This window comes from Phyllostomus discolor, chromosome 2 (genome assembly GCF_004126475.2).
Source record: "Phyllostomus discolor isolate MPI-MPIP mPhyDis1 chromosome 2, mPhyDis1.pri.v3, whole genome shotgun sequence".
Taxonomy (NCBI): Eukaryota; Metazoa; Chordata; class Mammalia; order Chiroptera; family Phyllostomidae; genus Phyllostomus; species Phyllostomus discolor.
This window is the reverse complement of record NC_040904.2, coordinates 101997562-102201179: the sequence shown is the minus strand read 5'-3', so window position 1 is coordinate 102201179 and position 203618 is coordinate 101997562. Positions and strand designations below refer to the sequence as shown.

Genomic DNA, 203618 nt, shown 5'->3' with positions numbered 1-203618 from the left:
ATAATGGATATTTTTCAGCCATGCTACGTTGGATAAATACCGAAAATATTATGCTAGGAAAGAAGCCAGACATAAGATCACATATACTATGATTACTTTCTTTTTAGATTCTATTTACTTATTTTTAGAGAGGGGGAGAGAGAAAGAGAGGGAGAGAAACATCAGTGTGTGGTTGCTTCTGGCATGCCCCCCACTGGGGACCCGGCCTGCAACCCAGGCCTGTGCCCTGACTGGGAATCAAACCAGCGAACCTTTGGTTGGCAGGCCAGCATTCAGTCCACTGAGCCACACCAGCCAGGGCTACAGTTTTATAAAATATCTAGAAATAGGTAAATCCATATGGCAGAAAGCAGATTAGTGGTTTCCTGGGGCTGGGAGGAGGAGGGAATGGGAACTGACTGCTCAATGGGTACAAGATCTCCTTTGGGGGTGATGAAAATATTTCGGAACTAGACAGAGGTAATCATTGCACAACACTGTGAATGTACTAAATGCCACTGAATTATACATTTTAAAATGGTTAATTCTATGTTATATGAATTTTACTTCAATTTAAACATTTTTTTAAAAACTTGTATTGAACTGATTCCATATGCTAAAACAATCATGCACACAATCAGTTACTCATTCAAGAATGTTTATTGAACCCTACCACATCCTGAGTCACAAGATGCACAGTAAGAAGATGTATATGTGTTTGTTCATGTCAGTTGGATCTTGATTATCCCTCTCTTAAAATCCTACCATGACTTCCCATTGCTCTCTGCAACTGCTCCCCATGACCTGTCAGCCCAGCACGCTGTGGGCCTTGCCCTCTAGACTTCATCTCCGGCCTTTCCTCTGCCCTTGTCCGCGCAGATCCAGTCACACAGACTATTATTTCCTGTTCCCCACCCCCTAGAGTTGCTTGCACTTTAGGGCTAGAATTCTTCCTATTCTTCCTGCCTCAACACTTTTCTCGGTTCTTTATCTTACTGGCACTTTCTAATCCTTCAGGACTCTCCTATATGTTCCCCCTCAGAGAGGCCCTTCAAAGCAACTCATCAAAAGGAATTTTACCCTTCCCATGCCCATACCCCTTATTCTATTGCCTGGGTTCTGTTCATTCCTTACCCAGCACTTAATGACAATCTGTACTTACTTAGTTGTATGGTTCATTGCCTGTTGCTACACCTGGAATTTAAGCTTTACATCTTTCTCGGTTTCCACCTAACTTCAGAGCCTAGCACCTGACCTGAGCTTCATGTGGTTCCCAATGTTCTTTTTGGTGCATGATTGAAAGATGAGGTGAGGTGTTGGGGAGTTGCAGAAATTCCTGAAGTTGGTTGGGGACAGTTCTGCATGCTCTGCTCTGCACCCTCAAGCTCAAGATCTCCATGTGGGAAAATGGGCCTTTCAGCTCTTCTCTGTCATTCTCTGTCTCTGTTTCTCAGCTGTCAAATGAAGTAGCTGGTGAGAATGTATAGCAACTGTACTCTCCTACATTGTTAGTGGGAGTGTATATTGGTTCAACCACTTTGGACAAGGGTACATGTGCAAAATATATACAAAAATTTTTAAAGAAATTATTGTTGTTCAAGTTACAGTTGTCTTCATTTCCCTCCACCATTTCCCTTACCCTATGCGTGCCCACCTCCCACCCTCAATTCTACCCCTCTTTGGCCTTATCTATGTGTCTTTTATACATGTTTCTTGACGATCCTTCCCCTTTCCCCCTCCCCATTACCCCCTTCCTTCCCCTCTGGTTACTGTCAGTTTGTTCTTTATTTCAATGCCTCTGGTTATATTTTGCTTGTATGTTTGTTGTTGACTAGGTTCCACTTACAGGTGAGATCATACGGTATTTGTCTTTTACTGCCTGGCTAATTTCACATAGCATAGTGCTCCCCAGATTCATCCATGCTGCTGCAAAAGATAAGAGCTGCTACTTTCTTTCTGCTGCATAGTATTCCACTGTACAAATGTACCACAGTTTTTTGATCCACTCATTTGATCCACTGATGGGCACTTAGGTTGCTTCCAACACTTGGCTATTGTAAATTGTGCTGCTATGAACATTGGAGTGCATAGGTTCTTTTGAATTGGTGTTTTATACAAAAAATTTATAGAAGCTTTATTCATAGTAGCTATTAAAGGCTGAATTGAGTCCCCTCCAAGGCTTATATGTTGAATCCCTAACCCCCAGTACCTCAAAATGTGGCTATATTTGAAGATGAGGCTTTTAAAGAAGTAATTAGGGTTAAATGTGGTTGTTGGAGTGAACCTTAATCCAATATGACTGGTGTCCTTTTTAAAAGGGGACATTAGGACACACACACACCTTGTGAAGACACAGAGAGAAGACAGCCATCTACAAGCCAAGGAGAAAGGCCCTCAGAAGAAACCATCTCTGCTGACACCTTGATCTTGGACTTTTGCCTTCCAGAATTATTAGCAACTAAATTTCTGTCATTTAAGCCACCCCATCTGCAGTACTTTCTTATGGCAGCCTTAACAAATTAAATCAGTAGCCAAAACCAGAAACAATCCAAATGTCCATAAAAAGAAAGATAAAACCCTGGCTGGTGTGACTCAATGGAATGAGCACTGGCCTGTGGACCAAAAAGGTCCCTGGTTCAATTCCCTGTCAGGGCACATCCCTGGGTTTTGGTTCAGGTCCCCAATTGGGGCCATACGAGAGGCTGATCCATTTACCATTTACCTCTTGTACACCCATGTTTCTGTCCATCTCACCTCCATTTCTTCCTGTGTCTCTAAAAATAAGTAAATAAAATATTTTTAAAAAGATAGATAGATTGAGCGCGGACTGCGAACCAAAGTGTCGCAGGTTCGATTCCCAGTCAGGGTACATGCCTGGGTTGCAGGCCATGACCCCCAGCAACTGCACATTGATGTTTCTCTCTCTCTTTCTCCCTCCCTTCCCTCTCTAAAAGTAAATAAATAAAATCTTTAAAAAAGATAGATAGATAGATAGATAGATAGATAGATAGATAAGTAGCCTGGCCAGTGTGACTCAGTTGATTGGAGTGTAGTCCCATAAACTGAAGACTTGAGGGTTCAATTCCTAGTCACAGCACATGTGTGGGTTTCAAGTTTGGTCTCATTTGGAGCATGTACAGGAGGCAGCCCCTCTAAAATAAAAAAAGCATGTCCTTGGGTGAAGATTTAAAAGAAGACAGATAAATAAATAACATTCTGTGATAAAAAACTACAGATACATGCAACAACATGGATGAATCTCAAAAACCATGATGTTGAGCCAAAGTAGCCAAACACAAAAAAGTACATATGTATTATTCCATTTACCTGAAGTTCAAGAAGAGACAAGCATGATCTATAGTGATAGAAGAAAGATAAAGATTATCACGGTGGCAGGGGGTGGGGGAGGAAGAGAGATCAATAAGGAAAAAGTATGAACAAACCTTCTGGGTGCTCAGTACAAAAATACTCTATATCTTGATTAAATGATGGTGACGTGTAAAAATTATGATGATAAAATTATAGCGATGGTGATAATCTACATATGTAGAAATTAACTTAATAATTGAGCTGAATTATTTGAGCTATATGCTAAGATTTGTGCACTGTACTGTATGTACACCATATCTCAATGTTTTAAAAGTCCAAAAACTGAAGGGTAGGGTGAATCAAATTATCTACAGGATCCTTTATAACTCTTGTATCTCCTCAGTCCAACAATAGCTAAAAGCTCCTGGGCCTGGAGGAGGGCTGAACTCTGCAGAAATATAACAACCTAAGAGGGAAAGCATCCAGGAGCGGAAGGAAGGAAGGAAGGAAGGAAGCCATGAGCCTGTGAGCCAGAGAACCAGAGGACAAGGGACTGAGAGGAAAAAATAAAAATTGCCAGGAAAACAGGCCATTTCATTCTGCAATTGAAAGTAGCTAAAATGAGATTTATGGCCCTCCTGGGAATGTTTAACAATTCTAAGCGTCACTCTCCTTGAAATATTAGGGGAATAGCACAGGGCAAGTGCTGTCCCTCCACCATTACAGCCCTCAGCGGGCACCATCCATTTCCCAGCAGCGTTCACAGGGCCAGGACAAGAAACTTCTTGTCCTGCTGTTTACTGTGAATTGCGATGCCACCTAATGTTTGTGTAGCTTGTTCTCCATCATCTCCACTGGTGTGGGGACTAGCATGATGACTGCTTTATGACATCCAAACATGGATGAGAATTGGCCAAAGAAGCCAGACACACAAAAAATGTATTCTGTATGATGCCAAGGTATAAAAATGGCAAAAGTTATCTATTTTGTTAGTTGTCAGGGTAGTGCGTACCTCTTGAGAGAAGAGTGTGCATAGTCACTGCAAGGGCTCTCTGGAGGTGCCAGGGTTCTGTTACTCCATCTGAGTGCAGGGCACCTGGGTATGTTCACTTGTGAAAATTCATCACACACATTCACGGATTTTGCTGTACATATGCTATATTTCAATAAGAAGTTTAAACTTAAAAATAAGAGGAGGAGCCCTGACCGGTGTGGCTCAGCTGGTTGGGCTTCAGCTCATGAAGACAAGGGTCACTGGTTCAATTCCTGGTCTGGGCATAAGCCTGGGTTGCAGGCCCAGTGCCTGGTTGGGCCTATGCAAGAGGCAACCAATCAATGTTTCTCTTCCTCTCTTTCCCCCTCCCTTCCCTTCTCTCTAAAAATAAATAAAGCTTCTAAAAATCTTCTTAAAAAGAGGAGGAATGAGATGGAAAGAAAGAAAAGTCAGCTCTGAACAAGGAAGCTGAAAGGAGAAGTGAATTCCTAAGAAGAGACAGCTAAATCATTCGGTGATCCCTGCAGCTGGGTGAACACAGGGCCCGCAAGAGAGGGACTGAGCATGACCACTCACAGTTCCCAGGACCCTGCGTGCCGCTCACAAGCTTTTGCCTCTGCTCATCATGTCTGCTGGCCTGCAGCTCCACCTGCTCCACCCACACTCCCCTGCTAGGTGGATACCTACCCAGCTGGGCAAACCTCCAAAAGCCTCTGCTGACACTCATCACTTTCCCACCAAACACCCCACCAGTCTGGGCCTACATGTCCTTCTTCTGTGCTCCCACAATTTCCTGGGTGGAATGGGGTTCTTAAGAGCATAATTGTGACAAACTCATAGACATAGAAAGTAGAACAATGGTTTCCAGGAGCTGGGGGAAAGGAGAGTGAGACGTTATTGTTTAATGGGTACAGAATTTCAGTAGGATGATGAAAAATGGTAAAGATGGTAAATTTCTATGTTGTATATATTTTACCACAACTTTTTAAAAATTTATACTATAAAAAAGGAATTGTGAAAATTTCAAAATAAATAAATAAAAGACCAAGGCTCTTCAGGTGAAAAAAAAGATGGTTAAATGGTAATTTTTATGTTATACAGGGTCCAGCAAAAGTAACACCTGCTTGAGTGTGGTTGGTAGAGTAATAATGTGGCTGTACTAATTTGTAGTTTTAATTTGAACATTCCACTTAAAATGTCATATGGTGTGCTTGAACACGATATAGTTATGTTACAGAATTACATGCTTATGATTTTGTAATAAAAGGTTTTGTAATAAAACAGGGGTGTTCTTTATGCTGGACTCTGTATATATTTTACCACAATAAAAAAATATCAACATGAACTGTGACCTTAGAAAGCATGAGTTTGAATCCTGTCCCTGCCACTTATCATCTGTGTGACTTTAGAGAAGTCACATGACTTTAGATCCCCATTCTGTAAAAGAAGGACAATAATAGTACTTTCTTTGCAAGGTTATACTGAGGATGAAATGAGATTATATATGCAAAATATCCAGCTAACATTTGTACTGGATGAATATTTTTGTCTTCTTTGATAGCCCTGTTCACAGTACAGGGTATGGCAAAAGTAGGTTTACAATTATTCAGATGGAAAATAATACAGTAATTAAAAAATAATGATACAAGAATAAACTCTGTGTTTCACATATTCAAACTGTGGATCTATTTTTCCCCATACTGTTTATTATAATTTTCTATAGTGTCCAGTTTTTATAAGATTTTATTTTATTTATTTATTTATTTTTATTTTTTAGAGAGGGGAAGAGAGAAAGAGAGGGAGAGAAACATCAATGTGTGGTTGCCTCTTGTGCATCCCCTCCTGGGGACCTAGACTGCAACCCAGGCATGTGTCCTGATTGGGAATCGAACTGGTGACCCTTTGGTTCACAGGCTGGCACTCAATCCACTGAGCCACAACAGCCAGGGTTATAGTGTCCAGGTTCTTAACTGCCTTAACCCCCATACCTCAACACCCCTCACCTCTACACACACAGTAGATGTGAACTCTTGAAGACAAAGACTACACCTGGTTTTCTTTGCTTATCTTTGCACACTCCAGTGATCAGGCCAGTGCCTGGCACATAGTAGGAGCTTATTAAATGTAACTTTCTCATCATTAATATGGACAAACAGCAGAATATGCTGCTCAAGTAATTTTAAGACCGAAAAAGAATCCTGACAGACCTGGGCTGGAGTATGTTTTCCCAAAAACAGGTATAGGAAAGAGAGCTTCAGGGTGTTTCTGCCAGCGCCTGTTTCTATGGTAGACCTGGGAGGAGTGTAGTTGCTTATTGAATAATAATTAGCTACCCATTATGGGACATTGATTGAACTTCATCATAGACTCATTTGCAGGGGTTCCCTCTGACATTTCATTAAGAAAACATCACGTTAAAAAGCCCAGTTCTCAAGTTAATAAGAGCACTTTCAGCTTGTCCCCTCTGGTATTGATCCTTATCTTTTCTGATTGCCTCACCTTCCTTTCCACCTGTCTGTCCTGGCTCCAGCTAGCAGGCTGCTTAAACCTGCTAAGCCAACCCCTTAATCTTCAGTTAGAACAAATCATCCTCCCCATGTGATTCCTTCTCTCCCTCCAACCCTACCCAGCCATCCCAGCCATCCCAGCCATCCCACCCAGGCCCCTCTGGCCTGTGCTTTTAGGCCCCTATAGAAAGCCTGGCCCCTGAGTGAGACGATAGTGTCCTGAAGGTGTACATTCTGACTTCTCTGTCCTGGTCAGAGGATCTTCTAGAGTGAGAGTGTTCCACCCATGGCCTGCAGGCCCCACGTGGCCCAGGATAGCTATGAATGCAGCCCAGCACAAAAGCATAAATTTACTTAAAACTTATGAGATTTTTTGGTTTTCATTACTGCTTGAGTATTTAATGTGTGACCCAAGACACCTCTTCTTTTTGCAGTGTGGCCCAGAGACACCAAAAGGCTGGACACCTCTCTTCTACAGAATTATACCCCTGACATCCTAAATGGTTTCTTCACCTTCTCTTTTTTTCTCAGAATTTAGCTCTCTAAATTAGCTTCACCTACAAGCCCCCAGGCTTTAGCTCATTAAGAAAGAAAGAAAGAAAGAAAGAAAGAAAGAAAGAAAGAAAGAAAGAAAGAAAGAAAGAAAGAAAGAAAGAAAGAAAGAGAGAGAGAGAGAGAGAGGAAGGAAGGAAGGGAGGGAGGAAGGAAAGGAAGGAAGGAAGAAGGAGGAAGAGAAGGAAGGAAGGAAGGAGGAAGGACTGAAGGAAGGAAAGAAGAAAGAAAGAAAGAACATCCCAAGATCAATGATCCGAGAGAGAAGAGAGAAAGAAAAAAACTTTGGCACGCTAAAACTAAATCCCAGAGTTGCTCTTAGATGATGCAATTTGCTTCCTTAACAATGACATTCATATAACTAAAGACTTCAAGTTTATATTTAAAGCCAAGTGTCAAAATCCTGGATGTCTTTATATCTCCAACCTGCAGGATTGTCCTTCTGTTAATATTACATATAAATGATTCAAACAGACTACGGTGTGGTGATAGCCACAGGAAGAGGGGTGTGGGGGTAGGTGGAGGTGGGCAAAGTGGGGATCAATGGGGATGGAAAGAGGATTTTTTCCTTTGATTCTCTTTTTTTCCTCACTTTTTAAAATTGTCATTCAAGTACAATTGTCTCCATTCCCCCCCCCCCAAAAATCCCTCCACCCCACCCATCTCTACCTCCCACCCTCAATCCTACCCGCTTTGGCTTTGTCCATGTGTCCTTTACACATGGTCCTTGATGGCCCTTCCCCTTTCCCCCCATTATCCCTCCCCTCCCCTCTGGTTACCATCAATTTGTTTTTTATTTCAGTGTCCCTAGTTATATTTTTCTTGCTTGTCTGTTTTGTTGATTAGGTTCCACTTATAGGTTAGATCATATGGCATTTGTCTTTACCACCTGGCTTATTTCACTTAGTATAGCGCTCTCCAGATCCATCCAAGCTGTTGCAAAGGGTAGGCTCTCCTCTCTTTCTGCTGTATAGAATTCCATTGTGTAAATGTGCCATAGTTTTTTGATCCATTCATTTATTGATGGGTACTTAGGTTGCTCCAGCACTTGGCTATTGTAATTTGTGCTGCTGTGAACATTGGGGTGCATAGGTTCTTTTGGATTGGTATTTCAGGATTCGTAGGGTGTATTCCTAGCAGTGGAATTACTGGTAAAAAGTCAGTTCCATTTTAAGTTTTCTGAGGAAATTCCATACTGTTTTCCACAGTCACTGCACCAGTCTGCATTCCCACCAACAGTGCACTAGGGTTCCATTTTCTCCACAACCTTGCCAGCACTTGTTTGTTGATTTGTTTATGATGGCCTCTCTGACTGGTGTGAGGTGGTAAACTCATTGGGGTTTTAATTGGCATGTCTCTGATGGCTAGTGATACTGAGCATCCTTTCATATGTCTCTGGGCCTTCCGTTTGTCCTCCTTGAAGAAGTGTCTGTTCAGATCCTTTGCCCATTTTTTAATCGGGTTGCTCATTTTCCTGGAGTGGAGTCATGTAAGTTCTTTATATATTTTGGAGATCAAATACTTGTCTAAGATATCATTGGCAAATATATTTTCCCATATGGTTCATTCACTTTTCATTCTGCTGATGTTTTCTTTAGCTATGCAGAAGCTTTTTATTTCAATGAAGTCCCATTTGTTTATTCTTCCTGTTATGCCCCTTGCTCTAGGGGACATATCAGTGAAAATATTGCGGCGTAGAATATCTAAAATTTTCCTGCCTATGTTCTCCTCTAAAACTTTTATGGTGTCATGACTTATATCTAAGTCTTTTATCCATCTTGAGTTTATTTTTGTGTATGGTATAAGTTGGTGGCTGAGTTTCATTTTTTTGCACATAGGTGTCCAGACCTCCCAACACCGTTTGTTGAAGAGGCTATTTTTACTCCATTTTATGCTCCTGCCCACTTTGTCAAATATTAATTGACCATAGAGACATAGGTTTATTTTTGGGCTCTCTATTCTGTTCCATTGGTCTATGTGTCTGTTCTTATGCCAGTGCCAGACCGTTTTGATTACAGTGGATTTGTAATGTAGTTTGATGTCAGGTATTGTGATCCCTCCTACTTTGTTCTTCTTTCTCAAAATAGCTGTCACTATTCAGGGTTGTTTATGGCACCATATACATTTTTGGAATGCTTATTCTATATCTGTGAAATATATCATTGGTATTTTAATGGGGATTGCATTGAATCTACATATTGCTTTGGGGTAGTATGGACATTGTAATGACATTAATTCTTCCAATCCATGAACATGGTACATGCTTCCATTTGTTTGTGTCTTCCTTAATTTCTTTCTTCATCGTTGTGTAGTTTTCTCAGTACAGCTCTTTTACCTGGGATGGAAAGAGAATTTGCTTTGGGTGATAGGTGCACAATGCAGTGTGCAGATGATGTTTTGTCAAGTTATGCACTTGAAACCAGTATGGTGTCATGAGTCAATATCACCCCAATAAATTTTATTTTTTTTTGAGTTGAAAGAATTTTATTTTATTTCAATCATTAAATTTTATTAAAAAAACAATAATCTAAGAAAATTTCCCAGAACAAAAAAATAAAATTAGAAATAAATAAATAAATGAATGAGTCAAAACTTCATCACCAACACCATCCCCCACCAAATACCTCTGGAGAGTGTTGGGGACAACCAGGGATGGGCTTCCAGGAAGTCTCAGGATGGAGCTTCAATATCTGGTCTCCACAGAGTACATCTCATTAGTACTTTGGTTTCTCTCCTCCTTGTGTTGCCATAAATAGGATAGAGCCCCCTGTTCCTCTGATTCCCCAAGGCAAGCAGAAACACAAGAACACAGTGGAGTTTTATTGAAGGGTTAACTGACTACATTACCACACAACTACCAAACAACACCACAAATGGCAAATGACTGATATGGAATAAATAATAAAAGCTGTGGCATTTCCTCTTAAGGACCTCCTCTCTGGCTATAGCTTCTCCTCAGAGCCCCTGCCTCCGCCCCCATCACCATGCTGCTGCATGGCCTCTCTCTGAAGCTGTGGTATAATAAAAATATATTTGGTTTCTACCTCTGGTTCCAAGCCTAGAGCTCCCAAACCTCTTGAAATTTCTTGAGTGGTGACAGAGGAGTGTCTTTGTTATTCATAAAGAGCCTCTTTTGACTACACCTGAGTTTATACTAATGAGAGACTCAGGGTGGGGTCCCTAGATAGCTCCTGGATGGGACCTATCACCAGAAAGACCAAATACCTGATTAGAGGTGGAACCTACACCCCCTCCACCTCTGGGGAGGGGTAGAGAGCTGGAGATTAAGATGTAAAAATTCTTGAACAATATGATTTGGGGAGCTTCCAGGTTGATGAACACATTTATGTTTGGGGACGATGGTGTACCTGGAGAAGATATGGAATCTCTGTGTGCCCTCACCCCCAGCTCATTTAGCTGTTTCTGTGTGGTATCCTTCATAAAACAGTAAGCATAATAAAGTGTTTTCTTGTATCCTGTGAGTCACTCCAGTGAATCATCAAATCTGCAGAGGATTGTGGGAACTCCTAAACTTATAGTCAGCTGGACAGATGTGTGAGTGGACGGGGGGCTCCACTGGTAGCTGGTATCTGAAGTGGGGGCAGTCTTATGGGACTTAGCCCTTAACTTCTGGGGTCTATGCTAACTCCAGGAGTTAGTGGTACAACAGAATTATCAGATTCCCGTCAGAGAATCAGACAGAAATCCTTCTGCAATGGGTATTTCTCTTGTGGTGTGTGTGTGAGTTTGGGGGATCTACATCTATGCAGGTCTTGATGGGAATCCAGACCCTGTTTCATGTTCTAGAAGCCCCAAAGGCCTTATTACAAGCAAGGTGTAGGGACCATGCTCCAAGTCAGCCAATCAGCTACTTAGGCCAGTGAGTTTTGTCTTTGGAACAAGCATTACAAAAAAAAGTAGGGGATGTTAACAAGAGGAGCACCCATGCCTAGGCTGCAAGGTCTGCGGTGTCCACTCCTAACTAGCAGTTCCTTGGTGTGATTTTGTCTAGGATACTGGATATCCAGCATCCAGCCTGGCTTTCAAGTCTAGTTTTCCAACTTTCCTGCAATGGTTTTCACTTAAAAACATATCCACTAATTCTTTGACATTCCTTTCTTCAAGAGCTGGGACTGCCCTGGCTGGTGTGGCTGAGTGGATTGAGCATTGGCAAACTAAAAGGTCACTGCTTAGATTCCCAGTTGGGGCACATGCCTGGGTTATGGGCAGGCTCCATGCTGGAGGCAGCCAGTAGATGTTTCTCCTACACACATCAATGTTTCTCTCTCTTCCTCCCTCCCTCCCCTCTCTCTAAAAATAAATAAATAAAATCTTTTTTTTTTAAAGAGCTGGGGCTTAACGCCCCTCCCCATGAGGATGGGCTAAAGTTAGTGACTCACTTCTCATGAACAGACTATGGCAGAGTGACAATGTGTGACTTGCAAGACTAGGTCATAAAAGGCACTGAAGCTTCCTCCTTACTCTCTCTTAGATCACTTACTCTGGGGGAAGCCAGCTACCATGTCATAAAGACACTCACATAGCCTTATGGAGAGACCCATATGTGAGGAAGCCTTCTGCCAATAGCCAATGTAGTTCAGGGGTTTCCTGCCAACATCTTAGTAAGTGAGCCATCTTGGAATCAGCTCCTCCATTCCCAGACTTCTTTGAAACCCCACCTATCATCTAGGCTACAACCTAATGAGAGACTCCAAACCAGAACCTGCTGGCGAAACTGCTCCCAAATGCCTGACCCATAGAAATCCTAAGATAATAAATGTTTGTTGTTTTTCTAACTTTGGGGATAATTTGTTATGTGGCATAAATAGCTAATACACTTCTGGATTCTGTGAGCCATCAAAAAGTCTCCAGTAAATACTTTCTCTGCTTAAGTTAAGCAGGATCAGTTTATGTTGTTTGCAACCAAGAACCCTGGCTGGTACCACTTCTTCACATCTTCTCCCTCTACCACCAATTCACAGCTCCACCCTCTTACCTTCTGCTCCTTTATCAGGCAGGACAGTTCAGGTTCAGGTTTCTTACATCTCCCAAACACATCCAGGTTATGCCCTGAAGTCTTCATGTTTCACATTCAAACAGGCTGTCCAGGTATTTTTCTGGTGGTAAAATCATCCTCACTATTCCCTGGCAAGGAAAAAGCAGCTGCAGACTGCTGTGGCATTAAATTATTACAGCACACCTCTCCCCAAAAGCTTTGACATCAGCCCTGGCTGGTGTAGCTCAATGGATTGAGCGTGGGCTGGGAACCAAAGTGTCCCAGGTTCGAGTCCCAGCCAGGGTACATTCCTGGGTTGCAGGCCAGAACCCCCAGCAACCGCACAGTGATGTTTCTCTCCCTCTCTCTCTCTCTCTCTCTCTCCCTCCCTCCCTTCCCTCTCTAAAAAATAAATAAATAAAATCTTAAAAAAAAAAAAGCTTTGACATCTGTTTTCTACCTTTGTCACCCACTCATTGGTCCCCTGGGGGCTTCCCATGATCTCTTCCTCTGTGAGTTAAATCGCCTTGTCTCACACCTCTGAGAAGTGCCCACTTGTGCCCTATCTGCTGTTTGGAAACCATTTACCTCAATCCCCTTCAGGAAACTGTCTCCTTCCTCGATTTCTTCAACACTGCACATGCTGGTTCTGCCTTCCTCTCAACTACTCTTTTGCTCTTTTTCATTCCTTCACTTCCTGCCTTTTCTCCCTGCATGCTGTCTTTAAACTGCCTTGGCCTCTCTGCCGGCTCCAGCTCCCAGCTGAGGGTGACCCCCATCTCTGCTTCCACAGCTGACTCCTCTCCTGAATGCCAGTACACACTCCTTTCTGCTCAGTCACTCTAAATAGCTCTGTCACTGGTACCTTAGCTTGATATTGATACGTGAGAGCCTGCTCATCTTCTCTCCTGCCTTCCTCCTATTAATTGTTTCATGCTTCCTTCTGGAAACCAGGCTCAAATTTCCAATTCTCTTTGACATCCTCTTCTCCTTCACTCCCATATTGCCTCAGTTTCTCAGTCCCACCAAGTCCTTTCTTTCAATATCCTCCATGTCTCTCCAGTCACTCAGTCCCGGCTCACCTCTTGTACTGGCCTCTGAGGTTACCTCTCTATTATTAGCCATGCTCCCTCAACTAATCTCCCCTACATACAAGCTCCAGAGCAATATGTCTAAGGAATAGTCTCCATCTTGTTTACTGCTTTGGTTAAAAACCTTCAATTATATTCAACAGCATTGAGTTCCTACTGAGTGTGTATTATTTGTGATTCTTTGCACAAAATCTACTAAAACCAACATGTGCCACTTTAAATTGAAAATGGGAGTTGATTCCAGGAATACATGGAGATGTCACAGAACCCAAGGGCAGGAATGCAGCCAAGCCTCAGAACTAGAGAACCCTCCAGACTCCATGGTCTTCCCTCTCCATCCTGTCTCTGTCAGCATCTGATTCTCCATCTCCCCTGTAGATGCCAACTCTCTCTGTACTCTGACCCTTGCAGAAGAGTACAAGGGTCAGAGTACAGAGGCATTGCTGCCTCCCAGGATCCAAGGCTTATTTTCATTCCTACCTCTCAAGAGACCACTCACAATGGGAATGAAGTCTTTCAGTCCCAGCTTCCAGTTTGGAGGTGTGCTAGTCAGAAATCTGCTTGTAAATGATGGACAGCCAACATAACTAGCTTGGACAAAAGCACGATTTATGGCTCTGATAAACAAGCTTCGGGAAGAGCCAGGCTGGGGCTAGGCCTCCTGCACAGACAGTAACGAGAACTGGATGCCATTAATCTCTCCACTTCTCATTTTTGCCCGCGAGTGTCCTTTCCTTAATGTGGGCCTGCTCCTGCCACACGTTAAAGGACACTGATGACACCTGATTAATCTTGCCCCTAGAGAGGGTTGGCTCTATTCCACAAAATCCAATTTAAGAAAAATCTTTAGAGTGGACTCTAATTGACCCAGTTTTGGGCATGTCTGTATCCCTGGGTTACGTGGGAGGGGAACTTGACAAGGGTAGAGGGTAGGACAGACTTTGGAGTCAGACTTCCTGTGTTTAAATTCTGGCTCTGTTACTTATCAGCTGTGTGACACTTGGCACTTAACCTTCCTGTGCCTCAGTTTCCTTGTCTGTGAAATAGGGATAACAATAAGACCCATCTCACAGGCTACTGTTAAGATTAAATTCAGAGTGCTTAGGATCGTGCCTACCACAAAGTAAGGTTGTAAGTTTTAGCAATGATGGTGGTGGTGGTGGTGGTGGTAGTGGTGGTGGTAAGACTGGTGACAGCCATGACAAGGAAGGAGGAAAGGAGAGGATTATACTCTTTGTGAACCTTCTGCTTGAGAGGGGAGGAGAAGTTCAGCAAAAACAGTATGCATTAGTTTTCTCAGGCTGCTGTAACAAAGTACCACAAACTGGGCAGCTTAGAATAGAAATTCATGGTCTCAGTCAAAATAAGGGCAAGGTGGTTCCTTTGAGGGCTATGAGGGTGAATCTGTTCCAGGCCTCCCTCCTAGTTCTGGTAGCCTGACACATTACTTGGCTTATAGATGTAGATTGTCCCTGTGACTTCACATTAACTTTCTTTTGAACATGTTTGCTCCTGATGTTCTCTTTCTACAAGGATACCAGCTGTATTGGATTAAGGCCCACCCTAATGACCTCATCTTAACTTGGTCATTTGCACAAACTTTATTTCCAGGTAAGGTCACATTATTTGGTCGGGCAGGAGGACACAATTTAACTCATAACAGAGGGGATAGGGCAGAGCTGGCCAGACTGATAGCGAATGTCTCCTCCCATTCCAATTCACAGGACTGAGTATTCTGCTCAGCCCAGCTTGGGTCAATTGCTCATCCTCAGTCCCATCAACAGTGGCCAAAGTGGGCAGCAAGGTCAGGGAGTCACCCTGCATCAAATAATTGCTGGGGACAGTGGGCTGTGTAAGAGAAAGGACTGGAATGTAGCTCCCCTGCTGGACAAACATCTCAGGCATTGTCCACTCCCATGTGCAGGATGCCAGTCACTCACTGCTAGGCTTCTGGAGATGAACAAGAAGATGTTCATGCTACAGCAAGGGAGAACGTCCCCTGCAAAAGCACTAACAGCACAGCAGGTGCCACAGAATAAGGGCTCTAATGGAAGTACAGACAATGCACTAAGAGAGTGCTAGAGAGGATTGAGGAGTTCCACGTTGGGAGTAGGGGGTAGAAGAGCCAGCCAGTAAGAGCCTCTCTGGAGGAGTGACATTTGAGTTACTTGTAGAGAGAAGAAAAGAATTTGGATAAGTAAAGATGTAGGGATGAGATGGGGAAAAAGGGTCAGGGAATGAGGAGGAAATAAGCTCTTGTGTCCAGGTAGTCAAGTGAAAAATGAGAAGTGATAGCAGATATTCACTGAGTGCTAACTGCGTGCCTAAAGCTGTTTTATGTCTTCCATGTGCATCATCTCTACTGTCTTCACTGCATTCTCGGAACATCCCAGTCACACCTATTTTACAGAGGAGGTTCATTGACTTGACCAAGGTCACATAACCAAAAGATGGTAGAACCCAGGATCTTATGCTACCTCTTCTAAGAAAAACTAAATTGGAAAGTTGGTTAGGCATGGAATGTGGCCAGATTTGCCAAGGAATCTGGAGTTTATTCTGGAGGTAACAAGAAGCCAGTGAGGAAGTATAGGCAGAGGAAGACCTAATTGGGCCTTTATTCCAGGATGACAGCTCAGTGGCAGTGTGGAGGAGGCTGTGGAGCAGGGAGAGACTCTAGAGGAGCCAGCACCTGCCATCTCCCGCTCCATGGGGGAAAAAAAGAAATAACCAGTCATCTTGCTATATAAGAGCACCAGGAGCCCTGGAGACTGTTTGCTAGCTCATTTGTTTTAATTTAATTTTTATTGAAGCATAACCCACATACAAGACAGTACACAAATCATAAGTATAGCTTGATAGATTTTTCCATCAGATGACTACATGTCACAGATTCATTCTTCACATAATGACCCTAAATCCTCCCCTATCAAACCCACCTCTGAAACCACCACTCTTAGCTACCTTGCCCTTCTGTGGAAAATCCCCTGATTAACTATGATCTGACACTTTATCTCAGATAAATGTACTATCTTTGGAGAGTGGTCTGGGCAGTGGCAGAGTCAGGGGACCCAGAGTCACCATGCCTGGCTCCCCCTTACACTCAGTGTGGCCTAAGGCAAGTTAAGTTCCCTTACCTACTGTAGGGCTCAGGTCTCCATCTGTAAAATGAAGTCAGTAAAGCTTAGCTTCTTTTCCACAAGTTTAATAATAAATTAATTATAAATAAATTGATAATGTATAGAAATTTATAAAATGGATACAATAGTGTATTATTATATATTTATATCATATAGTATATCATTTATAAAGTGTATAAAATTAATAATAAATTAGCAGATTGGAATAGATATTTGCCATCACTGTCTTTAACTGTGTTTGCACCATTTACTTTGGTATATTTATGGAGGAGTTTTATACCACCAGCAGGCAAGGTGCTGTAGAGGACACAGAAGTAAAGAAGATGCATCTCTCCCCATGTCCCCAAGCACTCCAGATTTAGTGGGGGTGAGGTGAAGAGGGTGCATCGTGGAAACCAGGTACACAAATGACCTTTAAAAGATCCTCTGTGCAGGTGTGGTGTTTTATGGGGCTCTGGTGGAATTCAAGCTATTTTTTGTCTCTTTTTCTTGCTCTGAAGGTCTCTGCCCCAGGCCTCAGGGAATTTGGGCCCAGACTCAGGCACTGATTGGTGGTTAACCCTTTATGACTAGGATTTGATGGGGTTAGGCTACCTAAAGTGCTACTGTTAAGTTTCACGCTATATACATAGCATCTTCAGTTACCAATTATTGTATTTCCTCCTCTCTTAACACACACTTCCATCCAGTTCACCTTTTCTCTTCTGTTCAACCCACACCCTGGGAGGCAGAGGAGCCATAACCATAGAACTTCCAGGGGAGGACCCTGCTTGCCCCTTAGGCCTCATCTCTGATCCCTGGGAGGTGAGCTACCCAGTTCTTCACCTCTGTCACCTCTGGGAGCTAGGTCCTAGACACCCTTCCTTGCCTACTCGGGGCTCCAGTGTGTGTGTGGCAGGGAGGTGGTGCAAAGAGGGCAGGAAAAGCCACGACAAATGGAGTTCAGTGTTTTCTGGGACATCAGAATCCTGCTCCATTGGGATTTGTTCTGAAGTATGGAATTATAAAAGGATGCTGAGGTCAGAAGCTGGAAGTCAGAGCCTTGGACTCCAGTCTACTTCTTACTAGTCCTGATGATGCCCTTGCTGTTTCTTTGCTTTTTTGAGATTCAGTTTCTTTGTCTATAAAAAGGAAAAATACTGACCCAACTCATCTCAAAACTGATAGTGGTAGTGCTTTTAGAAATTGCAATGTTCTATGAGGAATATAGAAGATTATTATTCTTACTATTCTTATCTCTTTTCCTTGCTCCTCTGCTTTTGGCAGACTTTATAATATTCTTTTAAAAAAAATGGACAATAATGCATGCTCGAGACACACAATACAAGCAGTACAGAAGGGCCTGAGGCAAACAGTTCAACTTCCCTTCATTCTCCCCACTCCTAGGTCCCCAATCCAATCCTCCTAAGGCCACCACCCCTACTCATTTCTAATGTATCTTTTCAGACACCTTTGGGGCACAAGGAAGTGGATACAATGGGTTGTTTTACCTCCAAATTCTGTACATCTTTTCTGCACTGGGCTTTCTCCATTCAGTGCTTGAAGAGCTTTCTACTTTTTTTGTTATTTTTAAGTATATGTTATTGATTATGTTATTACAGTTGTCCCATTTTTTTCTTCCCTTTATTCCCCTCTGCCATGCACCCCCCTCCCATCAGCATTCCTCCACCCCGCCTTAGTTCATGTCCATGGGTCGTACATATGAGTTCTTTGGCTTCTCCATTTCCTATACTATTCTTAACTTCCCCTTGTCTATTTTCTACCTACCATCTATGCTACTTATTCCCTATACTTTCCCCCCATTTTTCCCATTCTCCCCCTCCCTACTGCCCCACTGATAACCCTCCATGTGATCTCCATTTCTGTGATTCTGTTCCTGTTCTAGTTGTTCACTTAGTTTGTTTGTTTGTGGGGTTTTTTTGGTTCAGTTGTTGATAATTGTGAGTTTGTTGTCATTTTATTGTTTATGGTTTTGACCTCCTTTTTCTTAGATAAGTCCCTTTAATATTTCACATAATAATGGCTCAGTGATGATGAACTCCTTCAGCTTGACCTTATCTGGAAAGCACTTTATTTGCCCTTCCATTCTAAATGATAGTTTTGCTGGATAGAGTAATCTTGGATGTAGGTCCTTGCCTTTCATGACTTTGAACATTTCTTTCCAGCCCCTTCTTGTCTGCAAGGTTTCGTTTGAGAAATCAGGTGATAGTCTTATGGAAAGTCCTTGGTAGGTAAATGTCCTCTTCTCTTGCTACTTTTAAGATTCTCCCCTTTTCTTTAATCTTGGGTAATTTAATTATGATGTGTCTTGGTCCCTCCTTGGGTCCAAATTATTGGGACTCTCTGAGCGTCCTGGACTTGCTTGTCTATTTCCTTTGCCAGATTGGGGAAGTTTTTCTTCATTATGTTTTCAAATAACTTTTCAATTTCTTGCTCTTGTTCTTCTCTTTCCGGCACCCCTATGATTTGGATGTTGGAACATTTAAGGTTGCCCCACAGGTTCCTAAGCCTCTCCTCATTCTTTTGGATTCTTGTTTCTTCATTCTGTTCTGGTTGGATGTTTATTTCTTCTTTCTGATCCAAATTATTGATTTGAGTCCTGTTTTCCTTCCCTTCACTGTTAGTTACCTGTATAATTTTCTTTATTTTACTTTGCAGAGCCTGCACTTCTTCCTCTATTTTGCAACCATACTCAACCATTTCCATGAACATCCTGATCACCAGTGTTTTGAACTCTGCATCTAATAGTTTGTCTGTCTCCTCTTTGCTTAGTTCTTTTTCTGGATTTTTGATCTGTTCTTTCATTTGTGCCATATTTCGTTGCTTTGGCGCACCTGTTACGTGTTGTAAGGGGTGGAGCCTTAGGTGTTCACCAGGGTGGGGCAACCCGCTTTGCTTTGTTGTGGCACTATATGTGGGGGAGGGCTCAGAGAGGGAACAATGCCCCTTGCTCCTCTATCACCCTTCTTTGAAGAGACTGGCAGTTTCTCCTGCCACCTCAACTCCCACAGGTTTTCACACTCAGAGGTTCTGAGGTTTTATTCCTCTCCCCCGACCTGCTGGAACCCTGGGTTGCACAGTCTGGCTCCCCTGTTGTTCCTCCAGGTGTATCCAGCCAGCACCTTGCTGTGTGCCTTCTCTGCCCCTCCTACCAGTCTCAAATATTCCTTCTTTAACTTCTTGGTTGTTGGACTTCCACACAGTTCAATTTCCTGGCAGTTCTGGTTGTTTCTTATTTTTAAATTGGTTGTTTCCTTCTTTTGGTTGTGTGAGGAGGCGAAGTGTAACTACCTATGCCTCCATCTTGGCTGGAACTCTGAGGCTTTTATTTTAACACAATTTCTTTCATAGCTGCATGATGCTATGAGCATACTATAACATCTCCCCAAGTTGGACATTTGGGATTCCCATCCCTTTCAGGCCTCCCCCAACCCCAGGCTGACAGTTTGGAGGCTCCACAATTGTCTCTGGCATTGTGCACCTTGGCATTTCCTCCTCACAGGAAATCCTGAGCCTCCAGAGTCAGGACTTGTAGGAGCTAGATGCAGCCAGTCACATCCGGCCTCAAGATGGGAGGAGCAGCAGGAGACATGTCGGCACCCATGGGTTGAGGGCTCTCTGCAGCACAGGAAGCAGAGAAGGAAGTATGTCTGGGGAGATCACTTAGGGGCTTTGCCTCTGTTGACCTCCTCAGCTTCCCTACCTGCCCCTGGGTCCATCCAAGTGAACTTCCTGGCCCATTATAACCACCCAGGGAACTTCTGCAGCCACACCCCAGACCAATTAAACCAGATTCTTTGGGACCAGCCCAGGGTATCAGCAATTGGCTAAGTATTTCAGGTGATTCTGTTGTGCAGCCTCAAGAACTATAGCCAAGATGCCTGAAGGTTATAATGGCATGACAAGCTTGAGGGCCTTTACTTTATTCCTCTCATTTCAACCCTATGAGAGATATAGAATTATCCAGCAGCATACAACCCAGAATGCAATTACCCAGCATGCATAAATGATGTATACAGAAAGTGGTTCTTTTTTAATTCCTTGCTAAATTTTTATTTGGTCACCTTTTGGATTCTTATTCAAAATTGTTTATGTAAATTTGTAAGAAGCTTTTAGCAGGCAATTTGGCAATGCTTAACAAGAGCCATAAAACTGTTCAGAATCATTGGCCTAGTTATTCCACTGTTGGAAGCTGTCCCAGAGAAATAACATAAATATGGGGGGAAGCTATATGCATAAGATGTTCATTGCAGCATTATTTATATTAATGGAAAACTACAGAGATTTAAATGTCCAATGCTACAGGAATGGGTAAGCAAACTGTGATACATCTATTTGGTATAAAATTAAGTAATCATTAAAGTTATGGCTATGAAGACAATGCAATAACATGGAAAATGCTTGTGCCATTAAATTAAATGAAAATATACAATAAGAGATTATGTGAATACACTATAGTCACAACTGTATGCTGAGGAAACTAAATGAAAGGGAAAAAATAGAAAGGAAACAAACAAAATGCTAACATAGATTATATTGGGATTATGGAGCTAATTTTTTCTTTTCTCTACTTCTACATTTTTGTAATATGGTTACATTACTACTAAGATGGAAACAGGTAATAAGAAAATTCTGCCTTGTGTATTTTCTCACATCTGTCTGAGACTGGGGGTACCCTAATGTTAAGGCGGCTGCATACCATCTTGAGGCCATTGGACAACATCTGATGCTTCAGGTTTTGTCCAACACTTCACCCAGCACAAAAGATCCGATAATAATGAATCCAAGGTCAGAGGATCAGATTTTTAGCCTCTTCTCCAATTCTGCAGTATGACCTGGAGCAAATCATTCCTCCTTTCTGAACTTCAATTTCCTCATCTGTGAAACAATTAGTTCAACTAAGAAGATGCTCAAGAATCTTTAGGTTCTGGGGACTTCCAGTCAAGATGAAGGCATAAGTGGATGCACTGTGCCTCCTCACACAACCAAGATAGGGACAACAACAATTTAGAAACAGAATAACAACCAGAACTGACAGAAAACTGATCTGAATGGAAATCAGACAACCAAGAAGTTGAAATAGACCTGTTCATCCAGACTGGTAGGAGAGGCAGAGTCAGGCAGCCAGGCACGGGTCACGGCTCAGAGAGCACAGAGTGTTGGGACTGGGTGCGCAAGGCATCCAGGGGCACGTAAGGCATCCGGGGTGTGCAAGACCGAAGCGGGTGGACCCTGAGTGTGCAAACAGCAGCTGGCAGACCCCAGCTGAGGGGTGGCAACCGGCAGACCCGGTGAGGCAGCAATTGTGAAGCAAGGCACTGCGTGCAACCCAGGATCCCAGCGCTGGGAAACAGAGCCTCAGGACACTGATTGAAAACACCTGTGGGAGTTGAGGTGCATGGAGAGACACCCAGCCTCATAGGAGAGGTCCTTGGAAAATCCCATGGTGTGCACAAGCCCACCCACACAGGAATTGGCACCAGAGGGGCCCAGTTTGCTCGGGGGAAGCAGCAGAAGGGAGTGAGGTCCCATGGAGAATGGAGCAAGTGCCATTGTTCCCTCTGGACCCTGCCCCCACATACAACGTCACAACCCAGCGACTGGGGTGCCCAGCCCTGGTGAACACCTAAGGCTCTGCCCCTCATACAGAACAGGCGCAACCAGACCAAACAAAGAAAAGAGATGGCTCAAACAGAAGACCAAATGAAAGCCCCAGAACCCATCCTTTTAAGCAACCAAGAGATAGCCAACCTATCAGATGTACAGTTCAAAACACTGGTAATCAGGAAGCTTACAGAATTGGTTGATTTTGATCACAAATTACATGAAAAAATGAAGGCTACAATAAGTGAAATGAATAAAAATACACAGGGAACCAATAGTGATGGAAAGAAAGCTGGGTCTCACATCAATGGAATAAACCAGAAGGAAGAAAGAAACAATCACACAGAAAAGAATGAACAAATAAGAATTCAAAAAAATGAGGAGAAGCTTAGGAACCTCCGGGACATCTTTAAACGTTCCAACATTCGAATTATAGGGGTACAAGAAGGAGAAGAGGAAGAGCAACAAGTGGAAAAGTTATTCGAACAAATAATAAAGGAAAACTTCCCCATTCTGGCAAAGGAAATGGACTTCCAGGAAGTCCAAGAAGCCCAGAGAGCCCCAAAGAAGTTGGACCCAAGAAGGAACACACCAAGGCACATCATAATTACATTAGCCAAGGTAAAAATGAAGGAGAGAATCCTAGAAGCAGCAAGAGATAAGGAGCCAGTAACCTACAAAGGAGTTCCCATCAGACTGTCAGCTGATTTCTCAAAAGAGACCTTACAAGCAAGAAAGAACTGGAAAGAAGTATTCCAAGTCATGAAAGGCAAGGGCCTATATCCAAGATTGCTCTATCCAGCAAAGCTCTCATTTAGAATGGAAGGGCAGATAAAGTGCTTCTCAGATAAGGTCAAGTTAAAGGGGTTCATCATCACCAAGCCCTTATTTTATGAAATGTTAAAGGGACTTATCTAAGAAAAAGATGATAAAAAAACATGTATAGTAAAATGACAGCAAACTCACAATTATTAACAACCACACCTAAAACAAAACCAAAAGAAACTAAGCAAACAACTAGAACAGGAACAGAACCACAGAAATGGAGATCACATGGAGGGTTAGCAACAGGGAAGTGCGAGGAGGAGAGAGGGGGAAAGGTATGGAGTATAAGTAGCATAGATGGTAGATAGAAAATGGACAGGGGGAGGGCAAGAATAGTATGGGAAGTGTAGAAGCTAAAGAACTTATGACCCATGGACATGAACTAAAGGGGGGGAATGTGGGTGGGAGAGGGTGTGCAGGGTGGAGGGGAGAGAAGGGAGGAAATGGGACAACTGTAATAGCATAATCAATAGAATATATTTAAAAATAAAAAAAAAGAATTTTTAGGTTCTGAAATGTGATGACCATGATATTGATGACAATGAAGATGGTACTAGTGAACCCCAAGTGCATTCACATTCATTAAGTGGGAAGCTAAGAGGCAGCAAGGTATCGCCCCTAAAATGTTTGCAGGCAGACTGCCTCTGCTCCTTATGTCTACATTTAGAATAGCTCACACTCCCCACTCTGCATTTAAATCCTGAAAAGCATAACTGAATAAATGTAAGGCAAATCACACACTTCTGTTCAATATTTGGTCATTTCTCTCTAAATCACTCACAGGCAGTCCTGATGATTTGTAAATATAACAGCCTTTGGAATATGCAGCAGAGTGATTGGAGCCAAACAGGAAACCCTGCTCCACCCCCATCCCTGACTTCTCATCTTGATAAAGTGATTTTCCTCAAAAGGCAGAGGACAGGGAGTCATAAATCAGTGACAACACAGCTCGTTGGGGTGTGTGCAGCCTTCCACTTGGGAGAGATGGCTCTTACTTGATGTGGATGCACCAGCCTGGGGCTATAGGGAGCAAGGTCTGTGGGTGTTATGAGCAGAATCATTCTGATGGGAAAAGAAATTGAAACCCCAGGATTTAAAGAGAGCAATAAAGGTGATGATGGGAAACGTAAGACCCAGGGATGCACAGCTCTGCCTCACTCATCTGGCAGGAGGGAATAGGCTGTTGAGACTAGTACATTTTCTACATGACTAAAGTTTAACTGTTGAAGTGCCAGGACTTGGGCTTTAACCCCATTAAGATGCTTCTCTATCTTTCTGAGTGTCTAAAAATGATATAACGTAGCCTTTTTCTAATGACACATGGAAAAAGAACCAAAAGTTATATCATGTGTTTATTTGGGTGGTTACTTTGAAATGCCTGTATTCCTCACTGGACTGTAAATTCCATGAGGATGGAGATGGTGTGTCCCAGCCCCTAGGACAGGCTTGGCACAGGGGAGGCACTCAAAGACATACTTGTTGAATGAGTAGGGATAATACTCTGTATTATGAAGGACTCCATTGATTGTAAGTATCAGAAAAGGATTCTTGCTAGCTAGGCAAAAATGGCGATGTGTCAGAGGGATTTATTGGGCCCCTGACCGAGTCCAGACTGGGACCTGTCTGGAGCCTTGGGATTGGGGGTACCCTGGGAAAGTTCCATCTTCTCTCTGCTGATCTTTGGACTCCCCCTTCCTTATCCTCTCTCATTGCTGACCATCATTTCCTGTTCTGCAGACAGAGAAATCTTCAAATCTTCAATTTAATAGTCCTCAGTTACAATATGGGAGTATTTCTCCCTTCTAGGTTGTTTCAGCTCTTAAACTTCCCTGGATAGGACTCGGTTTGCTGTATGTCTCAAACCAATCTGCTGCGGCCAAGAGGTGGTGGTGATGGTAGGAATGGATGACTGCCCTGGAAACCTTAGAGGTGGAGTGAGGGGTGGCCACCAGATAAAGGGATGTGGATCTCCAAAACAATAAGCATCCACTACATTCACATTATCTCTAATTTTTACAATAATCCTCTAAGGCAGATAGACCTATTATTTGATTTTTACAAGTAGAAAATCTAAGGTTGAAAAAGAATAAGGACTTTTCCCAAGCTCAAACAACTAGGAATAGGTAGAAACAGGGGGCAGGAGTGGTAGGGTATAGTTGGCATCAAAGCTTAGGGTGTCCCCTCATGCCATGCACTCCTTGGTCCGCCTCCCGCACACCAGCTATCACTTTGCGCTGCAGTGATTGTGGCAGACACGATGGCCCATAGGGCTGAGTGATCACTGACCCCAGGAAATGCTCTCCAAATTGCTCTTTTGGAAAAGTCCCAAAGCTTGCTTTTTCGTTATTTCCTTCTTTCTCATAAAGTGATGTGAAGTTTCTATCCTGTCTGTTCTTGGGGGCAATGTACTGCAAGTTACCTTTCTAAAAAATTAATTAGTGAATTAAAGGTCAGAGCTACCTTCTCTCCAGTGGTTGCTGGGTCTTCCAGAGCAGCTTTGTCTTCTTCACTGTGGCCTTCCTTATCTTATAACCCTTCGGCAGCTATAGAAACCATATCAGGTATTTCTGCATCTCTACCACCATGGCCTAGACTGGGACCCGCTGTGCCTTCATGTGTAGGAGGTTGGGGTCTAGATGTGAAGGAACGTTATCTTTTGCCCTTGCCAAGAAGCCCTGCAGGAGTGTTTTGACACTAATTTATTCAAAACATCATTGATATTATCATTCTCCTCCTCAGCAGGTGACGCTTTTCTCCAAATATGCCACTGGTTGTGATTTCCTCAAGTTCTTTTTAATGTTTGACTTCTGACAGACTCTCAGGCCTAAGCAATATAAAAGCTGTATCTTTAATATTGTCAGGAGGCTGAAGAAATCCTCTATAGTACCTACATGATAGAGCAGCTTGTTCATGACATTTGTTTTGTAATAATACTTGATATTCAGACTATCCCCCTGGTCCATAGGTCAGATCAAGGAAGTACCATGGAGTGGGGAGGGTGACAGGGGAGGGCAGGAAGCCGGTAAAAATATTATCAGACCATAACCTCAGGGAGCATCTTATAATTATCCAGCAATAGGATAGCTTTGCTTACCTATGGAGTTCTGTGGTCTCAAGTAATCTTTCATATAGGGTTCAAAAGGATGTTAGTACTGGTTAGGAAAAATATCTTTGTCTAAAAGCAAATGGTGCCATATATTTGAAAGATTCATTCCATGAAATTTATAAAAAGAGATTGCAAACTTCTCTAGGGAAAAGGCTTTCAGATATCATAAAATGACTTAAAATTACTGAAATTCTAAAGAAATTTACCATTAATTCAAATAACAAGAAGGCTAGAGTAGAGGTAAGATTGTTTTAGGGTTGTTCAGTGGATTGACTTGACCCTATTAACCATCCAAGTTCTCTCTTCTCTCTCTGCCATCCCAAGTACACTAGCCAACTTTCTTCACTGTCACCGAGAGGGCCACACGGTCTCCAGGCATTACACCTGCATACACCACCCTCCAGAGGCCGAAAGGGGCAGTCTCTTTCTTGTGCTTCTGTTCAGGGCTAAGAAACTTCCCTTGGAAAATTCTGCCCAGCAAATGGGTACTATTATCCCACTGGACAGAATTCAGTGACAAGTCCTTTACAAAGCCAATCCCTAGCAAAATAAATAGAATTATTTTGAATGACTAAGACTGTGTTGGAATGGGGCCAAGGTGACCGACCCCTGAAATACGACTGCCTGGTATCTGAAGAGCACACATATTCCGTTAGCAACAATGTGGCTCTAGGGAGGGGGATGGCCATTGCTCAGGGCTCCAACCATGTCTGCTCTAGGGCTCGGTACACATTTCTGGGTTTTAATCTGTTTTGTTCTGCTTAAACCCCAGGACATTTGATTCACCTACTGAGATAGAAGTCATTACACCTCACATAATAACAAACAGGTTTCGGAAACACTGAAAAACTGCTCAAGAGAGACCGTAATTGGAAGAGTTCCTTAAAAAAGCCACAAAATTGGTCTGCCAATTCATGACAAAGTGATTACTTTTCACTAACTTGGTATAACTTTCTAATTCTGTAGCTCATTATGAAATACCAAAACAGCCCTTCAGAAAATGCGTGAAGGGCCCTGGGTCCCTGGCTCTGGCCCTGGCTGGTGAGACTCAGTTGGTTGGGCTCCCAATTCTGGTCCCCAGTCAGGACACCTGCAAGAGGCACAATCGATATTTATCTCTCTTTCTTTCTCCCTCCCTTTCCCTGTCTCTAAATAAATAAAATCTTTTTTTAAAGAAAATCAAGAAAGAAAATAATATGACTCTCTGCCCACACTTGCTCGTTCAAATCTGTCTGCCAATTCAATTGACACAAGGCCAGAGAGAGGATGACCACACAACAGGAGAAATAAAAATTGTATCCGTACCTACCCAGATAGCTGGCTATCCCTCCACCTGCCCACCTGCCGCCTTTCATAACTGTCCACATTCAACAAAAGCTGAGACGTGCCCTGGGACATTTTCATTAGTGGAACTTGGTCATCCCCCTGATAGGATGACACTGGTCACATCGCCACCTCTGTTGGGGCACATATAACTTCCCTTCAGTTTGACACTTTAGGATCTCCCCATTGCAAGCAGCAGAAGCTGGTAATGGCTACTACATGGAAAAGAAATTTATCTGAAGGATGTGGGAGAGCCCACAGAATCAAGGTAAGTTCCAGAGATCTGGTGGAAGAACTAACTAATCACGGCTGCTGGAGCATGCTGGTCCTGCCCTCTAGGTCCAACAATCTGGAGAGAAAGTCCAATTGGCTTAGCTTGGGTACACGCCCTTCCCTTAGGGTGCCTTGGTAAGCAGACCCCCCAAACTGCGGCAGTGGGGATGAGTCATTCCCTACAGAGAAATCAGGGTGCTGCTGCCAGAGGGGACTGGATGCTGGGGAGGCAAATACAGCTACCCACAGCAACAGCTGAGCACTGGCTGAAACAATACCCAACTAGTAAACAGTACTTAGAGAAGAGAATGGGGGAAAAAAGTTTTTTTCTGCTTCTCATGTCTCTTTAAACCTGCTTAGTGGAGGAAATCTATTCTCTCTTCTTGAATGTATAACTTCTACTCACTTTTAAATAAAAAAACAGTCTATGATCCCTTTAGGATGCAGTCTTAAATTCAGTAATAGAATGTTAATGTTAGAAAGTTAGCGCTTTTATTCTTATCTTTCATTCAAGCTAAGACTTCTCCCTCACTCTCCCGACTGGGATCAGTTGCAGGCAAGCTGTCTGTCTTCGGCAATGAGAGTGGTCAGCCTGTTCTCCCTTCTTCTCATTCACCGCCTGCTGCTTCTCATCCCTCTGTGGTCACAGCAGGGGAGGGAGTGGTATGGAGGAAGAGAAAGTTTTATTTAAGTGATACTGCAAAAAAATGCCCTTGTGCTGTCATAGCACAGCCGAATATTTAAAGCTTACTCTTTCCTCCTGTGGGCACTTTCATGTATTTTTTTGAGACTTGCCTGCTGCTGTGTCTCTTTCAAGGCCACTCTCTTGCTCTCTGCCTCCCCAGCAACCCTGAGTGGTCCCGTGAATCCCTCTGCACCGGGCCTGAGTTGAGGACAGTCGCTGGCATCTCACCCTGATGTTCTGGGGTGGGGGTTGCTGCCAGCACAACTCTCTCCAAAGGAATCTTCTTAAAAGAATCCTCTCCTCCCCATCACCATGCCCTCCATCTCACTTATATCTTTGTAGAATGTGAAGGGCCAAAAATTATAAATAAATAATTGTTTAAAATATCTCTGCCATCAGGTAACAATGGTATTTTGTTTTCACATATATTTCTTTCATTAATGAATGCACCCATTTTTCACATGTCCTGTGGATAGATCTAATAATAGAAATAACTACCACTGAGCTCTTACTGTGTGCCAGCTGTTTCATTTATGCTAGCTCATTGAATCCTGGCATGGACCTGAGAAAGGAGGCATTGTTATTATTCTTCCCATTTGGCAGACGAGGTCCAGAACGATGGATTAACTTGCCCAAGGCCACACAGCTAGTGGGTCTGGTTCTGCAGTGCTCCTGCCCGACTTTCCCCCCTTTCCTGTTATGTTCATTCTGCCCTGCTTCCTACCCTGTTTCCTACCCTGTTTCTTCTCCGTATCTCTTTCCTTGTAGCTTTCACTTTCCTAGGGAGCATTTTGACTTTACTAGCTGTCTCAATCTGTTCGGTTCAGTTCAACACACATAAGGAACATTTAGCACATGCCAAACACTTTATTAGGGACTGAGGGACAAATACAACCAGTGTGACTTGAAGTCACCATCTGACAGGGGAATTATGCGTGGCACATGTGCAGCCCATCATGGTTTCCCAAGTGCATTCACAGTTCTTCTGCAACGGGTCTTGGTCTCAGAGAAGTGAGGTGACTTGTCCAAGGTCACACAGTTAAGAACTGGTAGGAGAGAGAAAGGAATCTGAGGGCATCTGGCATACGAATCCATCAGTCTTAGCGTGAGCTCTTCGGTCTTTTTCTCCTTTCACTGTTTTCATTGTCACTCCGAGTCTGGGGACTATTTGCCATTAGAAATAGTTTTTAATGTCCATTTTGGGGCTATTCCTGAAACTTAAAGCTCTAATTAATTGAGGCATTACTATGGCAACAAGGACAGTAAAAATCAGAATAGCAGGTACAAATTTCATACCCACAGATTATGATGTGCAAACATGTAACTTCATTTTCTTACAACTCAAGTTAATTTCTGACCTTGAGCCCCTATTCTGCTTGATGAAAGAAATACATTCTAGTCACTTTCAAATAAAGTCAGTAAAATTCAGTACTTCTTAGCCATTGTTTAAACTTAGTCAATCCAAGATGATTTTCCCTTTCCCTTTGGGAATGGTGCTGAGGTCCCAGAGGCGGATGGGGTTCTGCAAACGCCCCCCCAGCAGGGCTGTAGGGGGAGGTGGTGTCTGTCTGCACCTTTTATGGGCCTCGTAGTAGACCCTGGCCCAGAAAATGCTAAGTCCTCCTTTGAATGGAAACTGCGCTGGTGAGGGGGACCCCTGAGGTGTGGTCACAACCCCATCAGGTTCGCTGGGGAGACAGTCCAGACCACAGCCCCCAATGCATGCCCCTCATTCTCAATGAGACACTCCCTCTAGCCCTCTCTTGCCTTCACCTCCCTGCTCAAAGGAACTAGATGTACCCTCTGTGTCACTTCCAAGGTCTAGAAAAATCAAGGGGGCTTTCTTTTCTCTTGCCTCCAGGCCAGAATGAAATGGAGAAAGGAAAAGAGAAGAAAAAAAACCACAAGTTGTTAATGTCTCAAATATCATTCTGCCGCATCAGTACAAATTACCTCCTTCAAAGCAGTGCTATTTTTTCAAATCTACCGAGTTCAAATCTACCAACATATCTCTTTTGTTGCCTTTTAACCAGCTTTGTACTTTCTCACAGATTGATCAAAGAAACACCAACCACTTCTGTCCCAGGAACTGCTGTGGATGGGCCTCTTCTGCCCCCATCCCAAACACACAACCTGTGCGGTGGCCATCCACGGATGACCACCCCTGCCCGCCTGCTGCGGCGCCCTGCCCCGCCCCCTCCTTGGGACTGCCGCTCCGTTCCCACCTAGGCTTTTCACTCTCTCCATTCCTGAATCATGTGAACCCAACCCAACGCTGATATGTTTATTCTTCTTTCCCTTCTTTTCTCATTCGTGACTGTTTATTTTCCAACTTTTTTTACTTGCCTTCAGTCCTCTTTGGAAATAGATAAGGTCGACTGTACAACTGTAATAAATAAAAGCCTTGTAGCACTTTTAAGGTTTAGTGAGTAGAACTACCCACATTATGCCAGATGTGGATGCACCATAATTTTCCTGACTTTAAATTGCTTTCATTTTGAATCAATTTCTTTGTGTGAAGCCTCTGATGTTTTCCCCCCTTCTGAGTATGTGATCCTAGTCTGCAAAAGAAAGAAAAGGAATTACAGTGTTGAGTTATCTCTGATATCCCAGGCTCTATGCTGAACACGTTTACCTACATTATCTCATTGCACGCACCCTAGATTTATAGGGCCCTAGCTGGAACCTAAGCCATGTTTACTAGAAGGTTCCGACAAGCCCATCTATCTGGAAGCTTCAGAGAGAATGAGGTGGACAAGGATGCAGGGAGTGGTTTGGGCCTCCTGGAAAAAAAATGAATTGTCTACATTGGAACAGAGAAGCCACTGGAAGAGAGAAATTTGTGCACTGATTCATTCAATAAACATTTTTTGAGCACCTGCACTGTGCTAGGCACCGGGGGTACAGTTGTGAGAAATTCAAGGGCCACGAACCAGTTTTGGAGGAGGGTGTATCTGGAGCGTCGCAGGGAGTGTGCCATTCAGACTGCCCTGTAACCCAGGCCCCCGTCCTAAGGCGTGGCAGCTACAGAACAGAACAAACACATACCAAATGTTACATTGATTCCATTTTCTAGAAACAGTAAAAAAGCACAGTGAAGCCCTGGCCAGGTAGCTTAGTTGGTTGGAGCATTATTTTGATACACCAAGGTTGCATGTTCAGTCCCTAGTCAGAGCACATATAAGAATCAACCAATGAATGCATAAATAAGTGGAACAACAAGTCAATCTCTCTCTCTCCTCCCTGCCCACCCCTCCCTTCCTTTCTTTAAAATCAATAAATTAAAATTTAAGGATAGTGAGAGAAAATCAAGGCCAGTGGTTTCTGCACCCTGAGAGATAATGCCCTCTGCACAAACATTAAGATACCAGGAGGCACTCAAATGGAACATCAGTAGAGGCTGGGCATATTACCCCAAACAACCAGAGCTAGGAGGAGGGATCAAACAAGTGCAGCTGGCAGGGTTGGGCCCAGGGCTTGGCTGAGGTGTATGCTGGGGCTTGCAAGGACTAATGCGGAAGAATGTGGGGAAATCATACAATTCCCACGGAGCTGAAAGGGGTGGAGCTTCATGACTTCTGCCAAGTCTGTACTTTTCCCCTCAAACTAATGTGGCTTGGGGAGGGTTATGTTACTTCATAGAGGCTCAGAGGAGCTAAGACACTTGCTCAAGGTTATTGATTTAGTAATGGTCTTTCTCCAAAGTCCTTCCCAGACCCAGTCCATCATCAGGTGTAGTGGAAGACCCTCAGGATTCTCATCTCTGCTCTTCTGTTAACATATAAGACCTCAGGCAAGTAAACTCATCTCCTTGAGCTTTGTTTTCTTTTTTTGACCCTTAAAGGTAAAGGTTGAGCTAGACGAGCTGTAACATTTTGTGATTCAACTAATTTTAGCCCCTTGGCACAGGTTCTGGGTATGCTTGATAATCCAACCAGTCTTTCATACCCAGATAACCACCCCCTTATTTCCTAACACGGCCCCTCTACTCCAGCCGAATCAGTTTTCTCACTGTCCCTGAATATGGCTCATTCATATTCATTCCTGACCCTTTTCCTAATCTCTCCATAGGGACACTAAGAAAATTGGAATGCGCACCCTGGTCAGACCACCGTCTCTTGGGCCCATTGGGTCTCTTCAGCCCATTGTTAGAAAGGATGTGGCCACTGCCTGCCCTGATCCCAGCCTTCAGTCGGACATATGTCAGCTCCCCTGGGGATCCATTTGCATCCCTGACAGGAACCTGTCCAGCCCCTCGGGAATTCGTTTATATTTCTCTCATGTACTACACTGTGCAGTAATGTGTTTCCTGAGTTTATTACCCATTTCTTTTATTTGTTCTAAGTGTTCCTCGCTCATCTTCCCCTCCAGCAAGTGTTTGGGTTAAATAAGTCCTTGTTCACCTTCTGCTGGTTATTGATGAGTTTACCACGTCCCTTTCCAGTCTGGAGAATCCTAACCTTGACGGCCTGGCTCCCTTCAGCAGCCCGTAAGTGTTCTGTGTTCGTTCCTTCTCCAGTGCCAGGGCGCCCCTTTTGAGGCTCAGCGACTAGAACTCACCACAAGTCAATGAGGGGAGGGTGTGTCTCGTTTTGGAGAAATGCAAAGACATGGGCTCTGTTATTCTCAGTCTCCCCCACCCCTGGCTGATGCCTGCTGTGTTTCTTTGGCCTGTGCAGCAAAAGAGTACTTCAAACTTATGACCTGGAAGCAAAAATGCTTCCAAAGACATGGACCCTTTCCCATTTTTTTTTGTTTTTAACCTTTTCACCCAAAGATATATTCATTGATTTTAGAGAGAGAGGAAGGGACGAGAATCAAACCACAACCCAGGTATGTGCCCTGACTGGGGATCAAGCCCACAACCTGTTGGTGCACAGGATGACCTTCCAACCAGCTGCCCTGCCTGGCCAGAGCCCTCACCTGCCTTTTGACAGAGACGTTAGTCACAATATTTGGGTTTGTCTCTTTTTAAACATATTTGTACATGCCATGTTAAATTCATCTGTCCTTCTTCTGCCAACTGATACAAACTTGGCTAATAATAAAAATAATTAACATTTAGTGAGCTCTTAAAATGCCTTAGGCACTGTGCGAAGTGTGCAGTATTTTTCTTAATCCTGTCTGTAACCCTCTGAGGTAGGGACTATGATGACCCAGTTTTGAAGACAAGAATATTAGGAAACAGAAAGATCAATAACCCGATCATCACACAGCTGGCAAGTGGCAGAGCCCAGCGTCCAACCCAGGGAGGCTGAGACTTTCAGCCTTGATGCTCCACGCAGTTACCTTTGGCTGTAGATTAGAATCATCTGGGAGCTTTGGCAAAACGACAGTTCCCCAGGCCCCACCCCAAGGCAGCTAAACCAGACTCTCTGGGCGCTGGGGTCCAGTCACAGGCATCTTTAAAAGCCCCCCCCAGCAATACTACTGTCCCTCAAGGATTGAGGACCCCTGCTCTGGTGCCTCCTGCTTTCAAAGCCTGTCGGTTTATTTCTGTTGCAACCAGAAGAATGTGTTTAGTCTCTGTAATATGGAGGTTTGTCACATGACATTCCGCTCCAGAACATTTATAAAGATGTTAAATCTGATCAGTCTGGGCATAGATTCTTCTGTTGTAGTGGTGGTGATGGTGGTGGTAATGTATATGTAATACAATATTTAGCATGTTAACTATTTTTTTAATATTTACCTTTAAATATATTGATTGGATCACTGGTTTTCTTTTTCAATTGTGGCAAAATACACATAACATAAAATGTATCGTATTCATGATTGTTAAGTATGCAGTTCAGTGGCATTAAGTACATTCCCGTTGTGCAGCCATCACTGCCATCCATCTCCACGATTTTACTCCATCCTGAAGTGAAACTCTATACTCATTATATGCTAACTCCCCATTTTCCCATCACCTCAGTCCCTGACAACCACCTTTCTACTTGATTTCCATATAAATTTGACTATTCTAGGTGGCTCATATAAGTGGAATCATACAGTATCTACCTTTTTGTGTCTGGCTTACTTTTCTTAGCATAGTGTCTTCAAGCTTCATCCCACGTTATAACGTGTGCCAGAATTTCCTTCCTTTCTAAAGCTGGGTGATATCCCACTGCATGTCTACACTACATTTTGTTTGTCCATTCATTACATAGTTCCTTGAGGAAGGGGTTTTAAAAGTGTACCATCTAGAGAAGCCAAAATTTGTTCCTACTTTTCTTTTTCTTCTTTTTTTGTTTTCTTCTTTTGTTTTTATTTTTTCTTTTCTTTTCTTTTCTTTGCTCCTACCTTTTGTTTTCTGTATCTAAGCCATTTGCTAATTTTTATTTTTATTTTTTTTTTAGAGAAAAGGGAAGGGAGGGAGAGAAATATTGATGTGAGAGAGAAACATCAATCTGTTGCACAACCTCCTACCTGGAAGAACCTGCAGCCCAGACCTGTGCCCTGACTGCGAGTCAGGTTGGTGACCTTCTGCTTTGCATTTGGTGGAGGATGCCCAGCCCACTGGCTCGCACAGGTCAGGGCATATTTGCTGATCTTGGTAAGAGACATCATTCACTCCCTTAGCCCTGCAGTGACTTGCCTTTTTAAAACAGCCTTTTTTAGACAGCTTTGTCAAACCTTTTTAAAAGTCTAAGTAGAACCCTGGCTGACGCAGCTCAGTGGATCAAGTGCCTCTCAACCGAAAGACAGCCAGTCAGATTAGGGACATGGCACACACCTGGGTTGGAGGCCAGGTACCCAGCTGGGGGCCTGTGACAGGCAACCAACGGCTGTATCGTTTGACATCCTTTCGCACATCCTTTTGCAAATCAATATTCCTCTCCCTCTCTTTCTCCTTCTCCTGTCTAAAAATAAATAAATAAAATATTTAAAAGTCCCAGTATATCATAGTTTTTTCTCCCTTTGACAAAAGAGGTCTTTGTCAAAGACCCCTACCAAGTGTGTCTCTTCCCTTTTCTGTGCCTGCCCACTCTTACATTTTCTGTATGGTCCAGGGCAATGTCCACCTCCTTCAAGAAGCCTTCCTGAACACAGCTCCATGAGCTCCCTCTCTCTTGAACTTGTCTGGTGCTTATTGCCTGGAGCAGCCAACCTGGCATTTACCTGCTATTTACCTCTTGCATGCACCTCACATTCCCAATGAGGTGACTGGCCCTTAAGCATTGCTCATCTTCTGTGTTCTCTCTAGCCTCAGTGCAGAACTGTGCAAATAACAAAGGTGAAATTTTTTTTTATTTAATTGAAATGAAGGAGCCTGCTGCCTCTCCCTGAGAAACAGCACTTCTCAGCTAACGCCTGAGATCCAAGCTGCCTGCAGCATTACCAGGATGTGTTAAGGGCAGATCCCATTCCCCTCCATTTCTCAGTCTTGGGGCAGAGCCAGTGCTAAGCCATAGTGACAGGGGTCAAAATTCTCTTCATCAAGCCTTCTCTTATTATTCATTTGACTCACACCCCAACTCTTTTGGACACCCATATTCCTGCTCTTATGATGTTTATTCCTCCCACCTCAGTTCCCTATTCTGCACCCCAATCTCTTAGATTCCTACCTCATGTAGCAAAGGTGGATAAGGGTTTACATTATTTTTGTTATCGCTGCCCTCATCAAGGTCTCAGCGAGTTGCAGGGGCTGTTGTAACAGTCTCCTAACTGGCCTTCCTCGTTGAAGTCTGCCCACAGCCACCCATCTCATTGAGTCTGGCTCTGGCTCCAAACCTCAATGACTATCCTTGCCTGGACTATAGGATTAAATTCAACCCCCTTCCATAGCATTCAAGGCCTCTCTAATCTGGCCTGTTCTCAGACTAGCATCATTCACCCTCTATTGTATCCTTCCATGTGTTCATGTGTTCAGTGGATAATAATGTGTTGAATGGTTCCTCTCCATGGGCTAGGGATGTGGGTGTGCTGTATGGTGCTGGTACAGTAATGTGCCCACAAGACAATTTGAAGGGAATTGCTGTTTTCCCCCTATTCCTGCCTGCTAAGGTGCTATTAATGTTTAGATTGCTCTGTCTAAATAAGGCATTATGCCTACCTATTGTTTCCCCATTGTGAGGATTTCAGGGACCATGGAACCCCAGAGAAGCAAGATATCATCTAGGGCAAAAGAATCTTTCTGGACCTCTCAACTATGTTCATGACTTTCCAACCTCACTCAGGCAGCAGGCTGTCCTTCAGAGTCCTTCTCATCTCCTGTCCCGAGGTCTGGCCCTGCTCTAACCCCCTAAGTTCCAGGCCTGGGCCTCTTCTTGGTAACAGCCTGGAACGGGATCCTGGGGACGCTGCCTTAGGATTCCTTGGCCAACACTCATCCTGTCTGAATCCAGCCAGGACCTCCGTGGCTTCACACTGGTCCTGGGAGAGAAAACATATCCCTTGTTTTCAAATGTCTTCAAGACGGGTGACCACACCTTGTGTTCTTCCTTGGGTCCGAATGTCCTGAGAGTGACCCCTCTCCCCTAGTGTAGAATTGAGCACTTGACTTAGCCCTTTATCTAACTCATCTACTGCCAGGAAGCCTGGTGTCATCTGCTAGACCAACTTTGCTTCCTTCTGGTCTTCATACCCCTCCCAGACCTCATTTCCTCCTGACTCATCCTCACCCCAAATCTGACAGTGTTTGCCAGAACAACAGGAAAGGAGAAGGTGGAGAGGCACTGAATGAATGGGGAGAGATATGTGATTACTCCTAGGTGTCAACTCAAGGGCAAGCTGCAAAGTCAACCTTCCTTCTCTCTCATCACATGCCTGATTTAGGAGATGTAAAAATGATGTGTGTGTGTGTATGCACACTTATTTACACATGTTGCCAAAGATAACATGTGACAGTGAATATGTGAAGGCCTAGAAGAGGATTTATTTTTTCAGGAATTTAGGGGAAAAAAACCCTAGAACTGTAACACAAAAAACAAAAATGATACCAAGGTGAATATGCACCTGTGGTGACCACTTTGTTTCTGTAAAAATTTTTAAAAGATTTTATTTATTTTTAGAGAGAGGGGAAGGGAAGGAAAAAGACAGGGGGAGAGATATCAATGTGTGGTTGCCTCTCACACACTTCCCACTGGGGATCTGGCCTGCAACCCAGGCATGTGCACTGATTAGGAATTGAACCAGCCAGGGCTCATTTTGTTTTTTTTTCTAAAGGTTTTATTTATTCAGCTCTGGCTACTATGGCTCAGTGGATTGAATGCCGGCCTGTGAACCAAAGGGTCATCGGTTCAATTCCCAGTCAGGGTACATGCCTGGGTTGCAGGCCAGGTCCCAGTAGGGGGCGCACGAGAGGCACTGATATTTCCTCTTTCTCCCTTCCCCTCTATCTAAAAATAAGTATTTTTTAATTAAGATTTTATTTATTCATTTGTAGTTAGATTGGCAGGGGAGGGAGGGGGAAAGAGAGGGAGAGAAACATCAATCTGTTGCCTCTAGCAAACTCCCCAGGGACTGAACTCGAAACCCAGGCATGTGCCCTGACTGGGAATTAAACCACATGGACCTTTGGTTTTACAGGACAATGCCCAACCAACTGAGCATACTGGCCAGGGCCATGGAGACCACTTTAAAGGTTTAGATTTTCAGAGATAATTCTTCACTCTGTTGTGACCTGGAGAACTGCTGTGTGGGTCAGGGACCCATGTGTTTAATTAGGTGGAAAACAATTAGTATGTGTTTTAGTCTAACATGCATTTTAACATTATATTTTATTGATTATGCTGTTACAGTTTTCCCAATGTTTTTCTCCCTTTTATCCTCCCTCTGCCTGGCACTGTCCCCAACACCGTTCAGCATTTTTCCCCCGCTTAGTTCATGTCTATGGGTTGTACATATAAGTTCTTTGGCTTCTCTGTTTTCTACACTTACCTCTCCCTATTTTATGCCTACTAATTATGCTTCTTATTCCCTGTTACTTTTACCCCCATTCTTCCCCTGCCCCTCCCCAGTGATAACTCTCCCTGTGATCTCCATTTCTCTTGTTCTGTTCCTGTTCTAGTTATTTGCTTAGTTTTTGTTTGTTTGTTTTTTTTAGGTTCAGTTGTTGATAGTTACGAGTTTGTTGTCATTTTACTGTTCATAGTTTTTTATCTTTTTCTATTTCTTAGATAAGTCTCTTTAACATTTCATAAAATAAGGGCTTGGTGATGATGAACTCCTTTCACTTGACCTTATCTGAGAAGCACTTTATCTGCCCTTTCATTCTAAATGATAGCTTTGCTGGATAGAGCAATCTTGGATGTAGGTTCTTATCTTTCATGACTTGGAATACTTCTTTCCAGCCCCTTCTTGCCTGTAAGGTCTCTTTGGAGAAATCAGCTGACAGCCTGATGGGAACTCCTTTGTAGGTTACTGGCTCCTTATCTCTTGCTGCTTCTAGGATTCTCTCCTTCATTTTTATCTTGGCTAATGTAATTATGATGTGCCTTGGTGTGTTCCTTCTTGGGTCCAACTTCTTTGGGGCTCTCTGAGTTTCTTGGACTTCCTAGAAGCCTATTTCCTTTGCCAGATTGGGGAAGCTTTCCTTCATTATTTGTTTAAGTAAGTTTTCAATTTCTTGCTCTCGCTCTTCTCCTTCTGACACCCCTATGATTCTGATGTTGGAGAGCTTAAAGTTGTCCCAGAGGTCCCTTAGCCTCTTTTCATTTTTTTGGATTCTTGTTTCTTCATTCTGTTCTGGTTGGATGTGTATTTCTTTCTTTTGTTCCAAATTGTTTATTTGAGTCCAAGTTTCCTTCCTTTCACTGTTGGTTCCTGTATATTTTGCTTTATTTCACTTTGGGTAGCCTTCATTTCTTCCTTCATTTTGGGACTGATCTCAATCAATTCTGTAAGACCCTGATTACCAGTGTTTTGAACTCTGCCACCGATAGGTTGTCTATCTCCTTGTCTATTAGTTCTTTTTCTGGAGTTTTGATCTGTTCTTGCATTAGGGCCATATTTGTTTGTCTCAGTGCACCTGTTATGTTATAAGGGGGTGGAGCCTTGGGAATTTGCCAGGGTAGGGCAACCCTCTTTGCTGTGTTGTGGTGCTGTCTGTGGGGGAGGGGTCATAGAGGGAACAATGCCCTCTACTCTAGTACCACTTTCCAACAAACTCTCGTGTGGGACCGGGAGATTCTTCTGCCCATAACCCCCACAGTGTTTTATAGCAAGAGGTTTTGAGTCTTTAGTTTCCTGGTCAGCCAATCTCACCTCGCCCACTCAGACCACCACCTTTCTGGGTATCCTCTCTGCTCTGCCACCCATCTCCTGTCTCCGCCCCTCCTATCAGTCTGGATGGATATTTCTTTAACTCCTTGGTTGTCGGAGTTCCGTGCAGTTTGATTTTCTAGTACTTCTGGTTGTTTATTGTTTTTAAATTAGTTGTTATCCCTCTTTTGGTTGAGCAAGGAAGTGAAGCATTTCTACCTATGCCTCCATCTTGGCTGAAACCTCCTAATATGCATTTTCTATTAAAAAAGTTTTTTTTAAGTGCAAGTATAGGTGCCAATGAATAATTAACTAGAGCAAGTAATTTGATATGGAAAAATCTAAGTTCAAATCTCAGCTCTGAAAATGACCAATTGTGTCAGTATGCCTCAGCTTCCCTATCTGTGAAATGGGGATAATAATAATTCACTCATTAAATCTTTCTGTGCACTTCTTTTTACCAGGCAGTATTCTGTGAGCTGGGGTTATAGTAAAGAACAAAGCAGAAAGCAACTCCACCTTCATGGAGAGTGACAAGGGTTTGTCATTTTTTAAAGGATTGTGATGCTTCTCTAATGAACTGACATGTGAGGAGAGATGAAGGAAGTGTGGGAATGTCCTATGTGGACATCTGAACAAAACGTTTTCTAGGCCGAGAAAAACATCAAGTACAGAGACCCTGAGGCAGCCTCAGGTGTCCAAGAAACAGTGGAGTCTGGCCAGGCTGAAGAGAGGTGAAGGAGGGGAGAGTGGTGCAGGGATGTAAGAAAGGGTCAGGTAGGCTTGGTGAGGATGTGGCTTTTCCTCTACCGAGCTGGAGAGACATAGAAAGCTTTTGAATACAGGAGTGACAGGTTCTGACTTAGGATGGCTTCTGTGTAGAGAACAGACTATATGTACAGAGGTGGAAGCAGGCAGAGCAGACACCCAGGCGAGAGAACAGAGAGGTTTGAATTGGGGTGCTGGTGGAGGAGCTGGTGAGAAGTAGTCAGATTCGGAAAACATTCACAGGTAGTGACAGTGGGATTTATTGATAGTTTGTACGTGGAGTATGGGGTGACTTCAAGATTTTGGCCTGGAGGAATGTGAAGAATGGAATTTTTATTTACTAGAATGGAGAAGTCAGAAGGAAAAGTTGGCTTGGGGAAAGAATCAAAAGTCAGGTGTCAGACATACTAAGTTTGTAAGTTTGTATTAGATGTTCATGCAGAGGAGAGCAGCAGGCAGTTGGTTCTCTGCGTCTGGGTTTCAGGAGAAAGGTCAGAGCTGCAGACACAAACTTGGACGCCATCAGCATAGAGATGATGTTTATAGCCACAGGCTGGACAAGAGCATCTAGAGCAGCAGTGTAGCGATCTCCTTCACGGGGGTGTGAAGGTCAAAAGATATTGCATGGGAAGTACTTCTGTAAACTGTAAAATGTATACACATGGAAAGAACCAAGTGCATAAATATGGTGAAGAACATAATTTAAAGATGGAGAAAGAGTTAGAATGATAGAATGTGCATACAAGGAGGACCTCAGATCAAGCTCTCTCATACAAGAGGAACTGAGGTCAGAGAGGTTAAGAGGCTTGTTCAAAGACACCCAGCTGATGAGTGCGTGGCCAAGCAGGTCCCAGAACTGAGAAGTCCTAATTGCTGGTGCGGTGCTCTTTCCACCACATGACACACCTGCTCACATTCACCGGCTCAGCTCTCTCTGAATATGTTAACCAGGGCCAAGTAATTCTTCCAAAACAGAAATCTAATTATATCACTTGGTGCTTTCATACATGCTATTTCCTCTGCCTCCTCCCGCTTCTCTGTCTGGCAAATGCCTGCCCCGTCTCCATTCCCAGCTAGAAGGGTCCTCTGCTGAGAAGAAGTCCTTGCCCTGCTGGGTGGAGACAGCCATCAGTCCTCCACTTTGCTGGGGTTATGTCTGCCTCTCCCGCCTGCCTGTGAGATTCTGGCTTTCTCCCCCTATGACCTCTCCACCTCATACAGTGAGTGACACTTAAATGTTCAGGGAGGAAGGAAGGAAGGAAAGTCTCTTCTCTCACATTAGCTCAGGACAATGGCAAAGCTGCCATTTAGTGACACTTCAGTTCCTCTGACCTAAGTGTGCTTTTGGTTCACAGACTGATGAAGACTCTGGAGTGGGAAGTTACGTTTCTCTTTCCCATCCCCAGGTACAATGAGCAGTTAGTTCTAGAACAAGAATGGACATTGTATAAGTGGATGGTGTTTGTGTGTCTCTTGCTGCATGGCCAGACTTGTTTGCACCTGGGCTCTGCACAATCACATGTGTGCACACACACAGTCCTGGGGGAGGCTGCATTCTTGTTTGTCAGAAGGAGCTAGATTTCTTAGAAAATGCCCTGTGGTGGGAGGCAAGAGATGGTCAGTTTTGTCACCCTTGAACCTGAGAGTTTGTACTTACTTCTTAACCTCTTGGCACCTTAGTTGAAAATAAGTTTGGAATGTCAAGGTCAAGAGTGCATTCTAATAACTCCTTCCCATCCCCTGTGTTCCCTGCTCTATAGCATATTTGTTTTGGAAACTCTGTATCAATGACTATATTTACATTCTGCTTAATTAACACTATTCTAGTAGGTCAGGGGTGTCAAACTCATTTTCACCGGAGGTTGGGGGGGGGCAGGCATCAGCCTTATGGTTGTCTTCAAAGGGCCGAATGTAATTTTAGGACTGTATAAATGTAACTATTCCTTAACAGTTAAGCAAGAGCTGGGTGCTGCCACCAGCTAGAAACCAGGTGCCAGGCTGGATAAAACAAGGTGGAGGGCTGGATTCGGCCCATGGGCCTTGTGTTTGCCACCTGTGCGGTAGGTGGAAAATTGCTCCTAATAGAAATAATTATCATTCAGGTTAGTGCAACGGTTCAAAGAAAGTGACAGAAGGTGATGGTGACACTGTGATGATGGAATAATGCTTCAAGTTTTGTTCCAAAAATGATTCAGAGATTCTGATGAAGTTGGGTTGCCCAATTCTGGGGATACCTGAAGTAAGTGGTAAGCCAGGCAAGTAAAGCAACTGTCCCTTCCTGAGGTTTGGACTTCTGAAGCTCTCTTGCATTGAGAGCTCTTGAGTAATCACTGTTTTTTTTATAACATTTTTTAAAATTTTAATTGTTGTTCAAGTACAGTTTTCTGTCTTGAGTAATCACTGTTAATCAATAAAATACTGTAGGGTACAATTAGGATTAATAAGCCCAGCCTCCCAAGCAGCTCTCCTCCTCTGTGTCTCCTCGGGTGTTTTCCCTCCTTGGCACCTGCTTCCCCTAAAAGGAAGGATTCCTGGCCTGTGTCCCCAGACTGGGCTCTTCTCTTTTCCTACACCAAGGCCCCTCCCAAAGTCATTCATAATGTGGAGAGGGAGAGCCAGGAAGGGGCAGGAAATGGTGGTGGGAAGAGAAGAAAGATAGAACCATCAAAACATGATGGAAAAGAGAGGGAGGGTGAGAGATTATGGTGAAGGATAAAGAAGAGTTATTGTCTTTCAAGAGAGAGCTGCTGCTGATACAACCACTCAGAAGGTGTTTTGTCTATGCTTCCATCCAGACAAATGGGAAACTTTCCTTTCATGTTTTCATATTAAGAGGTGTCTATACACTGCACAAATTTATTTTTTTGCAGTAGCAAACACAGTCCTCATGGCTCTGTAGGGTGTGGAAATGAGCAGTGGAAGGGTCCCCATTGGGGTGGGGGCGGGGGCAGGGCACAGGAGACCTGCCCCCAGCCCTGCCTGGGAGAATTGCTTCCCCTGTCTAGCTCTTACTGTCCTTGTCTGTACAGTGAGAGGTTTGGACTCAATGCCCTGCAGCACCTCTTCCAACTTGATTTCTACTCCTAATTAAATGTTTGGGCTGCCAGGCTAGTATGCCCCACAAGCTCATTTCCTTCTGTTTTCCCTCTTCTCTACACTTCTCTCCTGTGGTCCAGCGTGTGTCTTATCTTTGCAAGTTCCTTTCCATTTTGTACATTATGAGTTTCAGCATTTCTGTTGCCCTAGAAAATGTTTGTGTCTGAGATCGTGCACTGTTTCCCTTTTTAGAGCATCTCATAAACTCTCTTCTTGGATCTGTTCTTTCTTCCCCATCATCCTGGCCAAACTGCTTTTCACAGGAGTGTGTGTATTGGGGGCAGTTGCTTCTCTGGGGCTCTTACTGTCTCTCTTCCTCCGATTTACCTGACATTTCCATTACCTAGAATTTTATGTAAAATGTTTCACTCTAATTTTTCAATTTCTGGGATAGTCTAGAAAGGCTTTTAATGTTTTCCTTCTTCCAACTTACGTATTTTTTATTTCACATTTCTCTTTGGTTATCTCTTAAAATCACACTTCTAGGGGCTTGATTTTTCTGGTTCTTTGTTTTTCTCCTTTCTGTCGCTTTGTTTTTTTATGCCCCTCCCAGCCTCCCTTAGTTCACCTTTTTAGTTTTAAATACCTTTTTTTCTTCAGCAGAGGGCTCCCTTCCCATCCCTCTCGCACCCCTGGCACACAGGGTTTGAAGCGCGCCCCCTCCGCTTTCTTGCCACCAGAAACACCGGACAATAAATTTGTCAACAGTGCAGCCTTGCTCGAAGTGGTCGCGCGAAGCCTTCCTCCTCAGCTCACAGAGCTTAGCGCCTCCCGGGATCACTAGTCTCTTGGATGTTCTCGCAGCGTTCCTGGTGTTGTTTTACCCACTGCAGCCCCTAGCTGGCCTCCAAATCATTCTGTAGGGCAGGTATTACCAATCCTGGTTTAGAGTTGAGGAAAGTGAGACTTGAAGAGGGTTCACTCAAGGTCGTACAGTTTGTCAACCTTAATCCAGCCAGCTCTGGGTTACCAGTCCAGCCCAGCAGCCTCGCCCCCCTCTCTGCTACTGCAGTTTCTGTACCAGATTTCCTCTGTGCTGTACGCGGTTCTTTCCCCCCTTCAAATCCACAGGCAGGAAGACTGTCCCTAGCTAACTGTGCTGGGGAATTTGGAAGGGGAGAGAGAGGGCTTTCCTCAGGCCTCAAGGCTTGGATGGGCAGGGGTTGTGTGGAATGAGGCCCCGGGAGGAAGTCAGGCTCGAGGCGGGGTTCCGGAGGACTGTAAGGTAGAATGTGGCAAAAGGTAGCCAAGTGCTTGGCAAGTGCTCAGGGACCTCGGTCTCACGGCTCAAATGCCGAGTCTGAACGGGACTTCCACACCCCCTGCCTCACACCCCCACGGCAGCTCACACCTGGCAGACCGGGGGCGGGAGACGCGCCGAGCCCGGGACTGGGTGATGCAGCGCGCCCCCTCGCGCTGTAGCGCGCGCCTCGGGACTGGCGACTGAAGAGCCCGCCGCGGCAGGTCCTCTCCAACCCCTCCTCCTTTGCGTTCCCGCTCCCCTCCTTTCTCCCCTCGCTCCCAACTCCTCCCCCACTGCCTCTCTCTCCCTCCTCCTCCCCTTCCCTCCCTCTCTCCAGCTCCATCGGTCTCCTGCTCCCCTCTCTCACCCGCGCGCCGGGTCGGAGCTAGTTGGAGTGCAGAGACTGCTGCCGGAACCCAGCTCCGCGGAGCCGGGCGGGTCGGCGGTGCGTCCAGCGGCTGCTCGAGGAGTCCGACCGCAGCGGGCGCAGGCCCGGGTCGGGACTGCACCGAAGCGCCGAGCCCAGAGCCGGGGGCCCTTCAGGAGCCGCCGCCCGGTTCCCAGACCCGCCGCCAGCCTTCCTGGCTCGCCTCCGCCGCCCCGGGAGCCGGGAGCCACCGGGAACCGGGCACCTGCGCCCGCAGCCCGGAGGTGAGTCCAGGGAGCCTCGGGCGCTTCCCCCGCGCAGGCTGGGGCTGCAAGTTGCAAACTTCAGCAACTCGGTGGGGAGAGGGTTGAGAAATGGGTAGGAACCCGGGGACATTGGCAAGTTGGAACCAGGTGGCTGAGGCTGCGGGCGGGAGGAGAGGGGGTCCTTCGACTCTCGAGCCGCCTGCTGAAACCTGGGCTTGGACGCCCTCCGCCCTAACCCCTTTCCCTCTGCCCGCTCGCTCTGGGGTCGGCTGTTCTGGGCCCTCGACCCGCCGCGGTCAGCGCGCCTGGGCTGCAGCCGCGACGGGGACCAGGGGCCTGGGCCTGGAGGAGGGGACAGTGGAATGAATGGCTGTGAGACAGCGGGGCGGAGGCTCTGACACGGGCGCGGAGATGGAGGCTCCGAGAGGGCGGGCGAGTAAATCGGCGTTGGGAGAGCGCGGGCGGGCGAGGCGCGTGGGAACGCGTGGCCCGCGCGGAGTGTGAAATCTCGCTGGGAGACGCCCACTGCCCCCGGCAGAGCCCCCACCCTGATTCTTCCCGACCCCTGCCCTAGCAGGGCCCCGCGGAGATCGAGCCGCCCAGAGGCAGCGGCCCCGGTGGCCCGGCGTTCCCGCCTCGCCCAGCGGAGAGGAGTGCGGCGGCGGGAACCCGGACACGAACGGCGATTGTCCGATTTATTTTTCTCATGGTAATTTGTCTTTGTGGTTGGAGCTACCCATTCACTTTCCGCTCACGTCGTGCGGGACATCCAGCGCGGAGGGAGGCAGCGGGGGGCGCGCGGGCACGGGGAGGGATGGAGACCGGAGAGGGGATCCGCGACCAGAGCGGGCGGATGCCCAGAAGGAAGTGGGCGCTGCACCCGCCGAGGCTGAGGCGACCGGGCCGAGTGGGACATCGGGCCGGCGGCAGAGGGAGGACGGAGTCGGTTTCTTCGCCTGCCGCAAACTTTAAACTGCGAGGAGGAGCCACCTGAAGCGCCTCCCCAACCCCCGCCGCCGCCCGGTCCTCGGGTCGTACCGCCGGCCTCGCCACGCCGGGCTGCAGTGGGCCCCGAGTGCGCAGAGGTAACCGCCTCACGCCGCGGTCCTCTCCAGGATTTCCACGGTGGCCCCGAGAGCGGCGGGAGCAGGGAGCGGCTGCCCGGCCTCCGGACGCGCTCTTTCCCGGCCGGGTGGCACAGCTGACGCAACTGGGACACCGGCGGGAAGCTTGCGGGTGTGTAGACCCCGGCGCGGTCCGGCCTCTCCTAGCCCCGCCCACCACAGCTGCCCTTCGGCCCCCAGAAAACACAGTCTCGTTCCACATTTCTCAGCCCCCCAACGCCAGCGCTCTCCCGACGTGGGCCTCACTCTGCTCCCCCGGCAGAGGCTCCTCTTCCCAGCGCCCTCCAGGCCCTCCTCCCAGTTCCCCTCACCCCCACTTTCCTTCCTCTTTCCTGCTATTCTCTTACATTCCTTCTCCTCACTTACCTCCACCCCCACCCCCACCCCCACCACACACACACCTTTTCTTCTTGACATTCAAAAGTGGACTCTCGCTTTCTCTGAGCCGGGGTTGGTGACCTTGAGGAAGGGGCACAGGGGGTCCGTGAGCTTGAGAACTGGACCTCACTAGGAAAAGGGGGCCAGATTAAGAAGCAACTTTGGAAAAGCCGGCAGTACCCTGCCCCAAATCTAGATTCCCAACCAAGAAGAAAGGGAGAAGGAAGGCAGATAAAATATCAAAGAGAGAGGAGTTGGCCGCTCCGTCACGTTGGGCAGAAGAACCTGCAGGAAGAACCGATCTGGGAGCCGGCTCAGGAAGAAGGGCTGCCTCTGGTTGTGCCAGGCTGGGGAAAAGGTGTGTGTTGGGGTGGGGGAAGGGGGTGGGCAATTCCTTTCTGTGAACCAACAGCTACTACCACCAGTTTGGGAGGGGACGGCAGATCTTCCATCCCTGCTCTCTGCCCAGGGAGTCCTGCCGGAGGCTTCCTCCTTCAGAACTGGAAACAGCTATGGTCACCATCGCCACGGACATTCTTAAGCTCCTAGTGTGTGCAGTGTACCAGTCTAGCTGCTGGCAGATGCGGCGCTGAGCCCGTGCCCTGAGTGGCTGCTAACTTCACCAGATTGTGGGGGCAGGGGAGCGAGAACGTGAACAGGAAAATGCGCAGGCAGTCCAAGGCAGCAAGGGCTGGGTGCCAAACAGCGACCCAGGGCTGAGGAGGGGACCAGAAAGCCTGCTGATGACTCAGGTTGGACTGAGAGCTGGGCTTTTTGACTCCGACCCCTTCCCCACCCCCAGTTGTGTGAGTAGGGTGGGCGGGGCAGGACCAGGGATGGACAGGAGGGGCTCCCTTTCCACTTCTCTTAGAGCGGGACCGAAGGGCAGGGAAGCCGAGAGGTCCAGCCTGGCTCGGTGGATTGCCTTTCCCAGTTGGGATTGGAGAGATCACAAAAGCCTTTTTGTGTCGGGTGCCTTTCCTGGCTTGCTTGAAAGTTCCTTTCTTTCTTTACTTCTTGTTGAGGTTTAAAGCTGTAGGAGGGCTTGGAGATCGTCATGTCAGGGGAGCCACAAACTCAAATGCCTACAGAGGGCAGACAGGTAACAATGTACTGATCAAGCAGTCAGAGTAGCTGGGCTTGGGAACAGCTGGGTGTTCAAAGTCAAACTGGCAAAATAACAATGGTCCAGACAAAACCCATGTGCAGCCCTTCAGCAGGCTGACCCCCCATATCTACAGATTAAGCAATTACGGTTCTAAGAAGTGATCTCACCTCTTTGTGTGCACATGTTACCACATTTCCCTGTACTCTGGGGATGGATTGGAACACCCCACAGCCTGGTCCTCCCTCTGATCCACTAGGATTCTTCTGTGAGATGATGAGTTCCGTGAGGACAAAGGACAGCGAGCCATCTCGTCTTCTACAAATCTAGCACTTCATATCCACTGATGGGAGAGTTCAGGCGCAGAGTCAGGACTGGAACTGAGGCCTCTTGCCCCTCCCCTCCCACTTCCACCCTGGAACCCTTGGGTACAAATCAATTTTTTCTTTTAGGAGAAAGAAAAAACCAAATCCAACCATGACTTTTTGCTTCTCCTAATTGAGTAAAGCTCCACACAGGGGTTGGAAGAGAAAAGATTGGGAGCTCGTGTAGGAGGTTTGGGGATCCCAAGGAATATCCAGAAAGCCCTGAATCCCAAGTTTGGGTCTAAAAAAGGGAAAGAGGAGCCCCAGCAAAGGGGCAGAGGGATGGCAGACATTTACGGGGGAGCAGCCCGACAAGGCTGAAGATTGGTGGATGGGGTGTGTGCACTCGGGAAGAAGATGCTGTCGGGTCAAGTTCTTTTGAACTTTGATCAGATCACTCCTGTCTGTAGTCTTGGTGACCCTCCTACATGCCACAGGGAAAGTCAATGAGATAGCAACTCAGATCACAGTAATCAACCAGTTCACTGCTTTTGTGGAGGACTGAGGTAGTAGAATGGGCACAGAGGGCAAAGGACTAGATCCCTGATTAGAAGTGCTTGTTATCTTGTCATATTGACTTCAAGGACCTAAGGCTGAGCTCTGCTATCCTAGTTGTCAGATGTTCCCCGTGGTCCTCAAATGTTGGCTTTTCTGTTGCCTGGGCACAAGGTAAATGAGATCAACAGTGGCAATAAACTCAGGCATTTGTCATTTGCTGAGCACCCACTATGTGCCAGGCACTGTGCTGGAAACTATGGATACAACAGTAGATGAGTTTTATCTCTGATATCCCTGAATGGAGGTGGATCAGCATGCTAAGAGAACACAATTACTAGAGTTGCCTCGACTTCTATGATGGCGTTTACTCTGGGGTTTTTCCCCTGTGGGTTTGTCGGGGTGATCTGACAGCTAACGTGGAGTTGTCCAAAGGACCTGCGGGCAGGGCTGAGGGGGCTAGTTGTTCCCCTAATTCTAGGTCCCCTCTTCATGCTGCAGGTTCCTCGCTCATCAAGTGGGGTTGAACACCTGTGTTGTACCTGTGGCGCAGACAGAGGCAAAGCCAGGTATCTGGCACCCCGGGGTGAGCACCATTAGGAGGGAGTATTGGTTACTCAGAGTTCAGGGTCTGAACCCTAGTGTATCCTGGGACCACCCTTTGCCTCGTTTTGTCACCTTGGTTACTAGCCTGTCTTCATCAACTGATGACTTTGTGTGTGTATGTGTGTGTCTTGGAAATAGTTACCTCTAATGAATGATTTTTCTTCACATTTAGATCTTTGCACTTGAGTTTAGCCATCACTAAGTTGGCCTTACATTTATGAAAAAGCTTAATGGGCATGGTCTGAAATGTGTGACAGGAGGCCAAAGCAAGTGTCTGGACGAGTGGAGCGTCGTCGAATTGACCGAATGGAGCCTTTCTTTCCCAGCGTGTGTGGGCAGCCCCTCGCCTGCACTGGCACAACGCTGTGCTTTGGGAAACTCCCTCTCTCTGACTTTTGGGGGATCCCTGTCTATGTCATCCTCTGTCTCCAGTGGAGGAATCTTCTCAAAGACTTTCTTTCTGAGGAAATCCCTCTTAAAACTGGCTTGGGCACTAGGAAGTGGTGGGGAGAAGTTCCAGCTGGGAGCGGTTTGGAACGGGGAAGGGTGCTGAATGTTACGTGGCTCTGCCCCGTCAGTTGCCCTCCTTCCTGCTTTAGTGGGCATGAGAGATAAAAAACCAAACCTTGTGGAATGTACTCTTTTATTCTGACACTACTCAGGCCTCACCAATGAGAAATTATTGTTCTTGGTAGCTTCAGAGTAGGGGAAAAAAGGTGATTTCATATTCAATTTGCTGCTGAGCCCATTGGGGAAAGCCAGACGAGGGACCCCTGGACTGGAGTCTGGGCTTGGGAGAATTTGACCTTGAGCACATTTCCCGACAGCTGGGCTGCTCCTGCTCCTCCTCTCTCTGACTTGCAATAGGAGGCCAAGGATGTCTTCGGGGTTTTCCCTGAGCCAGTGAAAGCTTGAAAGGCAATCTGTGTGCAGAGTCACTCCATAACACTTGCCCTCATTGATCTGCGTTTATGAAGGATGACTTCATCAGATTTGCACCTGGAACTTGTTTGAATTTGAAGCCTTGTCAGTATTATTATCAGGATATCTTTGCATTTGAACCAAGAATATCTCTGTGGCCTCTTCTGTGATAGCAAGGGTTGGTACCGGCGGATGGCTGGTGGCCATCTGTTCTGCCAGTCCCCTGAGGATCAAATTAGAGGAGGCAGGTTTAAGCTCCCAAAGGAAGAGGCTGGACTGGAAGCAAGGGAGGCTCCCCTGCTGGAGTGCTTCTGCTAAACCCGGCTGCCCTGTCTGTAAAAATAAGGTGTCAGGTGAACCAACCCAAAGGCTGGCCATCGAGGTCAGAAAAACCTCGAATGGCGATTACAGTCCCTTCTTGATTTTCCAGGAGTGGTTCATTCCCCTTTTTGTGGATTATTTATGGGGGATGTTCAGCCTGAAGCCAGTTTCTGGTTGCCATTGTTAACCCACCTGATTGCCTGTCACAGCGTCTTCAGGGAGTGCATTCTCCGTTTAGCTGAACATCGTCTGGAAGGTAAACCTGCTGTGTGTGTGTGTGTGTGTGTGTGTGTGTGTAAATATTCTCATATATATCCTTGTAGAAGCATAGATGTGTTATGGTTTGATCACCCGGCATTTTGGGTTATCTGCAGCTCTGTTCTTTTGCCAGGGTTGATGTGAGGCTGCCCCTAGGGAGGCAACTTCAGGGAAATGGCTGGTGGGGGAGCAATTTAGATCCATCCCTACTTCTACCCCCTCTAGTCTGCCTGAGCCAAAACTCCCTCCATACCGCCCTGGTCATTGTTCCGAAGCCCCCCTGGGAACCCCACTTTAAGGAGTACAGAAGAGCTGCAGCTGGCTCTTAATTATTCAGGGATATACGGGTCTCATGTGTAAACCACCCCACCCAGGCCTCTTCTTTCCCTTCTTTTCGTGCCTTGAGTAACTCTATACCTGCAACGAGAGGCTGGGGAAGATCTTATCATTTAATACAAACTTTTGTTTCCAGCAACCTGTTCCCTCTGCTCCTCTTCCATCAAGGCACCTGGGAGAAACCAGAAGGCTTCCCAGAGGCCTCATCCACCCAGAGCAGATTACCTTTAAGGTCCACCTATGGCTCTGTTGGCCGGAGTGTGTTTCTGCCCAAAATTAGAAGAGTAATATACCACTCGCTCCAGCTCTGCAGAGTCAGGTCCCTGTAGATTCCCCAGGAACCCGGTTTCCTTGCCTTTTCCCTTTGGTAGACTGACTGTACTTGCAGTTTATGGAGTCAGCTGACACCTGGTTCCCACCAGGAGTCTAAGTGGAGAGCAGTGTCCTCGTGACCAAAGCTCCCAAACAGGTCAGTTCGTAAGGAACACTTCTGTGAATGTCCCCCAAAGCTAAGAGTCATTTTTCTGCATCGACCAAGTGTCTTGGGGCCACCTGCTCCCTTTCAGCTTCTTGCTAGCTCCCGGGGCGAGTCTCTCTTCACGTGCTGGGCTCCGTCTAGAGAGCAAGGCTCAAGTGTCCTCTCTACGCAGGTACCAGTAGCGTGGTCCAGTGCAGCACTAGTTCACTGGTCCCGATCAGAATCACCTGAGGAGCTTTGACAAAATATAGATGACCAGCCTCATCCCACACTTCATGAAGCCAGAATCCCTGAGGGCAGACCTGGGCAGTGGTATTTTCAGCTTCTAATAGGCAGCCATGGTTGAGAGCCACTGACCTATCTCCTTTCCTGGGCTCTGTCTGGCCTCACATGGATGGCATGCGGAATCTCTGCACCCTCAGCCCCTGCACACGGCCAGGTCCTTTCTAGTAGGTGTCAGTGACAGCCCCTGGCATTCTGATCACAGCTGTTGTGTGTGCTCCCATGTTCTGAACCTAGTCACTCTCAATTATAAGCTGATCATGGGAGCTGCTTTCTAGTGTAACTTCTTTTTGGTCATTTTGTCTTAAAAAGCATTTATTAAAATGATGCACATTCATTCAACATTTACAAATTGTGATTGTGCAGTCTGTGCTTTTTTGTAACCAGCCTTTTTCATCTAATAACATATTGTGATGATTTCTCCATGTCTTAAGTATTCTTCTAGAATGGGCTTTTTCAAAAGGTCTCCAGTTCGATTCCTGGTCAGGGCACATGCCGTGATTGTGGGCCTGATTCCTCCTTGAGGCTCATGTGAGAGGCAACCGATAGATGTTTCTCTCACACATCACTGTTTCTCTTCCTCTTTTTCTCCCTCCCTTCCCCTCTTTCTAAAGATAAATAAATAAAGTCTTTTTAAGAAATAGATTAAGATGGGTTTCTAATGACTGCTTGGTTTTCCATCCTATGGATGTGCCGTAATTTATTTAACAAATCCCCTGGAGGTTGGACATGTAGGTTGTAAATCAGTTTTTGCTATTATAAATAATGCTGCAGTGAACATCCTTGTATATAAATCTTTGTGGCTATTGATGATTGTTTCCTCAGAACAGATTTCTAGAAGTGGAGTATTTGTGCTTCTTTTTAAAAGACCATTTAGACAATTTTCCACTGACTTCTTATAGCAATACACTTTTTTAAAATTTAGAGCTGAAAAAACAAACTTTTGCCTAAGCGCCTCTGAGGCTTCAGACTGGCCACTGTGCCCCGCCTGGCCCGAAGGTCGGAATCCTTGGCTAGCCTTGCGTCTAGGCTCCAGGTTTGGGTCAGTTCCGCAGATTGCTGCCTCGCCCCTCAGGTGAGTGCCACACCTCTGCTGCCCCTAGCCCCCAGACTTAAGTTTCTTCTTTTAGCTTCTTAGTCTTTTTTCTTCACACCTGCAACACAGAACTGGCAGGACACAGTACCCTCACACTATTACTCCATGTAACAGCTATTAGTTTTTGAGCTGCTACTATGCACCAGATGATCTGCCAAACCTAGTACACACATTTTCTCTTTCAGTCCTCAAGTGCCGTACATGCACGTATTATTTTTGATTCCACTTTCCACATGAGGCAACTGAAACCTTGAGAGAGAAAAACAATTCACACAAGGTCACACAGCTACTAAGTAGTAGAACTGGAATGTAAATCCAGACTGTCTGGCTTCAGAGCCTACACACTTCAATGCTGCACACACCTTTCTGCATCCTTGGCTCATGGCTCAACAAGTTGTTCGCAAATGCTCCATTAGCACCTCCTGGACCTATCCCCTGCCTTTCCCCAGCAGAAGAAGGGCCGCTCTCACGTATGAGTGGTGGCAGAGCGGGGGATGTTATTCATCAAAGCACCCTTTTCCTTTTCACTTCCTTGAATCTGTCCTCACCCCTTTCTCCAGGGATCCCATGCCAGAAAACATTTCTTGCCTCCTGACTGACCAGCTGCCAAGATCCCAGCATGCCTTGCAGCTGAGCAGGTCCAAGTTATGACAGATCCCTATGACAGCTTCCCCACCCAGTTGGAAGAATTTGGATGCTACTTTCCCAGTCTGGATCATAAAGCTGTCAGGGAGGCGTGCTATAGTAACAATTGGGTGGTGGGTAGGCTGCCTGAGTTTTGTTGAATGTCAAATATTGTTTAAATTGGAGGATTGGATACATTTTTGCATTCTTGCCTCTGTAACATTGTCATTGCCCAGAAGGTAGAGAAATAGCAACCGACAGTCCTTCTGATTTGAGTCTGACCATGACCAAGAACTAGATGACGGTGTGACAGTACTCCGATGAGAGACACCATGCCAGCTTGGCATTAATAACAGCCAAGGAAAGAAGTGACATGCCCAGAGACCTTCCCTAGACTGTAGAAAGCCTGACTTGGGGATGTATGATCATATGATTAGGGATTCCTAAGGGGAAGATGGTTTGTGGCAGGTGAGATTCTGAATAACGAAGCTTCACATTTTTATGCATGACTTGGATGAAAATGGAGTAAGTGAGCTTACCAAATTTGTTGATGACAAGGCTGTGATGGGCAGTTCCTATAAAAGCTAGAATAAATACTCAAAATGATCTCAGCAGACTGGAATTCTGGGTTTAAACCAAGAAGATGAAATTTAACAGGGGCAGATGGAAAGTCACATTTAGAGTGCAGAAATTAATTACTCAAGTTCATGAGGGGGTTGGAGGTGGGGCAGGCTTGATTTGGCTGCTGGTCCTGAGAAAAAGGTCTCAGGTTTAACTGTGTACAGGCTTCGTAGGAGCTGACAGGGCAATGGGGCTGCTCACAGCACCGTCTTCCACGGCACTAAGAGAAGTGCAGGCTCCAGACTGGGTTCTCTCTGGTCAGTATGTTCTCGTCTCTGTGCATGGATTTTAGAGGGGCCAACTCATGTGTGTTCAGTGGTGGGCACCCAGCATCAGGAAGGTGCTGGGGAACCCCACTGCAAAAGGTCTGCTGAAGGCAGCCTGTCTGTTTAGAGAGAGAGAGAAAACCCTGGAGGCCATGGTGGCTGACTGCAGAAGAAACAGGACTTCCTGCAGAAGAGAACACAGCTCATCGGTCTGGGAGAACCAGGGGGCTCCAGAGTGGAAAGTACAAGAAGAAGCTGGACTTGTTAGCATGAGCACCTTCCCCACCAGATGGGTTTTAGTGAAGCCGCTCGGGCGGGCCGTCCTGCTGCCTGAGAGGCTGCTGGGGCCCTCCTTCCCCGAGACACATGGTCCCACTCACAGCACACTTCCGTCTCTGTGCAGCCCTGAGTCTGGGGACACTGCTTTCTTCCTGATGGCACTAGAGCAGTGGTTCTCTAAGTGAGTTCCCTGACCAGTAGCATCAGCATTGCCAGAACCTGTTAGTTGTGTTGTCAGGCTGAACCCCAGACCCCCAGACTCAGCCACTCCCGGGGTGCGGCCTGGGATCTGTGCTGTCACCGTCCCCCAGGCCATTTTGACGCACGCTGAAGTCCGGCACTCTGCTTCACACTGCTCCTGGCTGTTCTTTCCGTGGCTGGAGGCTTGTGGCCCTTCTGCGACCTGCAGTCCTTTGCTGGGGAAGCTGTGTGGGGCCTTGGAAAGAGCATGGACTTGGGGATGAGACAGACTTGGGTTCAGCTTGACTGGTTTTGGGTTGTGGGTTTTGTGGAAGTTCCTTTCCCTCTCTGAGCATCCTTTTTGCACTGTAAGGTGAGGGAGGCCTCGTTTAAGGGAGGATTACACGAAGTAGCAGAGCTCATGTGGATGCCCCATCTAGTATCAGGTCATCTTGGGCAGGGTCATCTCTTAGCCTCAGAGTTTCCTCTCCTGCAGAATCCTCCCATTCCAAACCCCTTGGAGAGGGGCCTGGGTATAGGCCCCTTCGTATACCCTCATGGCACGCACCAGCCTGAGGGACTGCAGGTTGCAGAAGTGCCACAGGCATCTAGCAACGGAAACAAGGGGTTGGTTACCTCTTGGGCTGCCAGTTCCCTCCATCCCTGGACAGTGGAGAGCCAGGGCCACTTTCCTTCCACCCCTCGTCCTCCTGGGACCCCTGTCCTTGTGAGCGTGAGCATGATCATCCCTCCAGGGCACCTTGGTCTCGCCAAACTGTGACGCTAGACTCATTGCTCTCCACATGCAGTTCTACCTGCCGAAGCCCAGCTGTGGAAGGTCTGGGGCCAGACCATCTCACCACAGCCTCTAACCTTAAACGGGTAAAAAGCCCATGTTGCTGATGCCAAGCCAGGTGGGGAATGTGAGTGGGCCTTCTTGGTGCCGTAAGACATGGGACTCATCTGTACAAAGCCCTACTGAGTGGCTAGCTGGCGGAGTCCTGAGCTCCTCAGAGATGGAAGACTCATCTCCCCGCGGGGCGGCCCATTCGATTTCTGGTTAACACGTCTAATGGAAAATTCTTCTGTTTCTCTGAAGTCTGTGTCTCCCGCTATGGGCTCCATCTCCTCCCCCACGCGGCTGTCCAGGCATATCCAGTCACTGCATGCCACAGCTTTGCAAACACTGGAGACTTAGTGTCTCCCACCTCTTCACGTCTGTTAGTCCTCCTCCGACTTTCTTCCCCGCTCTGGGCACGGAGCTCTGAACATCTGAACAGGGCACGGTTCCTTCTGAAGACTAGGAGGGAGAATCTGTTCCGTGCCTCTCCCCTAACTCCTGGTGGTTTTCCGGCAGTCTTTGGCATTCCTTGGTTTATAGAGGCATCACCTAATCTCTATCTCCATGTTCACCCGGCATTCTCCTGGTGCGCCTGCGTCCATGTCGCCCCTTTTATAACAACAGCAGGCATGTTGGATTAGGGGCACACCCCAGTCCTCACTTCATCACCTTATTTTAACTAATTGCATCTGCGATGACCCTGTTTCCAAGGAAGGTCACATTCTGTAGTACTGGAGGTTAAAAGTTGAACATAGGAATTTTGGTTGGGGGGGTGGACATGGTTGAATCCATAAGAGTGCTGTCGATTTTTTGGTCTTATGTCTGGGGACTCCACATCTTCTGCTAATACACTTTAGCTTGCCTAAGTTCACTCCACCTCTCTAGCCGATTAAGGTATTTTGGATCTTGTCTCTGACATCCAATATATCTGCTGCTGCTCCCGGCTTCAAATGCTTCCCGTATATTAATCTAAGGGTTTGATAAGATTTTGCACCTGGTGGGCCTTCCAGCACATGCATATTTCCCACCAAGGGGCCTCGATCCCCTGGTAAGTGATCTTGGGAACAGTTAGGTGACCAGCTCCTTTACCCATTAATTCTACCATGTCCTAGCTCCCTTTTTCTAGCTTGTACACAACAGTTTCAGGAAGAGCTTGTCAGATGTTTTCGAGATCAGTTCCACGGGTGAAGCCCATTTCCCTCGTCAGCCGGCCTGGTGACCCTGTCAAGGGAGACGAGTTTTGCCTGACAGGACTTGATTACTGAACACACGCTGTCTGCCCGTGATCTCAGCTGCCTTTCCTGGGTGCCCACCCCTCTTCATGCAGAGTCTCTTCAGGAATTTTTCTCGGCTTCCCTCTCTGTGGTTTGCAGAAACCGCCTCCAACCCCTTTCTGGATGAGAGGGGGGTGTGGCCTGCCTGAGGCCTCCCAGCCCCGCCAGTGCTTGCCAGGATCCCGTTAGGATTCCTAAGATCCCCGCAGCTGCAGCTGTTCTCAGCCTCATTTGCATGCTCCCAGTCCCTGGGATGTGCACGGGGCCAAGTGGCTTGAACTCATTCATGGCAGCTGGAGCTTTTGCCGTCCTTTCACCAGCTCTGCCTCAGGCCTCCCCTCACTCTTTCCTTTCCGTGGAATCCACGCCTGATGGAGGAGGCAGAACCCAAGCTGGAGGCAGAGCGGCAGGGCCCGCCAGAGAAGTCCCCAGAGAAGTCCCCCGAATCTGCGGACACCATGCTAGTTACCTCTCAGCATTCTTTCCCCTTCCAGCTCCTCTCTTTCCAAATTCCTCTCATTCCTAAAATCTCTTCTTTCCTCTCTCTTCTTGCTCTCTGACTTAGTGAGGACCAGTGCCCATATGAAGGCGAGGCGTGTGCGTTGGGGGCTGGACTGGCCTTGGCAGGGGCATGGATTGTGCCAGATCAGGAGCAGGGAGGGATGCGAGGTGCTGAGGGTCTCAGGTGCTTTGCTGAGAAGTCTGGCTTGAAAGGCAGCCTGGAGCTACACAGACCTGGGTTTGAATTCTGGCTCCACCATTTACCTGTAGGGTCACTTTGGGCAAATTATTTCTCCTTTCTGTGGCTCTGTTTCCTCATCTGTAAAGTAGGCAGAGTACCTTCAGAGAGCAGCTGTGGGGATTGAAATAAATGAGTTCTTTTTAGTAAATCGGGTTGCCTGGAAAAGTATCTGGGGTCTTAGGGTACCAAACAAACTGGTCTGCAGAGCTGCAAGCTGGAGACTGACGTGGTGGACTGACCTGGTGGTGGAGAGGGTGGCCCATGGGAAAGGCAGGCGGTGAGGCCACACGTGGGCCCAGCACGTGAGCATGAGGCCCAGGGCTACAACGAGGCCTTTGGAGAGGAGAAGAGGGAGTGAGTCTGAGAGAAATGGGGAAGGAAGAAGCTCAGGACTCTGAGCAATTTGAAGAATGGGATGGAGTCCTATAGGGCTTTTCAAAAGTTTACTGAGAATTTATGCTATGCCAGGCCATTTAAAAATGCTGTCTGTATTTTAGCCCATGAAAGCCCAAGAGCAGCTATGACTTTTTACCCTCATTTTACAGATGAGCTGACTGAGACACAGAGATACTGGGTAGCTAGTAAGCCAGTCCCAGGTTTCCAATCCAGGTGGGCCAGTGGCCCCCCAGCTCTCTCCTCCTCTGACTGATGTGCTTTTCTGTTCCCCCTCCCCTTCCCCCATCGCATCACCTCCAGCCCTGATCCTCACACCATCTTCTCCTCATGACTGGTGGCTCTGCCTTTCCAAAGCCAGTTCTCTCCCCTCCCTCCATCCATCTGTAGAGGGAAGAATTTAAGTTCAACTACAAGAAAAGCTTCCTGAGTATGAGCTGCAAGAGCAATTAAAACATCTGATTGAAGGAGACTCTGACATGGCTTAGCTGGAGATGGATGGGGTGGAGGGGAGGAGGGCCAGGACTTGGGACAGGTGCAGTGGCTCCTGCCTCTGGGACCTCTGGGACCGATGCTCTGGGCTCAGGATGTGCAGTGGTGACATGCTTCTCTTGGCAAGAGGGCTGCCACTCCTGATTAACCCGTTCCTTTAATTACACTTCACAGCCTGGTCCTGCTGGAGGGAGGATTGCTCTGAGATCAGCACACCACGCTAAATGTCTGGAGCAGTTTCCACTTCAGAAACTCCTCTCCTTGAGGGCCAGGATGAGGGAGCAGGGCTCCACACAGGCCTGGGGCCCAGGTGACACAGGGAGAGGGGTGGGAAGGGACACAGGGGAGAGGCGCAGGTACCCCTAGGGGTGGATGAATGCCCCATCCCCAGAGATTAACTCTGGTGGAATTGGCTTCATACTCTCAATAACAACTGCCATGTGTGAGGACCTACTGTGCACCTGTCTCTCATTTTAGTTCTCATGGACGCTAGTAGGGAGAGATTATCCACCAATTTGCACATGAGGAAGGAACTTCAGAGAGGTAAAGAAACTTTCCTAACATTGCAAAACTATATAGAGCTAGAGGTGGAGGCAGGATTTGAACCCAGGGCACAGTACACCCAAAGCAAGTGCTCTATCTCCCTGACACTGGGCCTCTGCCAGTAGCCGTCTGGCTGCCTGCAGTCTCCTGTAGATCAGGAGTGTCAGATAGAACCAGGAAATGAATTTGATGGTGGAGGGGAGGTTGGGGCTCGAGCATTGGGTGTGTAGTGTTCTTCTGACAGAATGTCGTTCAGAAACGCTGTCACTGCTGGGAGGCCCAGGGCCCTGGGTTTCTCTGGGTCATTCTGGGTCCTGAGGAGGTGGTGGGGAGGCTTTTATGGGAAGCCATCCTACCTTTCCATGACACAGCCTTGGTCTCCCCACCCCACCGCTGCACCCAGCCCTGTACTGGTTCCCAGACTGTCCCTCCGCGGTGACCTCCCTGGGGCAGCACCTTCCATGCCATCCTAAGACCTCTAGTGACCACTCCCAGGCCTGCACCTCTGTCAGGAGCCTGTGTCCTGGCCACTTTCTGAGCCTCCAGGAGGAAAGTTAGCCTTGAATCACAGGCTGTGTGTGCATGTGTATGTCATGTGTGTGTTGAGGGGGGTGGTCATTTCATGGAGGCCTGAGGCAAGAGTCTGCTGCCCTGTGAAGGCCTCACCTCTCATCCCAGTCTGAATTCAGATTCCCCATTCTCGAGCAAAACTCCAGATTCCATCTCCTGTTCCCTTATATGCACAGGGTGTCTGGGTAAATCAATGTCCAGGTTGAGCCCCAATGTCCCGCAGTCCCTGTGCTGGACCCACACAGCCCTGAGCTTGCTCGTGTGTGACGACGAGGCTGGACTGGTGCGGCCACGTCTTGGACACTCCATGAACCTGACATTCTGCTCTCTAAACGTACGCTCCCTGTCATCAGAGAGATGCAAATTAGAACCTCAGTGAGGTGTCACTTCTACCTGTCAGAGTGGCCACCATCAGAATGTCAACACGTGCAGGAGGTGAGGGTGTGGAGAAGAGGGAATCCATGTGGAGTCTTCGTGGGACTGCGAACTGGGGCAGCCACTGTGGAAAACAGTGTGGAGGTTCCTCGATAGATTTAAAATGGAACTGCCTTATGGCCCAGCAATTCCAATTCTGGGTATCTATCCAGAGAAACTCAAAACGCCAGTTCAGAAAAATATACGCACCCCTAGGTTCATTGCAGCATTATTTACATCACCAAGATTTGGAAGCAGCCCAAGTGTCCATCGGTAGATGAGTGGGTAAAACAGCAATGGTCCATTCACACAATAAAATATTACTTGTCTGTAAAAAAGATGAAAAGTTTACCCTTTGTGATGGTGCGGATGGACCTGGGAACATTATGCTAAGTAAACTAAGGCAGTCAGAGAGAGATAAGTACCATATGATCTCACTCATATGTGGAACCTAATAAACAAACTGAACTAACAAGCAAAATAGATATGGACTCATGGATGGAGAGCAGACTGACAGCTTGGGGTGGGGGGTTGGGGTGGAGGGACTGAGCAAAAAAGAAAAAGAGAAAGAACTCACAGACACGGACATCAGTGTAGCGATTGTGGGGGGTAGGGGTGGGTGGAAGAGAATATACGGGGAACAACTGGTAATGGATTAAAAAAACCTAAAAAAACCCATGCTTTCTCATCCCTTGGAGACCATCCCAAGGGTCATTCCCTTATCTTATGAATGGGGAAACTGAAGCTCTGGTTGTCAGTAACTGGCCCCAGGTTGTATTCTCTCTTACTGGCTCTCTCTGTCCCCTTGCAGGGACTTGCAGGGGAAGGGGCACTGCAGTTCCAGGAGAGGAGCTTACACCCAGCCCCTCCTGTGCATTCACCAATGGCCTTGGGCCTGCCCACCTGAGGGTAGGCTCCCCAGACAGGCTGTCCATGTGTCTGGCATTCCTGTGCCTATCTTTGAGGAAACCCCCTGGCAGCACAGCTCAGGTGTTCAGCTGGATTCATACCCTGTATTTGTCTTAGAGGTTTGGGGTGATGAGGCTGACGAAGGGATTTGGAGAGGCTCACGTCTCAAAACACTGATGGAAATCAAACCCTGCTCACTGCAGGTCTCAGATGGTTTTATCTGCTGGAAGGACCCATTTCATGGGTCTGACACAATCTAGTTCCCTTCACGAGACTGTGAAGGCCAGTGGGTGGGATGCTGGGCTTTGGGCTGTTGGGTGGCCTGTGCTAGAATGATCCATCCTTTGAGGCATCAAATAAACCAGTCTCTCCTGTTTGGGCCAACTCTGATGGGACTGTGCCAAGATTCTGTCTGGGTCTCAGTTAAAACCTTGCAAAGTATTTACACTGTGGTTAAAAATGTTTGCAGTGGACTGGAGAACCATGTCAGCGTCTCTGCGTTGGGACCCCTGCAGCCTTAACACCCACGTGTAGGTCCACATTCAGCAGGAAAGCCGGAGGATGGCATGGGTGCCCAGGATCGGGCAGCCGGGGGTGCTGTCTGCTCGGTCCTCTGGGCTGGAACAGCTCTCATCTAAGTGTGGCAGGTGGACCTTCATCGAGTTCACAGACTTGACCCCTTGGCCTGCCCCACCAGCCTCTCCAGTTCCACCTCGAATCGACTGAGTGTCCAGTAATGACAAAATTGATTTGAAATTTCACCATGTGCCAGAATTGTGCTGGGTGCTGGAGAGATAGGGGTAAATAATGCCATTCCTTCCAGGAGCTAACAGTTACGGGGTGAGGCAGGGTGAGCCAGCTAGCCCTACTGCAGTGCTGAGCTCTGGGCCACCCCCTGCCTGCCTTGTCTGTGGGCTCAATCCCCATGAACAGTCTGGGCTGCTTACCCGCTCTCTGTAGATAATGCACCTTCACCTGCTCCGGGCTAAATGGCGACGCCGATATTGACAAAACGCCTTTAATGGAGTACTTTACTGTTGTCAAGAACATTCACACCTTTATTTTCTTCTCCCAAAGGCCACAACTTTGCTTTACTGAGTCCCATGCCAGACACTGTTCTAATGGCTTTTTGTACATTATCTTATTTAATTCTTTTAAAAATATATATTTTATTGATTATGCTATTACAGTTGTCCCATTTTCCCCCTTCACTCCCCTCCACCCTGCACACCCCCTCCCACTCACATTCCCTTGCTTTAGTTCATGTCCATGTGTCATACATATAAGTTCTTTGGCTTCTATATTTTCTATACTATTCCTACCCTCCCCCTGTCTATTTTCTACCTACCATCTATGCTACTTATTCTCTGTACCTTTTCCCCCTCTTTCCTCCTCCCACTCCCCTGTTGATAACCCTCCATGGGATCTCCATTTCTGTGGTTCTGTTCCTATTCTAGTTGTTTGCTTAGTTTGCTTTTGTTTTAGATGTGGTTGTTAATAAAGGTGAGTTTGTTGTCATTTTACTGTTCATTTTTTATCTTCTTTTTCTTAGATAAGTCCCTTTAACATTTCATATAATAAGGGCTTGGTGATGGCTCCTTTAAGGACTCCTTTAACTTGACCTTGTCTGACAAGCATTTTATCTGCCCTTCCAATCTAAGTGATAGCTTTGCTGGATAGAGTAATTTTGGATGTAGGTCCTTGACTTTCATGATTTGGAATACTTCTTTCCAGCCCCTTCTTGCCTGTAAGGTCTCTTTTGAGAAATCAGCTGACAGTCTGATGGGAACTCCTTTGTAGGTAACTGTCTTCTTTTCTCTTGCTGCTTCTAAGATTGTCTCCTTATTTTTAATCTTGGGTAATGTAATGATGATGTGCCTTGGTGTGTTCCTCTTTGGTTCCAACTTCTTTGGGACTCTCTGAGCTTCCTGGACTTCCTGGAAGTCTATTTCCTTTGCCAGATTGGGGAAGTTCTCTTTCATTATTTGTTCAAATAAGTTTTCAATTTGTTGCTATTCGTCTTCTCCTTCTGGTATCCCTATGATTCGGATGTTGGAATGTATAAATTTGTCCTGGAGGTTCCTAAGCCTCTGCTCATTTTTTTGAATTTTTGTTTCTTCATTCTGTTCTGGTTGAATGTTTCTTTCTTCCTTCTGGTCCACACCTTTGATTAGAGTCCCAGTTTCCTTCTCATCACTATTGGTTCCCTGTACATTTTTCTTTATTTCTCTTAGCATAGCCTTCATTTTTTCATCTGATTTGCCACCAAATTCAACCAATTCTATGAGCATCCTGATCACCAATGTTTTCTGTGCATCTGATAGGTTGGTTATCTCTTTATCACTTAGTTGCATTTTTTCTGGGGCTTTGATCTGTTCTTTCATTTGGACCTTTTTTTTTTTGTCTCAGAGTACCTGCTACATATAAGGGGCGGAGCCTTAGGTGTTCACCCGGGTGGGGCAACCCACATCACTGTGTTGTGATACTGTACATGGGGAAGGGGCTGAGAAGGAATAATGGTGCTTGCTCCACTCTCTGCTGGATTCCAGTCACTTCCCCCACTATCCACAAGCAAAGTGGGCCCTTCTGGTGCTGATTCCCGGGTGGGTTAGCTTGTGTACATTCTAGGACCCTGTGGGCATTTCCAACAAACTCTCCTGTGAGACTGGGAGTTTCTCCCACTGCGGCTTCAAATTCCCACAGGTGTTTTCAATCAGTGGTTTGAGGCTTTATTTCCTTGTGCTGAAGCCCTGGGTTGTGCAGTCTTTTCACTCCCCAGTTATTCCTCTTGGTTTATCTGCACTCAAATGTGGGACTGACCGCTCCACAGTCCACTGCTTTGCTGGGTCCACCAGCTGCCACCTTGCCCACCTCAGTCCTACACCGCTGCTTTGCCACAAGTCCTCTCCGCCCGGCTGCCCATCTCTGCCCCTCCTACCAGTCTGGATGGATGTTTCTTCTTTAACTCCTTGGTTGTTGGACTTCCATACAGTTCGATTTTCTGTCAGTTCTGGTTGTTTTTTGTTTTCAAATTGTTGTTGTCCTTCTTTTGGTTGTGCGAGGAGGCACAGTGTGTCTACCTATGCCTCCATCTTTGCCCCATTATCTCATTTAATTCTTTCAGCAATAACAAGCAGTTCTGAGTCTGGTACTCTTGTACCATTTTGGAGATGAAGAAATTCTCCAGAATAAGTGGGTCCGAGGCTGCACATATACTAAGAGGCAGTTTCAAAGCCTTGTTTCCATTTGCAAAGTTCATGCTCTCTGTCCCATCTTAGCATGAAGCCTCTGCTGTCAGTGTGAGGGTGCTGGTGGACTCCGGGGTGCCAGGCCCTTGCCCTGAGCCCTGTAGTTCCAGATTTGCCGAGGGCTCCCTGCCGCACACGCAGCGGAGTTAGTCAGTGTGGGTACTCCCCCATTCCTCAGGGTAAGCCCTGCCCTGCAGGGCGAGGACGAAGCACAGGTCGTCCTCTGCAGACCTGTGTGGGGTTGGCCTTGAAGCCCCCCACCCAGAGGTCCAGCAGCAGCAGCAGCAGTGTCTCTGTCCTTTGGGTGTGTAGGGCACTCCATTGCTCATCCCTCCAGCACACCGGAGTATTTTTTTTAAAGGCAAAAACAGAACTCAGAAGGAGTTTTAGAAAGAGAGGGACAGGTGTTTCTGGACTCAAGGTCAGCAAAACCTCTTGGTCTTCCCCAGGCTGGAGGTCAAAGTTATATGGACCCAACGTACTCCCTTCTGATTCTGGGCTGTGCTGGCATTGGGCGGGGTGGCCCCTGGGAGGATGTTCCTGTCTGCAAAGCTCCTGTGCCATGCCCTGGTGGGGAGGCACAAATTCAAGCAGTAGTGCATCCCTGGGGCCCTTTCTTTTGTCGGACCCATTTTGAAAGGGGATGTATGATTCAACAGTTCTCCCAGGCAGGATGTTAGAATCACCTGAGGGCTTTGAAAACCACTGAAGCCCAGGCCTCGCCCTCAGAGAGGGACTCCATATGTCCCAGTGGAGCCTGGGCATCTGCATAGTTTTAGGGCTCCCACTGAATCTCAGGGACAGCCTGGCACCTCATTCTGCCTTTGCCCTCAGCACCTGGTGCCTTCTCTATGGCCGTCTGCTGCGGTCTGCCTGCTTGAGCTCCCTCTCCCAGAGCAGGGACAGAGCCACATGTATCATTGTGTCTCTTTGCCCAGCCTCATGCCTGGCACCAAGGCCTCAGCAAATGTGTGTTGAGTTGTTAGAGAGCTAATGTCAGAAGACATCCTGGTTTCCCCTTCCAGTTCCCTCTCTCAAAGCATGGGCGGAACCTGTTCTCAAAAAAGGAATCCTAGATTCTCTATGTCCAGGGTGGGGTGAGGAGTAAGGTCCTGAACCCCTGCAGGACTTCAGGGTCTCTGGTGAGTCTCAGGGTCCTTTGTGGGGCAGCCGTGGAGCTGCATTCTCTTCGGGTTCTGTCTCTCCGTCTCTCGCACACACAGGGATATAAATGTGAATGGAGGCAGGAAATCTGTAAATACAGGGGGAAGGTGGGCCATGATGTGCTGGGGTGAGGGAACACATTTTGTGCTCTCTGTGTTTCCACCTGATAACGTTCACAGGCCCCTCCCTTGTGCTGTCTCACAGGGGAGCCTTGGGTCATTGAAACCTGCAGAGATAACACAGACCCTTCCCTTAGCTCAGAGTCCCTCCCCTTTCAGATACCCGCACTGTGTGTTTTTCCCCTGAAAGAAGCTAGAAAAGAAAATGGCACCCTCTGAGCCCCAGTCCCCCCCCCCCCCCACAGAGTGGAGATGAAGTGTGGGGGCCTTGAGAGGAGTCTGGGTAAAAACTCCCTTTCATCTCTGGCTGAAATGCTGTGCCTTGATTTCATGCCAGCCTCTCTGTCTATAGAGCAGGGGCCCCGCCATGGGCCCACAGGCCGGCACATCTTCTGCGGCTGCACTGAAAACTGGGTGGCATTGATGCAGTGGGCAGCGCTGGGAAGCTTGGGTTTCCTCTGCCCAGCAGCCCAGCGACACATCAAAGGTGCACCTGCAGTGGGGGCAGGGCCTGCCCCAAGGCTGGCCAGAGACACTCAGCCCTGGGCCACAGCAGGCCATCCCCCACTCCAGCTAGAGGCTCAGCTCCCTCTGCGGCTCCAGAACCCAGGGCCCAGGGGGGCCCCTGCCCCGCTGGTCTGTGTCCCACCTGCTGCTTGCCTGGTTGTGCCTCTCTCCAGACAGGCCCGACTTGGCCCTTCTCCAAGAACCTGCATCCAGCTTGGCTGCTCCTGTGGTTGTCTCTGCTTTTTCTCTGGGCTGTTTTCAAATGTGTGGTTTCTACCTGTGACATCTGTCAGCCCCTTCTCCTATTCTGCCTTCGTGGAGTGTCTTCAAATAATTCTTAAACAAATACCCACTGCGTGCCTACAGGTGCTGGATGCTCTTCTGGTGCTTGGGAGGAAAAGAACCAGCGGCAGGGGAGGCAGAAACAGTGAGCACAGCAAATCCTACAGTGTGTGAGAGGGTGACGAGCACGTGGTACAAGGTGTCTTGTTTTAGCCATCAGCGTAGAAACAATCTGAATACACCCGAAGTAGAGAGAACCTTACCTGAATGCCCGTGTACCCTCGGGGGCTTCAGCAGTTACCAATGTTGTGCCCGTCTTGTTTCTGAGAGGTTTTCTTACGCTCCGCCGAGGAATAAGTGCTAATTAGCCACAAAATTAGACAGTATAGAGCTTTATTGGGGTTTGCACGCCCAGGTGAGGTTTCTCAGTCCCAATGGTGGGGCGGAGAAAGCCGAGCCCGAGCAGGGAATGTGGCGGGGTTTTATCTTGGTTGGCTCTCTTCTGGGAGCTGGGGATTGGTCCCCTTTCAACAGAGTGGCAACATATCCTTGGTGGTTCTCCTCGCACCCTGGTCACCCGTCTTTTCGGGGTTGCAGTTCAGCCACCATTTTTCTGACAGTTTCGCCTGTTCTCCCCTCAGCTCTAGCTTACCCTGGAGTGTTTGTAAGCGAATCCGAGACGTCATGCAATTTTATCTGTGGACACTTCATTGTGCGCGTGGACGGATAAGGATTTATTCCTATTGTACATGAACACCGTGCCATTGTCGTGAACAATAACAGAATGAACAATAATTCTCCTGGGACTGTTTAACCTCACCATGTGCAACAGCCTTGCCCCACTAGGTACCGCTTGGGGGCAACGCCGGTGGTGTTAAGAAAAAGTGCCCCAAACTCAGGAACCGGGCAGGGATGGTCGCACGCCCTGGCCACCTCACGCTGTCACCTAACCGGTTCACCCAAGGTTATTTCCTTCTCCAGGGGAAGGCACTTTTGCTCGACTTTCAAGTTATTATTGATTAGGGGTGGATTTTATGAAGTTAGATGTTAACATGTAATTGGTAACAGAGCTCTTCACCTAGTGGAGACGCAAGTGACTTCCATCCAGTAGAAGAGAAAACTCCACCAGCTGTGGGTTCATCGCCCTGTAGGACATTAACCAGTTTTGTCCCTACTTTGCGAACCTATTTCTGCATGCCCTTCCTGACTGATTGTATAAACCCCTGCTCTTCAAATTACCCTTTGAGTTACCTTTACCATCCCTCATGAATGAGAAAAATTATTATATGAGGGCATTTTGAAAATTACACCTTGACAGCGGCCTGTGGATTTCCTTATCTTTTCTTTGATTAGTCCACTGCCTGGCACCGACTAGATGGTTGTGGAATCGGATTCCTGCTTGACTTGGGATCTCTAAGGGAAGGATCAAGATGTCAGGTTGAGAAGTGCTTAGCAGATGCTACGAACTCTGGAAAGAGGGTGGAGGTGGACAAAGCAGGTCCCCCTGGTTCTGGCCTCCTGTGTTCTAGTCCGAGAGTGAGGGCAGGGGCAGGGGCTTCAAGTGTGGGGCTATTGAGAGAGCTGTTGGCCGCCCCAGCTCCTGGGGACACGTCCTCTGGGTGCATGTGTCCAAGAGGGTATGCTGGCTTGCGTAAGGGCAAGGGTAACATTGTGGGAGGGTTCTTTTATATCTAAGAATTACCACCCTCCTGTTCCTCATGTTTTTCTGGGTGAGGAGTTCTCTTTTATATCTTACCTCAATTACTGCATTACAGTTTAGGGCCAGGGATGCAAAGGGTGCGGGTGAGACTATCTGAAAGTGCCGTGTGCAGGGACAAGCAACTGCCCTTTGCAATCCTAAGAGGCTGCGTTTCTGTTATGGGGCCTCGGCCATGGTGGTGGTGGAGGTAGGGCATTTCCTGTGCAGAGCTGATAAGGGGGGTCAGGGTGTCCTCTGGGTTCCCAGGACCAGAGCAGTTGGAGAAACAAGTTCACCCTTCAAATATACCCGATTGCCATCCTGGCCCGCTCAGCCTGCTGAGTGCCTGTTGCTCCAGGAAACCAGAGCATGAGGAGTCAGGGGAAGGCTTTACCCTCCAAGGCCGCACCCAAGTGTCCAAACCTCCCAACAATCTCAGTGTTCATTGCAGCACCAGCCAGGGCAAGCAAGCATCATAGAGGTTTGTCAGCTAGAAGGATTTTCCGTTCAATTTAAACAGTGGATATGCTCAATATTTTATTTAAATTGGCATGGAAAAGCTTTAATAATATCCTTTTCGATTTGGAGCTAAGGCAACTTCGAAGAGATATCTGTCTAATCAATGGGGAGCATCGTTAGTCCCTGCAGACTGGAGGGTGGTAGGAGAGGGGAGGCATTTCTTCTGCCCCTGACTCTTCGTTTTCACCATCCCAACTTGTCAGGAGCTCCTGTCCTCCTCTGATGCCCTCTCCGCATTCCGTTCCTGAACCATCCCCAGCCATTCCTTGGGAGACACTTGCCAGACCCTGGAGACGCAAGATGAATGAGACACTTTTCTCAGCTGGAGAGGCTCTGCACCCAATGGACAGTGAGCCCCCGAGTGAGCAGTGCTGTCTGGGCGATGAAGCACACTCACGTTTGCTGTGGGTTTTAAGCCTCATGAGGACGAGGGAGACAAATCAAGACTATCCTTATCCACCCCAGAAAAGGAGGCTGAGGCTCAGAGAGGTCATGGGGCATCTCCAAGGACACACAGGTGGTGCTCAGTGGAGCCAGGACGGGAAGAGCCTTTTTAGTAATGGTCAAGCCTGCAGTCTCTGGCCACACAGAGACTGGTAATGGAAGGTCACAGGGACTAGGGGGGAGGTGGAGTGTCAGAGAGGGTTGACGTGCTGACCTCTGCAGGGCAGGGCAGTCTCCTGAGACCCAGGTCTCCCAGGCTGGAGTGTTTCAGGGGTTGGGACATTGATCTCTCCCTTGACTGGAAAAAGGTGAAAAGTATATATCATCCCCTTAGGCCAGGCACCTGTTGGTCCCTCATAGTCGCATGCCAGTGACCAAGGAGTCCTGAATCCCTCCCTCAGCCAGTTGCCGTGAGAGGGACTTGGGCTAGACATAACATGAAGAATGTCTTTGGAGAGGGAGACAGGATGGGTGGCAAGTCAGTTACATAATGGAACTTGTGAAGTAGAAACCGGCAGTGGTGTCATTTAATAGGTAATAAAGAATGCCCTTCCTGGCTGGGGAGGGACCACGCTGTCTAGCTGATACCGCCCCCACCATCGCCAGACCTTGATGCTGCTGGGGTGGGGCCTGCAGTGGGGGAAGGCTTTGGGCAGGAAGAGTGAGCAGGGGAGCAGTTGGAGCTGAGAGGCGGCCGGGCTGTGGTTCTTCAGCAAGAGCGTCACTTGGTGGGTGGTGTGTGTCAGGAGCGGCTGGGGCCGGTTGCTGGGGTGGCTGCTGGGGTGGCAGTTGCTGGGCTGGTGGATTTGTGCTTGTCCCCAGAGGGGTGAATGCCCAGAGCTCACGTTTCCTGTCGGTCTTTCTGAAGGCAAGAAAAGAGTACAAAGGAGATGACCTTGTGAAGCTCCAGGAGGCCCTGGCTCTTATTCAGAGGGCTTTTCCTACAGAGCATTCTGGACTCTTAGAGAGATGGTGTGAGGTTTGACCTGACTGGTCGGCAGATTTACTAGGGGAACTTTAAGGGAAGACAGAGTATGATCCACACCTGTGAGATTCTGATTTGACTGGTCTAGGGAGGACTGGGAGTCTGAATATTCATTCTAAAGAGCAACACTTTAATGCAAATTCCTACTATGTGCTTGGCATTGCCAATCAGCCACCCAGTCGGGGAGATGAGGAGCAGTCACTTCCCAGCAGCTGAGGAGCCTGGGGGAAACCAGCAGTGACGTTCCACGGCACGCGGTCCTCCGTGCTTACAGTCTGCACGTGAAAACCCAGCCCTCTAGAGAAGCTGGGTGGGTCATTCCAATTTCAAAGTTTTTTTTTCACTAACATAAGATTTGTCCCTTTAGGCAACAACACTTAAAAATTGTCAGCCACTGTGTTTGTGATTTTCTACGAAATGTGTTACATGGGTCCCTGCCTTTTTAAACAGAGTCGCACAAGCATAAATGTAACCTTTTCTTGATGTCCCAAGGGTATGTTCGGGACCTTAATTAATGTACTGAGCTATAATTCAGCAGGGCTTATGGGACAGTTTGTTTACACCAAATCGCCCCCCTGAGGTTTGGAGTTGTTGTGCCTGAGTTTTAGTTTTTCCAGCTGTGCTTCTTGCTGACTGATGTCCCTTCTTGCTAGACACAGAGTACCTGCCTAAAGCAAATGTCTCTTCACTTTTAACTTCCATTTATTATGTGGGCTTGGAAAGTGGATAGCTTAAGCTCTTATAACTGTGGAGGGCATCTCGTGATTAACTTCCCATCATTCATTTCACGCCCCCTGAGTAGCGGCAATGAAGTTTGTGATTGACCTAAGGAAGTAGGCCTGATTGGTTTAAGGGGACCCTCTTTTCCTTTGTCAGTGGTTGGGTTACGGATGAACATGTGACAGTCTTGACTAATGGGATTCGAAGAGAGGTTCTCAGCTGATTTCTGGGAAGTTCCTCCTCATTAGCAGTAGAGAGCCACAGGAAATTATTCTCCAAGTAAATGGAAATGAGGAGACAGGCAGCCCTGATTGCTCTTGGCAACCGAATCATAACTTCCAGAACATTCTTCGGGAAAAAGCCTACTGGGGATGGCAGAGTGGGGTGTGGAATTGCAGAGGCTGGCATGGTGGAGAGATGGAAAGAAGTGTGAACTGGATTTTTTTTAATTTTGTTAACCTCTAAACTCCTTTCATATGAATAATACTAATTGTATATACTAATATTAATAGTAATTATTATGAAAAAACCCAATATGTATTTTTTGTCTAAGCCACTATGAATTGAGTTGGGCTTGGGTTACTTGTAACTAAAAGGGTGCCAGAGGATAAATATGGGACACATGCGATGACAGTGAGCGGGCTCTGGGTGAAGCCTGAAGGTTTTAGTACGTGGACTTTGTTGCTCCGTTTTTGTTTCTCAGGAATTTGGTTTTGATTTTGATGTGGGGGCTTATTTCTTCCTGAGATTTTCTAGGTGGGTGGTGACTGCTTCTCAGTCACTTTGGTGTCCCCAGTACTTTTCACTGCAGGCAGTTATAACTGCTCATTGCACTTTCCCACCAGGTGTATTAGGAGGTCAAAGACATTCCATGAACTGGACGCCAGTCATTGTTTTGTTGTCCTGCTTTCCAGCTCACCGAGCGCCAGCTCGTCCTTATCTCAGCAAGAGGTAGTGCCGAATCCTCGACATTCTACAGATAAGAAAACCAGCGGTCAGTGGATTTACACAAAGCTTAATTTTATAACTAGTTCTTAACCAATTCAATTTTGAAATGGCACCCAAAGCACTTTCTTTTGGAATAAAAAACTCTGTGCTCAAAGTGCTGAAAAAAAGAACCTCTCTTATAAGATGTCTCCGAAACAGGTGTGGCAGTGGTCTCTAAGAGACATAAATAACGCAAATGATCAGGCCCCGCAGGTCAGGCCTCCCGGGGTGGGACTGCCTCACCCTCCCACCACCAAGAAGAACTGCAATTTGCCATTAGCTTAAAGCTCTTCAGGATTGCAGCTTGAGCTTCTCATGTGGTTAATTGGTGCTTATTCTGCAAATTGGGTTGCTTTCTCCAATGGAAGAAAAACAGGAGTTTGCCTCTGTTTGCTCTTATAAACTATGCAGCTAAAAATGAGCTGTGAAAGTTGGGTGTTTCTTGCTTTAGACATATCTGATGATGGTTATCCACACAAAGGCGTTTGCAGGCTTCACAGTAGGTCTGCTTCAGAGGGAATGCTTTTCCCAAGTAGCAAAGAGATGTAGTAATTCCCCAATCCCTGCTCACAAGAACTGAGGAGGATTGTACTGTAAATTGAAGGGAATTTTGTGCTAACTCATGGATTGTTCAAGAATGAACTTGCTGTTGGGTCTGACTGTAGATGGGTTGTAGTACGGTGTACTGAAAGCTATTGAATGCAACTTACAATGTTTAGTAAAAAAATCTTTATTCTTTTAGTATAAAAAGTGTGAAGCATTCCTGCCATATACAATGCACTGAGTTCACTGAATAGTTAAAAGTTAGCTCTACCGCATCCCACATCCATGATGCCTGTCTGCCTAGACCCAACGCAGAGCCCCAAGAATGGTGCTCTGAAGTCGCCTCCTCCCTTCTCCCTCCCCAGTGCTCCGTGGACCTAACCCGTTTTCATTTTCTTGCACTTGGATTTCTCCCCCCAGGACCTCTCTAATGAGATGCTTGACATGCTGGGATGCACAGCCCTTTGAATTGACCTCTCCACTTCAAACACAAATAGAAATTATCGTGTAGGACACATATTCTGACATCGTTGTGAAAAAGACACTGTGTGTCCCGTTGCCTGGAGGGCAAGGTTTGTGTTTCACATCGCTCTCGCATGATGTGCAGCGGCTAGCATTCACCTGGTAGAGTGGGATTTGGGTTTTCAGAGGAATGTGTTCACAGAAAGTACCCAAGGAATGGCATCACCTCTTAGTAATCTGCTTTATGGATTATCTGTGCTCAGTCTTTCTACTCTAAGCACCTTGTCTGGCCACTCACAGTGAAGTTGAATGGGAAGTCGTCTGGCCTGGGCTTTCAGGCAGATGAGTGGGTGGAATTTAGCCCTTATTGTCCGAATGCATTCTTCAGTTCGTTGCAGATACATTCTGGGGTTTTGGACCCTGGAAATTTTAAAGGGGAGAGAGGTGGAAAAGAAGGTTTGGCTGCAGTGGAGTTGGTATATTGAATACTACAGGAGAAAGTCTGAAGGTTTCTCACCCTGCCCCGATGCCACATCTGGTGAGGAGATGCAGGGGGTCCCTACAAAAGGCACAGCCCGTGGAGGGCTGCTGCGGCTCTTTGTGAATTTTCTGCTGCCACCAGCCAAGGTTAAAAAAGTGGTGGGGTGAGGGAGTAGTTTCCAGTCTGTAGCTTGGGTTCTCAGACTTGTTTCCTTTTCTCCTCAGTCTCAGTCTCACTTTTGGTCCTTTTCAAACCATGGGTGTCTGAGTTTATGGCTTCCTCTCTTTCCTTTCCTTTTAGCTCCAGCATCACCCTTCCTTAGCCCTCCTGCAGCACTCCAGCACTCTGAGCTTGGAGGGACCCTGGGAGGACCCAGGTTCCTGCGTTCGGCCAGCTCCCTTTCCTGCACGGTCTCTTGCAGAGAGAGGCCAAGCCTGTGGCATACAGTGCGACTCGCCCTTGATCCCCATCTCCAGTGGTGTTCCCGGGTTGACCCACCACCGTGCACACGTGTATGGAAGTATGGGGCTGGTTTTGGTTGTCAAGGTGACTTGGGGACCCCATTATCATTTGGTGGCAGAGGCCAGGGACACAAAATCCTTGCAATGCACAAGGAAGGTGCAGCCCTCAAAATACGCTACAGCTCCCCCAACAAGAGATACTGTGCACCCCAGGCCGAATGACCAGCTTCTGATCTTCACTGGCTGGAGACTGGAGGCAGCGTGGAATCAGAGAAGGCCTCGGTCCCTGCTCTGCTACTTCCTGGCCTGTGGCTGGTTTCCTAGCCTGTTTCCCCCTCGTGGCATGGGGTGATAACAGTGCCCCACTTCACAGGGTTTAAGTGGGATCAGATGTGTTAGTATACATAAAGATTTGGGACAGAGCCCAGTGTGTATTGAGTGCTGTAGACATTCGCTATTCCCTCCTGGGCCTCCAGGGCCACCCCCTTGGCCTCAGGTTGAACTGTTGTCCTGGCAGACACTTGCCTCATAAACTGGGCCCATGGCCACGGTGACTGAGAACCTTGGCTCCAGGTATGGGCACCTACCCAGGGTCCTGGAGCTGAGTGACTCCTGCATCCTGTGCTTCCTCGATGCTGCTCTCAGTCCAGCTCTTCCGTCCAAGCCCGCCCTGGCCCCGTTAGATCATTCTGGAGGGCTGCCCCTCTGTTCCTTCTATTAGTTGTCTACCTCTGCTACACTTTCTCTTTTCCTCTCTGTCTCCATAGTTGTTGCATGTTTGCTGTTTTTTTTTAGAAGGTATTTTAGCTTGTGGTACCCAAAATGCAGATTCTTGGGCTCTACTCCAGAGATTCTGAGGCAGAATGTCAGGCTGGGGCCAAGAATCTGGATTTCACCTGAGCGGAGTGGTCTCCACAGCATCAGCCTCTAGCTCCATCAGTCCAGTGTGTCTGTCTGTCCCCTCAGGAGGTGGGGGGGATTATCACCCTTCCCTCCAGGAGGCATGAGGCCCATTTGCATGTTACAGCTGGTCATCAACTGGCTCAGGTTCTTAGATCCTCATTTTTAGTGTTTTTTTTTTGGTGGGTTTTTTTTTTTCAAGTTCTACATGTATGTATTTTTTCAGCTGGGGTCATACCTCAACATGGAATGGCTCCTTTGGAAAAAGGGATAGAAGACAGAAGGTGAGCAGTGACATTTAGGAAAGTGGGGGGAGGAGGGGAAGGGGAGGGACTCCACGGGGCGGGCTTTTAGCTCCGACTTCATCCCTGGCCTGCTGTGTGACCTTGGTTGAGTTACTTCATCTCTCTGGGCTTCACTCTTCTCATTTCTAAAATGAGGGGGTTGAACAGGTTGGACATGCAGAAGGTCTCTTCCAACTCTAAAATTCTGTAAGTCTGTGAGTCTATTTAAATGTGCTGACAGCTTTAGAATGGCTAATTAATGAGTTTTTAGTGGGAACACAATTAGGTGATAATGAAGGCCTCAGAAGTAAATCTCTCCAGTTGTAATGAGTTGAGCAGATGAGACTCAGAGTGTATTTTCCCCAAATGGAGCCCCCGGGACGAGGCAGCACAGGGCCACTGCCTCCCCGCTGGGGGCTGGAGGAGTCCAGGAGTCGGGAGGAGTCGGGAACTGAGCCACACGGACAGGAGTGAGGCAGCACCGTCCTGAAAGCTCGGCAGACCTGGAGGGTGAAGCACCCCTGCCTTACAGCAGTTTGCAGAATGTGGTCACCTGCTGTCCTTTTAATCCTCTTACACTTGGGGAAATAGATAAGTCTGGAGCTATTATTTTCCCCATTTAATGGATGAGACATGGAGGCTTAGAGGAGTGACTCACTCAAAGTCAGGGGGCTCATGAGTGTTAGTTCAGGATCCAGCCCACGCTTCTTGGTCCCAAAGCCCATGTGTCCTTTCCACCTTCCCAGCCAGCTCCTCCTGCCTGGCAGGCCACCTCTGCTGGCTGCTCTGAGCAGCTGCCCCTATGGGGTGAAGCAGGTCCCCCTGCTTATTCAGAGCACCCCACCCTGGGACACTGATTGTGGGACTGATCCTGGGAATGGGAAAGATCGGGCTGGGCTTGGGGGTGGGGGTGCCCAGTCTGTGGTAAGAGGGCCCCCAGGGAGGCTCCCATGAGGAGTCTTCTTGCCAGCCGGGGCCAGCATGGCATGCTCTGGTAGTTTGCTGACCGCATCTAAGGGGGTCATTCACTAACTGGGGGTATAAGGACAAGAAAGGGTGATCCAGAGAGGTGGGGGAAATCTCTGTCCCAGGGAGGCCCAGTAAGGAGAGAAACCCACTGTGTGGTATGGGGAAGCAGCAGGGGCTCCTGTCCTGGGGGTAGAGGCAGGGAGCTGATGAACTTCTTAAAGACTCCTCCTGACGATGACTTTGCCTGCAGAAACACAACCTTGACCTTTCCCTAATAAGTACAATAGGGCAGAGATGCAGCATCTTTGCTGCAGAAGGAGGGACGGAACACACCAGTGAGCATTTGTCTGGGTGCTGCCCTAGAAATGCTCCAAGGAATAGCATCAGCATGACTTAAGAAATCTATCATCCCTTCTGGTGTCCCACAGCCACCCACATGCCCTGGGGGAGACAGGGCAGGGGCCTGGGGACCCAGCCAAGTAATGTGGCCCCAGTCTCCTCACCTGTACACCAGGGGAGGGGGCACGATGGTCCTGAGGTCCCATCTGCTCCGACCTCAGGGGCATCTGCAGGGGATCTTTTGGGGGTGGCAGCACAGAGGAACGATTAAGAAAACATACTAAAAAGGAAGGGGAGGAGAGGAGAGAAAATCGAGGGAAGCTGAAGAGAGGTGAGGAGAAGAAAGCTACATGAGAAGCTAAAGTGAGAAGCAGAGGCTGGGGTCTGGTCTCCGCCCTGCCCTCAGCAAGCCAGACCCTCTGAGCTCCGCCTCCACACCTGAAACATGGAGCTGGGGTGCCCGCCCCACTGCTGTGCAGGGTCAACAAGCAGGTTACAAACCATAAAGTGCCACACAGAGTAATGTGCTGAATTCCCAAGGAAATCACTGAGAAGAGAGGCAGAGAAGCAGGGTGGGTGGGGGAGCCAGAGGAGATCATTTTCCGAACCTTCCCTTTCCTGGGCAGGTGATTGGAGAAGAGGAAGTGGGAGTGGGAAAGAAGTAACCAAAGATGGACTAGGAAGTAAAATCCTGCTTTGGTGAGGCTGTTTGGCTCTCTCAGGGAGACAGTCTGGGGCGGGGGCTGTCTGTGGCCTGCTGTGTCTGCACCTCTAGCTGACTCCTCAGCCTGGGCTGACTTTGCCTGGGTGAGAACGATCTAGCGGGGCTGGGGCGCTGCAATGCTCCTCCCGCTTCCTTCCCAGAGGCCCAGGGCGGGGAGCAGGCAGTCTCGGGCTTCCAGGTGTCATGGAAGTCGTCAATCTGTCAGACTTATGACTCTGGTGTGTCGGGGGCATGGTAAAGGCTCGTGGTAGAACCCTGGAGAGGGAGGGGAAAGGATCCAAAAGTCAAAAACCAAAAACCCAGATGAAGAACATTCTGAAAAGCCAAACCAAGACAGGACCCTGAGTCCACATGGGCCTGGCACCACCCACAGTCCCTCCTTCTGCTGCTCGTGCCTGGATCTCCATCTTGGCATGAGGCGAGGCCAGGAGTGGCGAAGTACAGGCCCGGGGTCAGGGCAGCCGGCTCCCCTGGCAGGCAGGATTTATCATTTGGCCGAGTTGTTGAGAGAGGGAGCCTGCAACGATCCAGGGTATGAAAAGCAGCCCAGTGTTTCTTGAGGAGCCATGGTGCCAACGGCAGGGGCATCCATCTGGCCTCTCTGTGTAGCACATTTGTCACCCTGGAGCCTGGGACCAGGCTGGCCTCCCTTCTGCCATCTGTAGCCATAGCCACTACCTTCAGCAGCCTCCGCGCCAGGGCCTGCAGCCCCGGCAGGCGCCATGAGTTGCGGGGAGGGCAGTCTGTTCCCTCTCCTGGGACCCTCTCATGCTTGGCCCTCCGGCTGGTGCCCATCCAAGCTGGTGTCTACTTACTTTTCCCTGAGGATAAAAAGCTGTGGCATCCGACAGGTAGAAAGTTCTTAGACACAGCTAATATTGTAGTTTCGAGCTATATTCTGGAGCACCCTGGGGTTCCTCTGGCTGTCTTGAGAGTTGCTGAGAGGCTGAATATCCAAGGGCCCAGCCCCCGTACCCATCAGTGTAACTCTGCTTCCTTCTGATCTAGATATAGATGTTCTAGAAAAGATTTCATTTGAAGAACGGGTTCTGCTGCTGGAAAAAAACGTTGGAAGACAACAAATCTGGTCTCATTTCAAAGAGATACAGGAGGTCAGAGAAGACCAGTTGGCAGAATGAGGATTAGAACCCAAACCTCATTTCTGCATGGTATTGGGCTGCCTCTTTTGAGGTGCCAACCTGAGCATCGAGAGCCAACAACTCTTCTCTGCCCAGTGGAGCTTCCCTTCCCCTCACTACCCAAAAGAGCAAGGCCTCCCTCACAGGCTTGGGTGCCAGGCTCTCTAGGCTCTTCCTCTGCCAGAGGGGGCTTCAGGAGGTAAACCACATGCAGCCCAGGCAAGCTCATTTTAAGTATGAAGCAAGATACCCCCACCCCCAGCAACCCATGATCACAGCTTCTTTTGCCCAGGGCTGTCTCCAGGCCCAGATCCTTGAGTTGTGGCTCTCCTGTCCCCCCTGTAGACATTGGTGTAGAGAGGGTTTTCTGTAGAGCATGGGCCATTTCCTTTACGTCCCTCTCGGTTTCTGGAGAAACTTGACTCTGTTCTATTTAGGCCTCAGGTTATCCATTTTGGCTACTGATTGTAGGCGCTGATCTAGCCACTCTCTGTCTTAGTCCCTAGATTCCATTCCAGAAAATCCCAGACTGACAGTTCTGGGTGAGGGGCTCTTCCCACCCCCAACACTGGGCCCTGTTCTCTCCTGTGGTCCCTCCAGGCCTTGCAGGGGCCCCATTCCCCAGCGTGGCCTGCTCTGTTTTATGTTCTGCCTCCTCCACTGGACTTGCTTTTCCGACACGGTGCCCCTCAGCCTCTCCCATCTCTCTGATTTACACCCTGGCTCTGCTCCTAAATGCCTCTCTGAGCTTCTCAGAGCTGGGCCCTTCCCCTCCTTTAAGCAGCCCACCCGGAGGCTGTTTCCCAGAATGGCCGGAGCCACCACATTCGTCTTGGGATTCCGTGGAAGAAGAAAACCAGGTCTAGTGTCCCTGAGCCCTCAGATAAGCCGGGTACATGAGTAGCACCTTACATATTTTATCTCATTTGATCCTCATGACAATCCTAGAAAGCAGATATGAACATTCCCAATTTTCGCATAGGGACGCTGAAGATCACACAGTTAATAAGTTAAGTCCTGGCTATGCCCAACCCCTGAGCCTAGGCAGTTACCCACAATACCCAGCCATTTAGGTGGTCACCATGCACAGTCAAGCTAATGAGGTTCCTGCAAGGCCTGGTGGTGACTTTGCTGCACTGATCCCTATACCAGATCCTTCACCCTGGTTACTATACTCCTTGCTTCTAAGAATCAATCAGCACGAACTAAGCATAGCAGGGAAATGCAGGAAAGAGACCAAAGCCCCCAGTAGTTTCAAAGGTCAAGAAAGGCTAAGGTTGTGAGCAAGCCAGTCATCTCCAAAGAAGATGGTAAAGCCACAGACGGAGGCCGGGCCTGCTCTGTGGTGGCCAGGATGTGAAACAAAGGGAAGACCAGCCCCCCTTGGTGACCCCTCTCACAGACAGGGGAGACAAGAGGCTATGGAGTATCTCTGACCCTTCACCATCACTCTCCCCAGTCCTGATTTCTGTCCGGACGGACTGTGCAGACAACTGGAAGTTACGCTCACCCTTGTTGCTGTGGCACATCTTGGTGCGGGGCTGCGGTACAGGAAGCTGAAAGAAGTCTGCGGCTCCCTGGGGTCCTACTGACGGGCAGCCCCATGGTGGCCAGCTTCTCCTCCCCCCAGCCCAGGACCCCAGGAATGGGGCGAAGACGGACATGGCTCTGAGCCGGGAGCAGGTGGGGGAGACTTCTGAGCTCTCCATCTCCAGGAGAATGGGCATTGGGATGGGGGACAGGGAGGGCAGCGACCACAGTGGGGACTAGGAAGGACCTGGGCTGGAGAAAAGAGGGACTGTGCTGCAGCCACTTTTGTGAAATGCTGCTTCTTCCAAAGTTGCTACCCAAGAGTGTTCGGCGGAGGAAGCCGACTGCTGACGGCAGCAGCTGTGGAGGCGGCAGGAGGAGAGGGGTGGCACTGCCACCCTCCAGGCAGGGAGGAAAGGATGGTGTCTCCTGCGGGTTCTGGAATCTGCCAGTCTCTCACCACCCATCCCCCCAGCACACAGGAGGAGGGGGGGGGGATGAAATTCAAGAGGAACTGACACCTCAGCAAGATGCACACGACCTGCCTCACGTTCCTCTCCTGGGCACACGTGTGTGTGCGCACACACACACACACACACACTCTGGGAGGTCTCTCTCTCCGTCTCCCCAGTCCAGGGCATTACACCACTGCTGTCTGGTCCAGCCAGAGCTGGAGTTACTTCTGGGAGGAGCAATCCACTCCTTGAGGATAAATCATCCTCAGCCATTGTCAGGCGCCTTTGAGGAAACTCAGGAGAGGAAGCCAGCCTTGGACTGGCGGCTGGGGCTTGGCCCAAGGGACAGCCTGGGCACTGGTGATTGGCGTGTCGCTGGGGCTGTGAGCAGTTTCCAGCGCTTTTGTCTGGTGCTGGGAGCAGGCCCCGCAGTGTGAGAGACAATTGTAGTTCGTCTAGGCGGGCTGCTGTGTGTGTCCTGCTTTCCCTGAAGCTGAACCCTGCCACCTGGAGCCACCAGGCAGGACAGAGGCGTTTTCTTGCTAACCCGAGCACAGCAGCCTGGGCTGATCTTACAGAGAAGTGTTTTCTCTCTGAAAGCAGTAGCGGCAGTCCTGGTCCCCTGGACTAAGAAACACTAATAGGGACTCAGGTCCTCATCAGCCCAAGGAAGCCCCAGCCTGGCCCTGGGTCTGCTCCCAGGTCGGGGCTGGGGTCCCGAGTGCTGACAGCGGGGGTGAGGAGTGGGAGAGCCCGGCTGCTGTCCTGGCTCTGACAGGCTGCCTGTGCCAGCTTCGCCTGGATTGCATGTCCTGCCATCTGATTTCCCCACCCTGAGGCAGAGCTCCTGGTGGTGGCTCCTGGTTGGCCCGGACCGACATCCCTTTCCAGGTTCGCTGTTCGTGCCCGCATGAGTCACAGCAGAGTACTTCTGCAGCTTGATTTTCAGAGACGAGCCCTGGAAGGAGAAGCTTCTCTCACTGCTTTCCTGCCCTGGCCGAGTAGACATGCCTGAGAGTGTGTGGAGGGATGGCAGCCAAGACGCCCGCCACTCACAGGTGTTTCAGGGTTTGGAGCCAGCTTGCACTCCTGCTGCTGAAACCCTGCCGGCTAGAGGGCTGGGTACACAGTGAGGTGGCCCCTTTCTTTCCCTTCTGTGCTACTATTGCCTCCTCCCACCCTGACACCACCCTCTGGGGCTACTGACAAGGCCCCTTTCGTTCTTCTACTTGCTCACTCGGACAGGGGGCTGCTGGACTCCCGAGGGCTGGGTGGCTGCTGGCACTGCCAGGATAGGGCATGGGAACCATGGCAGGTCCCCACCTGGAGTGTGCAAAATGAGACACAATAAGGATGGAGAGATGCAGCCCTTGGGACCAAGGGGCCCTCCGTGACAGCCCTGTCCTTGCCTACCCATCTAAACTGTCATCCTCGGTTATGTTTTCAGCCGGGGCTGCCTCTGGGGATAGGAGGCCACTACCTGCCGAGTGAAGTCATGCTTCCTGTGTTCCTGCAGGGGCCCTCCACTCTCCTTCACCACCACGGGAGTGCCCATCGTTCCAGCATTCCAAACGTGTCTGTGACCCTGTTTTCTGCTCTCTTGTAATTGTCGTCTTTGCTTGTGGCTTCATAAGTTTCATATAGAGAGTATGTTTGTGTGTGATGCCTTCTGACATCCCTTTGGGGAATATCTCAACTTTCCCGAGGTTCCTGTGGGGGATGACTCTGCACCCCGTGTTTCCAATATATCCTGTCTGAAGTCCAAGGCAGGGATGGAGGACCAGGATTCTGAGTTGTTCAAGAATTCTGGGCTACGGTTTCCAAATCATGGTGGGGGTGGGGAGCAGCAGTGTTTAGGGAGGGGCTTTTCAACAGCCGCACCATTGACATTTGGGGCTGGATAATTAATGCGTGGGGGGAGGCATGCTGTCCTGCGCTTTGTAGATGTTTAGCAGCATCCCTGGCCTCTGCTCACCCGTAGCACCCACATCTGTGACAATCAAAGCTGTCTCCGAGCACATGACTGTCTGACCGCTGCGTTGCACACCTGAAACCAATAGAAAATACAATTGAGAGTACACCGTAATTGAAAAATAAAAATGAAAAAATGTCTCCAGACTTTACCAAATGTCCTCCCAAGGGCAAAATTGCCCCAGGAGAGAATGCTGGCTCCTGACGACACTGCCGCTGTCGCCGTCACATCCCTCCTTCGGCCCTCGGTGGCCGTGGGCCTCCCGGAACCTGGCCTCAGCACGGCCGAGGGAGCGTAGCCATCGGGTGCAGACACCCTGGGCTCGTGTGACTCACCCAAGTTTCTCCCTGATTCCTGCTGGGAATCACTGCTGGTCCTCCCAGCCCCCACGGACCCCCACCCCAGGTCTTTCTCGTGGAACCATGGTGGTGAGGCCTGGGCACCCGGGTTCGGACTCCATCTGCAGGGGATGAGGTCTGGGAAGGAAAATCCCCTGCAGGGTATCACCATTCCCTCCTGACATTTGCCCAAAAGTCAAAAGTAGAGAAGGGGAGAGAAATCTCATTATACGGGCAGCTTTGGGACAGTAAGCAGCTCTGTGATTTGCTGCTTTTGAACTCACAGGATTGTGGTAACGCTCTGAGGTGTGCAGTGTCGTGGGCCCAGGATGGAGCAGGGTCCTGGGTCGATTCTGTCCTGGGCTGGCTGGTCACACAGGAGCACAGGGCCCGTGGGCAGGGCCGGGCCTGGGTGTTCCGAACTTTCAGGGCTGATGCAAGACTCACCCAGCATGAAACAGGAATAGACAGGTGGGCCTGTTCAAGGTCCGATTACAGAGTGAAGCCACAGTGCAACTTCCCATGAAAGACCTGTCTCACCGCCATCTGAGCCTGAGCAGCATAAGGCAGTGACCGAAACTCACAGTGCTCTCTGGCCCACTGGGCCTCTGTGAGGCTGCAGGGAAGCTGGGGGAGCCTGGGAATGGGTGGGTGGGTGGGCATGTAAAACTTCTAATACAGGGGCGTCACACTCATTTTCACCGGGGGCCACATCAGCCTCAAGGTTGCCTTCAAAGGGCTGAATGTAATTTTAGGGCTGTATAAATGTAACTACTCCTTAACTAGGGGCAAGGACCTTGGCGCTGCCACCAGGTAGAAACAAGGTGCCGAGCGGGATAAAACAAGGTGGAGGGCTGGATTCAGCCCGAGGGCCTTGTGTTTGCCACCTGTGTTCGTATACGTTCAGGGATGCTCAGCCCACTCGCCACATAGGAGTGTTGACTCTGTCAGACCATATGCTGGTCAGAAAAGACTTTTCCCTCGAGTGGAGCAAGGAGAAAGGTGTGGAGAGAGCATCTTGGAGAAGGAGACTCCTGCCCATACGTTACCTGCAACTTCGTAGCAGGAGCCCCCGCCCCCCAGCCCGTCCCCAGACGGGAGATCCACACTGAAAGCTGGAGCAGAGGTGGTTCCTCTTGAGGGGTTGTACTAAAGGCAGAGCCCACCTCTCCCGGAGCAGGAGGGCCGCGTTTGTCCCTGCATTTATTTCTTTATGCAGCTTTTGTGGAGTTCACACCAGCCCTATGACAGATGCCGCTGTCTCTGGCTTCGAGGACCTCCGTCGGGGTGAGACAGGGGCTGACCGAGACGTGGCGGCCCTCGTGCAGCTCTGGGAGCCCAGCTGAGGTCCAGACTGATTGGCTTTCTGGCTGTCCTCCCAGCAGAGCTTTTTGGGCCCCACCTTAAGGCTTTCAGGAGAAAGCTGAGATCAGGGGTCCAGTCACAGCTGGGAGCAGCAGGGCTGCTCCTGAACTGCCAAGTCCTAGAGGACCTTGTTAATCTCTGTCCCCCAGGGCTGCGGGAGGCTCCCAGTGTCCCCGATTCTCCAGCCTGGGTTAATTGTTTTCCACAGTCTGTCCCTCCCCTCTTCCTGAGGCTGTCTGCCGGCCCAACTTTGGGACTGATCGCTTCCCCCCACTTGCCCAATTGGACCCTCCAGCGGGGTCCAGGTGGCTGGTGTTTCTGTAGACCCTGCTTGAACACACAGAGGACGAAGAGAGCATGTGTTTGATTTTAACTGTGCCTGGTGTTTTTCTTCTCCTTTCGGACCCTCCTTCACATTCTCCTGCTCCCGTGGAGAAGGGGCTCAGGGAAAGGGGCTGTGCCTACCGACTCTGCGGCTGAAGTCCCATGCCTGCTCCTCAGATGCAAAAGGGGGAGGGTGCTCTGGAACAGGGCTCCTTACAGCGTGGTCCTTGGGTCGGCAGCTTCAACACCCCTGAAAACTTGTTAGAAATGCAGGTTCTGAGGACTCCGGAGACCGCAGTATCAGGAACTCCGGGATTGCAGCCCAGCGACGCGGGTCGGCGCGTCTTCTGGTGATGCTGAGGACCGTGGCCCCAGAGCACCATGGGGCCGCCTTCCCACAGCAGCTCTATGGCCGGTGGCATAATTTCCCACCTCTCAATAACTAGTCACTTGCAAAAAAACCCAGTAGCCCAGTAACCCACATTCTGGAGCATGGCCTGTTGTCTTGAGGGCATAGTTAAACTCTCAAAATTACAACAAAACAAAACAAACAAAACTCCCTATTTGCACCCTGGCATTTCCCAGTAAGGACTTCAGGTGGTTTCCCGTTTGCTCCCTTTAGGGAGGGGCCTGCAGAGGTGGGCGGCGAGCTCATGAACACGGGGCACCGTGCTGCACACCACGGACCTGAGAAGCAGGCTCACCTCTGAGATGCCCAGCCCCATCCATGCCCCGCCCTCCCCACGTGTCGCCTTAGCAGCGGAGGTAGCAGCGGAGGCAGCAGCATCCGCAGGCCTGTGCTTTCAGAGCCTCTGGCGGGAGCCCTGCCCCGTGACTTTCAGGCCGCCTCTCTCCCAGAGCAGCAGAATGCCCTAACATCTCTCTCCCGCTGCTGGCATTTAGCCCATCGCTGAGCAAATTCAAGCAATGCTAATAACCGGCTGGCCCAGGAGAAGACCTCTTGCAGACCCCTAAACCCTTCTCACTGGGGTGCTGAAAACAGGCTAAGAATCCCGTCTGGCCGCCTGCAGTCATTCACAAAACGGAACGTGAAAGGCTCAGCGCGGGATGGGGTTCTGTGATGACTCCAACAGAAAAAGCGCTTATGGGGGGAACCTGCCATTTACGAGGGGACAGGCCATGGTCCTCAGTGTTTAAGGGGGCCTCCTCCCTCCTGCTATTTCTCCCCTCCTGGCCCTTCCCCTCGCCCAAACCCTCCCTCCTTCCTTAGTGCAGAGGGCTGGCATACGTTTCCTGGAGGTCCTCAAACCCCCGGCAGGGTCAGGCTCAGCATGCAGCTTTCCACTGCTTCAGTGAGCCACCCAGCCTCAGCTGAGACCTGCCCGGCCTTTCTCTGGTCTCCAAGGAGCTTGCAAGAAATGCAGCCAGAGAAAACAGCCGCCCTTCCCTTCCCCCACTGCTCTGCTCTCCTCCCCTCCACCCTCAACCCCCCCAGGCTTCCCCAAGCCTGCAGCTCCTGCCCCATCCTGCCTGCTGCCTGCACTCTCAAACTCATGTTTTATGCAGGAACATCCCTATTCTCATGGAAAGTGCAGCAAAGTTTGGGAAAGAATTTCAAATCTCTTTTGAAGAGGGGTGCAGTGAATGCAAGGTTATAGGAATAACCTCAGCTGAGAGTTTTTTTCCTGACTGAGGGAAAGCCCCTTTGTGTGTGTGTGTGTGTGTGTGTGTGTGTGTGCGCACGCGCACGCGTGTGTTGTCCCTGTCTCCTTTCTACCCTTCTGCCCACCGTCTGCACTGTAGGGGAGGGGCCAGCACGCACAAAGGGACCCGCACATACACACCTGTGTCCGGGGCCTGCCTGCCCTCCCAGTGCGCATCCTGCCTCTCCTTCTGCCTTTCCGGGAGCACCGGGAGCCTCTCGTCTTGGGTTTAAATATTCTCAGAAATTTGGGAAGCACAGGGAAGGAGAATGATTTTTATAAATATTAGAAAGAAATGAGCACTTACAAAAAATTTTTTGGTGATTTGTACAAGATCTGAAGTCACTTTGTTTTGGAACCTCAGAATGGTGGTATATAATCGCTTTTTTAAAAATCACATTAGCTTGTTGGGTATATCAAATTGTATGTTACAGTTTATTCTGCTAAGAATTCCAAGTTTCCTGTTACAGAAGGGCCTGCCCTTTCAAAAATCTAGCATCTCTTCTCTCCTGACAGTTGTTAAGAAGTAGACAAAGCCTGGAACAGCAGAGTCCATCTCCAATATAATTAGAGTAAGACAAAGGACAGTGTTCTGTGTTCTGCACTTGGTGCTGGTGAGAAACAGAAAAACACTTATTTGCAGAAAAGGAATTGTGGAAAGAAAGAAGGGAGAAACCTGTAAATCTCATTGAACACAATTTTCTCCATAGAACTTTATCTAATCAGCCTCATTCTCTGAGCCATCTTTGAGTCATTTTTGATTCTTCTAACACTTTATTTTTATCATCTTCCCAGAGTCCTGAAAACTGAAGGTTTGCCTAGATTGAGAAGGAGCTTCTCTCTCTCTTCACATGTTAATTTATCTCTTGATTTACACCGTGTTTTTCTAAACGCCCGTTCAATGTCTTTCACTTGCAGTCGGAGACTCAGGGACAGATTGGAGCCGTACAATAGTGCGGCCACCGTGTTGAGGGGATTTGCTTTCTTTGGACACAACTCCCACAGATGCCCCCTGCCTGCAGCGTGGAGCAGCTGGGGCGCATTCTCTGTTTGTTTTAGTGGCTCCATTAAACAGGGCCGCCATCCTCCTCTCACCTCTCTGCTGCGGATCTGCCTCCGAATCCTCGATCTGGCGCTTCCGCAGCAACGTGCGTGGCCGAGGACACAATTTCCCGTGTTGATATTAAAGTACTCTATTTTACTTTCCTCCGTACTTACAAGTGGAAATGTACTTGGATTCCCAGGAACAATTGATTTTTCTGTAGGTCGTTTAGAAAGGAATGTCAAACAAGGTGCATCATTACATGCAAACGAAAAGATTGATGCGGCTTGTTTAACATAAAATCCTATTGCATAATTTTTAGAAACAGTTTGGGGACGTAAAAACACTCCATTCTAAATACTTTGTTCATTCTAAAACGCTTCCGAATACAGAAATATAGTAGAAATAATTTATTTCAAGGAAGTCCTTGGGACCAAACAGAAGGGGAAATGGTTATTTTCCCTAGTGTGCTTTTTTATTGGGCCTTCACATTTTGAGTCTTGTCCCTGGGGAATCTGCTGTGCTGAATAAATTTAGAATTAAAATCTACCTTCCTCTTTCTTCCTCTGTAGCTTCCTTTGCCATTATTCTTAAAGAAAAACATTTATGACGTGCCCAGATTCCAGCATGGGTTTTGATTGGAGCAGGAGAGCCGAAGAGCGTCAGAGAGGGAAGGAGCAAAGAGATCAAGACATGGGCCCAAACCAGAGACCACAGATGGACATAAAGAGACATGGCCAGATTGGCAGCCCCCAGCTGACGAGGGACAAAGAGAAAGGACTTTCGAGGCAGGCCCAGACACATTTCTGGCAATGAGTCCATCCCCCGTCCCTCATGAGAGTTGTTAGGGCATCTGCGTTAGCTGTGGGGATCAGAGGTTGGGCAGGTAGGCCTGAGGGAAGGGCCCGCTCGGGCCCTTGGAGCCACATGTGCTGCTCCCACTCCAGGGGATGGCCTTTTGTGAGGGAGCCTGTGGGTGGGCGTGAGAGGGGCTCCCAGATCCAGTTCCAGCGTGTGAGCAGAGGCTCTCCTCATACCAGCAGGCAGTCCTCAGAGGCCAGCAGGGTGTCCAAGAATTGGACTCAATCCTGGCATATTAAATTCCAAAAGTTAAAGGCTCAGTTTTACAAGACTACCCCCACCTCAGATGCCACTTCAGATGCCAGTTGCAAGCCCAAGTTGTTACCTGTGCTTCTGACCAGTTAGCTACAGCTTACAGGAGGTTCCAGCCACCCCTCCAACTCAGAACACCAATCTCAAGTCCAGGCTGCTAGCTGTGCTTCTGACTGACTGGCTATAAACCAAAGGCTCCCTCCACCTCTTCCTTGGGTTAGATTAATGTGCTAGAGTGGCTCACAGAACTCAGAGAAACAAATTTTTACTTACTAGGTCACCACTTTGTTATAAAAGACTGTAACTCAGGAATGGCCGATGGAAGAGATGCGTGGAGCTCCCATGCCTCCTCAGGCACAACGCTCCCCAATCTCCCCGTGTTCACCAGCCCGGAAGCTCCTTGAACCCCCTCCTTTTGGGGTTTTGTGGAGGTTTCATTATATAGGCACGACTGATCAAATCATTGGCCATTGGTCCCTCTCCCCACCCTAGAAGTCAGAAGGTGGTGGGCAAGGTGGGGAGTGGGACTGAAAGTTCCAGCCCTCAGATCATAAGGTTGATTCCCCTGGCAACCAGCTCCCAGCTTTCCAAAAGTCACCTCACTTAGTAACCAAAGACATCCATATGCTCTCACCACTGAGGAAATTCCAAAGGTTTTGAGCCATGAATTGTAGATGAAGACCAATTTTAGATGAGAAATATATATTGTGGTCACCAGGATGACCGCAATATATATTTCTTATAAATCACAAGATCTAAGGAGGCCATTTGGGGGAGGCAGCCAATAGGAAGACAAAGGGGGAAGGTTAGCTGGAGAATTTGTGGTCACACCCTCTGTAGGGAAGATGAAGGTGGCCTCGATCAGCCTTGCTAGCTGTTTATTTTCCTCTCTTCATAGCAGGACCAATTATGAGGCTGATGAATTAATGTTTTACTAAAGGCGAAACCCTGAGGGTGACCTGCCCTTGCTTCTCTCCTCCTTCCTCTATTCCCTTCCACAGTGTTCCCTGCCACCCTGCTCCCTCCCCTCCACAGCAGCAGGTAACGGAGAGAATCACAATAGCTAACATTTATTGAGTGGTTACTAGGTACCAAGCTGAGATGCACTGACCCTAGCCAATCAGGTCCTGCCTGATCCTTACGTTCTTTTTGGTAAATATCAATAGCCTTTAGGGGTAGGTAAGGGCTATGGGTCTCCTCCCCACCCCACTACTGGGTTACAATGAAAGGCAGTCTCGGGCCAATTCTATCTTCAGTCATTTATTAGTTAGCCAGCACAAAACAGTCATACAACCTGTTTTGGAAGCTTGGGGAAGTCTCAGCTCTCTGTCCTTTTCAGCGGTCCAGCAGCACCTGGCCTGAAATGTTCCCGTGACACATGTCATGGCGTTTGGCTAGTCCTCTGGTGCAGGAGTCCTGAACCCTGGAGGAGATGCCAGCGGGGCTGAGACTGTTCACCCCAAAGGGGAACTGAAGGCCAGGAGGCCTCGAGGACGACCCAGCTGACGGGCGCTGACAGAGTCAGTGCCGACTTTTCCCATTTAACTTTTTCCTTTTAATTTTAAATCGATATTTAAAACAAATATATGAAAAAGATAGTATAAAACAAATATAGTAAATCACAAAATAGATGTTTTAGTAACAGCTTATGTTAAGGTTATCGCCTCACATCACCGCCCAGGTGGAGAAGGAGAACTCGGGCAGCCACTGCATGCTCATCTCAATCTCCCCTGCACGGTAGCTTGAGTTGTTGTCTGTCATTAGTGTTCGTTTCCGGTTTTTTGATGGCTTATTATACAAAGGAGGTAGGATTTCAGCTTCCTGAAACCAGAACAATGCATAATTCATTGAACCTGCAGCAGAAAAGATTTCAGTTAGACTGCAAAAAGAATTCCTCAGATTTTAGAATACTAGAAATCAGTGACATGGACAAAAAAATCCTTGTCATGACTTTGATGTGGTTTTGGTTCTGGTTCTGGTTCGGGGCAGGAAGGTAAAGGCGATCGCCCCAGTCCTGGGGCTGCCCTCCAAGCTTCAGACTGGCTGGAAACCCCTTGCCTTTCTGACCAGCAGGAGACTGAGGAGCCTCTGTCATTGGGGGGTTAGGGGGATGGGGACGGCTCACCCCACAGCACCCTCCCTGGCATCCGCTAAGATCTGCCTGGTGTCAGCAATCCCCCTTCTGTGGTCCGAGGTAAGCCTTAATCCTGCCTCAGCCCGTCCGAGAGTGACTCTCGAAAGACAGAATGACCAGCTGGGGGTCAGTCCTGGGATCTGAGCCCACTCCATTCCCAGGTGACCAGGGCAGCCGAACAAACACACTCTGGCCCCAGACCCAAGGGACACCAGGCCAGGTGCCTGCAGGAAGTGGGGCGGTGCAATAAGAGGAAAGTGAATGGTCTCCTGCTTTTCCTCCACTCAGTGTGTGGTTTCCATGGGGCCCCAAGTATGTTTATAGGCAGCAGACTTGGGGGGGGCACTGGGGGGCTTGGGCAGCAAAGCTACAGGGACAAGAAAGGGGAGGCTGGGGTGGGGGGATGGGAGGCAGGGAGGGCTGAGACACTTGAAAAACCAAGTACAAAGTTGGCTGTTGAATGCCTTTGCCAACCATAGTCAATTCTTAATTATCCCCGTAATGGGAGGGAGCAGTGGCAGGAATGATTCAAAGCAGCAAATAATCCCAAACCGTTTAAGCTACATGATTTTTAAAAGAGAGGAAAGGAGATTTCCCTGCCTAATGATGTCTGGCTCAGGCTGATGTTAAATGAGGGAAGTATTAACTGCGAGCTCCCCAGGGATCAAGGCTAGAACCAGTCTTATTTAACGTGTTTATAAATTATTTAGCGTTCACATTTCCTGATTCTGTAAGCAGGTGCGGGAGGGGCTATAAGTCCTCCCGGGAGCCAGAGGAAACTCTCCTCCAGGAATTATACTCACAGGAGAGGATCCCTGAAGTGGGAAATGAAGAAGTTGGAGGGTCAGGCTAACCAGGCCAACCTCACAGGAGGGGCACAGGTCAAGAGAGCCCCCTCCCCTCCAAGCCTGTGGCTAAAAGAAGAGTATGAGTCTCTAAAACACTGAATGGCTCCCAGCTTCCTCCTGAATGAACTGCATTCAAGGCCCTCCACAGCATGATCCCAGCCTCCGCTCCCGTCACTCCAGCCCTGCTCCTGACATGAGGAACAACAGCCTGCGGGGCCTGGGGACTCGCCACAGTCACACGGCTAAATGCAAAGCGCTTGGAATTGTCCCCAGAATTCTGACTCAGATTGTCTCCTTCCCTCCATGTCACACTGGATCCTGGCTGACTCCCAGAGCCACACCTCGCTTTCCCGCCTCTTCTGTATCCACTGCCAGGATTCTGTCCATCTCAAGCGCCACCTCCTCCGAGGAGCCATCCCTGCTCTGAAAGTGCTCTCTCTATTCTCAGAAAACCAGCGGCCCTTGTGCCGCTCGTGGCTCAGGTCAGGCTCTGCCTGTGTGACAACAGCCCTGGTGTTCTTGTCTCATTCTACCCAGACACCCCAGGACCCTCGCTTTGTCTCTTCTCCTTGCAGAGCCCAGCACACTGCCTTGACTTTAGTGCACAGTCCAGGGTTAGTCGAGTAGAGAAGAATGGGATCCTCCTCGGGAAAGGGTGTAAGAAATTAGAGCTGACTCTCGTAGGCCAGGCATGCCTTGGAGATGTGATGATGCGATTTCTTGCCAGATCCCTTGCCTTTTGGTTTTTCCAGAGAGGCCATGTAATGCTTCTCTGGCTGCACGTGAGCCAGACTGGGGTAACATCCTATCCTTGTCGCACATGGAGTAGCCCCATGACCACATGCCTCCGGAGTGTGGTGCCCAGTCCCTTTCATCAGCATCGCCTGCTGTGCCCTGCCCAGAAGGAACCTCCTCGAGGCCTGGGGCCTGCATTGTGACCAGCTCTGTGGGCTCCGGGAGGCGTGAGAACTGCTCCTACAGTGTGGGAGAGCTGCCCTGTGGCACGTGTGCAGGTCATGTGGAGGAGAGTGTGCACGCACATGTGCATTTACGTGCATGGAGCAAGTGTGTGTACATGTCCACACTATGGGTAACACTCCTGTCACTGCTTTTACTTTTTTATTGGTTTTTAGAGAGAGAGAGAAATATCGATTTGCTGTTCCACTTGTTTATGCACCCACTGGTGGCTTCTTGTATGTGCCCTGACTAGGCATCAAACCCACAAACAACCTTGATGTATCGGGGGTGATGCTCTGACCAGCTGAGCTACCTGACCAGGCCCATCTGTTCTTCACCACACTCCCAAAGTGCCGCCTGGTACCGTGCCTTAAAACTATTGTAATTTGGTGACCTATGCTACAGTATCGATGAACCTGGAGGACATTATACTGAGTAAAATCAGCCAGTCACCAAAGGCTGAATACCGTGTAATCCACTTATATAAATAGTCAGGTTCATAGAGACAGGGAGTAGAAGGTGGGTTACCAGGGCCTGCGGGTAGGAAAGGAGGCGTTAGTGTTTAACAGGTGTGGAGTTTCAGTTTGGGAAGATGCAGAAAGTCTCTGGAGGTGGATGGCGGTCATGGTATCAGTGTGAATGTACTCAATGCCACTGTGTACTTAGAAAGAGTTAGAATGGTAAGTTCATGTATATTTTGACACAATAAAAATATTATAATAATGTAGGCCATTGCCCGTCTCCAGGAAAAGCCCTGCTAACTGGAGTAATCGGCCTGGCCCTGAAGCTCTTGCCCTTAACATTTTCCAGGAAAGATGGGATGGCATTCCCCTGCCCTGCCCAGCGCACCACACCCCCGGAGACAGGCGGCTTGTCCTCGGGTCCCTTAGAGTGACACCACATTAAGCCATCCTGGGACAGGAGGGGTTTGTATTACGAGTCAGACGGGAAGTGATGCTTTTTTGCATGGGGGAAGCCAACAGCAGAGTCCAAAAGAAAATGTGATGACATCAAAAGCTTTAGCCCATTGCCACACATTCAGGGAAAAATAAGCAAAGCCATGTCCGCCGTTGGGAGTTGCCAATGGTCTCACACAGTCCAGCAAACCCAAGGAACCGTGGGAAATGTTCCCCTGAAGGCTTTGGCCTGGTGTGCTGGTTTGGCCAAAAAGGCCCGACGTTGCAGTGAGGGGGTTGGAAACAGCGTGGCATTGAGTTCTGACCACAGCCAAACCGACACGCGGCCTGTTTCTGTTAGTTAAGGAATTGTCTTGCTGACGTGAGACTAAAAATCTATCGAGACTCCAGCAAGAGCAGGAAAAAGTGAGGTGGGCCCATCCTAACTGTGAATCCCCTTTCCCTACCATGGCTGCGGTGGAGGTGACAAAGGAACCTGATCTCCAAGACCCTGACATCAGAACAAGGTGGCTGGCGGTGCCTGGCGGTGCGGGGCAGGGTAAGGTGGGGGGGGGATGGGGGGAAGCCCTTGCTGCTGGTAAAAGGCAGCATTAGCACAAACGAAAGTAAGTGCTCTTTACACAGCAGGTAGTAAACTTGCATGGAACTTGTAACCCCCAGGGTGGCATGAGCTAAATATAGGAATAGATGCAGGGGGAGTGTGGAAATGCTCTGGATGACAGCCATGAGGGGTGGGCAGGGGATGCCGGCTGCGCCCGCTCTGCGGTCCGGCCATCAGGTGGAGCTGCGTCTCCTCCTGCACTGGGGCCAGCTCTGCCCCACAGCTTCAGTTCTTCTGCTCTCTCTCTCTGCCTTGTTTCGTTCCCACAGCAACGGGCATCGCCGGTCAGCCCCTCTAGGTAAAGCCCTTCAGGGAGTGGTTGATTTTGATTTGATTTGATTTTTTTAAAGATTTTATTTATTTATTTTTAGAGAGGGAAGGGAGGAAGAAAGAGAGAGAGAGAAACATCAATGTGCGGTTGCTGGGGGCCATGGCCTGCAACTCAGGCATGTGCCCTGACTGGGAATCGAACCTGTGGTGCTTTGGTTTGTAGCCCATGCTCAATCCACTGAGCTACGCCAGCCAGGGCTGATATGATTTTTTAAAAGACTTTGTGTTTATTTATTTTTAGAGAGAAGGGAAAGGAGGGAGAAGGAGAGGGAAAGAAACATCAATATGTGGTTGCCTCTCATGTGCCTTCTACTGGGGACCTGGCCTGCAACCCAGGCATATGCCCTGACTGGGAATCGAACTGGCAACCCTTCGGTTCACAGGCCAGCACTCAATCCACTGAGCCACACCGCCAGGGCTGAATGATTTTGATTTCCCCCCCTACCTTTCAGCCATCAATAGTCATGTTTTTTCCCCAGGCTATAGCATCCCAGTCTTTTTTTCCTTTAAGGTGTTCTTTGCACCCCACATCTCCTTCTCTGAACCCCCTTCCCAGCTGCCATGGAATCACAGGACTGGATGGAGAAGGTCACCAGAAGCTGGGCAGGATGACTAGGGTGAAGTGAGCCCAGTGGCTTTAAGACCAAAAGGGGTTAGGAACAGAGCACCCCAGAGCAACAGGGCCCATTGCCGGTGCCCAAGGGGCCTAGAAGGAAGAGCAGCCCTCCGTGTCCTCTCTTGCCCTGGGCTTTTCCTTGCCCTTTGTCCAGGTGAGCTGAGCAGGCATTATGGAGCGCCTAGGCACTCTGCATGAGGCAGGGCAGGATGCTGAGGATGAATGAGCCTTCCAGCATTAAGCCTCTTTCCTTCTCTGCCCCTCAGAGCTTCCCTCTGGACCGCATAGCTGGAGGTGAGCTCGAGTACAATGTGTTTGAATCATCCCGAAACCATCCCGTCACCCCAGTCCCTGGTGCCAAAGAGTTGGGGACCGCTGCTCTGGGCCACCTGGCTTAGGATGCCAGTACTGGGAGACAGGCCTAACCAACCATTCTCAAGCTGTTACCTATTTAGCTAGTAGGTTTTCAAGGACATGACTTTGACCCACGGTCTGTGGGAGTCCATTAAAAAACAAGCTGTGTCATAATGGGCTTCTACTGTCCCAGATTGATTTTCCTCCTTTCTGCAGGAACGGAAGAATGCTGGCAGGCTGGTGACCGGGATGCTGCAGGTCCCCCCGCAGCCCGTGTCCTGCCCTCCCGCTGGCCTCTGAACACTCAGCTGCTCTGCCTACTTCCCCAGCTGAGTGAGTGGTTCTTTTCAGGGGCAACCGACTGCACACAGATTCCTGAGCCATGATCTCATCGGACTCTCGTGAGCCCAAGCACGTCCACAGACTCACACGGAAGATTGAGGGGCACCCTGGGGTTCAAATGGGGTCAGGGGAGGTTCAGGGGTTTGCCATTTGGGTCAGTGCCAGGGCTGGTTGTAGGCGCATGTCTTGCCCCCGTCTCCTTTGTCTGTCTGCAAATGCAGCTGTAGGTCCTCACCAGGGTGGGACTAGCTAGCAGGCTCCCCATCTGCCATTGCTGCACCCGCCCATGAGCCCCCAAGACAAGGGCTTGCAGGGGTGGCATGGCCCTGGCCCGGGTACCTTCCTGCCCACACTGTTGCCTTCAGCGTTCCTGTACTAGGCAAATATTTACTGAGCTCCAACTGCAGTGCTTCCCAAAGTGGGCCCACGGAGGTTTCGGATTGGAACCATCTGGAACACTGCTTAAAATGCCAGCTCCTGGGCACTACGCCAGACCTAATGTGTCAGAGCCTCTGGGTGGGACCTGGGGAATCTGCATTTCGATCGGTCCCTCCCAGAGATATTTTTGTGCCCTTGTGATTGAGACTAGCTGGCTGGGATGGTTAATTTTGTGTCAATTTGGCTGAATCACAGAGGCCAGGTATTTGGTCAAATCTTCTTCTGGATGTTTCTGGGAGGATGTTTTTGGATGAGATTAACATTTAAATCGATGAACTTTGAATGAAGCAGATTACCCTCTATAATATGGGTGGGCCTCATCCAATCAGTTGAGTGGAGCAAAGACTGGCCTCCCTTTGAGCCAGAGGGAGCTCTGCTGCGGACATCCCTCGGACTCCAACTGCAGTGTCTGCTGTCCTGTGGGCCTGCAGCTTGCCAGCCTACCCTGCAGATTTTGGACTTCCCAGTACCTGTAATTTATCACACGAGCCAATTCCTTAAAATAAGTGTCTGTCTACGTATGTACACATGCACACACACACACACACACACACACACACACACCCATTGGTTCCTACCTGTCTAGTAAATGCACTGGCATGCTGCCTGCAAGGCCCTGGCCATCAGTCACACTCAGGCAGATGCCAGCCCAGTGGATCGCTGCCTGGCCCTGCCACCAACCGAGACCCTGCAGGCACAGGCTCCAAGATTCCAGACTTAGCAAATAGAAACACGAGATGCCCAGTGAAATGTGAAATTTGAATTTCAGATAAGCTATGAAACATACTGTAGTATAAGAATGCCTCATGCAATATTTTGGACAAGTATGTATTACAAAATTATTTGTCGTTTATCTGCAATTCTTAAATTTCACTGAGCACCTTGTCTTTTGCTGGCAGCTCTTTGACAGCTCTGGACTCGTCTTTCCAGCCTTCAGTCAGTGATGTTTCCTATTAACCGCAAAGCACTTCACAAAGGGCTTTCTCAGGTGTGATTTCATTCCTTCCTTGTGACAATGGGGATGCAGAGCAAGCATCATCGTCATCATCATCGTCATCATCATCATCATCGTCGTCCTCACCGTCACCAACACCATCCTGCTTTCACAGCAGGAGCTGAGGCTCGCAGGCTGTCAGAAGCTCCGGGCTGAGATCAGAGCAGCCTGGTCGCACAGTGGAGCCACCTGGAGGGTTTTTTAGTCACTCACATGTGTTTGGATGGTGTGTTTGATGCCTGCAACTTACTTTGAAATGCATCAAAAAATAAAATGGATGAACGCATGGGTAGAGGGATTATGGATAGATATGCACTAAAGCAAACAGCAAAATGTTGATGATAGTATGTATCTAGGTGGCGGGTATAAGGTTGTCACTGTATAGTCTTTTAAGAGCTTTGTATGTTTGAAAATATTCATAAAAGGTTGAGAGGAAAAAAAGGTAGATGCATAGGTCCCCCCCCCCAGACCAAGGAAATCAGAACCTCTGCAAGTGAGGCTCAGGCAGTGGTGTCTTTTTAGCACTTTTTTAGGACAGGGGCATCTACATCAGTGGTTCCCCACCCAGAGCATCCAAGTCCAGAGGGCGGGTTCAAACAGATTACTGGGCCCCAAGCCCAGACTTTCTCATCCAGTGGGTCAAAGGTGAGACCTGATAATTTGCATTTCTGACAAGGTTCCAGGAGGTGTAGATGCTGCCGGCTGGGGCCCATACTTTGAGAAGCACTGTTCTCACACACACAGCCAAGCACAGGTTGGTGCCAGGAGCAGAAGAACCACATGCTGCCTCTGTCAGCAGAGGAAGCCATGAGCCATGCAAGGGTCAGAACAGGCTTCACAGGAGAGTGGGCGTTTGTGTGAGCCTGGGAGGCTGGGAAGCTTTCCTTGGACCGGAGCACGTTCTAGAGGTGGAGGGAACAGCAGTGGCAGAGGCACAGAGGTGGGCAACAGCATGACTTGGATGAGCCGAGGAGGTGGAGATGGCGAGGGGATGGCTGGAGAGGAGGCAGGAGGGTGGTTTGTGCCAGATGGCGAGAGCACGTGGATTTGATCGTGTTGGCAGCGGGGAGCTGGTGGAGGTTTATTAGCAGCGGAATGTTGTGACCAAATCTTCGCCATTGCTGTTGACCATTGTTCCGGCAGCTCAGTGAGGACGGGTTGGAGAGGAGAGAAGGCCGGGAGGAAGACTAACTACCTCGGGGGCCACTGTGAGTGTCAGGAGTGAGTGATGTGGTGGGTTCACATAATCACAACACTATTAATGAAGGTAAAATAATGGTGACATTTATCCAGCACTTTCTAGATGCCAGCCAGTGCTGCTATGAACATGATCTTTTTTTATCTTCACAACCGCCCTGCGTGATCTTACAGATGAGGAACCCAACTCACAGAGGTTAAGGGATGCTGGGGCTGAGATTTGAACCCGGGGCCATGGCATTTGTGTGAGCGCTCACTTGGACAGGGAGGGTGGTGGGGAGGAAGAGGGAGTGGGCAGGTCCCTGCTTTGTGCTCACCTCCGCAGGCAAGCAGTCAGTCGTCTGTGTTCTCTGCCCCAGGGTCTCGTTGTCCCTCCCCTGCCGAGGCTCAGGCCGGAGGAGCCGGGAGAAGTGCAGCTGGACAGGGGAGCACCCATCACTTTCCTTCCCTGCCAGGTGGCGGTGGCTGCTTTCCCCAGCAGTTGGGGCTCAGCTGTGCCTCCCTCCACCCCACCCTCGGGTCCAGGGCCCACTCCTTACCCCTCCTCACCCAGTGCCCCCACAGCTGCCTGCAGACCTTAACTGAAGCTTCTGGGAGAAAAATGGCACTGCTTCCCACCCCCTTCTATGTCTCTGCTGCCCTTGACACTGCCAGGCACCTCCCCAGAATTTTTGCACTTCAGATGCTCCTTCAACAGGCCCCTCTGTACCCAGGCCACTCCCTACGGGAAGGGAGATGGACCTGTGTGGTGAGTAACAGATAGAGTCCTTATAGAAAAATGCCTGCAAATAGTAAGCCTCTTAGCTGTTACTCTTATTATAACTGGGCTCCATGAATGCAGAGCTTAAGGGGTTTTGGCACCAATGACCAGGTTTAAACAGAGACATTCATAAAGCACTGGAAGGGCTTTGTCAGGTCTTGACCATCTCTCTGTCTCTAAGAAGGGCTGCTTTTATACCGGGTCAGAAAGAGCTCACTGTACTTCATTTAAAGACCCCCTCCTCTCGTCCCATCCCCCGGCCCAGGGCTGAAGCTCTCTGTTCTGCACCCCCCTCACCACCAAGCCCCAAGGCCTACTCACTCCTAGACACTGACCCCCTGAGAGGTTCTCCAGAACGTGCCCTGCCCTACACCCCACCCCCAAAGGAGAAGGACCTGTCACCTGCCTTACAGTTCCCAGCAGCTGGGAGAGCAGTGCGGCTGCATTATTGCACCTGCAGGAGAAACCTTGTAAGAACAGTCTGAATCTGGGGCATCTTAGCATGTGTGCATGTGCAAAGGTGAGTGAGTGTGCAGTCGTATGCACACTTGCAGGTTGCAGTGGTGGTGGTGTGGTCCCAGGGCTGGCCTTCATTCAGACTCTCTTGTTCCCGTCTGTGCAGGAGAGATGGGGCTCACCTGGCAAGAAAGGGAGATGGAGCAGTTCCCTGGAAAGGCTTCCTGCTGGAGCTGGGCAGGCGGGCTGTGCGTGTCCTGCTCCCTCTCCCAGCCTCCCCTCCCTATCAGCCAGCCACCTGTGGGGCTTCTCCCTCCCTGCACTGCAGCGGTGGCACGTGTGGGGAGCAGATGGGGGTGGGGTGTCTGGGCTGCTTCTTCCGGCTTCCCTCAGCCAACCACTTGCTGCCAGATGGGTCTGAGTGCTGAGTGGCATGCTTGTGGAATGGCAGCTGGCTCGCAGCCGAGCCATGATAGCCTTGCCCCGATGAGCAGGGACAAAATTATGTTGTGGAAGTTCGGGAATCCGCGCTGGCAGGGCCTAGATCACCAGGAACTGAGCCCAAGGCAGGAAACTCTTAGCCCTCCAGGAGGAACCCCTGAAGGATGTGAGGGACCCCAGAATCTCTCCTCACCTTCCTCTTCCCCTACCCTGGGCTCCACGCGGTCTGCCCTCCCCGGGGATCTGCGGCATCACAGCTCCAGCACAGACTCCAGCATCCCACCCTTTCACTGTGTTATTTATCACACAAGTACCATCCTAACAGCAATAACATAAACCAAAAGAAAAAAAACCTCTTTATTTCATGACCTTAACAGATGAACTGTTCTATTTTCTTTGTTCCCTTCTAGTCCTGGTCCATAATACACCCCTCCCTCCTTCCTCCTCCACCTCTCCCAGGCCTTTTATTATCTTTCACTGCAGGAGGAAAGGGGGCAGACTCCAGCACCTTCCACAGCCTGCCGGGCTCTGCCCCACTCACCTTGGGGGCAGGGAGGAGACTCACCAGCTGTGCACAGGCTTGATGCGCTGTCTGTCCTCTGTCGGCTGCCTCTCCCTGGGCTCGGATGCTCACCAGCCGGCTTCCCTCAGACCCACCTGGCAACCCTCACTGGAAAGCCAGGGTGGGAAGGGAGAGAAGGACAGAAACTGAACGTGAACACGAGCTGGGGTCAGGGGCACCGGGGACCCAGACTGGGAGGGGTGGCCATCGCTGTTTCTCTCCAGACACAGTCTTAATGCTGCTCACTTCCCTAAGAGGGGATTAAGAGTGATTTTTCTGGGGATCCCGGGATTCATTCATTTCTAGCGCTCAGATTTCCAAAACGAGGCATGTGGATACTCTGGGTGACTGCCCTGTCATCTATCAGTAGGGTGCCCTGGGCTCTGGCTCCCAGCACCCCCGTGAGGGAGAGCCATAGCCTTGGGAGCCATCAGACGTGATGTGGGGAGAACGGGGCTGCCAGGGGCTGCAGCCGGCCAGGGCGGGGCCGAGTTAGCCTCCCTCTCTGAGCGGGTCTGCAGCTGCTCTCAGGGCCTCTGACTTCTGCTCCGTTAAGTGGAAGGGATGGCGACCTGCCTGCAGACCTCACAGGGGATCTGACTAGGCCCTGGTTGTGAGGAGCAGCAGAGACCCCTCAAAGGGAAGGTGATATGCTGGATCCCCAACACTAAGCTTTCTGCTGAGTCGTTTCAACTGCACCTGACCCCACATTCTCATCACTGTCACCCACTCATGGGGGCCTCTCTCCCCGGCACAGAGCTTTGCTATTTGCCCTAGAGCATCAGTGGGATCAGCTGGAGCTAGTGGGTCAAACAAAAAGCCGAATCCAGTCAAACCATAGCACAGGTAATGCAAACCAATGTGTAACCCAAGAACGACTGTTCTTTGACTCAAGGATGAAGGGAGAGATCCAGAGGGTGCTAGATGGCAGGAGGAAGGCTTGGCATGCTTCCCCAGGGCAGCAGAACCCTACGTGTTACCACGGGGTTTGGAGCTGTGTTGACGGGGCACGTCCTACAGTAAGTCAGTGCACGCTCTTCACAACATCAGTGGGCGTCTCCTGAGAGTCAGTATTGTGGAAAGGTCCTACCATCCGCCATGCTGTTCCCTGTCACCATGAATGGAAGAGTAAGGCTTTAGACTGCAGTAGGAGGAAGGCAAATCAGACGATGGAAGAATTTTCTGCCTGGAGAGCTGAGGGACCCTCCTCACACCTGTCCAGACCGGAGCAGGGGCCGGGCCGCGGTAGGTGTCTCAGTGCCCTCACTTGGCCAGCGGGCATTTGTGGACTGCTTGTTCTACTCACAGTGTCACTGCTTTCACAGCGTGGCATCTTCGTGACAAATCTCCGCAGTGGTCGTTGTTACTGCTGTCGTCGTCGTCATTATTCCTCTTCCGGAGAGAAGGAAGGCAGCAGGGTCCGGCGACTGTGAGCACAGTGCCTGGCGCTGCTCCCGCTGGGCTTGTGTCTACGGACTCTTTCAGGGAGAGAGCCGGGCCTTTCTGTTCAAAGGGCACATTCTTCCCGCAGACCCTGGGGAGGGCTCCCCCGGCAGAGGCCGCTGCCACCCACGCAGCAGTGTGTGGGCGCCTTCCCCGTGGGGCGGCCAGGATGGCAGCTCACGTGCCCCACTCAGCAGACGCCGTGGCTGGGGATTCAGGGGTGAATACATTTTTGTCAGCGCTCAGCAGACCTGTTAATAATCTCAGCCCACGCTAGATTCAGAAAACGTTCCTGATCAATTACATTGAGCAGAATTATCACCTGCCATATCTTCCTTCTCCAGTCTGGCGGCTCTACCAGTGTCTAAGCTTTCAACCATGAGTAAGCACATTAGCCAGAGTCCAAATTTTATCTACCCTTTGTTCCACCATTCAATCATGCTCATTCAACAAATAATTCTGTGCTACTGTAAATGTCAGGTGTTGTGTTAGGAGCTAGGGATACAGTCTGAGCAAAACGGACGTGGCTCTTGTCCTTAGGAGTTTACACACACTAACCAGACCTCCCGGCCTCTTGCTCTGGCGTATTCCCAAGGACTAAGGTGCCTCGTTCAGGAATGGCTTCCTCAGGCACAGCAGTCCTAGGGCCCTGTGCTGCCCCAGAGCAGTTGGCCCATCCTACTTTCTGGGAAGCAGAGGCCACTGGGAGGAGCCCAAGACAGATCCTAGTTGACATTCCCTTTGGAAGAAGACAAAATGCATGTAGCTGTCCAGGCCTCCTGGCTCTTGATCCAGCCGGTCCCGTGAGAGTTGCCCAGATGGACGGACTCAGAGGGCCCGTAAAGAGGAGGCCATTCTGCTCAACCCCAGAAAGTGGGAAGATTTTTAAAGAGGGACCTGGTTTCTCTGTGGAGTTTGATGGCTTGGGAAGAGGGGCACTGGAGTTAGGCTGCTGGCATGGGTTCCGGTCCCAGAACTGTCACTTCCCAGCTGTGTGACTTAAACAAATCAGGAACATCTTCGTGCCTCAGATGCCCCGCAGTAAAGTGGGGGACAATGACCTGACTAGCAGGGGTGCAGTGATGATTAACTGAGACACTGTTTATGGAAGTGGTGCATAGGCGACACCCTTCCTACAGTGTCGTGCTGGCTTTCCACCACTTAAGGGCATGATTACCTCTTGAGCTGACGCCTCCTGGAAAAAGACTGGCAAACATGAGAAGGTGAGGCAGTAGCAGGTGCCCCAGCTGTGTAGCCACTGGGCTAGAATGGTGGTTCCCGAAATGTGGTCCTGGACTCAGCATCTCCCAGGAACTTGTTAGAAATGCAAATTCTTGGGCTCCAGTTCCAGAAGAACTGAATCTGGAACACCAGGGATGGGACCCAGCCATCTATTTTAACATGCCCTCCAGGCAACTCTGAGACATGCTAACATGGGCTAGACTAGAGATGGCAAACCAGTTGTCAGCGGGCCAAATTCTTGCACAGATGTGTTTTGTGTGGCTTCTGTCACCATGTGGAGCTGAGTTACACCTGCCTCTGAGGAGTGGGTGTGCCCTTCTGAAGGGTGACGGTCTGCACTTTGCCACTCCCTCTGCGGTACACCAGCTGCCCTCGCTTGGCTGCCTGGCCCCTGCCAGCGTCTGAGTCTGCAGCCAGGGCTCTAGGTCAGGCAACTGTATGGAACTGATTTCTGCAGAGGCACAGCTCAGCCAGTGTGAGACTCTGAGCTCCCCAGCCCAGCAGGAAAGAGGAACAGGGCAGGTGGTTTTCTAAGTCTTAACACCAGCAGTCAGGCCCTGCTGGTTTCTCTTCAGGGTTTGGTTTGAAGTGTTGTGAATTCCCAGCACATCACACACACCCACATTCAACTGCAGGTCCAAAAATACCTTCTGCAGCCAAATAGAGATGATTTTTTCATTTCCACTACCTTGGATTATCTGCCTCGTTGCTCTCTGCCACCCCCGCCGTTGGCCCAGCTGACGAGCAGTGACAGGAAAGGGGTGGCTAACGTGGGGGGACAGAAGGGTCCAGTGGCTCCAGCTCCCGCAGCAGCGAGCAGCTCAGTGGAGCACGGAGGACTCCCCCAGCCCAGAAATATAAATACAGGCAGGCTCCTGGAAGGCTGGAAGGCAGAGGGAGGACGGCTGGGGAGAGGGGGGCTGTGGAGCAGGGTGGGGGTGGAGCTGAGAGTTTTCCTTGAAGAGCCTGATCTGAGGCCTTGATGGCCGCAGCACTCCCAGCCAGGAGAGATAAAGAAAATGGATCTAGAACTTGGCTCAGAACTGAGGTAGGAAGAAAGCGCTGAGAGGAGGGAGCGGAACTGAGCTGGACTCAGCCTTGGGGACCGGGTGAAGAGGAGACCTGGGAAGCTCCCCTGCTATGCACCCCACACACCCCGCAGCTGGGTGCCCCGCCCCCGCCTTCCCTCCTGGGAGAACTGGGCTCTGCAGCAGCCCTGTGTGGAGGTGGGAGCAGGATGGCCCAGGGCCTGGGCTTTGGCACTGAACAGACCCGAGGTTCAACCCTGGCTGGGCTGCTTCCTGTGTGGCTCTGGGCAAGCAACCCAACCTCTCAGTGTTCTCACCTGTCCACAGGCAATGAAACCCGTGTTATGGGCATTTGGTGAGGATAAAATGAATCAACATTTGTGAAACAATTAACACACTGTTTGTTATACAATTAACAACACAGTAAAGCTTAGATGTAATTATTCCAGAGCAGAAGCCATGTATTTTCACTGGAAGACCTGGTATTGGGATTCAGTGAGTTGGGGGTCATTGGTGAGGAAAATGGGATCAGATGTGAGTATTAATATATGAGCAGAAGACCATGGAATTCTCAAAAGGGGGGCTCCTCAAAGTGGTACAGCATCCTGTGCAGTACTTGGGACCCGTGGCATTTATTAGGGCCATTGATAATGTTGCTTCATGGAGCAGAAACAATGCAAGAATGTCCTCACTGTGTTGGGCACCAGATGCTGATGAGGTCACTAAGCGGTGCGGACAAGAAGTGACCTCCCCCCCTCCCTAAACCTAGCTGCCCTACACTGGGGAAGGGCTGTTTTGCCTGGATCTTGGGGGAATGGACTGGATGACCTCAGATATCTAACCACAGGAAGTTCCAAATGTACCTGTTTTCTCCATTTTTTTCTCACAAAGAAATATTTCCAATTGTGTTGGTATGAGGGGTGGGGTGGGGCACACGATGTGCAAAGAGCTTCCTTCCCCTGCCAGTCTAGGACACAGTACCTGGGGCTGGGCCTCTCGGGCCCTTTCAGCTTCCACCCACCCTGCTGCTCCGTCGCCCCCAAGACCACGCTCCTTCTGACTCAAATTCATTGCTTCTAGGGAAGCTAATCCTGAAAACGGGCCTGGGGTGGGGGATTAGCATCCATGCATTTCCAACTCTGTCCAGCTGTCTTAACGATTTAGAGGGGGATAAAGCAGACCATAATTATGACAATTACCATGAGCAGGGAGGGCGTGGATGCAGAAGTAGAATCCAAATTAAACTGTGAAGGGGACTTACACTACCTCCTAAGGCCCTTTCCGTACTAACACTGAGTTTCTGCACTGAAGCATTCTGGGAACCCATCCTAATAATCTTGTGACAAGGAGACCGATTGATTTTTGGGTTTCCAGCTTCCCAGGGAAATGTCATGAGGCCTTGGAGAGAGGGCACACATTTCCATGGAGAGAGGGCAGGGTGTTGAGGAGATCCGGACAGCACGAGGAGAGAGGTGCAGGCAGGTCTGGTCAAGGCTCGGTCCCAGGAGGGATGGAGGGCTGGGCCTGCCCCGCCTCCTCACACTTTGCACCAGGGTGAGGGGCAGAGCTCCGGGCTAACTGAGAGGTGTGCACCCCAATTCTGACCCCAGCTTCATGTCAGCTGTCCTCTGCAAAGGCCTCCGCAGGGCATGTCTTAGATTCCCTAGAAGCAGAGCCCCAGCTGAGGTTGCTGTGTGAGTGGCTGACCCGACCGGGAGTGCCCATGTGAGACACCTGAGAGGGTAAGAGTGGGGCGTGAAGTACACCCCTGCCTCAGTCAGCGCCTGCCCGTGGGCCCAGGTGAGGGTCAGGAGGCTGCCCGAGGCCCAGGGCCAGTCTCTGCAGACAGTCGCTGTGGGAGGAGAGGTGGGGGCTCCTCCCAGGCGTGAGGATCTGGGCAGGACACCGGGACACCTGCTGCAGCTGTGCCTCCCGCACGTGGTCCTCTCTTTCTCGAGAACAGCTTGCCACGTTAATTCAGCTGAGGAAGCTCCTCACACACTTCTGAAGATGGTGTAGAGGTCCTTTGTGAAGTGGTGGAGAAGGGTAGGTCTAAGGTTCTTCTCCATCCTAAGCTGCCAGGTCACATTCAAAAGTGAGTAATTGATGGGATAATTCTTCCAACACTAATTTAAAGACCTGTTTTAATAAACATTCTTACAATGTACTTTCATGCTGATTTGATTCTCACAAGGGCACAATGAAAGGGGTTTTATTATTATTATTCCTGTTGTACAAACTGTTGCTCAAAGTGGTTAAGTGTATTCCTTAAGGTGCCTGTCTTGTCAAAATGGTCCAGGTCTAATGGTAAAATTTCAGGCAGATGTCTGGGGACTCTTCTTTTTGAGGTGTCTCTTTTCTGAGCTACACTGTATTTCATCAACTTCTCAGCACCCTCCAAAGCATCAACCTCAAATGAAAGCATTTATCAACTACCTTCAGGGCTCGAGACACTGGTGGCTTCCGGGGGATTAAAAAGGACTGTGGCATCTGCTTAAGGGGCTTTCAGTCTAAACAGGGAGGCAGATGTGTAGCAAACAGGGAGGTTTGATCCAATTCTAGATAAGAGGGCAGGTGGGAGTCATAGGACCTGGGGTGGGGTGCTTTTGGGAGGCAGAGGGGTCACAGACTGCCCTTTGCACCAGCATGGGTCTTGAATCAGCTCGATTCAAGCTAGCTGCTAGGAGTCCCTTCCTGCCAGCTGGTTGTCACTGGGACACCTGTGCCAAGCAGTAGCTCATCCACCCATTCATGTATTCATTCACACACCATGTGTCAGCTGAGTTCCCGCTACTTGGCAAGCTCTGTGCTTGTCGCTGGGGAGGCAGTGAGGAGAGGGCTCACCATTTAATGCAGCCAAGCCCGCGCTGCGGTCTGCTTTCCAGTCCCCAGTTCCAGGCCCTGGGCAGTCCGGGCTGGGAAGTGCTCTGAGCAGCAGTGTCTGCTCTCGACTCCACTGGACACTAATTAAACGAGTGGGCAGCTTACCCCCCTGGAGGGAAGAAGGTTTAGAGGAGTGTATCACTAAGGGTGCAGGTAACAGAAAACACCACCTGCAAGAACTAAACATAGGGATTTCTTTAATCACTTAACAAGAGTCTGAAGGTGGCCGCGGCTGCTGAGATCTTTGCACACTGGCTCAACAGCGGCAGGATAGTCTGCTATCCTCTCGGCTGCACGCACATGCCTCTTGTCTCACAGTGTCAGAATGGCTGCTGTCATTCCAGACATCACATTCCTCTGGGAGGCAGGGAGGAGAAAGGGAGGAAGGGGTGCCAGCAGAGTCTGTTCTCTTAAAAGGAAAGCAGCACCGTCCTAGGGTCTGCGGCAGGCTTCTGTTCACTCCTCATTGGCCAGAACGACGCACATGAGCATCCCTAACTGCCTGAGAGGTCGGGAAAGCATGTCACCTGGGCCACTCTGTGCAGCCGGGCGGGTGTCGTCGAGTCCGATGGGAGAATGAATTCCAAGGAGGCAGTCAACAGTGTTGCCACGAGGAGAGCTGTGGACTTACATGTTCAATCCTAGGCACAAGCTCCTGCCCCAGCTCCTGCCCAAGGAACTTCTGGACAAGTCATGGTCTTTCTTCCCGAACCATGAACCTGCTTCCTCCTAACCTGTTCTCCTCCTTTTGGCACATGAGGACCTCACTGCCCCTCTCCTCCTCCTCCCTGCCTCCAGCCAGGAACCCCAGTCCCATTTCGGCTCCTGCTTTACCCACCAAGGAGCCCTGCTGGGAAAGGGAAACAGGACAGAGGAAGAGAGATTAGGGAGGGTGTTAATTAGACACCAGATGTTTAACTCTGTTAATTAATAGCTTTGTCACCCTGAGTGGCATCAGCCATCTCTTCTGTCTCCTTCACCCTCACCGTTCTCTCCCCCGCTGGAGGACCGGGATCTGAAGCTGAAGAGTCCGGTGCTGGTTCAGTGGGGACTGAGACCAGCAGGGGAAGACGGGGAGGCGGCCCTGAGCAGCAGAGGGTTTCTCGTCCAGGAGGGAGCATGGCTGTGCTGACACACTGGCATTGGGAACAGGAGAGGGAGGGAGGCTGAGCTCTGAGGTCACAAACAGACATGTTTCGTTTGGCATAAGTAGGGATTTCAAAAAATGCAAGTCATTGCCAGCGTTTAAAAATAAGGGAATGTCACATAAATCAGATATATACACTTTCTTTAAAAATGGACAGGTCTGGGCCCACATCCAGAGGAGTTGAAGAGGAGAGCTGAGTCACAGCTCTCAAGTCCAAATGCGTACACGTCCTCCCACCCTCCCGCCCCTCCCTGCACACTAGCTCCTGTGTCACCGCAGCCCTGAGGACCTCTGGGTTGGGATCCACGGTGGCGGTATAAGCGCCAGGACTCAACAGTGGTTGGAGATGAGGCAGAGGGCAGTCTGCGAATGCTGCCATGTGAACCAGGGTGCCAGGGATCGCAGTCTTGCCGATGGAAACGGGGACGCGGGAGGAGCAGGTTAAGGGAGAAGGAGGACACATGTGTTCCGGGCAGCTTGTGGAGGACAGGTCTGGGTGACAGTGACAGTGAGGTGGAGATGGCCATGCAGTCTGGAGTCCAGAGGGGCCTGGGGAGCTGGGGAGCTGGGGTGGAGATGGAAACCCTTGTGGGCGCTGAGACCACCCCAGGAGCAGTCAGAGGGAGAGAAGAGGGAATTTCAAATTGATCCTTGGAGAACCACGTATTTGGGAGAAGGAACCAAACATGAAAATCAGGGCGAACTGAGAGGTTAGGACAAAACCTTGCAGCGTAATGGCAGAGAAAGATGCATCGTGTCCAAAATTGTTATGGCACCTTCCTTTATATTATCTGTTTTGAGTGCCAGGGAGGATTTCCAGCAGGCCCTGTAGCTGAGAGAAGGAGGGAAATGAGGCCAAAACCCTGATTCCTCCTGGAGCCCTGTGCTCCCTGGCTCCCAAAAGAGACATGAAATCAATTATTTATACCATGGCAATTTTACCTGTTTTGGGTCATTTGGATTCTTTTTTTTTTTTTTCTGATAACGACAGAATGACAGGCTTTGTCCTTAATTGAAAGTTTCGGTATCATTCCAGAAATGACCCCTAGGTAAGCCCTGAGTGCTGCCTGCACGTCGGAGGGGCACAGCTTCTGGGACCCACACAGGCTCGCAGTCCCCACCACCCCGAAAAATCTCTCCTCTCTAAGGAAAGGCAGAAGGAACGGAGCCCTGGGGAGAGAGGGCCCTGGGGCCAGCCGCCACCCGGTGTTTCCTTTCCCTCACCTCTTCAGCCTCGGCGGGTGCCCGGTGCCCGTGTGAATGAGGGTTGTCAGGAGCACCGAACGGGTAGCTTCCCCGGGGCCCAGGCTCCAGGCTGAGCCGTCATCCCCACCAGGGCCTCCTTCTCGCTCCCGCTGGCACCACCAGCACAGAAGGCGGCAGATGTTGCTGGTCGCACTTCGTTTCAATAGATTTACAAGCCTGCTTTTACGTGTTGCTGAGAAATTGGGTGTAAATCCTATTTTAAGAACACAGTGAAACTCATTACTTGAACAACACTTAGGGAAGTCCTTTTGGGAAGTGAATAATAAGAGCCCTTTGGTAAAACTTTTGTGCCAATGCTCATGAATTTCTTTGTTTGAGTGCGCCTCACCTGTGAGGTCTTCCCCACCCTCTGCCCCCGGGTCGTGAGCGCCCTCTTTTCCGTGGGACGCGTTGCTCCCTTCCTTCCCTGTGCGTGTGGTCTCCCCATCTCCGGTCCTCTCTCCCCACCACCACCAGCTCACACGTCATGCTCCCTGCCCGTCATCTCAGCTATAGCTTCCTTTTTCCTCCCCGAGATGGTGCGGTCCTGACCTACTGGCTACTGCGCTTCCTTCTTCCAAAACTCAGGCTAACATTAGTCTTGATGCCAGAAACATTCCCACGTGAGAACGTGGGTGGGAGTGTGGAGCGTGGGTGCGGTAGGCGGAAGATGGCTCACGAAAGACGTCCACATCCTCGTCCCTGGAACTTGCGAATATGTTCCCTTACGTGGCAGAAGGGATGTTGCCCGTGTGATTCAGTTAAGAGCCTTGGCAGTCATGATCCTGGGTTATTTGGGTGGGTCCGGTGTAATCACACGGGTGCCTAAAAGCAGAGAACCTATTTCGGCTGAGATAGAGGGGGATGTGACTGTGCGAGAACGGTTAGAGAGAGGCAGTGTTGCCGGCCCTGGGGGTGGAAGGTGCGCGGCCTCTACGAGCTGGAAAGGCAAGGAAATAAATCCTCCCCCAGAACCTCCCATCCTGCCGACACTTTGATTTTAGCCCACTGAGGCCCGTGTTGTCTCTCCAGCCTGTGGAACTGTAAGAGAATAAACGTGCTGTTCGAAGGCCCTCGGCGTGCGGAGATTGTTTTAGCACCAGCAGGGCATGAATACGGTGGCAGGCTCAGTTCGCTCCCTGGTCGGGGTAAGTGTGCCCTGGGGGACGGGTGGGTCAGGCAGGGGGTGCCACTCTGCAGAAAGAGTGGGAAAGGCCCCCTCACCACGGGCGTCAGCCACACAACTTCTGGTCCTGCACAGCCCAGTGGATTTTAGGAGCTCTTTTAAAAAACTTAATAGCATACACAGTACATAAAATTTCCATCGTAACCATCTTTAAGTGTGAGACTCAGTAGTGTTGAGCACACTCACATGGCTGTGCAGCCGGCACCATCACCCGTCTCCAGAGCTCTGTGCATCTTCTCAGGCGGAAACTCCGTCCACGTTAAATAACGACTCTCCGTGCTCCCTGCCCAGCCTAGGGCAGCCACCATTCCACTTTCTGTCTCTACGAGTCTGGCTGTTTTAAGTCCCTCCGGTGAGTGGGATCATGCAATACTTGTCCTTTTGTGTCTAGCTTTATTTACTCAGCATAATGTTTTCAAGGCTCATCCCTATTGTAGCACAAGTCAGACTTTCCTTCATTGTTAAGGTCGAGTAATATTCCGCTGCATGGATAGGCTACAGTTTGCGCACCCATTCTTCCGTGGGCGGACACTTGGGCTGCTTCCCTCTTTGGACTGTCGTGAGTCAAGGTGCTGTGAGCACAGAGGTGCACATTTCCTTTAAAGTCCCTGTTTTGGATTCTTTTGGGTCTATACCTAGAGGTAATTGCTGAGTCATACAGTAATTTTATTTCTTTAATTTTTATTTATTGATTTTAGAGACAGTGGAAGGGGGAGGAAGGGATGGAAGGAGGGAGGGGGAGAGAGAGAGAGAGAAGGAGAGAGAGAGAATGAGGAAGGAGGGAGGTTGATTTGTTGTCCCACTTATTCATGCATTCATTGGTTGATTCTTGTACGTGACCTGAGTGGGGATTGAACCAGAACCTTGGCACATCGGGGATGACACTGTAACCAACTGAACTACTCGGCCAAGGTGGCATATTTAAAAACTTTTTAGGAACCACCATAGTGCTTCACATAGTGGCTGTACCATGTCACGTTCCCACCGACCCATTCTAACCCTTTTTTTTTTTTTAAAGATTTTATTTATTTATTTTTAGAGAGGAAAGGGAGGGAGATAGAGAGAAACATCAATGTGCGGTTGCTGGCGGTCATGGCCTGCAACCCAGGCATGTACCCTGACTGGGAATCGAACCTGCAACACTTTGGTTTGCAGCCCGTGCTCAATCCACTGAGCTACGCCAGCCAGGGCTCCATTCTAACCCTTTTTAAGTGTACAGGTCCGTGGCATCAAGGACATCCACCCTGCCCTGCAGCCAACAGCACCTTCCTTCCCTTAGAAGCCCTTTGACCAACAGCAGAACTAGCTCTCCAGTGTTGAGGAGCCACGTTCAGGAGACTGAGGGGAAACAGGCCCTCACACAAAGGTTTATGCTGAGTAAGTGAGCCTGTCACTGAAACCCCAAGAAAGCCCGGGCCTCAGCTGGGTTTGCCGTCTGTTTTGGAGCTGTAGGGGTGTTTTCAAATGCAGTTCCATTTTACATAGCAACTGAGGATCTGATAGCAGACTGTTCCCACAGAGAGAGCTTGCCCGTGGGGAGGAGCAAAAGGAGGCTGTTCTAATGACTAGATAAGCTTGATTTATGTTTGGCAACATCCTTAGCAGTAATTCCAGCAATTAAAGTAGGCGAGTCTCCTTTGTTTTCTTTTTCATTGTAAAATAATCAAATATCATAGGATGTTTGGAAGACAGAAAAAAATTCCTACTCTTCATCATACCACCACCATTCGAAATACTTATCTGTGCCAGCCACATCCAAACGTGCAGTCTGCTTACTTCACCACCGCTGCTCTACCCCTGTGGGGCAGCGAGCAACCTGGCACCAACCCATGGCTTCTCCCTCTAAGGTTCTCTGCCTCATGCATTTGGTCATCTCCGTCCACGTGCGTGTCGTCTCCTGCAAAGTTACCCTCGTGAGGTTTCCACTTGCTCATTTTCCCAAGTGATGTGAACATTCCCTTTCTATTGTTCTTTTCAGTTCTGACCTTGTGTTGACCTACGCTGTTCACAGGAACAAGTCCGGACTCTGTGATTATAAACACTGAACGGGTGTGGGCCGTGCTTTTAGAGGTTCCACCATCTGCGAACGATTGCCGGAGCAGCCTGCTGGTCCCGGCCAGACGCTCCCACGCCTGTGCTCCCTCCCGAGTATCTGTGCAATAATGCCATGCTCCTGTGCGGTGCGTTTCGACCGTGCATGGGGCAAGTCTGCCTGGGGCCCGAGCTGGCTTCTACCCTTTTGACGAGATGCAAGTTACTTACCTGGTCTGTACCTCAGTTTCCCCACCCATAACATGGGAGTGATGACAGTACTTGCCTCACAAGGTCATTGTGAGGACTAAATGGCATGATATGCAGAGCGCAGAACACTGCCTGATGCACGAGGACGTGGTCTTATTTTCGTTTTGTTGCGTGTCACTTAGTCGCAGTCACCCCACCAGCTCCCTGCGCAGTCCTCCTCCCCAGCCTCGTTTTCTCATCTGTCAAACACAGGCTTGAACCAAACGATTTTCAAGAGCTCATCTTACTAAGCTCTTTGTAATCACATTTTTTTCTTTTAATTGCAGTTAAGGGGATGTGGGTGGGACTTCAGGAAGCACCACTAAACACGGATGGGACAAATGCCCACGAGTTTTAGTTTGCTAGGAAATAGACAGAGGAGAGGAGAACCCAGCACAGCCTTGTCCGGCCCAGCCCAGACCTGAGAGCAGAGAGCAAAGACAGGGAATGAACGAACTTGCTACTGGGAAAGGGCATGGGGTGGAGGAGGCATCCGCACCCTCACCCCCAGGTTCCAGAGCTGAGAGGTGCTGGGCAGGCTTTCAGAGCCTCTGTCCCCCTCCCCCATCTGGTCCCAACCTTCCCCCTGGTCCCCAGTGGCCCAGATGGTCTAAATGGGAAGAAAAGGGGAAAATCCGTATCCAATCTGCTCTATTCAGAGCAATGGGAAGGAATCTGCATCTCAATTTTATCTTTGTGCTGAGCTTGGCTAAACTTTGCCCCCCAAGTAGTGAGTGATGGGTGGGTGGGAAGATGGCATTCTGGCTCTGGGTGGGGATAGGAGAGTGAGGGACACCCCCCATGCCTCCCCCTCCCACCAAACGACAGACAGAATACATTCTTTCCTGCTGCTGGTTTCCCCGCTATTTCCTCTTCTTTTCTTTTCCTTCTATTTTTCTCCCTCCTTCCCAGGCAGACTGCCAAGGGGAGACTTTGAATGGAAGCTAGAAGGGAGGGGACCCGGGAAGGAGGACCACGGAGCCCCATTCCCCAAGGTCCTCAAAGGCTCAAGGGCCAAGCTTGAGATGGGGACAAAAGGAAGCATCTCGTTTTCTGCACCCACACCACACTGGCTCCCAGCAGTGGGGCCTGGGCTGGGGGAGTCTCCCAGGCAGTGGTCTGGGCAGCCTGCTCCGGCCTGGGGACTTTTCCCTGTCCATCGGCTGCCCATGGAATTTCTTTCTCCAGAGCTACTCAGGACCTAGAAAAACTGGCTCCCGTATCCCAAACTCACTGGAGGCTAATTTGTAGCAGGAAGTCAGTTTAATAATTTATAGTTAGAAAGCGCTCTCCCTGGTCAGGAAGCCAACTCAGGAAACCAAATTAAGCTTCTAAGGCTGCTTGGAGAGTTCCTGGAGCCAGGGCTGCGGAAGGTGCCAGGAGGGCGGGGCCATTCTCCTGCAGGGAAGGCGGCGTGTCTAGCGCCAGCCCGGAGCATGGGCTTCTGCGGCAGTCTCCTGGACCTTGGGTGTGCTCCTCAGCCCTACTAACCTCCCTTTCTCCCTATCAACTGAGAGTGGTGATCACAAGGCAATTCTTAGCTTTTTTGCCGAATTGTCATGATATCTTGCAGGGAAACAGCTTAGCATAGCACCTGGCACATTCTCACTGCACAGCATCCGTGTTTATTCAAGCCGTCATCTTTTAGGTTCATAGGTGGTCTTCTCTCTTCTGATTATCAATTAGAAGCAAAGTCCCTGGTTGCTCTGGAGGAGCCCTCCTTGCTGCAGTAATTTGGGGCTTTAGCTCTCCTACCTGGTCTTCCTTTTTCTTCCTGCTTCTATCCAGGGCCACCTTTTGCAATTGGGGTGGTGTTTCCCCGCCAAGGTGCAAGTAGGGACTGAGACCCAGCCATGCTCTGGGTGTGGGGCTGGGTTCTTTTGGAGGAAGAGGGACCCAATCAATTCTAGTTCCTAGAGTTGCCCTGCAGATAGAGCTGGTCGGCTCCAACCCACCCCTCCCACTGTCCACTGCCACCTGTCTTCCCCAAGATCTTACTTCTGGGTGCATTACAAGCATTCTCCCTAAGACGAGGGACTATTATTAACCTTACTGTGCAGGTGATAAAACAGATTTGCATGCAGGCCTGGCAGCCTCCCAAGCTCAGGACTTCCCATGGAACTCTACAAACCTCAGAAAGAGTGGCAGGCTTCTGCTGTGCACTGCCAGAAGAGGCATTCTGGGATTATTTTTATGTCAGATCAAACAAACATATTAAAGTAGAAATTCTTGCCAGTCTTAGGGGTACTGGTTGTGAGTATAAGAAACCAAACTGCATGGGATACGAATGGTATGTAGCTAATGAAAACCCAGAGCTGACCATGTCCTCCCACTGCCTCAAGCCATCAATGGGTTCTCCTTTTCAGCAGAAGACCCCTCCCCCCCCATGCTCCAGGTTGGTGCTAAAGTCGCCCATGATTTGGCCTTGGTCTTTCTTTCCAGACTCATCTTCCTCTGCTCATGTCTGCAGCCTCATTGGATTGATTATGTGAGGATGATCCAGGGCCAAGTCTTTGCCTGTGCAGTTTGCTGTTCCCTCTGCCCGGAGTGCTCTTGTCCTGATGCCTGGGGAAGTCCCTGCTTCTTTCCTTCCAGGTCCTGTTTGAGTTCTGCCTTCTTCATGAGGCATCTTAGACCTCCAGCCTACCAGCGTTCCTCTGACTTCTCTTGCCCAGGGCCACTGGCACCTCTCTTCAGACCCCCTCGTGGTCTGCTCCTTGCTCACGGGCCATGCTGCCGTCTCCTTTGTAGCACCAGAACCGGCAGGGAGGCTGAGACTCCCTTATTCATCCTTGTACTGAACGGAATGATGAAGGATTGATGGTCCTCAGTGTGGCAGTGCAGCCTCTCCCACAGTAGGAAGGCTGGCTCTCTGGCAGGCAGGGGAAGGCACAGTTGTGCATGGGGAGCTTGTTGGGAGGCCAATGTGGGCTCTGTGGGGGACTCAGGTCACACACACAGACACACACTGTCTCTCCACTCCTGTCTTCCTCATCCTTTGTCTCAGAGAGAAGAGCAGAGGTTCCTCTATAACCATGGGCCTTCGACAGCTCTGGCCCTGGCCGTTTGCCCTTCTCTCTCTTACTCAGCAACTTCATCCCCTCCCACAGCCTTAGCTAATCCTTCTCCCACCCTCTGTGCTGGGAAAGAGAGCCGTAGAAGGCCCAGAGAAGGCATCCTCAAGGGGCTGCCTGCGTGGGTGTGCATTCTCACGCATACATGCACGTGCATTCACATGCCTCCAGGCACCATTAGAGTGACCCCACGTCAAGGACTACAGGAAACTGGGGCAGCAGTGAGAGAGACAGCATTAGAAGCTCTGGCCGATGATTTGGGAAAATGCTTTCCTTATCACTGGGGGTTTCCCAAAATAGCAGGAGTCAGCTGCTGCTGTGCCTCCCTTCTTCCAACTCCTAGAGCAAGCACCCTGCTGCAGAGCCAGTGACAAGCAGCCCTAAGCCAGGGCGAAGCACAGGCTTTCTGTGCCCCCTTATCCATCCAGACCCCCAAGCCTCAGGCAGTCACTGTCTCTGACTTGTGATACCGTGTTCCTTGGGGAAATGTCTCCTCTCCTCTATTGGAGTATAAGCTCCATGAACGCAGGGACTGTACTTTTGTCATATGGGCATCCCCCTCCCTCACTTTTCCTATCTATACAGGGCCCAGCACATAGTAGACATGCAGTAAATGCTCAGTGAAGTTTTGTATAAATGAATGAATGACGAATCTGGGAGAAACACTTAGGTAACTAGTTGAGTATTTTATGTATATGAATAGATTTATGCAAATGTATTCATAAAGGACCTACTCTGTGCCAGACTTACTTCTGGGTGCATTACAAGCATTCTCCCTAAGACGAGGGACTATTATTAACCTTACTGTGCAGGTGATAAAACAGATTTGCACGCAGGCCTGGCAGCCTCCCAAGCTCAGGGCTTCCCATGGAACTCTACAAACCTCAGAAAGAGTGGCAGGCTTCTGCTGTGCACTGCCAGAAGAGGCATTCTGGGATTATTTTTATGTCAGATCAGACAAACATATTAAAGTAGAAATTCTTGCCAGTCTTAGGGGTACTGGTTGTGAGTATAAGAAACCAAACTGCATGGGATATGAATGGTACCTGGCTAATGATAACCAAGACCTGAAAAAACAAGGGTGTGAACAAATTAGGAGTGAACTATTTCTAATAATAACAATGATAGTAATAGTAAGTATAGCCAATGCTTATAGAATGCCTACTTTGTGTCAAGTGCTGTTCTAAACCCGTTAGACAAGATTACTCATTTAACCTTCATAAGAACTCTGTGAGGTGGGTGTCACTATTTTCCCCATTGTGTGGGCAAGGGAACAGGCCCAGAGCTGTGATGGTCAGACATGGAAAAGAAGTCCAGAGGTAGGAGACCACAGCTGGTTCTGTCACCAACGTCGCAAGTTCCACCTGCCATTCTGCACCACAAACCTTATCACTTGGCTGACAGTCACTTACAGCAGTGGAGAATAATGCAGCACCACCCATCCTACCTGTAGTTGGGTCAGAAAGAAGAGACGTGCTCTTAGAGCATTTCCCCAAAGCCCCACCAATGACTTCCTCCTGCCTCTTCCTCGCCACCCCTGTCTGAAGGCTAGGAATGGCTTCAGCAGGGCTCACTGCCCCCACCCCACACGAACGCTGAGGCTCCTTCAGGAAGGAGAGAGGCAGGAATGGAGATGAGGAGGCAACACTGTGTAGGTGGCTCCTGGTCTGACACAGCTCTGGCTGACTTAACAAAAACAAGGGAAATTTTAGTACGTGGGTCTGGGGTGGGTTATGGAAGTAGAATGTACTCAGATCTCAGGAAAGGGCTAGAATTGGGAACTGGGAGACTGTCAGCATCCTGGGGCGTTTCTGCTCGCTTTCTCTTGTCACTGGCCTCTGTCCAGATTGTCTTTGCCCTTCTCCTCAGCCCATGTGACAGGTGGAAGAATGTCACCCCATTTGGCCCACATTACGTGTTCCAGGTTCCTCCAGAAAGACTGACTTGACCCTGGTGGCGGGAGATGTTATACACCCAAATTGCCAATGGAGAGCATCTGATTGGTCTGTTTTAACCACATGACTCCCCTTGGTGCAAGCAGCTAGGATTGGATGGGGACGGGTATATACATGGGGTGGGGGGCTACCCCTTTGACCTGTGGATGGAGGGGAGGTCATTTCCAAAGATGGGAGATTCTGGGGAATTGGGAAGCCTCTCCCCCATTTCACCAATTATCTAGAAGTTTGCTCAAAAGGTCAGACCCTGTAACGCTCTGGATGATGTGGGGGTTGAACACTCTTCTCTGTTCTTCAGTGTGGCACTTGTAGAGTCCTGCCTTGCTGAGCCCTGCCCTGACCATCAGCACCTCATGCTCCAGCCCAGATCCTTCGGTCCCTCCTTTGCACCCTTCTTTGGGTCTACTGGCTTCCTTGCCAAGGGCAAAGGAGGTCCTCGAAGGTGATGACAAAACAGGCCTGTGTGTGAGCCCCTGTGGGATTCCTAAGTCAACCCCTTGGCCTACCTTCGCACTCCTAAGACTTGAAATGCTTGTCTGAAAAAAGGCCCATCCTGTCTCCTCCCTGATTAGCGAGTGTCCAGAGTGTCTGTCTCTGGGGAACTCTCCAGTCTGCGTGTGGTGTGCACGTCCATCTGCTGCTCTGGCTTCCTCTTCCTCTTCCTCCTCCTTCACCTGAGTGGAGGAGACCAGCACCCAGGTCCCACCTTCAGTGCTCTCCTCCCCATTCACACGCCTGTTCCCTTCTCCTCAAACAGCAGACACACTGTGCTGGAGCCCATGTGGAGGAAATGATATGAATCTAGCAATTGTTGATTCAAGAGGAAGTTGGAAGATGTGTTTACGTACAGATCCTAAGTGAGTGGAACTTCTGCCGTGGAAACTAGGCACTTGAAGGCCTGGGTCTGGAGAAGGGGAGGAGGCCCCGGATGTGCTCTTACTTCAGGCCCCAGAGCTCAGGATCTGGCCTCGTGGAGTGGAGCAGAGCGGAGGCCTAGGGGCTGTGAGGGTGGCAGTCAGATCCTGGGTGGGGGGGCAGGGGGGCCTGGGAAGGGAGCAGGGGACAGGAGAAGGGTAGGGAATAATGAGGGGAGAGCAGTTGTCCTAACACCTTAGATGTCCTGAGCAGCAGAGAGGAAAAGCCCAGCGAAGTTATAAAAAAGAGTATCACCAATTAGATGTGGTAACCCAAGAAAACAGATGGCACAAATTGGGAAATGGAGGGCAGTTTAATACAGAAATTATATACAAAGGGAAGCGATTTGGGAACCACAGGGAGTGTTCACGGTGGGTGCCCTGGGGTAGCAAGAAGGGGGTGGTGCCCTGGCCTGAGAGAGGAGGGAGGGAGGGAGGGAGGGAGGGAGGGATTGCTTGCTGAAACCTGGAGGCAGAGAAGCTTGGACAGGAGCTCACCCTACTGCCTCCACCCTCCCTCCCTCCTGTCTCCCATCTTCTGCCAGAGCCCTCCCCACACCATTGGCTGAACAGAGGGAAGGGGTCCCTGGATGCAGCTCAGGCAGGAGCTGGAAGGAGGAGAGAGAATGGAGGGACAGAGGGAAAGCATCCAGCACAGATGTCAAACGGCAAAAGGAAATGCCCCAGTCCCCCCACCCCCACCCCACCGCCCAGGGCATCAGAATAGTTCTCACTAATGGATGCTCACTGTCTGCCAGGCTCCGATCCAGGCCTTTAAAAGATAGTAATTCCTTTAAGACTTGTGTCTGCTCAGGGAGTTGATTTTGCTATTCTCACTCCCAGTTTGAGGAAATTAAGCCAGGGAGAAGTTAAGCGTTTTTTTCCCAGAGACACAGCTTGTAAAGAGAAGAGCTGGGATTTGAACCCAGGTGGACTTGCTCCAGAGGGTTGGCCCGGGGCAGCAGTGCCAACCCCAGGCAGCAGGAAGGACCCAGCTTAGCACTGAGGAATAACTCAGTGAGTGAGTGTGAAAAATCACTCCAGGGAGTAAGTTCCAGCCAAACCCCCTCCCAGAGGGTCTCTGCCGAGAGGGATGGGCAGGCTCTAGGATGAAGGAATCAAGGAAGTGCTCTAGGAACTGTGGCCCTGTGGGTGCAGGACGGGCAGAGTAAGGGAGAGTGGTTCTCTGCTGGGCACACACATTGTGTGGTCAGGGGAGAATTTCCGTGAAGCCTTACGGCAACGGCAGGACAGGCGTTGTTGCATTTCACACACATGTGGGAAAACTTAGGCCTGGAAGAAAGCTATCCTATTGTGATTATCCAGACCTGGAGTAAGGTAGTTGCAGTAGGAAGGGAAGAGAGAGGAGGGGTTAGGAGCAAAGGGTCTTAGAGAGGAATGGAACCCAGGGCCTGCAGCCCTGGGGAGGCTGGCAGTATCACCTTTGGGCTCACTCTCCTGGTGGCTGCAGGCCTGCACCCCCAGGGGAGGTGATTCTGATTGGTTCCCCCACCCCACACAGGGAAACTCCCTGAGCTAGTTCAGCCTTTCATTTCACAGAGGAGGAAAGCAAGCCCGAGAAGGTCACTTGGAGACCTGTGCCAGACCTGAGGCAGACGGAGCACGGCCCCGCCGTCACAGTGGCGGGCCTCTGGCAGAGGGTCAGAGCTGACCAGAGGGTGTGGTCGGCCACCCGGGCCTGTGGGGCCGTCCGTGTTAGAAGACTTAGGGAACCAAAACTAGTTTTAAAAAAGCTTTTAAAAAGGTTTATGGACTAGGTAGTATTAAACATATTCATCATTCAAAAATGAAGATAATATAAAAAGGTATATATAAAGAAGCCCGGGTCACTATTTTGCTACTTTTGTAGGTAATTTTATTTTTTCTAGTTAGCTTTCTTTTTCTAGTATGTGTGAATGATAAGATAGATAAATATATTTTCTTATCTCTACCCTCTTTTTTACACAAAAGGCAGCATGCTGTTATACTACTGTACATTTTCCTTTTTTCAATTACTGTCCCTGGAGATTTCTCCATATCAAAATCTAGTGAAAATCCTGATTTCTTCTGCAGAGCTGCACGGCATTTTATTACAAAGTCTACCGTAGCGTATTTAAGCAGTCTCTGGTTGCTGGGTATTTGGTTGTTTCCTATCTGCTCCTGTTTCGAACGTTGCTGCAAGAACACTCCCGTGCACGCAGGGACTTGCGCAGGGGCCGGTGCCTCTGTGGTCTATTTTGTTTCCCAATTATCTGTGATGAAGGAACAGGTTTTACTTTCCAATTTACAGTCTGTCGCAGGTGGATGATTATGTAAAATTTAATAAAAGTGAATCCCTAGAGAAGTGAATTGAAAAAAAACAACTGCTAAATACAAGCCCAAATATTCTGTTATTGGATCCAATAGACACAAAAATGACTCTGTCAGATTACTGGAAAGGCTGTAAGCACTCTCGAGTCACTGTATTTATCTCGCCATGGAGTCCTTGCATGTTGTGGATGGACACAGGCCCGTGGACCGCCCTGACTGGCACTGGCCTAGGCTCCCAGAAATCAGGTCAGAGGGGAGCCGCCTCTGTCGTTTTGCCAGACATTGTCGATGCCCCTCTGTGGGTGGACGGTGGTGCCACTCCGCCCGCCTGCCCACAGCGAATGGGGTGCCTCCTTTCCCACAGTGTGTCGTCTAACTTGGACTTTTGCTAAACTGACAGGTGAGCAGAAGTATCTCAGTCTGAGTTTTAGTTTGCACTGTTCTTATCATGAGTGAGAATAAGTGTCATTTACATGTTTAAGCCTGGTTCACAATTATATTCCTTTTCCACCAGATTGTTGATGTTTTTTCTTCTTGATTCCCAGTAATTATTTACATAGTAGAAATATTAGCCTCTTGTCTGTGATATGAATTGCAAATATTTTTTAAAGGTTTTATTTATTTATTTTTAGAGAGAGGGGAAAGGAGGGAAGTAGGGAGAGAAACATCAGTGTGTGGTTGCCTCCCATGCACCCCCTGCTGGGAGCCCGGACACAACCCAGGCATGTGCCCTGACTGGGAATCGGACTGGCAGCCCTTTGGTTCACAGGCTGGTGCTCAATCCACTGAGCCACACCAGCCAGGGCACAAATATTTCTTTTCATTTTGTTATTTGCTTTTCGGCTTTGCTTGATGTTGTTTTCTTTTGAGGGGACCTGCGGAAGTTTGTTATTTTTATGTAGTTAAATCTGTCAATCTTTTCTTTAATAGCTTCTGGAATTTGAGTCATTGTCCTCCACCTCAAGGTTATAAAGATTATTGCCTACCTTTTCTTCTAGTATTTTGTTGCTTTTATTCTTAGCATTTAATCTTGTATCCAGTTGGAATTTTTCCTAGTGTAAGGTGTGAGTTATAGATACAAATTTATCTTCTTACAGCTGGCTATTCATTTGTCCTAGCTCTATTTATTAAAATCCCTAAGATACCACCTTTATCATTACAAAGAAATTTAAGCCATTTGGGATCCTAGTAGAAAAAGCTCTGTAATTTGCCAGTTTTGCGTAGAATACCATTCCAAGGAAAATTAGCTTTCAAAATATGATCCATAACTTTGCATTACTGGGGCAGAATAAACTCTAACTAACATAAATAAAATATAAAATTACTTAAACAAAAGCCAAAACCTGGGGCCGCCAACAACCATGAACTTGGGAGAAGTGGGCATTGCCAAGGGAGCCCATGGTGAGATTCATTGCTTGCGTTGCAGGTCCTCCCCCTGCCTGCCTTCGGGAGCTGGGACCCCAGAGGGGCCCACCATGGTGCTCCTGGGACCGCTGGCTGCCACTCTGTTGCCGCCCAGCCTCACACTGCTCCTGGTCCACCTCTCCAGCTCCCAGGATGTCGCCAGTGACCCCAGCAGTGAGCAGCAGCTGTGTGCTCTAAGGGAACACCCCACCGTGGCCTTTGCAGGTGAGACCCCCTTCCCACTCAGTTCTTTTTGCAGCGACCCTGTCCTGAAGGGCTTAGGTCTAACCTCAGCAGGGTCCCTCTAGCTGCTGGAAGTCAGGGGATAATCATTTTTTTGTAGGGTATGATGTTAGTCTCCAGACAGTTTATTCAGGCCCTTCCCTCCTGTTTACCTGGGAGGAGGGGTCTTTCTCTGGTATTTCTTCACTAGGGAGCCAGGTGTGCCCACTCTGTGCAGGCTGGCTGAGGGTTGGTCGGTCAACTCAGCTCTAGCTCTTCTGGAAGCATGAGCTGTATGTTGTGGCGTCCCTGGGGGGAGAATGAAGGACTTCACTAGTGATCTCTGCGAAGATTCCTCCTGCTCTAAGACCGCTGCAGGGATGCCCGTCCTTGGGGTCCTGGGAGCCCCCAGGGAAAGGGGTCCTGATGACTAATAACTCCTTCCGTCTGTCAAGGGAGGGCATGCCAGGGTGCAGTTAAAGCGTTTCTCAAACAGAGATTTGTGAACAGCTGGTCATCAGTCCTCAATGAGAATTCCTAAAATTCGTGTACACATTTGATGAGACTCTAAAAACAAAGCAAAATGCCAGGACTGGAGCTCCCTGGATGTTCTCCCATGCGCCGTGAGCCAGTTGGGGTCCCTGCTCGTGTTATCACCACATGGGCACTTCGGACCCACCGCCTCATGGAAGCTCACACTGAGGTAGTCTCAGGGGTCACCAGTTCTTAAGCCTGTTTCCCCTTCACAGTGACCCTGGCAGGGGGCAGGGAGAGGCTATCGCCTCCTTCTACAAGTGGGCGGTCGAGGTGCAGAGTGTTGGAGAGACTCGTCAGAGCCTCCTGACGCAGACCCCACGTTCCACACAGCGGGCAAGACGGGCAAGACGGAGACTCGAATGGGAAAGTGAATCCTTGAGTCTGAGGCCGGCGTGGGATTTGGGGGCCAGGGGCCCGTATGAACAGGAGTTGGGGCTGTGAGGTGGGAGTCTGGGGGCATTTAGAAGGGTGAGATTCCAAGCTGCGGCTGCTGCTGTCTCCAGTGCTGGGTGGGGGTGGGGGCGGGGGGTTGGTTCCAGCTGTTTTCTCTGTGCTGTCTTGTTTGAGCTGGGATCCAGTCTTTGAAGGCTTAAGTGGATTACAGTAAATTAGCAGTGTCTTTAAGCCTACAGAACAAGCAAGCGCGCACTCCCTCAGACTTCTGATGGCCCCTGAAGTGCTGCTGGTGGCTGTCACTGAGGGAGGGGAAGGACCAAGTGGGGGACTGGAGGAGCTGGGTTCTGAGGGCGGAGGGCTGTCCTCACACTGGGGGCTCCTGTGGCAGCTCCTAAAGAAACATCTCTTCTCGGGGCTTCGACAGGGGCACTGCTGGCCGGGCTGATTCTGGGAGCAGGGCGATGTGTTGGGAGCAGGGGATACCCCCCAGCCCGGCTGGTCTGTGTTGGAGCAAATGGGTGGGGGCAGGGATGGCAGAGATGTGGGAGATGGGCCCCTTTGGTGCCTGGCTTCTCTGGCACCACTTTTGATCTTCACGTGTAAATGACGACTTACCACCACACTCCTTTCAGAAGGAAGGAAGGAGGCTCAGGTTGACACACGGGGTACACACAGTGTTGCTGAGGAATTCCCTTACATCTGGGCAAGAGGAGATGGTCTGTCATCTTAGGCTGTGGGTCCCGGAGAGTGGCTTTCCTCCCCAGCCCTCCTGGCCTAAACCGATTTACCTCCTTCCCCCTTCTGACAGCTTTGGGTTTTCCTATCCATTCACTAAATTTTTATCAGGTCTTGCTTGCGGCCAGCCACAGAGCTGCACCCTGTGGGGCCTCAGAGGTGAATAAGAGTTTTTGAGGGTTTTTGTTTGAGCACTCAAGAATTGTATTGTTTCTTAAATGTCGCTCCCTGAGCTCCCCACTGTGGTGGTTGGTCCCAGACCAGGACCAGTCAGTCCTGCGGACTCCCCACATCCTTTCTCGAGGCTGAGTACACGCTAGGGACTCAGTCCACGCCGGGTGATGGACTGTCTTTCAAGTGACACTGTGTTCTGGAGAAGTTGCCATAATCCAGCCCAGCGCTGACCCCACAGCTTCCAGGACCCCCTCTTATGATGCACTTTACTTCTGACCAGCCTGGAGGTTCCCAGCCCCACAGTTATGCATTTCTTTCTCCCCTGGCCTCTGACTGATCTGTGAATAACCCCTAAATGCCCTAGAGGAGCTGGCAGTTGCAGAATCTGACATTTTCCTGTTTCGTGAGGTTAAAGTTTCTGCTCTGGGTTTATTTTAAGGGGATCTACGTGTGTCTTTCTTTGGCCTGTGTGTTAGTCCTTTGGCCACAGCATGGCCTTTCCAGGCAGTAGGGAGCAGCCAATATGGAGTTAACACCGGCCAGTGGTTAATCCACAAAGTGGGTAATTGAATTGACTATACATAATTAAAATCACAGGCGCGTCATGGAGAATGTCATTTTTCTCTTAAAGACACTGTCCAAAGCCTTCGGTGCACACGGCGCTCAAGAACGTGCTTGGTGTTTTAAAAACATCTTCCCTCCGGTCCTCCTTGGCTGTTTAATCAGAGGAAGCTGGCTGCCTTCCCAAGAAGCTTCCCCCAGGATCACTGGGCTGCACATCTCTCCCTTCTCTCCCTTTCCCCTGTGCCCATGCTGGTCTCTTCTGCGTTAGGAGAAAGGGACAGCAGCTACAAGGGGCCTCCACCCTCCAGTCCCCTGACCCACCTCCTCCCCATTGTCAGCCTGGCTCCTGCCCTGTTCCTCTCCCCCTGCCTCCTGCCCAAGGACCCGCCTGAGCAAAGACTGAGCTGAGAAGTCCCCAGATGGAGTTTCTCCTGGTTTGCTGCAGACCGGTCATGCCACCTCTTCCCCTATTTGGCTGTCCACATCCAGAATACTTCTGTTGAAAGGGAAGAGAGAATTAAAGTGTGACCCAGTGGCTACTGTTGGGAAGTACCCAGTCTGATGGAGACAGGCAAGCCCTCCACACACCTCCCCCCCAGAGAAAACATACTTGAGCACATTCAGAGTGACAAAGCATACAATGTGAATGGAACAGAAAGGGTAGAGAGAATGCAGAACAAAATAAGATTGGTTGGATAGGTAATAATCCAGGAAAGCTTCCTGGAGGAAGAGGACCCTTATCCTCTTCTGAGAGTGGCCCTGAGGTCAGCTAAAAACCCAGCACACCTGACTTCAAATTTATTCCTTATACTGATGTTGCACAAATGTCATTGCAACTACCTCACGGTTGTTGCCAACCCATAGTCACCTGCTGGGGGCAGAGGCAAACCCAAGGGGTTAGCTTTGCTTTGTTGCAGAATTTCTTTCTTCTTCTTCCTCTTTTTTTAATTTTGCATATTACAATTTTCTGAAAAACATCCAACTTGCAAAACCTCCAGTTCTCCAGTGAGCGATTAAGTGTTTGCCTGTCGTGCAGAAATGAAGGGCTGCTTTTAGTCTGTAGTGGAGGGATAATGAGCGATGATTTATTTCCCCTGGATCACACACACATACGCGCTCCTTTGGGCCTCCTGTGAGCCTGTTGCTAATGCACTGTGGGGAGGAAGCACAGGGCCTCACACCTCCCCCCCTTTACCCCATCAGCCTGAATGTTCCTCTGCCTCCTCACTGGGCAGTTCCCTCCCATCCATGAGGCAGGGCTGAGGGGGAGCCATTAAGGGTCCATGCACCAAGGCGGGAGAAACTGGTCTTCATGAGAGGGAAAGAGTCAGCTGAGCACCCTTCCCCAGGTGTACCCTCCCCACACCACTGCCCGTCCATCCAGAGGGCTGCACGGTCTCCTGTCTGCCCACCCAATGCCCATGAAAGATTTTGGCCTTGGCTGGGAAGACCTTTCCTTGGACACAGGGATGGACACTGACCACCTGCCATCTGTGGAGCCTTGTCTGATAACCTGATTCTTCTGGTACAGAAGGAGCTGAGGGTTATACACACGTTCATTCAAACTCAGTCAGATGCTGGGAGGGGCCTGGACATCGGAGAAGCAAGACCTTCCCTGTCCCCCAGGACAAACCCCTGGGATGGACACTCAGAGAGATGGGGGCAGTGATGGCAGTACATTAGAGGTCCTTGGGAGCCCCTCACTCTGGCCTGGGGAATCAGGGAAGGTTTCTTGGAGGGGGTGGGGGTGGGGGTGGGGTGAACAGGAATCGTTCCACTGAGGGAGAACAGAAGTGCAACAGCGTGCGGGCTCTGGTGGAATAGATCTGGAGAAGTGCACGGTGTTCTAGTGTCATGTGGCTGGGGCGGAGAGTGTAAGGAGGATGTGAAGGTGCAGTATTGCTCTTTCCTTGGGCCACTAAGTACTGAGTGTGCCAGGCATCTGACTTGGGAGGACAGGGGGGCCATAACTTGAAGGCCTTCACAGGAGTTGGGACTTTTTCTCTGAGCAAATGGGAACTTTTTTGGTTCTGTTTTGTTTTAATTCTCACCCAAGGATATGTTTATTGATTTGAGAGATAGAAACATTGATATGAGAGAGAAACATTGATTGGTTGCCTCCTGTTTGTGCCCCAACCAGGGACCAAACCCTCAACCTAGATATGTGCCCTGATCAGAGATCAAACCCACACCCTTTTTTGGTGTATGGGCCAACACTCCAACCGACTGAGCTACCTGGCCAGGGCAGAACTGAGAGTTTTAAAGGTCTCCAAGCTGGAGAGTGATGCAACCAGATTTACACTTTAGAAAGATCACTCTCTGTTGTTGCCTTGTGCATAATGGACTGGAAGGGCAGGAGTGGAAGCCCAGCCAGTCAGGAGGCTGCTGGCACCAGCTCAGGCAAGAGATGCTGGTGACTTGGATTGGGGGTGGGGTGTAGAGCACAAGACGGATGGATTTCAGAGACAGACAGTTGCATGTACACAGTCAGGATTTGCTAGAGGGTTTGATGCAGCTGGTGAGGGACTGAGGGAATCAAGGTGATTACAAGTCTCCCTTTGTGCAGCTGGGGGACAGGTGGAGCCCTTTTCTGAGCTAGGGAACACAGCAGGAACAGTGACAGCACCCCCAGTGCCCACCCCCAGCTGGTGCTCACAGGTCTCCTAGCGCCTCCTGGCGCCCTAACTCCACCCTGACCTCAGCCCTTCCATTCTCCCGTCCAATGCTTGGGCAGCTGGGAGCCCCTGGTCCAAGGGTGACTGAATGTTTGCTCTCCCTCCCCCAGACCTGAAGCCCTGGGTCTCTAACTTCACCTACCCTGGAGTGCGAGATTTCTCCCAACTTGCTCTGGATCCCTCCCGGAACCAGCTCATCGTGGGAGCCAGGTAAGGAGGGTCAGGAGGGTTGAGGCTGGGAGTGCGGGTACTTAGAAGTGGGTGGAGGAAATATTATTTGGGATGAGCCTACTGTGGGCATCCCTGTGTCCTGGGCCCCGATGCTCCCTGCCCGGCTCTCCCTCTCTGTGTCGGAACATCTGTCTCTGGCAGAAGGAAGTATTTGGGGTTGGGATCTAGATCTTCAGATCTCAGCAATCCATGTACCTCGGTAGCTGGCATTGGTTGAGAGCAGGAATGCCTGCCTGCAGGCCACCTCCTGCGCCCTGTCCCTGCCATGCTGCCAGGACCAGCCTAGCTGGTGTAGTCCCTGGGAGCTCTGGGCAGAGAAGGTGCCCAGGAGCCCCCTGCTGGCCAATCTGCCACCTGCACTTGGGACATGTGGACACAGGCCTCGTGCTTCTTTTATGCAGGACCTTGCTTCCCCATTACCTGGCCTCCTTTAGTCCCACTGCCCAGGTCCAGTATCCGAAGGGTAAGACACTCTAGAAAGGCCTTGTGGAGACTTTTGGAATGGAATGGGAGGAAATAATTCTCACGAAATCATAGACCATCAGCTCTGATAGGGACAGGGGCTTGAAGGTGGTCGATTCCAGTGGGTCTCAAAGAGTGGACCAGCCACACAAGCAGCACCCAGGAACTTGTTAGACATGCAAGTCCTTGGGCTCCACCCCAGACCTGCTGAATCAGAAACTCTGGGGGTGGGCCTGGCAACCTGCATTTCGGCAGCCCCTCCAGGTGAGTCTGATGCTCACTCAGATTTGAAAAGCCATGCGCCAACCCAACTGCCTTTGATTTAAACATGAAGAGGTGGAGACAGCCCTGAAGAGGGGGTGGTGACCTTCTGAAGGTAACCTAGCCAGATGTTGACGGTTATGGGGACTACAACCCAGGTCTCCTGACCCACGGCTAGAGTTCGGTCTGCCAGCCCGTGTCGCCGCCTGCTACGGCAGTGGTGCTTCTCAGGTGCTCTCCACCCCAGAGGTCCTGATGCTGCCGGTCTGGGCGGAGGGTGGTGGTGATCACCAGGCCGGGCACCTCCAGGGCACACTAGGTAGCTGGCCATTCTTGGCCTCTGGGCTTTCCCGAGTGTCCCCACCCCCTTATCATCACATGAAGACCGGGAGGCTACAGAGCTCTGGACCAGGAGCAGATGAGCTGCATTCTTGGCCTGGGTGATCTTCACCTTCGAGCCTCAGGTCTGGGTTACAGTCTCTGTGCGGCCAACCTCTCAACCTCTCAGGGCTGTGGCGACGCTGGGCTGAAAGCATTTTACTTTTACTTTTTACTTTTAAGTTAACTAATTACATTGCATCACGACATGTGTTCTGGTGTAACATTCAGAGCGTACAAAGTGCGATAGCGTACAGTGAGAATCAGGGCCCCTCCTCGGAGCCGCGCCCGCGGTGAGCTCGTGTGTCCTCCCAGGGGTGATCTGTGCCTACACTAGTCTGCCAGGGTGTGAACATAATTTCCCCGCCAAGAGAATAATTGTCTTATTTTTTATTTTAAGGTTATTGTAGATTTACACACATTTGTAAGAAATAACAGAGAGATCCAACCCATATACCTTCCACTCAGTCTCCCTTAACAGTAACCTCTTGCGCAATGATAGTGTGACATCACGGTCACAAGGCTGCCGTTAGTAAGACCCTCCCACAGTATTCAGACTCCAGCCATTTTGCCTGCACACTTTAAAAACCCTGATGTCTGGCTCTGAACCTGGTGGAAACATTTTAAAAGCTGCCCTTCCCACTGCGCCTGCCTTGTGCCCAGCACCGTTCTGCACGCCCTGTATGCGGTGAGGCATATAGAGCGTGTCATCAGCCAGACACGCGATAAATCGTCCAACCTTCCCGATAATCCCAGGAACTGTGTTCTGTGAATAGCCCCATTGTGTGGACCAGGAAACCGATGCTCAGAAGGCCAGGTCCCCTGCCTGTGGTCACACTGGCTCTTCCTGACCCAATCCAGGGCTTCCCCCACACGGTGGACACAATCCCTTGCCTGGGTCCTTGAGCCCGGCTCTGCTCTTGGGGAACAGGGTGAATATCCCCGGACTTGGCCCCTGGTACCTCTCACAGCAAACAGAGTGGGTCCTCAGCTTCTTCCTCCTCCCCCTTTCTCTAGGTCATGTTTCTTCCTCCTCCTCTGCCTGTCAGGTTTCCTCCTTCTTTCTGGTCCCCTGGGCCTCCGGATTTCAGGCGATGGACATTTTTTGTTCATTTACACCCCTGCCTTGTTTCCTAAGGGACTCAGGGTGGGCCAGGCTACAGAGTTTTCTCTCTGTTCTCACCTCCCAGAAGAGCAGACTGTGATGTTGTGATGAATGGTTTCTGATGGGATAAAAATGGAAAAAAAAAGTGATGCAATGTTTCCCCTAATTCTTTAAAGCTGTGACCAGATGCCTGTGTTACCTGAGCAGACAGCTGGGGCAGAGCTGTCAGTCCCTGGGCCAGTAGGGTGGGGGTGGGGAAGCTCTTCTGGGCAGGGGACTAAGGAGGGACAGCAGGAGCCTGGAGCCAAGGTCACCTGGTGAGGCCTGCCAGGACAGCGTAGCAGCTGAGTGGGGCCTGGGCCAGGAGCCAGAGCTGGAGAAGAGGAGTCCCCAGCTGGAGGTGTCTCCTTCAGGGCCCGGGCCTCATCTGGCAGGGCCCTCCTCATTCTGGCTCACACCACAACCCTTCCCCTCATTTCTCTTCTCAGCTTAGCTGAGGTAGGCCAGAACTTTCTAAAGCAATTATTTCTAAATGCCTCAGGAATGAAAAGAGGAATAACCAAAGGAAGATGTAAGAAGGAAAGAAAACTCTTAGGGAAAACCAAAATTTTACATCTGCTTGATATTAATAAAGCATTTTAACGTGCACCGTTCCCCTTTCTCCACCGCACTGTGAAAGGGGAAAGACAGGCATACCCACTGTACAGAGGCAGACACTGAGGTGCTCAGACAGCCCCTAGCAACTGGAGTTCTCCCCGTCTCTGCTACAGGCTCCACTCTGTGAACCCCAATGACCGTCACAAGGCACTCTGTCCAGGGGTCCTGCTCCCCTCATGCCCATGCGCAAGTGCAATTTCTGCAGTGCCCGACACTATGAGTGTTTGATGGGGAGCTAATAGTAGTGGTAGCATGTCATCATTGTTACTATTTAAAGGTTTGCTTTAAATTAAGACTAACTTTTTAGAGCAGTTTTGGTTCACAGCTAAATTAATAGGAAGGCAGAGAAAATTCCCATATAGCCCCTGCCCAACATGTGAAATCTCCCCCCCTGGAGCGGCACATTTGTTACAACGGATCAACCTACATCAATACATCATTATCTCCCAAAGTCTACAGAGTATGTTATGGTTCGCTGTTGGTGGTACACGCCCTATGTATTTGGACTGATGTGTAATGACATGTACCCATTATTACGGTGCCACACAGAGCAGGGTTACTGCCCTGAAAACCCTCTGTGCTCTGCCTGTTCGTCCACTCCCTGCCCGCCTCCATCCTTTCGCTATCTCATGGTTGTGCGTGTTCCAGAATGTCATATAATTGGAATCATACAGTACGTAGTCTCTTCAGATGGACTTCTTTCACTTGGCAATATGCACTTGAGGTCCTTCTACACCTTTTTATGGCTGCATAGCTCATTTCCTTTTAGCACTCAATAATATTCCTCTGTCTGGATGGACCGCAGATTATTTATCTAGTCACCTACTAAAAGACATCTTGGCTGCTTCTAAGTTTTGGCAATTATGAATAAACTGTGGGTTTTTGTGTGGACATAAGTTTCCTTAAGTTTTGTTAAAATAGTGATTTGAAAGAGAGAGAAATATTGATTTGTTGTTCCACTTATTTCTGCATTCATTGGTTGATTCTTGTACACGCCCTGACCAGGATTGAACCCACAAACCTCGGCATGTCAGGATGATGTCTAACCAGCTGAGCTACCTGGCCAGGGCTTGAACAGCAGGCTAATATGATGAAAATGGTGTTTGAGGAATTTGAGTCTCATATCCTTGTGCTGGCTAGACTATGGGGTAGAGGAACCATGAAGAAGCAGAGGGGACGATTTGGGCAAGAAGGGACAGGGTGGTCCAAGGAGGTGGCTGTGGAAAAGTCAGCTCCAGAGTCACTGACTACAGAAAGGACTGCGGGGCCTGAGGGAGCAGGCAGGATTCCTGGGGCCCGTGGTGTGGGGCCAGGAAAGATGGCCAGCCTGTCTGAGGAGGGGAGTGAGTCAGGGATGTGGGTGCGAGAAGAAGGAAGATGGCCTTGTCTGGGTCCCTTTAAGAGCTCCAGGAGGCTTCAAGTTTAACAGAAACAGGCCCACGGTTGGGAAAGTGGTGACGATTCCTCCCTGGACCTGCCAGGATGGCCGGAAGCCTGGGCTTTAGACATAGACAAGTCTGAGTTTTAACTCCCCCACGGGCCATTTTCTAGCCTGTTTCTTCATCTGTGAAATGGAATTTTTTTCACTCTGCTCCTAGGGCTGTAGTGGAGATTTAATGAGCTAAGTGAGGCAAAGCTCTCCTTGGGGGTCAGCTTACCGAAGACCCTCTGCAACTGGCACCCAGTCCTGGTGCCCCAGGAGGCAGGAGCCAGCTGCTTGCTGGGGACCTGCCTGCAAACCAACTGGACTTACGATTTCCATTTCTGTTTTCACAGGAACTACCTCTTCAGACTCAGCCTTGCCAATGTCTCCCTCCTTCAGGTACATGTGCTTCCCTTCTCTTCCCCGTAATTTCCCTGGTATTGGGGAGTTCGGCTTGAAAGTTGAATCCCTGAGGTTGGAAAGAGGAGCCCCAGGCTCCTTTCACTGGCCACGGACTCTCACTTCTATGGAGGTCACTGCTGGGAAGACATTTGGGTGTGAGGGTGAGGTCACATAAACATGGACACACACATAGGATGCTCTTCCTCATTGTGCGAAGGAGCTGCCCAGGAGGGGAGGAAAAGAGCACCAGAGCTAGGGTGACCAACGCCCTGCTTGCCTGCTACTGCGGAGCCTCAGGACGCAGGACTTCAGTGCTAAAACCAGGACAGTACTGGGAAAATTGGAGTGGCTGGGCATTCTAAGTCCAGCGCCTAAATCCACAGGAGGGTCTCTGAGTGTGGAGGGTCTCAAGGGACAGGGTGTCCCTGGTTCCTTTCTTAGGCTGGCCTGAGTGATCCCCTTCTCACTCAGCATTTCTACTAAGCTGTAATTTATTTATTATCTGCTGCCAAGAAGGACTCCCCAAGCATAATTCCCTAAGTGCTCTGGGCGGTACTTTAATGGGACTTCTTGATCCAGAACATTTATCTCAGATTGAGAAACAGATGCCACACCATCTCTGCAGAGGCTGAACATTCTAGAGAAAGGAAGGCCATCTCTTCTTCAGTGAGGGGGGAGCCCCCGTCCTTGTGTCTGGGAGGCCCGCTGCTCCCCCAGCCACCAAGTGTTCATTGAGCACCCACTGTGTATCTGAACCGAGCCAGGGGCAGAAGGGCAGTGAGATGAGCAGTCTCCGGCCTGTAGGTCTCTCACCAGCAAAGATGACGAGGGATACACATAACAAACTAGAGAGCGGTACGAGTGCTAGTCAGACGCTGGGCTGTTGGGTGCGCAGTTTCACTGCAAGGCCTGTTGGGGAAGGTGAGTTGTCCTTGGTGAGGTGGTGTGACATTCTGGTCTGCCTTCTAGCTTCTCCTGGGTCTGCACCCCGGGGCCATTGCTGCTGGCTTCCAGAGGGGAGGTTTAAGGGGGCAGGAAAGGTGTGCCATGAGGAGAAACTTGAATAATTTGAAAGGAGATGCCATCCACCCACTTATTGATCTGTCTACCCTTCTGTCCATACCCTGACCCGCCAGCTCACCTACCCACCCATCTAACCGCCCCCCCCCCCCCATTAACGTGACTGAATACCTGCTAAAGCCCAAGTCCAGTCCTAGGCAGGAAACCAGTCACTTAAGATCCAAAGGTGAGTCAGGCTCCATCCCTTGCCTCAAGGAACAAGCATGTGGGAGACCATAAATGATCCCCTTTCCTGGGTGGGATCCTGGAGCCTGGGCTGGAGCAAGGCAGAGGAGGCCCCAGAGGCAGCACCCCACGGCCTGCCAGCTCAGTCACAAGCAGCCCAGCCAGAGCCCAGTTTTCTCGTGGTGTCCACAGAACGTGACGTGAAGATGTCAGACCCAGCAGGTCAGGGTCTGGTGGAAGCTGGTGCGGAGGCAATTCACAGCAGCTGGAAGGAAGTGGGTCCAGCAGGGCGCTGCCCTGAGCTCAGGTGACAGCTTTTTGTTCGGTTCCCATGATCTCCAAAGGAAGTTCTTCTGGGAGGGGTAATGCGGCTAAAGGGGGAAGAGAGATAGGTGTGCAAAATGAATGCTTTGGGAAGACCGCAGGGAGGGCTCTGTGTTGCAGGTGGTGGTGGGCCAGAGGCATGAGTAGCCCAATGGGGTCTGCAAAGCCTTCCCAGAGAGCTGCCCTTGAGCTGGAGCTTGAAGGGTGGGGGTGTGCCAGGCAGCTGCAGAGGAGACACGGACATGGGAAATAGTGGCAAGTACTGAGGGCCCGGTGTGGCGGGGTCACAGAGTATGGATGGGTAAGGGTGGGAGCTGAGGCCTGGGGAGGGAGAAGCCGCATTGCAGAGGGTCTTCATTGCTGAGCAGAGAGGTTCATATTTTACTTTGAAGGCATTGGGGGCTCTTTGAAGTGTGTTAAGCAGAGAAGTAGCATGAAGAGATTTGGTATTTTGATGGCCTGGCCCAGCTGCAGAAAATGCATCAGTGGAGGAGCCACTTAGGAGACAGCTGCAATGGTCCAGGCGAGCCCTGGGGAGAGCTGCACTCAGGCAGCAGAGTAGGGAGGGAGAGAAGGGAGAGGAAGAGGTATTTAGGTGGCAATCACATAAGGTCCAGCACCAGACAGCACTAGGGAGCACCAGGCCCACTATCTTTGGCAGGAAGGTGACCCCTGGGGTCAGGGAAGCTGGCAGCCCTGAAGGGCTTAGGAAGACTTGGCCCACAGTGGTGCCATCCAGGCCTCTGGCCTGCACGGGTCAGGGCGGGAACAGAGCTGGCCTGACTCTGGGCAGAGTGCTTCTCCCAGGCTGCCCACTGGGATCGCCAAGGAGCTTTAAAAACACTGATACCCGAGTCCCAGCCCCAGCTATTCAGATTTAATCAGTCTGGGGTCTAGCCAGGCCCTGGGATTTTTAAAAGCTCTCTGGCGATTCCCTGTGCAGCCGAATTTAGGAGCCACTGCTCTAGGATGTCAAGAAGGCCTTTTCTGTGGATGCTTCCCAACTGGTTTGGCATGCCCATGTGTCCTTGACAGCTGGCCCTCGTTTCTGGGTCTCCGCCTTACCAGATGTTAGGACTCTCCCGCTTGAGGACAAGGCCTGGCATTTGGTTCCTCCAACTCCGTGCAGATCTCAACCATGGGAAGATATATTAGAGAAGCCACCCAACTCGAGCTCGGGCCAGGGGCTCAGCGTCACAGAGTTCTCTGAAGGACTGCAAACCAGCCACCAGCACACCAGGAATTGGTTTTACCACGTTTCCATGTTGTCTCTTTGGGGCCTGGTCTCTGGAGTTCAGACTATCTCTTTGCATTGAAACAAAGGAGAGAAAAAAAAACCTCATTGCAAGTCCCTGTGCCTGCCCTAGGGGGCTGGGCAGAGAGAGTGAGAGGGAAGTGGGAGGGGGCTGTCCAGGATTCCCTCCAATGGGCTTGCAGTAGACCTCAGCCTCCTGTCCTCATAAAAGGACTTCTGACCATAAAAGCCTGACTTCGGTGTGCACTCTTCCATTGTCATATCTGAGGCTTCCGGTCCCTCCTTATAAACTGTCAGTCCTCGACATCTGCTATCACAAGTGGCTCACAGAAAACAGCGCTAAAAATGAGCCTACCACCCTGTCAGGAGGAGGCAGAGCCCCACCCCCAACCACACTGGCTTTCCTCCCCACACAGCCTGAGGGTAGGATGGCTGTAAAGTGACTCCATTACGGGCCCATCCTCCCCTGTGGCCCTAGGGTACGATTTAACCAAACTTAAAACTCAGTGCTTCATCGATGGTTTAAACAATTAACATCCCTTAAAGAAAAATCTATATGCAAATACTTCGTGCAACCCAGTGTCCATTAAAAGGACTTCTGAGTACCTAACCCTTATTAAACAGTTTACGTAAACTACTGTTCCTTAAGGGAAATCGAAATGCTCAGTCTCCTGGTTCTCCAAGCACCGACTGACTGGAGGGGAAATGGGGGGAGGGGCAGAGAATGTACACACATGGAGGGGACTCGAAATCAAGTCAGCTCACCTGTGATGGTTATTTATCAGTGTAACTTAATAAACTGGTTTTGGGGAAGAAAAGGTGGCAAGTGGTCAACAGTGCCGGGGGGCAGGGTGCTGCCTTTATGATGAGCTAAGCTGGATTTGACCATTGGCAGCTGATGAGCAACTGGCGGATGACATGGCTGGAGGTCTAGTTGCAATGGGTTTCTGATCCTGAGCTGCCCGATGCCCTGCGAGGGCAGAAATGGGGACTGACATGCACATGCGCAGGAGAATGCATCTGGGGCTTTGTCTGGGCCTGGGCAGGCGGTGCAGCTGATCTGAGCTCTGCTGGTTATCCCTACATTCTCCGAGCTAGTCTGGCAGCTTTAGAGTCGTTTGAAGTCTAAACTCTGCTGAACTGTGGTGGACTTAATGCTCAGAAGATGTTTTAATGTTCGACCATTGCTGCTGGTGTCCAGGGGAGTTGCTGAGTCTACAAGGAGATGACTCATTTCCTGGTGTCTCACCTGCTTTCTCCCAGAGCTGAAAACTATGCAGTCACTGTCCTAGAATAAAGCATTGTGTGTGGCAGGTTGGTCACACGTGTCTATCTTGACTCCTTCAAAAATTCCACTAAAAGGCAGTGAAAAAATTTAAAAGGCACAGATGCACAAGGACAGAACAAAAGTGATGTCAGTGGACAACAGATTAAACACATTCTGGAGAGCTGAAGAGCAGATGGAGAAATCACAACTGATTCAGCAGAGCAGGACAGTTTCAGGCGGGCTATGGCAGAGGAACACACCCATGCCCAGGAGGCTCAGAAATGGGTGTCAGATATTGTGGAGTGAGGCTGAGGTGCAAGCCTAAAAGGGGGAAATGGCTGAAATGCTCTAAATTGAAAGGTTGGAACCCAGATCTCCTGTCCCATCCCGCACAACTACCCCTTCCTCCATTTCACCCTTCCCCTGACAAAGAGAGATGAAGACTCTTTCTCTAGAGACCCAATGAGCGAGACTCCAAATTTAGACCCTCCAGGGAAGGTGAGGAGGACATATGTGGGGTTTGAGGCTAGAACACTGTTTCTCTTCTTTCTCTCTGCACAGTTCATTCATTGGGTAAGCCTGGTTGTGTGCTACAGATAGCTCCCACAGTCTAGATTTGCTGATTGCAATCCAAGTGGTATAGCTTAACACGTTCCCCAATTCTCTGTGTCATCTGTAAGTTGATTGTTAGATCTAAAGACTTTACTCCATGTAGATTCCAGAAATATTACTTTATAGATGCTGTTGAATACTTTTTTTTAGAATGGTATCTGATTTTCTCTTTTTTTCTTATGTTAGCAGCTATTGATGATTGCTTCCTGGATCCATGAATTCTTAAGGTGTTATAATGTACTGCTGGACCACTTCTGCAAAGAGAACCTTCTCTTCCTCTACTATAAGGTTCCTCAATGATACAGTCATATAGGAAAAGTACATGGTTGATACTTTGTCTTTATTTATCTGTTTTCAAATAATCAGCTGGTTTGTTAGTAATTGTCAGTGGATATCAATTAATTTTATTCTTTTTTTGTTATTACAGTTCATGCCTTTAAATATTGTTATCTACCCATTGCAGTTATCTTTCATGGCTACCCCATCTTCTGCCAGTAGGGGGCTGCTTCAGGTTGGGTCCTTTTACGTGAACAATGGCTTTGATTGCATCCTTGCTATGTGTAAGGAAATGTTCCAGGCGCACCTTGTACATTTCCTAAACCCAGACCTGGAATCAGTCTTTTCTCTAAGAAGACTTGGTTCCTTTCAGTGGGAAATAGTGATTTATTTCTTTGTATATTGGATTGATTATGCTATTACAGTTGTCCCATTTTTTTCTCCTCTTTATTCCCCTCTGCTCTGCACCACCCCTCCAACCAGCATTCATCACCTTAATTCATGTTCACGGGTTGTACATAAAAGTTCTTCAGTTTCTCCATTTCCTATACTGTTCTTAACCTCCCCCTGTCTATTTTGTACCTACCATTTATGCTTCTTATTCCCTGTACCTCTTCCCCTGTTCTCCCTGTCCCCCACCTCACTGATAACCCTCCATGTGATCTCCATTTCTGTGATTCTGTTCCTGCTCTAGTTGTTTACTTAGTTTTTGTTTTTGTTGTTTTTAGGTTTAGTTGTTGATAGTTGTGAGTTTGTTGTCATTTTACTGTTCTTATTTTTGATGATCTTCTTTTTCTTAGATAAGTCCCTTTAACATTTCATATAATAAGGGCTTGGTGATGATGAACTCCTTAAACTTGACCTTATCTGCACTTTGTCTGTCCTTCCATTCTAAATGATAGCTTTGCTGGATAGAGCAATCTTGGATGTAGGTCCTTGCCTTTCATGACTTGGAATACTTCTTTCCAGCCCCTTCTTGCCTATAAGGTTTCTTTTGAGAAATCAGCTGATAGTCTTATGGGCACTCCTTTGTAGGCAACTGTCTCCTTTTCTCTTGCTGGTTTTAAGATTTCTCTCCTTATCTTTTATTTTAAGAATTTATTTTTAGGCAGAGGGGAAGGGAGGGAGAGAGACAGGGAGAGAAACATCAGTGTGTGGTTGCCTCTCACATGCCCCCTACTGAGGATCTGGCCCACAACCCAGGCATGTGCCCTGACTAGGCATCGAACCTGTGACCTTTTGGTTTGCAGGCCAGTATTCAATCCACTGTACCACACCAGCTAGGGCTCTCTTCTTATCTTTAATCTTGGGTAATGTGATTGTGATGTGCCTTGGTGTGTGCTTCCTTGGGTCCAACTTCTTTGGGACTCTCAAAGCTTCCTGGACTTCCTGGGAGTTTATTTCCTTTGCAAGATTGAGGAAGTTCTCCTTCATTATTTTTTCAAGGAAGTTTTCAATTTCTGGCTCTTCCTCTTCTCCTTCTGCACCCCTATGATTTGGGTGTTGGAGTGTTTAAAGTTATCCTGCAGGCTCCTAAGCCTCTCCTTATTTTTTTGAATTCTTGTTTCTTCATTCTGTTCTGGTTGAATGTTTATTTCTTCCTTCTGCTCCAAATCGTTGATTTGAGTTCCAGTTTTCTTCCCTTCACTGTTGGCTCCATGTATATTTTTCTTTATTTCACTTTTCATAGCCTTCACTTCTTCTATTTTGAGACCATACTGAGTCATTTCTGTGAGCATCCTGATTACCAGTGTTTTGAACTCTGCATCTGATAGGTTGGCTATCTTTTCATTGCTTAGTTTTATTTTTGGAGTTTTGATCTGTTCTTTCATTTGGGCCATATTTCTTTGTCTTGGCATACCTGTTACATTGTAAAGGGCAGAGCCTTAGGTATTTGCCAGGGCCAGGCAACCAACATCACTGCATTGTGGAGCTGTACATAGGTGAGAGGTCTAAGAAGGAACAATGCTGCTTGCTCAGCTTTCAGCCAGCTTTCAGTCATGTCCTCCACTACCCACAAGCAAATTGGTCCCTTCTGGTGCTGATTCCTGGGTGGCTTGGTTTGTGTACATTCTAGGAACCTGTGGGTCTCTCCAACGAATGCTCTTATAAGTCTAAGAGTTTCTCCCACTGCCACAACCCCCCAGGTTTTTTCAGCCAGAGGTTTCGAGGCTTTATTTCTCTACACTGGAACCCTGGGTGGCACTGTTGGTCTCGCTCCCTAGTTGTTCCTCCCTGTTTATCTGCATGTAAATGTGGGACTGCCCAGTTCACCAGCCACTGCCTCACCCAGTCCTCCAGCCACCACCTCCCAGTCCTCTCTGCTCTGGCTGCTCATCTCCATCCCTCCTACCAGTCTGGGTGAATGTTTCTTCTTTAATTCCTTGGTTGTCAGACTTCTATACAGTTCAATTTTCTGGCAGTTCTGGTTGTTTTTTGTTTTTAAATTTGCTGTTGTCCTTCTTTTGGTTGTGCAAGGAGGCAAAGTGTATCTACCTATGCCTCCATGTTGACCAGAACTGATTGGCTTTTAAATATAAACAAATAGCCAAAAACCACCAGACATTTGAGGAAAGCCTATAAAGTGAAACAGAAAGATCAAAACAAACAAGCAAACAGATAAAGAAAGCTGTAAAAAGTAGGACCAATGCAAGAAATAAAAGAAAACATTTAAAAATTAAGTAGAAAAAGAGTGACTCTGCCAAGATATAAAAATATATTTTGTTTATAAAACAATAAATTAAAAATATGGAAATTCATAATATGATTGTAGAAATAAAATTTGAATTGAGGCAGTAAAGTTGAAGAAAATCTCCCAGAAATTAGAACAACAACAAAAGAAATGAAAAACAGGTGAGAAATAACAGAAAACCAGATGGTCAGTGCACAAGGGCCGACAGTGGGCTGGATTAACAAGATTCAAAAAAAGAGAATGGAGAAAAAAATGAGGAAGAAATTACGTACAAAATAACAAGAAAATTTTCAAAATGGAGGATGGGTCTTCACACTGAAAGAGCTCTCTGAGTTCCCAAAAGAGACGTGCACTGAGGCAACTCAGTGTGAAATTCAGGCTCAGCTATTACAGAGAAGATGCCGAAAGCTCCTAGAGCCTAAAGGAAATGGTCTTTACCAAAGACGGGGAGTAAGGGTTACAGCAGACCTCTGATAGAGCCCTGGAATCCAGAAGCCAGTGGAGGAATAAATGCCTTTAAAATTCTGAGTGAAAAATTATTTTCAGCCTAAAATTCTATAACAAAACTATCACTCTATGAAGATAGACTGAATTAGACATGCAAGAATTTTTTACAATCAATGTACTATATTCCTTTGCTTAGGAAGATACCAGCAATGAGTTCTAGCAAAATAAGCATGTAAATCAGGAAAGAGGGAAACACGGGATTCAGTGGACAGGAAAGGAGGGAAGGTAAGTCCAGGCTAACAGGCAAGAGGAAGCCGTCAGCCCATCCTGGGGCAGGAAGAAGAGGGTGGGAGCTCATAGATAATCTGAACCATTTGCTGGTGCAATTAGCAAACAATATCAAGAGGGATTTGTAATGCCTGTTGGGCATTTGGGGAAAATTAATAATTTGAATTGCAAAACAAGCAAAAATCAAGACAATTATTCAATTCAGGAAAAATGAAAAGTTGGTCAAGAAAGAGAACCTCCTTCAAAAAATTAAAAATGGAACTACCTTTTGACCCAGAGATTCCACTTATGGGAATATATCTGAAGAAACCTGAAACACTATGACAGAACATAAGTGCCCCTATATTCACTGCAGCGTTATTTACAATCACCAAGATAGGGAAGCAGCCAAGTGTCCATCAGTAGATGAATGGATGAAATAGTTACTTGGCCTTTAAAAAAAGGGGGAAATCTGAACTTTTGCAACAGCATGAACTTGGAGAACATTATGTTAAGTGAAATAAGCCAGTCAGAGAAAGATAAGTACCACATGATTTCACTTGTATATGGAATCTAATGAACAGAATAAACTAACAAACAATAGAAAAAGACACATAGATACAGAGAACAGCTGCCAGAGGGGAGGGAGATTGGAGGGTGAGTGGAAAAGGTGGAGGGATTGAGCAAAAAAAAAAGTCATAGGCACAGACAACAGTATGGTGACTACCAGAGGGATAGAGGGGTGGAGGGAGGGAGAAGAGGGTAAAGGAGGGGTAAAAGGTGAAGGAAGGGCATTTGACTCGGGGTGGTGAGCACACAGTGCAATATACAGATGAGGTATTATAGAATCGTATACCTGAAACCTATATAATCTTATTGACCAATGTCACCCCAATAAACTCAATAAAAACAAAAAAAAAAGAAAGGAAACCTCATCAGAATAGGCCAATTTCCTTGATTCTCAGGTGCACGTGTTTTTACATTTTTAAAGAGTCTGAAATCAGACCACATGTTCCGGTTGAAGGCATCGCACGGTCACTGTTGGCCAAACTGCAGTCCTATGGAGCTGTCAGTGCCTGCGCTTGAACTTGGTCATTATTCTCGTGTTCTGATTCCATAACACCACCCAACTGACACTTGAGTCTACAAACCATTTTAGGATTATATGAGGAAGGGATAGGAGTCCTGGTTTGTCAGAAGACCTTCTGTGGGCACCTCCTGGTAAGATCAAGAAAGTGCCAGCATCCAGACTTGCAGCAGCTTGGAAGAAGGTGCTGGAGAACAGAGTGGAACACTCTGTCAGAAGTGCTGTCCCTGAGCCCTGGGTGGTTCAGAGAACCACGCGCTAACACAAGCACACAAACAACAGCAGCAGCAAATGAGCACTGGCAGCTGAATAGAGGATTGATTCAGAAGATTAACTGTGAATTCAAAGGCAGTTTAAAGATATTTAATTTTGCTTCAATTTTTCTTTTTTGTATGCACAAAACTGATAGATGACTAAAAATGTCTAAATAAGAGCACTGTCAATAAGTTTACCTTAAAAATTTAAGTAATAAAAGAGTTTGGCAGCATATATTCTTTTTCAGTGGTTCATAGTACAATTGAGGGTGTAATCTAAGTCATTATTGGTAGTAGTGAACAATTTTACATATTCATAATAATGTAAATACTTCACGTTGATTGTTAATTTAAAATATTAACTATTAAAAGATTAAATGGTTAATATTACGTAATTATAGCGGGAAGATGGGGAGAGGGAAATGAGTGTGTGCTTTGAGGTGGGAGAGAATGGGGGCAGGTGAGCCGGAAGAATCCCCACCTCCATGAGGGGAAGTCAGGAGGCGAAGTCTGGGATGGACATGGGTTCCTGAGAAATCTAATTTAAAAACACGGGGAACAGAGAAACAGTTGGAGTAGTAGTTGTTCTTGGGAAATGGAGTTGGCATGGGGGAGGAGTAGGTTACTTGGATTTTTAAAAATAATTTTTCAACTCTGCATCATTACCTTAACAAAAATAAAATTTTTTAAAGATTTTATTTATTTATTTTTAGGGAGGGAAGGGAGAGAGAGAGAGAGAGACAGACAGAGAGAGAGAGAGAGACAGAGACAGAGAGACATCAATGTGCGGTTGCTGGGGGTTCTGGCCTGCAACCCAGGCATGTACCCTGGCTGGGAATCGAACCTGGGACACTTTGGTTCCCAGCCCGTGCTCAATCCACTGAGCTACGCCAGCCAGGGCTTAAAAATAAATTTTTAAATAAAATTAAAAAACAAAATTCAAGCCCATTCTGTGCTGTTTTCACCACAAATATACACATATTCTTTTCAGGCCATATGTTCCAGCTTTTAGTTTGAGAAACCTGGTCGCTATGAGAGACTGCAGGATGAGCTCTGGTGTCAGTTGTCTGCGTTTGAATCTCGGGTGTGTCGCTTACTAGCTTTGTGGCCTCGAGCATATTGTCCAGCTTCTCTGCCATTCGCTTTGCTCACCTGTAAAATGGGCGGAAGGCTGCATGTGCCCCTGGCTGTGGGGAGGATCGAAGAGAGAGGCTGCGTCAGGTCCCTGGCGTGGTGCTTGTTCCGGGCTCAGCTTGGCGTGACTTTAACTCCTTTTGATTGTACACACCTGCTCCCCCCACCCAGCAGGCTTCCCTCCCTCTTAGGAACACAGCTGACCCCTTGAACGTGCCCCTGTGCTCAGGGACCCCAGGCCCCAGCAAGGCCCTTTGCCCACCCTGTTCACCACAGCCACCTTCTGTCCAAAGCTGAGAGGGCCCTGAGTATGACAGTGGCCCCATTGTCTCTGTCCAAACCAACACCACAGCAATGTGGCTGGAGGCCAGGAGCCATTTGCCTTTCCCCAGGGTCTGGGAGCAGAGGCCTGAGCTCCAGGCCTGGCATGGCGCAATGAGCCCAGTCTGCCCACGGGTCTGATGGAGGCATGATAAACTCGCCACCCTGCTCCTGATCCAGGGGGGCAGAAGTCAGCCCCCCACCCCAGCCCCACACAGCAACCACGTTGGGGCTGTGGGCGGCTGCAGTCTGGAAGGCAAAGAGCAGCCCTGCCCTCTGACCCGGCACCCTTGTTCCCCTCTCACACCCCGAGCCGGGCTCTGCTGGCAGTGGCTTCACAGCTGCAAGGAGCTTTGTTAGAACTTGAAAGCAGGTATTTTGTTTTCCCTGTGTTGGATGGGAGAGCTGCTTGCTCAGGGCTCCCTCTCCCAGGGCAGGTAGGCAGTTCATGTTTATACATGTGACCCAGAAATATCTAATGAGCCTCACACCAGGGCTGTTGCCATTGCCTGGACCTCAAGGGTGTCACATCTCCCTCCAGCTGCTCTTTTAGAGGCTGGGAGGGACTGCCAGAGAGCAGAGGCAGAACAGATGGAGGGGGACGGGAACAGCCCTCTCCTCGTGCCATGAACACTTGGGAACATAACAGTGTCCTCTGGGTCTCTGAGCAAAAGTTGTGTCCCCGAGCACATCACTCCACAACAGAGTGTGCGTGAAGCTACAGGGGAAACAGGACAGGAAGCGACAACGAGGAGCTGGAGAGGGTGGGGAGGGGGAGCCATTAGGAAAGAGGATGCCCCGGTCCTTGAGAGGGTGGAATAAAGAAAAACACACACAGAGCCCTTGAATCAGAAATGCAGGTTCCAGTCCCCGCCCTACCGCATACCAGCAGCAAGTCACACAGAGCCTGAGTTTCTTCACCTAACAACAACAGCAAACACTTAGCAGGGTTGTAGTGGGAGAATTAAGTAGATCTTGGTCTCTAAGTTTTGCAAAATCTAGCCTTTCTTGCCTCCCACGCATTGGAGGGATGTCTGGTGCATCACGGAGGCACATTTCCTGATTCCCACTCGGGACTGAGTGGTCCCTGGCTGACCCGAGGAGGAAGGACTGGGAGGGCCCAGGACAGAGCTGCGTGGGGAGGCAGCATGAGAGAGCTGTTCCCCCAGCCTCCCCTGACCCAGGCAGGTGGGGATGGCGTGGGGCTGAGGGGACATCCACTCCTTAAGGGTCTCTGGGTAAGGAGATTTGGCAGTCCTCCAGGTCCACATGGGTGTAGTGAGAGGCACCCTGACCCTGCAGGCTGTCCCTGGCCCTTTCCCAGCTTCCTGTCCCCTCCAGACCCTGACAGCTGCCTGCCCAGGCGGTGAGTAGCACAGCTGTGTGATGTCTGTGTGCTCCTCCCACAGGCCACCGAGTGGGCCTCCAATGAGGACACGCGCCGCTCCTGCCAAAGCAAAGGGAAGACTGAGGTATGTGGCCTTGGTGGTCTGGGGTCCTGGCTGTGAGCCAGCAGCTCTGGCTGTGGGCACAGAGCTGCCGGCTCAGAGGCCCAGACTGGATGAGCTGGGGCTACTGTGCAGGTCAGGCTCAGCCCTGAGCATCTTTGTGGGCAGTGAGCAGCAAGATGGCCTGGGAGGGAGCTGTGGGGTCAGGGGATATCCACGGCTGCCACCCAAACTTCGGAGCAGGGTGCAGCTGGGACACAGGGGAGAGCTTTGAAATGCCTGTGATGAAGCCATGTGAAGGAAAGACACCAGCGTTGTGTCTGGAGAGCCAGCCCCTTTACCACTCCCCTTCTCGCTTCAGGAGGAGTGTCAGAACTATGTGCGAGTCCTGACCGTCACTGGCCGGAAAGTGCTCGTGTGTGGGACCAATGCCTTCTCCCCAGTGTGCTCCAGCAGACAGGTGCGGCCGCTCGGGGCGCAGCAGGTGGAAAGGGGCACCAGGAGGTTCTGCTGCCCACAATACAGCCTTGCAGGGAGGCTGCCAAATTCAGCAAACAAGAATCACAAAACAAGAAAGGATGCCCAGTTAGATTTAGTTTCCAATAAACAACAAATGACATTTTAACATAAGTACATCCCATGCAAGATTTGGGACATATTAGGTTAGCCAAAAAGTTCTTTTAGTTTTTTCTGTAAGATGGCTCTAGTAGTGCTTATTTGTCTTTAACTTCATTTGACACAATTATGTTAGAGTTTATTGTGATAGTGGTCATATCAGCATGCATTTTTTAAAAACTTATCAAAATTGATGAATTTTTGTGCAGCCATTTTAATATTAAAGATGGAAGAAAATATGCAACATTCTCAGCATATTATCATTTATTTATTTTAAGAAAGGTAGAAACGCAAAAAAAAGATTTGTGCAGTGTGTGGAGAAGGTGCTGTGACTGATGGAATGTGTCAAAAGTAGTTTGTAAAGTTCCTTGGTACTACTGACATTTTAGTCAATTAGTCATTTATTGACTACTGGTCAAATAGTTCTTTGCTGTGGGGCTGTCTTGTGCACTGGAAGATGCTTAGCAGCACTTCTGGCCTCTACCCACTGGAAGCCAATAGCAGGAAGTAGCTGACATACTCAAAACATCCAAATCAATAACATTGTTGGCAAGAATGAAAAATGTGTCTTTTATTTTACAGCAAAAACTAAACAGACTTTTTGGCCAACCTAACACTTATACTAAAAAATTATTTACTGTGCATTGCAATTCAAATTTGACTAGGCCTCCCGAATTTGATCAGTCTACCTTACCATGCATGGGCCAGGGGCAGGTGGAGCTCCTGGCCCAACCTCCCCTTCCATGAGGGCTTCCCCCTCACGGGGACTGTGAGTGGGCACTGAGGAGGAGGCTGGGAGGGAGAGGCCCACAGAGACCAGGGGCCCAGAAGAAAATAAGACTCCGAGATGGAAAAACACCTGGATCTCGTGGAAAAGCGCCCCATCTCCCTGTCATTCCCAGGTGGGGAACCTCAGCCGGACCATGGAGAAGATCAATGGTGTGGCCCGATGCCCCTACGACCCTCGCCACAACTCCACAGCCGTCATCTCCTCCCAGGGAGAGCTCTACGCGGCCACAGTCATCGACTTCTCAGGTCGGGACCCTGCCATCTACCGAAGCCTGGGCAGTGGGCCGCCCCTTCGCACTGCCCAGTATAACTCCAAGTGGCTCAATGGTGAGGAGGCACAGCCCCAGTGGTGGGGTTCCCCTAGTTCTGACGCTCCAGCCCAGCCTGACCCCCACCAATCCTCTTTCGTGCCCAAGCTCGCAAAGGGCTCACACTCGCTTCATCAAGAGACCCAGACTGGGGGATGTGTTGGCCCAAGAAGATGGACTGCGGCTGAAATCACAGATGTCCTGAGTACCCAGGACAGACGGAGGACAAACTATGAGGGGAAAGAGAGAGTTAGCAACTGATTTGGAGGAATGGTTATGGGGAAGAAGAGATGGGGAGGGGACAGTATGAGGTTCCTGCCCGGTGGAGTTGAATCCTGCTTCTCCACTAACTGGACACGAGGCCTTGAGCAAGTGTGGACCTTTCTGTGCCACGGTGCTCTCATCTTAATGCGGGGCTAACCACAGTGCTGACCTCACAGGTTGTTCAGAGGGTCAAATGGCTGATCCATGCAAATACTCTTGTAGTGCCTGGTGTGCAGGGAGTGCTCAGTAATTCACGTTAACTATTATTATAACTGCGCTGTGCATTGGAGGTGGGAACCGGGTGGGTTAGAGCCCCTGGGTCACCAAGCTGGTGGAGGGCTGTCAGGATGCTTGTCTGGAGAAACGGAAGTAATCGAGTCCTCCCCACTCTGACCCCTTCCTCCCTGCTGGCCTGGCCCGCCCCTTGCTCCTCTTCTGCCCCCAGAGCCAAACTTCGTGGCGGCCTACGATATCGGGCTGTTCGCGTACTTCTTCCTGCGGGAGAACGCGGTGGAGCACGACTGCGGGCGCGCCGTGTACTCCCGGGTGGCTCGGGTGTGCAAGAACGACGTGGGGGGCCGCTTCCTGCTGGAGGACACCTGGACCACGTTCATGAAGGCCCGGCTCAACTGCTCCCGCCCCGGCGAGGTCCCCTTCTACTACAATGAGCTGCAGAGTGCCTTCCACCTGCCCGAGCAGGACCTCATCTACGGGGTCTTCACCACCAACGTGTGAGTCCCCGCCCTCTGCTGCCCTTTGCCGATGATGCTGGGGAGGCGCTCTGATCTGGTCATGCAGGCTGGTGAGCTCAGGGAGGACCCTCTCTGAGTCTCGTTTCTCTTCCTGTACAAGGGGGATTGTTATGTCTTCTGCACCGGGGCATCTGGGATTTTGTGGCATGCAGCCTCTGCAGCCGTCAGCATTTATTCTGTATTGCTGTGAAGGGCAGGCCTAGGCCAGATACGAAGAATGAAAGGAGCTGGATTGCAGCTTCCTGAAGCAGAATTTGCTGGTGAGGAAAGTGACATAGTTGCCTCGAATAGGGGATGGCATCTCCAGAAGGGTCTGGCAGCAGCCTCTTGGGGAGGTTCAGAGGGGTTCTTTCCAGTCCCTTCCAACCTCAGGATTCCATGGCCCTGCTAACTTAACCAGCAGAGTCTTCTGGCAGTCCTGACTGCACCGGCAAGCACAGGCTGGGAGTCAGAGCCCCTAGTTTCCCAGGTGTAAGAAAGGGCAGCCCCCACAAAGATCCTGAGCCCTCCTCCTACCCCCCCCCCACCCCCCGGCTATGTCAAGGCTGACCCAGTTAGGTGATTTTCACACAGAGAATACTGAATGGGTGGCAGAGACCAAGGAAAGCATTTGTTGTACAGGATGCTGCACGGGGTTCTTTGTAAGAACATCAGAAACACATGAGCCATAGAGGTGCTTGTGTACCTTGAGCCCCACCTAGCAGGCACTGGATGAGGGCCAGGGTAGCTATGGGAAGGACAGTCTGAGGGGCTGCCCAGGGCTGAGAGTAAACCTGGGAAGCAGGAATGGCCAGAGGGACAGAATGCAGCACAGCCCACACAGGTCAGGAGCTGACAGCCAGGCCTTAGTGACCAGCCTGACAATCAGCACCAGAAGGGGAACAAAGGACAGGAGCCACTGGAGTGGCGTCAAGGAGAAACGATGACATTAGTGTAGATTGCAAATAGTTTGCTTTGTGTGCCTTCTCCATGCAAAGTGCTTATTGGGTGGGTTGGGGGTGGAGGGGGAATACCAGGTAGCAAGACCAGGCCGGTCTCTTCCCTTAATGAGCTTACATTCTAGAGAGGGTGGTTATTACATAATTTTAATTGTGATAAATGCTACAAAGGGAAAGGGTGGTGCACAGGGAAACCTCTAAAGGTATGGAGGGGTGGTGATCTGGGAAGGCTTCCTGTAGGAAGTGACATCCACAAGGATAAATAAGAATTAACTCCGGGAGAGGAGCAGTCTAGCCCAAGGGAGCAACACTTGCAAAGCTTTTGGGTAGGAAGAAAGGTTTGAGGAATGGAGCCAGAGCAGTGCAGCAGGAGCCTGGAGGGTGAGGAGGAGAAAGACAGGAGAAGGGGTGGAAGGGCTGGGATGGGGAGGATTATGCCCTGCAGGCCTTGTAGACTGCTTTACAGGTTTTGATCTTTATCCTAAGAGCAGTCAGTTACAGAAGAGCTCAAAACAAGCCAGAGACTAGCTTGGAGGTACATTTTGTACATTTTGAAACACACCTCTGGCTGCTGTGTGGAGAACGGATTAGAGGAGATGAGGCAGGCTGCAGGGAGGCCAGCCAGGAGGACAGTGCAACATCCAGAGGAGACGACGGGGCCGAGAGCAGGCAGGAATGCGCACACTGGGGAGAGGGGCTACATGCAGAGAACAGAACTGGAAACGTGGTGTAGCGGTATCATCTCTGAGCTGTTCACATCGGACTCACAGAGACTTGAAGTCCGATGACTCTGTGACTGAAAGGGGTCTTGGAGGCCATCTGGCTGAGGGCGTTGTGGTCTGCAGTGTACCAGCAGTTTGGTAACCCATGTTTTTTAAAAAGTAAAATAAAATAAATAAAACAGAATAGATTAGAATAGAAATGTCAGAGTATCATGTATTTAACAAGGGTTATTCTTGTTTCATAAAAATTCATTGCAGGTGAGTGTGCATGCCATACTGAGTTGTGGTCTAAAATGTGTTTCCTACAGTGGCCAGGGATGAAATGTTCGAAGGCACCGACTTTGTTTGACCTTCCCACAGGAGAGGGGAGGGGGTGAGAAAGTAGCACAGAGGAACCCCCCAGTGCCTCTCATTAGTGGGTCTTTCATTCCCACTGGGCTTCCTCCCTCACAGGTGTTTAATCAGCCTTGGAGCAGTGCTGGGAGGTGCCTTGAGAGCAGCCTGTGGGGTTCAAGGAGGGCGCTCAGACCTGTGGCGGGGGTGGGGGGCAGCACGGCATCCTACCCTCTCTCGCCTTTCAGAAACAGCATCGCCGCTTCTGCCGTCTGCGCCTTCAACCTCAGTGCCATCTCCCAGGCTTTCAATGGCCCGTTTCGCTACCAGGAGAACCCCAGGGCTGCCTGGCTCCCCATTGCCAACCCCATCCCCAATTTCCAGGTACGGCGTCTCCTCCCTTCCCTCTCTGCACACACTGCCCTTCACTGGACTACCAGCCACAAGCTGATTCCAGAATCTGTCCCTGCTGGTCTGCACCCATCTGAGGGGTCTACAGTGGTCCCCTAAGAGGGCGGTAACCTCCAAGACTGTGGAATGAGAGAGGTCGAGGGGGTGGGACACCCAGAAAGGGAACATGCCCTGAGCCATCTGTAAATGTAACCCTACCTCCAGCGAAGTAGGGAGGTGAGACCTCAGCTGTACTCCGTGTAGGGGACCAGGACAGCATGAATGAGCTGTGTGGCTAGAATTTGGGGATTTTAGCTGGAATCTGCTTGCAGTCTACAGGGTGGTTGCCAATGCTCAGAGGGCCTCTGAATGCTAGGAGCGGTGAGGGCACTGGGTGCCCTGGGTAGTAGGAGCACCACCCTCAGGGCTGTTATGGAGAAGGGGGAAGAGCCATGGGGCATAAGCTACTTTCACATCCATGAGACTTCCTGCCCAGGGCCAGAATGGAGCAGGGAAAGAACTTCAGACTTTGCAGTCCAACAACACTAACCTGGATCTAACCCTCTCTCTGTGTGTGACCTTGGGCATGTCACTCAGCCTCCTTGAGTCACCTTTTCTTTATTTGGCATGTAGGGATAATTCCAATAACTCACAGATATGTGTGAGGGTCGATGCATACCTGATCTGGTGCTTGGAATGTAGTAGGTGCTCAATGAATGGTAGTTGCCTTCCAGTTTTGGTTTGAAAGGCATAGCAACTTCAGCAGGTAGAGTCGCAGGAGAGGGAAGGCAGGGCTTGGCACAACGTGAAGGGGGCGACCTACAGCAGCAGCACCTGATCACAGGACACTGGTTATCCACATTCAAATGACCCATTTTTAGATAATCCAGTCCCCTTTGTATCTCCTCCTCTTCTTCCCCAGCCCTGGCAGGTCTTGCCTGCCCCATCTTCCCAGCTCCAGTTTCCGTTATTTCCCAAAAAAGAGGCATCTGTTACTGGAAGAGGGTGCATGGGACTCAGTGGGGATACTGGGGGTGGGGGGTGGGGCGTGGACGGAAGAAACAGAGTCTGCCAGTAACCACCTGGGTTACAATAAGGAAGGAGGGACATAGGGGATTTGGGCAGCCCCCGCGGCTGGGCACCTGTGACCCGCCTCCCCGCGCAGTGCGGCACCCTGTCTGAGGTGGGCCCCAACGAGAACCTGACGGAGCGCAGCCTGCAGGACGCACAGCGCCTGTTCCTGATGAGCGAGGCCGTGCAGCCGGTGACTCCCGAGCCTTGTGTCACCCAGGACAGTGTGCGCTTCTCACACCTCGTGGTGGACCTTGTGCAGGCACAAGACACGCTCTACCATGTGCTCTACATCGGAACGGGTGAGCCCGACCCCCTATCTGGGCTCGGAGCGGGAGGAGGTTGAGGAGCCAGGGGCTGGGGCCCAGAGGTTTCTTCTGGGCCTTTAAGGCCACCCTTGTTTGACCCTCCCAGAGTCCGGCACCATCCTGAAGGCATTGTCCACGACGAGCCGCAGCCTCCGTGGCTGCTACCTGGAAGAGCTGCACGTGTTGCCCCCCGGACACCGTGAGCCACTGCTCAGCATGCGAATCCTGCACAGCGCACGCGCACTCTTCGTGGGGCTGAGTGACAGGGTGCTGCGCATCCCACTGGAGAGGTGCGCCTCCTACCGCAGCCAGGGGTAAGCGGTGCCAGGGGCAGGCCTCCCCTGTCCCTGCCAATCGTGCTTCGGGGGAGGCGCTTTGGAGTCTGTTGGACCTGGGGTAGCATCCTGGCACAGTCTCCAGCGACGTGCCTTTGGACAGTCAGTGACTTAACCTCTCTGGACCTTGGTTTCCTTCTCATAACATCTCGGATAATCGGTATAAACCATTTGCCGCTGCCTGCAGCTGTGACGGTGGTTGCTATCCCTGTGGTCAGCCGGTAGTTACAGCCCACTCGATTTCTTCTCAGCCCCTTCTGTTCAGAGCGAGGTCTTTATCTCTGAAACCACAGCATTTGTTTCAGAGAGGTGGGCACAGACTGCAGGCCCCACTTTGAGTCACCACCACACCCCCATTTTTGCTCCTCTAGCTTCCTAAGAAGAGGCACAGCAGCCTTGCTTGGGTGGAGTGGAGGTCAGGCACCATGTGGACCCTGCATACCCTTCCCAACTGCTTCCGTGATCAGTCCTCTACACCTTGGCTTTGAGTGGATTCACAAATTTGGCAACAGCGACACTGACATTTAAGGGGGAAACAAAAGCTTATCCCACAGCCAAATGGAGATATAGCTCAGAGTGTGACCCTGTGAGCCTCCTCCAAGCTGCACCCTCTCATTTTTAAGCTAATCAAAAGCTGCCTTTAGCTGGCATAGCCACAGCCCACACGGACACCTGTGGCCTTTGCAACACAGAGACCTTCTGGCTGTGCCCATCTGTCCGTGAGATTTGGGAGACAAACAAATTTTCTGTTGCCAGGGGTTTGCCTCCAACCCCAGTGGAGCACGCTGGGAGCCGGGTAGAGGCCCAGAGGGCAGGGGAAGAGTCTGGATAGTCCCGCTGCGGGGGCGGAGAGGGCAGTGGGCAGGCACTCAAGCCCCCCTCAGCCCCAACACATGGCTCCGTCAACAAACCACCAAACATTTGCTTAGCCCTACTGTGTGCAGAGCACTCAGCAGGGCTGTCACTGAGAGAGGAGCCGGGCAAGATGAAATAAGCCTAGAAAACCTTCACTTTCCCCAGAGGTCTGAATGTGCGGTGGGGACAGAAACCTTGGCTTGTGCCCGACACGTGGGAAGGGGTGGGGAGGTGGTGGGAGGGACTCGCAAGCTGGCTCTGGGCACACCTGGGCTCCATCTCCGCTCCACACTTAACCATGTGAGCTTCAGCTTTTTCATCAGGAAAACAAGGGCAGGGGGAGAGCGATGGAGCAAACGATACTAAATTTTGGCCAAGTTCTTGTAAGAATTGGGAATGATATCCATGAAACACCTACCCAGTGAATCAAGCAGTAGCTAGTGTCCTTATTCCTTTATTATCTCCAGAAACTCATCTAGGGGCCCCCTGGGCCCTTGGGAGTCTACAGCCCATGACCTTCACTGCAGACAGCACTGCCTGGCAGTGATCACAGGCTACCTGCCGACGGCATTCCCCCCACAGCTTGTGTTCTCTAACTCTCGTGCGGTTAGCAAACTCTTCACACAGGCCTTGCTCTTTAAGAAGTGATACGTCCTTGAAGGTAAACTCAGTGTCCCAGTATTTTTTATATTCCACCAGGAGGCCACACCCAGCCCAAGGCATAAAGAGGCCTTCCACACAGGATCGATTCTTCTTGGTTTGGCCTGGAAGGAGGTTGGTGCAGGAGAGGAGTGAGGAATGGGACTGGAAAGTGGACTGAGGCCAGCGGAGAATGCCAAGGGAGGATTTTGATTTGAATGCTGTGGCTACGGGCACTGAAATGGTTTTTGAGCAGGGGGGTGAGTGACAGACAGAGTGAATGGGTGTTTTACAAAAACCAGGCAGACAGTGGCGGGCAGCGCTGTCGTGGGGCAGATGGTTGGCCAGCACGAGTTGATGTGGCTCTAGCCAGATATGAAGCCATGGGGTCTGCAGCGGAGCAAGAGGAAGAGAGGTGCTGCTGGGACTGGTCCCCACCCAGGTGGCGCTGCAGAGCAGGGAGAGGTGGCTGCATAGCGTGGCCTGGTGGGACAGCAGTTAGAAAGAGGTCAGTCAGGAGTCTAAAACTTTCATCCTACTGGGCTCCTACTGAGTTTGGGATAAGAGCCATTTATGTGTACAGTAAAAACCTTGGCATAAAGCCATAGGTGGATGTACAAATGTAAAATGTGTAGCTTCGTTGTTGCACAGTTAACACAAGGACCGGAGCAAACCCGCGCAGCCACCACACTGTCTCTCACACAGCGCACAATGTGTCTGTCAGAGCTTGCGTGTTACGGGCTGGGTCGACACAGGGTGTTTCCCAGGGTAGACATTTCATACTTTTTCCCTCATGCCTTCCAAAGCAGGCAGGAGGATGGGGGTGGATAAGCAGAGTCCCTTTAGGTCCCCTCCTCTGCCCAGAATCCGTGTCCAGCCACCTCCTTTTACTCAGGCAAATGTCAGTTCCACGGGGCACAACCAGAACCCTAGTCTGGCCAGAGAGAGGCCAAGGCTCAGAGGAGGAGGAGCAGAGGGAATGAACGCTGACTTGGCTCTACCAAGCAGGTGTTTGTGCATGAGCCACCCCCTCCCTCCGTCCAGCATGCTGTTCGGGCTGCACTGGAGGGGGTCAGCCTCCACCCCAGGTCCCCGAGGAGGGAGGCTCCCAGTGTCTCCTCCTCACCTCCCTCCCTGCCAGGGGGCCTTGGCCCACCTCTGCTGCCATCTTAAAGAACAGCCACTTGCTCCCAAGTTTCTGGGACACTGTTGCTACGCTGGACAGCTCCCATTTAGAGACTTGCGGCCTGCTGCTGGAAACTGCCTGCTTGTAGCTGTGCCCATCCATCTCTGTCCTGCCTCTGAGCCCATGGAATGCACCTGTTCCCTTCCATAATGGCTGCTTGAGACATTGCAGTAAAAAGGATATGGTGATACATTATTGGTCTGATGGCTGCTTTTATGACAGAAACTCAACTGCTACCCAATCCTATGGTCAGAGACACACTTTAACTCTTCCTTGCTTGGAGCTTTAATTTTCTTAAGAACATTCCCTGCTCTGTGAGCCTTGGAGTGGCATTTGGCAATTGCAGCGAATGCAGACAAGTAAGCTCAGACACTAGCCCCAGAGTAGCCCTGCAGGTGCCCTCAGGCAGCCAGGGCCAGGGGCAGGGCAGGGCAGGGCAGGGGGGTCCTGGGAACAGAGGAGGCTGAGAGGTTGAGGGATGCTGATTAAGGGGTGGGGGGAGAGCGGGGCTGGGACTAGCATCTACTCTAGGTTGCTCACTCTTTTCTTATTCTATCAGGGGTTGGGATACAAGGCACTTTATGTCTTGGCTTCGGAACGTTGATGAAAGTGGCCCTGAAACAGCAGTTCTCAGCCATGCTGTTCACTAGGATCACCTGGGGAGCACTTGGAAGACTCCAGTGCCTGGCCTAGTCTGGTCCAAAGGCCCAGAGAAAGTCGGGTTTTTTGTTTTGTTTGCTTAAGCTTTTTAAAAGACCCCCAGGAGATTCTACTTTGCAGTCAAGACTGGGAACCTCTGTTCTAGAACTGGCTGGGCCTGGGATGAAGGAAATGGCATCAGGCAAATTGCATTCCTCCTGAGTCTTCTGCTTTTATCCGTGTAAGCTAACTCAAATTTTCCACTCTTACTTATTTTCTCTACTGGCAGTCATTTGTTTTTGATATGTAACATTTTATTTATTATTATTAATAACCAGTGGTCATGGCTAGTTCTCCCCCCCCCATTTAAAAAATGTAATGCATGCTGCTTATAAAGTGCAGTATCAGCTGCCTCTGGAGTTTCGGGCCCGTTCCTGAGAGCTGCGGAAAGCACACTCGGGAGTGGACTCCACTGAGTTCTGACTGGTTGGATTTTGCTAGCAGCCAGTTTGGTCCAAGCGTCAGCAAGAGAGCAGAATCTCAAGACCACAGAGAGCCGGGAATGTGTTTACACATGCATTGCATTTAGTCCCATGACACCCAGTTTGAGGCATCCACTGAGGAAGTAGCCCTGAATCAAATCACTGGTCCGAGATGAGAACCTGAACACACTTACACTGTACAACATGCACAGGTTGCGCTCGAGTGAATAAAGTGGAGACAGATTCTTGAGCAACATAAGAATATTCTGGATTCTTGGGTGGGCCAGAGTATGCTTCCTGGGGTCCAGCAAGGCCCTCACCTACTGATCCCCCAAGCATGGCCTCCCTTATACAAGGTCATGGGTTGCTGGAACAAGGGACAGCATTGTCTTCTTTGACCTCCACTGATGACAAGAGGGAGCCCCACCCTCTTCTCCATAAGGTCTGTCATAAAACCTCTTTTCCCTCATCTGGTTACATGGTTCATTGAATTGACTAAAAATAAAGAACTCACCTGACAGGTGACTCTCCCTGAAGCCTCAAGGGAAAAAGAGGATTCTATTCTGGAGACAGCCAAAGGGCCAACCACTTTGAGTATCCCTTTAGCCCGTGACCTCCCTGGCTCCTTTGGTCAGTGGGAAGTTCCTCTGCAGACTCCACAGGGATGACAACAATGTCTTCCTTATTTGTTGTATAAGTTCTTTCATGCATTTAAAGTGCTTACAGTGATGCCTGGCACACAGCCAAGTGTTCAGTGAACTTACTACCGTGGAGAGCAACTGGATGGAAAGGGGTGCCCAGAGGGGAGTGGCCGGGTGTGTTATTGGGATGCAGGTGAGGCTGGGAGACCAGTGGGCTGAGTCTTAGGACTTCTGTCTGCCAGGGCATGCCTGGGGGCGAGGGACCCATACTGCGGCTGGGACAGGAAGCAGCAGCGTTGCAGCACACTCGAGGACAGCTCCAACATGAGCCTCTGGACCCAGAACATCACAGCGTGTCCTGTGAGAACCCCTCCGAGACCCCCCCCAGGACCTTTCCCCCCAACTCAGATTGTGACTCCCTGTCAGAATCCCCACATGTCCTAGGACCTGTGCCTTGCGTGACTGGACCCGGCCTCCGATGTGTGCCTGCAGGTGCGGAACATGACTCGGGATGGGGGCTTTGGCCCGTGGTCAACGTGGCAGCCATGTGAGCACTTAGATGGAGACAACTCAGGCTCTTGCTTGTGTCAGGCCCGAGCCTGTGACACCCCCCAGCCTCGCTGTGGGGGCCGAGACTGCGTGGGGCCAGCCATCCACATCGCCAACTGCTCTAGGTATGCGGGGATACAGGGCTTGCTTGGCTGCTTTCTTAAACTGGAGCAGGGCATCCCCAGCCAGGTGTTTGCACTAGTGCACAGAAACCACTTCGGGGCTGTGCAAGGGATGGGACAGGTAGCTAAAGTCTGAGGCAGGACACATGAGCCCTGGGGGAGTTTCCACTCTGGTGGGGGGGAAGTTCTGCCTTGTGGGGGCTCTTGATATTGTGCGAAGAGGAGGGCTAGATAGACATGGCAGTCACCCCTGGACAGACCTAGCCTTAATAAGCCTTATTGTCCCAAACACAAGGGACAGCATGGCCTGGTAAGGTAAGGCAGGCAGACCTAGTGCCAACCCTGGGTTGCCACTGTCTGGAGGTGTGGCCTTGACCAAGCCACCTAACCCCTGGAGCTTCCCTAAGTGAGGGCTACACTCCCCACCCCAAGAGTCACTGGGAGGGTTACAGGAGATACTGAAGGGCTTGCACGCGGCCTCATACCTGGGGGCTCCATAAAGGGTTATAACAACTAACCCACAGTTCTGGACACTCTTAAAATAACTTAACTCTGTATGCATTCATTAACTTAACTGTCACAACCACCTCATGGTGGCAGGAATACCATCATTACCCTTGCTTTGGAGCTGAGAGTGTGGTGAAGCACACAGAAAGTTTTAGTGACTTGCCCAGGCTTATACAACCAGTCAGTGGTAGAGTCAAAATTTGAAAACTAGAGTCTAAGTAGACAGGAGTGAGTGGTGCATGAGGGTGGAGCAAAGCAAGCGCAGGAGTAGAACAGGAAAGGGCGCATGCGTTTGAGTGCAAGGGTCAGCCAGCCAAGAAGGCTGAAACACAAGTCGCAGATTGGAAGGGCGAATTGGGGCCTTCTCTAGAGAATGTATCCTTTTGCCCCCGTGAGTAGAGGCTATGTCCTGTCTCTGTACCCTTATCCCTGAGCACAGCCTGATATATGCAGGAAAACTCTCAAGACATGTTTGATGAATGAATGGACAAATGAACGCATGAGTGAATGAGTTTGCCTGAGGTGGCCTGGTTAGGAGCTGATATTTTCTGTCACCATCTGGCACTTGCTGACAACAAAATCCATCTGCTCAGATGTAGACTAGATCAGAGAAGTAGGGCTCAGAGGTCATCTGTCTCCGTCCCCTCCGACCCTGCCAGGAATGGGGCGTGGACCACGTGGTCCTCCTGGGCCCTGTGCAGCACAACCTGTGGGATAGGGTTCCAGGTCCGCCAGAGAAGCTGCAGCAACCCTGCTCCCCGCCACGGAGGCCGCATCTGCGTGGGCAAGAGCCGGGAGGAGCGGTGAGCCGGGCTGTGGCTGGGGCCCTCTGAGGCCTAGAAGCTGGTCCTGAAGTCCCAGAGTTTGGAGGGAGGGGTGTGGGCAGGGGGAGCTCTCCAGGAGATCCAGGGGACTCAGCCCTTCCCAGTTTGCACTTCCAGCAACCTCTTACTCTCTTATTAGGAAAGGGGATGCCTGCTCCCTAGAGTGAACCCCTCCTTTCATACTCCTCAGGTTCTGTAACGAAAACACGCCTTGCCCGGTACCTATCTTCTGGGCATCCTGGGGTTCCTGGAGTAAGTGCAGCAGCAACTGTGGGGGCGGCATGCAGTCGCGGCGTCGGACCTGCGAGAATGGCAACTCTTGCCCAGGCTGTGGAGTGGTGAGGGTCAGGGCGGGTCCGGGGGACACAGGCGGGACTGGGACTCGAGACCTGTAGCCAACTGGAGGGCAGGCCGGATGGACATCAGGGCAGGCCTGGGAGCTGCAGGCTATGAAACAACCCCGGCTCCTATCCCCAAGGAATTCAAGACGTGCAACCCCGAGGGCTGCCCTGAAGTACGGCGCAACACGCCATGGACACCGTGGCTGCCGGTGAACGTGACTCAGGGCGGGGCACGGCAGGAGCAGCGATTTCGCTTCACGTGTCGCGCGCCCCTACCCGACCCCCACGGCCTGCAGTTTGGCAGGAGAAGGACCGAGACCCGAACCTGCCCAGCGGACAGCTCGGGAACCTGTGACACAGACGGTACAGCCCCGCGCGCACCCCGCAGACCACCCTTCTTCCCAGGTCCAGAGCAGCGAGGCGGGGCGGCTGGGAGCAGGAGCTCCGGGTGGGCAGAACTCACGGTTTGGAGAAGCTCTTGTTGCTGAGGCCAGTCCTTCCGCCCGCAGCCCTGGTGGAGGATCTCCTGCGCAGCGGGGGCACCGCCCAGCACATGGTGAGTGGGGGCTGGGCCGCCTGGGGCCCTTGGTCGTCCTGCTCCCGGGACTGTGAGCTGGGCTTCCACGTCCGCAAGAGGACCTGCACGAACCCCGAGCCCCGCAACGGGGGCCTGCCCTGTGTGGGCGATGCCACTGAGTATCAGGACTGCAACCCGCAGGCTTGTCCAGGTAATGCTGTGCTAATTAATCTTGGTTCAGGTAAACCCCCGCCTAGGGAAACCTCCCCGCAGGAAACCCCCATCTGGGAGACTCCCAGCCCTACCCAGGCCACACCTCATGCTCAGGTGACCTCTTCTTCCTGCCCACTCGATACAAGGGGCCCCAGAACAATTTGTTGCCCTGAACGTGGACTCAGCAGCTGCTCCCATAGAGCAGAGCTTTTCCTCATCTTCCTATCACTTTTTTCTCTCCTCAAGTGGGCTAGCCTGATAAGGAGTTTGTTTTGAGTTGGTTTTTGATGCCTCCTCTGCAGCCTCCATTTCTCCCTGCCACCCCCACAGGGAGGGGCCTCTTCCTAACCCTGAGCTTCCTGAGCTCTGTGAGTGGGGTGGGGTGGATGTTGAGGCCTGTGTGGCCCAGGGCAGGCATGGCCTTGCCTGGGATGGGGCAGGAGACTGTCTAGGGTCCTTCTAGCACCTGTAGCCCCCTTCACACGCCCCCATCCCCTTGTAGCTCGAGGCGCCTGGTCCTGCTGGACCTCCTGGTCCCCATGCTCAGCCTCCTGCGGTGGCGGCCACTATCAACGCACACGTTCCTGCACCAGCCCTGCGCCCTCCTCAGGCGAGGACATCTGTCTGGGGCTGCACACAGAGGAGGCACTGTGTGCCACACAGGCCTGCCCAGGTACTGAGTACGTCTGGCCTGGGCTGGGGAGCACCACGGAGCCCGCCAGTCCTCACCAGGGGGTGCTGGGCCGTTAACCTCATCCCAACCCGCAACCCACAGAAGGCTGGTCACCATGGTCTGAGTGGAGTGCATGCACCGAGGATGGAGTCCAGACCCGCAGCCGGCACTGTGAGGAGCTGGTCCCGGGGCCCAGCACCTGTGCCGGAAACAGCAGCCAGAGCCGCCCCTGCCCTTACAACGAGATTCCCGGTAGGCCTTCCACCCACAGCCTTCAGCCCCGTGCTTCCCACTGAGTCCCCAACTTCCTTCCTCTTCTGAAGCATATATCGTGGGGTAGGGTGCAGGAAGGCACAGCAGGGTGGGAGGCATATGGCCCGCAGGTCTATCCCACAGCTCAGTGCTGACCCAGGGGTCCTCCTCCCAGAGAAACACCGAGCCCGAGGGACCCCTGTCATCTGCTCCCTGCCCCAACACCTGCTCTGCTTCTCTTCCTGCAGTGATCCTGCCTGCCTCCAGCGTGGAGGAGGCCACCGGCTGTGGAGGTAAAAGGAACCTGGCCTCCCCACTTATGACACTCTCCTTCTACCCCTCCTCTTCAAGGAGGAGGCCCACCTTGCTTTGAAATCTGGAACCCTTCCACCTCCCGCTCCAGATAGACAAACCTTGTGGAGGTTCCTATTGCTTTAGACCATGTGAAGGGGTTCTGGGCCATTTCATCCATGCCCCCCGACTAGGAGGCAGTCATCAAGGAGAGTATTCAAGAAAAGTCACCTAGTCCACATCCTCTGCTTGCCTCTGACATAAGCTATAGGTGGTCCTGTGACAGAGGTCCCTGGAGAGGGCCGCCCAGCCTGCTGTTTCCATTGGTTCTGGCCTCAAAGCTCTTTACACCTCCTGCTGGGAGGCAGTTGGGAGGCTCCTCTCTGCTCAGTGGCCCTTCCCTTATCACTTACCTCCCCGTTCCATCCACCCCCCAGGGTTCAGTCTCATCCACCTGGTAGCCACGGGTGTCTCCTGCTTCCTGGGCTCTGGACTGCTGACCTTGGCAGTGTACTTGTCCTGCCAGCACTGCCAGCGCCAGTCCCAGGAGTCCACACTCGTCCACCCTGCCACCCCCAACCACCTGCACTACAAGGGTGGGGGCACCCCGAAGAATGAGAAGTACATACCCATGGAGTTCAAGGTGAGAACCCACCTGTAGCAGCGGAGGACAGGGTGATGGGTACAGTGGTTCTGTCTCTAAGGCGGGCATACTGGGCTGGGCACTTGGGAGGGAGCAGAGGTGTTGTGAACAGATTCCTGTGTCAGCAGTTACAGTGTCCTTTTGTTCACTGGCTCCTGATCTCCTTGACCTGGCCACCCCCTTTCCTCACCCGTCCCTTCACCCCTTCTTTTGTCCCGTCCTCCTCCCACAGACCCTGAACAAGAACAACCTGAGCCCAGACGGCAAAGCCGGCTTCTGCCCGCTGCAGCAGACCAACGTGTACACCGCCTACTACCCTAGCCCGCGGAGCAGACACGGCCTCCGGCTCGAGGCTGCACCCGGACAGCGCTGCCTCCCCAACAGCTGATACCGCTGTCCTGGGGGCTTGGGCTCCTTGCCTTCCTGAGGCACAGACACAGAGTAGCTGGAAATGGGACCTTGGAGCCAGTTTGGTTTTCTCCTCCTGCACTAGGCCAAGAACTTGCTGTCTTGCCTTGCCTTGCCTTGCCCGGGTTCCATCTGGCTTCAGAGAGCTCTGGCTGGCAGTGACCATGGGAGAGAGGGCTGGCTTCAGGCCGGCACATGGCTGCAGTTCCAGCTCAGCCCAGGTGTCTCATGGCCTCCTTTCGACTCACCACGTGCTGACCTCTCCTGCTGTGTCTGGCTGTGGACCTCCTGGGCATGTGAGCAGCTGGAGAGTGGAGATGGCAGGAGGGCAGGGTCTTAGGTTGGGATTGAAAATGACAGTTGTGTGGCCATCATGGGCTGAGCCTGCCCCTCTCTGGCTGGCCCTGGGAAGGCCTTGAGCTACATCCTGTTTCTTTCTGAAAGAAATTAATCAAATGGCCCAGAAGCTCTGGCCTCTTTGCCCAGGGCTGAGCCATTGTGGTGCTGCCCCAATGTGACAGAGGGACCAAGGCCGGCCCAGGTTGTCTACCTGTGCCTGGCAGTGTGTACGTTGCCCAGGGACATACCTCTGGCAAGAGGCAGTGAGAGCTGAGGACTAAAGACTCATCATTGCCGAGAAGCCTTTCGGTCTGGGCTGGTATACGCCTCAGCCTTGCCCTCAGAATGCACTAAAGATGGCCCAGGAGAAAAGGAGGCAGGAGCCCAGCCTCCGTGCCGCTATGGAGACTGTCTTCCAGCTGCTGCTCAAAAGAGTTGTTGGTTGAGACCTACTAGGGAGCCTCTGCTGGCCCCTCACCTGTTCAGGAACACACACACACACACACAATCACAGCCTGCTACAGCAACAAAAAGGTGTTGGGCTGTGGCATTGTTAATTAAAGATGATATCCAGTCTCCAAATGGAACTTTGTCTTCGTGCATATGCGCGTAGGCTCCTCTTGGCGCGGTCTAGTCGGAGTAAGGCACTGGGGTGGCAGATGGTCTTCTCAGGGGGAAGGAAATGACCCAAGCAGAGTTTGACTTCAGTAGAGGATATCTTTCCATTTGTGAATACAAACACACGCATTGCCCTCAACTGTGTTTGGAAGAGAGATCGGGGCAAACAAATCCACAAGTGGCAACACAGCTTGTTGCTTGTGGGCAAGGTGTGCCCACAGCAACGCAACAGGAAAGGTTTCAGTCTGTTCTCTTAGCAGCTCTTCCAAGCAACAGTTCCAGAGAGGAAATGCATGAGTCCAGCAGGGGAGTATTGGTGAGGGTTATTTTATGGGGTTTTTACAATGCGGAATTTAATAAAACCAAAATTGACAAGAAATGAGTAAGCCTGTGAGATGGAGGAAGGCTCATGCAGTTTTTGCTGGATTAAATAAAGATCACCTCAAAGTCTCAGCCCACCAAATCAGTGCTACTGTTTTGGATGAGAATGATTGACATGTTAAATTTAGAGTGCAATTTCCTGACTTAATAGGTTGGGTCAATTCTCACAGGATTCTAAGCAAAATCTACTTATTGGTCAGGCTGTGATCCTAGTGGTAGAGGAGGAAGAAAAGGGTATTTTGTTGGACCCCAGGTCCTGGAATCCCGTGCTTACTGGGATGACTGAAAGAGCAGTGCCCTCAGGCCGGGAGGAGTGCAGGCAGAAAGCTCAGGGGACAAGGAGTATTTCTGCAGCTTTGGGATTTCTCGCTGGGTTCCTGTTAGTTCCATGGCTGCAGACCTTGTGGGGGCCTGGGGGTGTGTGTTAGATCTTGGGGTCTTGTATTCCCTTGGACCTGGTAGAGCCAATAGAGTTCGAGTGTTTGAGGGCCCAGTGTGTTTGCTTCCCAAAGGCCACTCATGTACGTCCAAGTAGGGGGACTAGATACGTCTGTAGGAAGTAGTCATAGAAAAGGCCCAAGTAATGCCCACCCCCGTTGACTGGAATGGCATCAGGGGGAAGAAATCCATGGGTGCCATGGCAAAACTTCTCTTTTTATAAAAACTTGTGTTTTTGTAGACATGCCCATTCAGATCACACGAAGGGATCCATACCATGCAAAGCAGCTTGTGCAGTTGGCAAAGGCTATTCCACAACCAGCCCTGACTCAGAGATGAGGAAGCTAGGAATGTGTTTCTTGACAAGGAGGGTGTGGTACTTTCTGGCAGGTGCTTCAGGCCACACAGGTGGCTGTATGGTGTCCAGAAGCGGACATATGAGAGGTAAGGGGGCTTTATGGGCCCAGGCAGCTCAGCAAGAGATGGAGGAAGATGCATGGTTGGGTGTCCCAGGCCTCAGTAACTGTGTATGTGCCTTCTTACTATTAAAATAATACATGTTCATTGCAGAAAATTTAGAGGATACAGGGAACAAAAACATATAATCAGTTATATTAAAAACCAAGACAGAGACTTAGGGATTTAAATGGTGGGGTAAAGACATTTCTTCCCCCTTCTCTCAACAACACTCCAAAAGCAAAGAAAACAATGGCTCTGTCATTATTTTCCATAAAACTAGAATGTCTCTGTAATCCCAAATCATAACACATGAAGACAGAAAGCAGGTGGAGGAACTATAGTTGTCCATGGGAATGGATGTAGGTCAAACCTAAGCACCAGAGCAACATCAGAAAGAATCAGCAATCGGAGGAACCAGGCATCGGGAAAGGTGAGGTTAAGATGGGAGCATGAAAAGAGAGGGGCTGGTTAAAAATCTCATGTGAGATTTTTCTTCACATTCTGAACCTTTACAGCCAGGTCACCATTCCCCTGTCTCCACAGGGGCAATATATATGTTCCCCTGAGACACTGAACCAGAGAGGCCCTGGACATGGGGATACCAGGCACTGAGGTGGGTGTGTGGTGCAGCCTGTTTGGATAGCTGGTGACTGCATGATTATCAATGGGATTCAGCACTTGCCTTTTCCAGCTAACTCCAAAACTCTGGCACCCAGGTTTCTCCCCCTCCTACTCTGCGCAGGAGATTGGGAGAGGATTCTTTGAAGAAATAAATCAAGCCTATGGACTCAGAAAAAATAAGCCAGCTAGTCATCCATGCAACAGTCTTGCAGCTAAGTACACTCACTAACAAGTGGTGCCCAAGTATAAAGAGCACCGGCACAGACATCGGAAAAAGTGCCAACATGAAAGATGATCTAAGCAAGTAAACAGATAAAGAGGAATGCAATGAAATTGGAAATGGTATATGGAGAACGTGTCAAAGACACCATAGTTCTTCACAGTGAATGAAGCTATTGCATTCATAAAATAATACAGGATGCAATAAAAAGAACAAATTAAAGCCCTTAGGAATGAAAAAGAAATATGACAGCAGAAAAAAATTAGTAAAAGCACTTAAAGATAAAGAAAATTTCCCAGAAAGTCAGAGATGGAAAATAGGGGAAAAAAGGTAAGAAAATTAGAGGATTAATCTAGGAAGTCTAATAGCCCATTGAAAACTCAAAGGAGGAGCCCTGGCTGGGTAGCTCAGTTGGGTAGAGTGGCATCCCTATACACCAAGGTTGCAGGTTCAGTCCCAGGGCAGGGTATATGCAAGAATCAACCAATGAATGCATAAGTAAGTGGACATCAATCTCTCTCTCCCTTCTTTTTCTCTAAATCAATACATGAAATTAAAAAAAAATTAAGGGAGGAAATTATCAGAGAAAGAATATGGGAAAATTTGCCACAATCAGTACCTAACACCATGGTGAGGAAGATTTACCTCAATGCACATAAACCTGATGTTTCGAAACATCAGCTTTGAAGAGAAGATTTTAACAACAGGCAAAAGTGATTAGGAATAAGAATGGTATAAATCTCTTACTAACGAGACTTCAAGTTAGAATACAATGGAAATTATCCTCAAAATTATGGGAAATAATATTTTGTTGTGAATTTTATACCCAGCCAAACCATGGGCCATATGAGAATAGAATAAAGACATTTCCAGGCACGAAGTCTCAAAAAATGTATGTCACATATGCTCTTGTTTCACTAAACCAAAAGAGTAAACAAAATGTGGATCCAAAAGAAAGGGGATCTAACTCAGGGAGGGGGTGAGGAGAAAGAGTTGGCTAATAGACCACAGGCCTAGAGGGCAATGACACAGGTTAGGAGGACAGCCCGCACCCAGAGGGAAAACTGGAACAATCATACTATCTGGGAGGTTTGTCTAGGAAATTGTATGAAGATTTATTTTATAAAACTGTTAGGTGTATGGAAAGACAAATTTGGATTAAAAAAACTATTAAAAGAAAACAGGCATTTTGGGGGGTTCTCGTTGCATAGTTTATTTTTAAAAACTTTTTAAAGAATAAAACAAAGTCTAGAGAATCAGTACAAAAGTACAGCCTAGTGAATAGAGGACAAATACCTTTGTAACCATCAGCCAGTTCAAGAAATAGAACTTTGACAGACACTCCAATTTCCTTTCTTCTGTCCCAGCCCCCTTCCTCCAAATAAAATAAAATAATAAAATAAAATAAAATAATTATTAACACCAGAAACAAAAGAGCATACAGGATGCCTTGGCTGGGTAGTTCAGTTGGTTAGAGCATTGTTCCCATATGCCAAGTTTGCAGGTTCGATTCCGGGTCAGGGCACAGGAGAATCAACGAATGAATTAATAAATAAGTAGAACAATAAAATCGATGTTTCTCTTTCTCTCTCTCTCCCCCTCCCTCCCCCTTTCCTTCTCCCTTCCTCTTGCTATAAAATCAATAAATTAATAAATTTTTAAATGCATTTAAAAAGAGAGCATACAGAAAAGGGAATGTAATCATTGTTTACCACTTGGTGTAACCATGATATTTGTATATCATAATAATTAAAACATTGCATTTGGACTTAAGCATAGCTTCTGATGCAGATATATCACAATTCTTTACCGTGAGAAGACATCACCAGGGGGACAAGCCTTTGAGCTTGTGGTGCCAGCTAAGTTGTTGGGGTGAATATTGGGAAAGAAAAGAATAAAAACTTCTTTTAAGTGATTACTCTTCTAATTGTAACTGTGGTACATGTTCATTAAAGAACTTTTGGAAAATAAAAACAAAAAAGTTATAAAAAGAAAACACAACTGCCCTAAAATCCAACAGGAAGAAAAACACCAGTATTTTAGTATATTCTCTTCCAGACCTTTTCTATGGCTGTGTGTGGGTTTGAGAGTATTTTATAACATTAAAATATACTCTGTGTATGGTTTTTATGCTGACTTTAGCATATAACATTGCATCAGTATTCCCCACGCTGTCAGAAGTTCTGTGGGCCTCAGACCCCTTCGAGGGGCTGCCCTGGGGGTGAGTCAGGGATGGCAGGTGGGGCCTTGCCTGTAGAGCTGCACAGGTAACCACAACCTCACGTTATGAAGTTCAGTTTTTATATATTTCATTTGTTTACACCACTGAGGAAGGTGTACTTTGAAAAAGTTTGCATAAAGGTTGAAAACTTCTGAGCTAAAACATTCTACTATATAAATCCTATTTCTGTTACACAGATTCATCTGTTCTACTACTTAAATTTATTCTACTGTTATATAAAAGTATCATTCTATTACTTAATTTACCATAATTTAAACCATTCACATTTGAGTCAAAATTTTCTTTACCAACGAATACTGCTGTGGACCTTCTTTCTCCTTATCATTGTTATTATTTTTTATCCTCACCTGAGGGCATTGTTTTTTCATTGCTTATAGAGAGAGAAAGGGAGAGAGATGTTGATGCGAGAGAGAAGCATTGATTGGTTGCCTCTTGTACGTGCCCAGACCAGGAACAAACCCACAACCTGGGTATGTGCCCTGACCGGGAATTGACTGGTTACTGCATGATACTCCAAATCAAATGGCAGGGCCTGTCATGAACCTTCTCACCCATATCTTTGACTAAGTCCTTAGGATAAATTTCCAGAAGAGAGAGCTCTTAACCTCTATGTCCAGGTCTCTTGATGGTGGGAATGCATCACATCAGCAGTGTGGTCTCATTTTGGTCTTATTACCCCTAACAGCTAACACCAGTAAACGCTATTCTCTCCTTGCACTGTACCGGCTGCTGTGCATTGATACCTTCCTCAGTCCAAAGAAGGTTCTCTTATCACGCCCAATTTACACATGAGGAAACTGAGGTTTAATAAATTTAATTACCCAAAGTCACACTGCCAGTCAGTAAGAGAGCCAGATTTTCAGCCCAGGCAGTCCATGTACTTATTATCAATTTGATAGTATTTTTTTAAGCACAATTGTTTAAATTTTCATTTTTAAATATTTAGTGAGCATGACCATTTCCCCCATATACATATTGCCCATTTACATTTCTTCTTCTTTTTTAAAGACTTTATTTATTTTCAGAGAGAGGGGAAGAGAGGGAGAAAGAGGAGGAGAGAAACATCTATCAGTTGCCCCCAACTGAGGATCTGGTTCACAACCCAGGCATGTGCCCTGATGGGGAATCAAACCTACAACCTTGTGGTTCACAGGCCGGTGCTCAATTGACTAAGCCACATCAGCCAGGGCTGTATTTCTTCTTCTTCTTCTTCTTTTGTTTTTTTAAGATTGTATTTATTTATTTTTAGCCAGAGGGGAAGTGAGGGAGAAAGAGAGGAAGAGAAACATCAGTGTGTGGTTGTGTCTTGAGTGCCCCCAACTGGGGACCCTGCCAGCAACCCAGGCATGTGCCCTGATCAGGAATTGAACCAGTGACCCTTTGGTTCACAGGCCCACACTCAATCCAGTGAGCTACACCAGCCAGAGCTGTATTTCTTCTTTTTAAGGGGGACATACTATATCTTTTCTCTTAGGTGGTCATCATTTTCCTGTTGCTTTACAGGAGCTCTTGTGTATAAAAGATATTAATCCTTGGTCAAAGGATTTAAATATTTATTTAGTTGACTCTATGCCTGTTTTGAAACACAGATGTTTGAATTTTTTACATAGAGCCACTGATTTTTAAAAAAATGAAAATTGCACTGAGTTTACATGGATGACCTCGAAGTAATGAGCCTTCTTGCTGTTGCCACTGTAACTCTCAGATATGAAGACTTCAGGGGACACATTTCTTTCCTGCACACTCTGCATGATGACAGTTACCCTAAACAAGCAATGATGGGCTCCAGGCTGGGGAACAAGCAGTTTGCAGTTTGACTTGGGGCGCTCCCTTCCTTATGCTGTCCCAGGGAAGGGGGATGGCTAAGTGAGAAGGAGAACAGGGTGTGGACCGAGAGGCTCATTTCTCTGGGAGAAGGAAGTATGGCTGGACCCCTTCCACCTGCAGGACATGGGAGCTTTAGAAGAGAAATAACAAACCAGGGTTCCTCTCTCAGGTGGCGAGACTGGCCACAATGGCCAATAGCTATTCCAACCCAGAGTACAAGGCACCCTTGATCACAAGCCACGTCTGTGAGAAAGTCAAATGCACCTCCTCAAGCATCCGAGGTTTGGAATGCATTGATAATGCAAGGAGATTATCCACCCACAAGGTCAAGGAGAGGCCTTTGACAGGAGGGGGTACACCTGCGCGAGGGACCAGTCTTCTCTGACTAGATGCAGGCTTCCATCCAAGTCCTGCTTCCGAAGCCATACAGCACAATTCAACCCTCTGCATGCAAAGTTAAAATTTCATCTGACTTGGTTCACATAGTCTGGGACAGAGGATATTGACCCAGACTTGCTCTGGCAGCCAGCAGTGAGCAGGCACTGGTCCTCAGAGTGCCCGTTCGGAGCACTCGCTCTGTGGGAGAACCCGTGTTGGAGAGAGAACAGACGTGACCCACAAATCTCTTCCCTTCTGTGGGTTTCTGTTCTCTGGCTTATGTTATGGCAAGGTTGGTTGGGCCTAAGGTCCCTGCCAAATTCTATGATTCCCAGAGATTTGGGGAAAAATATCTTATACATGGTATTTTTTTTCCTTTTGGACTGTTTTTCTGGCCAAGCGCTCCAGCATTGCTCCAACCCTGGCCTTTCTCCGCCACCTACAACTTGTCTCAGAGCCTGCTGTGCTATTCAGGGCTGGGTCTTCTGGGGGAAATCAGGCGCTCTGAACCCACAGTCCTCACCCAGGAGCCTGGGGAAATGTCTTCTTCAGTGAGCCAACGGGACGAGTATTGTCTCACCAGATTGCAACATTCTCAAAGGGGAGTTTCAGTAGAGAAGAGACATTCTGCCATTAATCCCACACAATGGGTTCTTCAACTGGGGCCAGAGTCCTGAGTTCCTCAGATCTGATATAGTCCCTGAGGAGAGTCTTTCAAATGACTGGTTGGGTGACTTGGGTTTCTGTGACCCTGTCTGTGTCCCAGCCTGGACCCCTGCTCAGGTCACTCTGGCCTCAGCTGCACTGCTAGGTCACCCCTGAGGGTTTACCAGAGAACTAGCCTGGGAAGGGCTTCTGGCAAAGCATTTGTCCTCCTTGGAGCTGCCAACAGGACACTCACTCACTCAGTGCTTGAGGGGCTGGACATCTAATTCATGTCTGGGTGGCCGGTGCTCATGGCCACAGTAGGGGCCCAGGCCTCAGGGTCTGGACTTCTAACCTTGAAAGTCATTGGAAAATTCACCCCTCTCTGTGTGATCCTTCCAAATGCCACAAAAGGGAAACTTTCCCCCAATGTCCCAGGGCTAAGGGGAGATAGGATCCCCACCATAGGTGGGGGCATTCTTAATCAGCTGTGCCCAGCATTGCCCATTCTCAAACACAAAGGATCATGTCTCTCACCCCAGTAAACCTTTCTGACATTCCCGGGGTGCAGCCCCAAGTAGCTGCTGTCACGCAGCTCTCCTAGGTGTAACAACATAACGCCAAATTCCTGCTCAACCAATAGCATTTCTTTACTTGAACATAAGCGTACAACTTCCCTTCCATATATATGTTTTCAAAAATGTCTTTAAGGAGCTTAGTGGGTATTTAGAAAGAATACATGCAGGGGGCTAAAAAATACCAAACAGTAAAAAAGGATACCCAGTGAAAAGTGAGTTTCCCATTCTTGATTCCTGGCCCCCAAGTTCCCCTTCCCTGCGGCAGACAGAGGTGGACAGTGCAAACACATGCATGTATATATGTTTATGTGCATGTATTTAAAATGCACCAGAGTTTGACTTTGACCTTGATAACCAGCCCAAAGTCTGTGAATTGGCCTCCACCCTCAATTTCTGGAAGTTTATGTCACTGAACGTGTACTTTGTCGTCATTGACAGAAGCCCCAGGTGCGTGCCTGGCCTGCAGCATGACTAACAGGTCTCCACTGCAGCGAGTCAGCATATCCGCACCAGAGTTTGCACAGGGCATGCCTTTTACATGTGGTGTTAACAGGTGATCCTTGCTATAAATGTGTACATGAATCTTGAAAAAAATTTATGTTTCATGTTAAAATTCTATTTGTGAAACTATATACATGTATGTATATTAAGTGTCATGGGAGTAAGATGCCACATTATTGATGATTGTGAAGGCTGCTAATTGTATGTTCAAACACAATTAAACATTTTAAAATAGCAAATAAATACTGGAAAAGTCTAACAGTTAAAAGAATATTGTGAGAGAATGTTAGCTAAATAACTTTAGGAAGAACATTATAGTCTTTGTGAGGCAACAAATTTTATGCAGTTTTACAGAACCAGTCGAGGTGAAGTCATTGTCCCTCCACCTCCAAGGAGTTCCCTTCTCCCCCCCTCAAGGGTCCTACCACACCCGTTCTTCACCCTCAGACTTGGTCTGGCGGATGTCCTCAGTTTCCAGGATCCTGCTCTCTGAAATACTAATTGGATGAGCAGATTCTAGCCTCAGTGTGACTGGGTGACGGTGTGTTATAATAAAGTCTTTCCAAATGTAACCTAAAAGAAGTAAGTGATGCTGGGACATTCAGGAACTGTACCTGACAGGTGAGGCTGACATTCTGGGCAGGGGGATTCCCAAAGCTGCCTGGGACACTATGGCCCTCCCTTCTTCCACCCATTGGCATATGTCAGGAGTTGGGAAAGGGCCCTAGGTTCCTTGGAATTCCTCTGTGGCTCCCTCCTGACCCTCTCCCCTACCTAACACTTTCATCTGGGCAAGGAGTGGGGTCCCTCTGGCTGCTTAGGGCATCTTTTTCTACTTAGAAAGTTCCTGTGTTCTCTTGGTCTTCATTTTAATGTCTATATAGGACCCTGTTCCCTAAATAGTGATATAAGGTCCATTATTTCAACTTGATTTGTGGCAGGGGCTTGGGACAAGCAAGCGTGGGGAAAACCAGACTTCCACTTCAACCCCACAGAACGATACTTAGAGGAAGACATCAGTCCTAGTCCCGTCAAGCCTATATTCCCAAAGCTCTGAAACAACCCCACCCTCACACCAGTCTTTCCATCAGACCTTGCTCACTGATTGGCTCCACCTGCCTCAGGGTGGCCTGACAGGAAGGACTCTGCCCAGCAGCCCAGAGGGAAACCAGCTAAGCCAATCAGGTTGGATCTCTGTGGGATTTGGGATGAAGAATAAAGATAAGATTGGCCAACAGCAATAGAAGAATGGAGCAGATACACAGAGAGTCCACAGAGAGAGGCTAGGCTGCCTGAGAGAGATGGGAGGAAGAGTGGCTACCCTCCCCGCCTTTGGCTGCAGCCCACACATCTCACCTTGCACCTTGCTCAGGCAGCTGAAGTAACTCTGATTCTTGCAACCAGAGGAGCACACTGTTTCGTGAACACCCAGGGGTGTGGCTCAGAACCACTCTCCTGGCCTACTACGTTCTCTTCCACCTTCTCCCTCCAGTCAAATTTCCTACCAAGGAGATTCTCCACCCACAGGGTACAAGATTGGCTTAGATCATGATCTTTACTTTAAAAAACCCTTTCAGAGAAGAGTTTGACAGATTCATGTTGGCCTGCCTGGGCCACATCCACAGTCTATATGCTCAGGTACATCCAGTTCCCTGAACATCTACCTCCCTCCTCCAAGACACACACCCAGCACTCAGCCAGCACCATGCAAGCACCTGTTAGTTCTGTAGGGTAGAGCAGTGGCTATCATGATTACTTTTTTTACTACATACTTTCTGAAAAATTTTTGAAAAATTTAGTTACACCTTCAAATTCTTACACTGACACCTAGAATATCTCATCATAGTTTAAGGAGCTGCAAAGGATATAATTTCTGGCATATCACAATACTAACACTTAAAAATAAAGCTGTTCTTTTTAATTTAAACAATAGAATCTAAGAAGCACAGAATTTTAAAAAATACAGGAAGAGTTTTACTTGGAAATTCACATTGTTCCTTTTACTCTTTGAACATATATATCATTCCACTTCCCCACACAGAATTTTATCCTAATGTAATACATTTTTAAGCTCAAAAGTCTCTTATCATGCACACTATCACACTTCTCTGCAACTAAAATACGGATGTGGATTATAATGTTAATTTTAAAATCTCCTTATGACTATGAGATACAAGTTAATAAATTATTTGGGATTGAGATATCATGGTTAGTATTAACATACAACAGTATAGAGACACTTGAATTTTTAAAAAATATTACATGTAAAGTAAAACCTTAGATAGCAGTGGTTTAGAATAAATGTTACTTATTACTAGGATGAGAAAGATTGGCAGCAGAGAGGGAGAGAGGCAGTCTTGGGACTCACAGAGCCTGTGTTAATGCTGGTTATCAAGTGTGTAATTTAAAGAACAACCACTTCAGGAAATAGTCTGGCAGTTTCTTAAATAATTAAACATGTATTTACTATATGATCCAGCCATTCTACTCCTAGGTATTTACCAAACAGAAAAGAATGTGTGTGCTTACACAAAGAAAAAAACCAAAGTTTTATTTGTAAGAGCCAAAAAACATACACAACCCAGATGAGTAAAAGTTGTGGTGTATTCATTCAATGGAATATGCAGAGTAATAAAAAGAACAAATTACTGATACATGAGCAACTTGAATAATTATCAAAATAATTAAATTAAGGGAAAGTAGCTAAAAAAAAGTAAAGAGGACATACTGTGCTGTGCTGTCCATTTATATACAATTCTAGAAAATGAAAATTAACCCATAGTAGCAGAAGGCAGATCGGTGTTTGCCTAGGGTTGGGGTATAGTGACAGGAGAAATGGGGCAGGGATATTAAAGGGGGTCGTAAATACATCCACCTAGTTTGATGGTAGTGATGGTTTCATGGGTATGTACATGCATCAAAACTTATATCAGGCAATTATACCTTGATAAAGCTTAAAAAGTGTGAAAAATGTCCAAGAAAATATAAAATATTAACTAAGCTCTTACAATGTTCCCTTTACTTGAAGGTGTACTATTCATCTGTCTGAAGTAAATAGGAACTTCCTTCCTCCTGGTCTTTGAAACACTTGAGATTCCCCTGGGACATGGGTGGAGGCCTGGGTGAAAGCAAGAGAATGGGAAACAGGCAGACAGGGTGGCCTTCCAAAGCAGCATGCTTTATTACAATCTTTAATATTCGAAGACAGAAAAAGTTAGATCAGGCCTGCAGCCTTGACATGGGTGTCACACGGGGGAGATGAAGTCTTGCCTGCTACCTTCACCATCTCTCACTGACGTTCTTGCTTTGCTTCCTTGGAATTTTCCTTTAGGAGTTTGGTAATCACTGACAGTTGTTGGGGGACAGAAAGGACGAGGTTATTAAACAGCATTTGTCACTCTTCCTGCTCCCCCACTCTATACTACCTCTGAATTCTGAGCATCTCAACATGAGCCAGAGCACCCCATTTATTCTGCCATGTTGTCTGTGACAGGAATATGTGTAAGAAAGGGGTAGATGTGAAGCCCTACCCTGGGTCATGATGGCTTATTACAGGGAGCATTGTGGACACGTGTATGTCTAAGAGTCTGTATTTCTCCCACTTTTGGGGGGCAGTGGGAAGGCTTTCACATCCCAGGTCCTCCGTAGTAATATTGCTAAGTGTGAGAGATATACCCTTCATTAGTAAAGTGGAAAAAGGACAAATATGAAACGGGAAGTGGGGAAGTAGAACCCAGCCATGACTTCCTGTCAGCAGGAGGCATCTCAGACAGGCTTTAGGAAAGGCAGTGCTTGGTTTCTGGCTGTGAACCTTGGGCACTGACACGCCCTGATCTGAAGGCCCCTGACACAGAAGAGTAACTCCTGGACTTTTGATTTGTAGACCCATCACTTCCCATGTGTGAGGTGGGAGCAGAGACACCTACCTGGCTTTTGTGAAGAGTCAATTTTATAGAACAGAAGCTCACACAAGTTCTAGCAATTCAAACACACTGCTCTTAAAAAAAAAATCCAAACTCTTCACTTATGTTTGTGTGTGTGTGTGTGTGAGAGAGAGAGAGAGAAAGCGAGAGAGAGAAAGCGAGAGAGAGAAAGCGTTATCCAGGACCTACTGCCTCCTGGTTGGAGTCGGGGTCTGCATCCACACAGCTTGGGCTCACACCTGGCTGCATTGCTCGTCAGCTCTTGTCACCATAGGTAATAAACTAGTTATTAACAAATGGAGAAAGCAAATGGAATCAGACATTGTTGAGCCTAATCAACCCAGGAACATGCTTGCTTAGCCAGGAAGCTCAGCTTCACACACTCCTGGGGATCACAGCATTGCCCCTCCCAGTATTAACACCCCTCACATCCTCCATCCAGTACCAAATTGTTGGGGGAAGCAGGGGGAGGTGAGCACATGCATAATAAAAGTCAAAATGGTGCAAGGGCAGGTTCTTGACCATAGAGGCCTGTCAGTCTAACCTGGGAAAGGGATCGGTTGGCTAGGGGGTGGACCCATCAGAAGCCAGCAAAACCTTGGAAGGTTGATTGGTTATTTTTCAAAAAAGCACCTGGTCCTTCCCAAGCCCGAGACAATGTAACCCAGCTTACAAAGAAGCTCGGTCTCACACTCTCTCACTCACTCGAGAACACGCATGAGTTCATGAGTTGCTCCGTGAGTTCGCACGTTCTCTCCTTAACAGCCGCGTGTGTCTAGCAGCCGCCTGGACTCCAAACACAGGCTCCAGGTGGGAGCTTGGGCACAGCAGTGCAGCCAGGAACTGCTAAGCCACCTGGATGGGGACCGAGACTGCTTAGCAGCTGCATGTAGGCTCCAAAGAACTTAGCTTTAATATGAGACAGGAACTCTGGACACTGGCCTTTGTTTCGGCTTTGCTAAATCGTGGCTGGACTTCTTCCATGGTGGGATGGATGGAGAAGGGACACAGGGGCAGCCTCCTCTTCATCTCAAATTAGTCTTGCCGCATCACAGTCTCCCCTGTGTGGGTCATAAAGAGCCCCAGTTCCACCAGCAACAATTTGACCTTGAGCAATTTGCTCTTCCTATGCAAAATGGTGCTAACAATAGAATGTACTCTGGGTTTGCTGTGAGGGCTAAAGCATGGAAAGTGCTTAGAACAGTAGCAGGCACCCAGCACGTACCCAAAATCGTTATCACTGTTACTGAGGTAAGCATGGGGGTTAAGTTTTGTTTCAGCAATCTGAGTTACTGGGATGTCAAAATGAATATGGAAACTGTAGTCTGAAGCTTCACAAAAACTGCTTCGTTGACAATATTCTGAAACATGTCCTAGCTTCCTTTGGGGGAACAAAAGATACCAGTCCAGTAAATTATGCATGAAACAGCTCTGTAAGACACCACTAGTGGAGGAAAACTTAAGTTTCCTGTATCAGGCCTTGCATTTATTGCCATTTATCCACAATTGAGAATTTCGCTCCTTCCCTCCATCCCTTCCTACATTGCTTGCTTTCTGCCTTTTACTTCCTGGAATTCAGAATTAAAGAGGATTTTAATGATCAGCAAGTCCAGTGTTTTAATGTGTGAAAGACTAAAGGGTTGAACCAAGGCCCATCCATGTGCAGAGCATCCATTTATGAGAAGTGAAGAACAGGGAGGGGAAAGAGAGGTCACTGTGACTTGCTCTCCTGTCACCCTCCTTGTCACTTTTCTCACCAGAGAAGCATCCCTGAAACTAACTCATTTGCTGGTAGACCCTAATGGGGCTAGTGACACAATGAAATGCACACTTTTGGTCTCTGCCCCTACTTCTTGGGACACAGATCCTAAAACCAGGGGAATATCTTAATTGCTGTGTCTTTTGTTTGCTAATGGTGAGCTCTGGCTGGGGGCTCCTAGATAGCCTCCAGGAGCTATCCAGGGTGGTGGTTGGTTGCCAGGGGAACCAACCACAATGAGTAGAGCTCTGGAACTTCAGCCCCACTCCAAACCTCCTGGGAGAGCAGAGACTGGTGGTTGCGATAACCACTAATGGACAATGATTTAATCAGTCATGACTATGTAATGAAGCCTCCATAAAAACCCTAATCACAGGGCTTTGGGGACCTGAGCTTCTGGGTTGGTGAACACTTGGAGGAGCTGAGAGGAAGGTGTGCCTGTGGGCTGCAAGCTCTGTGCCCATTCCCCCATTCCCTCATCTCTTCCATCTGGCTGTTCCTGGGTTGTATCTCTTTATAATAAATTTGTGAACTGAGTTCTGGGAGCCATTCTAGCAAATTGTCAAACTTGAGGAAGGGCTCATGAGAACCCCTGACTTCCATTGGCAGAAGCACAGGTGACAACTTGGATTTACAATTGGTGCCTGCCATTGTGTGTGTGTGTGTGTGTGTGTGTGTGTGTGTGTGGTGGGGGGTGGTAATCCTGTGGGGCTGGGCCCTTAACCTGTGGGGTCCACCCTAACTCTGGGCAGTCACTGTCATAATTGAGTTAAATTGGTGATGTCTGCTGAGAACTGGGAGAATTGCCTTGTGTGGAAAACCTCACACATTCAGTGTCAGTAATAAGAACAGGCCTACCTTGTTTTATTGAGCTTCAAGATACTGCTTAAAAAAACAAACAAACAATGAGTTAATGGCCAAATCCTCCACCAGCAAAAAATTCCAACTCACTGAAGGCTCAGATAATGGTTAGCCTATTTTTTTAGCAATACAGTATTTAAAAATTAAGATATGTATATATAAATATATTTCAGATGTAATGCTACTGCACACTTAATAGACTACAGCATAGTTTATAACTTTTATACGTAATGGGAAACCCCAAAGTTCATGTGACTCACTTTGTTGCAATGCCTGCTTTATTGTAGTGTACACAACTGAAGTCACAATATCCCCAAGATATTCCTGTACTGAGTGTAGAGAAGAAGCAGTTTCCCCCTTTAAGATGGATAAACAATTAAATTAATTTGGGGATACTGGTCAGGAGCTAAAAGGCTTCATATCTGAACCAAGTAATTTTCCTTCTAGGTATTTTTTCTAAGGAAATAATTAGAAACTAGTACAAGGATAGATATGAAGCAATGTATTTCCCAGAATACATCTCCCCATAAACAGCCCTAATGTCCAACCATAAAATTAAAGACTTTAAATTATAAAAGTTTCCCTTGTTATGAGAAAATGTTTGTGATATATCATGTAACATATAAGATATGTTAAAGATATAAAACAAAAATAAGTGATGATTTATTTTATATTAAAATAATTTACAGCGAGGAGTAAAGGAAGCATTATACTTTTTTGTATTTTTTAAAATGAAAACTTTGGCACCTTTAGGAGAATAGGACTGTTTAGAAACTAATCCATGAAGACTAAGAAAAACTTCCCCTCCTCAGTGAGAATGGCCATCATTAGCAAATCAACAAACAACAAGTGTTGGGAGAGGATGTGGAGAAAAGTGAACCCTAGTACACTGTTGGTGGGAATGCAGACTGGTGGGGCCACTGTGGAAAACAGTATGGAATTTCCTCAGAAAACTAAAAATGGAACTGCCTTTTGACTTGGCAATTCCACTGCTGGGATTGTACCCTAAGAACCCTGAAATACCAATCCAAAAATCCTATGCACCCCAATGTTCATAGCAGCACAATTTACAATAGCCAAGTGCTGGAAGCAACCTAGATGCCCATCAGTAAATGAGTGGATCAAAAAACTATGGTACATTTATGGGATGGAATACTACATAGTAGAAATGAAGGAGCTCCTACCTTTTCTAGCAGCATGGATGGAACTGGAGAGCATTATGCTAAGTGGAATAAGCCAGACCATGAAAGACAAATACCATATGATCTCACCTATAAGTGAGATATATAACAACTTGTTATATATCTTGTTATAACAAAACAAACAAGTAAGCAAAATATAACCAGAGACAGTGAAATTAAGAACAAACTGACAATAACCAGAGGGGAGGAGGTAGGGGATAAAGGGGGAAAAGGGGCAGGGGTTTTCAGGAACATGTATAAAGAACACATGGACAAAATCAAAGGGGGGTAGGGTCCAAGGGTGGGAGGTGGGGATGGTTGGGGTGAGAGGGAGTGGGGGGGGAATGGAGACAACTGTACTTGAACAATAATGTTAAAATGTAAAAAAAAATAAATATTCACTTAAAAAAGTACATCTTTCCATGTCAGCAAATAGACTTCATTTAAAGCAAGTTGCATATATATCTCGTTTTGTGTGTATGTGTATTTCCTTATATTTGTATATTTTCACTGATTCACTTATTTTACTATTTCAAATATTATGTGAACAGTGTTGTAGCTAAATATCTGTGCATATGTAATTATTTCTTAAGAATATTTTTGACAGTATACACACTTATTAAGCTCTGGATAATTTTAGCCAATTACCTACAAAGTGTCCATTATGTTAAGCTATAAATAGTATGACTATTTTAAAATTTAGATAATCTTCTACATTTTTATTTTTACATTGTTCATTATTAATGGCTTATAAACACAATAAATTATGAGAAGTCTTTCTCCTTTATACCTTTGGATTTTCTGAAAGAAAGAAAGAAAGAAAGAAAGAAAGAAAGAAAGGAAGAAAAGAAAGAAAAGAAAAACTTTTCCTCCAAAAGGTTAAAGGATGTTCATGATTCCAAGTTTTTCCAAGACTGGGCTTCTCGCCACTTAACTATGGATATGCTTGCTTTCAAACTATAAAAAGAAGTGCTTCCATGTTTTAGTGGTGGGTCTGGACCTACTTCAATAACTTTTGCTGTTTGTTTTCTTGTTTCAAATCCCACAAGGAAAATTCCTTTTGGCTCTCCAGTCCACTTATAAGTAACCAAGCAAACCAGGGCTTGACCTTGATGCATGACACCACAATTAGTGTTGAAGGAAACAGGTTTTTATTAACGGGGTTCCAACCCCAGGGGGGCTGGGAGCACTCCTGCTCTGAGCCCTTTTCTCCCAAGAGAACCAGCTCTTCCTTTGCTCCCCAAAATACTAGAAGCCAAAACCATGCCCGGAAGTTCCCCATTTCCTTACCTGTCCTTAAGCCAGTCCCGCAAACAGATCCCCATCCTCTCTGGAAGGTGCACGTGTGGGTTTCAGAGTTGCCCTCCTTACGCAGCAGCAGCAGCTCTCTCCAGTATCTGGGGACACTGTCTCCAGTCTCGGGAAAACATGCACAGGATACACTGGGTCATGGTGGGTCCAGGGAGGCACAGTCCCAAGACAGTGACTCTCCATATGTCCTTCCGGGAAGCAGGAGTCTGCAACTCAGCATCCCGGTCCTGGTTCAGCCCCAAGCATCCCTCACAAATCCGTGCCCGGTTAGGCAGGTCCCCATGCAGCTGCATCAGCTCTGCTGCTGTCTTCTATAGGCAGGCTTCCTAGTGGGCCTCCTCCTTCCTACTCCAGAACTTGTGGCATGCTCTCTTTCCAAACCGTGTGGCTTCTCCCTTCCACACCAGACCTCATGGCAGGTCCCTTTCTCTTTCAGCCCAACCTCATTTTATTTTATTTTTTAAATTTTATTTATTTATTTTTAGAGAGGGAAGGGAGGGAGAAAGAGAGAGAGAGAGAAACATCAATGTGCGGTTACTGGGGGCCGTGGCCTGCAACCCAGGCATGTGCCCTGACTGGGAATCAAACCTGCGATGCTTCAGTTCACAGCCTGAGCTCAATCCACTGAGCTACGCCAGCCAGGGCTCAGCCCACCCTCATTTTAAATAATCAGCCTGGAACTTCCTATGCGACCTCATATCTAGCTCCTCTTATAATATGTTAGTGTCCACCATTGTTGCCAGTTTCCCTATATCTTTTACCGTTTTTCTGCTGCCATCTTTAGTCAGGGCAAGAGTTCTCAGTGACACAGGGGCATCAGAGGTGAGCATCCACCTCCCCTGGCTGTGTCACAAGTCACTATACGGGCTTTTAAAGTCACATACACCTTTCACCCTGGGCGGCAGTCCTCTATCCTTCAGGAAAGCATGGATATTACCTTGCCATTGTTATACAATGTATATTAAATGCTGTGTCATCCACTCCCCCATTCCCCTAATTGAGGGCTTTAGGGAATAAATATGCTCTGCTATTTTCAGGGGACCCCTCCCTGATCTGCACCCTGTTACAATAATGTGGTCTACTTATATAAACAACTTTGCCACATTTCCCAACTATTGTTTCAATCCAGCTGTGATTAACATTTTTGGGAAATAGTTCCCATGATAAATAGAAGTGGTATTAAATATGCAAACATCTAATAACTATCTCCTTACTCAGAAGGTCAATACATTCTAACTTGACTATTAAAAAATAAAGAAGGTGACTTTGGGAAGGTGGTAAGAGGGAAGAAGAGGGAGAAGGCAAATAGCAGTTATCTGGCAGCCCAAACGTGCCAGAAGCTGTATGTTCATCGCTGCATGTCACCATCACAAAATCCACGGGAGCAAGTATACTTATGTGCCTCCTTTATTTCAATGATACACTTTGAATGGATGAGAACACAGGATCTCCAAAAGAGACGAAGGGGTTCCCGAGTCTCAGAGCTTGCCGTGGAGGGCAGGGCTTGCCGGCCTGCCCTGCTCCCGAGCTCATGCTTTCCCCACCACATCTCTTTGCTCAAATAAATGCTCAGGGAGCTTTGGCTCCACTTCCACTGCCATTTGGAGTTTGATTAAAAACAAAACACGGACCACGTTATCACAAGTGCTTTCAATACACATTTATTGCAAAAGTACAGCACAGTAAGTATATTGTCAACACAGCCACATTTCCTTGCTGAACAGATCGCCGCTCTCATGCGAATTATCTAGAGAAGCAGAGGCTCATGTGGAAGCTCCCACACTGTGAGTGAGGACTAGACCCTCCATTCCAACCTAGGAGTTCTAAACCATTAAACATTTAATTACCCCTTTGGCAAAGCAATGCACATTACCATTTCTACAATGTAACAGCACAGAGATTTTAAATACATCTTTATTTTTCAGAATCTTCAGCATTCACAATGTGTAAAATGAAGGAGTTTGGAATAAAATGCTATGCCAAAACACAGTTTCTTAGAAAGACTCGATAGGAAGGAAGGGAAATTGTATATGAATAACATTTATCAGTGCTTACAGTTGACATTAACTATAGTTTTAAAAGAATAAAAATACTCAAGACTTCAATATTTCCTTACAAAAGTGTATATGACTATAAAACAGAAAACATCGACTATTGAAAAAGTAAAATGCAAAACAATTTCTTTTATTAAAATGTAATACAACCTTAAAGGGAGAAAACTGTACTTGAACAATGATTAAAATAAAATTTAAAAAAATGTAATACAAGCTTTACACAATAAGAATTATTTAGAAACACACAGAAGACTTCCTAAGTTGTGCTGAGCATTGGAGGGGAATTCATCACACACGCTCGTGCTTTGACAGTTGCATAGGCGCCCCAGACCTCGGAGCTGGGGCCCCCAGCCCAGCATCACCTCAGTGAGGGCAGATTTTAAGCCCCTCCCTGCACCCATTCATACTTGCACTATGTCTCCTACTAGGAGGCAAGTTTGCCTGGGCGTAGGGGGCGCCACAGGAAGAAGAGCACCTGCCATCACAGAGCCCATAATCTCCTGCGTCTCAGAGGTGCTCTTTGAAAAGCAGGTCCCAGAGGTAGGAGGGATCTCAAGAGATCATCTGCTCTATCTTCAGTGTCTGGGACAGACTGTCTGTTCTCAGAGCCCAGAGGCAGGTGTCAGGGCAGCCAGCAGACAGCAGAGTACTAGTTCCCCCTGGCAGCCAGAACTTCTTGTGTCCCCTGCAGGGGTTTCAGCCAAAGCCATTTCCAGGATAGCCCTGGGTCCCAACAGCAAGAGCTTTTTCTTCCACAGACTGAAAAGGAGTTAGGGGTTTCAGTGTGGCCAGGACTGGGGGAGGGAATAGAGAAAGGCACGACACTCAAGGTCAAAAGGGAGGCTCAAGGCTGCAGGGAGGGTCACCTGCGGGAAACCCCAGGGAATGGGGTTAGAGGGAGCCTGTTTGGCATGCGAGGCCCCCCCAGGGTGGACAGTGGTGATGGGACAAAGCCTCCCACACCTGCAGCTGCCTCTGCTCTGCCTGCATCCACCCCACTCTGCTTCCTCCTGCTGCCCCCCACAGTCAGACCGAATACAACATGACTTGAAAGCAGGGGAACAGAGAACAGAGGGCTTGGGCTTTGGGATAGTGATCCTGGATGGACAGGCCTTGTGGCTTGCCCCTAGGAGTGCGACTGAGAGGGTGGGGGCAGATGGAGAAGCCGGAATGGAGTAAGAGATGGTAACTTGACTTGAATCTAGGTCCACTTGGACTGCCCACGATTTCTCTGCACCCCAAGATTTCTCTGCACCCACGATTGTGTACGAAAAGTACTTACTCGGGCAGAGTGCATGAAACGTAATAGGGAACTAAAGGCATGCCTTTGATCCCAGAACATTCCTTTGAAAATGGAAGAGACAGGTGACTGTGGAAGTTACAGACTTTTGAATAAAACAGTTCCTCTTGGGAGACCGTGGGTGTCTAGATTTCCACCGCTTTCTCAGAGCAGAACAGGAACCTCCACATGCCAGACTGGGCATCTGTGAGGGTGGGTCCCCAGATGGCGGGCTCCACCTCCCAGCGCTCCCACGTGCTCTGGAGCGTGAAGGAAGTGTGAGACGTGGAGACTTTCCCTGCCTCCAGCTCCACGACCATTCCTCTTCACCCGGGGTCCTCTGCCCTGACTTGTGCTGCTTGCCTTCCCTCTGTCACTCGATTTCTTGACTGCATCTCTCCGACCTCCGTTCTTTGAAAGCAAGAACTGCTAAGTGCAAAGGCTGGGCTGGCTCTGGAACAGATGACAGGCGACTGACTGTAGAAGTGCCAGCCCTCGAGAGCTGAAAAACCAGTTGGCCAGACACACTGCAGACAAGATGTGCATGGAGGCAGGAGGCTGGGCCAGATGACTCAGTGAGAATGAGCCGGTGTCAGGGCTCTGTTTTCTGGAGCCTGCTTCCTCCACGGCTCCCTGCCTCCAAACCTCCTCCTCCACTGTTGCTCAGCAGGCATATTCACAAAAGCCTGGACACCAGTCATATCTCACTAACCCTTCCTCTGGGGTCTCCTGGGTCGCCCCCTGGCGGGAAGGCTCTTCCCTCAGCCTAACCCCTCGTCTGAATGAACACTAGCAGATAGGAACTCTTGGGAAGCTTGTCATCGTTTCCTAAAACCTTCTCAAGTCTTTTCAAGACATTAAAGCAGACTTCTCTGCCTTTCCCTCCAAAGGTCGTCTGGGGGAACTTTGTACACTATGAAGGTGACTCACAACTATGCATCGATTAGGGACACTGTGGATTTTTTAACAGACTCAGAAAACAGGATTTAGAACATTTTCCCAAATAGGGTAAGATCTCATAAACAGCTGTAGAAATAAGCTGCAAAGAGCTTCCAGTAGCATTTTAGTGGTGTAGCTAATTTCGAATCACAATTTTCATGAGTGGACTCATGAGAAGATGCATTTCCCTGAGGGCCAGGACCCTGTCTCCTTTGTTTCTGCATCCACACTGCCTAGCCCAGGTCTCAGCACACGGCGGGGGCCCAGGTACACTGGTTGAATTATGAGACCCAGCTTCCTCCACCTCAGTTCTTTTAAAAAAAAAAATACCGTCTGCTTTTGCCAGTATTTAGTATTGGCTTTGATGAAATCTGTCTGACTTTATTTTAGAATGTTCTGTTATGTTCAAACTTTATTATAAAGCATTCAGAGGAAGAAAGATCACCACAGTCTGCTTTAAGATCAAAGAAACAACTTTGTAAGTAAAAAGTAAAGTTAAAAAAAAAAAACAACAAACCATGAAATAAATTTCAGCACCCGGATAACAAAGCATTTACTGGGAAAGGAATGCTGATAAAAGAGTGAACAGGTAGGGGAATCCGAGGATGGGTCGCCAGAGGGAACCTTTCCCCCACTTAGGGGGAAGGACAATTATGGGCAACAGAATGCACCAGGGAGCTGCGGGTGCCTGGGACGCCGGGGGACTATCACAAGCTTGTTTAAAAACGACAACAAATGTGGAGAGGATTCTCAGATATTCTGAGATAGAAGGGGGCGAACTATCAGGGCTACGATACCAATTGCTGGGGGTTTTCCTCCTTGAAAAGGACAAGGATAACCTGACTTCTTTAAGACATGGAGTGAGAATTCTGGGGTGCAAGCCAGAGGACAGCAGAGCCATGGAGAAGTATGGGTCTGCTGAAGACATTTGTAATCCTCACTGAAATGATTTCCTCATCAGTAACTTATCGGTCAGGAAGAGCAGCACCGTGGCGGTCGGTGAGTTCAGAGGACTTAGGAGAGACACACAGCCTCAGGTTGGGGTGGGTCACAGGGGGGGGCCCTGTCCTGCCTGCCGCTGCTGAGGCGGCTCACTCGCCTTGCCTGGCTTCTTCCAGGCACTTTCTCTGAGTCACAGACCTAAACAGAAATATGTGTATACGTCAGGGAAGTGATTTTGTTCAAAACTTGTAGGTGCAAAGTAGTAGCTAGAGGCAGAATTTTCCTAATGTCACAGGTGTGCACAGGTAACCAGGTTCTTAGTGATCGAGGACAAAGAATTGAACCGAACACACAAAGTTTATAGCATAAAGAAAGAGGGAAGATTTATTAAGTGATAGTACACTCCACAGGACACGGGAGTGGGCCAGCTCTGAGCAGAGAAAAAAAGGGCACGTGGGCTGGGGGATTCTATTCTTATAGGGCAGAAGCCCCCTTCCTAATCTTTGGCGGGCTTTTCCTGCGCAGGTACAAGGAGTTGGATTTCAAAGCTACTGCGCATGTGTGGTTTCTTATGATTTTCTTGATTGGCTACTGGAGAAGGGAGTCCCACGATGTTATTTCATTATAATGATATTATAATGAATCAGGGGTAGCGCGCAGGCACATTCTATGATTCAGAGTTATCCCAGTAAACAGGAACAACCCGTCTTAGGGGGTCTTTGTCATGTATAGATGTTTTCTACCTCAGCCCTGCGGGGGCCTCTGGAGCTTCCTTCCTGACTATCTCCTGCCTCACTAATACTCCATTTCCCAAAACGATATATTTTCCGGTGGGGAGGGAAGTAAGTTTGGAATTGAGGACATTTGAAGTAAATGAAATCATCTCTAGAACTAAACCCCACCCTGTTAGCAGTCTGTGGGGGGTGGTCTGCAAAGGCCCAGGAAAAGGCCACAAGCCTTGCGTGTGGCATCCAGGGTGGCTCCGGCTCCCTCACAGGCGGGGACCTGATGGGCTTCCGCAATGTCTGCAGCCCCCAAAGTAGCCCTTCTCTGTCTGACTGGCTGATCTCCCAGGTTCCATCACTAGAAATCCTTCCTTTTGGTGTTTAGTCTTAGTTCTTGGTTAACACTGAAATATCTTTTAGAAAGGAGACTCACAAGGCCTTTTGAGTGTATGTACCTTATATACATTGTGCATGCATTTGTTAAATTTTATCTTCAGAGGAAGTTGGAGGAGCTGAGAGTATTCCCAACTTCCCCGAGGAAGAGTTACCCATTCCCCAGCCATGGAATGATGCTAGGGTTTGGGATTGCTCAGCATTGCCTCTATGCTCCCAGACCGAAACAGGTCGTCTATGATGGACACTTCAGTGGAACAGAACATCCTTTCCTTGAAACCAGTTATGGTCAATGATGGTATGGACACATATTTGGGTGCCTGCTGTGCACAATTAGGTATTTGGGAAACTGTTATTGCTCTTTTTGTTAGTTCAGGAGTGTTATGTTTTTAAAAATCTGTCCAAAAGGTCCCCAAGAGTAGAGACTTTTTTTTTTCTGATTCACTTTCACAGGTACACATTGCCCACAGATAACTACTCTGCATACAGAGTACAAGGAGATGCATGAGCAAAGGAACGAACAAATCAAATGATAGTCTGAGTTTCCGTAACTGCCTGGCACCGCTAACGCATAACTAACGTGTCACTGGAAAGACAGCCACGACTGGAAGGTCCGATGCCATGAATGATACTGCCTCCAGGCCGTTTTCTGCTTTCTGTTGAGCCATAGGTGTAGATCGGAAAACCACAGAACTTCTTAGCAAAAAGGAACATCTGCTCTGACCCTCCTATTTTAGAGGGGAGGAAACTGAAGTCAGGAGAGAACAGGTGGTTTGCCCACGGCACCAAGGATGCTCGGCAGCTGCTGTGGAGACAGAGAAGGAGACACAGGCCCCCTTTTCTTCATTTTCCTTCTCTTCATTTCCCTGAGAGCTTTTGTGGTCAGTGAAGCTGTTTGCTAACACCTGTGCACGGATCAGACTTGGCGCTCTGGAGCTCTGCTCTCACTCTGTACGATAACTGCCCAGCTCCACCGGCAGCATTTGACCGTGTGGAGATGACACCATTGCAAATCAACTTACAATTCCTTGGTGTCATAACTCTAGAAATAGAGGTTTGAGGATCAGTTTTATGATCTGACCTGACAATCTGATTCCTGCAGGTGAAAACCCACTGCTGACTCACAATGAATCAAACCAAACCAAAGGACAGGTCCCTGTCCGCCTGATTCTGGGGAGCAAATGCAGTGCTCTGACCCGGCTCCCAGAATGCGACCCCGACATCAGGTGGCAGGTTTGCTCTTACCGCTTTTGATACATTTAACAAACCCTGCATTTCAGGTATGAAGTCCTTCGGGGAAATAAATAGCACCTGCAGTCTATCTCCTATCAGACAATCCAAGGCCCTTACTTGTGGAACGTGAGTGCAATGAATAGCGCCCGTGTTCAGTACTGGCACGCACGGCGCCGGGGCCGCCGCACAAAGGAACCGCGGCCGTGCGGGAGGATCTGCGGTTTTGCGAAGGACGAGACCCTCAGTCGTTCTCTAATTCTCAGGGGAGAGTGGACCTGGACTTCTGCACTGGAAGAAAACTCAGGGAACGTCTTTGTTCACGCCCTCATTTCAGAGATGTGAATACATGAGAGGCAGCATGACCTGCTCACGGTCAGATTGCTGAAGATGCCAGACCCCGGACACAAGCCAGGCCCTGGGGCGCCTGGGCCAGGGTGCTTTCTCCGTGTCCACGCTCATCTAGTTCATGAAGAAACTGCTCCGCCAGCTTTCCTCCCTGATCTGGCAGCTCAGAAAATCTGCATTTCACGCTTGTTTCCAACATAGTCAGAAATATGTTAGAACACAGCCAGAAAGGGAGAGCTGGACGGGAAAGCACCAAATAAAGCTGGAAGTCCTTGTCCTGCTGGAGTTCATAGGTTTTACTGGTAGCTGGAAAGAGAGGATAGCTAAAGAAGTTGATCAAGAAAATAGTTAAGGTTCCCAGAATCTTTATCACCTATTATTTTTAAAAAATGGACTCCCACGAGCTTACTCTCTCCCCTTTCCACAGCGCTGCGCGCCTCTGCCAAGTCGGAGAGCCCAGATGGCTTTGCCAAGGAAACCTGTTTGGCTTTTGGAAGTGGCTCATCCATGCTCCTCTCTCACAGTGTATGGACCTTAGATGGTGACATAAAAACAGAAGCTGTATTTCCCAAAAGAAAAACAGACTACTGAATATTGAAATTCACCTTCACATTTTAGAATATGATAGGGCTCGACGGTGCACAACCCGCTCCGGGAAGTGTTATGAAGCAGGAATTGCTAACACACCTGACACGGACTCACTGGGGAGACACACAAGCCCTTGGACACTCCTGCTGCTGCCCGAAACGCTAACGCTGACAGGGTCTACGGCACGGCTCCCTGAGCACTGGATTTTAAATCCTTCTAAGCGTTCATACACATGTATGTAAATGCACGAAAAGTTTCTGATTCTTAGGGATTCTCTCTGGAAAGGAGAATGGGTTGGCCAGCACTTGTCGGTAGAGTTCACTTTATACGTCTGTACTGAGTATTTTATGAGTATACATCCATGCAGTTCTTGTTTGGTTTTTAAAATTTTAAAGGAAATGAAAAAGTTTATTTATAAGAATTTACTTTTGGTTAACACGTTGATCATTTATAGAAAAAATGCTGGCCTAGTAGTGACCTGCTAACCTGACCTGTGTCATTTAACTTAGGTTCTCTGCTTGTTTATAAAATGAGGTGGTTGGATTAGATCATCATTTTGATTCTGTGATCCTTCTGGGGCCACTCTGAATGAGAAGTCCAAATTAAATTGTAGTTTCTTAAAGAAGTATTATTTTCTAACATTAAAGTACATTAAAAGTCATTCTGGACATTTTAGTCAAGGCTGCAGAAGCCTACCTTTTATTTTATTATTTTATTTTTTAAAGCATTTTTATTGATTATGCTATTAAAGTGTTCCCAATTTCCCCCCTTTATCCCCTCTCCGCCCTAACCCCCCAACCCTCCAGTATTCCCCCCACTTAGTTCATGTCCATGGGTTGTACATGTGAGTTCTTTGAGTCCTCTGTTTCCTTTACTATTTTTTCCCTCCCTATTTAATGCCTACCAATTATGCTTCTTCTTCCCTGTACCTTTCCCCCCCATTCCACCCTTCCCCCTCCTCACTGCAATCCCTCCATGTGATGTCCATTTCTCTGATTCTGTTTCTGTTCCAGTTGTTTGCTTAGTTTTTGTTTTCTTTGTTTTTCTTTTCTTTTAGGTTCATTTTTTGATAGTTGTGAGTTTGTTGTCATTTTACTGTTCATATTTTTTATCTTCTTTTTCTTAGATAAGTCTCATGATGAACTCCTTTAACTTGATCTTATCTGGGAAGCACTTTATCTGCCCTTCCATTCTAAATGAAAGCTTTGCTGGATAGAGCAATCTTGGATGTAGGTCTTTGCCTTTCATGACTTCAAATACTTCTTTCCAGCCCCTTCTTGTCTGCAAGGTTTCTTTTGAGAAGTCAGCTGATAGCCTTACGGGTACTCCTTTGTAGGTGACTCTCTCCTTTCCCCTTGCTTCTTTTAGGATTTTCTCTTTATCTTTAATCTTGGGGAATGTGATGATGATGTGCCTTGGTGTGTTCCTCTTTGGGTCCAACTTCTTTGGGACTCTCTGAGCTTCCTTGACTTCCTGGAAGTCTATTTCCTTCCCTAGACTGGGGAAGTCTTCCTTCATTATTTATTCAAATAAGTTTTCAGTTTCTTGCTCTTGTTCTCCTTCTGGCACTCCTGTAATTCAGTTATTGGAACATTTCAGGTTGTCCCAGAGGTTCCTGAGATCTCTTCATTTTTTTGGATTCTTGTTTCTTCATTCTGTTGCAGTTGGATGCTTATTGTTTCCTTTTGTTCTAAATCGTTGCTTTGAGTCCTGGGTTCCTCCCTGTCACTCTTGATTCCCTGAATATTTTGCTTTATTTCACTTTGGGTATCTTTCATTTGTTCTTTCATTTTTTGACTAAGCTCAATTAGTTCTGTGAGCATTTTGATTACCAGGTCTTCAAATTCTCCATCAGATAGGTTGGCTATCTCCTCATCACTTAGTTCTCTTTCTGAAATTTTGTTCTGTTCTTTCACTTGGGCCATATTTCTTTGTCTTGGTATACCTGATAGGTTGTAAGGGGGCAGGGCCTTAGGTATTCACCAGGGCAGGGCAACCCTCCTTGCTATACTGTGGTGCTGCCTGTGGGGGAGGGGCCAGAGAGGGAACATTGCAGCTCGCCTGCTTGTCTCTAGTGCATTTTCCAGTGAACTGTTGTGTGAGACTGGGAGTTTCTCTTGCTGCGGCAACCCCCGAGGGAGTCCACAGTCATCTCTGAGGCTATTTCACCTTCAGCCAGCCCCACCTGCCCAGTTTGTTGCCTCACCTTGGTTTTTCTGGGCTGGTCTGGCCCACATGGTCCACCGCCTTACTGGTTTGGTTACTTTGTTTGACTGTTTTATTAATTCCGTGGTTGTCAAGAGTTCCATGCAGTTTGATTTTCTGGCGCTTCTGGTTGTTTACTGATTTTAGATTGGCTGTTATCCTCCTTTTGGTTGTGTGAGGAAGTGAATGTTTTCTACCTACGCCTCCATCTTGGCCGGAACTCAGAAGCCTCCCTTTTAAACTGGAGGAACCGGGAGGGAGCCCTGAGAGCGCTGTGTTGGGGGCTGATCCCAGGCAGTTACTCTGGAGCCCCAGGCCTTGCAAGGTACCATGTCCAGCACGTTTAGAGCTAACATAGTTTGATGTGTGTGGGTTTTTTAAAAAATCATTTTACCAAAGTTGCTGAAATGAATTCTGTACTGTTTCATTTTTTTACTTTACAAAGAAATTTTTAATTCTCCATTCTTGAATATACAGTGCAGCTCTAGCTAGTGAGATAACTTTTTTATAGTTAGTGTTTTTATTTATTAAAACAATGTTTTTACATTTTTTAATTGTATTTTTTTTTCATTACGGGGCAAGATAACTTTTTGCTCTCTTTCCCAGTATGGGCTGAGGTGGAAAGGTACTGTCTGAGGCCCACCAGGTCCCAAAGCACAACAGAAAGACAACGTAAGGCAATTCAATGTCCATATTCTGAAATGCAACAAATGACAACTATAGAAATTTATTAAGAGACCTTTGTAATTCTCATTTCAGGGAAACAGCCTAATCTATTAGACTTGGCCATGAGAAGAAGCATGAAATCTTTCTGGAGTACCTGGGTTTACATGTGTTCTGATCATGTCAGCATCCTGTTCAGGGGAGGGAGGGCTAACTACCTGTCAGGACTGGGACTGGGTTTCTGGCCTCAGAGCTTAGGGAGGGTCTGAGGGGGTGAAGGCGGCTGGGCTAGGAAGACAGTTCAAGAGGAGGACCCCTGGGAGTCTCAGGGATGGAGCTGGGGTGTGATTCCTGCAGGGGTGGGTTCAGACAGCTGAGGAACCAATAAGGAGGGCAAGTGGAGAGCCTCAGAAAACTGCTCAGTGAAACAAGAGGCTGATGTTGTTTCAGTCCCAACCCAAGGCAAACTTAAATTGTTCACAAAAAGGAGCATGGTTCAGAGGAGAGACTGCCTGTCTTCTCTGCCCGCAGCCTCCATCACTCCCACCCCCTGGCCAGAAGTGACACTTTCAAGGGCCTTGGGATTAGTTCGCCTCCTAACTTTGAGGTTCCAACTGAGCCTGGACAGTATGTGAAAGGAAATGAATGTGCAGGGCGGCCAAGGTGACGTCTTGCTCACTGAGCAGACAACTCACCTCTACTGAGCACACAGTACCCGACGGATGCTGTTATAAGGGAAGCTCCACATCTCCCTGTCAAGTTTTGTTGTAGGATGGTCCAGCACTTTCCCCTAAAGTATTGCTTATATTTCCTGACATGCTAGCAAACTGTTGGAGAGTATGGAAATAAACTTTATCTTTTTCCTTTCTGTGTAATTCTATTTCTCCTATATTTGGGTCACACAGGCCTGATGGAATGTTCTCATATATATAGTTATAATATAGCACTTTCTGCATATCACAGCTTTTGCACTTGTTATGGTATAGTCATACTAATTCCTGCACTTATTATTTCAGGGACAAATGTGAAAAAAATGAGATTTTTAACATTGATTTAAAGCAAGTTTACTATGTATCTGTGGTTGATCAGGAGTTAAAATGAAGCGTGTACTTATGCAAACAGCAAGATGAGTGCCTAGATTTTAGTAAATGTAACAGTAAAAAAATCAATTAAAAGATAAGTAGATGGGAATTTAATCTCTTTAATTTAAAATCTCTTAGCTTGAATCTCTCAATAGAAGGGCTTCATAAAAAAACAAGTCATAAACATTTTCAATAATTAAATATGAATATGTGATCTATGATAAAATTTAACCCTTAGGCCATATATGCTTAACTGTACACAATTACACTTGTACGGGTTCCCTCTTTCTATCAGCTCCATCTTCCAGTGAAACGCACGTGTGTGTGTACCTGTCATGTTCCTGCGCCTCCACCACGGACAACATCAAAAAATGCTTCTTTCGCCCTGGCTGCTATGGCTCAGTGGATTGAGCACCGGCCTGTGAACCAAAAAATGCTTCTTTCCATTGACTGTGAAGAACTCATTGATAAGCCACAGGGAACTTAGGCTATAACATTCCCTTACCAATTAATAAGGCTGTTGCCTTGATTTATGAGGATTGAATTATTCATCAGAATCTTTTTACACCATCTCACAGCAAGCTAAGACTTAGGGATGTTAGAGCGTCAACTGCATAAGGATGAAGAATAATTTTACTTAAAAACCAAATAATCACCTCAATTTAATCTCTGTACTTTCCACACAAAATAATGGCAGTTTATTCTTAAGCCCCATTGCTTTTGAACATGGAGAGTATTCATGAACACCCCAAATGTCCAGACTGAGCTGCAATCTGCTTTGGGAGTCAGCGGATGTGGGTCTTAGTTCTGCTTTCGTCACAAACTAGGGTTGTGACCTCTGACAAGATCCTTGACCTCTCTGGGGTTGTTTCCACAACCTCTAAAATGGGGGCTTGGATTTGTGGAAGGTTAAGATTTCTTTCAGTTATAAAATTTCACCAGGGCTCTGCAATGTTTGTTTAGAAGGTGCAAAAGTAGCAGCTGGCCTATTCTAATGCATCCTAGAAATAAAAACAAAGAAAAAATACATAATTTGAAATATTCAGGTAAATAAATAGTGTAGTCCTCCCCCACCCCAAAGTGTTTTGGTTCTCTTCCTACCAGGTTGGGTGTATGAAGCTGTGGTCACTGGCAACAGCTGTAATGTGTGACACGAACAGTCACCTGCTGGAGGGGGAAGTGGCTACCATGAGACAGAGGGGCTCCTGTAAGCTAAACACAGCAGCTGGTGTCTGGCACATGCAAGAATTTTTAATCAGTGCCCACTTGAGATGTTTTTAAATCAATTAGTCATTTAGGTAATATCTTTAGAGTGTTATTCTTTACTTTGTATTAAAACTAGAATTAACCATAATTAAAATGTTCTATATCAGAAGTCTTATTACAGCAAAATTTTATACAGAATATTCTCAAACACAAGAGTTCTGATAAAACCAAATACTTAATAATTCTTCCCTCTGCTGTCTATCTTCTAATAGAAGGGCTGGTGGTTATTTTGGCATCTGAATTGTGAACTACTGATATCATTAGTGGCTGGCTTTCACTCATCTTTAAGAATTCTGGTTTTTTTAAATTTTATTTTTATTTAAGAAGAATGACAGAGTTAATTGTAAATAAGCCTAGCTCTCATGGGTTTTCTTCTATTTTTTAACAACTTCCTTGGTTCCTTTGGTTCTTGTTGCTAAGTCAGCAGAGTGGTTGTAAAAGGGACATGATTTAAAGGTGACTCACAGATGTTAAATTTTAGGGTTTTCTTACTTTCCAAGGTGCACAATTTAGGGTCTTAGAAGAAGGCTCAGTAGTAATACAATCTTCCTCCACAACCAAGGTGGGTTAATGAATAGTGCTGAACTTATCAAGGGGGCGAGGAGGGACATTTGGAACTGCGTGTGAGTGCGTGTGACGGTGCATGCACATGGGCAGAGATGACCAGCTTTCCTCAACCACACTTCACGGTCTTGGGTAACCAAAGGAGCTGCCTTGTACTCTGCCCCAAAATACAAATTTTATATATATAAAATATATGGCTGACAAGGAAGACACAATTTTAAGTGAGGAAAAAAGGAGAGAGAGTTGAATGAGGCTCGGAATAATAAAAGCAAAGCATTATTTTTGACTTTGGGAGGAAAGGTTTGGTTTTTCTGTGTGAGGGGAAATATGTAAATGTGTAGTGTTAATCATCATAATCCGGCCACAGCATATTTTATGTCACAGTGAAATACATGTCTGAGAGCCATTCAATGAGTGATTGTTATTTTTTACAAAGTTATCATCCATAGAAAGAAAACCAGTATTGACAAAATATTGCCCTCTCAAATGTGTTGACTCCATATAAAACTGAATGTTTTACAACCTGAATTGAAATACAAGAATGTAATCAGAAATCACTTAACAGAAATTTTAATGTTATAAGTTGTTATTTTCAAACAAGGCTCATTAACTAAAATGTAACCCCTGTATATAATAGCTGATGCTGGGCTTAACATCATATATATATAAACACATATATATATATATATGCTGAAGACACAGTGTTCTATGTGATTTGTCATATTTCTTTTAACAAAGTGCTAAATCAGAATAAAATTACGCTTTGCATACAATTTTAATGAGACTACATCAAACATTTAGTCACCTTTAATATAACTGTTTAAGAGCCTAATAGATGAAATTGTATTTCACAGAAATGAGGGTAAGTTAAGACTGAGACACAGTGTGCTCTGAAGACACTGGAAAGCACGTGACCACCATCATAAAGGTGGCCACTGGTTTCTGACCTAATTAAAAATAAGGAGTCATGTAAGAAATGGCTTTATTAGAAAAAAATGTAGTGTACATGTGGCTAATTTCTATCATTGATAAATCTCTTGGCTGTTTTAGAATTAAAATCGCATATGAGGTTTAAACTTCTTTAGAAGTTGTTGGCATTTCTTCCTATTCTGATACTCGACTCAGGGAAGGGCTATCTGCATGTGACAGACACCCTATTTCTTTCCATAATTACAACGAACCGGTCAGTAGTTCAGCACTGGGACAGAGCTCAGAGGGAGTTGTTTAGGTGGTGCCTTGTATACATGTAAGACATCAATCACACTTCCAAACCCAGAGTCACACACAGGTATGCCATTTCTAGAGTTTTTAAGTCTCCTTTTATCACTCAAGTCCCACATTGTTATTACTTAGTAGTAATTAAATTAATGTGATCATCTGTAACCCAACAAAACCTCTGAATGAAGTTTCTCTCTTCTCCTTTTCATCCTGTTAGGTGTGCAATTCCAAGCAAATGTGCAGAATGCAGAACTGATTTCCAGTCTCTTTGTAAACTCCTTCCGGTCTGTGCTATTAAACTGAGACAACCACATCAAGATAGAGTCTGTCATAGGATTCCCTGAAGCACAGAATGAGGAGGAGACTGAGCAAACACGACCCAGGAAGGCACCAGTTGAACCAAGACAACTCTGTAAGACAAAAACATGCATGTAAGCGTTGGGCAGTGTGCCGGGAGCAACCCGCTCTGCTGCGTTCAAAGGCACTTGGGATCAATGCACCTTAGAAGGCCGACGACTGACTTTCAATAAACAGTGACGATCTGGAGTCCAAGTGATGCATGTAGCGTATTACAGAGCTCTCATGTGGAGTATTTTAAATCAATATTGTTAATAACTTTTCATCAATTCAATCCACCTTGACTTTGATAGCAAAAAAAATCTATTCACTACAACGAAAAAAACAATAACCTTTAACTGTTAATTTGTTAATTATTTTTTCAGCGCCCTCTAATCACCCTCACTCTTGTCCTTGTTTAGAAATATCTGCTGGATTAGAAAGACAAATAAAATCACCTGAATTTTGAGATGACACTTTCATATTTTGGGGGGATAGAACCATCTAATTCTCAGCAAAAACATCAGGTAATAATTCATTGTAAAGCAGATGAGAAAATATATATATATATTTTTTTTGAGAAAATATATTTAAAAATAAAGTAAAACATAAAAATATTAACCCTAAATCTACCCTCAGAGAAACTACTGTAACTGTTTTGGCTTATTTTTTTCTAGTCTTTTTTTCCCTTTCCCTGCAAGCATAATCGTTATGTGTGACGCCAATTACCAGAAAACCTACAAGAATCATCTGAACAGACAATTCTGCTGTGATGTGATTTAAGGGAATCGAGAACATGCTTCTTCACAAAGGCTTGCTCCTGACTTCTGGACCTTGCGACAGGTCTCGCCTGGGTCTCTTGCTAGGGCTTCGGGCCCGCTGATGGAGGCTGCCTCCAGCTGTTCCCTCCAGCTCCGGCGGCCCTTGAGCACTACATCTGTTCAGCTTTCCTCCACCCCAACCCCTTTACCAGTCAGTCCCGAGGCTCTGAGTGCAGAAGTGAGCAGCTTCTTGGCACTGGGGGCAGGGTAGGGTATACTTCTGTAGTTTAATATTCATTCAGCAGTTTTGATTTTAAAAAACAACAAATGAGATAAAGAAATTCCCCGGTACATTTTTCTTTGGGCCCTGCTATCGGTTTACATTTTTCCTTTGTACTTCTAAAGAATGCTAATACTGCTCTAATCTTCAAAAATCATCCTAAAGATCTCCACACTGCTGCTTCAATGTAATCCATAATTCATATGGCTAAAAGGGCAATTTATGCCCAAGAATGGAAATTCAACAACAAACCGGTAAGAAATGGTGCTGAAATACCTTTTTTGCTGCAATATGCTCACAAAACATGCCTCCTCACCTCTCAATTTCTATATTTTAAAAGTCAGACATGCTATTATACAGCATGTAAGAAAGACATGTATTTCAATGATGTTTTCATGCAAAGCTGTTTTCTGTGCTTTTCTTGGATTGAATATAATCTAACACTCAGAAAGGCTGTGACTTCTGGGACCTTGTCTTTATTCTGATATTCCCTGAAATGACACGCAGGTGTTTTCTGTCTTTACGTTGACCACACAGCCTCTGGAGTTCCAGTGCCAGTTTTAATAGGCAAAAAAAGCAGCAGTAAAACTTACGAAGAGAAAGAGCAGCAAAACAGTGACAACAGCACACCGCTTGTGGTGAGCATTTGGACTTTAAAGTCAAATTTGCTGCTGCATTTTATGGGGAGCTAGAACAAACACACGATGTGTTCTTGCTCCTCTTAAATCTAATCAATTTTTTGCCAAAGCAAAACTTTGTCAATACTAAGCAAAACTTAGTCAAATATTGCCAAAGCAGACCTTATTTTATCAGAGTTGTAAAAGTATTCCTTCTACCTGGGTTCAAATGAATCCTTAAATATGCCTCATAATGGCCTCATAGTCTCATGGTTGGTTGGCTCGTTTTTACTATTATGCCTCTCTCTGCAAAGTCAAGTCCACCTATCAGTAAGTGCACCTGACTCGGCCAGCTGTAAGTGTTCTTTGAAATTCTTTGCCTTTTGAGAAAGCAAAGGTCCGAGTTGGGAACGGGCACACTTCCCACTGATAACCACTCACAAAAACCACAAGTTGGGCGCTCTGACAAACAGGGAATGGTTTAAAAGCCTCACTGGGCTCAGCAACAGCAAAGCCAACTGCTGTCCTTTCCGGGCCCAGTGTCATATGACGTAACTGAGCCAACACAGTCCTGATCCACGGAAATTTTCTTGTTCTTACCCTTGAAATCTTTTAATGTGAGCACATTTTCTAACATCCCTTCCCTTTGTCCTTAACTCTATGGAGAAAATATAAATCCATACTCTGAGGCTCCACAACTTGCCTCTATATTTCTATTACTTATTATCTGCACTCTAACCTGAGCACTCCCTTTGCCGATGTACAGTGCAGACAGGTGCTCTGTTTCCCTCAGTGAAGAGGACTCTGCACCGAGGGGTGATGCTCGGTTGGGACCAAACTAATTAGGATTCTGCTCATCCTCTTACCGTTTCCTTCCAGAAGCAGTGTTACACTCCCCACTTCCTCTTTCCCTTCAACGACACCAGGCGCTTGTCTGGTTCCATGTACTGTCATCCAGAGCCAACCTTGTATTTTTCTTTGGTTGTTCAACCAGAATCACAATGATTTAGCAAAGCTGTCTCCATTCTCATTTAAGAGGAGCCAGCTGACACCGTGATTTCACATGCAATGTAACACCCTGCTCCCTTCACCCCCCATGAATTACCCAGCAGACCTGACAATCGAAGACACTGCAGTATTTTACTCCTTAGATATAAAAATACTTCTCACCAGTGCACAATCTGTTAAACCTGTTCTGGTAACCAGTACTCAACGCCTCCCACCTCAGCCAGGCGCCTCAATCTTTTGAGCTACAATGCGGCCTCACACTCACGGTCAGCTACTTTGAAATGAAAGGACTGAGGTAAAAAAACAAAACAAAAAAAACCAACCTTCTACTGCTTTTAGTCAAAACCTGCTACAAAGCCTCAGAACAACAACAAAAAACCCAGATAATACAGATTTCAGAATAAGTTACACACTATAAAACAACACTGGAACACGTTTCAGGGCATCTGAAGGACAGAAGAGCACTCCCAAACTGATTCTGTGAAGGAAGTTGTCAGAGTAAGGCGTCGCAGTGCCACCTGAAATAACTGGCTGAGATTCTTAAAGCAAGTATTATAGGAAGCAACTGAGTTTTACACGTATGTTTATATTAGGGAACAAGTAACAATTTTTTTTAAAGTGACCATGAAAAAGCCAAGCCAGAAAAACTCCTAAGAAACTTCTGACACTGTCCCAGTCACTCAAAACAGGACGTGGGAGACCGATGACCCCGGGCTCCGAATGAGCCAGCGGCACTGGCATAGGAGCCTGTGTGTCATCTGCTGTCAGCGACGGCGACGGGCACAATCTGCAAGCGAATCACCAGTGGAGCCTTTCTTGCTGAGCAAACCAATCTCATGTGGTCATGTTGGGGTTCGTCTGCACAGCCATGAAAAGCCGTCTCGGATGTAATTACCTCCCAGATAGCACATTGTGGGGAGATAAAACTCTAGTTAGGAAGTGTAGTGCTTCTTTCAGAAGAGACTTAAAAAACCCACAGATCTTTATGATGATTAAAAAGCTGGCCTTCTAGTCATACAATTAATAGTTGAATTATAACATGTAACTTTTAGGTAAGTTTTTCAAGTTTTAAAAATGACTAAATTATGGCATTTGAACACTGGCTTTAAGTGGAAGGGAATTCAATTTATCATAAAAAACACTGAGCCCTGGCCAGGTGGCTCAGCTGGTTGGAGTGTCATCCTGCACACAACAAGTTATGGGCTTGATTCCTGGTCAGGGTACATACTTAGGTTGTGGGTTCGATCCCCGACCAGGGCGTGCGCCGGAGGCAACCTGATCAATGCTTCTCTCGTACACCAATGTTTCTCCGCTCTTTCCCTTCCTCTCTCTAAAATCAATAAAAACTTACCCTCAGGTGAGGATTAAAAAAGAATGTTGAGGTACTAGACTATGGAACTAAAATATATCTTTAGGAAATAATTTTACAAAATGTTCAGGTTTGCAATTTCTGTGTCATCATACTCAGCTATGAGGCATGGGGACATGGCTTCTACCACATCCTTGTACAACAGGATTCCAGAACAGCACCCACTCATTCTGCGTGGAAGAACCTCGGCACAGGTGTCACAGGTCTAGTGACCGTAGCCTTTGAGAGACATGGGGTATGTCTGTGTGTGTTCAGTAGATGCACTCACAAACATACATATAAAAGCATCTCTTTCAAACTGAAGTGTAGATATTTAAATTCCTAACAGCAACCAGCTAATTACCTAGAAAGAAAGAAAACAAGTATTTGGGGACTGCCAATTATGCCCTGGTCTAGGCTTTTGCACACAGGTCTTCTCATCAACTCTATAAAATGTAAAAATGTGCTCAGATTTTTCTTCCTGAAAATCACCTTTTGGAGTAAAAGTGTTTATTATTTAAAGTTTCATTTCTTACCATAATGACGGAGTTCAGGCACAAACCTTTAACATTTACACAGACATGTGTAAGAACATGTGATCAGACACCAGCCAAAAAGAGGAAAGCTTTTTTCCCTAGCTAGATAAATCCTTGATTACATCAGTGAGACAGGAAGTAGAAGAAATAAATGTTTCCTCTGATGTCTGGGTCAAAGAAACAAAAATATCTGCTTGTATCTGATCACTATGAATCTGCAGAATGAGCGCCCATTGCCTGATGTTGGTATCAGTGAATTCACATTCAACAGACTGACAGACGGCTGCAGCTGGATCTAGGGGAGTGACAGAGACACTACTGGCCAAGCACAACCGCCAGGAGTGCATTGGGCTCTGCCACAGCCAGTGTAGGGATATTCCCTGCCTTAAATTGATCAATAAATACACGTTACGGTCTAGAGACTGCATGCAAGAGGTGTATGGGGGAATAGCATTATCTGGCATCTACTGTTGTTTTTAAATACTCGGAGGACACAATCCTACCTCCAGCAGAAAGGAAAAACCACGCTCTACTAGGCCGCAAGGGCCACTGACCACACTTGTGCCCATGAGCTGGAAAACTGCCCCTGAACGGGCACCATGGCCATCTCTGATACTTTACCATGCAAAAGAGAGGTACTGAGCCTCTTAATTGCAACTGTGACATAAGTGAAGTAGATTAAAGCTGATATGTAATAATTATTAGATGATTCTGTTTAGAAAACTCATTGGAAGCAAATACCGTAGTCCAATGCCTGCAGATAGCATGCTCCCTAACGGAAACACGTTTCCAGGAGGACAGTCAAGAGTGGTCTGATGCCATTAATGGCACTTCCTTCACATGATCAAACATACATCAAGTTTGGCCAAGTTAAAAGCTACTTCACGTGCATTACTCACTGACAGAAATAGTCTAGTTTGTTGTTAACTAGAATAAGAAATTAATATGCCATTTGTATGCTTTTTGCTGTTAGGTGAAAGTACTAAGCCAAAAGCTGTCTGAATCCCAGGGCAAATTCTGTTTTGTCAGCTTTGAAAGTTTCAAAAATTTATTTTCCTAAAGAGGTTAACGTGATTACTATTTTAACTATAAGCCTGTCAAAAAGTCTTCCATAAACTAATAGCCCTCTTGGAGCATCATATTTTAGACCATTTATTATTATATTTGAATCTTATAGATTCCTTTATGCACAGATTAACCAAATGGACTGATATTTATTTGATGAGCAGTTAGGAGAACAGCAACAGGTGGGGGGAGGGAAGGTAATATTAGATTGGTTAAGATAAGAAATAAAGTGAAATATAAACTTTGCAGAAATTAATAAAAACTTTATATTCAAGAATCACAAGTATAAATTCTTATTTTAAGATGCAAAATAAGCCCTGGCTGGTGTAGCTCAGTGGATTGAGCATGGGCTGCAAACCAGGGGGTTACTGGTTCGATTCCCAGTCAGGGCACATGCCTGGGTGGTGGGCTGGGTCCCCAGTGGGGGCCATCTGGGAAGCAACCACACACTGCTGTTTCTCTCCTTCTCTTTTTCCCTCCCATCCCCTCTCTCTAAAAATAGATAAATAAAATCTTTAAAAAATAAATAAAAAGATGCAAAAATATCCTAGATAATTATGTCCAAATTTTCTGAAATAGTAAAACAGAATTTGGATTGCAGAAGAGAGAACATCAGAGAAAACCAAACAAGTGTTCAAAATGAAGCCAGTACAAACCCATGGACCCCAACAGCAGCTGGGCCTGCCCTCAACAAGCCTGGCAACCTCTCCAGCTGTCCCTGTAGCACCTCCTCCCACCCCTCAAAGGTTTTCTGAAAGTCTCATTCTCTCCTGAAGTCCCTTCTCAACTTTCTTCCCAACAAATCTTAATAGATCAACTGCCTTCTAAGCAGAAAGGTGATGCCATGAAGAATGAGCTCCTTCAATAATCTGCCCAGCAAAGGTATCGCCTCTGGCCCACTGACACTGCCTTCTCCTCCGTCTCCTTTTGTCCAGGGTGAGCTACTCCCTGGGTTCAGGACCCCATCCTAGCCTCCTTTGTTAAGACTCTCTCACTTCTTCAAAGGTATACCCCTGGGGTTCTAACTTCAACCCTCTATTCACTCTATACCCGCACTGACCGTATGTAGCTATTAAAACTTAATGAAATAAAAAACCCAGCTCCTTAGCTGCACTCACTTCATGTGGCTAGTGGCTACTGTATTGGACAGCACAGACAAAACACATTTGCATTATTGTAAAAAGTTCCGTTTGGGCAGTGCTGTTCTGTACACTCTGTATACTCCTTGGGTGAGCTCTTACTCATCCCTAAGGCTTTAAACCATGTACCCCTGACATTACCAGTAACTAATACCCCATGTTAAGACAGGAGATTCTAAGTATTTTTAAAAGCAACGAGAACCTGCATATTAGAATCACCTGTGGGGCTTTAAAATATAAATGGTGGGCTCCAGTCCAGGTTAATTAAATCAGAAATTCTAGGGGGGTAAGGGTGCATTAGATCAGATTAGGATGCATTTAAAAAAATAAATAACTGGAGGTATTTTCTTTTTATTGGTATGTAAAAGCCCCCAAAAAGTAATTTTCCCTAGCAAGAATTCTCCACATAAACTCCCTACACAGCAGTGCCACAAACCTCTCATAACACATTTAGATAGTAATCAAAAAGTCAAATTTCTTACCTTTGTGATAAAATGTGAGAAAAAATAAAAGTACTCCCATGAACATATTACTTAAAAAAGTGACAACTCCACAGGTAATTCCTTCTGGAACTGGGTAGACAGTTTCCACAAAAAGCTCAAAAAATATAGGTATAGTGCTATTCAAGAACACTCCCAGGAGGATACAGGAGGCGTACAACGTCACTGAAAGAAAAACACACACATTTAAGTTTCCCGGCGGCAGCAGTGAGTCCTATCAGACAGACCTTCTGGGTCTTCTCTTTTATAAGTATTGACTCTGCAATTTCATCACTTTTCACTGGCAGTTGATAAAGTTTGACAAAAGCATCATACATCTGTCAGCTCTTTGCTCCGGTGAGCAGACAGGGAAAGGTGTTGTTGCTGGATGATTACCAGTTTATTTGCTTTATCTTTTTGGTGGATTATTCCAAAGCACAGACACAATCTTACCATTATAATATAATTTAAAGGACTCTTACTTCTTAGTCACACACTCCTGGCAAATAGAGAGATAAATGAAATATAGCAACTTAATTAGAAATCTAGACTCATTCTATAATTTTAAAGAGAACTTAAAAATCTAAGAATAAACATAAGAAACATTGTTACTGAAAATTATATATTTAAGATGCTGGTTAATAATAGCCCCTCAAGTACAAAATAAAACTCAGTATGCAATTCCTAGAGAAACACTTGAAATAGAATTAGTTCTCAATTGTTTTAAAATTGTAACTTTTGGAATAGAAACAATT

The 203618-nt window shown here is 48.4% G+C and overlaps 2 protein-coding genes across 3 annotated transcripts in view; one reads left to right on the top strand and one right to left on the bottom strand.

Annotated features, from left to right (window-relative positions):
- Positions 1-44996: 44996 nt before the first annotated feature.
- Positions 44997-162442, top strand: SEMA5B (semaphorin 5B). Its single transcript, XM_028504702.2, has 22 exons — positions 44997-45326; positions 122081-122283; positions 127472-127571; positions 132232-132277; positions 144871-144933; positions 145271-145369; positions 146427-146640; positions 147331-147616; positions 149879-150014; positions 151186-151393; positions 151506-151713; positions 156419-156536; positions 156669-156850; positions 158014-158157; positions 158369-158516; positions 158657-158882; positions 159029-159247; positions 159752-159922; positions 160025-160174; positions 160423-160467; positions 160903-161108; positions 161341-162442. Exons 2-22 carry the CDS (start codon positions 122130-122132, stop codon positions 161494-161496), a joined length of 3279 nt encoding a protein of 1092 aa, XP_028360503.1. The 5' UTR covers positions 44997-45326; positions 122081-122129; the 3' UTR covers positions 161497-162442.
- Positions 162443-194345: 31903 nt separating this feature from the next.
- Positions 194346-203618, bottom strand: part of SLC49A4 (solute carrier family 49 member 4) — an 85314-nt gene continuing 76041 nt past the window's right edge. The window contains exons 8-9 of one of the 2 annotated variants that reach the window (XM_028505100.2): positions 202867-203049; positions 194346-195704 (exon numbers count right to left, since the gene is read on the bottom strand). In XM_028505100.2, coding sequence (XP_028360901.1) covers positions 195589-195704; positions 202867-203049 — 299 coding nt within the window. In that variant the 3' untranslated portion in view covers positions 194346-195588. The remainder of the gene's footprint in view (positions 195705-202866; positions 203050-203618) is intronic. The other variant, XM_036018193.1, reaches the window with a different exon arrangement.

Excerpts from the sequence above, each read along its gene's own strand:
- SEMA5B (XM_028504702.2), top strand. The coding sequence starts at position 122,130 with ATGGTGCTCCTGGGACCGCTGGCTGCCACTCTGTTGCCGCCCAGCCTC. Across the intron at positions 158,158-158,368 it reads GGCAAGAGCCGGGAGGAGCG|GTTCTGTAACGAAAACACGC; the intron begins GTGAGCCGGGCT and ends CATACTCCTCAG. Across the intron at positions 160,468-160,902 it reads GGAGGCCACCGGCTGTGGAG|GGTTCAGTCTCATCCACCTG; the intron begins GTAAAAGGAACC and ends TCCACCCCCCAG.